General features: G+C 30.4%; 21 protein-coding genes and 2 pseudogenes across 38 annotated transcripts; 15 read left to right on the top strand and 8 right to left on the bottom strand.

The window, feature by feature from the left end:
* Positions 1 to 7,801: 7,801 nt before the first annotated feature.
* LOC113852994 (RNA-binding protein 38-like) lies at positions 7,802 to 12,041 on the top strand. Its single transcript, XM_027483424.1, has 6 exons — positions 7,802 to 8,438; positions 8,566 to 8,689; positions 8,790 to 8,910; positions 10,622 to 10,658; positions 10,781 to 11,039; positions 11,883 to 12,041. Exons 1-6 carry the CDS (start codon positions 8,190 to 8,192, stop codon positions 11,966 to 11,968), a joined length of 876 nt encoding a protein of 291 aa, XP_027339225.1. The 5' UTR covers positions 7,802 to 8,189; the 3' UTR covers positions 11,969 to 12,041.
* A 4,975-nt stretch (positions 12,042 to 17,016) lies between these two features.
* Positions 17,017 to 18,560, top strand: LOC113852760 (7-deoxyloganetin glucosyltransferase-like). Its single transcript, XM_027483128.1, has 2 exons — positions 17,017 to 17,530; positions 17,626 to 18,560. Exons 1-2 carry the CDS (start codon positions 17,017 to 17,019, stop codon positions 18,558 to 18,560), a joined length of 1,449 nt encoding a protein of 482 aa, XP_027338929.1.
* Positions 18,561 to 25,781: 7,221 nt separating this feature from the next.
* LOC113849727 (protein EXORDIUM-like) lies at positions 25,782 to 27,010 on the top strand. Its single transcript, XM_027479844.1, has 2 exons — positions 25,782 to 25,817; positions 25,855 to 27,010. Exon 2 carries the CDS (start codon positions 25,858 to 25,860, stop codon positions 26,806 to 26,808), a length of 951 nt encoding a protein of 316 aa, XP_027335645.1. The 5' UTR covers positions 25,782 to 25,817; positions 25,855 to 25,857; the 3' UTR covers positions 26,809 to 27,010.
* Positions 27,011 to 31,454: 4,444 nt separating this feature from the next.
* On the top strand, positions 31,455 to 32,884 carry LOC113852545 (protein EXORDIUM-like). The gene has a single exon (XM_027482851.1). It carries the CDS (start codon positions 31,741 to 31,743, stop codon positions 32,680 to 32,682), a length of 942 nt encoding a protein of 313 aa, XP_027338652.1. The 5' UTR covers positions 31,455 to 31,740; the 3' UTR covers positions 32,683 to 32,884.
* Positions 32,885 to 36,881: 3,997 nt separating this feature from the next.
* LOC113852861 (protein EXORDIUM-like 2) lies at positions 36,882 to 38,470 on the top strand. Its single transcript, XM_027483248.1, has one exon. The coding sequence runs from the start codon at positions 37,138 to 37,140 to the stop codon at positions 38,095 to 38,097; it is 960 nt and encodes a 319-aa protein (XP_027339049.1). The 5' UTR covers positions 36,882 to 37,137; the 3' UTR covers positions 38,098 to 38,470.
* Positions 38,471 to 41,342: 2,872 nt separating this feature from the next.
* On the top strand, positions 41,343 to 44,215 carry LOC113871372 (F-box protein FBW2). Of its 4 annotated transcripts, none has more exons than XM_027508482.1 (5): positions 41,343 to 41,422; positions 41,669 to 41,732; positions 41,822 to 41,845; positions 42,792 to 43,104; positions 43,422 to 44,213. In XM_027508482.1, exons 4-5 carry the CDS (start codon positions 42,797 to 42,799, stop codon positions 44,077 to 44,079), a joined length of 966 nt encoding a protein of 321 aa, XP_027364283.1. In that variant the 5' UTR covers positions 41,343 to 41,422; positions 41,669 to 41,732; positions 41,822 to 41,845; positions 42,792 to 42,796; the 3' UTR covers positions 44,080 to 44,213. The 4 variants fall into 4 exon arrangements, with proteins under 4 accessions (XP_027364283.1, XP_027364275.1, XP_027364267.1 ...); XM_027508466.1 differs by having other exon boundaries at positions 41,349 to 41,422; positions 41,822 to 41,849; positions 43,422 to 44,215; XM_027508474.1 differs by lacking the exon at positions 41,822 to 41,845.
* A 7,197-nt stretch (positions 44,216 to 51,412) lies between these two features.
* Positions 51,413 to 54,561, top strand: LOC113871348 (phospho-2-dehydro-3-deoxyheptonate aldolase 1, chloroplastic-like). The gene is made up of 5 exons (XM_027508418.1): positions 51,413 to 51,889; positions 51,990 to 52,267; positions 53,027 to 53,303; positions 53,400 to 53,645; positions 54,287 to 54,561. The coding sequence occupies exons 1-5, from the start codon at positions 51,413 to 51,415 to the stop codon at positions 54,551 to 54,553; spliced, it is 1,545 nt and encodes a 514-aa protein (XP_027364219.1). The 3' UTR covers positions 54,554 to 54,561.
* Positions 54,562 to 55,794: 1,233 nt separating this feature from the next.
* LOC113871326 (F-box protein At1g78280) lies at positions 55,795 to 65,040 on the top strand. Of its 4 annotated transcripts, none has more exons than XM_027508381.1 (16): positions 55,795 to 56,084; positions 56,355 to 56,465; positions 56,588 to 56,643; positions 56,762 to 56,904; positions 57,635 to 57,832; positions 57,956 to 58,155; positions 59,690 to 59,789; positions 59,935 to 60,510; positions 60,586 to 60,708; positions 60,872 to 60,952; positions 61,074 to 61,405; positions 61,525 to 61,782; positions 62,151 to 62,235; positions 62,339 to 62,549; positions 63,305 to 63,473; positions 64,554 to 65,040. In XM_027508381.1, the coding sequence occupies exons 1-16, from the start codon at positions 55,951 to 55,953 to the stop codon at positions 64,690 to 64,692; spliced, it is 2,916 nt and encodes a 971-aa protein (XP_027364182.1). In that variant the 5' UTR covers positions 55,795 to 55,950; the 3' UTR covers positions 64,693 to 65,040. The 4 variants fall into 4 exon arrangements, with proteins under 4 accessions (XP_027364182.1, XP_027364189.1, XP_027364197.1 ...); XM_027508388.1 differs by having other exon boundaries at positions 56,831 to 56,904; positions 64,554 to 65,032; XM_027508396.1 differs by having other exon boundaries at positions 55,805 to 56,084; positions 62,339 to 62,474; positions 64,554 to 64,824.
* Positions 65,041 to 68,288: 3,248 nt separating this feature from the next.
* LOC113871354 (14-3-3-like protein) lies at positions 68,289 to 70,688 on the top strand. Of its 4 annotated transcripts, XM_027508438.1 has the most exons (5): positions 68,331 to 69,121; positions 69,433 to 69,555; positions 70,062 to 70,178; positions 70,272 to 70,324; positions 70,388 to 70,560. In XM_027508438.1, the coding sequence occupies exons 1-5, from the start codon at positions 68,636 to 68,638 to the stop codon at positions 70,440 to 70,442; spliced, it is 834 nt and encodes a 277-aa protein (XP_027364239.1). In that variant the 5' UTR covers positions 68,331 to 68,635; the 3' UTR covers positions 70,443 to 70,560. The 4 variants fall into 4 exon arrangements, with proteins under 4 accessions (XP_027364248.1, XP_027364256.1, XP_027364232.1 ...); XM_027508447.1 differs by having other exon boundaries at positions 68,289 to 69,121; positions 70,272 to 70,643; XM_027508455.1 differs by lacking the exon at positions 69,433 to 69,555 and having other exon boundaries at positions 68,327 to 69,121; positions 70,272 to 70,688.
* A 5,003-nt stretch (positions 70,689 to 75,691) lies between these two features.
* On the bottom strand, positions 75,692 to 77,737 carry LOC113863946 (VQ motif-containing protein 9). Its single transcript, XM_027497752.1, has one exon. It carries the CDS (start codon positions 77,614 to 77,616, stop codon positions 76,735 to 76,737), a length of 882 nt encoding a protein of 293 aa, XP_027353553.1. The 5' UTR covers positions 77,617 to 77,737; the 3' UTR covers positions 75,692 to 76,734.
* An 8,675-nt stretch (positions 77,738 to 86,412) lies between these two features.
* LOC113863929 (alcohol dehydrogenase-like 2) lies at positions 86,413 to 90,226 on the top strand. Of its 4 annotated transcripts, none has more exons than XM_027497722.1 (10): positions 86,413 to 86,624; positions 86,709 to 86,848; positions 86,939 to 86,985; positions 87,063 to 87,388; positions 87,902 to 87,984; positions 88,611 to 88,686; positions 88,824 to 88,888; positions 89,070 to 89,165; positions 89,666 to 89,827; positions 89,978 to 90,226. In XM_027497722.1, exons 1-10 carry the CDS (start codon positions 86,570 to 86,572, stop codon positions 90,092 to 90,094), a joined length of 1,167 nt encoding a protein of 388 aa, XP_027353523.1. In that variant the 5' UTR covers positions 86,413 to 86,569; the 3' UTR covers positions 90,095 to 90,226. The 4 variants fall into 4 exon arrangements, 3 of the variants coding, with proteins under 3 accessions (XP_027353523.1, XP_027353531.1, XP_027353539.1); XR_003504576.1 differs by having other exon boundaries at positions 86,420 to 86,624; positions 89,070 to 89,188; positions 89,978 to 90,182; XM_027497730.1 differs by having other exon boundaries at positions 86,513 to 86,624; positions 86,709 to 86,824; positions 89,978 to 90,184.
* A 2,174-nt stretch (positions 90,227 to 92,400) lies between these two features.
* On the top strand, positions 92,401 to 94,664 carry LOC113863954 (cytochrome c oxidase subunit 6b-1-like). Its single transcript, XM_027497763.1, has 5 exons — positions 92,401 to 92,539; positions 92,804 to 93,109; positions 93,283 to 93,365; positions 93,459 to 93,540; positions 94,545 to 94,664. Exons 1-5 carry the CDS (start codon positions 92,501 to 92,503, stop codon positions 94,596 to 94,598), a joined length of 564 nt encoding a protein of 187 aa, XP_027353564.1. The 5' UTR covers positions 92,401 to 92,500; the 3' UTR covers positions 94,599 to 94,664.
* A 3,171-nt stretch (positions 94,665 to 97,835) lies between these two features.
* LOC113848533 (serine--tRNA ligase, chloroplastic/mitochondrial) lies at positions 97,836 to 101,991 on the top strand. Of its 3 annotated transcripts, none has more exons than XM_027478114.1 (10): positions 97,836 to 98,090; positions 98,179 to 98,327; positions 98,713 to 98,806; positions 98,899 to 99,047; positions 99,172 to 99,264; positions 99,682 to 99,861; positions 100,251 to 100,417; positions 100,670 to 100,804; positions 100,897 to 100,990; positions 101,572 to 101,991. In XM_027478114.1, the coding sequence occupies exons 1-10, from the start codon at positions 97,904 to 97,906 to the stop codon at positions 101,845 to 101,847; spliced, it is 1,524 nt and encodes a 507-aa protein (XP_027333915.1). In that variant the 5' UTR covers positions 97,836 to 97,903; the 3' UTR covers positions 101,848 to 101,991. The 3 variants fall into 3 exon arrangements, with proteins under 3 accessions (XP_027333915.1, XP_027333924.1, XP_027333933.1); XM_027478123.1 differs by having other exon boundaries at positions 100,897 to 101,021; positions 101,572 to 101,804; XM_027478132.1 differs by lacking the exon at positions 97,836 to 98,090 and having other exon boundaries at positions 98,187 to 98,327; positions 98,706 to 98,806.
* Positions 101,992 to 102,445: 454 nt separating this feature from the next.
* Positions 102,446 to 107,269, bottom strand: LOC113852562 (O-fucosyltransferase 7-like). The gene is made up of 13 exons (XM_027482876.1): positions 107,165 to 107,269; positions 106,887 to 107,053; positions 106,365 to 106,439; positions 105,810 to 105,909; positions 105,660 to 105,727; positions 105,258 to 105,346; positions 104,985 to 105,165; positions 104,756 to 104,884; positions 104,536 to 104,669; positions 104,233 to 104,446; positions 103,396 to 103,580; positions 103,199 to 103,294; positions 102,446 to 102,781 (listed from the first exon to the last, which is right to left on the bottom strand). The coding sequence occupies exons 1-13, from the start codon at positions 107,184 to 107,186 to the stop codon at positions 102,637 to 102,639; spliced, it is 1,605 nt and encodes a 534-aa protein (XP_027338677.1). The 5' UTR covers positions 107,187 to 107,269; the 3' UTR covers positions 102,446 to 102,636.
* A 10,220-nt stretch (positions 107,270 to 117,489) lies between these two features.
* Positions 117,490 to 118,286, bottom strand: LOC113853185 (protein AF-9-like). The gene has a single exon (XM_027483683.1). The coding sequence runs from the start codon at positions 118,267 to 118,269 to the stop codon at positions 117,739 to 117,741; it is 531 nt and encodes a 176-aa protein (XP_027339484.1). The 5' UTR covers positions 118,270 to 118,286; the 3' UTR covers positions 117,490 to 117,738.
* Positions 118,287 to 122,594: 4,308 nt separating this feature from the next.
* On the bottom strand, positions 122,595 to 137,621 carry LOC113852921 (queuine tRNA-ribosyltransferase catalytic subunit 1-like). Its single transcript, XM_027483321.1, has 16 exons — positions 137,485 to 137,621; positions 137,315 to 137,358; positions 136,900 to 136,993; positions 136,422 to 136,600; positions 131,753 to 131,803; positions 131,334 to 131,390; positions 130,172 to 130,292; positions 128,571 to 128,637; positions 128,408 to 128,449; positions 125,119 to 125,224; positions 124,929 to 125,039; positions 124,590 to 124,661; positions 124,402 to 124,503; positions 124,261 to 124,307; positions 124,114 to 124,141; positions 122,595 to 122,980 (listed from the first exon to the last, which is right to left on the bottom strand). Exons 1-16 carry the CDS (start codon positions 137,585 to 137,587, stop codon positions 122,837 to 122,839), a joined length of 1,368 nt encoding a protein of 455 aa, XP_027339122.1. The 5' UTR covers positions 137,588 to 137,621; the 3' UTR covers positions 122,595 to 122,836.
* A 10,781-nt stretch (positions 137,622 to 148,402) lies between these two features.
* On the top strand, positions 148,403 to 157,805 carry LOC113849398 (cellulose synthase A catalytic subunit 3 [UDP-forming]). Of its 4 annotated transcripts, XM_027479295.1 has the most exons (15): positions 148,403 to 148,849; positions 149,230 to 149,350; positions 149,474 to 149,669; positions 150,624 to 150,844; positions 150,959 to 151,073; positions 151,186 to 151,363; positions 151,661 to 151,927; positions 152,044 to 152,389; positions 152,506 to 152,643; positions 152,830 to 152,955; positions 153,054 to 153,266; positions 153,394 to 153,658; positions 154,031 to 154,233; positions 156,162 to 156,512; positions 156,878 to 157,805. In XM_027479295.1, the coding sequence occupies exons 2-15, from the start codon at positions 149,327 to 149,329 to the stop codon at positions 157,460 to 157,462; spliced, it is 3,228 nt and encodes a 1,075-aa protein (XP_027335096.1). In that variant the 5' UTR covers positions 148,403 to 148,849; positions 149,230 to 149,326; the 3' UTR covers positions 157,463 to 157,805. The 4 variants fall into 4 exon arrangements, with proteins under 4 accessions (XP_027335096.1, XP_027335104.1, XP_027335112.1 ...); XM_027479303.1 differs by lacking the exon at positions 148,403 to 148,849 and having other exon boundaries at positions 148,948 to 149,350; positions 156,878 to 157,773; XM_027479311.1 differs by lacking the exon at positions 148,403 to 148,849 and having other exon boundaries at positions 149,327 to 149,350; positions 150,959 to 151,031; positions 156,878 to 157,705.
* A 2,906-nt stretch (positions 157,806 to 160,711) lies between these two features.
* Positions 160,712 to 161,588, top strand: LOC113867020 (annotated as a pseudogene).
* Positions 161,589 to 163,618: 2,030 nt separating this feature from the next.
* Positions 163,619 to 166,834, bottom strand: LOC113867014 (annotated as a pseudogene).
* A 4,975-nt stretch (positions 166,835 to 171,809) lies between these two features.
* LOC113866987 (probable fucosyltransferase 8) lies at positions 171,810 to 173,568 on the bottom strand. Its single transcript, XM_027501867.1, has 2 exons — positions 173,325 to 173,568; positions 171,810 to 173,227 (listed from the first exon to the last, which is right to left on the bottom strand). Exons 1-2 carry the CDS (start codon positions 173,566 to 173,568, stop codon positions 171,810 to 171,812), a joined length of 1,662 nt encoding a protein of 553 aa, XP_027357668.1.
* A 17,728-nt stretch (positions 173,569 to 191,296) lies between these two features.
* Positions 191,297 to 192,588, top strand: LOC113866847. Its single transcript, XM_027501647.1, has 3 exons — positions 191,297 to 191,350; positions 192,115 to 192,333; positions 192,436 to 192,588. The coding sequence occupies exons 1-3, from the start codon at positions 191,297 to 191,299 to the stop codon at positions 192,586 to 192,588; spliced, it is 426 nt and encodes a 141-aa protein (XP_027357448.1).
* Positions 192,589 to 194,585: 1,997 nt separating this feature from the next.
* LOC113866824 (galactoside 2-alpha-L-fucosyltransferase-like) lies at positions 194,586 to 196,173 on the bottom strand. The gene is made up of 2 exons (XM_027501625.1): positions 196,098 to 196,173; positions 194,586 to 196,000 (listed from the first exon to the last, which is right to left on the bottom strand). The coding sequence occupies exons 1-2, from the start codon at positions 196,171 to 196,173 to the stop codon at positions 194,586 to 194,588; spliced, it is 1,491 nt and encodes a 496-aa protein (XP_027357426.1).
* Positions 196,174 to 200,881: 4,708 nt separating this feature from the next.
* On the bottom strand, positions 200,882 to 202,640 carry LOC113866813 (probable fucosyltransferase 8). Its single transcript, XM_027501616.1, has 2 exons — positions 202,397 to 202,640; positions 200,882 to 202,299 (listed from the first exon to the last, which is right to left on the bottom strand). The coding sequence occupies exons 1-2, from the start codon at positions 202,638 to 202,640 to the stop codon at positions 200,882 to 200,884; spliced, it is 1,662 nt and encodes a 553-aa protein (XP_027357417.1).
* Between the last annotated feature and the right edge of the window lie 3,437 nt (positions 202,641 to 206,077).

Raw genomic sequence — 206,077 nt, 5'->3', positions numbered from 1 at the left:
TCACATGTATTTTTTTTTATGTAATTTATAATTATCAACCACAACTTGTTAATTAAGAACAGTCAATGTCTCCTTATTGAGGCCGTATTATGTTTTGAATCTTTAAAAAATTCTGATGCTTCCATATTTATGTCGTATTCTAGCTGTATTATATTAAATTAAATATTTGTGTTTACACGGGCACACACGAATTAACTAATTAAGCTAACATACACAAATTATCATTGAATTAATTTGTTAAATGCAAAAAAGCATTTGATTAATTTGTTGGAAATTATTTTGGACACGCACTTGCGACATATCATATCGTTGTTATATATTTCTAGATTATTTGTAATTAGTGCGCCGTAGGGATTAATCATAATCATTTTCATATTAACAATGATTATGTTTAATTAACTTGTGCTGTTTGTTGGTCAAAGTGGGCTAGCGTGAGTTTTTCTTAATAGCATACTTTTAATTATTAATTAAAATTTATTACAAGGTATAAATAACATGAAAATCTTATTTTTAATAATCAGCACATTCAGCTCTCAAAATCAATCCGAAAAACCTGGAAACATATCTATCTGGTTGAGATTCAATGTGTGGTTTATTTTTTTGTCATCTACGTTAAAACACTTCAGAAGTCCATGAAAATGACAAAAATTTAAGTTATCAAAATCGGGCCCAAGCATATTTGTGATTAATACTAATTTAAAAGTTACACACATCCATGACCCAATAAAAAAAAACCTACACATAATGTTATATATACCGCATGGTCCCCTCTGTTGAAAGTAGTCACGTTTGCCTATTTTACCACTCCATTTAAAAATTAAATTCTTAGACTTAACTTCCATCAAGTAAAGAAATATAAAAAAATCAGTTAATACTTATTTAAATTTAATTATTTATAAATATCATCAATTTTAAATTAAAAAAAATATTAACTTCAATGTTCAAAGTTGACTTAAAAAAATAAATAAATATATATTTATTGTAATTTTATAGCTTTTATATAACAACTATATTATCTTTTAATAAAAACTCACTCGTTTTAAATACTTAAATTCAATCTTAAAAATTAAAATTAACAAAATCCTTAATAAATTAAGAATAAATGGAGTATCACTTTCTTAATTTAATTTTTTTTTTATTTTAAAATTTAAAGGAGTGAACTTTCAAATCTTTATAGTTAGATTTTATCTGAATGTTTAGAGGAGCAATAAAAGAAAGAGTTTGAAGAAGAGGAAAAGAGAAAAAAGAAGAGAACAAATATTTTTTTTTATTTAACTTATTTAAATGTATAATACTGAAAGAGAAGATGATAAAAATTTAATCATATAAATAATAATATTATTTTTATTCATATTTTTTTATCTTTTTTTATTTTTCATTAAATATTATTTTTTTTAAAAAGTAATATATATTTTTTATAATTTTTTAAAATTATTACATTAAAAACTAATATATTAAAAAAATAAAATCTTAAACATAATAAAACAACAAAGAGAAAAACTCTTAAAAGAATTTAAAAAACTAAGTTAAGAGGGTTTTGAATTTAAAAAACCCTCTAATTTTCTCTTCTTGATTAATTAACTTAAAAATAAAAACTAAACATCTTTTCTAACTCTTATTTTCTTTTTTTTCCTATACATAAAATTTAGGCGCAAATATGAAGCCACCTTGCCCTCAAAACTCAATCAACTTTGCCACTCCCACTAATATTGTCTTGGCAGCCATTTCTTCTTATGTCTCATTCATCAATGTAGTACTGTTTTGTAAATGTCACTGGCTATACTTAATCATTGCAGAAGCTAACAATCAGGGCATGCCAGGTTAATTACGGAACCAAAGAGCATTTAGGACCCCGCACTGCATGTGATAGGCTCACCATTTTCACTTGATTTGATGCTTTAGAGATCATTTTATAACCAAAATAAAAAAAGTATCAAGATTATGTGCAAACACATTCAGTCATTTTCATTATTCAATTTTATACCCTTCGTTTATTGTTGGAAAATTATTCTTCTGTATAATTTAAATTATTTTTGACATGTATATCAATTATATCTAATCTATTTAAAACTAATTCTATTTAATTTTTTGAAAAAATACAAAGAATGTAGTAACCCAATGTTAGTGTATAAATCAATGTTGATGTATGTGATTATCACATAACTAAATGCGAGTTAAATCATGTCCAGAAGCGGCTTACAAATGGGGACTTCTTTCACCCGTATCAAGATATGTCATGATGGAAGAAAGGATATCAATAAATGCAGGCACTCATGAACGAACATAGATAAGCACCGTTCAACTTCACTTGCAGTATTTTCGTGTCTGTATCTGCATCTGCTACACTATGCTCCCACCCAACCTCCATGCAGGACCAAAGCATAGAACAAAAGCCAAAATTCACTTACAGTGCTGTTAGTATTATATCCTTTATTGAAGAGTACGTCTACCACAAACATCACTGCCTTCTAAAATCTCATTGTCTGTCTCTCCTTTTTCCGCCCTTGTGGCACTTCCATTCTCATTGGTAGACACATAAACTGCATAAACTCACCCATTAAATGGTCCATTTCGTATAACCCAACATTTTATATTCTAATCCTTTGTACAATTTAAATATAAAAATTATATTTTTAGTTTAAATCAATTATAATTCTTACAAAAGTTAGAATTAAAATTTTAAATTATAATTTCTATTCTATGCACCAAACAAGTGCCCATAGGACTTCGTCATCTATTTGACAAACGATTTCAAAGTAAGAATGAATCTCTAAATACCAAAATTCATCCTTTTTGAATTGAAAATGTACTTATTAAAGTAATTCTGTTCGAAGCTGAATAAAGTAAACCACACATTTGGTCCTTTAATCCGTGGACATATTTCTATGGATCATCTACGGGGACACATTGTCCCAATGTTGATGGGGACTTGTTGAAGATATCTCAATCCATTCCCCCACATGAAACCGAAGACGTAATTTTAAGGGAGACAGATATAATTACTAGGGAGATATCTTAGCTCGAACTCTCACTACTCCGCGCACCATTAACATTTAGATCGGCGAATTGAGATGTAGGTTGTATACTTGCAGTTGTTTCTCGTAATTTATAAAGCTTATTCACTTGTTAGCTATTTGGAGCAAACCTCGTTGCATAATATTCTAGTAGTGAGACTCCAAACAGCGTGCAACTATCTTTCTCTTAACGTAGCTGCAGGCACAGAAAATACAATCCAAATTATGAGTTATATCTACTTAAATAATTTCTAATATGAGCTAGTGATCATATATACTATGTGGCTTCTTAAAAGTGTAATAAAAAAAGTGCTGAATTTTGGTATTTGTCACAACACTGAGATAGCTTCTTAATAAATCACCAACATGAAGCATTGGTTAAAACTCGGAACCAGTTTTTATAAAGTAAGGAAATATGTCACAAAAAGGAAAAGATAGTGGGGTGAGAGAGGCTCGAACTCTCGACCTCAGGATAACTCAGAAGCTATGAGACCTACGCGCTAGCCAACTGCGCCACCACCCCGCTTGATATCTTGGGCCGAAAATAATTTTAAATAGTATTAACAGAAGGTCGAAGTACTCATTTCGGGGTTACTCTTAGCATCTAAAATTTACCTTTTTTAGTGTCTTAAAATAATTATACGTATTTATTTATTTATTAACAACCACATGTTGATTTGATAGTGCTAGCTGCCCTTGGATCCAATTCATTAAACAGTTTTGTTTTGGGCCGATAACTCAATGGGCAACAAGGCTCATAAAAGATACAGCAATGCAATACAATTTGAATCGCTGATATTATAACGACAAATAAATAAATAAAATGTTTGATATTATGAGATAATTTTTTTATATATGGTATTTAAAAATAATATATACTGAAATACATTTTTTTTAAAATTATAAAAATATTGAGTTTAAAAACCATCGTCAAAGAATAAAAAGGTATTAAAAGTTCACAATGATGATTTTAAAAAAAATTAAACTCGTCAATGAAAATTTTACATATTTTTATAATTTTTCTAAAAATACCATGTTCTGGTAATTTCTTTTTTTTTTTCTCGTAAAATAAAGAGAGCGGATATTATGGCTCATTTCATTTTGTGATTGCTGTAGAAGTCTTATGTTTTTTGTATAGGCCTCTTTTTGTGTTGGGCCGCAAAGGTTATGCTTTCAAGTCGGGGAACTAAGTAGACCATTGCCTCAAGTTAAACAAAAAAATACTTTGACAAAAAAGACACAAAAAACGTATGACCAAAAAACCAAATATATTGACCAAAAAAGAAAAATAGTTGCCAATAAAAAAAATACTTAATTACATTTTTTAGTTTTTATATTTAAATTTATATACAATTTAAGTTTTTAAGTTTCAATTATTTATATTTAACTCTATATTTAACTTTTATAACTTTTTAATTGTTTCAATTAAAATTCTCACATCCAAAATTTACTCTCTCTCTCTCTCTCTCTCTCTCTTTTGGTGAGTTTAGAGCAATTTCGGCCGCTGATAAAACAAAAATAGCAATATGGGGCTCGAATGATTTTGTTAATAACAGTGATTAAGGATTTATTTTCAGTATTTAAAATTAATTAATTTTTATCAAAAGAATATTTACTATACTTTTATATTTTTAATACAAATTTTAATTACTTAAAATTAATTTTACTAATGTTAATACTTTTCTTTTTATGTATTACAAATTTATTATATAATTATTTATTTTTAAAAATTGCAATCGTGTCCTCGCAATTATTTTCTTTTTATATAGTTTGTGGTTTAGCCTTTGGTTGTTTTAGCTGTCAAATGCCATTTGTGCCTCCCTATTATTTAGTACCTTTAAATGCTTTTATTTATTTAATCTTTCTAAATATTATTAATTTTTTAATGTTAAGAATCACATAAATCATTTACAGACAAAGCAGATGAAAGACTTAGAAAAACTATATGAAAAGTATAAATTTTTAAAAAAATGAGAGCATGTTTGTTTTTCTTTTTAAAAATAGTTTTTTATTTTTTAAAAATAAAATACAATATAAATTTGTATTGTATTTTATTTTTGAAAACAAAAAATCATTTTAAAAGGGAAACAAACATACTCTAAATTAAAATCTCTTAGATAAAGAGAAAAAAAATAAGAAGACTTAAGTATAGTTCTATAATACTTTGGATACTACTTTCAATGAAAATTGTAACAACTTATTAATAATATCTAACCCGTGTAATAATTATTATACATATTGTTTATTTCATTGGTAAAGAAAATGAAAAGTACTTAAAATTTTACATCTATGTTTTATCTAATAAAATACTCAATATTCAGAGAGATCGAAAATGTATTTATCGAATGGGTTTTTAATTGCTTAATCTAAATTCCACAGCTTCATTTTAATATTTTTACCACCATAGAAAAGAGTATATCTATTCTCTCTCTTTTTTCCCTCGAAAAATAGAAAGATGGTTCTAATATGATTGAAAAAGATTTACGATGCTCCTATAAAATAAAAATTTGGTAGACCCAACGAAAATAATGATGTGTTCCTAAATGATAAAATTTATGTCTCTTTTCGTAACAACAACTCTGCTATTCTTCAAAAAAGAGGACTCAATCTTGGTCCTGCTAATCGATTGTTCATGGATAAAATATGAGGTCCAGGGTACACAATCAAATTGATTGGGTTCCTCTGCTATGTGTAATGTTAACATTTCAACCATATGGAATTTATAAAAGAACAATCTTACGACTATAATGTTTATTAGATTCTGTACCAAACCTATTTACAATAGTAAATCCTCTCTAATTTCTTCAATTGCCCTTACAATCTCAATTGTTCACTGAAAAAAGCGTTTGTTTTCAACCTTAATTGTTACTGATCCGAACAAAATTAGCAGTCTGTTATATCTATTGCTGAACCGTTGAAACTCTCATAGCAAATCTTACTAGAACGCAAACTACTAAATGTTCTTAATTAAAAATCTATTAAATCAAAATTTGACAAAAAAAAAAAAAAAAGAGTACCTAACTCACCTTTCAAATAGTAGTTCAGAAGAGAATTATCCCTTTCATATCATATTAAATTTTGATCCTAACTTCTAAAAACTTGATCAAAGGAGAATTTACCCAGATCTTATATGGAATACTCATGTGGGACATTTTAACAATCTATAAAGGTTGTATAATTATTCAACCATTAGTAAAGAAGATTCTATCTTCCCATTCTTCCACCAGCAGCTAATTAGATTGTGAAAGGTGGTTATCTTAGTTTGTGACAAAGAGCTAATGAATTTGTTTAAATCCCATTAGCCAAAGTAAAATATGGGACGAAAAATGAGGTAAATTAAAGTTGTTGGGAGTTAGAAGAGTCGATCATGTTCATGAAGGGGCCGGGGAAGAGACGAAGTCACAACCGAAAGGAAGAAACATGTTTTGAGAAGTTCATAAGGAAGGAAAAGATTATTACCAAGGGCTGGTTTTATATGGTGAAGATAGAGATAGTGGGTTAGGAACAAGTATTTTTGCAACTTTAAATGGGGTTTGATTGGTGGGTATTGGTTGATGAAAGCTAGCCAGGTTGGGAGGGGTCACATATAATGTGTGTGTGCTTCCTAAAATCCGTTGGTATAAAAGAAAGTAGATGGAAATCCAGCTCATAGTTCTTGAGCACTGATAGGACCCCATGTGGAGAGGACTGCCAGTTCACGGACTAACTTATTGTGTATTGCAGGTTTTTTTAACATAAAATTTGAGGGTCCTTATAGCTGTCTCCTCGTCCCTAACGCTGGCAACAAGTTAGATTATGACTCTTTCTGCCTCATCCTTTCTCTCTATGCATTTGTGTCAATGTGTGTGTGTGCTCATGGCTGGCTCACTACCAAAAAGTCTTGGAACACATAATCATTAAAGCCAAACTCTACAACAACATGAGAGTGCCGAACATGTATGATCCAACTATAACTGAGGGAGAATCCTCCTCGAAAAGTATTGTTAATTAAGTGCAAGGAGCATAGGGGGATTTGTGGTTCTCATTTCTCGTGGGCTTATGGACAAGATAATGGTCTACCATTATTAATAAAATATGTGGCATGTTAGCTTGATGGTTGATATTACAATTTGCTATTGTCACGAATCACGATTGACAAGGGAATGATACGATGGTGATGGATGGATACGTAACTCATAAAAGAATATAATTTTGTTTTCATCTCAGCCGCTCAATGGGTTTGCATGATCATTTCCCATCTGCCTTATCAATCAAGAACTGTTTTCCTTCCTTCTTATCGAACATAACTATAACCGTTCTTATTCGTTTCTGTTGATTTGCTAGTAGTTTATGACTAGCGGATTCAGGCTTAGGAACATGGGATCATGTGGGATATATTTTGGTCCCAACATAAAAGGAAAAAGGTGCGTAATACGGATCGGTGCAGTTGATAAATGCTGTACATGTTTATTACCATAATTAAATATAATTGACCAAACATCTGGTACAGATCAAGCAATTGAAGAGGTTAAATTCGAATTAAACAACATTTTTACATCTTTCTTTACTTTTGGGCTTTGGCCCATCAGATTATGATCAAAGGGCGTTTTCTTAAGGGTAAATTAAATTATACAAGGACTATACACAAAGGGACCCTTGTTAAAGTGAAAAAACAAAAGAAGTTTGGTATGATGTGGTTGTGTTACTAAAAAAGCGAAGCGAAAAATCTAACCTTGGAGAAGAACACAGGGAGAAGCACATTAAGACTAGTTAAGCATATTAATGTAGAGACAGAGAGGACACACTCGAGACTTGAAGTGAGATAGTAACGCAGCTGTCGCACGATACTACACAAATCCATTGTCTTTCTTCCTTCCCTTTTGGCCAGCAAATTAGCGTTTGCACCTGTCAGATCCCTCTCTCTCTCCCCTTTAATAAATAAATTTATTTTCCTTTCATATATATTTTTGTTGTAATCAACCATTCCAACTCCTCTGTTCCAAACAACTATCAAATAATAACCATAATACATCATCATAAACCATACCCACCTCTTCAAATTCAATGATTCCTCTGCTGCGAAAAAAGAGAGGCTGAATAGTGGGGGGTGTAGTAGGCACACTAACACACATATATAGTACAAAGCAGAAGATTTTGATGGGATTTTGGCAGAGGAAAAGAGAAGAGAGAGCTTAAATGAGTGAGACAGCAAGTCTTCATGCACAAACGAGGACACCCATTTCTTCTTTGGATGCCATGCCTCATCACCACCCACATTATCGATCACAGTTCGGAGACACCACATTCACCAAATTGTTTGTTGGAGGACTAGCCTGGGAAACTCCCACCGAAGAAATGCGCAAATATTTCCAACAGTTCGGAGACATTCTTGAAGCTGTCATAATCACTGACAAGAACACAGGAAAATCCAAAGGCTACGGATTCGTATGTTTCACTTTCATATTTATACCTTCAAATTCAATACCAACTTTTGTATTATACAACTAACTCCAAATTTTTTCATATTATTTCCTCCTTATTATATAAATGTTACATTTTCTTCAAACATCAGGTAACATTCTGCGATCAGGAATCAGCAAGAAAGGCATGTGCTGATCCAAACCCAGTAATAGATGGAAGAAGAGCAAATTGTAATATTGCTTCTCTAGGAAGGACTCGACCATCGCCACCCCGAGGTTAATTTACATACATTAATATACCTTCTATTGTCCAAATATTATCACACATGTTAAGTTGGTTAGAATAATTTGAGTGACAAGGGTTTTGTTGGTGCAGGAAGGAATATAGTTCAAGGTGGAGGAGGAACAGCACAGGCTGGGGGGTCGTACAGTGGTGTTCCGGGAGCAGGACCACCATCACTGCCACCACCACCTCCTGTTCTGTACCCACCATATGGGTGAGTTGAGTTAGCTTTGTTCATTTACTGGTGCCATTAATAATTCACATCACGCTTAGTCAAACGAACTGGTCCATGATATTAATGTGCAAGTGCATGTAGACGCACATCTTACTGTCTGCGTACATGATGCTTGACTGCTCCTCACCAGTTATAGTAGGTATCAGTGTCAGCTTAAATATCATATTGTAATAAAAGTACAAAAGGAAAAAGGTTTCTCTGCCATGCACACAATCTTCACCATTGCTCCTTCTAATTTCCTTAATCTCAACTCATTCCCATATTATGCTTAATCAAATGCATTTGATTTAAATTACCTAAATATTTACCTCACTTTTTTATTATTGTTTGATATATATTGATAAACTGAATAAATTGTATTTAATTTTTGTTTGATTCTTTCTGTAAATTTGTAAATACCATAAGATAAATAAAGCTTGGGATGATTTCATATATATAGTATTCTTGATGTATATGCAACTATGGTAACAGTAGAAATGCTGGTGATAACAGTTACAGATCAAGAGATATGTGATCCCTGGTAGTACATATACGCGTATTAATGTCTGAGTGGTCCTGAATCAATTAATTTGATTTATGATCTTGTACAAGAAAAAATCCCACAGCTCCCGGTACCTTTTGCATGTTCTGAACCACTGGGTCATTTTCACACCAGCATGTACTCCCAAGGGCTCTATATAGTATATATGTAAAATGTAAAATTTAGCTTCAGATACAAACGAGGCATGGATAATTAATATTCAAAAAAGTATAGAAATGCATTAATTAGCTGCATTCTTTACACTAATGCAAAAGATAATTATAATAAGACACTTTATGTTGAGTCTAATAAATATTTATTTATAATAAAAATTTACTATTTTTAAATGTAAGGATTGACTTTATCAAAACGAATAATAAAATAAGATGATTCTGAAGAGTTATTTGATTTGATGAGTTACACAGTAACTTTGATTAAATTTTGATTATTTACATATTTATTTGAAAGGCTTCATCTCCGAGTAGCTTATAGGTTTACTCTCAGTTTACATAGTCTTGATTATGTGTGCATGCATAGTATCCATATAATATATCACCATTTGCATTCTCCTTTGATTTGTTCCTACATGTGACAATGTCATGTTATGAAAAAAATAAAAAGTAAAATTAATAAAACTCACATAAATAAGGACAGGTCCTCCTATAAATATTTTTGTGTCTTCTTCTTTCCAAAGATATGTTATCGGGTTGTATTATATGCTAATCTTTTTTACTTTTTACTTCTTTTGTTTTTTTACATTCCTTCCCTTTCTGTTTATGGGACAACAAGGCTATTCATAGAATGTTCGACCTACAAAAAGAAAGCAATCACTCGAGTTATGATAAATTCAATCTTAGCCTTCTTAGGAGCTATACGTACCAGACCACAATGTAGTCACAAAAATATTAATCTCTCTCTCCCTCTCACTATACATTGATTAAAGAGGGAGCCCACGACATAGGACATTACTGGTATTAATGTACACTCCTCTTGCTGGAGTTACTGGAAAAAACATTACAAATATATTAAGTTCACTGGTCCATAATGTCAATAGCATGCCATTTTGAATCATTGCTTATTCTGAAAGGAAGAAATGCACTAATGCAATTTACATATTTCCTTTCATGTTTGCTCTCACTAATTAAATTCCTTTAAACATTACTCTTGCAGCTATACAACCTACACTCCTGATTATGGATACCCCCAAGTAAGCGTCTCTTTCTCTCTCACACACACTAATTAGCAACATGTTAATATTAATGATCTCAAATTAGGTAGTAATAATGGAGAACAGTTGGTTAACATTAGTTAATGATTGTATGAGCACAGGCCACGTTGTACAACCCACAGATTCAGCAACCACAATACTATCAACAACTCTATGGAACATCATCTTCCACCATGGGCTCACCATATTACTATGGTTATTCTGTACAAGCACCAAGAAACACATTTTCTTCACCACAAGCAAATCGACTATCACCTGGACCATCCTATGTATACTACCCTACACCCATGGAAATCTCTTTCTCTGGATTTCGTCCACCCCAACAATCACCAATAAGCCAACTCTTTCCTTCCCCAAATGGTATATACCTTTCGCTACTATTCTTGTATTTAATTTACTTTTCATCAATGTTTGTTATATGCAAAGTATATGCTAAAAATTAAAAATTATAACATTTAATATTATTGAGACATTAAACTCTATTTTATTATTTTTAATAAATGTACATGTATTAATTTTTATTATATACTTTAAAAAAATCGTATGTGTATTTCACCCACCCACCCGAGATAGTGCCCTAGTAAGGGAGAGAGATGCACACACAAAGGTTTATGAATTATATATGCAATTACTGACACACTATATATATTACGATTTGGCTGCAATATATGGCCATGGGGGTCCACATGGGTAACCCCAAGGCCATGTGAATGAGCTGTCTCGGTTGTGCCATGAATGGTGTGATGTATAATGGGTCAATGTGGAAAGTCATGACAGAGGGAAAGGGTCATCCCGTGTAAAATAACAGTGGATACATGTGGTTTCAGTAGGAAAACTAAAGGTGGTGGTTAATTCTTCAAAGCAGTCAAATGTTCTTGCATTGTGGCCCACATTGCATGCTAGACACATACTACCAGTGCTGTAATTTTTAATTTTATATAAATGCGGCCATCACAATTCACAGCAACATAGTTTTAATTCGTTCCCCTTTGTGAGTACATATTATGCTAGATCAACTTCTAATTTTTGTATTTGACAGAATTTTTGAAAATCATACAATTGAAACGAAAAAAATATGATGGGTTAGTTCATATTTCATTTGCAGTTGGTTTTACATATTTTGATCAACCTGATTATTGAAATGCTTCCTCTGTGTTTAGCACAACTTTAATTATTGCTTATTATATGGTTGGTCTTGATCAGATTCACAGAGTCAGCAGCGTACCTCTGAAACAGCAGCCGGGGTAGTTGTAACTTCAGAAAGTTCAAATACCCAAGGGAAGAATTAATAAATACATATACCTGCTAAGTTTCAACTGTTAATCGCAAGTTAAATTTCATCACATTAATTATTCATCTTTTTTCCACATTATATCTTAATTTTTTTTAGGCCCCCTAGCTTTAGCTTTAGGAAATAAGGGTGAAGTTCAACTGATTACCGGTGTTTTCCAGAGCTATGGCATTCAAAATATGGACTAATCGACTTCATTCATATTATCTTCATTCTCCTTTCCTTTTCTTTAGACATTTTCACTTCGAACTATGTTTACTAATTATATTTCAATTATCCAGCCAAATCATCATAACAAGTTGCATTACAATGTTTAGTCAATGTGTTTATCGATTAGTCAATATTTCTTCAACCAATATTTAAAAATAAAGATTGATCAATAATGAAACGAATTATTCAATCCATATGATTTGTTAAATACATTGCACGGTTGTGATTTAACAGTGTAGAAGTTAACATTTCTATCAAGGTTTTATTAGATATTAACAATCTAATTATTATATTATGTGATAAGCATCTTGAAGGTGACATGCATAAAATTTCTGCAATTTAAATATTTATAAATTTATCATTTAATAATTATTATTTATTTATATTTTAAATAACATATTATAGTTGGACTCCACAAGATGGTTCACCACCTAACAAAATGCTTCAAGCATGCTGGAATTATTCATAGGATGTCGCAGGCTTTACACTATAGGCCACCATGTAAATGGGGCATTATTATTTTTATTTGCACCCCCCGCCCCATCTTTTACTATTTGCATAACCTTTTTCCTTTAACTATGATTTATGAGATTTATTTTTTAAAAGTGAATTTAATATTTTTTCAATTAAATTTTAAAAATAAAATTTGAAATTTAGTTTCTAGGAGGCATATAATTATTTCAAATTTGAATTTTCAAAAATAATTTGCAACTAATTTTCAAAAGACAGTAGATCACTTTCAGAAGTTAATTTTTAGAAGTTATTTGAAAGATTTTAAAATTTAGATTCTAAAAATTATCAAACACATTTGAAAAATTACAATTAAAAGGTTTTTGTGCAAAATGTAACGTCCCTCTAACAGGTTTTTTTTTATTTTATTTTTTTAGTCAAAACGTCCCTCCGACTTTTCCGCGATACTATGGACTTGAGAGTTCAGCAGCCCATATCCATAGACACCAAACAAAACTCATTGGGCCAAAGCCTGTTGACAGAAAATAACTTTTTCTCACTGGGTACAGTGTAAAATGCTAAGACAGTGGACAACCTTCAGCTGTAGTTCGTTTTTATTTTTATTCATTCCATTAGAGTTGACCCAAGAAAAATATTCAATATGAATCTGGGTACTCAACTGAGACATCAGTATTTACAAATTGTAACAAATAAACAATTACATGCCTCAAATTTAGAGTTTTTTTATATTAAAAAATTATTAAAATATAATGTTTTAAGAGAAATTATGAAATTTTGAAAAATTTTGACTTATAACTACAATTTTTTATATTTTAACAAAATTTTATTATTTTTTAATAAATTATTATTAATGAGTTTTGATTTTTTACAATTTCTTAATATTTTTTTTAAAAAAATATCACTCACGATCTTTTAGATTGCATAACTTTTTATTATTTATTTTTAAATTTTTAATTATATCACTGACGATTTTTTAACTTAATAACATTTAATTTTTCTGAAAATATCATATATATATATATTATATTCAAAATAACGAAGCCCAATTCAACCTTCTCAGAAAATCTTCCTCGTCTGCTGCCATAATTATTGAGTTGTTGCGCAAACACGTTACACGTTTTCAAATGCCATCGTGCTTTTAAGTAATTTTAGAAATTGAGAATATTGCATTAACAATATAGTAAAATATTCAGGCACGACAGACATTTTCTCCCCCATTTTATGGACGTACCAAGTTAACTTAATATAACTATTGGTGAAGTTATGATTTTCTTGAAAAAATTATGAAAAAAAAGGTGTTTAAAAATTATAAGAAATTAATCAATTTAATTTTTTAAATAATAAGCACATGTCAATTTTGTTTTGAATTGTGAAAATAAATTTTAAATTCCTTAAACTATAAAAAATTATATTTTAATTTCTGAAATTATAAGCACTCATCAAATTAATCTCTATTTTATAAAACAAAATTTCTAATATCTAAAATTATAACAAAGAATTTGTGTTCTTGAAATTATCCAAATATTTTAATCACCTATTAATTTTCGTCAAATTTGTTCAAATAGCATATTATGGTAATTGAATATTTCTTTCAAAGCATTAAAAATTCAATTGTAACCATTCCCCCATTCTTGGATAGTTCACATAGCATATTATGGTAAGAAATTTAACAAATTAATGTTTTGTTATTATCTTGACCGCAAAGGAAACAGAGAACAAACAATCGATTTCCCAAACGAAACCAATTTGGGGCCAAAAGTTGAAGTTTTATAAATTAATCAAATCACCTATTCTACAAGTTACATAAGTTACATAGGTCATGAATTTCAGCCACAGAATTTTTTAAAATCAATTATTGCAATCACCTCCTTAAATTGATGATAATCTGGTTGTACCACCAAGGGCCTTGCTGTGCCAAGTTAAACATATCGGTGATAAACTCATGTATACAATGAGCACTTGCAGAATGAGTTATAGAATCTTAGTTAGTGAGATATGTAATGAAATTTTTCATTAATAACTTTTGTTGTTGATGTATGATTTGGCTATACGTTGAAATTTCCGGATTAAGTAGATACGGAGTAGTAGATTGATCTAGGTTCCAAAAATGTTTATTTAATAGGTATATAAACATAGAATTTGGTTTTTCTAGTGGGATTAGTTTGACTATATCTGATTGCTCCATAATGTGATGCTCATAACAAGTCATAATACGCAATTACACATGGTCCAAATATGATGGCAATGTGCTAATTTAAACAGCGTAAACAATGTAGCTTCGCAACATACAACGGTTTGCATTTTTCAAAGAACACAGGACTTTTCTTCTAACGCTGAGAAACACTTTTATTCTGCCATGTTTTGTTTCGATTAAAAAAATTTAATTAGAAAAGGAGAAAATTTAAGAATAAGTTGTATAGAAGAAACTTAGAAAACGAAATCGAAAACAATCTTTAAATGATATACTGAGTGAATAACCAATAAGCACGAGAACTTCTTACCGGATGTTCTTATGCACTTCTATACTTTACAACAAGGACTATAAATTTTGCCAAATGTGAGAAACATGTAGTAGAAGGTCATATTCACGAGGACAATTATGGCTCACTCTTGTCACAGGTGCATGCTAAAACGAAGAACTCCTTTCAATTAAAAAAAATCATGAAATTTGATTATAATAATTTTGTTAAATTTTTTGCCCTGCCGTTTTAAATTGAACTATTAATTTATTGTTATCTTTTCTTAATCGTTCACTTCATGATTTTATTTAAAAATAATAATACATAATTAATACAAATAACGTAAAATCGTTAACTTAAGAGTCCACTAACATATCCATAATCCAAAATGACTACTTGTTCACAAATGTGCCCCTAATCTTCGCTGTCAACCTCTAATGGTCTGTTTGCAGCAAATTTGAATCCTTCGATGCTATCGAGTTAGGAAAAAGAAGATTTTGGGCTTATTAAGAATTTTTTGACACGAAGAGACAACAGATTGCATATGAAATGAATCAATGAACAAGTTGTGGAAAAAAAAGGAGAGCAAATTATGGTACTGGATGGAGAACTTTGAAAAAGGTTGACATATTACTGATATGTATAAAAAACAAAAATAAAAATGTAGTTAAGTCTATGGCCGCCAACAATATTAAATGCGCCCCCCCCCCCTCCCCAGGGAAACGCATAGTGCTGCATATTTTTCATTCAACATTGTTATATTTTCTTATTTATCTTTTTGATAATTTTTTATTTTACAAAATAAGTATTAAATACAAAGATATATATATATATATATATAGTTAAAAATATAAAAAATTATTTAATATTTTCTTCATTCAATAATTGAGAGAATTTATAAAAATAAAAGATTATAAAATTTAGAATTATTCATCTTCATTTCATACCAACTTTTAATAAACATATCGCACGCTATTAATTTAATCTATTCAATTAAAACACATACATACAGTTCTTACTGGTTGAGAGCTTGAGATTGAGAGATGTAGTCAACAGCAGGCCCTATGTATCAAAAAGATAGTTGAAGTAGGCATGCAAATAATTTATTCATAAGGAGGTCAATCTTAAATGGTTTGTAAAATTATATAAAATGGTTAATAAAAACTAATCCGTCGATATGCCCCGTTTGGAAGAAGAGATAGATACATAGTAAAGAGAAATAAATGAAGTGATCGAAAACAAATAATATGAAAAAAAAAAATCAGAATTGTATGATTAATATATATCGTAATCATGGAAACTTGGTTTTCAAAATAGCAGCCAACTTGGACCGAAACATACAGCTCGTTTAATGACATCCCTTTCCATGTACGAGATGTAAGCAGGGCATCCGTTCGCATAAAAATACAAAGCCGTCCAAAAATTAACTGTCTTTGTCTGCATTCACACAAAACAAACGTAAGAACCAAATGTCACCTTATTCAAACTAGTTTTTTTTATCATGCAGCAAAGTAGTACTCAGCACTTGACGTGCAATGAATTGCACCTCTTACTTTGCTATAAATTATATTTGACATTTGACTTTAGATGATTTATTTGACTTTTCATCAGCAAGATAAATATAAATGGACACTACCCCACGACACTAGCCACTAGTAGAGTAGTTCCCTGCTCCTCCCTTTTTTACGATTTTTTTTTTAAAATTATATCATATTCTCTTGCCGATAAGCTATATATTTGATGTTTGTATAAGTTACATAAACTGTTTTTAACTCCATCAAGAAACTATTACACAAGAGAACAGAAAGTACACCCAGTTTAATTCTTCCTTCGCAGCAATTAAGCTACCACAATCACTTCCTCTTTGAATTACAAATTTGACCAAACACAAGCAGGTCAACAGAAAATGAATTCCTTGAGCATCGCAAAGAAGAAGCCTCATGCAGTTTGTATGCCATACCCAGCTCAAGGCCACATAACTCCAATGCTCAAACTAGCAAAACTTCTCAATTTCAGCGGGTTTCACATCACTTTCGTTAACACAGAATTTAACCATAAACGTCTTCTTAAATCCCGTGGTCCAGATTCCCTCAAAGGCTTCCCTTCCTTTCGCTTTGAAACCATCCCTGACGGTCTACCAGAGTCTGATGTTGATGCCACACAGGATACACCTACCTTGTGTGATTCCCTCAGAAAAACTTGCTTAACACCCTTTAAAAGCCTTCTTTCAGAACTCAACAATGCCACAGATGTTCCTCCTGTTACTTGCATAGTTTCTGATGGTGCCATGAGCTTCACCTTAGAGGCTGCCAAAGATCTAGGCATCGCAGAGGTCCTTTTTTGGACTGTAAGTGCTTGTGGCCTCATGTGTTACCTTCACTATAGTAAACTCGTCAAAATGGGCCTCACACCCTTCAAAGGTACTATATGTTAATTTCTATAGTTTTAGGAAAATGTAATTGAAAATGTTCAGATGACTTTAATTTATTACGTTACAATTGCCTTTTGCATGTAGACTCGAGTTATATAACAAATGGGTATTTGGAGACTGCCATAGATTGGGTACCTGGCATCAAAGAAATTTTGTTGAGAGATTTCCCCAGCTTCATGAGAACCACAGACCCAGATGACATTATGCTGCAGGTTTTGCAGGAAGAGTGCGGGAGAGCTAAGCATGCTTCTGCAATCATTTTGAATACATTTGAAGCATTAGAGCGTGATGTTCTGGACGCATTTTCGTCAATTTTGCCTCCTGTGTACCCCATTGGTCCCTTAAATTTACTCTTGAATCATGTCACGGACGAGGACTTGAACACAATTGGATCGAACCTTTGGAAGGAAGATCGAGGGTGTTTGGAATGGCTTAACACCAATAAACCCAACTCTGTGGTTTACGTGAACTTTGGGAGCATCACAGTAATGACAAGTGAGCAATTGGTTGAGTTTGCATGGGGACTCGCCAACAGTGGCAAAACCTTTTTATGGATCATTAGACCAGATCTTGTGGTTAGTGAAAACGCACTTCTTCCTCATGAGTTTGTGTCTGAGACAAAGAATAGAGGTCTTATGTCAGGTTGGTGTCCTCAGGAGGAAGTACTAGCTCACCCTGCAATTGGAGGGTTCTTGACACACAGTGGTTGGAACTCAACCATTGAAAGTTTGTGTAATGGAGTGCCAATGATATGCTGGCCTTTCTTTGCTGAGCAACCAACTAATTGTAGATTCTGTTGTAAGGAATGGGGGGTTGGGTTGCAGATAGATGGTGATGTAAAGAGGGATAGAGTTGAGAGCCTTGTGAGGGAATTGATGGAGGGGCAGAAAGGGAAAGAGTTGACCAAGAAAGCCTTGGAATGGAAGAAACTGGCAGCAGATGCTGCTATTAACAAAACTGGGTCTTCATTTCTGAATTATGATAACATGGTTCGTCAAGTTCTTTTGAGAAGAACTTGAAATCAAGTTGGACCAATAAGGAGCTTGGATTCCATTTGCAGTATCTCTCCTTTCAAATATGTCAGCGAGCTAATTAATATTTGTGACGTTACAAGTTTTTTTTTTTTTTTCCTTTTAAAAATTTTGCTTATTTTTTACTTCTTGGACGCAAAATAAATCCAAGTCCTTTGTTGAGGAGAAACATTTCCATAGTCAGGGAGTTCCTAACAATTATGTGATCATACATATATATATATAATTCTCGATTTATTTACTAATTTTTCCTTGTGAAGGCATTGACGATTTCATTAATTGAAGACGTGAAAGGTCTAGTCCCGCCAAGATTGTGTATCAAAGTCCTGATTAGAAATGTATATATGAAGATTTTTTGTAATATTTAATTTAACAAGTGAGATAGATTGTCACTACCTTGATTTAATATCTATTTGTCTAAGTATGTAGCTTGATCTATGACATAACAAGGAAAGTCGATGACAATATTTTATTCAAGAGTGGCAACAATAAGGTTTATGGATTGAAATTGACACGTAAAATTTAGAAGCACAAGATAGACTAACGAGAAAATGATAAAATTTGCATCAAGTTGTGATTTCAATTTTGTACTTGGACTTTATTTTGATATTTGTGTCTCGATTCTCTTTCATCTATTGATCTAGCAAAAATGACTTCACAGTAAATTTTGTAAATAATTAAAGATATATACTATACATGAAAGAAGTATCTTTTCTTTTACTTTTTTCACAAAAGGCATCGTCTTCTTATTTGCAATGGAGATAATTTTTTTTTTTAAGTTTAAACATATTTATGCTAAAGAAATGTTTCCTCCATCTCTTTATATTTCGATGATGTATATGCGATTTCCATCACGTAGTGTAATCTCGATCAAGGAATGTTTTTTTTTTAATACATAAATTTGGTCCCCAAAATTAATCTAACTATCCATGAACTTAGTTCTTAAAATTATAAAAAAAAAAATATTAAATTATTATTATTTTAATCTCTCTTATTAATCTTTGTTAAATTCTAACAATTTATTTACTGTGAAAATTATGTTAACATGGTGTATACATAACATAAACCTTAGCGATGGATAATCTTAACATTTTGGCATAAAATTTATTTTAAAAAATGAACGAAATAAACTTAAAAATGACAAATAGGTAAAAAAAGAAATACTCTTATGTAAAAAAATGAATGAAGTTGAAGTGAAAGAAAAAATAACAGTCACACCAACACACATCATTTTCTAATTTTTTTTTCCCCCATAAAATTACACTGTGTTATTCAATTACATGGTTGGAGACCGCGTTGACCCTTAATATGTCTTTTACAGGAATTGATTAAAAATTTGATGAAAAATTTTGATTAACAAATTAATTTTGATGAACATATTATGGTAAATTTCATCAAATTTTTAAGGAACCCGTGGAATGAATGTTTTGAAAGAAACCCCCCCCCCCCCCCCCCCGGGTAATTGATCATTTTTATATAAAGATTTTGTTAACAAGTCTTTTACAGGAATTGATTAAAAATTTGATGAAAAAAGTATTAAAATTACGTTAAAAATATATTAAAAAACATAAGAGAGTATTGTAGCATTACACTTTCTAATAAATTTTTAATCAGTATTTTAAGTATATTCATCAGCATTTTCCTTTTTTTTTTTTTGGGTCCCCAGCATTTTCCTTTATTTAAACATAAGTTAAATAAAGGAAATGAGTGGGCATTTGCATGTGTACATGAAGGGATGACCTCTATGCAATCAGTGTTCGAAGAGGACAATAAAACCTTCTAAATGCAAGGCAATGTAAATTTCTTCTATTTTGTTGAGAGAAATATAAAAAGGAAGGTTGAAAAATATACAAGAGGACGAATTCCGAAACCCTAACGGCGTGTCAATATTTCAGAAATATATAATTCTGGAATTGAAATTATAAAATTCTAAAAAGTTAATTTTATAGTTATTGAACTTAAATTATGGAAAAAATAAATAAATTTTCTAGATTGAAAGTTTACAAAATTTTAAAAGGATATTTTAAGAATAAAATTAAATAAATAATTAAAAGAGGCTAAAAATATTTCTGTTAATTCCGACATAAACAAAAGATTTCTTTCTGTGGCTAAAAATATTCTCTTTGTATTAGATTCGGATTCTCTCTCTTAACTGGACGTATTATCACGTTGATTCTATATTTTTGTTTAAGTAGAAAATTTTACTTAAGCAAAAATATAAAATTTTGCTTAACTTCCGTCCAGTTCGCGTCAAAACAGGAGAGAATCCCGGTCCCTTTGTATTATGTCTTCTTATCAGCGTTTCACAGACAGGCTCGGTGCTTGGTCCGTTTAAGCCGAAACTATATAGGACCCAGCACCTCTGAGTTTCTGATTTTGAAGATATAAACAATGTCCAAAGGCAAGTATAACCAGACAGCGAAAAAACTCCCTCTCAAATAAATAATTAAAAATTTAATATATCTTTTTTAAAAAATTAATACCAGTATGACTAATTTTATAAAAATAATCAATAAGTGCATCATAAATACTAAGAACATATTTGATTTCTTTTTTAAAAATCATTTTCTTTTTTTAAATATAATTTAATAAAAATTTATACTTTATTTTATTTTTAAAAATAAACAAATTATTTTTATAAAGAAAATCAAACATGTGCTAAATCTTTTTTCATTTGAATTATACATTAAAAAAGAAGAAGAAAAAAGGAAATAGAAAAGAAGAGAGAAACATAATTTACTTGAATATTTTGAAAGAAGAGAAAAAAAAAAGAGGGAGGAGAGGAGAGAACCTATGGGAGAAATTTTTTAGTATTTTTTAAAATATTAAAATAATCTAAGATTTTTAAAAAATAAAAACAAATTTTAGTTAAAAGTATAATAATAAAATATAGTTTTGTTATAAATATTTTAATATAATTTAATTATTTTGATTTTGTTCATGTTTAAACAAATAAAAAATTTATAACTTTTTATTTTAACTTATCGAAACATCAATTATTTCCCTATTTTTCCTTTTTTTTAATATATTTAACCTCTCATCGTTATTAGTTCCTAAGAAATTGCTTAGTATTGCATCTGATTGGACTAAAGGCAAAGGTAGAGATATATGTGTTGGCTTTATGGGGATCCAACTTGTAAACATGGGCACACACCGAACTTTATTGGTTAAGGTAACAGCATCCCCACTCATCTACCGCCCTCAAATAAAAACTCTAATCAATTCCACCAAACATTCAAAGGGAGAATACGAGCATTCAAGACCAATTGACTCCATTAATGATTAATATCTTTAGTTACAGCTACCATTTCTCTGCATCACGGACAGATAGAATCCAATATGTATATATATACACGGATAATTGGATATGCATGTAATTTAGTCAGAACCAGCAGTTCCTTAATAAATATTTAAGACGTATGGTGCAATGTTTGGCCAGTGAATTATTAATTTGAACTAATGTAGGGTTACATTCGTGGGACCTTATATTATATTCGTCAAGAGTCAAGTCTGTGTCTGCAAATTTAGATCAGGCCAAGCTATGTCTATTGTCCAGAGGTGAATGCACCATCACAAGCATCGGGGTTTTCTTTACGACTATCGGGAATTTAGGCCATTGTAAGGGGACACACAGCAAATATTTTTTTGTATTATACACAAAACTCTCTTAAAAGTAGCACACATAGCTTTGCCTCCTGAATCAAGCATTATGATTAAGGTTTATAATTATAGTATAGTTTTGTTCTCGTGATGTTGGACTATGAATAGCAAAGTTATATAATAATAATATGGACACAGTTTATCTACCCAGTGCAACTTGGGAGGTGAGATGTATCTGACCCACCTGTAAACTGAAAGGACAAGGCACTGTTGTTAAATATTATGATCATTTTAATCAGATGCACTTTAGCCGTTGGTATGGCCAAGAGGCAGCTGGTAACTATGGTGAATTATAAAATTTAATTTAATTTTTTATTTATTTTTTAACAAAAAATATGGTGAATTTCTTGAATCCAGGCAGTGTAGGATTTTGATTTCAGTATAGTTACCAGCTGCCTCTATAATACTTGTTCCTAACTCACTATCTCTATCTTCACCATATTTAATAAATTAAGTAAATTAAAATTTAATTCTTATGAATTAATTAACAAAATTATAACTCAATATTATTATGTTTCAAATATGTAACAAATTCATATTTTAGCTAACACGTAATATTTAAAAATATTTTAAAATAAAAATAAATATATCAATATTTTTGTATTTGAAAGTATACTTTCTAATTTTTATTAAATTTTATTTTTTAATTTATTAAAACAAATAATTATTTGTTATCATTCAGTTTTGTCAGTTAAACACTTAAATGGTAATCATAATTTTAATTTAACAGAGTCACATAAATAAATAATTTTAAACCTTTTTTGTGCTCATAAATTTGTAGTCATTAAATAAAAAAATATTTTTAATATATATTTAAGAATATATAATAAGAAGTTAAAAGAGGATAATTTTATTAAAAATATAATATTTAATATTATTAATATATATATATATATATTACTCTTTTTATTAAAAAAATATTATGTGAAAATTTGTATTATATATATTTAAGACGCAAATTAAGAAAATCATAAAAAAATACACGAAACCTCTTAAATTAACACCAAGAATTTATTGGTTACCCAATAGCTTTGACAATGGCTTGCAAAAAAACTAATACCGAGGCAAATGAGGTACCATGCTTTTTCAGCTAGTGGGTTAAAAAGGTTTGCTCTGTGGCCTGTGGGTTTTATTACGTGACTGGTGGTATAAATATTCATGATTTCACTTGTTTATAATAAATTTTGCGTTTCTTAGGAAATTAAAAACATTTGTTAAAAATATAATAAATTTATATTTTATAATTTTAAACGTAATATGATATAATTTTATTAAAAATTATTATATTTAATTTCTTAACTAATGTCTTAAAAATATCAGCAACACAACTCTTAAATTTTATTTGTATGATTCTCAAATTAAGTATTTTTATTTTCTCTTAAAATGATGATTTTTATTTTATGTAATTTAAATCAACATTCGTTTTCAAGATTATAGCTGTTTTTAATAAAAGAAAATTGAGTTTGAGATAAAAATATCAACAATTAAATCTCTAGATAATTTTTTTATGGTTATTTTTATAAATTAATAATTTTACTTTGTTTATTTTTTATTAGTACATGCAATTTAATGAATTTAAGTTTTTAAATAAAATAAAAATATAACTTCAAAATGTTATATTAAAAAATTACAATTATAATACTGATAATAAAAATAATAACAATAACATACATAATGTCATAATGATAATTTTTTGTCACCTGCGTAATAGTATTAGTATTACAACGTAGGTATTTATTTAAGCAGGTTAGTGTGTTAAATTAAAAAACAATAATTGTTTAAAATTTAGTTAGATAAAAAATTTCTAATTAAAATATAACATAAAAACTATGTTATAATATCTCATTATTCAGTTTTTAAAATAAAAGCTTCTTAAAAAAACCCAAAAATTAAAAGATAAAATTATAAACTAATATTTGATGGATTAAATTTATTTTTTATTTAAAGATCCAAAACTCAAAATACATTATAGAAAACAAATGAATTATGCGTATAGGGGCTCAATTATTAGTGAAAAAGGCAAGATTCTCCTATAATTTTTTCACATTCATGAACCTAAAAAGTAAAATATATTTTATTTTGTGCATCAAAATATTTTTTTATTTTCTACAGCTATTAATGTTGGAAATAATTGGTTAGGTCATAATCAATAAAAATGGGAAATTATAAGAGACGTTTTGTTCCTATACCATCTTGCAATAAATACAAAGTAGTATCCATTCATAATCAAGTACTAAAAAATAACATATACCAATTACCTATATAAATAATATTTAAAATTATTGTAATTTTACGTGCGTTTAAGTGTTTTAGTCAGTGTCACTTTACCGATAAAACAATGTTAGTTACCATTTTAAGTAGGGGTAAGTCCAGAGCCAGTTGTTTGTGAACACAATCCGCTTTGTCTTATTATTTGAAATTATTTTTTACGAATCAAAATTTTTAAAAAGCTTGATAAATTTTAAAAATAAAATAACTTATATGTTAAATATATTATAGTTATACCATTTATTTTAAAATAAAACCTGTAAAGTTTAATTTGATAATTTAACCATAAGTTAGAGAATGATATTATATTTACAAATTGAGTGAACGAAATTTCATTTAATGTATTATTAAATTTGAACGAAGTGACATTTTAATATAAATAAAAAAAAAATGTCTAAATTTAAAGTGGGATAAACAAATGGGATCCGGTGTGTACCTTGAATACCCCTGATGCTTATGGTGAGGTGGATAACAATGTGTAGTCCAGGTGGACTAAAGTATCCGTTGATGCGGTCACGTGCCTGGCGCGTATATCATATGAAATGAGGGGGCGGCGTGGCGTTACATCACGTGCTTCCTCGGATACCTCCAAAGGCATTCATAAGGTGCCATTGAGTGAGTGCCAGTTGGATCCATTCCCGCTTCCCCATAAAATCCAGCCTGTCATCTCATCTCTCATCTCAACGTCTCTCTCCATAATTTCACCACTCTTCTTCCCATTTTGCCCTCCCACTCTCCTCATGCCACCTGGTTGCCCTTATCCATTTCTCGGGTCAATTTTGACTTTCAAATAATATAACTGGCCTAAGCTGTAATGCTTTTGTCACGTAGCCACCCCCACAAAACAACGCCTTCACTTATTTCCACAAAGGATACACTTTCTTCTTCTGCCTTCCCTGTAACACACCTTTTTTTTAAATGCTATCACACCGCGTCCTAATGGCTTGCTTCTCACGCCCCAACAACACAGTAAACAGTAAACATTCTACTCCTGCGCGTGGAACGCACTCTTGTAGTTTCGGATGGGTTATAATGAAAGCGGTTCTTATTGGGGGGTCCCTCTTAGCTTACTTACTGGGCAAGCCGTGGCTCGTAAATGCCAGAGGGGCTAACCACTTCCCACGCACAAAAGTCACTCTTTAATCTCTGTCTCTTTCTGGGCAAGTTCCACCCCCCACAATCACAGTTAAAACACATTTTTAATTAATTAAAATATCTCCTACCTGGGACCTATATATAACTCTCTTCCCATTTCCCTCATCCACATCACCAAATCCACAGCTATCTCAGCTATTCCATCCATTTCTAAAACAAAAGGCCGTTACCATTCTCAGCTTCGGTCTGCTTCATTCAAAAAATGGCTCCTCTTGTTTCCTGTCAATGCATTCTCAAAATCTTCCTTCTTATTTCTGTCTTTCATCTTTCTTTCGCTGCTAGGAAGCTGAGTGAACTGGTAAAGGACCAGTCTCAGCTACTCCATTACCACAACGGTCCTTTGCTATTTGGCAAAATCTCCGTCAACCTCATCTGGTACGGTCAGTTCAAACCATCTCAAAAGGCCATAATCTCCGATTTCATTACCTCACTGTCATCCCCAACGGTTCACAGCAACCAACCCTCCGTTGCCACGTGGTGGAAAACCACCGAGAAATACTACCACCTGGGCTCCAAGAAGGCTGCTCCTCTTTACCTTTCATTGGGTAATCAAATTCTGGACGAGAACTACTCGCTGGGAAAGTCGCTAACCAGCAAGCAACTTGTCCAGTTGGCATCCAAAGGAGGGCAGAGAAACTCCATCAACGTTGTACTAACATCCGCTGACGTGGCGGTGGAAGGTTTCTGTATGAGCCGATGTGGGACTCACGGGTCTTCTTCGGTGGGTCACGTGAAGGGCAAGAACTACAAGTTCGCTTACATTTGGGTTGGTAATTCTGAGACCCAATGCCCAGGTCAATGCGCCTGGCCATTCCACCAGCCAATCTATGGGCCTCAGAACCCACCGTTGATCGCTCCCAACAATGATGTGGGGCTTGATGGAATGGTTATTAACTTGGCAAGCCTATTGGCCGGAACTGCCACCAACCCCTTTGGAAATGGCTACTTCCAGGGTCCCGCTGAGGCTCCACTAGAAGCTGCATCGGCATGCCCTGGAGTTTATGGTAAAGGTGCTTACCCTGGTTATGCTGGTAACTTGCTGGTGGACTCTACTACTGGTGCTAGCTACAATGTGAATGGTGCTAATGGCAGGAAGTACCTTGTTCCTGCCTTGTATGATCCTTCTACATTGTCTTGCTCAACTCCTGTTTGAGGCTTTTGATGCCGATCGTTATTGTGTTACTGCGTACCCACTGCTAGACTAAAAACCACGAACACGGGATTAGTAGGCTGTACAAATAAGCATCATGTAGGATAAATTCATTTATTTGTTTATTATATCTTCTCATTATGCTGATGAATCACATATTACATATATAGCAAATGTACTTGGGTTTGCTTTTAAATATAACTCTCGATCTAAAACAACTTTACATTTCCGATAGCATAGCTCATTGTGTTTATTATTGTTTATAATGAGAGTAGTATGATAAATTAATTTCAGCACAGCTTAATCTAGTATTCAAAGTACTATAATATTATTATTATTTCTGAAATTATCATATAACTAAGTTTTGTAAGTTTAAGACAAATCTGTTCTTTACGAAACCTCATCCTGGATTGCCCTTAACACAACTTGCTCGAACCGGCTTGAACCAACTAAAACCTGTGTTTTACTTGATTTAATGGAGTTTGACTCGATAAATGTTCGATCTTTTTTATATATATACTTAAATTAAACAAATGAGTGTAAGTTCATTTTAATTTACCGAGTTAATCATCACATTTCGTTTCACATTGAAAACGTGCAAGTTAATATATACATTTGTGCTGTTAATATTTTCCTTTTCTGTCGTATGGATTAAAGGACACTTTTAATTAATGTTTTTAGAATATTAATTGTCATTTATATAAACGTGATTAAAATTTTCTATCTTTAAATACATAAAATTAATTTAAAGACATGTTAATAACTTAATTTTTATCATGTAACATGTCTACTAAATGTATATTAATAAAAAATTATATATTAAATATATCAAATTTGTATTTTTAAATAAACTAATTTTAACTCAATTAATTAAATAAGCCAATTTTAATTTTTGTTCACAAGCGTGATCTTGTCTGATGTCTCCTCTTTTATGTTGTCTCAACAAAAGAAGCGATATTCCCATGGTACCAAGTGTTCTCAACAAGTTACTAATAATACTCTGTCCTTTGTGGGGACAAAAGAAAGAAAAAACAGAACTTTAACTGAATGCGGAACATACCACTTAAATGAATGACTCTTTTAACATAAAAGAAAATGTAAAATATAAAAGTAAAATTTTATCTATTATTAATTATTTGTTAAAATTTATTAAAAATTATAAAAATCTTAAAAAATATTAGTTTAATAATAATAACGAGAAAGACTGAATAATTTGACTGCTCTAGTAATATGCCTAGCTAACAAAAGAAGAGGCTGACTCGCGATTTTGAAAAGCAACAGAAATTGGTAGGCAGGTTGCAAATATGACATACGACATTTTTCAATTTCTTCTAAATACTTTCTTATAGGTAACAAACGCGCATTTCTATTGTAATTTTAGGGTATATTTGAGAGAAGAAAGAAGGGAACATCATATTTTTTTAATTTTAAATTAAAAGAATTATATATTATTTATAATAATAAATATATTATTAATATATTAAATTTATGTTAATATATAAATATTAAATATATTCAAAATATAAATTTTGCCTTTTCTACTTCTTCCTTCCCTAACAACCTTAATTTTTTAACCCATGTTTTTTTTTCTCATAAATGTACCATTCTTATTTTGGGTATTATAACAGTAATAAGGTTTGAATCCATAGCTTTATTCGAATTGTCCAAGCCTTTTATCACGGAATCCAATCGTAGTGTACTATTCTAGCAAAAACATATATGAGCACTTCATTTTAATTTATTTTTTTCGGAATATACATGCCAGCTGTTTAAGATGTAAACGTTACGTAGTGAGGTACTTTGTGGTTTGTCGCCTAATTCCTCACTGCAATCAATCATGTGGATTTTATGGATCTGGAATCGAGTTCACTAACAATAAAAGTGCTTTTATTTCTCAACTCTTTCGGGAACTTTTTTTTATTTACCGAAAACACGTTCAGAAAGCATAATGATGTATAAAATAGTTTCGTTTATAAAACAGTTTTTATTTTCGTTTACGAATTACGACACGAATATTTTTCAAGCAAATGCGAACTAGAAAGAGAACACGTTGCATGTTCTACAAACCTTTTGACATAAATCAAATGCGAAGGCAAAGCTCAATGCTATGAGTAGCTAGTAATCACCGAGTTCAAAGTAGTTAACATATCTCAATCTTTAGCTAAAGTTGATCCCCATGGAACTTTTTTTATATATATAAGAAGAAAAAAGCTTTCTTAATTCTTACATTTAGTTAAAAACCATGATCATGAATAATAATGGAACACTACCATGATAACTACTCTATTTGTCAATATTCCATAAATAATACATGTTGCAGACACGATATAGAAAAATGTCATTTGCAATTGTGAATAATTGCACACCATCCAGCAAAGCATTTAAAATCATCCGCTACTAAACCCTGCAAAAGAACAAAGATCTTTCACGGGGTTGTCCCACATCCAGCTTTCTGCAAAAATTATCAATTAACGAAAAAAGAATGTTCTCCCAAACATGCCTTCATTTCTCATGTTGGCCCTGCCTCTGTTAGGCGCATCACATGCATTTATCTTTTCTCAGCCATTACTACTATTTTCTTGTCGAGTACGTAGAGGTGTTCGTTTATTATCGTTCCACTTCAGTTTTTTAGTTCCATAGTTCCATTGGAGCTTGAAGATAACTCTTCTTCTTTTGGCCATTTTTTTATTGCTTTCCTTTCATGGCATATTTAGTTCGCACGATGACATGAGATCTGATTGAAAAAAACTTGGTAACTTAAGAACTACTGAATTTTTAAATTATACTTTGTTTTATTATATCGTATTAGATTAGAAATTATATAATATAATACTAATATTCTGTCATGAATTATATCACATTGGATAGAACGGAAATTTCTATTTTATAACATAATTTCAATTTAAAATGTAATATATTTATATAAATATATACATTGTACAATTAATTAAAAATATTTTTTTCATACTAAAATTAACAAATTTTTAATGAGAATCAAATAGTTAAGTACCGGATCTGAATCAGTGAGGTTTCTAATCCAATGTTAATCTCTACCATTCATTATTATATTTAATATTTTTAAATAAAAAATTAAATATTTCAATGGCTAAAATTCTCTCCAGTAATAATATCATTGCAGAATATCTTGATGTTTAAGTAATTAACACGTTTAGAAGGAACTCCTAGATCTTCATGATCGTATAAAATTATTTTTATATCTATTCATGTAGTATTTTTGAACAATCTTATACATTATATTTTGTTTCATTGTTGTATAATTTTGTATTATTTTTAAAATTTTATTTTTAATGTTATATAATTTATATGTACAGTCGCTAAATTTTAAATTCTTGTTAAATGTTTATACGTAAAATTCCACTTACTTATTGGGCCGATATTTTTTCATATATTTATACGACTAGAATGAAAAATGTTTACGGCAAATCATTCTTAACTAATTATGATTAAAAAAATATATAGTTTGCATTAAAAATTAAAAATATTTATTATTTAAATAAAATAATATTTTTAGGAATGTAACCAGAAAATCTATATGTTTATATTTAAGAAAACCTCAAAGCATGATTACATTATGCTTCTTCATCAGGTTACAGAGACCATGCGAAAATCATAAAAACATTATTCTAAAAATATTGTTGAGTAACTAATAAAAAGACTTCTAAACATTTTTTATTTTTACGGAAATTTTAAGTGTTGTTAACAGTTAATTTTAAATGCATTTTTCCTCACAAGAGATGTAGTTGAGAATCAAATGTGAACAGTTATTTTAGTAAAAATTTAAACCGCAAATCGTAATTTTTATCAGACACTGACGCTTTTCCTTAAACCTATCGATCTTCGTTAAGTTTAAATATCACAAAATTAATAAATATTTAGATTAAATAAGAAGATATGTAATTTTAATCACTTCTAAATTTGGCGTTAACTTATTAATTACGTGATAATTATATAATTGTATATATTTATGCATTCACTATATTTATAGTAATATTCTAGTGTAATGTTGTAATGAAATAATCAATGTAACAGTAAATTACTTATTAAAATAAAGATAAATTTGTTAACCATAAAAAAGATATTTGTGGTTTATAAAGGGAAAAAAAAGTTTTTGAGGTTTTGAAATTAGGAATCCTTAAATTACGCTTTCTATTTTACATCTAGAAGTGACACCTTTGACTATTTTAATTTTTTTTAAATATCGGAACTGCTTAAATTATCAAGCAGGGCACATGAAGCACAAATTCAGTGACCCCTTCGTAAGTCGTGATTAGTCAGTCTAGTTTGTCTTATTGTCTTTCTTCGCCTTAGCTGGCCGTGCCCTGTCCCAATGGAGTATATATATTATTTATAAGTATAAAAATAAAAGTTGTAAATATTAATCTTTAAAATAAATCTTATTAAATTAAATGTATTTTAATTAATGTTTGATTAAAATAAAAAATAAAAAATCACTAAAGATTATATTAAAAAATATACTTTTTGTTAACATTAATCTTGAAGAATAATTTTAAATATCTAAAATTAATTTAAATTTTACTGAAATATATTAAATATTTAAAGACTCTAATTAGTATTTACATACTGGTAACAAATAATGCGGCGGAAGCATGAAACAGCGCCGCACAAATCTAAAACCAATTATGGATTACATTAGAATCTAGAGCAGCAACGCGTGATCAAGCTGGCACCTCTCACTTCACTCATGAGTCATGACCCTCCCCCAAATTTGACTTCACCAATACGCTCTCGCCATTCAGACCTCTTTCCCTACACCTTCCTTTTCAAATTTCCATTTCCCTTCCCTCCCTATATATACCTCATTGTCTCGTTTCTCCTTCACATCCTACTTCATCTCTTCTAAATTCTAATTCCTTATTACATTTCAATTCTTCCCTCTTGGTAAAATTAACGCCAATGGCCTCTCCTCTATACTCGAGCGTTGTTTTGAACCTGATCCTCGTTATTTCTCTGCTCCATTTGAGCTCGGAAGCAAGAAGACTGACGCAAAACGACCAGCAACAGTTGCAGTTCCAATACCACAAAGGCCCTCTTCTCAGCGGTAAAGTCTCCATTAATCTCATCTGGTACGGTAAATTCAACCCTTCCCAGCGAGCCATTATCTCCGACTTCATCACCTCCCTTTCCGCACCCAAACCTTCTGTCACAGCCCAACCATCCGTTGCCACGTGGTGGAAAGCCACAGACAAATACTACAATCTCATTAAGTCACCAAAACCCGCCCCAACTCTCACCCTCACCCTCGGAGCCCAACTTCTGGACGAGAACTACTCTCTAGGAAAATCACTCACCACCGACCACATCGTTAAGTTAGCATCCAAGGCTCCCCAAAACAACGCCATCAATGTGGTTCTCACAGCCGCTGACGTGGCTGTTGATGGGTTCTGTTCTAGTAAGTGCGGGACACACGGTTCTACTTCTTCCGTGGGGCCCAAATTTGCTTACGTGTGGGTGGGTAATTCAGAGACACAGTGCCCGGGTCAATGCGCGTGGCCCTTCCATCAGCCCATTTATGGCCCACAAAACCCACCCTTGGTTGCGCCCAACAACGATGTGGGCCTCGACGGCATGGTCATCAACTTGGCCAGTCTGTTGGCTGGGACCGTTACCAACCCTTTTGGGAACGGCTACTTCCAAGGACCGAAAGAGGCACCACTGGAAGCTGGTTCGGCTTGCACTGGACTCTACGGAAAGGGCGCTTACCCGGGCTATGCTGGGGAACTCTCTGTGGACCCAACAAGTGGTGCTAGCTACAATGCCAATGGCGTCAATGGTAGGAAATATTTGTTGCCAGCACTCTTTGACCCAACCACTGCCACTTGTTCTACTCTAGTATAAAACTATGTAACACAACAACGCGCCTCCTCCTTAGATTATTACGTCATTGCTCTAATTAGGTGCTAGGCAATGACCAAAGAGATTCTTTTATTTGTTTATTAATTTATTCGTCAATAAAATTATGAAATTCAATGTACCAACGAAAAATATACTCCAATTCAAGTTGAGTTCATGCCTAAATGCTATTTCGTGTCTTCAACTACACACCGCTGCATAACTGCATTACATAAGTTCCCAGTGAGGTAAACTACTAAAGAGTAAATGTGAGAAACGTATGCGTCGATATTTACATACACTAACGAATCTCCATATGCTGACGTAAATTACTAATACGTGATTGAACAGGGTATTTTATTTTTTCAAAAACACGCAAGTTAAATAATCAAACACAATTAATTACTGTCTTCCAATATAACATTTTTTTATCTTAAAATAATTTTAGTATTTAGTGTATTTTGGTTTATATACATAACTTTATACTTTCATGTAAACATTTTATAAAAAGTGAGAGAGATTGATTTATAAAGGTGTAAAGTTGTAAATTCTTTTTTGAATTTCGTCCCTTATAGATTTTTGTACATGCTTAGTTTCTTGGATATTTTATTGTAGATTTATATTTCCTAAAGGTTTCCGTGCAAATTTCATTTTTACATCACAAAATTCAAGAAATCCACAAAATTGCAGTACAACATCACAAAAGAGAAGTTCATAAATTTTTTTAGAAATTTATATATTTTAGCATTATTCTTTTATGAGCAAAATTTTTTTAACATGATAAATACCTAAAAAAATTGTTAAGTGAGAAAAATAAAGAGTATGGGAATGAAAGCATCAATGCACTTAAGGAAGAATTTTTTTCCTCGAATGGAAGGAAGTTATTGTATGGGAATGAACTTGGGCTTTGAGCAACTAGAACGACACTATTGACAAAAAAAAAAGACACTTTAGTGGCCTAAGGGAGGCGAAGAGTGGGAAGCTTGGGTGCCCAAAGGACGTCTTAGATCATGAAGGTGGACATTACCTAGTGACTAAGAAAGAAAGGAAAATCTGCCCTTGGAGACCATTTGTTAAGTATAACAACTTGCGCTAAAATGAGTTTCCTTATTCTTTAAGCAAAACTTTTCTACCCACCATCAATACCTCTTTCAGCTTAAATCTTGAAGTGTTAACTCTATGGCAGACAATTAATACATAATATGTTCTAATATGAATGAAAAGGGTGTATGTACAAACATAAATTCTATTTTATAAGAAAAATTTTAAGAAATTTGTTTCAAATGCTTAACAATCAATCAATACAGAATGACCTTGGAGTAAAAGATAAAAGTTGAAGAGGGGGTGTTAAAAGGTTAGCTTGAGCAAATCATTTGTATTTTTACATTATGATTTCTGGTATGTCCCCATCTAATCCCTCATCTCAATCAACACAACCAACCACCGTACATTTAAAATAGTAATACACATGGCAGAACCATCTCTACTTCTTCCGCTATCCACTTTAATTTCATACTGTACAATTAATATCCAAAAACTGAGACCACATTGACTTTGGGCGACAATTCGCCAGCGCATGAATTACTACCTGACATGCTTGGTTCAGATCATATGCATGATTACATTCATCAACAAATTATCGTTCAGCAATAACCACTTGAATCAGGAAGCAGGAAGATTTCATCCGTAAATCTTATGTCCACAATGCAACCTTTATCTTCGGTTTTACGTTTTGTCCCACCTTTCCATTCCCATTAACACAACGCTACCATGTAGCAACGAGTAACCACCACCACGTTGTGTTGCTCTCATCGTGCAACTACTATTTTTCACTTCTGCCTTTGGTTATCTATCTGCTGTGTGATTAGCCATTAACTGGTTCTCATCCCTTACAAATTAATTAGCCATTTAATAGGGTGAGACTTTTATCAATTCATTATTCCACTCACCTTAATAACTTACTATAAGCGAGTTGAGATGGTAAACAATATCGATTTCTTAATCACTAGAAAGCAACTTCTGTTGCACAATTCAACTGCGACAGTCGAAGGACATTTCATAATTTAACTATTAAATTTTTTTACTCATATATACCCACAAAACGTAATTGGCATTTCATATATTAACATTTATCATAACCATGCATGCTTTTTAATGTATGAGTTGACTTTAAATAAATTATATAAGATCATGTGTTAATTATGAAAAATGTGATCTATTATATTCAAAATATTATAAATGTGGAATGAAACAGATCAAATTTTAATGTTTTGATGAAGGTCGACGGATTCAAGATTTTATCCTTAAAGTCTGTGATATTAGAATAGGTTTCGGATTTTGTTTCGTGGACTAAGGTAGCATTTTAGTAAATTGATATTCAACGATTAAAAATTTATTTTAAAGTATAAAGATAATTGAAATGAATTCTAATGAATATATTTAAAAGAAACAGTTGTTTTGAAAGGAAAGGAGCATGGACTCTATTGATAACTAGGTCAAGTATTATTTCTAAAGGTATGGAGGGAGCATGGGTACGTAGGGCTGAGAAAAACCCATTCCTACAGGGCTGCATGGATATACCCAATTGCCAAATCCAAAAACAGTAATTGGAAATTTGTATTCGCATGAGCAATTTGGCTGAAGGAAGGCCATTTTCGCAGGCATTTATATCTTCGGCTGTTGGTTTGGATTACATTAATTTGGCTTATTATTATGGGCGCACCAAAATACCAACCAGACGCGGTAAAACAAATGTATGTGTTATTTTATTGTTCTTATGTAAAATAATGAAATATAGATGCTTTGAATACGACTCGTAAATTGTGAAAATTTTATAAGGTGTTATTCCCGTAATATATAATCGAGCGAAGCAGATAAAAAAGACACGATGTTTAAGAAAATCACGTTATAAATAGCCATTCTATTCATCGCCAAAAAGTGGCCTTTTCATGAAGTTGAACTCCTAACAAATTGCGATTAAAGTTATTTAGTGCTGATTTATTATTCCGCGTTGCCAGTTTCAAGTGGGCCAATTTTTTTGTCACCAAATTTAATTTATTTTGCCTGTTTTCTGTTTAATTGATGTAAAAGTACTTTCTGAAGCCGATTAGTTGGGTAACTCACGCGGTCCAGATAATATTTTTACGAACACAATATTCCACACCTAACTTTTTTTCCTGAATTTCTTTTAGATAAACCAGTATATATTGACGATATTTTTATTTAAAAAAATTACCATTACATCAAATACATAAAAATATTATAAATGGTTTTTTTATACAAACCTTTCTTTTTTAATTAATTAAAATTGATTTTAAATATTAATGATAATTAAAATAAATATTGCAATTTATTTATTTTAATTGGTCTCGAATAGACTGAAGTTTAACGATTCAATTCAATCATTGATTGTTTTTCTCTTATATTATACGTGTGAATTATATTAGTCTCCTAATATATTTTTATAATAATAATAATAATTTTTTATCATTCCTTTTATTAAAATATGCATTTGATTACTGCTCTTTTTTCTGTTTATCTTTCTTAATAATTTATTTAAATAATAATAAATTGTATATAAAATTCACATTTCTCATACACTTTTTCATAAAACTACACATCTTACGGCACACAATTCCAATCATGCATACACACTAACTATTGACCAAAAAAAATTCAATGCCCATACGCGTGAAGGTAGACTTGAGTTGTCAGTGCTTATTGACACGACTTCGTCTGTGTAAATACTGCAACCAACGATTCTAGCTAGATTATTAACGAGCCAAATAATATAACACGGTATTGAGAGTTTATTCATGTTTTAAATTTGAATTATTTATAAATTTTTAATTTTATAAATTTTGCGTATGGGATGTCTATAGATACGAAGATATTTTACAATTTTTAGAAATATTTTTAAAATAATATTTTCTTAAACTAATTTTTTAGAGTAAAAAAAAAACTCAGTTTATTTTTAATATTTATCATAATTTATTTTCTTAATTAATTGATTGTAATTAATATAAATAGCGATGAGTGTCAGAAATTCTATAAACATTCAACATTATAATACATCTTAATAAATATCAAATGAATGGAATTCTATTTATTTTTTAAAACATGGAATTTTTTATACGATAAAGTTAGTAAATTTTGTATTGTTAGACAAAAATAAACATAAGTTTAATTTGAAGCCATTTAACTTTTTGATCATTTATTCGTCTGTCTCGAGCTTTTTAAGCAATGGATATCTCTCTCTCTATCTACAGTGGATAAGATTCCGTGGTGGTAGGTTCCCTCCTTTCAATCCTCAAACTTACGTGGCTCCTACAACTTAATATCAAACCATCTCCAAGCCATAACACACACTCACTCCATCTCCATGATATAATATATAACACAATAACGTTCTCAATTCTCACTCCAAACCCTAACTATAGCAAATAAACACTAACAAGTATAATGGGTCTTGGACAGCGTTTGGGTTTCAGTTTGGCACTTGTTGTGGCCTCTTTTGTACTCGTTCAATCTCAAATCCCAAACACCTGGGAAGCCACGACGTTCCAAAACATGCTGGCTTTGGTTCAGGAGGAACCGGTTATTCTCAAGTACCACAAGGGTCCACTCCTTAAGGGTAACGTAACAGTTCACATACTCTGGTACGGTAACTTCACCACCACCCAACGCTCCATCATTCTTCACTTCATCAAATCCCTCAGCTCCGTTCCCCACTCTCGCCGCACGCGCCGTCCATCTCCCTCCGTATTTTCGTGGTGGCGAACCACCGCCAGGTACAGAGGAGGTCCATGCACCCTCACCGTAGGGAATCAGATCCTCGACCGCACGTACTCCCTCGGCAAATCGCTCAAAACCACACACCTCCTCGCTCTCGCTGTGAGAAAACCAACAACCCGCGGTAACGAAATCCACGTGGTGCTCACGTCCGATGACGTGGCAGTGGACGGTTTTTGCATGAGTCGGTGTGGGACCCACGGATCGGGTCAGGTTCAAAAGAGGAGGGTCGCGTTCGCTTGGGTTGGGAACCCGGCGACGCAGTGTCCGGGAGAGTGCGCGTGGCCGTTCCACCAACCGGTGTACGGGCCTCAGTCCCCGCCGTTGGTTCCGCCGAACGGCGACGTGGGAGTGGACGGAATGGTGATAAGTTTAGCGACTGTTCTGGCTGGAGTGGCGACGAACCCGTTCGGAAATGGGTATTACCAAGGGTCGGCGCGTGCTCCTCTGGAGGCAGTTTCGGCGTGTTCTGGGATATTTGGAAAAGGAGCGTATCCTGGTTACACGGGAAACGTTTTGGTGAATAAAAGCACGGGAGGTAGCTATAACGCGGTGGGGGTGCGTCGACGGGAGTTTCTGTTGCCGGCTATGTGGGACCCAGTGACTTCTACCTGCAAGACGCTCGTTTGAATTGTGTCATTGTTGTTCTTAAACCGAAATTGGGTGCATGCATGCGTGAGTTAGACAAAGGGATGGTCTTTTTTAGAAGGACATGGATAATTTGCAATTCATTTTAGTAGGGTAAAGGATAGTCTTGTTAAAAACATATTTATACTAAAATAATCGTTTTTATCATTATTAGTTATAATATTTGTTAGTGTTGTCATTTTATTTTTTTCGTATCTTATTACTCAAGTAATAGGAGAGAATTTTGATTTTTTACACATTCCGTATGCTTAAAGGACTTCTTCTTTTCAATTTCCATGGCAAAATTAATGTTTTGTTTTATTCATGTAATGTAAGGTAGCTTTTCTATGTTATGAAAATGATAGAATATACTTTATTTTTTAATAAATATTATTTTATTTAATTTTACTCCCTTAGAAGTATTTTTATTGAATTTTTTCCTTACTGTAGTTCGTTTGTTTTTGGTGCGGTTCCATGCCCTTTTTTTTTTTTTTTAAATAGCTATTTACCATGTATCTAAAGCCTCTTTCAAAGCCTCAATCAAGCAAAAAATAAGTGTATTGATGAATTCTTCCATTTTGGGCCTCATATGACTGTTGTATATTGTTTGTCGAAGCAATAACCCCAAAAAGCCCAGTGAAAACCTTACACGGGCTCTAGTGGAAATGAAACATAAAGAAGGAGTGTGGAGTAAACAATTTTGTAAGGCCCATTGAATATGTCTCGAAGCTGGTGCTAGGAATAGAATACTAGAACTACAAGGAAGAGTCTACAAGCACTCAACGTGTATTCTAGCAGTATAATATATTCATTAACATCAAGTAAATTCAAATATATATATTCACATGTCGGTGTCAAATAATCGAGCCTATTGGAATACTTCAAATAAAGTGTGGCTAGTAAAAACCATGGCATTCAATTTTGACTTGTTTATTCAAACAAGCAAGATTTAAAGCTTAGATTTGGCCTCGTTAAAAAGCGCAGAGGTTCAGTTTAGTTGAAACTATTTGTTTTTTAAATTAATCATTTGATTTTTTTTATTCATATAGTATTTGTTAGATATTTTCAAACTAAAATAACTTGATAAAAATAAGAAGAGTAAAGAGAATAAAAATTATGCAAGAATAATTAAAAAAAAATTAAATGTATCTGCTTTATTTTCAAAACTATCATTTTTTACTTTTACGCAGACAACACAAGCTTTTTTTTTTTTTTAGTGTGTAAAATTTTGATTTAAGTCGTTTATGTTGCGGGTTTAATTAAATTAATTAAGAGTTTTCTTAACTTTAACTTTTAAAACTGAAGATAAATAGTTAATAATAATAAAATTTTAATAAAAATAAAGTATTTATTATATTTTTATAATTTTAATATAATAACTATATATTTTTTTCATAAATTTTTTTATTTGTAGATATTTAAATTCAGTCTTAAAGATTGAGATTAACAAAAATTATTAATTAATTATTTAGCTTATCAAATTTAAATAACTTATGAATAATTCGATTGATTTACATTTTTATTTGCAAGAATTTCACTAGCCAGAAAAAGAAATTGGTTGATGTGGGTGGAATTCTTATAGACACTGACGATTGTGTTGGAACTACAGTTTTTTTTTTTTTTTTTTCCGGTCAACTGTTGTGTAAAAAAATGTGGACCAAAAACTTGAGGAGTGTAATAATCATTACATTAATTCCCATTTTCTTTTTGGGGTCTTGAGAAATTTTCAGTCAACTTTTCATTCTAGACATTGAAGCCTTACTAAGTGGTGTACTTCAAATTTAAACATAAATTGCCATTTTTCACGGCTTAACGTGTTCTAGAACCCTATTTAAAATTATACTCCTCCGATTTCAAATTTATAAAAAAATTAAATTATACTTATTAGGAAAAATACTTAATCTATTTAATTTTATAAAAAAATATATTATTTAACGTGCTTTTGAAATAACTTTAGCATTTTTATCAGCATTAAATGTCATAGTTTAAGTTTCTATGTTAAATGTTAAAGTCAAACTTTGAAAATTGAGAAGTTATTTAACATCTTGATGGAAGAGAGCTAAAGTTTGGTCACTAGATTTAAGAAAATTTATCTTTTCATTTCAAAAGTTTTACGAAATTATTGACTCATATATTAAAAATAAAAGATATTAAAAAAATAAATAAGAACAATTTAGTTAAACAGTACAAAACTAGTTAATATTTGCTTTTATTTTAAATCACCATATTTTAGTTTAAATTTTCTTATATTTAAAACAAAATGTGGTACTTTATAATAAAAACTCTTTAAACATTTCAAACAGCTCAATTAAAAATTTATTTATTAGATAAATGTTTATATGATAAAATTTGTTAGAATTAACTATTTTTTATACAAATTTATCAAGAAACTTATTTTACCAATTTATGTTTATCCATGCCACCAAACTTATAAAATTAGTTAAAAAAGTTTAATAAGAGCCACATATTTGTTTTTAAAAGTCTAAAACAAATTATACAAAAACTCTTTCAAATACTACACATCCAAATTAATTTGTCATCACTCCTAAATTCAGTGTCAAACCAATTAAGTGGCCAAGGCATTTTATTTTTTGCCATTTTGATGATATATGGTAACGAGAAGTATAAAATATAGAAAAAAGGTGTCTTTGCATAACATTTATTATTCGGAAATTGGTCCTGGTAAAGTGATTTTGATCCATCTTCTTAGCATGTGCAGTTATTGATCTTTTGTTTATTATAAATATTCGAAGATATGAAACTATAACTTGTTTTGTAGTTTATTTTCTGATTAATTTGTTTTTTGGTAAAAAAAGAAGAAGGAAAGATTACGTTGTATTACTTTTTTAGAAATTTTATTGTCTAAATACATTTATGTTATAAAGAACTTTGCAAAACATTTAGAAGTATAGTTATAATACATTAATTAATTAATTAATTATATCATAGAACTCATTAAACAAAAGTAGCGTAAAAAATGTTTATAGCTAAAGTTTAGTGAAACACTTAAAATAGAGTCTCTGGATTGATTTTACTGCAATGAATATCGTACACCTGTAATCTAACTTACACGGAATAGTGAACCCACACAGAGTCACATCGAAATTTGTAGGTTTGAAATTCACAGAGTCCTATAGTCAACACCAATGAGTCCAGTCTTCACCACTAGCCCGTCCCATTTTCACATGCCCACAGGTGTAGCCTTTCTTAGCTACACACAACATTAGCTTATTGATAGAGTTTCACTCACACAACCCCACTTCCCCTCAAAGCTCAAATTACCGACTCGTGTCGGTGCTTTCCTTTCCCAAAATCCACCTCGTCACTCGTAAGTTGTGTTCCCCCACACCTTTATTGCACAAATTCTTCATGAATAATATTTTGGTTATTTATATTTTTATATGATGACGACGGCATAAATATCTGCCATCTTTTTCTTGCAAATTTGACCTTTTAATGACTAATTAATGTTTATATATTCTTAGTGTTATAAAAATGTTTTTGGCGGAGACAAAATTGACAGTTTTGAGTATTGCAGTAAAAGATTGATATTTTATCCTTGTTTCTTGTCCAGCTACACACACAAATACAAGTCTTTTTGGGGTTCAGAGAGCGTATCGGCTTTGCAAGTTGATCCAGTAAGTACTTGGGGCTTTTTCAGTCTCTAATCTAAACGTACCTTTGCTATGCTACTGTGTCTTTACTCTTGTTGTTGTTGTTGTTGCAGGTGGTGGTTGCATTGAAGCTGAGGGTAGGTGAGAAGATGTGTCTTCTTTTGTAGCTTTCTTTTTCTTCCTCTTATCTCTTTTTCCCGGCGCATGTGCCGGATTACTCGCTCAATGCTTCCATAATTCACCTCTTCAAACCAACACTCTCTCTTCACCAAAGATTTTCTCTGGTAACCTTAAATCTCATATCTTTTTGTTGCATGTGATCTCGGTATTTTTTTTCTTTCTCTCTCTCTCTCTCCCTCTTAATACCCTTTTGTTTAATAATTGAGGAAAACGAGTACCCTTCACCCACTTTCCTAACCAACATTAAAAAAAAAGGAATTTTCGATCTGTAATTCATTTTTTTTACTCAAGATTTGGCATCTTGAAACTAAAATTATTTTCTTTAGTTTTTTTATTTCCTCGAAAATTCTTGGAGTGATGTCTCTGACGCTCTGTCAATGGCTTGGGCTATATGTGAATGTTAGCATTTTCCCAAGCTCGCGATAACTCTGTGTTTGGAAAGGCAAAAATGTACGGGGATTTCTATGTTCTGCTGGGAAAAATGTTCTGGCATTTTTTAATTTTTATCAGGAAAAAATGTTCTGGCATTTCTATTCTCCCAACTTCTTCTTGGGGTCTTTGTGTGTGAGATGAACATGTAAAGTTAAGATTTTTCAATAATCTTCAATTGAATTTCGTGATATCAAAATTGAGAATTCCCTGTATCGTCCAGTTTTCAATTTTCTCTAATCCTTTCCAAAAGACTCTTCCTTTACTAGTTATTCGAGAAATGTTTGTAATTGAACTATTCTTTCATATGCTTGAGACAGATATTTTGGTGTGTGTGTGAGTTCTGTTTATATAATATGCTTTTTGGGTTTTTTATGTGAAGAGTTCCGTTTGTTTTGCTGATGCTTTTAATATGCATCTTTACTTGAACCTCAACAAGACACCATAAAAGTTCAAAATTTTATTCTTTTATAGATTGGATGGAAGAAGCATGTGATTTTCGAAGTTGGGATGAACTGATTCCTGATGCCCTAGGGGTAATCTTCACCAATCTCTCTCTCCAGGAGAAAGTGACTGTGATCCCCAGGGTATGTAAATCATGGGCTAATGCAGTAACTGGACCTTACTGCTGGCAAGAGATAGACATTAAGGATTGGAGCAACCGTTGCCAACCAGAGCAACTTGACCGGATGCTTGAGATGCTTATCACAAGAAGTTGTGGATCCCTCCGCAAGCTGTGTGTTTCTGGTGTCCAATCTGAGAGGATTTTCACATTCATTGCTGATAAGTAAGCAGAATTGCAGAGTTTTAGTTAATTAAATGGATTTTACTCAGTTTAGACTTTAGAGGAAATCTTGTGGATAGATACTTTTCTGATTATTATGGTAATTGCTAAAGAGTGACATATTTGACACATTTTTTATATTGTTGTAATGCTGGTAGTTCACATTGAAATTAGATAACTAATCTTCATTTAGTCAAGTTGATGTCCTCATTGTATGTCTCTTGGGCTACAAGAAAATTAAATGAATGAAAATGTTATTAGCTGTATCCTATTCCTATTAGCCATCTATCTTATACTGTATTCTTTTACTCTTTTGCAAGTGCCTCCTCTCTCCAGACTTTGCGGCTGCCTAGGAGCAGTATGAGTGATTCCATTGTGGAACAGATTACTGGGAGGCTTTCTATGATATCTTTCTTGGACGTAAGCTACTGTATTAAAATTGGTGCTTGTGCTCTCGAGATGATTGGCAAGAACTGCAAACTGCTAGAAGGACTGTGCCGGAACATGCACCCGTTAGATACCGCAGGCAAGCCGTTTCAAGATGATGAAGCATATGCAATTGCCTCCACTATGCCAAAGCTCAAGCATCTTGAAATGGCTTATCATCTTATAAGCACATCAGGCGTGCTTGAAATACTTGCAAACTGTCCTAAGCTTGAATTTTTTGATCAGAGGGGGTGTTGGGGTGTTGCGCTCGACAACATGTTTGTAAAGCAGAAATTTCCAAAATTGAAGGTTTTGGGGCCTTTTGTTCGTGACACTTATGAGAGTGATTGCTGGGATGATTACTCAGATGTATCAGATTCTTCTGAATATTTACCCTGGGACTTTGTGGCTGGTGGCATGGGTGAATACTATGTTGATGATAGTGACAGTTATGATGGAATGTGGGATGATGAAGGGAGGCTAGATGAGCTTCAGTTCGGGTTTTATGAAGGGATAGAAGATGCAGGAATGTATTGGCCTCCATCACCATAAGCTGTATTACTTGTGATCCGTGATCCATTGCATGCTTTTCTACTCTCTGTAACTAATGCTTCTACTCTTGTTTTATGTGCTCTATGAATGATGTGTTTTTCCCTGAAAATGAAGAAGTTTGGCTTGCTCTTCCCACCATAACTACATTATTCTGGACCTACCTTAGATTTCTTAAAGTAGGTGAAGGAAAGGTAAGAGCAAATATGGTTTGGTTCACTTTTTAGAGCTCTACTTTATAATTGGAAGGGATTAGGGGTGAAAATTGACATCTGGTTTATGACGATCTTGTACGTTCTTGAAAATATCTGGTTGATGCAATCATAGAATGTGATCGTCCAATTGTATCTCAAAACTTTTATCGTCGTGATAAATTAACTGCTGAAAGTGAAAGCAAACACTAAATGGTGAGTAGACGTGACATTTTAAGTGTTGTCGGGGGAACCCGTGGGTTAGCTTAATATGATCCACGAGAGATTCTTAGGCTCTCAGCAATATCTTAGACCCTAATATATAATACTTAATGAGGGCTATTAATTTCTTAATCTTATATGATGAAGTAAATATACATTTAGTACCAAAAGTAGAGATTATATTATTATTATTTAAGAGCACTTGAAAATTGCTGAGATCCAATACTAGTACGGGACTACGAACACCTTAATTACTCATTACCCAACATTCTTCAAAGAAGACCCGTGAATGATGTGGTCCGGGATTTTCCTGTTTGCACTTCATCAAACTAATAAAGCTGTGGGGAAAGGAGCACTCCATTCCGTAGACTTTCCTCGTCGCTTCTGTATGAGTCAACCTCTCTCTCTCTCTCTCTCTCTCTCTCTCATGTGTAAGAACTGAGAACTAACTGAACTACATTTTTATTTCGTTGCCAACTTTCTCTTTATGGGGTTAGCAAGATAATGAATAAACTTAAAATAGAATGCTAAGTTTGAAAGATTATTAAAGTATATTTTTGTTTGTGTGATTTTTAATGTATTACAACATAGTTTTTAGTAAAAAAAAATTTGCTTCTAACTTCTTAACATGTGTGTTAAGGATACTCATTAAGAGTCAAATAGAATTTAGATTTTTTTTTTCATGTTAAATAACACGATATGATTATGATCATTCTAAAAAGAGGAGGACATAAAAGTTTTATTAAATAAGAATCTAACATAATTGGTTGTAAGATTTACTAATTAAATTTAATAAAAATTATATTTTATCTAATATGATCATATTATGTTATTTAATAAAATGAGAGGATCTAAATCTCTTGACAATAAAACAAATAATTAAAAAGATAATATAAATTTCTTAAAATAGTAGTTTAACTTATCATATATTTTTTATTAATATTGTCAAATAAAGAAGTCTTCATGTAGAGAATTACTGGGTATTTCTTTGTATGAAAGACGGATTTACTGTTTGTTTTAAATGCTCTCCACAGCAAACAGGAGTTTAGTGGAAGGGGGAAAAATATCCTTCATTCAAACCCTCTCGGGTCATGAAAAAGTAAATAAACTAAAATCGTGACCACCAAAATCTAAGCGTAACATGCTGGAAGGTACTTCTTTTGCAGATCAAAGAGTTGCTGTCACTGTTTACTTGGTTGCGCTTTTTTTTCTCTAACTTTCAAAATTCAAATGATAGATGGTTGCATTTGCATTGCAGTGAAAAAAGATGAAACTTGCTGGGTCTGGTGAACTGAACAGTATGTGATGAGTTTCCGTACTTTATTCTCTGGGCCCATAGAATTCATTACACTATTGAATACACACATTCATATGCTTTTTAATTTCTTTTTTGAAAGAAGAAACGCCCTGGGAATAACAAGTTATCTCATAACAATACTTTAAACATACACACTCAGTAGAACGCTAGTGATAACAAAGAATCATCACAGTTTCTCAGAAATCTGCTAGACCAAAATCTAGAGACCTTGCTTAAACGTGTGTGTGTGTGTGTGATAATTGACTGAATTTATCTCAAATCGATGAGCAAAAGTGGTCACTGAGATTTTAGAACTCCAATGTTCTGGTGAACCGTTTCTTACTTAAGTTCTTAAATCTCACGGCAATCAAGTATATAGAAAACACTTCTGTTAACTTCAATTTTTAGGATTAAATTTAAGCAGTTAATAATGATAAATTTTTATCAAAAAATAAGTTTTTATTACAGTTTTATTATAAAAATTATTAAATTAGTCTGAAAACTGGAGTTAAACAATAACCGTGTATAGAAAGAGGAACTATGAATGTCTGTATGATTCATACAAATTGTACAGTATTCTTCCTAGGCTTAACTTAAATGTTACACCATAGCTAGTAGTCACATGATTACATGTGATAATGTTTTTGGATCTTGCGGACTATTATGACTTCAATCTGTCCTTTGAAACTTGTGTCCGACCATTATTTTGGAGACTTTAGATAATGCCATTGAAGTTAGTGTAGCACGTGATTAAGAAGTTCAAAATTTTGTAACTAGTGTTCAATCATCTTCATTTAACACCCACAAGATGTGCTTGGGTACAAAATTAGAGTTGAAAATGTTGGTGATTATAATTTGTCCTTGTTATTTTTTATGTCTAACATCTTTAGTAAATTGGATTTCTGAATTTCCCTGATTGTGAATCAGAAGGGGTGAGGTTTCTGTGTCCTCATTGTCCAAATGCAAAGCCAGGGTTCCAGGACCACCGAAGGCAGAGCCCTCACTTTCACATATCTGGCGCCTGCTTCTTGATCACAGATTAGATCCACAGGAATATACAACTTTGCCTTTGAGTGTGAGGTGCTTCATAATGCTTCATCATGAAATGAGCAGTGGTCCCACTTCCTTATAAGCTCAAATCACTCACATTTACACACCCATCCATATTGTTCTTTTGCCCACTGCCCCTTTATTGCCAATTTTCAATTATCATATATATTCTTCACTTAAAATTACATAATACTCATTTTTCCAAGTTTTAGAATTACAAATTGAATTTCATCTATTTCAAGATGCTTATGGTCAGTAAGTCACTACATGATGAACAAAATTCTCACCAAATAATGGATTCCCTCTCATAATTTTTTTTGTTACAATCTGGCCCTTTACTCTAATTCTCCCTAAAATAAGTGAGGGTGACATGCGAAAGCCAACGATCAAGTTTAGAAAATAGAGAATTCAAAGTTCAAACCATCAAATTACATTCAATTGAATTAAGAGAATAATAAACGTACAAACTTTGTTCCAAAACTCCATTGAAAAAGGTGCTACATATACATTATTCTTGTTAAATCAACCAGTTACCTGTTATTGCATTTGAAACCTGACAGTTATGTTTTCAAAAGTTATTCCATTTGAATATATGCAGAAAGATACATCATTTTGTAAACGTTTAATATAAGAACTTGTGTACAGACATCAAACTTCTTAAATTAATTAAGAGCCAGTTCTCCAGCAGCCTAGTGAGACATACAGTTTACGAATTGGAGATCATGATCGTAAATATTCATATTCAAACTTGGGGAAACTGTATGTAAATATGATTATATAGTACATCTTTTTTTAGTGCATTATGGATTATGATACATTAATGTGAATTTTGATAGATCATCGTTAGTGTGGTTGATATATTATAAATATTACCGAAGGAAAAAAATTATACTAATGAAATTTTCGACATTTAACAAATTATTTCACTAATATTAAAAGGGAACGTTACATAACAACGAAGACGGAGTGCAGATGCAGACACCACATGGACCTTTCATTTTTGGTAAGAAAAAAACCGATGTGTGTTTGCATATGCCTTTTCAGTTAATCTGGGCTTTAGCAATGACATAAAATGCTTCTTCGGGCTGCAGGAGATATACACTACTTCAATTACTCCCTCATTCTCTTTAACCAAAAACCAAGTCCCTCTCTCACTCTCCACCAAAAAAATACTATCTCGTTGAGAGAGGGAAAACAAGTCTCTCGAATACCCTTTTTTTTTGGACCAAAAAAAGCACTTACATTAAATCAATTTTATATGATCTAAATATTAATTACTATTATATCGCTCTATTATATGTTAACATATAAATTATTTTGAATATGAGTACATAATTATTATTAGAAAAAATGGCTGCATGTCATATGCCTAGGAGATAGAGAGAAGGGATTGAAAGATAGTGATAAGTGTGTGATTCAGAGATTGTATTGCTAGAGACTTAATTGATAAAGTGATACAATGATCTATTTAGATACAATGAGACGAAGAGTAACTAACAACGAAAAAAATCATATAACTAATACAATGAATTACTTATAATTAAAATTAATCAATTAGTGAATCTTAAATTTTCGAATCAATCACAACTCTGGATGCAACAAATGTGATACAAAATTAGATTCACCACAATTCATAAATAACTTTTAACATTATTTTAATAAAATAGTTTATAAAGTTACATTTACTTACTTGAAAACACATTTTTTTTAATTGTTAAATAATCAATTCAAGTATTATATACCTAGTTTTTAAATAAAAATTTAAATTTAAATTCTATATATAAAAGAAATCTCAATAAAGCACTTGTCGATTTGATGATATTTACCTTTTATAAACACATCTATAACAAATTTTTTTATTAGTGAAACCCCATTTAAATATTTTAAAATAAAACTATGATAATTGATATTATAATAAATGCTGAACTGTAATCAATTAAATGTGAATTAAAATACTTACTCCGTTTTTTTTATCAGTCACCACTTAAAAAAAATTTCTACTTTAAAGTTTAAAAAATATTTATTATTATTTTATTATACTATTTCCCTTTAAAATAAATTAAAAACAAAATAAAAAACATGACTTGACTTGATTAAATTGTGTACAATATTTAAAGTGGCAGATAAAAACAATAAAAAGTACACATTTATACTTTTAATAAAATTTAATAAAATATAAAAATAATTATTTAAACCATTAATTTAAAATTTATAAAAATATTATTAAATATTTTATAATATTATTTTATTTCAATAAATAATATATTTTTGAAATATAAATTTTAAATAATATACTTATAAATATTTAAATTGCATAAAATTTAATATATATAATAAAAAATAATATAAAATCATTCATCAATTACATTTATCAATTTTACACTCATGTTAAACGTGTGTGTGAGCGTCAGGAACTGTCACGTTGTTCCTCTGACAACTGGGGTCAGACAATAATTGACATGCCCATAATCAGTTCTAAAAGTAAAATAAATTAACTTTTATTTTTTAAATTACTTTAAATTAATATTATATATAATTGTTTTATTATTCTTTATATATATATATATATATATATATCCTTCCTGAATTATAATAAAGAGGACCGTAGCAACAGGATCTTTCACCTAGAAATTTTCTGATGCACAGGATCCATTGAAATGGCAAGTACAGAGCATACTTCTTTCTAATCAGGGACTAGTGAATATTCATTACAAATAAAGCTTTCAGAGAAAGAAATTTAGAAACAACTCATGATAGATATGAAACACACACGTTTTATTTTTGTTCGATCTGTTCAGCCTCTTATATTATAACCCAGAAAGAAACTATCAGTACTTTCTAATACTTTGAGCAAACCCATATGCATTTTTCTTATACTCATGCTGATCATCCTTCCTGAATTATAATAAAGAGGATATTATTATATTTTATATTTATATATTATTTCTTAATTTAAAAAAAATAAGAGTTAAATAATTTTTTAAAATAATATTTTTAAATTTTTTTTATAACTAACAATTAACATTTTTTTCAAAATAAATATTTATATTTTTAGACTATATTAAATATTTAATTTAATAAATAAAAACATAAATAATAAAATGTATTACATAAATTACTAAATTTTAAAATGAGAGAAAAAATTAAAATTAAAAATTAATTTGAAATTTAAAAATTTCTACAAATATTTTTTATGATTAATTGATTTTTAAATAAAAATTAACGATTACTAACATTTTTTTTTTCTCTTTCTGAACATCAAGTACTTTTGAAAAAAATTATCTTTGTACTAAAATTTTGTTTGGATGTCTCTAAAAATAAAAGAGAAAATGTACGAACATGGTTCTTAATGTATATAGGTATATTTTCCAGGGGTAAATGATAGATACCGATCGTTATATTCTCGAAAGTCGAAACATTCCACAAGCAAGACACGAGGCGGGGCAGTCAATTTATAAATTATAAAATTTGTGGGTATTATATGAGTTTTAAAAATTATATTGAAATTAATAAATAACTTATTATAAATAATAATTACATATCATATTAGAAAATAATATAGAAATACAACTTTAACTTTAAAAGTACTATTAAAAATATATAAATCAAACACGTCAGTTTTACTAATATTAAATATCTAAGAGTGTCTTTCTTTATCCTTAAATTTATCATGTGCCGATAAATCAACATCATTTATGCATGAATATATACTTTTTTAATTATAATTCTTATTTTAAATTTCAATAAATGTAGATAAATAGCTTTTTAAAAATCTTTTATAATTATACTCTAACAAAATGCTTAATACATAAATTATATTATATTATGTTATATTTTGTATTTAATTTAAATATTGAATATAAATACACTATATCAGTTTAAAATGTATTTTTGTTTTAATAAACTGTTTTTTAATATTATTGTAATATAATCAATCAAGAATCAAGGTAAATGTGTAAAATTTGGTGCAACACATCGATAAAGATAAGAATTAAAATGCACTAAAGCATAAATCTACTGTGTTTTGTAATAGATTCACAATTAATAAAAAAATTGTCACATCATAAAAATCCAAATCACATGATATTAAAGGTTAAATAATAAGTATATATTTTTTAATAATTTCAAATTAATATTATTTTATAAAATTTTTGCATCACTTGTATTTATACAAATAAATATTTTTATAACATATTTTTACTATTTTAAAATTATATATATATATATATATATTAATTAAAAATTGGTAAATATATCTTTACCTTTAATTTTTTATATATAAATTTAAGATTGTCCATGCTAAAAAAAAATCGACTAATAAAAAGGATAATATTTTTTTATCACCCGTGAGAAAACCTTTAATTGCTCTTTTGTATTTTTGGAATAAATTGTTATAATAAAAAATATATTAAATTTAAATTTATGAAATACTAATAAAATTGGTGTAAAATATTAATCCAAGGACTTATACTATGGGCAGCTACTCTTCCGAGATTCCTAACACCCTTTCCCAACAACCCCGCTTCTTATAAATGCATCTCAAATTCAAGGAAGAAGCGTAGACACAAACATCACTATGGCATTGGCCGTTCCCTCTTCCAACTCTCTCGTTCCCACCAAATCCATACTTCCATTCCATCGTTCCCTTCTTCATTCCCCCGACCAATGCTCCTTTCCCAGGCCCAAGCCCAAGCCCGTCCAAGCGGTTCACGCCGCCGACAACCCTGCTGTCTCGGACAAGCAGGCAAAGTGGGTCCTGGACAGCTGGAAGTCCAAAAAGGCCCTTCAACTCCCCCAATACCCCAACAAAGAGAACCTGGAATCGGTACTGAAGAGCCTCGAAGCCTTCCCTCCCATCGTGTTCGCGGGAGAGGCTAGGAACCTTGAGGAGCGTCTGGGCGAAGCCGCCATGGGAAACGCTTTCCTTCTTCAGGGTGGAGACTGCGCCGAGAGCTTCAAGGAGTTCCACACCAACAACATTCGTGACACCTTCAGAATCCTTCTCCAGATGAGCGTCGTTATGATGTTTGGAGGCCAAATGCCCGTCATTAAGGTCATCTTTATGTTTTATTTTTATGACGTGCGTGACGGTATACAATAATATTTAATTTAACAATAAATTGTTATTTATTATAATATTAAAAATTGAACAGGTTGGACGAATGGCGGGTCAATTCGCGAAACCGCGATCGGAAGCGTTGGAGGAGAAGAACGGGGTGAAGCTGCCGAGTTACAGAGGAGATAACGTGAACGGAGATGCGTTTGAGGAGAAGGCGAGAATTCCAGATCCTCAAAGAATGATTAGAGCGTACAGTCAATCGGCGGCGACACTGAATCTTCTGAGGGCCTTTGCGACGGGTGGGTATGCTGCTATGCAAAGAGTTACTCAATGGAATTTGGACTTCACGCAGCATAGCGAGCAGGGAGACAGGTATCTCCAACTCTGACGTTTTCTTTATCGACCCTTACATCCCATTCTTTTTCTTCTTTCAATCTATTTATTATATTTTTAATATGATAATAAAATTATATCACTCTATGTAATTAGCTCAAAAATTTATGATAGTCAAATTATTTTTAGTATATTTTGAAAATTAAAATAATTAAACTTTATTATTTAAATAAAATGAATTCTATTTTGGAATATTTTATAGATTTAAATATTTCTTTTGTAGAAAATGCATATAAATAAATTATTTCGACATTAGTTTTTTTACAAACCAATTCTAACAACATTTTTAAATAAATATCAGTCTTATTTTTTTAGCTAATAAATGTTAGAAATATACTCTTAAATGCTTTTTTTAATATATTTTATTTATGAACTAAAATTTATGAAAATATAAAAAATTTTACTCTTAAAAGATATAAAAAAATTAAGAATTAACATATTTAAAAATAAGTGTTTCTTATCATAATTAAAAAAACAGTAGTACTTATTTTTTTATAAAAATAGTTAAAAAATATTTTCAATAAAAATATTAACTTTACACAGCTGAATTTAAATAATCATTAATAATAAAAAGTTATTAATCTTTCAATATCTTTAACATGTTGTTTTTCAATAAAAAAAACAATTATTTTCGTGCTTAAATTCAGTTAATTCACCTATTTTAATTTGATGGTTTGCTGAGAAGTTTTCCTTATTCCAAGGGCACTATATGATCTAGCTGCTTGGTCGGCGTGGCAGGTACCTAGAGCTTGCTCACCGAGTTGATGAGGCCCTTGGATTCATGGCTGCTGCTGGCCTCACTGTGGACCATCCTATAATGAGAACAACTGAGTTCTGGACTTCGCATGAATGTCTTTTATTGCCATACGAACAATCACTGACTAGGTTGGATTCAACTTCTGGTCTTTACTATGACTGCTCCGCCCATATGCTTTGGGTTGGGGAACGGACCAGGCAGCTCGATGGCGCCCATGTTGAGTTTCTAAGAGGTGTTGCTAATCCCCTTGGAATTAAGGTCTCGACATTTCATCTATTACTTATTTTTAGTCTCAACTTGCTTGATTTGGTGTATTGAAGTTGGATAGCGTAATAAAATGTCATGATATTGCAGGTAAGTGATAAGATGGATCCAAATGAGCTTGTTAGACTGATCGAGATCTTGAATCCCCACAACAAACCAGGGAGAATAACTGTGATTACCAGGATGGGAGCTGAAAATACGAGAGTAAAGCTTCCACATCTGATCGGGGCAGTACGCAGAGCGGGACAAATTGTAACTTGGGTCAGTGATCCCATGCATGGAAACACCATAAAGGCTCCGTGCGGACTCAAAACTCGCCCCTTCGATGCCATCAGGGTACAATATTTATTACTAATAAACACTCGGGGTGCTTTTAGAAACATAGATATTGCCGTTTTCCTCAGCCTAAAATTATTCACTGCGAAATCATCGAGTGTTTTTAAAACAATAATTAGCACCTGTATCTTTGTAATTGATGAAGTAGACGTATTTTCTGTGGCATTAATGCATGGTTATGCCCTGCCAAATAGTTTTTGAAGGTTTAATGTTTAAGTTGGTCCTGAATGCTGGTCTATCAAACATGTTGTTTAGAAGCTGGATTGGTAATGGTAGCTAGGTCGCCGAAGGTCTGCTTGTAGAGGTGCTCAAGAGAAGAGTTTATTTGATCAACTGACGTAAGAAATGTGATTGTAGAGTTGGGTTGCATTTCTTTATCAGTCAGTAGGTGGGATATCACCTGTTTGATTGTGAATTTTCATTTTGTCTTTTCGGGATAACTCTCATTTTAGGTCAGGCATTGCAAGTTCCTCTTGCTATAGATATCAAACCAAAGGTTTTCATTTATCAATAATTAACCAATTGAACCAACCTTGTCTGGTTTTGTATTTTAAATTCTTAGCAACTTTAGAGAAAGAAAAATCATATGATTGCCAACCTTGATATACCTTTAACTTTTTTTTTTTAACTTAATTGGACAGGCGGAGTTAAGAGCATTTTTCGACGTGCACGAACAAGAAGGAAGCCACGCAGGTGGGGTTCATCTAGAGATGACGGGTCAGAATGTGACTGAGTGCATTGGTGGGTCAAGGACGGTCACGTTTGACGATCTGAGCTCCCGTTACCACACACACTGTGACCCTAGGCTTAATGCTTCACAATCTCTGGAACTTGCTTTCATCATATCTGAACGCCTCAGAAGGAGTAGGATCATCTCCGAGAAGCATCTTTCCTCCATAGCACTGTAAAATGCACGGTCTTGAATACCAACAATGTGGCTTTGCTCTTTTCCCTTTATGTATGGAAGCAACCAAACAGTGTTATTACACATGGACATGGACCATTTAGCTAGTAAGCTTTTTTGTATAATAATTTATTTGTAAGTGTGTATATTGCTAAGTAATGCGACTGTGCCTTGGAATTATGTGGGTGCACATACACCTGACTAGAATCCATGATGGACAGAAAACTCGCCTACTCTCGCTTACTGCTTACTTCTAGGGCATTAATCCTTTTGCCGTACTATTGTCATTTTGTACATGTCAAGCTTTTATTATTAGGAGTATACTTCGGGACAAGTCAATTTTTTAGGGAGATGAAAAGAGTTCCAAGTCTCATCATTGGTAACATTGTACGTGAGGCGACTCAAAAAATACGTATACGTGTGTGTGTGTCTATATATATATATATATATATGAGAAGTAATCCCGGGCAAGAAGCAGCAAACTTTGACGTTTTGTTTGAAAGAAATAATTTTATATGAAGAGCTTACAAAGTAAATATATTTAATAAGGTTATATTAATTTGTTATTGACAACCAAGGCCCAAACCCATCGTGAATTGACAAAATGCAATCGTAAGACTATATTGACAAAAAGTGTATGCTTTTGGAGTGATTAACAAACTGGTGAAAGTTAACTATTATTACGAGGAGAGTTAATCTCATTATATTATGAATATTTTTTATTTAAAAAGAATTATATCCTGTAAAAAGTATTTGTGAAAAAAAACACAACCCTTTATAAAATTGATTATGTATATACTATATGTCGATGACATTGAAAAAATATTTTCTGACAATTATTTGAGATATATATACCTCACATATTATAAATAATGATATAAAAGAAATTAACGTGCAGTCGTCCGATTATTGTTGGTCATGCTTTCCGGGAATTTTTTTTCGTCATTAAAAAATCCTCGAAAAGGCATTGTTAAGATTATGTAATGAATTATTTCAATTTCTTGTTTTATTTTTTTATAGTTTATAGTGGACGCCTATCAAGGATATTTATTGCGAATATCGGAATTGATCTCTCCACTGTTATCTAACACGAGACTTTATAGTTTTCACCTGTAGTTTTTTTTTTTAAAATGGTGTGAGTATAGTAAGATTTATATTTGATAAAAATATTTTGTGTGTAACATTCCATTATTATATAGTTAATATTTCAAAACATATTAATATTTTGGACGAAAGGAACAGAAGAAGGTGAGTCGAGGCGAGGGCAGTAGCGTACGAATAACGAAAACCTCGCCCACGGTAAGGAAGCGCTTTTAAAAAACGCGGTTTAGTGCAGGAATGAAAATTTTAATATGAAATGAAGAGAAATAGAAGTGGTTATTCCTGTTTGTGAAGTATTACATGGAATCTCAGAGTCAGAGAGATCGCAGAACAGAGGCTCTCGGAGATCTTCGAGCGCTTCCCGACGAAATCCTCTGCGCTATTTTGGAACGTCTCACTCCCCGCGATGCTGCTCGCCTCGCTTGCGTTAGCAGGTAATTGCTGTTCCCTTTTTCTATTTCTATCTGAATGTTTTTCTCATTCATTTTCCATAGTCTCTTTTTCGTAATAATGTTGATGGATTGTCAGGCATTGTTTCATTCAATTGCACTTTATGTTTTGCTTCTTGTGTTAGTTAAATTGATTTAGCAACATTTTTTTAGTTATTATAAATCACGAGTACTGTGAGTATAATGGTTCTCGTAGTATTATATATTCTTGTCACTTGTATCATGATTAACGGTTTTCTCTCTTAATTTTGGCAGTGTTATGTACATACTGTGCAATGAAGAACCACTGTGGATGAGTCTTTGCCTAAAAGGAGCTTCTGGTTTGCTTCAATACAAAGACTCTTGGAAGAAAACTGCCCTGCATAAGTATGTCTCTTCCCATGTTTAATTTCTGCTTCTGAAATCGAATTATTATCTTTATTGGTACTTTACTTTAGTAGCTATTTAATTAATGCTAACATATTTGGAATTGGGTATTTTGAATGCAGTGAGAATCTGCCAGACAAATACAAGGAGTACCATCGTGGACCTTTATATTTTGATGGTAAAAGTTGTAACACTATAGGGCTCTTATCTATCTTCTATTTTCTAGGCAAATTTAGGTCATATGCTCTTCGAAAATCATAAGAATTTTCTATAAACCAATATTCACCTTCTTGCAGGGTTCAACTCTTTATTTTTGTACAGGAGATTATACCGCTGTCACACCACATTGGATACATTTTATGCAGATAACGGAAATGTGGAAAGAATAAAAGACATCTCACTGCAGGACTTCTATAATGAGTATGATGCAAAGAAGCCGGTACAAAGATAAAAGAATTTTTAATTGTAAACTATAAATGTCTATCTTTGGGTTCTCTTAGTCTTACTGATAGAAAGATAATATCTTTGAACTCTGTCCTTCCATTGTTTTTAATTTTACAATTTTTAGAAAGAGTAGGAATAATTCCCCCCCCCCCCCAACATCGTATGTATAGTTGTAACTGTATCATGTTTGCTATTAATCTTTGAAGCATTTAGGATGTGGTATTGTTTTTCTTTGCCATTTTTTTTTTCATGTAGAGATGGAAAGCAAGAGATGAAAACAGATTATCTTTTAACTAAAGGTTCTTTGCGGATGACGGGATTCTGGTTGTAGTTCATGCTATGGGTTTTAGATATCTTGGAATCACAATTTTGAATTATCAATTATTAATACTCCTTCCCGTTCTTTTTTATAGGACCCCTTTAAGAACTTTTGATGGTTGTTAATATAAGACCATTTTCAACATTTTAGAAGCATATTTACTTTTTCCCATAGTTTCCTTTCATAAATTATTGAATCTTTCTAACTTCTCAATAATTAATATGATAATAGAGTTCGATTTGGGTAAACTTGGAATGTTGTAATTTTTCAAAAATAGTACATTAACTAATTTTTACAATTTTTTTTTTTTACTTTGTGTGATTTAGTTGAAAGGATCTTGTAATTAGGACTGGAGGAAGTAGTTTTCTTTTATTGAAATGCAATTTTGATGAATTACACATCCCAGGTTATGCTTACTGGATTGGCTGACACATGGCCTGCCAGGGATAAATGGACAATTGACCAATTGTTGCTAAACTATGGAGATGTAGCGTTTAAAATTTCTCAAAGGAGTTCCCGGAAGATCTCCATGAAGTTCAAGGATTATGTCTCATACATTAAAGTTCAGCATGATGAAGATCCCTTATATATTTTTGATGAAAAGGTGCATATGTTGTGATATTCATGTTTCTATAATGTTCTGCTCCTCCTTCCTGCACCATTCCCTTCCCTTATTTTGTGTTTCAAATTTGAGAATTGTTTTACTCAACACATGATGATCATACAGTTTGGTGAAGTTGCACCTAGCTTATTGAAGGATTATAGTGTGCCTCATCTTTTTCAAGAAGATTTCTTCGACATCTTAGATACAGATAAACGACCTTCCTATAGGTGGCTCATAATCGGACCAGAGAGATCTGGTGCTTCTTGGCATGTTGATCCAGCTCTTACCAGTGCATGGAATACTCTTCTTGTTGGCCGTAAAAGGTAAAGAGCTAACCATTTGACATATTAATGTTCTTCATTTTGGTCATGTAGCATAGAGTGTGACTGTTTACACGGTTTTTGAGAAAGCCATATGTGTACTCTGTTTTGAGTTCAATCCTTAAAGATAATAATTTGATTTCTCCAGCTTGGTACATTTCTTTCCTTCTGTTTTTTGGAGTTACAATGGGGGCCAGGAATGAGGAAAGATGGATTAAATGTGAATATTGTAAATTTATGACTCATTAGGGATAGCTGGCATAAGTTTTTTCCTAAGGAAACTAGTAGCCATTAGGCTGCAAGGCCATTGGCTCTGGCTTATGATCACTATTAATTTTAGCTTATATTACCTATCCATGTACAACAACCCATTGGCTGGTCTGTGCAAAGATGTTGCTCAGTTTACAAGTTTCACATTTGGTTTTGTTTTTAAAGCAACCTAAACTATGGTTCAATGCTTTCTGAAATAATGCTGCATGGCAGAATTTTCTCTCTAGGCTTTAAATGACAGTAGGACTGAGATAGTATATGGGAAGTAAGATTGGGAACTTTTAGATTTAGTGTGCTAGTCCTGATATATAAGCTAATGCTTTGCTAGCATTTTGTTAAAAATTTACATAGACCAGGTTGAACAAGAATCCTAAAATAATGACACCTATATCCTTGAGTCTTTATTTGAATGTATGGAGGGGGAGGAAGGGAAGAGTTTGAAGGGGGAAGGGAGGCTTAAACCCCCTTTGTTTAGATGTTTAATATTGAGAAGAGAGGGTGATGAGAATTGAATCATATAAATGACATTATTGCCTTTTATATCTTCTATTTATATTTTTTTATCTTTTTTTAAAAATAAATATTTTTCTCTTTCTAAAAATTAATATTTTTATTTTTTATAATTTTTTAAAAAAATCCTCACTTTAAAAATTAACATTTTTTAAAAAAAAAATAGAATATGGGAAGGAGTGCGATAGAGTGGGAAAGAGAAAAATCCAAGAACAAGGAAACTCAGAAAACTAACGTTTAGAGGATTTAGAAAAATCTCTTTAATCCTTTTCCTCTTAAACATAACCCTTCCTTTCTCCTCCCCTCCTAAACATAACATTCAAACATAGCCTTAAAAAAGTGTACCTTTTTTCAATATTTTGGATCTTGATGGTGGTAGATACTAGATGGATGTTGTGAATAAATCAAAATAACGCTTTTAGGTTTTCATTTTCCTTAACTCCCTCCTCCTATCTCTATCTTTGTGTGTGTGTGTGGGCATGTGTATGTTGGGGAAAGGGGGATGTTGGTAGTTATCCTTCTTAACATTGGAGTCAATTGATTATTAAGTCAACATCATGACAAAACATAAGATAAATATTGATGTTCTAGGCTCATTTGTTTAACTAAAATTGGAGTATTGTTCTTTATTGATTCCATAATAAATAACATGAATTTTATGTAATTTGGTACTTACCTTTTTTTTGTTAGTGCTTGATTATTCTTCGAATAACTTATGCTTAAAGTTAAAAGGTAATGTTTCACATGCAATTGATAGGTGGGCATTATATCCTCCAGGAAAAGTGCCTTTGGGTGTCACAGTGCATGTTAATGAAGAAGATGGTGATGTCAATGTTGACACTCCGTCATCACTGCAGGTACTACGATGCTGCAATTTGAGTAATTTATATATCCTCTTTTTGGTGGTATATAGTTATGAACAATAACCATACTAACTTTATGGTGCCTGTCTGTTGATGTCATTACTATGATTATTATTAATCACATATTGCTTGTTTACAGTGGTGGCTAGATTTTTATCCTCTTCTTGCTGATGAAGACAAGCCAATTGAATGCACACAACTACCTGGAGAAACAATTTATGTTCCAAGTGGATGGTGGCACTGTGTGCTAAATTTGGAAACAACTGTTGCTGTCACGCAGAATTTTGTAAATTCTAGCAACTTTGAATTTGTATGTTTGGATATGGCACCTGGTTATCGTCATAAAGGAGTTTGCCGTGCTGGGTTGCTTGCTCTTGATGAAGATAGTTATGAAAATGTCAAGCAGAACATGTCATGTGATGAAAAAGACTTCGGTTACTCGAATTTTTCCAGGAAAGAGAAAAGAGCCAAAACTCAGAAAGATGTAGATGATCTAAGTTACCAAAGAGCCATGAATGGTGCATCTAGAAGCTACAATTTATGGAAAGATGGATTTTCTTATGATGTAAATTTCTTGTCCTTGTTTTTGGATAAAGACAGAGACCACTACACTTCACTGTGGAGCTCAGGCAATAGCATTGGTCAGCGAGAACTAAGAGAATGGTTATCCAAACTCTGGATTCAAAAACCAAAAATGAGAGAGCTGATATGGAAGGTTATTTTCTTTCTACAATTATACTTTCTTTGAGCTCTACTTTATCAGATTTTATGATCTTTTTGTTTTGTCTAGGGAGCATGTATTGCACTAAATGCTGACAAGTGGTTACAATGCCTATCATATATTTGTGCTTTCCACAAGTTGCCCCCTCCCACTGATGATGAAAGGCTTCCAGTTGGTACGGGTAGCAATCCTGTGAGTTTTTATTTATTTAATTAATAATTCTGACTTATTTGAATTTTCCAGAAGGTTGCAATACATTAATTTTTCTCAGACTTCAGTGAAAATATTTGGTCTTGTAGTGTCATAATAATACATCTCTTTCTAACTCTGGGAATATTTTCCGTTCTCTATCTAGGTATATTTAGTCGGAAACTCTGTTCTTAAGATTTTTGTTGAAGGAGGATTGGAAGCTTCACTTTATGGTTTAGGCACAGAGGTAATTTTTTGGAATTCTGTTTCCATTGCTTCTGCTGTAGAAATTTAACTTTAGTACTGTCATCTTTATTTCATCTGTTACCACCAAAAAATAAAATAAAATTCTAATATACATTTTACAGCTAGAGTTTTACAGTATGTTGCACGAGGTCAATTCCCCTCTCAGGAAACATATTCCTAATGTTTTGGCCACTGGGATTATCTATATTGAAGATGGATCTTATACCATTTTAAGTTGGGATGGGAAAGGAGTCCCTGATGTCATTGTTAAGAGCAATCTGATCAGGAAGAACTGTGATGTTGACGGTTTCTCATTTGGGGTATGGGGCAAGAAAGAATTAGAGTATCGGAATGCTGGAATGTCGGTGGATGAATCTGCTGGCTTAGCTGGTCACTCATGCATATGGCCATATATGATAACAAAACGATGTGAGGGGAATATGTTTGCAGAGTTGTAAGTCATATCCTTGGGATTTATTGATAATTTCATCACCCCTTCACATTCAAATTTCTAATCTCTTAAAGTAACACAGTTCTGTGAATCTTATGGATTTTGTTTTCATTCTCTTGCAGAAGAGACAGATTAACATGGGAAGACATAACAAACTTGGCCTCCTTCTTGGGGGAGCAGCTGTGTCATCTTCATCTTTTGCCATATCCACCTTTAAATATTTCATATTTCTCTGATATTGAACATGAATTAAGCTTGGCTGAGGCTAATGGTTGTATTGCAACTGTTGGTTGTAAATCAAATGCTGCAGCAGAATGGGAAGTCTTCACTAGAACTTTAACAAAGAAGATGAAGGGTCTGTCAAGCCGTTTGACCAAGTGGTACACTTTGTTCTTTTGGTCTTTCTGATTTCCTGTTACAGTTTAGTTTGAATTTGTAGATATGTAAGAAAGGCATGCACAAAGTGAAAAACACCATCTTTTTTATGCATTCAAATGAAAATCTAATGACCTTCTGAGCATTTTGAAGTTCAAAAGTAGTCTATCTATTAAATTTTTCTGGCTTTTCCACAAAAAAACTCACAATTTCAGTAGGTGTGTTTATCAATTATTTATACTCTTTCAATTTCAGAATTTTCAGTGGGCGTGTTTAACATTAACATGCTAGTTGCTAACTTGCTATGATGAATCTGTGTCAGTCACTTTTATTTGTAAGGCTGCCTCTTATGTATGTTCCTAAAATTTTGTAGGGGGGATCCAATTCCTAAGAAACTGATAGATAAAATTGATGAATATATCCCACCTGATTTTGCTCAGCTGCTAAATATGGATGAGGTTTCTTCTGAACTCAAAATCACATTCTGACATCAACCTTTTTTTATGGATATGGTAAAGTAGATTTGTTTCTATAATCTCTGCAACTTTTATTTGATTTCAGAATTCGGGAACTGGTGCTTGTAAACCTTGCTCCTGGATACACAAGGATATTATGGATGACAACATTTACATGGAACCATCATCGGTTTGCTTGACCTCTAGTAGGAATACTGAAGATACTGCCCAGGTGGACAGTGGTTTGTTGCACAACTATGATGAAGTGAAATTGTGGCGTCCTAGTCATATTCTTGATTTCAGTGATGTTTCGATTGGTCAGTACTGCTCCTTTCCCACTCCCAAGAATTTTCGCTCAACTTCTGCAAAAAAACTCATTTTTGAGAGTTGACTTATATTGGAATGTTGTCAACATATGGCATCATAATTTATCATGTGCTTTGAGAGACTTGTTAACCCTAAGTATTATTTTTTCCCTGTGGTTATGGCTTCCTTTTTTGCTGCACTATTTTTATAGTTTTCAGGCTAATGAATGCTGATCAGCTAGAACTAATCATCATAATTTCTGTTCCGTCCTTAAGAATTCTTGTTCCAAGTGATTGTTGGCTTTGAGATGCATGTTCTTGGCATATTTAGGAATAACTAATCAATAGTTTGTTAAGTAACACAGTTATTCATTAACCAACCTTTGAACATTAACCAAATGATTGATTGATGGTTCTTAAACCAGAAATACTTTTACCAATAATTCATATTTTACAAATTTCCCAAAACATGTTATGGTGTTTTCATACGTTTGTTTCATTCTTTTGTAACCTTTGAGTTGATTGAACTTGTCAGCCTTTTTTAGCAATTCTGTCTCCCATACGCTATAGTTCTTATTTTACCTTCATCTGATTTGTCTGTCTAATCCTATTTATAATATTAATATGTATGATTGACTTATCTTTATCCAGAGCACCTCTTTAACAACGCAGAGATATGTTTGAAAATTAACATTGCTGCAAAAGTATTCTGATGTTATTGCTATTTAGTGGTTATTTCGTATGAAATTTTTCATTTATTTTTGCAGGTGATCGTCTTTTTGACTTGATACCAATTTATTTAGATGTGTTTAGAGGAGATTCGTATCTTCTTAAGCATTTTTTAGAAAGTTACAGACTTCCTTTTGCTAGTAACATATCAAAGTACGAGTCAACAGAGGGTGGTCAGAAGTTTGGCCGACTTTCATATGTTGCCATGTAAGTAACTGTTATAATTCTCTTGCATAACTAATTTCTTGTCAACTCAAAGTATTTCAATTTGCGTATGGATTTATCTAGAAATATGAAATCAGTCAGGCTCCCCTGAAAGGTTGCTAGGCCAAAGCTGAGAAGATATACCCAGTACCCAGTCAAGATGAGTTTACAATTAATAATAATTTTGAACCTTGCAGAATGACTTTCAAAATATTTCATAAAAATATTATATTTTTAATTGAAACTCAAACAGTTGTCTAGAGATGCAAATTAATGCATCCTAATACACGTTGATAAATTGGTAATTGTGAATTTTTTATTGCATGTTGATTTGGGTAACCAATGAAGACTTTGCTCTACATGCGTACGATATTATCTCGTTGCCTTGATGCAGAAATCAACCTTTTGGGAGGCCAATATTTACAGACATTTCTTTTGACCAATTATCAAAAGTATAAGATTACGGTCCAATTTTGAAAATAAATTATCATTAAGTATTTATATGTATAAAAAATTAAGTAATGAAATAAATTAAACTCGTTCCATGAGTTTACTGGTGCGATATGATAGTTTTACTGAAATTATTAATAATTGTCCTAAAAGCATTAAGAAACTTTTAATACACTTTATTAATGCTTGCAATTGCGATACTTAAAAAAATTAGTAAATTTTTCTGCCTTTTTAACCTCAAACTTTAGAGATGGTTTTAAGCGTATAAAAACAATATTTTTTTATTAAAAAGATTATATTTTTATATTCTTGATGTAATAAATATTTTTCTTTTTTATTAAATACTTTTTATTTTTGTTTCTTTAATTAATGTTTTAATGTCATTTGCTAGCATTTTCTTATTTTATTTATTTTTATTTAATTTTATCCCATTTTTTTACCCATTCCATTCTACATATCATTAAGTATCCAAACATTGTGCAAGTATTATGTTTACAGTGAGTTAAATATTGCAGTCAGTCGAGACAACCTTTGGTGAAGTAAAGATGTTTAGCTTTGTTCCTGGCTTTCGTATATTTAGCAATTGTTAGAAGTTCCTCATTTGGATTTCTTGGTTTTCTTTTGGAATTGTAGGTGCTATTGTATCTTGCATGATGAGAATGTCTTGGGGGCTATTTTTAGCATTTGGGAAGAACTGAGATCAGCAAAGTCATGGGAAGAAGTTGAGCAGACAGTGTGGGGAGAATTGAACAATTACAGAGGCTTTCCTTGACCATTGGCTGGCATTTAAATTTTTTTGGAGCCTCAATGCACCTCAGAGCTCCAGTGATCCTATGTTTTAACTTATCCAATAGGCAATAGCCGGGAAATATAGATAGAGATGGAGGGACAGTGAGAATGAGGGAGAGAGCAATTTAACACATAAATTGGATGGCCGTTAGATTTTTTAGATTACATTCTGTTAGATAATTTATAATAAAGTTTCCCTCGCTGTGTTGTTGACGTGGTTGTGCAGTTGCATTTTTTTTTCCATTGCTTAAATGAACACTGTTGAATGGCCATTTTTTCCCCTACAAATTCAAGACTACAATATATGAATATATTCTGATAGGTATTTCTTATTTCTCCTATAATCTGTAATTAAATTTACTAGAGATGTGAGCTATAAGAAAGTTAGATTCTGGACAGAGAAACGTGAATGAAACCAACTTCAGAACGGGACGGCAAATTGGACCAAAACAGCTTGGCTCTCAGGCAAGTTGGGACTACTGTTAGGCCATGAACAATGACGTGACAACTGTGAAAGAGGTATGGGAAGCCAGGTAGGTTAGGTGGGGGAACAGAATGGGAAGCAGCAATCCAGTCCTCAGGGAAGAACGAAAGTTAGACCACTCTATTTTTTTCATTGTAAAATTATTTTAAAAAGGTTAGCACGATTTTAAAAATAAAATATAAATGAACAAATTCGATCCAAACCAATGGTTATGATTTACGTACCGTTAGTGAGTAAATTCCAAAATAGTAGAAGGTTCTTAATATAATAGCTAGAATGTACGGATTAATTATAATAAAATGAAAGTTAAACGTGCTTGTTTATAGAAAAGCATAAAGTTTAAGACGATTGAATGCATTCTCCCCACATTAAACTAGCAATTTAAAGTGTATGCCAACAAATCTCGGCTTTTTAATGGAGAATTGCTCCCATTTAAGCTTTAAACAAATAGATATATTCCCTCACGTTTTGCTCATTCTTAAAAGAAAATAATATCACAATCAATAACCTAACTGAGCAAGCAAATTAAAATTTTATTTTGTAATAGTATAAAATTGGTGGAATAAGATTTTCAAAACATACCTTGTATGTTATATACGTGTAAGACAAATCAATATTTATAATATATATATTAATCAATATATCTCTGTACATTGTATTTTGTATTCATAGATGTTATCATTAAAATTATTTTGAGTTTCCAAAAGGTGGAAAAAGAATAAAATAAGCATAATAGTTGACTATTTAATCGGTGGTGTATATTATTTTGAGTGACTAAGAAAAAATCAAGCTGTTAACATTTGATTTAATTAAGTAACTTAAGTACTATCATGGAAGAAACGTAGTGGACATGTTAAGAAGGAATAAATAAATAGTTAAGAAAAACGTGGCTGGACTTTTATATAAGAATTGCAAGATTGATTCAGACTATGACATCGGTAATAAAATGTTGGGATGACAAGAAAAATATCAATCAAACAACTAAAATTGTCAACATTTTGATCGACACTTCAGTTTTCATTGTTAAAAAAACGTTCTTTGAGGTTTTGAAATCAACTTTACAATTTGTGTTTCAAAAATTATTGACCATTACACACTATATACAAAATACAATGTCAACTTTATTTTGCATTAAATTGTGTAGAAATCGTGTAGAAAATCGATTCCAAAATCATATATATTAAATTATTGACCATTAAACACTTTATATGAAATTTTATACTTTTTAAAAAATTTATGTTATCTCAATTTTTTTTCTCCAAAAATCTAAATCCTAGCTTATAAGATTTTTCTATGCCACGACTATCTTAATCTTGTAGGTTAATTATTTCACTTTCACTAATCCTTACGTTTAATTAGAAGGAAATAATATTTTACTGCCCAATTTCTTTGAAATAAGAGAATTTGAGAGGAAAAAGAAAAAATAATGGAACAAAAAAGTTTTCCTTATTCAAAACAAGAGGGAAAATAGTGGAGAAGAAAAGGTTTTGCATTGAGAACTACTAAAATCTTTTTATTTTCATGTAAACAAAAAAGAATAAAAACATTGTTAAAACTCTTTCCTCCTTCGCTTCTTCTTATTAATCAAATAAAAAAAATTAATAATATAATCAACTTTATTATTTTTTATCCAAATAATAGAAGAAAAATAATTAGATCTATTTATCATAAGATTTTTAATTTTCATCTGTTGCTTTTATTTTTGAATATGTCACGTTATTTTTATTTTTATGTATAAATACTTATCTAAGAAACAGTGAGAAGTTTTTTTTCCTTCATAAATATCTAACGGTAAAGAACAGATAAAAATATTTTTATATTTAATAATTAAGTTAAAAATAAAAAAATCAATACCAACAACTCTTAACTTTTTATTTTGTCTTATTTTCATTTCATTTTTTTCATTTTTTCTTTAATATCCAAATAAATTATCATCGTATTATTAATTTATTATTGATCAATAAAAATATTAACAATATTTTTTTAATATACTAAATTTTGATATACATTTCGTTATTAAAAATTATAAATAACATTTATATATTTTATGATTTAAAGAAATAATACAAAATATATTTAAAATAATATATTAAAATGTAGCATCCTAACACATTTCTTTGATCTATGAATTTGCTATGCGTAAAATATTGTTTAGCAATAAATGGACCGCCATGCATGACGATCATGACGTGCGAAAGGACTGTTTCCTTGTCTCATCAGTTGTGACCTTTTCAAACAACAAATTTTTTTAGTGAAATCTGACTGTGTCTCCTCAAATACTTGTTAGAATAATTTCTTCAAATGACAACATGTTTCTAGTTTCTGTCACTTTTATCCTTGAATTTTACTGAAATAACTGTTTTCCTTATGCGCGTGACGTTTTTTTAGGGTGAATTCTGAATTTAGAAAAACCATTTTGTTTGTGTAAGTTGTAAGCAATAATTTGGACGAGAAAACATCCCTTCGTGAGTGTGACATGAATGTAGGAAATGAGAGATAAAATGTATAAAATGAGTAAATAATGGAATGAGTGGTGCGATAAAAAAAATTAATATAACATAATACGATTTGGAAAATTGCTTGCCACCCTTATATGAAGGACGATCTGGCTCTTTTAGAATGTACGTATTAAGAAAAGGCATTGAATGTAATTTGATTAAATCATGCAGAGTGTGGTTTGTTCTTATAATAATTACAAGTAAAATTTAATAGCAGAAATTACAATGGCATAATGTTTGATATCGAAAATGTGTAGCCAACTTTATTAAGCAACGACTTTGGATACGAGACGTATGTAGGAGTGATAAGTGGCTAGTATGACCTACCAACCACTTAGTTGATTCTTAACTAACGAGGACCGACGAAATAAAAAGAAGAGAAGAAAAGTTACAGTGAAAAGCACTTTTAAGGGCCTGAGAAGTGGGTGGTCGAATCCATTCTTGAAAGGGCCCATTACGAGCAAACCCAGCCCATTCCTTTTGGTGATTATAGAATTTTTGAATGTGGGGAGCTTTTTGGTTCAAATTTGAAACCAACGAAAAGGAATAGTATTCCTGGTTATATAAAAAGAATTCAGAATCACAATCACAAATGACAGAGTAAGAGAGAGAGAGGGACGCACCAACCTTTCCGCCACACACAACACAGAGAGTATCAAAACCCCGTGTTTGACAGCTGTCTCTTTTTCTTTATTTTTAATTACAACAACAAGAAATTCCAATTTCCAGATATTAACAATTAAATACCAAATAAAAATCACCCATCCAACGGTCCATATTCAATCCCCAAAACGACCCCACCCACGCTTCCCAAAACGCAATTATCGGACGCATTAGCCTCAAAAGCCACCCTTTCCCTTTCGTCGTCTCCGTCTCTCTCCCTCCCTCCCTCTCTCTCTCTAAATCCCTAACCAGATCTCGCTTTCTCTCTCTAAGATTCCACAATGGCGACCGCTCCCTCGCCTCGCGAAGAGAACGTTTACATGGCGAAGCTTGCCGAGCAAGCCGAGCGCTACGAAGAAATGGTTGAGTTCATGGAGAAGGTCTCCGCCTCCGCCGACAATGAGGAACTGACCGTCGAGGAGAGGAATCTGCTCTCCGTTGCCTACAAGAACGTCATCGGAGCTCGCCGTGCCTCTTGGCGTATCATCTCCTCCATCGAGCAGAAGGAGGAGAGCCGTGGCAACGAGGACCACGTCGCCGTCATCCGCGACTACCGATCCAAGATCGAGTCCGAGCTCTCCAACATCTGCGACGGTATTCTCAAGCTCCTCGATTCTCGCCTCATCCCCTCCGCTTCATCCGGCGATTCCAAGGTCTTCTACCTAAAGATGAAGGGCGATTACCACAGGTACCTCGCCGAGTTCAAGACCGGCGCCGAGCGTAAGGAGGCTGCAGAGAGCACCCTCGCTGCATACAAATCCGCTCAGGTTAATCGTTTTCTCTTTTTTATTCGATCTATCGATGCAGATCTGTTCGTTTTCTTCTCCAGATATGCGTTTCTCACTTTCTATTTTGCAACGCATGTTGTTCTGTTTTTGAAATCTATACGATTAACTTTATTTGTTTTGGATCCTCCACTCTGCGGTTATGTATTCACGTTTCATTTTCTGGTTTGAAAATCTGCGTCTTTTTGTTTTTTATATAATTTGAATCGAAGGATTTTTGTTGTGGCTATTTATTTAGTATTGCAGTGTTTCTCGATTGTTTTGAAGGATGAACGTGTTTCTCTGTTTTGCAGGACATTGCAAATGCCGAACTGCCGCCAACTCACCCAATTAGGCTCGGCCTTGCGCTGAATTTCTCTGTGTTTTACTATGAAATTCTTAATTCTCCTGATCGTGCCTGCAACCTTGCAAAACAGGTTAGGTTTAGGGGACTGAATACTCTGTTCTGTTCTGTGCTGTGTGTATTTGTTTTGCAATCGGAGTTTTGGATGTTTGTGGAGAAAAGGAAGAAGTTGGGCCCTCTACAGGGAAATCTGCAGCTCTTGTTGCCTATTAATTGGAATGACTTTTGCATTTCGTTAATCTTGAAGCAACAATGATGTTACTTGTTGGATTCTAGCAACTAAATATGGAATATGGAATTTGCTTTTTACACTTATTGCCACTTTGCCTGTAGCTGAAGTGAGTTGTCAAACATTTGTTGGCTTTCACAATAAATGTTTGCTAGTCCAATAGTTATTAACAAGTTGAAACTAATCAATATTTGATTACTTAATCAAGGTTCTGGTACCGTTAGGTACCCGACTTGAGTAATCCCCATGGAATATATTCTTCTAGTTTTTGTTGCGAATATGTTCTGTTCTAATGGCATATTATATAATAGTACTAATGAAAAAACTGTTTTACTTTCGATATTCACTAGGCTTTCGACGAAGCGATTGCTGAATTGGATACGCTGGGAGAGGAGTCATACAAGGATAGCACTTTGATCATGCAACTTCTTCGTGATAACCTCACCCTTTGGACCTCTGACATGCAGGTATTGATTTTGGTTTGCCGTAGATCATTTTTTATTCTTCATTTTCATATAATCAATTTGCTGACTTTGTTTTGTCTTTTGTTGTGGTTTCAGGATGATGGAGCTGATGAAATTAAAGAAGCAGCACCGAAACAGGATGATCAGCAGTAAACATATTTTACTGCTAATTAGAATTGAACTTCTCCGCTATATCCTTTTGAAAGGAGAAGATGTTTGTTGCTAATATGTTGGTACTGGGATTTTAGGCATTCATGTCTGTTATGAATTATGGATGTACTGGGCCGTTTTAGTTTGTCCTTCCATTTTTAAGTGTTTTCCAAATTGCCTATTTTCTTAAGGATGCTTAAGTTTTTATTATATGGAATTGGAATTTTAAGATTCTCTTCTCACTAGTAAACTTGATTGATGTTAGCTATATATTTGAATTCATTCTGAAACCTCGGAATCTGAATTTAGCAGCCTGTTCGGAATTATGTTGTGCGCGTTTAACTACTGTGAGGATTGTACGTTTCATTTTATTTTGTCGGCCCTTTGAACTGGAAAATATATTCCCTCTTCCTGCCTTCTCTAGCTAACACTTTTCTTTTCGGACAAGCACCTGGACTGTTATATTTTTGGCCGGTGGATTTTTTATTTTATTATTATGGTCTTAAAAGTATGTTTTATAATTTTCTAGCTGTCTTGAAATGGTTCGATAATTACTACCTCAAAATTGAAGTAACACTTGCCCGGCTTCAACGCGACGGGCTGTCGTACAAGTAAACTATTTAATTCCACAATGGTGAATCAATTACACACAATGATGAAAAGGACACCTAAAAAAAAATTAAAAGCGTCTGTTGCCGATTATGTGAAGAAAACTTGCGTGAATCGTGAGGTTATTTTTTAACAAACCATTAATCATGGTGAATAGCCCAAAATTCCACTTGACCTTATATTGGATTAGTTAAGTAGACTTGAGTCTAGCTCTAACTGGGCTCAGCTATATTTTCCCAGACTAACTTCGATTTTGTGATAAATGGTTTTCATAAAATTGATTGGAATCGTGTATCATAAAAAGTAATAAATAAAAACTAGGGAAATGTTAACCTCTTTAAGTACTGGACTTAAAGTAATTAATAATAATATTTTGTTAAAAAATATTTATTGTAATTTAATATAATGAATATATTTTTAATAAAAAATTATAAATTTAGATGCTTAAACCCGAAATAAGTATAAATATTTTTTTTGGTCAACCAAAATAAGTATAGCAAAATCCTAAAAGTTATTGGAATGAAATAACAGTTGAACCGGCGCCGTTGTCCTATGTTGTTTGCACAGAACCCCAGCAAGTTGGCCAATCCTAGCTTTCCACCCCTCGGGTAGTTTCTACCCCAAAGGGAGCCTTTCCTTTTCAGGAGAGTTTTTTATCCTCGTTTGGATGCCTTTGTATTTCTTTTCTTTGTTTTCATCTGCACAATTCTATTACTACGCATTTCCTTTCTTGTTAATCCTAAATACCAAACAATGAAATTTTAAACGAAAACTCCAACAGCAAAGAAACCATAACAGTGTATTGTACCTGATTGAGACAAAAATGAAACAACATGGTTGAAACAGATAGGGCGCGATGGTGGCATTGCAATGATGCGGGGTCTTCCAAACATATGTTTTTCGTCATAGCTGGGGCGACGTTCAAAGTTTGAAAAAACTAGGATAAACGCATTTTGTAATTAATCTTGTCTTTATTAGATGATGCTTAGTCGTATTGCTTCTCTTTGGGATTGAAAATTCGCTTTGGATTCAAATGTCGTTAAGAGTATCATTTGAACTTTTCAATCCAAGTTACTACTAAGTGCTAACCAAACCATCACCATTAACAACTCTCAGAATAATCAACCTATCACGGGTGAACCTCAAACAACAACAACCACAACCCTATCCATTGCCTAAGTGATCCGTTAGTAGAGTAAGCTTAGTTGGTTACATAACAATGTGTTGTAGTGATTCAAATTCAGATTCAATTGCTATGGAGTTTTGAGACAGATAGAACTTATGCCAAGGGCTGTACTAATAATAGCTGGGGAAGAAAATAAAGACACAAATACGTACAAAATCAAAACAATTTTTTTTTTATTCTAAAAAATATAGACAATGGTTGGGGAATTACAGTTTATTTTTGACATGGTTTTATGTTAAGAAAAATACAGTAATAAATATTTTTTATTCAATTTAGTTTTTTAATTAAAATAATGTTTTTATATTATTTATTTATTACTTTATTTTTCTCATTCAAGTAACCAGAAAAAAAAAGTTTTTTTTTTATATATATTCAAGTAACATACTTTTTTATTTTATTTTTCTTCTACTTTCATTTATTTTTGTTTATTTCTTTCCTATTTATCTTTATTCCCTTTTAGTTTAATTCTTTCAATTTTTCATTCTTTTTCTCTATTTTACTACTCTTTTAAACATAAATTTTAATAGAAATATCTTAAAGTACTTGTTATTATGTCCATAAACCCAAAAACATATTTTATACCATTCTTAAATAGATAGTTATAATTAATTAAATATATTAAAAATTAAAAAAATATTTATATTTTTTAAAACTAATTTATTGTATATATTTATTATAATATCAATCGTTATAATTATTTTACGTAAAAATATCAACTGTTATTATATAAAAATATAATAACTAAGGCATCATAAAAATTAGCAAATCTTAAATTGTTTCTTCAATTTATGCAATCATTTTATACATTCTAGCATTGTTCGGCAATCGAGTTAAGATATATATAAAATACTTATAACATTTAAACTATTCTTATTTTAAAAATAAAATAGAAATAAGTTAAAATTTAAATTAAAAATAAAATACATTGTAATGAAATTAAATTCTAAAGGTAATTTAACAGGTTCATTTAATAAGACTTCTAAAATTATACCATTAACACTGAAATTTTATAAAATAAAATAAAAGTATATTATTATAATGTTTATAAAGATATCATAAATAAGTAATTTAAGTAACTCATAAGGTAATAATTTCACCGGGAAAGACTAACGTTACTCTTAACGAGCACCGCCACCTTCTCCTTCTAATATTTTAGTTTTAGCTAATTTAATAGAAAAAAAATATGATTATTATGTATGTGATAGTTGAAGCATGGGCCACATGTTATGCATGCAAAAGTTTTACAATCAAAGGAAAAGTGAAAAAGTATTACTACATAATAAATGAACTTGTTAACGTGAATAGAGACACAACAATAAATACATATACAATGAAGTTTTTAAACAATATAATGATATTAAATATTACGATTATTAATAAAATTCATTATTTATTAAACTTTTATTATGATCTTATATTTAAATATATCGTATAATAAGATTGTAAATGGAGGCGTAGGAAAAAAAGTGAAAATTTAGAGAGGGGCATGTGATAGTGATTCCTGAGTGATTGGATAATTGACCAAACTTTTCAGAAGCAATTGGGCGGCAGCGTATTAGGTTAGGGTTCCGTCCAAATCAAAGGAAACGCATAAATGCATAATCTTAACTTCGCATGACGCACTTCCAACCACATTAATGCCCAAAACAAATAAAACCAATGGAGTGACAAAGCTTCCCTGTCTTAATCTTCACTTTCTTGCACTACAGCCAAAAGGAGAAAAAAATAGAATGCTTTAGATAATGCAACTTAAGTCCAATAGCTAAGAACAAATCAAATATAAATTATAGAAGCTCCCAGAGATAAATATTGCCCAAATAAATTTACCTTGATTGTGCGACAAAGTATACACCAATAAATTTCTGCATTTCCTCAAACGCAGACTTGATCTGGCGTAAGAGCATAACGAATAAGGAGTTGGCTTTGGCATTGTTTATAGCTCAATTTATTATAATTTTAATGTGTTAAAAAATTTAGTTCGTAAGTTTAGCTCTACTTTGCTTGACTTTCCTGTAGTCTAATTTTGATATGATATTACCTTTAACTTAAAATAATATACAAGATGGATTAAAGTTGCTCTTATTTTTCATTCTTTCAAGTACTTTATGCTTAACATCAAGTTGGAAGTGGATTTCGAAGTGCAAAGACCATTCACAAGTGGATCATAGGACATCATAAGACATAAAAATAACATTGGCGGCTTAGAGGTAGTAGCCCTTTCCATAGCTCAGCAAGATTCGAGAAGCTCAATTAACTTCATACTTTGTGATTTTAAGAAAAGAATTTTAAACATACTGATTAAAAAATTTATATATATATATATATATATATATATATATATATATATCAAAAGTTATGTTAAAAATGTATTAGAAATTAAAATTAGAGTGCATTAATAATATTTTGAATAAAAAATTAGAAAACATTAACTCCCCTACAACCTAGCAACTTTATGCCCAGGCAGAAGTAGCACAAAGATCGGCAACATAAACGCATAAAAGAAAAAGATATCATGACGCTTTTTTGTTGTAAGATACTAAGATTTACAAGAATCCATTCCCAGAACACAAGACCCGACATGTATTTGATTCCGTAAAAGTACAAAAAACAACGTAACAAATGTGAGTAGAAGTATCCTTTGGCAAATTGCAAAGAACAACATCCAGGCACTTGCCGGATTGGAAAAATAAAATTAGAATTGGTTCATTAACTCCCAATTGATTGCATATCATTTTACTCTCTAGTTATCAAACTGGTGTTCGTTAGTTAATCCAACCACGAATGAGAGAAACACATTCTAACGCTAATGGAATCAGGAGTATTTGTGTCACCAGAATTGGCAGTTAAAACCAATGGTTCAACACAGACGAGAGGAACACAGAATCGGGAGTTACCATTAATCAGTTCAGAAAACTAATTATTCGGTGATGATCTTGCTGCAATCCTATATCCCTACTCAATAACAGAAAGCCATATACAGAAATGACTTGCCGGATTTTCGGGGGAGACAACAAAATTCTGGGATCAAGGTACTAAAGCCGGATGGAACAGTAAACATGGCAATTTCCTCTTTTTGTTTAATCTAAGATCCCTCTTTTTGCTTAAACACTAGCTATAGTCAGTTTTCCTATTCTTCATTTAATTCTTTTTACCTAAGGGATGCCAAAGATTTGAGAATATCAAAGAGGAAGGGGCACGAAACAAGATCCCTCTGCAAGAAAGATCCATGATACCTAGTCAGATCCTACTCTTTCTACTCGTCAAAGTGTTTCATATGGTTCTACAAAATTCAGCACCACTTATCTTGAGCTCCATCACCACACCAGAACAACATTCATGCTGATTGTTCCCCCATAAAATTTTAACCCAAAAGACTACGTTTAAAGAACCACAACCAATGCCAACTCAAAAAATCAAATAAAAGAATCACAGCCAATCTCCTCAGCGAATGAAGTTTCAAAATGCAAATCAAGAGCCAATAACAAGAATACCAAAGCAGAATACATTTTGAAAAAAGCCTACACACAATATAGTAACACAATAGAAAAAGAAAAACTAAATGCCTAAGCCACATTGTATGATATTAAATGTGTATTTGAAAACATATTAAGTCGTAGATGAAACGCATTATCTATAATTAATAAAAATAAAGTAAGAGACAAAAGTTAGTTAAAATACCATAAGTATTATTAATGTTGTTCTCGAATCAAAGTTGGAGTTCTGTATTATTTTCTTGATCATGTTGATAATTTCCACTCATTTCTTCGAAGTTTGTGATACATTACCGAGGTGAGAGACGTTACCGAGATGAAACTTCAAACAATACAAATAACATTGTAGGTGCTTTTCAATATAAAGTTGCAGCTCTTACCAGAAAAAAAAAAAAAAAAAGTTGAGGTACATTTTGAGGCAAAATTACTATGATGTTCTATAACAACGTCAGCTATCATGCAAACGTAGCAGAAAAATTACAACCTGGTATGAGGGGATGGATGTTGGCACCAGCTGAAAAATCAATAAAAGACAACCAGAGTCTCTTACGGAACAAAAATTCCTCGCCGGAACCTTTCCAAGGAATGCTAGTAGTCCACACCATCATTGAATAACACACGCGTTTTTAATTTAACCAGTCATGTGTTTCCCCTTTAAGCCTAAGTAGGCATCAAAGAGGTGGCAGCCACAGTCCCTCAAAAAAGAACGTGAGGGGACCATCATCTTCAATTAATTCAACTTTCAAAACTTAACCAACCAGCATGTCTCACAAATGCTAAAGAAATAAATGGAAAATATCAACATGACCAAGACAATAACACATGATTAGAGAAAGAAATGAAGAAGGCAATAAACCTTTTTTTTTTTAATATTAAAAACAGCATAATCCAACTATAACTGTATGACATCTAATTTCTTGTTTTGCAACCACCAAATATCCGAAAAGAGCAGCAACAAAAGCAAAATTGTTCCTTTTCTGATATCCCATTTACAAATTGAATAAATCCCCACTCCCCAACCACCGGCCACCACCTAAAACCATGTACACGTAACGCAAACAACCCAGACCTAAAATACCATCACTGCGACCACCCTTACCTCACCCTTCCGACAACATCAAAGTCAATTCCCTCTCCATCGAGGGCTAGGCACGGGCACGGTGGGAGAAAGGGGAAACGGAGGAAACCCTAATTGACCCGAAGTTGGGGAAAACAGAAGACCCGGCGACAGCAGAGGGTAAGACGAGAGCTGGGAATTCAAACACCCGAAAGGCACCGGCGAAGACGGCATCTGAAACATCGACTGCGACGGCACCACCGGCGGCGGCGGCGGCGGCGCCTGCGAAGGAACCATCCCTTGCTGGGGCTGAGAAACTAAAGGAGAAAACCCCGAAAACTGCTTGGAGTCGACGTTGGTGACAAGATTGTGCAGATCGCGCATGTACGCAGAGATAGGCGACTCAGCAGGCGCGTGAACGGAGGGAAACGGCGGAAGAGGAGATAACGGCGCAGCGGGTCTTGGAAAGGTGGAAAATGAAACGGCGTTAACGTTAGAGGGTTGAGGAATATTAGGGTTAAGAAGCGGTGGAGGACGGTTAGTGATTTGAGGCAACGGAGGAGGACGAATACGCTGAAGGCGAGAGCTTGGTGGTTTGGGTTGTTGAATGGGAGGAGGTGTTGAGATGCGGTCGTGTGCAGGTGAGCCAGTTAGCTTCTGAACGACGTCCCTGAACTCGTTCTTGTTTATGTTGTAAACCGGTGGCTGGTGTTGTAGGTTCTGCTGGGGTTGCGGCTGCACCTGATTGTTAAAGGAGGAGGTTGGAGGGTTCTGTTGTGGCTGGGCCTGAGAAGTGTTTTTAATTATTGGCTTTGAGATCTTTTGGGAAAGCTTGTTGAGGTGCCTGAGATAGTGATCTCTGCTGCTATTGCTATTGCTGGCAGAGGTTGTGGTTATTCCACTACTAGTAGTAGTAGAGTCTGCAGAGGATTGACAGCTTTTATCCATTACACAACAATTACCTCTCTCTCTCTCTCTCTGTGTGTGTGTGTGTGTGTGTGTCTTTGGGGGTTGAGCAGAGCTATGTATGCATGTATGTTGGTGGGTTTGTGTGGTGGTGGGCTTCCTCTTATCGCTGATGGCGAGTAGGGACAGAGAAGACTATATAAACAAAACATGCGGACGTGGAATGTGCTCATTGGTCACTCTCTCTTCACAACCTTGGCCCCCAAAAAAAAAAAAAAAAAAGTCAATTGATGTTGTCTTACTGCGGTAACGAGGCTGTGAATGAATAGAGCAATGAAGGAAAAAGAATATTTCTCTCTTTTCTCTTTCGCTGCTTTTAATATTGTTTTCTTAAGCTTAAAAGAAGAGAACAGACAACAATCGCAAAAGAAGGGAACCCATGCCACCTCTCTGTTTTTTCTCTTTCTGATGAATATATCAAATTATGATCTTATCTACTAATCCCTCAATTGCCACTCGTCACGTCATATCAAGCTTTATGTTAATTTCTAATTTAATGTACGTTATTTTAATTTTGAAGCTATTTTTTTTTATTTCAAAATTTTAAAGATTTGAAAAAATGAATTTAAAACAATTCACGTGGCTGAGTTTGAAATTGAGTCTTGCTGAGCATGGGTGGTCAAACCTGTTACGGTTGCCCTGGCTGTTACCAAATTGGCCATGGCACAGAATCTTAAATCATGTATGTCCAAGGGGAATGATGCCCCAGCCAAAAATAGAAAAACCATAAAGAGGGTGGGACTCAAAACAGAACAAAATAAGAGAAAATGAAAGGTTCCATTTTTTTGGTCCTAAATTTCAGTCTCCTGCTACTGTACCCAAATTCTGTGTTCGTAATTTCATCCTTCAGTACATAGTGGATGTAAATTAATGATTAAAAGAATAAGGCTTTGGACCAAAAAGAAAAAATTAGTTAGGGAAGTGGTAGCGTCACTTTTTAAGACATTTTCTAAAATTAAAAATATAAAAATGTATAATAGATGTCTTTAAAAATAAATTTATCGTTTTTAGATATTAAAATATAACGTAAATATCAATCTTAACATAGCAAAAGATTAATTAAGTTTCTTAAATTGATATTATTATTATTATTATTATTAAATAATATTAATTAATTTGGTCTTTTTTTATCATAATAAAATAAATCCAGTCTTAAACTTTAATGCAGTTTTGAATCAATAAATTTGGTCAAAAAATTAATTTAATGGTCTAATAATATTATTAAGTAAATTAATCAATATAATAATTGTAGACATTAAATTAATTGGCATTGTGAGTATTTTTATAATATAAAAAATGGGTTGCTTGTGCCAACTTTAGGAATTAAATTAATATAATACTTTATAGTTAATGAGCATTTTTTTTTCTTCTTTTTAATCTGCAAAATATTATTTACTTGTTTACAAGGTGATATTGCTGTTTCCTGATACAGAATATTTTTAATATTTAATAAGAATGAATTAAATAAGAGATTGAATATTTAAATAAAATAGAATTCAAAATTTTAATTAATAATGTGAGAATTATTGGCAGTGTAATAAGGATTTGGAAATATTATCTAGGAGGCCATAGGAACTAGGAAGCAAGGGATTAATTGTGGGTGTGGGAATTAAGGAACTTAAGCATGTAATTAACGGGTTTCACTATTTCCAAAACCTGCTTCAGTGTTTCCTGTTCTGGTCAAAAGTCCGTTACTCTGTACTGTGCTAGTCAGTGATTCTATTGCACCATTTTCCGAATTTCAAAAGCCCTTTTGACCACATTCCTCATCATAATTACCTCTTATTCTCTTTTGCCACTACGGTGAGCTGCAAAACGATTCAAAATTAAATAAATAAAAACTATATATATAAAGGCTAAATAACATTATTGTTAGAGTGGGCAATTTTTTTTATTTAGTATGAAATTTTATATTATATTCTCTTATTATTTTATTGAAAAAAATACTTCATCTTTAGTTAATATGTTACAATATTTAATGTTTTTATTTTATACATAAACCAGTAAAGTGACACGTAAAATACATAGATATATTATAATAAAATATTATAATTATTAATTATAAAATCAAAAATATTTTTATAATAATATTTAAATTATTTTAAACTTTAAAATTAATTATTACATATAAATTATTATTAATAAAAATTTAATTATTTATAACTGATTATTGTTATTCCTTAAATATTACAAGAATAAATATATTAATATCTTAATGTTAAAATTATATAAAAAAATATAAATATGTTAAATGCATTAAATTAAAATTTAAAATAAAATTAAAATTTAAAAATATTTTAATTTTTATAAAAATAAATATATTAATGTGTTATTTTTAAATTTAAAAAATAGATAAATATATTAATTACATTAAATTAATATTAATTTTTATTTATTTTATTGTTCTATAACTTTTAAAATTTATATTCATTTATTCTTATTTATTTGTTTTACTATTTTTTATTAATCAGATATTTATTATTAGTTTATAATAATAAAATTTAAAATAAAATATTATTATTAAAATTTAAAATTACCGTAAAATTTATAAAAATAAATGCATTAATATGTTAATATTAAAATTTAAAATAAATAAATAAATATATTAGTTACACTAAATTAATATTAATTATTATTGATTCTATTGAATATTAAATAAACTAAAAAAGCACGTTTAAAACAAAAAAACAGACTTTGTATAGTGTGAAATTAGCATACATTCACGAGATTAAAAAAAAACATAAAATCAAACACATGATATAATTATTCAAAGGTTTTTTTTAATTTTGTCAAGAGTTATATTTTATTAAATACAAACAGACATATAACTATTTTGATGTATTTTTTATACTTTTTCTTTTACGATAGATATACAATAAAAGGGATAGTTTATATTTTAACTCATGTAGTTTAGTTCCACATATTGTCTTTCATATTGTAAATTAAATTAAGATAAATGCTAGCTAATGTTTTTAAAAAAAAGGTCATAATTTTTGTTAAAAAATTAATAATATATTTTTTCATAATTTCTGTATAATAATATTTTAGCTTCAATTTCTCGTGTTCATATATTTAAATGGAAAACTTATTCAACATTTATTTTTTGAATAAATAAAAATATTTAATATTTATAATCATTATTTGAATACATTCATTAATAAGTTTTATTTATTATTTTGACTATCACTCCAAGACTACGAAAGGAATGGAAATATAAAACTATCCGTTAACGCCGCTAACGATAATTAAGTCTCAAAACTAAATTAAGTAAACAAAATTATATTAATCAATTCACGCATTTATTGGTTTATCAAAGTCAGTTGCACATAGAAAAAGGTTATGTAGAGCACTTTTTAATAGAAAAAAATATTATTGTAATTTAAGATTAAATCAAAGATATATATCTAATCTAAAATAATATTTTTATTAAAATATATTAATTTTAATTTATATTTTAAAAATTTGTAATACCTTTAACAAGTAAATATTTATTTTTTTAAAGCAAATATTAACTAATATTTTTACAACATTTAAATTTTAAAAATATATAAAAATAAATATTATATTAAAAATAAAACAGATTTAATATCTATTTTCAAATAACTAAAAAAATTAATAGAATGGATTTAATATTTCTTAACTAATATCTTTAGAACATAATTTTACAAAATATATCTCTTATGCTTTAATACAATAAATACTTTAAATTGAATATATGTTTTAACTTGTGCTAACTAAGGGCCCAGGTGGATACGACGAGTGATTACGTGGAATAAAATGTTATTATATTTTAACGAATCTGTGGAGTAAACATCCAAAATAATCATTGAAATTGCAGGAGTTAGACAGTTTAATATATAAGGTTTCAAAATTCCTGTGTTAGTTTTATAGATTATCTTTCAGTTTAGTCTTTAATGTCATTTGTTATTAGTTATTTTTAACAAAACTCTGAATTATTACATTAAGTAAGGCACCAGTAAATCAATGTTGTATTTTAATGAGAAAAAAAGGTCACAATTTGCAAGCCTAGTATAATTTTTTTCCCCAATTTTCTCACGTTCCTCGTTGTTGTATTATTGATATCTTATTGGCGATTGCTAGTTTTGTTTTTGTTAGTAATACATTGATCATGACAAGAAACAATACTAGAAGGTCTAACATAAATTTTGTGACCAAAAAATGGCAACTAAGGGGCCATCTATTGCAATACAAGGATATCAACAACAGACAACGTAAATACAAAAAATGGATTAGATCACACAAAGTAATGGGACAATAATTGTTACAAGGGCCATGCAAGAACTAATTGTAAATGAGGGAACATAATGTTGAACTCCAAAAGCATAGGAAGTGAAGCATAACATAACAAAAGATTAGGGTGTTGTACCCATTTCCTCTAAGTCACCCATGCCCAAGCATCTTGATAATTATCAGTCGTTTTGCTTCCCAGAAAAATTAAAGAATACCTGTTAATGATGTTGGTGAGGATATAACAAGTACATGAGGAAGAGGGATTTTGAAATTTTAATGACTAAATTGTATGACTCTTACAAAATTAAAAACTATTTAATGAGTTTACTCAATAGAATTAGTGTTAATGAAGTTTTGAGTGGTCCCGTGTGGTGTTTGTTTGGCACTAACAATGCAGGGCCCTTCTTGCTTTGGTTGTGTGTGACCCACAGCTTGGATAGATTACATTCACTAGGCAAATGATTAATAAACTGTGATCGGAAATATCACTTTGTTAACTTTTCCAGCCTTATGTCATGAGGGTGTTCCTTTCTTTAATTCACTCGCCTTCTCTTCTCGACCCTTTTGACTGAGAACAACGAAAGCAACTTACATATTTGTTTGTTTCTATGTGTTCAAAAGGACGAGAGCGTTGGAATCTCAGATATGCCACTGATTGCCCTCTCTTCTCTCTCTCTTCCTTTTTATATTCATTGATCTATCGACAATTTGTTTCAACATATTGATAATGACGTTAGGTTTAGCCGTCGCTTTCTACTAAGTTTGTGATTAAAAGAACGCGGATTTCTTGTTCTTCACGGGCCCTTTTGGGCCTTAATGGATAGCCATTCACCTAACAATAATATATTATAATTAACAATTTTATTGTTTTCTTTTCTGGAGCGTGTAACTGAATCAGAATTTATATATGTTGTTTAATTTCTTTTGAATATTTATATCCACAAAACTTTAATTTCTGAATGTGTTATTTAAGACAAAAAAATTGATAGATTGAAGACTTACAAAATATTAACATAAATATAGAGTTTATGTAATCTAAAAAGAAAACGAGAGAGAGAGAGAGGAGTGGAAAATAAAGTTATACTGTCGAGAGTGCCGATAGCTCAATTCCTAAACGGAAAGAAACTGAAAAGTAAAATCCAAAACATGGTTTAAAGCAGGTTTTCCGTATGCAAACATCGCACGTGTTGGGGGTTAATTAGTCTTCATAATGCAATAATCATGTCTCGACGGAATCTTTGACATTAAATTCTAAGGGTTCTTATCTTTATTGATATACACTAATTAGGCTTGTTTTGTCAATATAATTCTTCATAATCAAGACTATTTTATTAATTAATGAAGACATTATAAGTTTATGTTATTTTTTATATCAATACATAAATATATTATTATATATAGACAATTCTATTAGTATATAAAACTAATGTATGTTCAGATAATATTTTCACCTATTCGGATATAACATTTTTTACTTTTGTTTCCTTGACGAGTACATTAAAAATACTCATCATTATTATATAATTCAAAAGAGAATGATTTATTCTTTTCTTTTAAAAATAATTTTTACTTTAAATTTACATATAAAACTTGAAATGTTATATATTTTAATAGCGAAACTATTTTTTTAGTTACATTGTTCTCTTATTGCATTAAGGTTCTTTTGCTTCTATCAAAATACACTAATAAAATTAAAGAAATAAAATTTTTAAAGCAACAAATAATTTTAAAATATTAAAGCTGAAAATGTAAAAACATTCAAGTACAAAGTACTGGGAAATTCTTATATTTTGCTTTAAATATTTATAGAATGGAACTGGAGTCTAAACTATAAATGACATTGGCTCCTACGTTTGTCAGTGGATGCTAATAATAAAAACCAAGAAATGAATCTTCCCCATTCAGGGATTGGTAAAACAAAATCAGCTACCATACCATACATTCAAGTAGCAATTTAGTCACTAAACTTGGCTATCTGAATAGGTGGATTAGTAATTCTAGGTGTTACGTTTTTTAGTTGTGAGGTGAGAATACGATGGATAATCCGATTTCAGGTTCCTCTAACTCTTTAAGTTGTGATATCATCATCCTATCTCTAACCTTCAATTATCCAATCATTTCGAGCATAGTTTCACTCCTTTTACCATATAAACGAGTATGTTGGGCCTACTCCAACTTTTATGGAAAAAGAGAGCCCATAAATTTAGGGTAGTGTCTTTTGTTTCTGGGTTCAGTATAGGGGAGTGCAAAGGGCTGAAAAAAAAAATTATCTTTAAGCAGAGGCGGCTCATTGTACTGAAATAAAGCAATAGTAGTAAGAGGGGTCTTTTTTGTTGAACAAGGGTAATCAGAGCCCAAATGACAGATAAAAAGAACTACACTAATCATTGGGCCAATGATACCTTTTTCCCAATTTTAAATTAGGTGGAAAATGGATGATCCCTGATAAACTATGTGGGATGGGTATTACTCTCCTTGGTCTTGAACATTGACGAACAAGTAAGAGTAGAAGCGTGTAAAATGAAAATAAAAAAGAGAATGCTAAATTTATTTTTTGAACTAACTAAAATAACTTTAAAATTAATTATCATGTAATTATTATAATAAATTTAGCATTTTTAATAATTTTTTATATATTCTATTTATTTATCATAATAATTAATAAACAAAATAAAAAATACTTAAAAAACTGTAATTAAATTTTATTTACATGCACTGCAAACATGAACAACCATATCAATTTACTAACCCAAAAACAACAGGTTAGTGAAAACGGAATTCATATATATTTTTTCCTTTAATTCTGACAAAAATAACCAAATAACTTAGAGACGGTTACAGTTAAAGAAAAATTTGAAAAAAACAAAATAACTTCATTGATCTGATATGATAAGTTTCGAAAAAAATCACCCTTATCGTGTGTGACATTTTTAGATTATACAACAACACATTACAAATATAACACGTGTTGTTTATATTTATACGGTAGATTATATATTAAATCGTGACATTTGTCATTTCTTAGCGGGTTGAATAATTTTAATTTTATTATATAAAAAATAATATTGAATTAAATTATTTAAGTAATTAATTTTGAATTAATACTATTTTAATAAATAGCTTTTTAAAAAATATTTTTATGGTGAAAAGCCACAAAATTTACATATTTTTAAAAAAGATATAAAACCAGTAAAATGGATGAATTAAAGTAAATTCGTTATTTTGACTTCAAACCAAATTTGATTTTTTTTTTCTCGATCTATCAATTTTTTAAATTATTTTTGAGTCTATTTAATTTATTTAAATATAAACTATAGAATTTGTATTAAATTAAAATTTCTATTTGTAGTCTAAATAAACGTAATTTTTAATTTGACTCCATAGAGTATCAAACTTGAGTCGAACTAACTCAAATTAGGGTAAAAAGTCCAATTTACACGGTTATACTTACACGTCAAAATTTCTCAAAAATATTTAAGAATTTATTCGTAATAAGACTATTTTAAACACCAACATTTTAAACTGTTAATTTACATTTTTATTATATTATGAGAATTTTTACATATTTAATATATTTTTTAAATTTAACCTCAATTCCAATTTTATATTTTCAATTTGTCATTCTTGATAAAAAAATATAAATATTTTAAAATTTTCGTCTATTTAATTTAATAATGTTCATGTAATATAAAAAAGCTTAAATAATATTAATTAAATGTTTTGTTTCTTATGCAGTACCGTGTTAGTTACAATGTTATCGTCATCTTACAAACTTTATATTTGGCATATTATAACTAACTAGTACTACAATGGTTACACAGGGTTGGATGAGTTGTCTTACTAAGGAGTGGTTGCATAGGGTTGGACACATTTAATTTAAGGCATAAAGTCTAAAGAAAACAGATGAACCAAATGGTTCAGTATGATCATTAGCTCAACTTCTAATCATTCCACACATGGGTTTTTAAATAGGGTAATCATATCAATTAATTAATATAATTAGGAGGAGAGTTGAATTATAATGGAGTTGGGAATTAATGTTTGTTGTATTCACGAGTTCGTGACCATCATCCTAAAGAAAAGTACTTCACAATTTTTATTTAAACTCGCTTGCCGTCTTGAAATGCATATCAACAATAATGTATGCGTCCTGTAGTTGGTAGCAGATATTCTGGTTGATGATATTTAAATTAATTAAAAATTAGTACTTCCTAACTTATTTTCTTTTAAGACAAATATTTAACAAATAAACATAAAATGATGAAAAAATAAATAAAAAGAGAAAAACTGAGAGATGTATAATTTTAAATTATTGACATATCAGTCGTCAATATGTCATATATATATTTAGTTATTTGATTCTCTTATATCACATTGCATATATTTATTATTTATCATCACTTTCCAAGTGTTTATACTTAAGAGCCTAAGAGATATGCATAAAATATTTATAAAAGTGTATAGATGATGTAATAAAAAAAACAATGTAAAAAAATGAATATAAGAATATCCTTCTTTTAAAATGTCAATTTACATTAAAGAAAATAAAAAAGGTTGGTGTTGCGGTTCCTCTGCTCCATAGTTGGGTTCGCGTGTGTATAAAAGAAACGTAAAAATATTGGACTCTACTCTAATCTGCAGCATCTGTTTTTTTAGCCTCACATACTTCAAGTCCTCTGTGGCCATGGCGAGCAGAAGCTGTACCCATGAAAATGTTGGCAAGCCAATTAGATGCAAAGGTTTTTGTTCTCCATATAATACTACATACATAATACATATATATTTGACTACTTCTAATTAGTCCTCTTTGTGACTTGTAACAGCTGCAATATGCAGAAAAGCAGGTGAACCTCTTGTCATAGAAGAAGTTGAGTTAGATCCACCCAAAGCCTGGGAAGTCCGAATCAAGATTTTCTGCACTTCCCTGTGTCACTCTGATGTAACCTTTTGGAAAATGAATTCAGTACGAACAAAGTGTTATCATGATTTTTAAATTTTATGAGTTAACAGAACACTTTCAAACGTGTATCTCATATGATTTAATTATCCTCAGGGGCCGGCTGCTAAGTTTCCAAGAATTTTGGGACACGAAGCTGTGGGGTGATCATCGAGTTCAAGCTTGTATATAATTTTCCTTGTGTTTTTGTTTTATGAAGACTGAGTCTTTTTTACAACAGGGAAGTAGAGAGCGTGGGGGAACACGTGGAAGAGGTTAAAGAGGGGGACATAGTGGTGCCAGTGTTCTTACCTCACTGTGGAGAGTGCAGAGATTGCAAAAGCCCAAAAAGCAACGTTTGCTCCAAGTTCGGGTCACAACGGGATCATTGCATGCCCAGAGACGGAACGAGCAGGTTTAGGGACATGAACGGAGAAGCTTTGCAAAATCTTTTCAGTGTTAGCAGTTTCTCTGAATACACCGTCGTTGATGTGACCCAAGTCGTCAAAATTAGTCCTCAGCTTCCTGTTGAAAAGGCTTGCTTGCTTAGTTGCGGAGTTTCCACAGGTTAGCTAGTTAGCGTTCTACCACACATCCATTGCCTGGGTGTCAAATCATTTCACTGCAATAACAACTATTACATGTTCCACATCTTTTAAAATTAAATTCACAATGGTTCATAATCTTCTTTCTTTGAATTATTTTTTAAAGGTAAGCTAAATTCAACTTTCTATTAAAGACAACGAAAAAGTATATATATATATAATCAGAACGGGAACAGGTGGTAAAGTACATCATACTATTTTAATTATATTTAACAGATTAAAATTAATTATATCAAGACTAAAATTTATTAAACTCACCAGTTAAAGATATTGAGTTATATAAATTTAGTTGAACCAAAGATCCAAGAAAATAACGAGTTATTGGAGTCGTTTTCAAAGTCTTTTTCCACTTTTTTTATTTTAAAATTATTTTTTTCAGAATGTTAATATATTTTGCAAAATACATTTGGAACAGGAATACGTGAAAATTACATGAATCCAAAATTAAAGAAATAATTAGATGGTATCCTTGCAGGGGTGGGGGCAGCATGGAAGGTGGCTGACGTAGAAGAAGGTGCTACAGTGGCTATTTTTGGGCTTGGTACCGTAGGCCTAGCTGTAAGTTCTGAGGAACTCAATCCTATTGAGTAATGAATCCGAAAAATAATAAATCGGATTAGGATAATTAATTTTTACTCGACTTATTTTTGTTATTCTTATCAACTTTTTATTTTTTTAGAAAATTTCACAAGTAATTTATTAATGACTTTTAAAATTTAATTCTAGAAATATATTGAACACACTTTCAAAAATTACATATCAAAATTAATATAAAAAGAGAGATAAATAACGGAAAAAGATAATACAAAAAAAAATCTCTGGGGATTATCAACTCCATTTTAAAGAATTATTAAAACTGCAAGTTATTTATGCAACTTCTTTACACAAGGAATTATACCTTACACGCTAATTGGTGATGCTACTATATCTAAGCACTTGATCTACGATCTTGCGCTGTCAACATTAAATAAAAAGTTGTAATAATGAACCATCTACAATAACTGTTATGCCAGGGAAGCAAATCTTGATCCAAGTGAATCTAACATGTTAAGATCAGGATTAAATCTCAGAGTTATTATTTAAAATTAAGTTTCTTAATAATACTTGTATGTTAGTGTGAATTATTTTACTCATTTAATGCATAAAGGCTAGTGATTTAACCTGCAAGTTTTGCGTCAAAACAGGTTGCTTTAGGAGCAAAGCAACGAGGAGCGTCAAAGATCATAGGCGTCGATTTAAATAACGAAAAATTTGAAATTGGTATTTCGACCAGATACTTTGGCTATCTTTCTTTCTTTCTCTGTAGTGATTTTTGAAAGAGAATGCACAATTTTACATTTCTTCTTTCGGGTATTTTAAATTTTGAGAATCATCATTGTCTTGCTTATCATATACAGGTAAACGATTTGGAATCACCGATTTTGTGAATCCCTCCACTTGCAAGGAGAAGTCAGTGAGCGAGGTCGTTATTTTTAACTCATGAATTATTGATCTTTGTCTGATGAAGTGATAAATAATATTTTTTTAAAAATTACTTTTTGAATTAATAATTTAACATAATCATGCAACGCACTTTTCACCTAATATGGTGAGATTTTATTCTTCTTGTATTTTAATTAAAACACTACTTTTTCCCCTATTAGGTGATTAAAGAAATGACAAATGGAGGTGCTGATTATTGCTTCGAGTGCATAGGCTTGGCTTCGTTAATGGCGGACGCTTTTAATTGCAGCCGAGATGTTTGCTCTATCCCTTGTTTAATGTCTAACATGCACATTCAGCTCGCATTCACATATTTGGATACAATTTCGTAAACTAATTTAAAACTCAATCTAACATTTTTTAAAAGTTAATAATTCAAGTTGTGATAAAATGTATACATACATATTATAGTAAAACATTAAGATTATTTATTACTATTTGTCGTATCTTTTTTATCAATTAACTTCCCACCTTTTTTTTATAAAATAATTATTTACTTGGCGAGGAGAATTAATAATATAAATATTTTTAGCATACTTTGAATAAAAAGTGAAATTTAAAAATAAATTTAATGTTTTAAAAATGATATTTTTCTTTAGAAGTCACTATAAAGGAGCCACATTAATTGATTTTCAGTGCTCGAGTTATTTCTTCGAGTTATACATCTCCCATTTACTTCAATTTTTGTTTTTCTTTTGACTTGAGTTTACAATACACTCATTTAATTAACTCTCCATGGTTGGTTTGATGGGATCAGGGTTGGGGGAAAACGGTTGTATTAGGGGTGGAAATGCACGGCTCGCCACTGACTTTGAGTCCTTATCACCTAATAAGAGGCAGAACTATAATCGGATCACTATTTGGAGGCATCAAACCCAAATTTGATATTCCCTTCTTCGCAAAAAAGTACTTTGACAAAGTAAGTGTTGTACACATAATTAGTAAATATGCATCAATACTAATTTTAAACCGAAAATCAAATGAACTGGTAAAGATGCCCGTAGCAAAATGAGTGTATCAACGATTGGCTACATATAATAATATATATATTTTGCTATTTCTGTTACAGGAACTTAGCTTAGATGGCTTTGTATCGCATGAAGTGGGGTTTGAGGACATCAACAGAGCTTTTGATTATCTCTTGGAAGGAAAGGGCCTCCGCTGCATTATAAGGATGAATCATTAGCTGGCTTGCCAAAATTTCATCGCAATGTTCAAAACTCTCTCTTTATCTCCACCGCATGATAATAAAAAGTCCCTTCTATTATTTGGTTACTAATTTTAATTATTCTACTAATGGAAATGGTCACTCGGTTGTGAATGTGCGTCATTCCTCTTCCCTTAACTCGTGTTAAAACTCCAAATAAAAATTGGACGTCTTTGATAAAAATCTCCAAATTCTAAAGGTATTACATTGCATATTCTTTCAGTAATTTGGCTCTTTTGAAATCAGGGGCTGTATCTTAGAAAATTAGTATTGTTATAATTATTTAATTTTAACCACAACTAAGATGTATGACAATTGCTTATTCTAAAGCTATAATTACATTGCTTATGAAAGTGTAGAGTGGGTTGTAAAGTTTTTTTCAATTGTTAGTGTATTTTTAATATGACAATTCATGATTGGATAATAATGTATTATACTAACTATGAGAGTTACTTCATTAGAATTATCCTAACACCAATTATAGGCATGTGTCATATTCAGGCAATAACTATCATCATTATTTAAAAAATGTATTATTTTTAACGATTATTCTTTATTTTATTTTAATGCGTTTTACCAACTCACAAGCAAAAGTGCATATTTTTTTTAAAGAAAATTTTAACTAATAATTATTTGTAATGTAATTCAATAAAAAACATCGATTTCACCCCAACTCCGTTTCAAACACAGAGAGGCCATTAATCCAATCTATAAACACTAACCCTACTCCTAAATATTAGTCTCATTGTCCAACTATGCGAATCGTTCGTTCTCACATAGCAAGTTTGAACGTTTAATTAAGGAAGCCCTATCCCGTTCAAATTGCAAAAAAAAAAAAGACATGAGCCATTTCGAGGACTCACGCGATCTTTTTTTTTTTTTTTGTCATGATGGGGCAAATTGAAAAACAATTAAAATAGACTTAAATAAAAATATATTCTTTGTTTAGGGTTTTTATTGCATTACTTTGAGTATCATTTCTACGAGGATAATATTTATTTTTTAATAATAATAAAATAAATACACTGTAGAACATCTAGCGAAGGACAGAAAATGTGAAAGATAATCTACCAAAGGACTCGTGGAATATAATAAAAAAGGCTTGAAATGAAATCATTGTTTCGTTTGGATTTTTAATAATATGGACGAAAAAAGAGATTACAAGATAATATCTCATTTTATTCTTTATTAAAAATCCCCAAATAAAACTTTCAAAAAAATAATTCTAAAAGAATAATTACTTATAAGAAGATCCCCATCTCCTTCCTTTACAAACTCATCTATCCAAATCTACTGCAAGGATGATTTTCTATCACATGATTCAATATTTGAAGTTGTTAAAAAATTCATTATTAAATGACTTGGGTTTTACATAAAAAAATTTTCAATAAAGTTTTCGAAAAACAATTAAAAATTCTTATTACTTATTTTATTAAGATTAAGGTGATCAACCAAAAATCTAAAAAATTTCTTTCAAAAACTTCAATCACAACCCTGCAACGTAAGATGTACTTATTTTTAAATATTATCTTTAATATGAACGATTACAAAAATAAGTATTATAATTAAAATAAAATGTTAAAAATGACTTTAAACTATATATATATATATATATATATATATATATATATTTGTATTTAAATTCAATTTTAAAAAATTATTTTTCAATTTGCCCCTTTCACAGCGAAAAAGCCTCGCATGATTAGAGAGGCAATCTTGATCTAACACGAACCACTTATTATTTGTTACAATAATTAATTATAAGTGGAGTACTTAACATTAACATATTGAGTGAATAATATTGATTTTAAGTTAATTAATTTAAACACTATTTTTGAACTCTTATTACATTACTTTTTGTCTTATTATAAGTTAACTACATTTACAATTTCCATGTTAAGTATTAAATTGACATGAGATTCTACGTAATTAAGTTTGTGTTTAAAGCATACATTACAAAGATAAATATGTCAATATTCTAAGATATTTTATTATTATATTATCACTTTATTAGATTTTGAATATTATAAATGAGTTGGTTTAAATATTATATAATTTATTTTATTTAAATTATTATGTTTATGTATTTAAGTAAACTGAAATTATACATTTAATTATAATATAAAATACTTACATGCTGAAATTGTTGAACTTATTTATGAAAAATTAAATTTAATATTTTAACTCAATTTCCCCAGCGGGAGCACCGTATTCTACTGGCTTCTAGTAATATGCAATGCGAGCTGTGCACAGTAAATAAAACATCATAAATAAATAAATAAATAAAACAATCGAGATTCTGCATTTTATTAATTTACCATTACCGTTTTGAGGTGCTCATAGCTAAAATCCAATTTCCACTTTTCGTCTCTCTCTTCCTCATCAATGGCGGAAGCTGCTGATAAATCCCCGACTCTAGCTGAGGTACTCTTTTTTTTTTTTTTCTGAAATTAAATTTAATTTTCAAGGTAGCATGGATCTTGGTTTTCGTATAATGGAATCAGCGATAGTGTCTACCTAATAATTGATTCCCTTTGGAGAAGGGCAGAATAAGATTTGGGTGTTCACTTAATTAACCATCCATGTTTGGAGCATTGTCTTATCTTTTGAATTGAATCGCCTAATTGTCAAAGGATTGGATCCTTGGTGATTGTTATATGGCATGAGATAAATGTGTTTGGCTTGCAGCAATATTTTGTGAAAGAGAAAGAGGATAAAGCTGATAATGGTGTGAGTCCTGTTGAAGTCAAAGAAGTTGAAAACCCAAAGGATATTGCTTCTGAGGAAGCTGCAGTTGAGAAAACTGTGGAAGAAACACCCACAGTTGTTGCTGAGGAAAGCAGTGAAGTCACTCCTCCTGCTGAACAAAGCATCAATCCCACCTCTCATGCTTCTGAAGTGAGCAATGATGCAACAGCAGAGCAAAGTAGTGGGAATACTGAAGAAGAAAATGTTGGTGATCAACATGTGGCAGAAGAGACCCCGCAAATTAAGGTTGTTTTTACTTTTTATTTAACTTGATACAATCTATTCTTCTAGAACTGCTAAACCGGTCATGAGACTTCACTTTATTGCTTAGGAGAGTTGGTCCATGATGTTTATTTGATTGCATCATAAACATGCTCCTACTTTCTTTTTCTATTCATATTTGTGCTGTTGATTTTCAGCTTGAGACTGCTCCAGCAGATTTTCGTTTTCCAACTACAAATCAAACAAGGCATTGCTTTACTCGATACATTGAATATCACAGGTGAGACATCCCGGGCTTTTGGTTTTATCAAGCTTGTTGCTCTTACAATATGAAGATTTGATGTTTATTTTAACTTTCAAAACTATTGTGTAGATGTGTAGCTGCAAAGGGAGAAGGTGCCCCAGAATGTGACAAGTTTGCAAAATATTATCGTTCTCTTTGCCCTGGTGAATGGGTATGTTATCGTTCTCTTTGCCCTGGTGAATGTTATTGATTGTCTGCTAACCAGAAGCATTAGGATCCTTTTGTCCATCAAATTGGTTTATTGACATTTTTTCATGCTAAATGGTTCTGCCCATATATCTATTCCATTATGGCCTTAGTGGACATTGAAATTAAGTTGTATCTTCTACTCTTAATAATGATATAATTGTTTTAAGTCAATTGCTCCTTGTGTACTAAAACTGTCTCCAAGATGCTCTATTGGAAGGGAATTCTCTATGATACTTTGTGGTGCATGTTCCCGAACATGAATAGATGCATAGGGCATTGGACTCTTACGGTTTTGCACACTTAATTGACTTCTGCCTGCTCAGCTCTTTATCATCTATATCATGTTACACTGTTGCCAACCTGTCAACACGTGGCTCAACCACTTGCATACAGTTTATTCTGGGAAAAGTTGTGTTTCAGTTCCTGACCAAGCAATTGTTAATCCCCTATGATGATCTTCAACCTATAGAAATAATTAGCAGTAGCACCTTATTTAATCAAGCCATATCTGAACAATATGTGGTGCTTTTTATTCGGTTTCGCCGTTTTAAATATTAAGCAAGTAATGGAGAACATTAATGTCTGAAGCAATTCATGTTAGCTGTACTTGGTTGTCAGGACTAGTGTGTATAACTCTACTGCTTGTTGAATATCCTGCCTTGAGTTTAAGATCTTGACCTTGTTTAGAAATTGACCAAAAAGTGAATTACCTGGCTTTAGAGTTCAACATCCTTTAATTGTCCTATTTTGTTAAATGGATATCTGATGAATATTTTTTTTCCTTAACAGTTACAATCAGATGAAATACAATTTTGGTATTGTATTGTCATGTTTTCTCCTTTGTTCATTTTACAAAAAAATAATCATCTCTATCCTGCATTAACTCGTGCGTTTTCTTCTGCTACTATCTAAAACTTGCATTCATGAACTAACAATCTGTTTTTAATGCATTTGTCTATGCACCAGATTGACAGATGGAATGAGCAAAGAGAGAATGGAACATTCCCAGGACCGCTCTAGGCGGCGCTTGTCTGAAATCGTCAACCAATTCAATTGTTCCTGTCACATTTAAAATTGCTATTCTGCTTCACGCATAAAATTCTGCAGAGATAAACTCTCAACCCTTTGGGCGATGTTCTATGTTACACATTGGTTTAATAAGAAATTTTGGCTAACTATACGAACTGCTTGAGTTTGAATATGTATGCTTCCATTGCTAAATGTCGTTTCCTATCGTGTTGATTCTGCTTAAATCTATCACATTTGCATTCTCTACTTCAACTCGTGTCACTGGACTAAACGATCCCGAGAGTGGAACCTCTAGCATTTGCATTTAGGTATTTTGTTAATACTTCAACTAGTAACAGCTTGTTTGTGGAATGGCTAAATTGATTTAGTTAGAATTGAAAATTTATCGATGCCGTTTAAAGTATTTTGATTTTTGTAAATATAAAATTAATAGTCATTGTGGACGATATTTTCAACGCCAATTCAAACAGGCTCTAAATCATTTGGTTAAATCAAAATACGATCAAGCTTTTACTTGGCTAAAAGATATTTCAAGAACTAAATGATGTATTGATTAATATTATTCTTTTACTTATTTTAAGTTTACTTATATAAAATGTTTTTAGACTTTCAGGTGAGATCTGTCTCATGGTAAGTTCTTGACTGTTGAAAAGAGATATAGAAGAAGTAACAAGTGATAATCTCTGTCCTAAATGTAATCAGCTTATAATCAATCATGCTTGTCATTAAAGACTGTGATGTAGTTAGTTGTAGTTGAAATACTCTTTTTTTTAACTTTAAGATTTATTATTTTTTTTAACCTGAGTCTAGCCCAATGACTAGTTAGTAATTTTTAGTATTTCAAAGAGATAATAATAATTGATGTCTTATTTTTCTTATTTATTGTTGATTATTATGGAAAGATAGATGTAATTTAATTTTTAAGGGTACATCTAATGTTGAGACTTCTTTATCTATTAGTTTGCATAATCTCTTTAATTTTATTAGGAATTCTCTTTCTAAAACTCTTATGCAAGTTACGAGGAGATTTTCATTGGTTGGACTTTTCCTCTTGATCATGTTAGATGGTTCTCTGAAGCAGATTTTGGGTAGGCTGCTTGCAATGACATTATTAGAAATAACTTAGGATTTTTTTTTAGTTACTTTTTCAACAAATCTAAGAATACGCTCTTCAATCCTATCTAAGCTCTAGGGAGTTTGGTGTAGCATAGAGCTAGCCAAACCACTCGAAGGAAACTCCTCCATTATCAAAGTAGACTCAATTTTTCCTTTGTCTTTTCAATCCAATTTATAAAGGTCTCATCATTACTTATCCATAATTAAGGCCATCAAAGTTGAATTACTTTTGCTTAAAGGTGTCAAACTCCAATGTCCTTGTAGAGAAGGAAATTCTTGTGCTGACCATCTTAGTCAGTTGACCATGATGTTGATTCTGAATGAATTGTATACTCTTCTCCTCCTCCTTCTCTATACCTAAAATTTCATTCAAGCACTTAATGTAAATTTATTAGAACAAAATTTCAATTATGATGAACGGAGGTTAGGATTGATGCTCAAAAAGAAACTCTTAATCAATCAAACTATTTTTAACTTATTAATATCGGTGTTAAAAAAGATATTTGAACTAGTTAATCAGATTGGATAGCTTCAAAACTAGAAATAAATGAATAATATGAGTAAATTTATGGATAAAAATTTATAATTATTTGATAATAAAAAATATTTAGTATTAGTTTTAAGTTATTGTTTTTTATTAGGTAAGTTAGTTTTTGTCATTTTATTTACTTGTAAATCAATTATTATATTGCATATAAATTTTTTATGTTGAAATGTGTAGTCTATTTTTATATAATTCTTACAGTCCAACTCAATCATACATCTCTTCAAGTCGTTATAGTAATTGTCCTAGTGAAAGTCAGTCCTTTCGATTTTGGGTTGGTTCAGGTGTAAAATTAGTTAATTATAATTAACCGAATTACTTAAAAAATTACCCAATTGATAATTCGGATTCAGTTTATCGGGTAGCCTAATTAGTCGGTCGATTAATTCGGTTGGGTTTTATGCTGCTGGGCTTAAAAAAATTCAATAAAAGTTACTATTGTTAAAATATTATTATTTTTCCTTAATCTCTATACTGGGCTTTATTAAAAGTTTGAGAATAGAAAATGACTTGCACAGGGATGAAATCAGTACCCACGGGTAGTGTCAATATAGCAATAAATCTTCATCTACACATTTAAAATATAGAAAGTACACTCAATTTTACTATTCATCTACATTACTTATCCGATATTTATTAATATCCGTTGTTGATCGGGTGGATTATTCGGATTTATACAGATCAAATTTTAAGGAGGTTGGTAACTTTTGAAATAGCTGAATTGTGTTATTTATTTTAATGACTACGAAAAAAAGATTAAATTGGTGCTTAGATGAGATGCGAGATGATAATAACAATAGTAATTTTTGCCCACAGCAAGACACAAAATGCTATGACATATGATGCCGATATGCCTCCATATTTGTTGCAAAATGCTATGGGAAGAAAATGTGAAGAATGAGAAAGTGAAATGTAAGAGAAGTAGGAAATATGATAGAAGGGAAACGAAGTGAAGAAGATAATTAACATTTTTAATCGTCTTAATATTTAATTTTTTTCATTCAACTTTGAATAATAAAATATTTATAACTTATTATTAAAACAATATTTTATTTATTAAATTAATCTTTAAATTATTTAAATTCTTTAAATTTAAAAATTGAAATATCCTTATTTTAATGCAAACATAATTTTAAAAAATAAATTTATAATTTTTTCTTTATATATTTTTTATTTTTCATTTTTAAACGAGATAAAATTTTTGGCTTTATAATTATATATATAATATTTTAAAATAATATATACTAAAATATTAAAGTTTTTAAAAAATATAAAAATATTAAATTAAAAAATACAAGTATAAAAATTTAAAGATAAAATAAAGAAAAGTTAAAAAGTCTCAAAATGACAATTTTTTAAAAATATATTAAAAAATTTTAAAATTAAAATTCATGAATGATAATTTTTTTAAAAATAATTAAAATATTTAGTTTATTTTTTTTATATTTCTATAATTTTTTTTTCTAAAACATTATATTTTAATAAATTTTCTTCTTTTTCATTATTTTCTTTTGACGACCATAATAAAACGACGACTTGGTTTGAGTTTTAATACTTTGCACATAGTATTCATTTGTTTACACGAACTAAGGATAAACGGAGCTGAAGGCTCTGCCACTGACACTAGAAAGCATAGATGGGTTGTCTGAACGGGACAACATTCGAAAGTCTCAAACTTGTTCCAATTCCCACTTGTTCTTCCTCACGTTTCGTATTCAAAATTCCAACCCTTCATTTTCGGAAATCTCCATTGCCACGTTACCCCATCAAAGCTCTCTCTTCTTCTGCCACCATCCAAACAACTAAAGCCTCTGATGAGCAGGGTCAACCCCTTTTCTCATTTTTCTCTTTCACTTTCGTTTCCACTTCTCAGAAGAATAAAAAGTGATTTTGTTTGTGATGATGATGTAGGCGTAAAGCCTCAGTGGAAAGCCACTATAGACTTCAAGTGGATAAAGGAAAACAAGGAAGCTGTTGCCACCAACATAAGGAACCGTAACTCTGACGCTAATTTAGACCTCGTCCTCCAACTTTATGATGAAATGTTTAGTCTTCAAAAGGTTATGTTTCTCTTCAATTTTTTCTACCCTTTTCATATTCACTTCCGAATAAATTGAAATGTAGTATGTATTCCATATTTTTTGTTTTTGTTTTTTATTAATGAATGGATGCTATTTCTCTGTTACACACAAGAACAATAGTGGGAAAAAAAATTTGGGGAATTGTTATGGCAACCTGATGGGGTACTGCACGCAGGGTGAATTTGTGAAGCATTTGTGGAATGCTTATTTCATAGAGAATGTTTAAAATTATGTTAAATATAACCAACTAACCATCAATGAAATGCTTGATGGCTATCATACCCTTGAAAAGAAGATGGGTATTGGAGTAATGCCCCAACTTTGTTCTCAATGGCTTAGCTAATTTGTTCCTTACAGATAGCAGGAAGTTGAGAGGGTTCGTGGAGAAAGAAATGCGGTAGCGAGCAAGATGAAAGGAAAACTAGAACCATCTGAGCGTCAGAGACTAATCGAGGAAGGTGCTCTTGGCATAATTTTTCACCCAACTGGCTTTGCTCTCCTTTTTTCCCTTACAAGTACATTCATAAAATATGTAACATTTTGCTTGCAGGGAAGAATTTGAAGGAGGGACTTACTGCTTTGGAAGAAGACCTGGTGAAGCTTCATGATAAGCTTCAGCAGGAAGCGCAGTGTATACCAAACATGACTCATCCAGATGTTCCAATAGGAGGGGAGGATTGCTCCACCATAAGGAAGATGGTATTTCAATCATTTCAATTCCCTTGCTTTTTTCTTCTCGAGGAAAAAGTTTGGTTGTTGATCTTCTTCATGCATCAATTTCTTTACCTCAAATATTAATTTATTTGAATTTGTGACTTTTTAGGTTGGCAGCTCTCCCAAATTTAGCTTTCCTGTCAAGGATCATCTTCAACTTGGAAATGAACTTGATCTCTTTGATTTTGATGCAGCTGCTGAGGTATACTATAATTAATTTATGGCATTAAAGCATCTTGGCAATTTCTAGTGTTATTTTGAGGCATAGGTTAATAATATGTGGCAACAAGTTAAGGTGAAATGTTTTACTGTGAACATGACATGGTGTTGCCTTGGAAGCAGCATATTAACTCGTGTGAAAATAGCCATGGATGGTTTTGTATTTTATATTAGGTTGATGAAGTCTTGAACTTTTATGTTATTAAATGCTTCATCTTTATCACTGCTCTAGTATAAAATATTGGATGTCCTCACTCTGAGTGCTAACTTGATAGTAATTTATACCTTTTTTTCTTAAAACAATATGTGGAAGTTTAGATCTTCAAAATTAGAAATAGAAAATAATTGGCATTTGACTTCAGTTTTGTCTCAGATGTGCATCTAACAACCTGCTTCACAGGTCAGTGGGTCAAAATTTTACTACCTGAAAAATGAAGCAGTTTTGTTAGAGATGGCCCTTGTAAATTGGACACTCTCAGAAGTGATGAAGAGAGGCTTTACTCCATTAACAACTCCTGAGATTGTGCGGTCCTCAATTGTTGAAAAATGTGGATTCCAACCTCGTGCAAATAATACCCAGGTTTGTGAATGGGTATCTCTTAAACACTTCCTTCTATCTCACTATATGCCATTAAACTATTGTTGGCTTCATGATCATGGACATAAAATAACATAGCTGATGACAAACTTGTTTTGGCAATCAATTATTTTGACTGAAACAGCTTACCTGTTGGCAAAAGAACATGTGCCCTTTTTGCCTTTCCATCTTCATCTTGTTTTATATGTTGCCAGACCTGAGAACTACAAGTTGGTTGGTCTTTTAGTGATTATCATGATAGCACTCAACCTTGTTTGATGATGCAAAGCTTTGTAATATCATTGTTTTCCCCTAAAATCCTTCTATTTCATTTTTAATTTGATGATTGAAGTTCATGGCTTCTGTTGATGTTTCTTGCGAACGTTGAACAGATTTATTCCATCGATGACAGTGACCAATGCCTCATCGGCACAGCAGAGATTCCTGTTGGGGGCCTCCATATGGATTCTATACTTGCTGACACTTTGTTACCTTTAAAATATGTGGCATTTTCTCATTGTTTCCGTACCGAGGCAGGTTCTGCTGGCGCTGCAACTAGGTAATTAGTTAAAGCATTTTCATTCCTTCCATGTTCCTTGCTATTGATTTGACCACGGATTAAAATCTTTAATAATATTCAACCTTTAATATATGGGAGAATTTGAATACTTCTTTAGTTGCATATATTGGACTAAATTTATTTAACTAGTTACAGTTCCTATTTTCTTAATGTCTTATACTACACACTAATATTCATGTTTATAAATATCCGGTTCTTCTAACTCTTCTCATCATAATTAATACTGAGCAGGGGTCTTTACCGAGTTCACCAGTTCAGTAAGGTCGAAATGTTTATTTTCTGCCGCCCAGAAGAGAGTGAAAGTTACCATGAAGAGCTTATTCAAATTGAAGAAGACATTTTTTCATCCCTAGGATTACATTTCAAGTAATACTTACTACATAGTATTCAGTACATCCTTTCTTCATTATTTTAACTTGATTCCATTACGGTTCATTATAACTTGAGTTTTTCTGCAGAACTTTGGATATGGCCTCTGAAGATTTAGGTGCACCTGCTTATCGTAAATTTGATATAGAGGCATGGATGCCTGGATTAGAACGGTTTGGTGAGGTACTGCTACAACTCTTTCCCTTTCAATCTTGTGAGATACATCTCTCCACACTTTCTATGGGCCTTGGGCTGAGATTACTGGTTGCTTGCATGAATAATTCTTGTTTGAGTACAGTGCCTATAATTAAAAGGATGACTAATCAAAAGCTCAAGATAATGTTAAAATAATTTTGACATAGACCTCAATACAGACTTTATTCTTATTTTAAGGGTCTTCTTAACCAATAGTTAAGGAATTAATAAATAGTAAGTTTTATTTAAAATCACGTAAAAAATGCATTAAAAATCTGAAAATGAGTGCATTTTTACATTTTTTAATAAAATACTTTTACTTTTAATTCCTTGATCAATACTCTATGGGCATTTGTTAGCATTTGCTTTATTTTAAAATGTCTTCAGCTTTTAAATTTTGATTGATTGTGCCTAAAGGTATTGTGCTTATGCAAGAATTGCTGTTTCTTGTACTAAGAGCAACTTCAATTTGTAAAAAGCAACTTGCTGGTATTACCTTGTGCATGAAACATGTGGCTCTCTATAATTTGCTGAGCCTTCTTTCCTCCTAACATGTGATATTGTGACAGATCTCAAGCGCGTCAAATTGCACAGACTATCAGAGCCGTCGATTGGGAATACGGTATCGTCCATCAGAAGCAGCAGTAACAAGTGGAAAAAAATCTAAAAGCAATCTTGCTCCACCACAGTTTGTTCACACATTAAATGCAACAGCTTGTGCAGTACCACGGATGATTATATGTTTGCTTGAGAATTACCAACAAGAAGATGGATCTGTCCTTATCCCTCAGCCCTTGAGGCCCTTCATGGGTGGCATTAATGTTATCGCCACAAAATCATTATGATTGATTTATCCATCTGGTCGATGCTGTTGCGGCAATTAGATTACAGTGATAGATGAGTTGAAGTAATTTCATTAGAATGATAATTTTACAAATAATATTAATGATTTTTGTTTTTTTACTTATTATAAACTAGTGATTAGCAATGGAATTGGAAGGCAGAAATTATTTGTGTGCAATGGAAATCCGTTTTTGTAAAGTTAAAAAAGAATGGAAAAGCGTGCGCCTGGCCAAATATTTGTTAAGTGTATCGTTCAAAGTGAAGGAATACCAACCTTTGGTCAGTGTGGGCAGGACAACAAACATATGACAGGAATAAAATAAAATACGCTTAGGATTAAAAAAAAGGAACTATCGTTGGATTAATAAAAAAAAATTATAATACTCCATAATGAATTTCACAAAAAAAAAAAAGAAAAAGAATTGCATTAATGGGTGTGATTTCAGTCCCTGGCCATACCCAATCTAAAAGCTTTACATAAATAAGTAAAATGTTACTAAAAGAATGAATGAATCATGCCTTTCAAAAGCCCCATCATACTCAAGAACCTCAGGTTGTCATACTCACTTTGTATATGAAATCCCGCGTCTTTTTTTTTTTTTTTCCTCTACCCCTCCTTTTCCTTTCTACTGTACTTCATTTTTTTGTCATCGATATATACACTATGCCAACAGGCCTTTTTAACACCTTGCAGCTGAACTTGTGTTAAAACGTTGGTAAAAGGAGGATGCATGTGTCCTTTCACCAATATTGATCTATTCAAGGAAAAAGCCTTGCTTTATCTGGTCTATCTAACGTGAGAGGTGTTTATAGAGTGATTCTGTCAGACATAAACAATCAGGTAAAGGATTTGCATAGAATGTTTCTTCTGAGCGAAACCTGTCCAACCCCTTTGTTCCAGAAACGGGTCCTTTTCTCTTCCTAAAGAAGCCAAGCCTGCTCAACACATGATAAACACAGTCTAATAAATATATGTTTTTTTTATCAGTATATTATCAAAATTGAGAACACCCCAAAAAACGTTCATCCAATGTAATGAAAATTGAAAACTGATGACAATTCCCAGACAATAGAGATCATATTCTGTCAAGCTATAGCTAATAGTCACAACAACTATCACTGGTGCAAACGGCCTATAAAGCTTGAGATAGATCGAGTTAGCCTAGGTTGTGAAGCCAGTAAGGATCAAATTCATTCAATAAAAATGTAACAACAAAGATAATGGTATGTTAAAAAATGATTGGGCCATAATGTATGGGAGATGTAGGAAGTCAATTACAAAATCATATGAGGAACTTCAAGTTAACAGGAAAAAAAAAGTGTGTGTACATTAATGCTTCTCTGTTCACATACCGTCTTTTGTGGAGATCATTAATTTTACTGGACAGTGTTTTCCCTTCAGTCATTGATCCATTTGCCAGCTTATCAAACAGACGAACAAGGGCTTTCCTGATAAAAGAAGCAAGCATAACAGTTTGTAATGAGATGGAAAAGGAAACATTACAAAAAAATTTTTAAAGTAAAACTTGATTTGAGTAAGAGCGTTTTACCTATCTGGAGATATTGTTCTTCCACTCCCAAGAAAACGACGATGACCTTCAACAGCCTTTGCCATGTTCCCAGGGTAAGAATGTACAAATACATCACTTTCAACAGATACAATATAGTCAAGAGCAGCCATTTGAGATGCATGATTAGAAAAGGGTTCAAGCTCCTCAATGGATGCCAACTTTTCCTGAAATTAATCAGAGGGAGGTTAATCAACATGATATCATTGCATTCTCAGTTGACGGTTATTACTCATAATTTAGAAGTGCCTAAAACTCAGCAACAGCCCTAGATAGAACTTTCTTTTTAGATAAAAGAAACCTTTAATAGAAAACATGGCTTTACCTAAATGATTTAACTGAAAAAAGAGTTGGATCAACGCAAAATGTCACTAACCATATCTCTATGATTAGTTAATAGAGAATCTGGCTTATGATGTAAAGCTCCTCATGCATTTAAATAAATAAGGCATCTCTTCTCTTTATTTCTTTAGGGATAGGTTTTCCATCTCCAAACATTTAACCCCTTTGAATTTGCTTTGTTTCCAATTTAAAAAGTGTAGACGCGAGTATGATGTCATCGTGTAGTGGATGAGACGAAGTAAACCTTTCCCATCGAACCTTATTGTCACCCAATGTGTTAATATATTAAATACTTACTAAATCAAAAGTTATGGGTCCATCTTGAAGAGATATTGAAAATACTGACTTTATCAAACTTCAACATAATATATTAAATACTTACTAAATCTAAAGTTATGGGTCCATCTTGAAGAGATATTGAAAATACTGACTGTATCAAACTTCAACATACAGCAACTAAGTATTGTAATTGCTTACCTTGCCCAATAACAATGGATAGCGGGATCGCAGGTCATTCATATGGGACTCACCCCCATATATCTCCCCAGCAGCAATATATATTGGAGTCTTTGATGGGTATCCAAGAGCATTAAGAAAAATTCCAACTTCCTTCGGAGTTAAAGGGCAAAACCCTTTGGATCTCTCTTCTATGGGATTAATATACTTTCTTTTCCAATAAGTAGTATTCTCTCTACAAATTTGGCGCAGGAGCATAATTTTCATACATTCGATATCGGTAAAAGACAGGAGATTTAACCAATCATTTTCAAGCATCAATACCTGATGATCCGTAGCTCTTCAGACTCGGCTGTAGATAGTTCATGTGTGCACCCACTAAAAGCAAGCATATCCTTCTCATAACGTAAATGTAATGCAATATAAGGGCCAAATGACCTCATCCTCTCCACCAATATCTACAAGGATTCAAAAAACTTCTAAAGTAATGGATAGAGTATGAGAAAGCAACCTAAGAAGACAATAAGTGTTAACATTTACTTACTTTTCCCATTTTTTCAATGTGAGGAGAGAAACGGAGAGCTTCATAACAAGCACGGCAGCGAAGCTTCTGAATATCTGGAGGTAGATTGTTATTTGCTAACCGAGAATCAGATTTGGAAGCTCGAATTACCTTTAGAGGTTATCAATAATAAGATGGTGGTACGCTATGTTAGTAAATGGATAGTAACATTGTAATGTATGCAAGAAACAATTTCAACCAGGCTACATACTTTGAAATTATCCCACAAGGCAGCAATCTCATTCTCATAGTAATCCATACCAGACCAACTTTTGAATTGCATGACGATTCTGGTAGCATTAACATGTTTTTTGGGAAGCTTCTTAATGATTTTTATATCATTAGCTAGAGAACTAATAAACCACTCTTCATCAAAGATGTCAGAAAAATTGCTGCAAATCAAACAAAAGACTAGAATTTAATTATCTTAGGTCCAAAAGATAGAATTATAATAGAAAAAGAAAAAAACAGAATTCAAAGTTACCTAGTATCATGCCAAAATGAGTTTTTATCAAGTTCTGGAATTACAAGAGTGGCATTTATGATACGAGCTATAGCTACCATATCACATATCTGTAGTCGAGGAAACAAACTTTCAGCTTAAAGCAATACATCAATAAAGAACATCCAAAAGTGACAAATATATTGGTTGATGGTCTTCTCTAAATTCTAAATTTTGTCATCAATCAGGCATTTTACCAAACTAACATTTCACCTTGAAGTAACGTGTGGCTGTATATCAGCAACTAAACTCATGCAGAATTTTCAAACATCTCACAACAATACAATAGTAAGATAAAAAAATTCAGCATTTAATAAGCTGAATAGTTGACTCTAAAACTAAAGTATTTAATATGAGAGCAATTTAAAGAGACGGAACCCATACCCCAGCACGCATTTGGTTTAGCCCACCATTTGTATGAACCGAAAGGTAACCCCGTGACTTTGCAGGAGCTGGACAAACAGTTGATGCTTCAACGAAGAACTAGGAAAAAAATCACACTTACAACTTCCAATACAAGTTCAAGTTTCTTACTTGTGTAATTAGGAGTAGGATTTGTACAGGGTATAAACCCATGATTTGGTGGAGGCTTCCACAGTTTGTCGTAGTCCAAATCCCATCTTGAATCATTCAACTGCAAAACTAAAGGAATGAAAACAGAAACAAGGTACATAATTGCTTTGCATAATTTAAAACACATCTGCCAAGATACATGACACCCCAACATGGCTGACAAGCACTAAAACCAAATAAACAGAAAGTCCAACTCAGTAGTGAACAGAACCAAAGGACATGCAACTGGCAAAGAAGAAACGCCCCCCCGGAGTTGACAGGAACAGAAGGAAGGAAACTAAAGAATAGAAATACATTTTTGCGGTTAGTATAGTTTTCTATTCTAACAATTAGCAAGTGAAATGAGTAAGATATATCTCTGCTGCATAAAATATCACTCTTTCACATATATATACTGGGATTACTACCCAATACCCAGTGGATTTCATTTCATTTCATTTCTTGTCACATTCTCAGCATCCAAACAGACAAATCAACAAATCAGTTCTAAGGGAGTAATGATTAGAAGTACAAAACCTTGGAAACAGAGATTGGAGCCATGGATAGATGGGGCGGAGCGAGCTCTTGAGTCCAGCTTTGCGGGTCGTGAAACTATCAAATTTAGATATTCACAAAAAATGTTAAAACCAGGAAATGGAATTCTGATCAGTAATGAGCCATCAATTATCAACATCAAATTTTCCCAAAAAAAAAAATCCGATAAAAAAAAACTACAGAAAAGCAGAAACCGAAACTCCCACGCTTCCCATATTGAAATGCTCTAATGGGCAATCTAGTTGAAGTCAAAACCACACTGAAAATCGAAGTTTTTCAAATAGAACCGCAAAATAGACTCATTGTAAGCGCAATATCATTAAACCCAGAACAAAATTGGAAAAAAATAAAACATAAAATCCGGTACACGAGAAAAACAGTTGGAGAAGATCACGGAATTTTCCAGAACCACTAAAGTAACAATGAGAGCCCTAAAAAACTTGGTTTTTCGTTCTGCCCAAAAAAAAAATAAATACAGAACAAGAAAACAGAGAAGAAACAAACCGAAGGGATCTTGTCATTGAACTTGTGATCAGTGGGGGATGGAGAGACATGGACATGAACAAAGAAGAGAGAAGTGATAGCTATTGAGAATATAACAGCAGCGAGGAACCTCCTAAGCATGCTCAATGGAACCGTCCTACGCCTCTGCATTGATGATCCTTTTCTCTCTACACTCAGCATCCAAAACCCCAAACACATTACATATATATATAAAAAAAATGGAAGAATAAGATGAAGCAACAACACTTGTATTGTATTTGAATTTGTGATGTGTGAACCTCGGACTGTGGATGCGTTCATGTTTCAGTCTCTGCGGGAATAAAATAGCGGTGCTGTTTTCAGTTTTGGCTTTTTTTCTCAGTATCGTGCCCCTTTGCCACCTTTCATTCCTCCGTTTTTACATTTATTCTTTCTTTTTACTGTTATTCAATATATTAAAATGTATTCCCTATTTTAATAAAAAGAATAATAAATTTCAGTAAGTATTAATGGCTTAAATTCAAATTAATGTTAATATTTTCTATTAACCTTTAGTAATTTAATGTTATAACTAATTCTATCTCTAATTAGTATTAATGACTTGAATTCAAATTACTCGTGCTTGGTAGTTTCAGATCTCGCCTGGGACCCACTTTTCTGTTTTTAAAACATGCAGTCGGTTTTAAATATTGAATAAAATTTACCAATGAAAGATTGGCATTTTCAATGAATGTATCAAATTAAAAAATAAACATTAAAATATGCTTTTTAATAGTTTTAGAAAGAATTCAGATTTTTATTTGTCTATACACTTAGTATTATAATTATACATCTAGTATCTACTTTAAAATAGGTGGTTAGTTAAGATACAGTCAAATGCAGTGAATGTATGGATCCACATAACGAGGTTTAGACAAAAATAATAAATAGTTGCATTAATCAGTACAAACCCACATAGAGTTTTAATTGATTATTCATTAAATATCTTAAACACTTTTAGCACAGCATTGATCCCAATCCCATTGATTTGGAACTGACTTTGCAGGATTGTTTGGTACGCACGACAAAATAAGGTCCAACAGGAAATTACTTTGGAGTACGAAAGCGAATTCATACGGTGAATGCTACAAACTCTAGTTAATAATATAAGAGAGTTTACGTAAAATCTGTATCGATTTTTTCTGGACTTTCTCTCCATCCAAAATATTAGTTGTTAATTTTATATTTATTAATTAAAATAAAATGTTTAAATAAATAAATAAAATATATTATGTAATTATTTTTAAATTTAATAAATTTAGAAAATATATTATAATTATGATTAGTAAATATTTTATTATATTAAATAAAACCATACATTTTTTAATTATAAATAAGTTATCAAAATTTATAATTTAAATTCATATTAAATTACAATTTTATTTCTTAATATATATATAATTACTAAAATAAAATTAACTAATAGAAGTACTCTCATTTAAAAAAAAACACTTTATTAAAAAAATAGTGCTAACATATTACACACACATATATATATATATATATATATATATAATATTTTTTTTTTAAAAAAAAGAAGTATTTTGGTGGTGTAAAAAAAAACCATAGACATATACCCACGCAACAGTCATGAAAATAGCTTAAGGTGTTAGGGTGAAGGCATACAATAAAGAGTAAAGAGCTCTTACTACATATACGTCATATCATTGAGGTACTTGTGATCCACAAAGAAATTCTAGTATTTTGATGATATAAAAAGTAATAACATACACACACTCACACGCAATATAATAGACATGAAAAAAACTTAGGACCTTAGGGTTATTGCATACGATAAAGACTATATATATATATATATATATATATGTGTGTGTATGCCATGTCAACGTAAAGTATTTGTTACCCATGCAACAACAAAAGGAAGTGACTGATAGAAAGAACCATCCAAGCTGTGAATGGGGTAATTAGGAGTGTGATGTTTGTGAAGAAGACAAAATATCTAAGTACTGAACATTTTGGATTTACAAACCAAAACTTCTGATTCTCGAAGAAGCCATTAAGTTATTCCTTTTTCTCGTGATGCCTTCGTCCTTTCTGGTCTCTGTCCTTCAGCTTTTGTCTCCTCATCCCTCTTAGTCACACCACACCGCTCACAGGAAATGGCCCATATGAATGTCATCATAGTTTTTTAATTATTATAAGATTATTTTTAAATTGTAAATACCAAATAATTGATCCACAAATTTTATAATATTCATAAAAGAAAAAACAATAATAGATTTCACTTTGATAAAATAAAATCAACTATGACAGTTTTATTGGATTGTTTTTCTTCCTATCGAAAACCTTGGTTTATAGTTACAAAGAATAAATAAGTAAATACGGTATCTATATGAAAACAAAGAAAATATGAGTAATTAGTAAATATAAATAAATTTAAAAAATTGTAATCTAGTATATAACAATTCAAAGAGATAAAATATAATTTATCATTGAAAAATATAAATTGAACTCGATCTTTAAAATACAATACATGAAGAAGGAGGCTTCATCGATCAAATGAAAATAGATTTGAAAAGGGAAAAGTATATTTAACTTACACGTAACATTTATCATGTCTATGTGTAAAATCTCCATAAGAGTGAACTTTTTAGGTGGGGATTGAAATTAGAGTTACACCTGGTAGTTTGCATCATGATAGTGCTGAGAATAGACTTCTAATGCAAGTGTAATTGAATAGAGTAGTAGTTTCTATCATAATTCAGTTGACAAATTAATTTTTTACAAGTAAATTTCATCGTCGAGTGGGAGCTTCAAACCTATTGAAAGCATGATTGCTTGATAGAGTATATTGGTTTTGTTAACTATTATTGTGTCAATGGTAGTTGATACTTAAAAAATTCAAAATAAAAATATTTAAAAATTTGCTAAAAGAAGTATGACTAATATTAATTTTATATTTTAAAATTTTAATTAGTATCCTAAGTGGTCGACAAAACTGATAAAGATATTGTCGTTTTTATAAGTGGCCCTGTATATGTGTATGAAAACATTAAGTAATACTGGATACCTCGAATTACTTTAAATTTTTATTTTTACTTAAAATATAAAATATACTTCAAAAAATAATAATGAAATACAATTTTAAAATCAAAACAAAAAAAACTAAATATTATAATTTCACAAATATGTAATTATATAAATACAAACGATGTGCTAATTTTATAAATAAAATTATAATATATATATATATATACATACATACGTTTAGTTTGAATTAAATTATATCATTTCAAAAATAAAATGTAAAATTTGATCCAATTAATAAAAAATTAAATTTCAATTTTTTTAATTTTATTTTTATGATTTACTTTATATTAAATAGATTTATGAACTGTCGTAATCTATATACTTTAAAACGATCATCCAGTTGCAGTGGTTAGTAAATATTATATATTTCGTAATTTTAATTTTGTTAGAGAAATGTTATTGATACAAATTTTTAATATATTATTTTATTATGAACTAAAATTTATTAGAAATCATAAAAATATAAAACAATATTAATTTAAAAATTAAAAAAATGAAATCTGTATAATTTTTAATAAATCTTAATAAACAAAAAAGAGTGCAGAGAAAGTGCGTCAGTGTTATCAGCAATGGAGTGGGTCATCCATGTTTAACCCTCTCTAAATGTAGCTTACAGGACAAAATCATACCCCCCCAAGATGACGTCATAACAACTCATAGACTATAGACGCCATTGTTATCTTCCAACGTCCTATATTTTATAACACGAAATATTTTAAATGCCTTAAGTTCATTTATTTTAATTAAAATTATAGTTTTGTTTATGTGTTGATTTTTAATGATAGTATACTGATTTCTAATGTTAATTTTTGTTATATAAATTATTAAGATAAAATTTTATTTTTGATAAAAAGATATAAATAGCATCGATAATACTGGATTTAAATTTTTATAATATAATCAGATAAATATTAATAAATGTTTTAAGGGTATCAATATATTTTTAAAAATATATTATTCATATATTTTTAAATAAACTAGGATTAAATAGGAAGATATCATTAAATTAATATTTTTTTGGGGTGAAATTAACGACGAGTTGACCTATTTTTAACTAGATGGGTTATATGTCATGTTTAATAAAAAAAATATATAAAAATATCATAAACAAAAGTTATAATAATTATATTAATTGATAAATTAAATAATGATAAATTTTTTTGTAAAAAATTATCATAATTATATTTATAATTTTATAGAATAAAATAAGATTTTAAATTCATCATTTTATAGAGTGGTCATTCCTGATTTATTTTCTTGGGTGAACACAACACGAGGAGCATGCTCAAATCTCATATTCTGCACTTTCCATTCATTACAGGAGACTCATTCCTGCCCAAAAAAGAAAGAGAATCACTAACCTCTGTCTTGTCTCCCTATCTATGAAGATTTTGTTTGAAAGTTAATTTAAAAATAAAATATTTAAATTTTTTTAATTTAAAATTTTTATATTATTTTTTTCGTACCTTACAAATATTTTCTTTCCCTTTTACTCTGAATTCTCAAAGCCTTGAAGAAAATAATAATGAGTACTTTCGGATAACCACTTTAAAATTGGAATTGTTTGTATTTTTATATATATATTTTAAATTATACCTTGTATTAATTTTAATATACATAAATTAAATATTATAAAAAAATTTAACTTAGGGATTAATTTTAAAATAAAACTATTCACTAATTTTTATATTTTGTTTAATTAGCAAGATATAATAAGCTTATCTTATAATTTATTGTCTTATTTTTGTTCTAGTCTTTGGTGTAAGTTTTATTTCATAGGATAATATGAATTATAAATAGCCAAAATAAAATAGTATTATGTATTTTTTAGATGATACATATTTTTTATTAAAAATTAATTTTGTTTGAGCTAACACAGTTATTACAGATAATATTTTTTTGAAAAAATTTAGCAATATTATATTTTTAAGAAATTAAAAGAAATATAATTTATTAGTTTAATGTGCACTAAATATAAAATAAGATAAAAAAATTATCCTTTTCTTAGGCAAGATTTGGTGGTAGGTATGAGATGTAACAACAAGAAACGCTGTCGTTTTCTTCATATTTTGATGTGGAACCGGAATTATTGCATGTGCAATTTAAGTGGCTGGAAAACTAAGTTAGGGAGTAGCATTTTGGTTGATAATGGAGAGGAAATTGCTAATGGGCGATGAACACGAGTTGGAATTTGGAGAATAATGTGAACGTAATGCGCACGATGAGAGAGATGAGAGTAGCCACTAACTTTGCCACTTCAATATCATACTCATGTGGAATGCAACATTTGTGCCACACCAACGTACTTGTGCATTTTATAATCCCATGTTTGTCATCACGCGCCAATTTTCAAATTCTTGCTCCTAATAATACCATATCATGTCGTTTTATATAACTATAACATTTTTGACACTGATTGAATATAAAAAATATTTCTAAAATAATATTTTGGACCTTTGAATGACAGAGTATGTATTTGACGTTAGAGTTAAGAAGTTTCGAAAATCATGAGTGTTTAAAAATAATTTATAATTTTTATCATATCTATAAAAAAAATTTAAAAATAAATTTTGTTATCAAATTTATGTATTAAATAAATACTTAATTACACTATATCTAAGTACACTCAGAAGCACTTAATTGTTCCTTGCTTTCATGTGCTACTGACACAAGTTTTTTTTTTTTTTTTCAATAAAAAGGTTGTGTACTTGCTTATAGGGTTGATTCTTTGACACTTTCAATCTCAATTATTAATCAAACAGTCCTTTAATTTTAAGTATTATATTTTTCCAAAGTTGAAACCTTATTCTTCTGCTGAAAATTTATAGTTAGTTTATTAAATTAGAGATATTTAATAAAATTAATTTAAATATATTGAATGATTAAAGCAAACATATAGTATTTATTTACTTTTATATTTGTCATAAAAATTATTAAATAATTAAATATTATCTATTATCAAATAATTAATCAAATGATTATCATGAGAGTCTTTTCTCATCTTACATTTGTATCTATTTAAAAGAATAAGAGATGTGTGTGAAAAAGTTTGACATGTGATTGGAGGATTTGATGAGGGAGCTCAAGTGTGTGTGAAGTGTGAACTAAATATGCGTGCAAGCTACACCCACTCACCCAGCTAAAGGAGAAAAGAAGTACGTATTGACCATCATTAAGCTCCTTTGTTATATCATGTATGATATATATGGTATGGGACACTTGTCCCAAGAATTAGGGGCAGGGTGTTACTTCATCCTTCGTCATATACTTGCTTATTCCACTTCATTTTGGTCCCATTGCTTGTCAACCCACAAAAAATACAATCTACCTATCTATAACAACATGCAATTATACAGAATATAATATTTGCAAAATCATTTAAAATACAATATACGGGTTGGTGAGGCTTTTCCCTTTCAATTATTCTTTCTTTAATGTGTTAAGACCTCGTTATTATTATTATTTAAATAACTTGAACACGAAGTGGGACACATATAAAAGTATTTTTCTAGATAAATTATTATTTTTCTATATTTTAATGCTTTTTTTTATCATTTTTTTCTCAAGATACAAAACTTAAATGATATTCTTCTATTAACTTTTTGAAGATGTAAATGAGAAAGAGAATTTGTATATTTTTTTCTCTTCTCTTTAATTTTTTTTTGTATGATCGGAGATTATATGGTCCTGATCAATCAGAACCAGACACGTAAAAACAATTTTGTCACGTGTCACATTATTTATTTTTGTTATCGATATTTTCTTTTCAATTACTGTCATGGATTAAATGAAGTTGATAATTGTTTTTTTTTTTTTATATTATTTTCTTAATGATATAGGTGTTCATAAACTAATCAAATATACTGCATATTCAAAACTTTATTCAAAATCGAAAAATATATTTTATGATCGGATAAAATGATTTTTTTCTAATCAAACTGCACACCCTACAATGATCTTCCTAAACATTTACTGCAAAATTTTTAAGGTATGCATATCATTGGGAATCTCACGTGGTGCCTTTCTTTTTGTCAATTCCTTGCTGGGTGCAAATAATTAGTCCATTTCTTGTTGGGTCCAACTAAGAAACTGGATTTCAAAATGTTTAAGCCGTAAACATGGCCCAAAGAAAATGACTGTTCGAGTTTTCTTTTCAGCTCCTTCCTAGCCCATCTGTGACCCAACCCTTTTTTTGTTGGGTTTTGCTTAAGCAATTCCTTTACGCACGCCGCAGTTGAGTAAATATTTTCAATTTTTTTATAAGCACGAAGAATATTGCAGAATCGGTAGCTATAAACTAATTTCTCTTCAAGTGCAAAGAATAATGAAATCAAATCTGCTTCTTCCAAAAATGTCTTTTTATTTATTCAATCATGATTAACATATTTAAGATAAACAACTATCTACTACATTACATTATTATATTATTTTTAAAGATAATTACACTTGTTTTTTATTTGTTTATCGCTTTTTTGCCAAATTCCCGTCGTGGTTTTTTTCCTTAGACAAAACATAGATAATGTTATAAGTACTTTTTATGGTTTTCTTCAAGGAATTGGATATCCTACAATTGAAGTTTGAATTGTACGAGATGCAATTATAAATTAATTTGACGGTTGTTAAGTTTCAAAAGGAGTTTTCATGCCTCAGTGAAATATAAAGACAAACATTCTCAAAGGTTAAGATATGTGCAATTCAAATTTCAATTATAGAAATTTTTTAAGTTAAATATTAAATTGATGAAAATTTTAATATTTATAAAAGTTAACAAACGTAATAACTTTAAGAACATAAACCTTTTGAATAAGTAGATCCCTCTATGTGTATCCATAAGGTGTGTCCCTGCATGGAGTGGTTGAGCAAAAAATCTTTATTTTCTTCTCAGTGGATGTTAACTGATCCAAATTCCAAATCTCCTCTGGAGGAGAACTGAATATTCATATGAGATAAATGAATTGAATTATAGTCAAAAGACATTGGAGTGGGTGAACCTGGACCATCCTAAGGAAAAAAAATGTTGATTGTTCTATATATTTTATGGAAAATAGTATTTCACATGTGGAAGGGCGTGGGCGTGTATAATTAAGAAAAAATAACAAAAAGGAAAAAGAAAGAAAAGGAAATTGATATAATAAATAACGTGATGAGAAAAGGAAAGAGAATGATATTAAAAAATGGGTAAAAAAATTCAAGTGTTATTTTGCTCCTTGTTATGCTTCACATATTTTGGCATTAAATTTCTCTTACCGATGCATATATTGTTCTGTCTATTATGTGCACGCGTATGCTATTTTAACCTCCAACTTTTTAGTAAAGAGAACACAACATAAATTTTATCAAAACTAATCGATAATTGAAAAAAACATTAATAAAAACAATAATTTCATTGTTTACACATCAAATTAACAATTAATATTATTTGTTATATTTTATATCATTATCTTATATATATATATATATATAGAGAGAGAGAGAGAGAGAGAGAGACACATTTTAAAATACCCTCTAACTAATATCAAAGGAGACAACCTACAACTCTTTTTTTCTGTTCTACACAAAACGTGCAAAGAAACAAAAGAAGACGACGATTTACCACCCGACATATATTAAATGAATTGTTTTAGGTGATAAGACTTAGCAGAATTCAAAATTAATAATATAATTAAACTTCCCAACAAATGATATAGACTAAACTTTTGTTTTAATTCTTGAAATATGAAGGGTTAGGTAATTTAATTTTTGTAATATTAAAAATAATAAATTAGTCATTGACTTTTATTTTTATTAAATATTTTAATTCTTCGACTTAAATATTAAAAAATGCTGCTTTTGTGTTCTGCTTCTGACTTAGGATTGGGTACTAGAATTGGTGGTGTTTGAAATTGCCGCGAAGATTGGATCTAGACGTTCTTTATGTCTTTGCTTAATTATTTTCAATTTTTTAAATCCCGAGTGATGCAGATACGGGAGAAGACATGAATAATTTTCAGCTTTGTGGTGCCAATTCATCTGTTTCAACTTTACAACGCATGCAAAGAAACTGTACTTGAAGAGGAATATATACTGGACCCACGACCATTATATATACGAGCTGTCAAGTAGGGTTACGATTTTTCCTATTATGACCAATCTCTGCATACGTAAAGAACAAGAAAAATAAAAAATAAATCAAGAAAAGAAAAAGAAAATTCAAAGTCTCAGACCTGAAAACCTTGAACCCCCCATTGAATTTTGTTACCTCGAGAAACAATCACCGATGTTGCACATATACCTGATAAGAAGATGGAAAAATAACAACATAAACCCACTTAGAAATGATATTTACTTTCTTGGGCTAAAAAAGTCAAAATTATTAAGAGATTATTCAAATTGTAATTTTCTTTATATAAATATAAACTTTAATTTCACTTATAGTTAAAATAATATTTAAATTTGACAAAATTTAGGTATAATGATATAAATATCTTTAGTGTTGTTAGTTAATTAATGTTGATCTTTAATGTTAGTTTTTGTTATATATTTACATATATTATCAAAATAAAATTTTAACTTTGATAACAAAAAATAACATTAATAATACTTACTTTAATACTTCAGAATTTTATCTTTATTCTTAAAACTAAAAAATGACCGAATCTTTATGTCTATTTTTCTCTATATATATTCATAAATTTTCGCTAACAGTTTTTCCATTGACAACAAATGTTATACTTCTGTTCACCGAAAACAAACAATAACATTAAAGTAGTATTTACCTATTGATTTAGTTCTTCTAAATGATATGGCAAATGATAGCATCACAGTTTTTTTTAGCAGTACTATATTTCATATAATACTTTAATTCATTTTCTTAATAATTTATGAAAAATATTAAATAAAAGATATGCATTTAACATTTTAAAACTATAAAAATTAATATATTTTTATTTAGTAAATTGGAGGATTGACCCAAAAAAAAGTTCTAATACTAGAGGATTAATTCATCTTTTTAATACACCCCTTGACACATTTTGTACCATTGATTTTTTTTCTAAAAAATAATTTAGTTGTCCTGCAAATAAGTTACTTTATAAATTCATTTGTCATGAATGATCTTTCTCTCCAATTAAAATTAACTATATTTCTTAATTTTTTATGAGAGTGCTAAGCCTAATTAACTAGTGTTTATAGCTTGATAAGGATTTAAAAATAAAGATATCTAAAAGCTTTTATGCATTAATTGTTGTATTTTTAACTAAATATTTCATTTTTTAAATTTCTTAACATGTGTTTAGGACACTAGTTAAAAGATTTTTTTATATTGCCAAGTCATTGCCAGTAATACATGTTTCGTTCTCTGGGCCAAACTAGTGGTTAATCGGCTCGGCATGTTGAAGTTGAACTGGATAAATATTCTCTGACCTCTCCTCGTATAACAGTCTCTAACTTCTAGTCACAACAGCAACATTTTTAAGAATTAAGCAAATCTAAAAGGAATAATCCGTGTACAATTATATATATATATATACTGTAGGTGGCTCTAGTTATACATATTAATATGTTTTATATTATTCTTTCCAACGATCCAAAAAGTATTCATCAATCTATTTACAAAAATACACATGCATATGATTATGCAAAACAAGATCTCTATTTTCTTTCTGCTTTTGTAGAAAAGAAATTGGAGAGATGAACTAATATTCATCAGTAACACTATATTATCCACCCAAAATGTAAAGGGTGGGAAAAAAAATGAAAGAAAGAATTGCTAATTAATTAATTAGAGAAGAATAAAAGATTATCACTATGTCACGGTTTCTATTAGAGACCTAGTATGAATCAACTTAGATCCCTTCTCCTCCATTCTCTTGCTTTTAGGATGAAGCAATTTGAACAAAAACCCACTTTTCTTAACACTCTTGTTATTACAATCATCCTCATCACCAACGCCACCTTCACCTTCTTTTCTTCTGGGAACAACAGCCATTGACCTACTCTTGACGAGTCCACCACGTAATAGAAAGATGGAAGCGGAAGAGCCACTCTTTGCCTCGTTGGGAAAAGGGAAAGGATCATGCGTGGGAGAAGCACAGGAAGAAGCGGAAGAGGAGTAATAAGAGGACAAAGAAGAAGAAGAGGAAGAAGAAGTGGAGGTTGTTTTACGTGAGGAGGAGGAGGAAGAGGAAGAAGAAGATAGTTGAGAAAGCTTGTCGTTCAAACAAAGAGAACATACGCCAGGGGATTGACGGTGTTTAGGGTGCTTCTTGCAACGACCATCGGGCATGAACCTCCCAACAATGTCTTTGTCCTTCGAAGGTCGTTTTAGGGTGGCCATATTGAAGGGCTACATTGTCGTTTGGAAGATGAGAAAGTTTGGTTGATATATAGAGATGAGATATGATTCGTATGAAGGAAGGGGATGAGGGTGTGTTCCACTTTCCGTGATAGTTCATGGGAGTTTCCTCAAAATGGTCTTTTTGACGGTTTTGTACAAGTTGAAAAATAAGACTTGGAATACTTGTCTGTAGGGTTAAAATGGACGCCTATGATTGAGCCACGTAGCCTAACTCGGTGGTTACGATGGTCTCCTGTTTGTGGAAAAGGCCAAAACTTTTCTTTGGGGCGGCGTGGAAAATCTTTAATTTTACAAGGAATATAAAGTTTGGCGTCGACAAAATCAAAGCAACCATGGTTCTGGTAAACGATTAAACGTGGCCGTTTTGTATTGCTATTAGCCTATTACTATATTTTATTATATGGGAATTTTTGTGAGTACAACCAAATAGTACGTTGTCATGGCTATAGTCTTGACTTGAGACACTGGCTGCGTGTATTTCGTTCTTGATTTCTGACAGTTGTTCTTCTGCCAATCAATCCATTGATTCTGCCATTTTTATCTATTTTTTATAACACACAGTCTCACTGCGATCCCCTCTTATTATTTTTACATTTTCAATTTTCATTCTGTGAACACGATTTGGCTCTCTTATTCTCACAGCTTATGCTTCAAATATATTATTTTCGATTGTTTCATTTATTATTAATTAGATCATTTATCATGATCCATATAGTTTATTGGCAGCTAACTTTAATAAAAGAATAACATTTGTGGATGTTTATTTTAATTCCCCCCTTTTTTTGTTATTAATTTTTTCCATTTCTTTATTGAAACTAGTAAAAAAGCAAATTATCATATAAGATAAGAATGAAAAAAAATTAAAATAGACGTATGCACACTTTTTCTCTTGCCCGAGAAACATCAAAGTAGGAAGAAGAGAGGGAAAAAAAACTTATAAGTATAGATTTGGATAAGTTTTTTAAAATGTTTTTACAGTATGATAATCATGAAATATAACATCTTTAATTAGAGGTATACTAATTTCCTGAAAAGTGAATTAAATGAAAAAATTACATCTAACATATTATACACAAATACTACACATTAATTACTTATGGATGATATTATTGGCTTTACAAATTAACCTGGATTAAAAATAAAGTTGAAATGGTCTAGCTTTTATTTCAATAATAAGTTAATGATGAACAATTTTTAAATTTTAATACATTATTAGTTATTTTTTAATTCAATATTTTTATAATAATAAAATAAACTTTATTTAAAACGTTTAAATATCCTGCTGAAAAAACAAATGTAAGGGTCTCTACAACATGAGGCATAAGACAGCGACGTGAACCAGTAACAGGGCGAGGAAAGTGCCTAAGAGCATTCAAAATCTCCACTTTTCTTTGTCGACATCGCCGAACTCTGCTCCTACCGCTTTGTCACAACCGCAAAGGTAGCATTCACCATTTCTTTTTTCTGCTTTTGCTTTACCAATTACGTTATTTATTTCTTTTTCTTCAGCCCGCGGCAACGTTTTCATGATGTTCAAAAGAACTCTGCTTAAAGCGCAACATACGTGATGATATCTTTTTAATTTTCAAATCGTTTCGAAAGTTTCGAATGGAGTTCTACTCCTTTCTTCATATTAACCACTGTATATCTCATCGAAGTGGAATGTGGGATTAAATCAATCCACCTTAAACTAAAGTTATATAAAATAATAAGGAAAAAGCTTTTAGCAGTTGTTCAATTTTTCACGGCTAAGTTATTCATAAATTGAATCTCTCAAGATCTAATACTCCTAATGTTAAAAATTAAAGATAAATATGCATTCACTCGCTCATTTATTCGAGTCACTGACTACACTAGTAAAAAATTGTGGCAGGTAGTCAATGATATAGATTGCTATAAATCTGTCATTGAGAACGTATGCATCAAATGATTTGAAAAGGAACGCTCGTAAATATGCAGAAAACGAGAGAAAACCAAAAACAAGACAAAGCTCTTGCTGGAATAGTCAGGAAATGGCATTCCAATGGTTAACGATAGAATGAAAAGTGAATATTAAAAAAAAATAAATTAATTTTTTAATTTGTGCTAAAAAATATTAAATATACTTTATTAAATGTTTTAAGTTACTATCAAAAGTATGTATTAAATGTTTTTTATGATATTGAAATATTAAATATTCTAATTTTTAATAAAAATTTTCTATTTTAAACTTCTTAAAACGTGTCTTGAGATAGGCATTAGAAAAATTGAAAAAGAAAAGGTAGTAAGGACAAAAAAAAATCACGGAAATACAAAATTTCGAATTTGAGTAATTAAAAGTGGTTTGGATCTCCCTCGTGACTCTATCACTTCATTAATGGAAACCTACCAAGCAATGGTTCAAGGTCAATTTATTGTTTACCATTCAACTTCATTACTAATCACCACTCCACCCAACCAAACATAACCTAAATAATTGGAGAAACAAAAAAAAATTATCGATAATTTTGATACGCCAAATCATTCATCGCATTACACATGAACGATATTAATAGGTTAATATCCAATCAGAATCAGAAAATCAAATATTTGTGCCTGTCAATAGTTACTCAAGATGTTATAGCTAAAAAGAAGCGAGAACCAACGACAAAACGAAGGGCCTGCCAAGTGCCAACTCTTCATCGGAGAATATCTGCAGTTATCAAGAAAGTATCTTGTACTACTCAATTCGGTTTTCGGCTGTTCAAGAAGCCTCAGCGGTCTTGACTTCTCTAGGACATTGAGATACATATGGTTTTACTTGCATAAAAAAGTTGTATGAATAAGCAGCCACTAATGGTGAATGAAAAAAACTATATTCATCATGTTATATTTACAAAAATTCTTTACCCCTAATCATTTATAAAAGGAAAAAGTATAGTTTATAACTTATGGTCATTTCAATACTGTAAGTAAGAAATGTAAACATTTGGAAGAAAAACTGGTAACTAAAAGAGTTCTGATAGTGTTATGCATTAATTGAGATTAAATGAGTGAAATATGCAAACCTAGAAATCAGTCAAATCAGGAACTATATAATTTGGCAATTTTTCTTGCACCACTACATAACCACCTGCAACAATATGCAGATTTACATTCAATTTAAGTGCTCATAAATATTAAGTTAAAAAACAGTGAGCATCTTTCATACCAACCAATCCAATCGAATCACAGTATAGTTAAATAGACTAATATTTAAAAAGTCACAAGATTTTGCCTAAAAACACAAGTTTAGTGATATAATATTATTTGGATAAATTTTATTGATTTTTAGCAAAGCCCGATGTGAGCTGGTAGCCTGGTAACCTATTCAACTTAGCAGAGGTATGATTTGATTTAAGTCATTCTTTCTAGATTTAACCAATAATAATGAACATTATTGGTTTCATGTCAGCGACAAATTTAAGATCTCTAAGGGCGGTCATAAGTACACCAAAATATTACCTTCAGGAGACTCACTTATTGGTTCGGCTTGGTTCGCAATTGGCTGCTATGGGACAGGTAGGGATTATTGGACTCCAGAGACATGGGTTGATATTAAATGCTTGAAATTTCCCATCAAAACACACAGTTCAGCGCTTCAATGATAATATGGTCTCCACAACCATTACCAATTCGACAAACAAAACAACTTGCAGGTTTATACTCTGTTCTTTCAAGAATCAAGACACATACAAGCAATTATACATGAACTAAGAGGTTAAGATTTAAGAATCAACACACACAACCAGAAACGCGTATAGTCATGCGAAGCCAAATATATACATATATTATTCTGTGTGTTCAACTGAATTTCATTACAGTTTTAATAATGTTATCATATTTTATTCATTTTTGTTTTTAATATTTTTAAAGGAAAGATAGAAACATTTTAAATTGAAACAAACATGTTTTAAACTTCATTTAAGGTTAAATAGAAAATTAGCAAAGACCAACACAGCCAAGATCAACTAGTTTATGGATTAAAAATAATTAGTGAACAATTTTTTTAATATAGTTAAAGATATACAAAAAAAATTAATAAATATTTCATTAATACTATATTAGATCCTTTCTTGTTAACTAAAAACTTATTATTTTCTTTTAGTACAATAAAATAATAAGCAACAAAAATTCTCAAAAATAAAATAAATGATATAAAATTTTGGCATAATTAACACTTGCACATGTACTCCATTAGTTTAAACATCATAAATAATATGGGATCGCACGTAATGACAAAGAAAAAAGATGGGATCGGACACGTACCGTTGTGCAAACTTGAGGGGTGTTTATATTTAAGCTTCACTATCGGTAAAAACATCTCATCAATTGTGGTTCAAAAACAATACCTGAATCTACCTTCAAGACTAACCTGTCTATTGTTTTACATTCTTCTAGAAAATAAGACAAAGAAACTACTAACCCTTCCAAACTTTTACTGAAGCGGCATAAGCAGGATACAAAATTTATGCCGCAAAGCAATCATAGTGTAAATTACTGTGTATCTCTTCAATGCAACTTTCATGCCTGTCTATCCTTATCATTTTTACCTCATTAAATTAAATTCTTCTGACATATTTTTGGAATCATGTTCTTGGCTTGATGAAAATGGAGCACAGCAGGAAGAGATGTCGATTCCAGCTACCTCCATGGCATTGCTGACCCATTCAGGAACATCACCTTTTGGGAACTGCAGTATGAAGATGTAAGTAGGTCTAACAGCCACTTGAATTAGAAAAAAAGATAATTTCAATAGAAATATAACAGGTTTCAATTTCGAAACAACCAAGAATAGAAAATAATAATTGCAAGTAAATCTATCATATTATTTTAGTAATATGATATTCTATTGTTTATTTCAAAAGAATTGCCCCAGTATTAAACTGAAAGGCATGACTAGAAATAGGACTGAAAGGCCAAGTCTGGAGGACAGAACTTCTAAGGCTGACTAAAATGTGTGCCCTTTTGAAACAATTCCTTCTGGCCTTTGGTGGGTCGCCTGAGCTTGCCATTACAAAAGTTTCCCATAGGGAGGTTCAACTTTTGCTCATCCTTTGAAAATTCAACCAGCATTATACCATCAGCTATCAGTATAAAAAGCAAGGTGTTGAATGAGAAATGTTGTAGGAGGTGTAAAAATGACAAGAATCACAGGGGAAGGTGAAATAATCAATTATTCTCACGTGTATGTTTAAAATTACATAAGAAAAATCAGAAAACAAATCAAAGAAGATGGGAATGAGAGACGGAGAGAGTAGTAATCAACCAGCTATTTGTGATACAGGAAAAATAAGACAAACAAATAAAAAATAAGTCTTCTCATGGAGGAATTGATCTCTGTGCTGTATATGCAACAGATATAAAAGAAAATTACAATTACATGATACATAAACCTCCTTAAGATTTGAGATCATTACAATGATCTCAAAAACACTTCAGTAAAAGTGTAAAACTTAATTTTATTATCACACCTTGGTCAAAACAAAGTAGAGTCAAATTATATCTTAACTCTTAATTTCTTTGGTAAACTAGCTATATCCAACCGCCAAGTTATGATGATTTGCAAATAAAACAGAAAACTATAGGTTGATGGCCTCTAATGCCAGGTTCATTTAAAGAGAGATCAACGCACCTTCTCTAACCAATATTTAAGAGCAGAATTAGCAGATTTATCAACTGAAGTATAAAATGAATTTTATTAAACTGTTTCCAAAAAAATGTTGGGTGGGGATGGGGGATATGAAGTTTTTGATAAAAAGAGCAAAAGTCAAAGCAATGTGCTCAAAAATTCAAAAAGGGTTGATTTAGTTTTCTGCAGCATACCATTTTGTGTAGAAAGTCGCATACAAACCTACAAAAAGCAAAAATAATATACAGTTATTGCATTTTGTTGGACCGAAAGTAGTAATTTAGATCAGAAGTGAGATAAAATGAAACAAAAGAAATAATTAAATATCAAAGTGAACATACTCTGGGAACCTTCCTTCAACTATGGAAGAGTGTAGATTCCTACTGAGCTGCAAATTTTGGAAAGACAATGACTTTAACCATAAATATTAATACAACTGATTAATGGTTTTTTTATCAGATGATATTGTTTGTAGTTTGTACCTGCATCATGTAGTATAAATTATGATATGACAAAAGCTGAGACCCCATGGCATCTTTTGTTACAAGGCAATGGATGTATGCCCTGGTGTAGTTCTTGCAAACCTGTGACAGAAGACATAAACTAAAACACCTGCTGATTTCTGCAAACAGTTTATCAAATAAAAAAGTGACGTATCTTACAAACATACCATACAAGAGCAAGTAGGATCAATTGGACGGGTGTCCTCAGCCATTACTCTGTGTTTTAGTTTCAATACTCCCTGCAAAATTTCTGAAAAAAATAAGTTCAAAAAGAAATTGATGCATGAATGAGCAGAATTTTGCTATATTTTTAAAATTAGCATTATCCCAACATGCAGAAAACATCATCAGCCATTACACTTAGGTTTTTTAAATGTCATCAGATACACAATGAATATTTTGCTCAGGTAGGATAAACACAAACTTGAACATATGCATATGACTGTTTCAAATATGTGGAGAAAGAATGTTACAAATTATCAATAAAACGATAATGAAATAATCACCTCAGGAACAAGAGCAGTGCCAAAGCGTGCTGTACGGGTAGGATAAACACAGTCATACATGTCAGCACCCAAAGCACTACAAACAACAATATCAAGTGGATAACCAACTCCCTGAAAGGAATACATGCAAATGTCACGATACATATAAATATTTCAAAAAAGTAGCTGCTACGATGAACTTCATTCTGACCATGACATATCGGGGTTTATCCTCTGGCAAAGAAGCAGTGCACTGAGCAACAACTCGCCAAAATGAATTTTTATCTTCACCGCCTGAAAGACCACCAATAGCATAGCTGTGACAAAAGAAAATAATTTTCAACTCCACATCACTACTGAAAAAACCATTCATTTCAAGACTCCTCTGTTGGTGTGTATTCGTATAGGTTGATACAAAAGAAAAGCAACTAATGACCATATCAAAATTGCATTCTTTGCTGCAAATAAAAACATCTTATGCAAGTAAAAATATCCAAACATGACCATGTAAATAATTCTTGTTTTCTGGTGCAGATTGTGGGTGATAGTCTATAACGTTCAAAATTCATTCTAATATGTATAAATTTATTAAAGAAAACCTTTATGGATATACAGTTCCTCACCCCCAAGAAGATAAATTTCAGCATAAAACAAGGAGAAAAACAATGTTCAAAGAACAAATTAAATAACAATGTAAAACCATTCATAAGTTTATGATTTATCATCTATATATAGGAAACAGAGACATTGCATAGATGATTTATGAATAATTTGACTGAGTTCAGTTTAGGAGCTGACTTCAGTACTGTACCCAAAGCCCAGCCAACCAAATTGGCCAGTAGTGAAATGGAAAGCTTGAAAGACTGAATTATTAAGGAACCAGAAAGATACACGGTCAAGTACATGATTGCTTATCTGAGGGATGTCCGTCAGATTTAAGTGTTTGCAAGAAAGTGAACAGTTGGGCTGCCTGATATAAAAAGAGAAGGTTGCGAAAACCTAAAGGGGGACAGTTGGAAAGAGGGAAAAAGTGACAGCTACAATTGGGAATAAGAACAAGAAGACCTTTCTCTTGTTCTCTAATCTTAGATTGTAGCTTCCTTATGTTTTATTTTTAATTTACTTTATAAGTACCTAGATGTAATGAATCCTTCGTAATCCTTTCCTGGATTTCTCCTTCAAATTATTTCAAATTTTGTTTTCTTGAGCTTAATTGAGTAGTTTCGCTTGTTGATTGATGATTCAGTTTATCTCATATCTTATTTTCATATTCTGGTTTTGAATTAAAATCTTGCATGAATTGATCATTGTTTATTTGAAAAGACTTGCATGCAATTTTAGAGACAGAATAACATAAGTCTTCGGTATTAGAAATAATCCTAATTGATAATAATTGAATGTGTAAATCCTTTTTTGATAATAAGCAAATGCATGAATCATTTTTTGATAATAAGCGAATGCGTGAATCCTTTTTTGAAAATAAACAAACGCATGAATCATTTTTTGACAATAAGCGAATGCATGAATCATTTTTTGATAATAAGCAAATGCATGAATCATTTTTTGATAATAAGCGAATACATAAATCATTTTTTGATTAATAAGTGAATGCATAAATCAATTTTTGATAAAGTGAATGCATTAATCTCCTATTGACAATAAGTGAATACATGAATTATTTTTCTGATAATAGGCGAATGCATAAATCATTTTTTTATAATAAGCGAATGTATGAATCTTTTTTTTATAATAAGCGAAAGCATGAATTAATTTTTGATAATAAGAAAATGCATGAATCATTTTTTGATAATAAACGAATGCATGAATTTTTTTATAATAAGCGAATGCATGAATTTTTTTTATGATAATGAATTAGATAGAGAAAGTATATAAAAAAATATGCTTAATTATATTTTTGATCTCTATAAATATAAAATATTTTGTGATAAGTCTTTATAAAATCTTTTATTAGAATTTAGTCTTTGCCGTCAACTCTCTTCCGTTGGATCCTGTGCTGACAAAGAGTTAATTCAGCACTTTCACATGGCATACTACGTTATTTAATATTATAATATTTGATTATTTAAAATTAATATTTACAAATAAATTCTTGAATATATTTTTAATATTTACAAACACCAAAACAAAGACATATATGCTAATGAGATGCAATTCAGAAACTTTACCTATATCACTTATTTTAACTAAATTATTCTCCTTAATGCGGGGTGAGGGTGTGGGAAAAGGGTGGTACAAGTGGAGGTGTAGAGAAAGGGAAAAGATGGAGAGGAGAGGGAGAGGTGTCGGTGAGGGTGTGGGGAAGGTGATGTAAGTGGAGTAATGGAAAAGGAGAGGGGAATAGAGAGTGGTGTCAATGGGAGTAAAAGGAGGGGAAAGAGGTGGTATGAGTGAAAGTGTGGGGATGGGGTCGGGTGCGAATGTGGGTAGACGTGGGGAAGGGAACAGAATGGAGGAGGAGGAGGAGGAGGAGGAGGGGGAGGGGGAGGGGGGGTGGGGAAAGGGAAGAGGAGTGAGAGGGGGAGGGGTTTGGGGTGGGGCAACAAAAAGGAAAGGAAAAGGGAAGGAGCAAAAAAATGACCTTTCTATACTTATTAAAAATGTGTTCATAAATTTATTTATAAATATTAATTTTAAATAATATAATATTATAAAATTAAATAACATGTCATGCTACGTAGAAGTGCTGAGTTAACTTTCTGTTAACTAGCGCAACATTTCACATTTAGAAAGAAGAATCAAAAGGATTGAGAGTGCAAAATGAAATCAATACAACAAAACAAGATCAATGGTACAATAAAAAGTGTAAAAAGATAAAGAGAACCTTACTTGATGCACTTTTGTTGCAATTTCTAGTTCACTCTTTAAACTTAGCTCCATTTTTCTCTCTTTTGTTAACATTTTAACATTTGAATTGCATTGTCTTTTCTTTCTCACATCTTTTAATGGTGTTCTTTGAAAACATGTACTTCGAGAATGGTGAATTTTTCTTAGAGTTTCTTACAGCTCTAAAGACTCTTCCCTTTCTTTTTTTTTGTTTCTCGTGCTTTTAAAATTCTCATCCTCTTTCATTTTGTTTCTTGTGCTCTTTCCATTCTTTTCCTCTCTTTCTCTTTGTCTCTCAGGCTTTCCAAATTCTTTTTTCTCTCTCTTTGAGGATACACCTCTTTATGGTTCACACCCCTAAACCTTATATCATATTTAATATATACTATTTTTATATAAAAGACTCTAACTTTCTAAAAGTTCTTATTTTCTGATAACCACTAATTAGTTTTCTCTCCACTATCTCATCCACTTTTCTAAAAATTTACAAATTACTTTGACTATTTTCAAATTTGATTTTAAATTTAAAAATTTGAATTTTAAATTAGTTTTTATCTATTATCTATTTTTAAAATTTGAAATTTTGTTTTAATATTTTGGAAAGGGACGCATATAAAATTGGTTATTCACATATGCCAACAAGAATTTGCACCTACCCAGGCAAATTGCGCTCCACCATACCTTTGACACAAATATCCCTGATTACAAAATAACATAATCTATAAGCAATATACAACTTTCACATTGGTAAGACAGTAACCAAGAAACTAAATATAATGCACAAGTAGCAAGAAGGTTGTGCTTTTTGCAGGAATTCACCTCAATACAGGATCTAAACCACCTTGCACAATACCAAACAAGTTCTGATCATGAGGTCTCTTGTGAGCTGTGTTAACAAAAGGCAATGCGCACCAAAACTCAGCATGCAAAAACAGTATTATAGTAGGCAATGCTAAAAAGCTATCTGAGTAGGATAAAAAATATAGCATTTCATGTCTATTTCACATCTATTCTAAAATAAATATCAAACTTTTTACAAACAGAACATGTTTGGCATCATTGACCATAATTTTATCCTCAGCACATGCTAAGAGAAAAACATAATAAACTAACCACATAAGGGACTTTAACATAAAGGGGTACATGTGTCAAGTGAATTTCCAATCACTTCACAATCTCGTTTCAAGGCCATTATAGAGAAAAAGTAACTATTTTCCAGTGCTTAAGTTATTTACTTTCAACCTTTATTTTCTCTAACAAAGTATCAAATTTGCTAGTGGTTTGATAGAAGAAAATCAATAATGGCAAACTATAAACTTTCCATTCCATTGTCTTTTGCAGTTCTCACAGCTTCTTCAAGAAATATAATATACAACAGAAATGTTTTACTGGTTAAAATTGGGGAAGAAAATATATTACTGCAATAAGGCCAGGTTTTTCATTATGAGGAAATAACTGTACGTTTAAGTAACAAGTAATATACAACTCAAATAGCACTATAAAAGAAATGAAAAATAAAACATTTAGATGTTTGTTCTGTTCTAAACACTTGCATATATAGTTCTCAACATTATAATTTAGTCAATATGACTTTGTAAAGTTTCTTTCAGATTTCAGTGATTTTCCGACCAAGGAAAAAGGGATTGACTGGTATGGTTTAACGATTTGATTGCTCTCAGGTTAGCTTGAATAATGTGTGAGTCGCACTCACGTTTCTAAATAGGGCAATGGAAAATTGAAAGTCAACGGACTATTCTATTCTCTTGAAAAATGGATCTAAGTCTTGATTGCTTCACAAGTTGGTGTGTACTAAAAGAAAATTGTGGAAATATGTCGATGAACAAAATAAGTAGCTTTTTCCTGCATCTCTCTGCATAAATTTATTAAATAAATAGATAAAGAGAGAGTTCAAGATCTATTGCTGAAATCTATCAACATTCTTCGGTGCCAAAAGAAAATTTAGATTCCATTATCATAGAATTGTTCTGGCAAGTATCCATACTCAAATATGACCAAAGTCCCGTGCATAGAATTCCTAATTCCCAACTTTATTATTAAGTTATGTCAAATCTTTGCTTTTTATAAACGAAGAAATTCATTTAAAAAAAATAGAGGATGAATGCAAAGAGATAAGAAGATAGGAGAACAAAAAAATTGCATCAATGAAAAATAGCTACCCACTCCCTTATCATATATGTAAGGGAAACCCCTAAAATAAGACCATGAGTTTTACACTTTGGTGCAAATGCCAACTCTTCTTGGCAAGTGGCAACAAAAATACGCTACTTTTTGTGTAGCATCTATTGGTAACAGATGATAATTTACAGGCTTTGTGAGAGGGCTACCCCAGTTAAAGTGATTTATATGCATTGACCATCACCATAGACAAGAAAGATACTCTTCTTCATTAACATATTTACCTTCTATGCATCTGTCTATCCATCTAAGTGTTCTATACATAGCTTCCTCAACTCGTGGACCAGTAATGGTGGTCTTTACAACATCGTCAAGAGCCATAATAATATCTGCTCCAATTCTATTCTGCATAAAATATAAACACATGAATCTGGAGAGCATCAGATCTTTAAAAATGCTTTTGGGAAAAACTGTGACAACAATCAATGAATATATTAGCTGTTGAGTTTAGATGCAATGCAAAAGAAAAATGGAGAGGGAGATAGCAGGAATTATTTAAGTGAAATTGATTGATTGTACAGTATTTAAGTTATATAGAAACTCTTTCTACATATATAGATGCTTAGTAGACTAAGTGCGGAGTATTTTTTAAGTAAAGAATAAATGAGTGCTACTTCCTAAATACTAATTCCCATGAAGATTAAATTCACTTAACATGTGATGCATAAAGCACACACAAGCTCTCCCAAGACTTTAATGTCAAGCATATAAAACTCAAGCTTGACTCATTTATATAATTGAGCCTAAATTCAAGCTTGAACTTGTTTGTTTATCAAAATAAACAAACTTGATCAAGCATTTCAGGAGTCAAATTCAAATAATTAACGAATAACTTAATTCATTTAATCTCTAGATATAGCTATGCAATAAAATATTTCTCAACAATTAACTTCATAACACCTTACAAACATCAGCTAGTTAATATTTTGTGTGTACAGAGAGTGAGACAAAACTGAGAGTGACTAAGAATAAGTAATCATATTCCATTGCTAGTACGGACTGCAAAGTACTGCAGGCTGTCTTGCATTGTCATTCGCAATTATTATTCATAAACTAATTGGGAGAAAGTTGAAACAAGAGTAGACAACATAAAAAACTGCAATAAAGGGGGAAATGGGAAGCAAAGATGAAGGATAAGACCTACTTTTTACAAGGGATAAATTCTAAACATTGATGAAAGTTCTAATGAAAGATCAGCCCTCCCTCAATTTGGAAATACTGTAGAAATAACTAATTTAAAACCAGAAATATTTTATTTCAAAACAAATTACATTTTGCCGATTCCATAATTTCCTTTATATTTTAAATGCAACATATATCAATATGAGGGGAAAAAACACTCAGGTAAAACTAAAAGTAAAAATGAGAAAAGATTAATCTACTTACTTGGATTTGAATTGATTCCTCAGGTGTTAGAAGCATTGGTTTTCCATCTACTGGTGACTGAAGTAAGAGAATAATTTTTTGTTACAAATAACAAAAATGGCATTATACTTCATGACATAATTCCATAAATCTTTACTGAATATAAATTGTTGTTTCCAGAAAGCAAATAATAAATACAAACACAGTTTATTGTCAAAATGACAGCCATGTATAACATCTAACACAAAAAGCAAGGTGAAAAAACTGGTATGGGTGTTAAAACACAGGTGATTTTAAGGTTTAACCAAACTGGTATGCACTCAAGTTGAGAGTTTGGATTTGGAAGGCATGGTCAAACCAGTTTTTAAACACTGATCAAGAGTGAAGCAGAACACACCTTTCAAATCTTGCATATATCTTGAAAGGGGAAAAAAATATACCTGAAATGTCACTCCTTTTTCTGTGATATCAGCAAGATGCAACAACGAAACCTAAAACAACAGTGAAATAAAAATGGTTTTATTTAACAAGGATCCTGAGCGTTATTATCAATCAACAAATGTACAATATTGGTTCACTTTACATAACATATGTTCTTGCCAAGCCTATTCTCACTGTTCATTTCTGGGAAATTTAATTACTTTCAATGCTTCTCTTAAAGAGTTAAATATGATTCTTCCTTTTGCATGGTTAAACAACACAAGACATAAAGCATCATAATAATTTATTTAATAACAAAAACTGGAAAGGAAGGGGAGAGAAACTTATGTTCCATCAGTCACAAATTTATCAATTTTCTGCTTTCCTCATTATTATGCAATTCTTGTGTAGTGCATTAACAATAAAAATAATGAAATTTTTTTTTTCTTCTTTTTTCATTTTTGGTGGTTATGTGGCATGAGCAATTGTCATTAGGTAAAATTAATATGTGTCAGTATTCAATGGATGGAAGATAATAGCATAATTGCTATTTGCTAAAATGCTAGAAATCACAATAGCATATGCAATGTTAATGAAAATGAAAATCATGGATACACAAGGTCATAAACTGTTGGGAGCAAATAGAAGAAAGAGAATAAAGAGAGAAAGAGAGAGAACAACACAAGAATTTAATGTGGTTTAACAGATAGTGTATGATGCACAGCTGCATTAGAAAAATATTTTATTCATCAAATGTTTTAAAACCATTCTAAAGTGTTACTTATATAGTAACAATAAAGTAAAAGTCCCTTAAGAATAAGTGACGTGAGAATCAAATTACACAATCTTAACAATTCTCTTACTTCAAGTTTGATTCACAACAATTCCTTGTAAAGAATGAGTTCTCCTGCTCTTCACCTAGTATAGCGCCTTCATCACCTTATCCTCGAAGGCTAGTTTAAGCAATGCAAAGCCTTAACTTATCAGTTGTAACAATCTTAGTCAACATATTAGCTGGGTTCTCTAATCCTAAAATCTTCAACAAAGACAAGTATCCATCACTTATCATGATAAACAGTGTTGTTAAATGGTGGTCGTGGCAGTGCCATGGCGGAATTTTGGTGGTAGTTTTTAACCCCACTATTACAACATTACCGTTTTCTGGCGTTTTTCAATGGCGGCTGTTACGCGCATGGTAGTAACGGCGGCCATGGCAGAAAATGTAGAAAAATGACGTTTTTGCGGGAAAAATTGAGTTGGGCCACTGACTTAACCTGCTCCAAAAAGAAAATCCGTGAGCCCAAACCCTAAATCATATATTTTCTTGCTTTCTTCATCACTATTGTGCCACTGTGGAGCGGCAGTGGGCTATTGTGCCGCTGTGGAGTGGCGGTTAGCCACGTGATGCTTGCTAGTATTTCTTTATTTGCAGAGGTTAAGCCCTAATTGTAGTGTCTTGGTGTAGGCGTGCACTTTTGAAGGGTAATGGAGAAAGAGAGCAAAATTCCAATCTTGCCTTGCTTTATGAATTTTAGGGTTTTTTAAGGGCAAAATAGATTTTTTCCACTTATAGTTTTTAACTTCTCGTCTCAAGCAAAAAATTTTCTGAAGGGTAAAATTTTTAGGATTCTCTTTGCTCTGTTTTTCTTCCTTCTTCTCTAAAGCCAACTTCTCCTTCATCTCCTTCACTATTTTCACCAGAGAAGACATCCTTTCAAGCTGTTTTTTGGCATCTGTGAGTGGAAGACCCTGTTTTCCAACGTCCATTTTCCATTTTGCTTCTCTGGGCTGTCCCTCTTTCTTAGCTTTTCCCTCTCCTATTCTTTTTTTTTTTCAATTATGTTTTTCCCTCTCCCATTCTGTTTTACTCACCCATTTTTTTCGTTTTTCCTTATTTTGTTTTCTTGATTCTATTTTTCTGTTTTCACTTTCAAGTTTCCTTCTCTATATTTATTTTTAATTCTCTACTTTTCTGTTATAACTTTAGCTTTTTTTTTACTATTGTACAACCATTTTGTAATATATATATATATATATATATAATAAAATCTTCTTATACCGGTATAAGTCTAAAAACTCTTACACTCAATTTGAATATTTTATTTAACTTAAATCCAACGATCAGTAAAATAATAAATTATAATACATTAAATCTAACTGGTTATAATTTATTACTTCACTGACCATTTGATTTAAGTTAAATAAAAGGCTCAGATTGAGTTTAAGAATTTTTAAACTTACACTGATGTAAGATGATTCTTTTCCTATATATATATATTATGACTACCATAACACGCCATAGCATCTGTATAAATTTATGACAGTTTTTTTGCTTTCTGCTATGACCCGTCATTCGCCATTGATAACATTGTTATCTACATTAAAAAATCCTTGTAAAGTGAAAACTTTGTTGGTCAAACTACAAACACATTCCTAAAGTGCACTTTAGATATCTCAGTATCCACTTAACATCGGTGTAAGTTTAAAAACTCTTACACTCAATTTGAGTATTTTATTTAATTTAAATCTAACGGTCAGTATAGTAATAAATTATAATCCATTAAATTTAATGGGTTATAATTTATTATTTCACTGACCATTAGATTTAAGTTAAATAAAATGCTTAAATTGGGTGTAAGAATTTTTAAACTTACACTGATGTAAAATGATTCTTCCCTTATATATATTATGACCACCATAACACGCCATAGCATCTGCATAAATTTATGACAATTTTTTTGTTTTCTGCCATGACCCGTCATCCGCCATTGATAACATTGCTATCTACATCAGAAAATCCTTGTAAAGTGAAAACTTTTTTGGTCAAAGCACAAACACATTCTTAAAGTGCACTTTAGATATCTCAGTATCCACTTAACATCTGTATGCAACAATTTTAACTTTGGATGTCTTTCCTAACTTTGAAAAACTAACATTTTTCTATTTTCCAATGATACAGTTTTCATAGACTCCAACATCAACATACTTCAAACTTGATAATTTACCCTTTGAAGTCATGAGTTTCATTCCTTTATCATTCATGTGCCCAAGTCTTTGATGTCATAAAAAGGAACTGCCAACAGCCTCAATAACTATTACTATATCCTTATCTACAACTATGTAAAGAGACTGTCACTTTTTTCCACGAGCTATAATCAAATTGTCTTTCGTTACATACCAAATTCCATCTTCAAAAGTGGTGTAATGCCCCTAGTCATCTAGCTGTCCTATAGATATTAATTTTTGCTTGAAGGCAAGAATATATCTGACATTGTACAACGTTCACCGGGTCTCATTAGAGGTTTTGATGTCAATATTACTTTTCCCCACAATAACAAGAGACCTATCATTTGTAGGGTAAATCTTCCCAAACTTTCAAGAAATATAGTTAGATTATAGTTCTATAAAAGGAGTAGTGTGAAATGACACACCTGAATCCATAACCCATGAGTCAACTAGACTATCCAAGCTATAAAGTAATGCATATGCTCAGTTGCTACATTTGCAAATTCATCATCATTATCATCATAATCATACTTCTTATTTTTATTGCTATTCTTCTTCGAAGTTTTGCATTGATTGGTAAAGTGATTTCTTTTGTTTGCCATTTTCCTCTAGACTTTGATATGCCTCAACCTTAATTCTGATCCTTCTGACTACTCCTTTCTTTGCTTTCAATATTCAATGCTGAATTGGAAGCAAGATTGAAAGGTTCTCCTAAAGATCTCCTGCAAATGTCTTCACTTAAGATCAAGTCATGGATTCCATCGCGTTTTAACTTGTTATACCTTGCAAAACTATTAATTGCAGTAACAGTTGCAGCCCAACTATTTGAAAGGGATGATAATAAAATTAATGCCTTCATCCCGTCATCAAACACAATTTACATTGATATCAATTGGGCAAAAATTGTATTAAATTCATTAATGTGATCAATCACAAAATTACCTTCTCCCATTTTAATGTTGAATAATCGACACATCAAATATTCTTTATTGGCTGCGGATGTCTTTTCATACATATTTGATAATGTCTTCATCATATATGCAATGGTCTTCTCATTCACAATGTTGAACGCAACATTCTTAGCTAGTGTTAATCTAACCACAGCAAGAGCTTGCTGATCCAACAACTCTCAATCTAACTGCTCCATGTCATCTAGCTTCTTCCTTATTCAAGGGTTGATACAACTTATTTAATACAAATAATTTTCTATCTGCATCTTCCAAAATGCAAAGTCTCTATCATCAAACTTCTCAATTCTCACATATTCATCTTCCAAAGCCATTGCTGTCGTTGCTTCCTCTAAACTCAAAAAGTTTTCACTACTTCCTTTGAATTGAGACCCCGTGGAAGAACCAAATATTTTCTGATGTGGATGATCAGACAAAGCTACAACTATAAAGCATACTAAGATATAAACTCTTGATACCAGTTGTTAGGAGCAAATAGAAGAAAGAGAAAGAGAGAACGACATAAGAATTTAACGTGATTCGGCACATAGTTTATGTACCTATGTTCACGACTATACTAAAGAAATATAAATTCACTGGATGTTTTAAAATCATTACAAGGTATTACTTATATAGAAATAATAAAGTAAAAGTCTCTTAAGAATAAGAGATGTGGGACTAAACAAAAATAAGTGATATGAGACTTAATCAAACTATATAATTTTAACATAAGTACCATTTGAAAGCCACCAGAGTCCGTAAGCAGAGCCCGTGGCCAATTCATAAAATCATGAAGACCACCAACTTCATCAAGAAGCTCAGAAGTAGGTCGAAGGGCTAAGTGATATGTATTTCCAAGTATTATCTGGCAACCAATATCCTCAAGCTGGCTAGTTGTCAGCCCCTTGATTGTTCCTGGTCATGTAAAAATCCCATCCATTAAACAAAATTGCAGCATCTCAAGTGCGACACAACTATTAAGAATTCACCAAAAGCCTAACAAAACCACACCAAACGGTGCAAATACCAACACTGAACATTTCTTTTCTTTAGTCAGTTGCTCCACTAAAAGCACAAACAATTATGCAACTCATTTAGAAGGTGGACTTGATTCTCTTATTGCATACAAAATTTTAACCAGGAGAACAAAATATTTAGGAAAACAACATTGGTTGCGGCAACCAGATCAGGAAGAATCAAGTTTGAACTCTGACCTTGTGTGCCCACAGGCATAAACAAAGGTGTTTGGCACACAAAATGAGGGAGTGTCAATCGAGCGGCACGTGCACGGTTGAACCTGCCAAGAACCTGAGAAAGTAAAGAGAGTAGAGTTCTAAGAATAGCTTAAACACGGTTACAAAAACCGTCAAAAGACATTGCACTAACAAGACAAAAAAGATGAACAGTGCTTTTCAGTCATCACCCACACCTAGCTATAATATTCCGTTGTATCTACTTACTCTTCATTCACGCATATAAAAGAACCAAAAACAGAAACGAAACAAACTCAAAACTCTATTAACGGTTTTCAATCTCATGTAACTAAAACAGAATAATGACCGACCACCTAATAAAATACGATTTAATACAATGCGGCAGTAGAAGTATAGATAAAATACGAAGCTGAACCTCAAAACTAAGCGCCATCGCGTTTGAAATAGTACTATAATATCCTGGGAAGGCAATGAAGGACGATAAGCACGGGGAAGCAAAAAAGGAAAACGGTTACAATAAGAGGGAACGGAGTCGATGAGAGAAACTTAGAGAGAGAGATGCGTCGAATGAAGGGTTGTGCGTACCTTGGCGGCTGCGAGTGTGTGCCGGCCGCACTTTATTTCTATTGTTTGGTTTTAAACGCAAAAACCAATTCATGGGTGCCTCAACGCTCATCCCCCGAAACATGGCTGCGACCGGCTTGACCAACAACTTTTTTCTTTTCCATCCAACCCTACCCCACGCGTTCCTATAATTAAATCGGTTTCGGTTTATTCTACCCTTGTTTTCTCTATAACGCTTTTTTGCCTCTCTTGTATTAGTTCCATTTTCTATTTTATATGTTTCTTTGAAGAACGTTGACATTAATTTTCCTATATTTTGAGTATATTAAGATTTAATTATACTTTATTGTTGGGGTTGTATTGAATTTTGTCCACAAAAAAGAGAAAATTTGACATGATTAATAGGAAATCACAAATGTTATTCTCAAAAATAGCAGTTGACAAAGAATAATTATATTTTTAAGAAAACTGACAAAGTAAGAATCAAGAGCAAGCACTAGCAATTTGGGAAGAATATGGCAAATTAAGCGGGAGAGAGCATGGATAATTTTGGAATAACATGTTCTAAAACATACAGTTGCAAGAGCTCAAAATAAACAAGTTTTTCATATTAGGTCAATTGTTCACACTAATGATTTGTTTTGAGGTAAAGGAAAGAAATAGGAATAAAATAAATAAAAGGATGAGAAATAGAGTAAACAATATTTGATATTTAGAAGGATTAAAATTAAAAAAATTGATAAAAATGAGATGATAAAAATCATAGAAAATAGACTAACTAGAATATTCTTCATCAATTTTCAAATATCTGAGAAGTTAATGAATAATATATTTTAGCAATAATAATTAAAACTTTTTAAGAATTAATTAATAAATATATTTTTTAAATCCTTTAAATATAAAATTAAATTTAATAGATTTAGAGAGGATATTGTACCCTCTTAATAAGGAAATGGTAACGTAAAATTCTCCTATTATAAATAGAGGTAACTTTTTGGAAAATAAAACGTTAGTATTGTTAACTGATTAAAATTAATTAAAAATAATTTATTAATTATATATTTTTTAAAATAATTTTTTATTTATATTTTTATCGATTCTATTTTAAAATTTAAATATTAGAATTGTTATTAACTTTCTTTTATTATTTTAGATACTTTTTTGTATTTTTGGTAAATATTGATTTTTATATTAATAAAAAATATTTTTATTTTTTAAAATTTAAAATTTACTTTTAAAAGTCTTGTTTCTGAAATTCATTATTGTTAATATTTATTCATTATGGACATTCAATTGTAAAAAATAAATACTACATGATAAATATATTATTTTACATTTTTAAAATTTTTTATTATTTTGATACATACGATTTATAATTATAAAATTAAGCTAAAATATTTTTTAAAAATTATTGTTTAAAATAATTTTATTATATATAAAATATTTGTTTATTTATAAAAATATAAAGTTTCATTATTTAATTGTTAAATTTATTTTAAAATAAAATACTTGTCTATTGCATGAGACACTAAACTAGTTACATTTTTATCTATAAAATTATATTTCACAGAGAAAATATTTATATTAAATTATATTTTTTTCATCTAATATTTTTTTTAATCATCCTCTACAGTTGAGTTTTATCTGTGATTATTATGGAGTTCCACGATATATAATATATGTTAAGATTCACTTACGTACATATGTAAAAATCGAGTAATAAAAACTTAAATATAAAATATTATCAAGAAAAAATTTATTTATAAAAATTGTTTGAAGGACGTAAGTCAGAATGTATTTCATTTTAATAAAGAACTATAAGAAAATTTTCTTAAAATAAATATATTTTACATGATATTTTCTATGAATATTGAAGTTAAAATTTTAAAAAAATTAAAAGAAAAAATTATAAGGCTAAATTTATTATATAAATAGTTGAAGGACTAAATATGTTGGTGTCAAAATCTAATTGTAAATTTACTTGTGTATATCAACATTTTAAAATAATTTAACAATGTCAAATTATAAATACTAGATATTTAAAATAAATAAATCAATACATATAAGTATTAAATTAATTTATAAGATGTTACAGCAAAAAAATTAATTTATAAGTTGTAACTCGAAAAATGTAGATATTTTGTTTAACTTGAAATGCATTCAGAAGGAAGCAAATTCTTGAAAATTATATTTTTATTTTTTTAGAAGAACAAAAATAATTAACACACATATTAGTTATTGTGTTTTTTTAATGTAAAACTATTGATGAAAATTCTAAATTTAATATAACTTATTGTACGACAAAGGGATGTTTTATTATAACCCATTCAATATTACATCTCTATTTATGAAATTATATTTTATAAATAAAATCTTTATAAAGGATCATACTGAATTTATCATTTTTTTCTTTTATCTAATAATTCTTTTTTTTTTTTTATCATCTTTCATGATTTTATTTATAATATTTCATGAACTTATAAATGTACTTATGACCTAAGAAATTTATCTTTCTAAGTAAATAAAATGCAAGTTTTTAAGTAAGTTGTAATAAGGAATTGAGGCTTATTCTTTCTTTGCCTATAACATATCCATTGGTTACTTGTAATATATATTAATTAGGAGTAATGATCTGGCCAAACAAGATCAGGATTAGCCAACGATGAAGAGTGCTTCCTTTACTTCTCCAAAAAATCATAAATTCAATAGTGATTATTTCGACAAAATTCGACAATGTGAGATTAAGGTGTTCAGTACTAAGGCTTTAGGTATTGCCTAAACATAGAGTATCTCACGGTCCTTATTCCAATGTCGTGAGCTAGAAGGTGATTTGGTGGTGAAGGTGAGATATTCTTGGTAGAAACACTTCAACACTCAAGTTATTAGAGTATAAATAAGATTTACGATTAAGGCTTAGAATATGAACATACTTAGGGATCTTGGTTCCCTTTTCTTTATATAGGTGTTAGATACCTTGAGTTATACTTATCCATCATTACACTAATATTACTCATTGAGTTAATATTGTATGGTAGGGATTATACGATGGAATTGCACGTTTACACGAGGTTTTATATGGCTAAACCCTTTGATAATCTGAGGTTAGGCGCACAAATTATTTTAACTAATAAGATAGGTCCTTTGAGTACTTACTTATTGTATCATTAAGTATTATTGGTCTGATTCTACCTGAGATGAAAAGGATTATCTTTGGTATGTAATCTCTGTTAGATTTTTTAACATTAATATTAATATTAATTTATGGATTAGCATTATTAAATTATTATGGTTATATTGTTATTAATTATGACGTAAAATAAATGTGTATAATAATTATTATTATTATTATATAGATTTTGTAATTGGGCTTTTAGTGTGAATAGTACGTGATGGGTTGGACTATTCTATGTGCCCAGTGAAAGGTTCCTACTCTCATCTGATTAGGCTTATATAACTGTTGCCCCATTAGACAGTTACGTATAATAGCAATCAGATAAGAGAGTAGTACACGCTCACTCAAAACAAGGATTGCTTATGACTCATGGTTCTCATCGGGATTGCTTATGACTCGTGGGTTCTCATAAGGTACGCGTTTAACGCAATTATTTAATTATATATAGTTGGAATTGTATTGAGTTGTTATGATGTGTATTATATATAATTGTGTTATCTTTAATTTTATATTTAAAATTCCTGCGAATGGTATCAGAGCCAACTTAATACACATCATAATTTTCTAACTTTGAGCAACCAAAATACTATAATTTTATGTATGGATTTGGAAAATAATTTAGGTTTTTTTTTTCTTCTTATATTCATAAATATCATATCCAAAAAATTGTTAATTTTCATCAGGTATGTTAAGAGAATTTCCCAGTTTATTACTTTTTTGAAACTATGAACCCTAAAATCGTTTTCTTTCAAATTCTCTCATTAGGGCAAAGGTTTATTTAAAAATTGATTAAAGGCTTTTGTTAATAAATTGAACACGAACATAATCTAATAATTAATTCATTATTTCGTTCAATTTTAGATTGAGAATTTATTCTTTCTTTCATTTTGCGTTCGTCATTGCCCTATTTTTGTTGTACACATCACAAAGAACGTAGTGAACCCTACTCGTTGAAAGAAACTGTTTGGGTTGCTTGAATTCTTAATTACTTTGAATCCTCCATGGCTGCGCGAGTTTTAGCCTTTGAAACTCTCTTTTGTTGTTCAAAATACACCCTTTGTAACAATATGAATTGGTACTTTAGAATGCAAGATTGAACTAGGTCGAGTTTCTGAATTTGTTGGACCCGTTTTGAAGCTTATGGGTTTTTTTTTAAGTGTATGAAGCCCCCTCGTGTGGCTGAGAGAGCGTCGAGTGGAGGATTATTTTGATATTAAATTTTTTGGCAATTTTCATAATTTTTTGGGCAGTGTAAATATTTTTTAATTAATTAACTCGTGCTTAAATTAATTAAATAATTATTATATTGATGAAATATGATCCAATTTTTTTTATACATGATTATACTAATATTTGATATTTATGACATTTTTTTATACTATTCACTCTCTTTTTGAATGTCATATATGTTAAAAAAAATTAGTTTTATATATATTATTTGATGTAATTTTAGTATAATTATGATTTCATGCATAATATACATATTTAAATTAATTCTGAATGCATGATTATTCTGTATAAATGTCATTTCACCTATCGTGAGACCATTTATACATGACTTGTGTAAATTATATAATTATATATATTGCATTAATAATAATTATATCCTATCGATGTATTGTTATTAATGTGATTTGAAAATACTATACAATTGTGTTTTACTTATGTCAATTTTGTACTGATACCCTATCGGTGTTAGGATTCTTGTGACATGAAGTTTTGTGCATTGTATTCGTCTTTCTTATTTATTGTGATCTGGGACCCTTAGGCGGGATCATAGTAAGTAAGAAATTTTGTGATTGGCATATTATTGTTGCACTTGAGCTAATTGCGTATATTAAACTTTGTTGTTTCTCATATCAGTGTCTATGCCCACATCAGTGTCTATGCCCACTTCGGTGAAAACTTTGAACAGGACCAATTATGAGGATTGAGTTGACTCTGTTAAATGGTTTCTTGCCATTTTCTAATGTGAATATTGCCCTTATTGAGAATAAGTCTAAAGTTTCTACACCTGAATCTTCCGCTGCAGTTATAGTAAAACATGTTAAATGGGCTCATTCTAATAAAATATGTCTAGTAATTATGAAGTTTATTATAGACAATGTTCTTGAGATGAGTAGTATTAAGTAAGTTTAGTCACAAAATTCTTTGCAGATAAATTAGTGACAAATTCTTTGGCAAATATTTGTCGCAAAATGGTGAAATCTTAATTGTGCCTCTAGGCAAGAAACTTAAGGAATTTGATAAGACGGAGAAAGCTTACTATCTTTTATTATTCATAAAATCAATTAGTAGTTTCTTTGTAGGATATTGTGTAGATTCTAGGGGTTCTAGATTTTATTGTCCAACTTATACTACTACAGTTGTTGAGTCACATGATATAAGTATCTTATAATGTATGATATCACTACTCCTTTGAGTATGGTTTTTTGCATTGTTAAGATGTTTATAGTTCGTGTTAGTTTATTTTGTCATCTTGTTATGGCCATATATTGTTGATTAATTTAGAATAATAAAATATTTTGATTTATGTTGTCCAAGTGGGAGATAAATTGTTGAATATTTTGTGTGGACTAACATAAATCAAATTTTGTTATAACTTGAATTTAATTCTAGAATAATAAAATCCATTTATGGTTTGAAGTAAGTTTCTAGACAGTGGTACTTGAAGTTTGACTAAGTGGTCACTTTTATTGACTTCAAGGAAAATGTTTGAGATCTGTGCATTTACTTAAAGATGAGTAGGAGCAATTTTATTATCTTTGTCATACATGTTGATGGTATCTTTGAATGAGACAAAGAATATGTTGAGTAGCCATTTTGATATGAAAGACCTTGACGATACTTCTGTTATTCTAGGTATCCAGATATGTTGTGATAGGTCTCGTGTTACTCTTAGATTGTCTCAGGGTACATTGATAGGATCCTCAAGAGGTTTAATATGTATTTTTGCTCTCCATGTGTTGAACCTGTTCAAAGGGGTAAGAAACTCTCTAATTTTTAGTGTCTTCATGGTGATAGAGAGTTGTTTAAAATGGAGAAAGTTTCATATGCTTTTGCTATTGGGAGTTTGATGTGTGCTTAAGTATGCACTTATCCCGATATTGCTTATGTTGTTAATGTTTTGGGCAAATACTTGAGCAACCCATGTTTGAGTCATTGGAAAGTCGTGAATAAGGTCTTGAGATATTTGCAGGGAACCAAAGATTACATGTTGACTTATGCGAAGTTTGATCAACTTCAGGTCATTGGATACTCCAATTTTGTAGGTTGCCCTGACGACCGTAAGTCTACTTCAGGCTTTATTTTTATGATGGCGGGAGGAGCTGTATCTTGGAAAAGTGTCAAATAGATAGTTATAGCTACTTCTACTATGAAAACAAAGTATGTCGCTTGTTATGAGGCTACACGCTAGGCTATGTGACTAAAGAATTTGATTTCTGGCTTCCGCATTATTAACAGTATATTTAGGCTACTTGTAATTTATTGCGATAATACTGCTGCTATACTTCTCTCTTAGAATAATAAGAGTTCTACTCGTTTGAAACACTTTGATCTAAAGTATTTGTTTGTTAGAGAGAAAGTACTTGAGTTTTAAACTCAAATTGTGTACATTGTTACAAAGAACATGTTCGCATATCCACTAACCAAAGGCTTAATCATTAGAGCTTTTTAGAATCATGTAGCTCATATGAGTCTGGTCAAGTCTTTTGATATTTTGGATTAATGGAAGTTAAATTTTGTATTTGTTTGTTGACATTATTATCTAATTTCTTTATGAGATATATGTTTTGTTGACGTCACTTTTATGACAATCTTTTTATACTTGGACCTTTGTGGAAATGATATTTATGTTTCCTTTATCTATATTGTGATTGGAATATAAGTTGCTTGTAGTATGTAATGTATATCCCTATCGGATATAATTGTATACTATCGAGAGCTTATTATTTCTTTGGTGATAATTAATAACTTGTTACGACAACATAGTTTGTGGACTTAGTAATTTAATAATGCTATCCAAGTGGGAGAATGTTAGATTTTTTAACATTAATATTAATATTTATATTAATTTATGGATTAGCATTATTAAATTATTATGGTTATATTGTTATTAATTATGACGTAAAATAAATGTGTATAATAATAATAATAATTATTATATAGATTTTGTAATTGGGCTCTTAGTGTGAATAGTACGTGATGGGTTGGACTATTCTATGTGCCCAATAAGAGGTTCCTGCTCTCATCTGATTAGGCTTATATAACTGTTGCCCCATTAGACAGTTACGTATAATAGCAATCAGATAAGAGAGTAGTACACGCTCACTCAAAACAAGGATTGCTTATGACTCATGGTTCTCATCGGGATCGCAATTATTCAATTATATATAGTTGAAATTGTATTGAGTTGTTATGATGTGTATTATATATAATTGTGTTATCTTTAATTTTATATTTAAAATTCCTGCAATCTCATGTAAGCTTCTAACTATCTAGCTCCAGTCATTTATGCAATGTCAAATCAATAATCTTAGGTGTGTTTTTGAGGCCTTTAACTGCAATCGTTCACATGACACAGAATCAATCGCCCTCCAGCCTGATGTGGTTGCTTAGTAATAGTACTAATACGAGATTTGAAGGTCTTCTAGGTATTTGACTGCAAAAATCTGCTTGATATCAAATCAATGGCCCCCAATTTGGTGTGATCGCTAGATGAATTTTGAAGATCATTTAGATATTTGACTACAGTTAGTTGTTTGTCACCATATTATAACGAATCATATTAAATTACCATTTTTTAATTTGATCTAATAATTTCTTTTTACCATTCTCTAAAGTTGAGAGTCCTACCCTATAAAATATATTTTTAGATAGCATACTTGCTTGCATAAATGTAAAGTATTAAAAATTTAAATATATAATAGACAAAATTAGTATTTTTGGTTTGTTGTCTTTAATTTTAAAGTAGATTTTGATTTTGTCTTTTTTTTATTATTTACTTTAGCACTTTAACTTTTGTAAAAATTTAAAATAGGTCTTTTTTCGTTAAAATTTTATTTCTATTAAAAAAATTGTTCTTTTATATCATGTGTATTATGCAGTATTATTAATTATCTTTTTTCTCATATTTTCTTGCCATCGACTACTAAATACTCATCTAAAATCTCAAATTATAAAAAAAATTAACTTTTTTAAATATTCATTTTCTATTTTTAACAGATCTGTGTTTATTTTCATATTATGCTTTGAGCTTTTAGAACACAATATTCTTATCAGTGAAGGCTTCAAAGGTCATGATAGCATAAAAAATTAATAAAATGAAAACATGAATATTTGTATGTTCAGATATGTCGGAGATGACAAATGGGTATTATAAAGTTAGGTTATTTATAATTTGAGATTCAGAGGTGATTACTTGGTATTGGTAGTAAAAAGATGAGGTCTTGAGTATAAAAAAATAAAGATAAAAGGGAAGAAAAAGAAGAAGAAGTGCTAGAGATAATGTCAGAGATATGAAAAAAAAAGACAATAAACAGTACTGCACAATACATGTGATACAAAATGACAATTTTTTTTTAAAAGAAATTAGAATTTTTAACCAAAAAAAAAACCTATTTGAAACTTTTTTAAATTTTAGAAGATTAAAATGAATAAAGTTTAAATCTACCTCAAAGTTAAAGGATGAAAATATTAATTTTACCTATAAAATACTATCAAGAATAAAGCTATCAACAAAAAAATGTTTAAAAAATGTAGAATAAAATATATTTCATTTTCATTTTAATAAAAAGGTAATAAAGTAACTTCTTACAATCATAAAAGTTGTAAAATTATTAACTTTAACTCTATATACCATTTTCACAAATATAACAAAAATTTCATAACTTTGAATAATAAGAATTTGATAGAATACTTTCTCAGTTTCATCTAAACGTCATTCATTCTCTTAAGCATACTAAGTAATAAATCTAGTTTGTAGCATATGTATCTTTTACTTTTCATGCATCTTTTGATTTTTAACAAAGATAAATTTCTTCCTTCGAGTATTACGCATAACTATAGATTGCTAATGAAGTTTAAACCATTAATTTAGCATAATATCTATTTTTTAGTCCTGTATGATAATTTTTTCAGCTAAAAATTGTGTTTTGGCCAATTTATTTATTTATTTTTAGCTAATATTCATTCATGTGACTAATTAAATGTATCTAATGATTGTCAAATACATATAGAGGCTACTAAAGACAAGCTTGCTGGATATGCTATATTTCTCTACACTTTAATATGCTTCTTGCTTCGGTTATTCCTCACATGGCCTCATGGATACAAGATAAAATTCATGGTTGAGTGTTATATGTGATCTTCAAAACATCAAATTTAGGAGGTAACAATTCCAAAATCTTCTAAATCAAATGACTATCATCAATTTCAAGTTTTATTGTCTTCAACTTTGTGCAATAGTGCACCATTTTTAACATCTGCATGAATCCTACTCACACATGTTAAAAAGTGAAAAATAATGACTTTTATGAGCTTTGTAAAAAGTCAAGAACTTATTTTTAAGAGACTTCAGAAAAATCTTAACATCTTTACTCTTTAGAATATTCTAACAAATGAACTTCTAATAGTTAATTTAAATGCCATTAAATACTAATTTGAGTATTCTCACTTATTCCAGGATAAGGATGATATTTAATGACAAAAGCAACAGAGGAATGATATTTTTCAAAAAGAAGATGAAGGATGTTGAGAGAAAGCAAGAGATGTTTAAAGAAAGAGAAATACTAATAATATTATTCTTAACCTATTCTTAATTATTAGCTAAAATTTATCAAATACAATAAAAATTATTTAAGATTCATTTTTTTATTTTTAATTTAATGTTTCTCATAGTATTTTTTTTAATAAATTTTAATTAATAATTAAAAGTGTGTTAAAAGAGTGTGTCATCTTTAACACATATACTAGCAAGAATATGTAACACACTTTTTTTAATATATTTTTAATTATTAACTAAAATTTATTTAAAAATATAAAATTTATGTGAGTCTATTTTTTAATTTTTATTTAATATTTTTTCATATTTTTATAAATTTTTAATAAATAAAAAGAGATAACAATAATTTCGGAAAGAAAAAAAAGGTGTAAAAGCAATGTTGATCACTTTTTATTTTGAGTTCTCTTTACGTTCTTCTGAGCCAAGGAAACTCGGGGGAAAAAAAAAACGACAAACTTAAACAAAAAGCAAAGTGAGCCGAAAACAGAAGTACACTTTCATCTCGGAAACTCCGACACTTGACATATCGCACTGAAAGATAACGTTAACATTATCTCAACTCAAACCTTATCAGTTTCCCCATCTGGACTCTGATGCACAAGGCTTTTTAAAAACACACACACACACACACAAATTCTTTATATTCTTAAGTATTAATTAATTACTCAAGACAAAAGAAAAAAAATATGCTCACAAAAAATTATTTACATGAAATAATCTTATTCAACTTCCGTAAAATTATCATGAATAATAAAGTTGTTTTCAAATACTACTGTATATTCAAAACCTTTAATCATATATTTATATTAATAATAATATTTTTAAATAAAAAATTATCATTATTTTATTATTATCAGCAGATACAAATAAAAGAATCAATTATTTTATTAGTAGTCACTGCTGCTTATTATTATACTTCATATAACTGCTATCTTATATTTTATTTCATGAAGCATTTATTTATTAATATTAAGATTTTTGAGAATGGATGTTGGGATAAATGTTTGTGTGTTTGTGCTTTGAGGTCACAGGTGTCGGTGGTGGTGTACTAATGTCAGTGGCGTTGTCTTTTTCGCCTTCTTAAAGCCTTTCCCTTTCTCTCTTATTCATTTCCAGCTAGCTAAACACATACCCACATAGCCATAATCACTCTCACAAACAAAAAGTTTCAAACTTTCTTTCTGGGTATAGAGAGAGAGAGAGAGAGAGAGAGTTCTCCGTTGCTTATGTCTTTCTCTTCCACTGATTTTCATTTCTTGTTGGGAATTTGCTGAACTGTGGGGTGGCTTTGTTTTTTCAATTTGGGAGCTATCAAGTTTGGAAATTTGTTTTGTTTGGCTTCATTGCTTGAGAATTCATGCGGGTTTGTTCAGATTTTGAGTGATCTGTCTGTTTTCAGTGACAACTGGTGGAAAAATTGTTTTTTTTTGGTAAGTTTTGAGTGCATGTGCAATTTTATTGTGCTTGGTTGGGAAAATTGAGAAATTCTACTTTCGACAAAACCAAAGTTGGGATTTGAGCAATGGCCGTTGTTTCTGAAGTAGATAACAGTTCACTGTTGATCAGGAGAGAATCTCTAAGAAAAATAATTTTTTTTTTGCGCTAGGAAAGTGCTTTATTTTCTCAGCCATACATAAAGAAGATTTCACTTTTAAAATATGACCCTCGTTCATTTTCATCCAACTTTTTTCTCAGCAGCCAAACAAACTAAACAAAAGATGGGATCAGAATTTTTTTTCCACTTTCTTAGCTGTTAACAATGCTTGTTAACATGTCTTAGACTGATCATAGATTCAATTGTTCTTCTCAGCTATCGAAAAGTGTAGAAAGCTTCCGAGTAATGAGTGTGGCTTGAACTAACATTTAATCCCTTGTTGACTTCCGAGAAGAGTTAAGTAGAGGGCCCTATGGAGTCAGAAGGGGAAGTTGGGGTGAGTAAAAAAACATTCTTTTTTATTTGTTCAAATGTTCTGTGATGTTATTGGGGTGCAGTTGTTGGTTGGTTGATGCTTGATGATGACATTTTTTAATACACTTAACTTTCCATTATTCAGGCAAAGCCAGTGACAGCATTGGGTGGCCAAGTGTGCCAGATCTGTGGTGATAGTGTTGGGAAGACTTTGGATGGTGAACCATTCATTGCATGCGATGTTTGTGCTTTCCCTGTGTGCAGGCCTTGCTATGAGTATGAAAGGAAGGATGGGAATCAGTCTTGCCCACAGTGCAAAACCCGGTACAAGAGACACAAAGGTAAATGAAGCTAAACTAGTATGTGTTTTCTGTCATTTGTTATTTTTCACCATCCTCGATTCACACAATGCAACTTGGGGAGGTGCAAAAGACTTTTCATAAATGGAATATCAACAAGTCGGGTGACATGTGGATTGAAATCGGTGCTTTGGCCTTCTATTTGGCCTAAAGCACATGGTCTGTAAAGGGCTTAACCCAACAAGTTGCAATGTTGTGATATACTTTCTTGGAAGCAAATTGACCAACTTTCAGTGAACCAGATGAGAGAACATATCCTTTTTTGCTTTAAGAGCATTTACTCAATGGACTACTGGATTGGAGCTATTGTGACTTTAGCTACAGGGAAATTCCTGAGATTAGATTAAACAAAGCGTGTAACGACAGTACACTCTAGTAGTGAACAAGCGAGGCAGTGTTGGTTATGTGTAGACTACATTCATGCTGTTACTATTTACTAGAGTGTTTCCATTTTCTTCGAGCCAAATCCGCTAAGTGGATGGATGGATAGTTTATAGAGGATTACATTTATATGTTGTCAACTTTTCCAGTTGTTGTACCTATAAATAATTGATTTTAATTATCTTTGTGACTTCAATTTCCTGATCAAGTGGACTGGCATTGCTGTTTTCCTTTCAAAAAATGGATCAGTGGATTTTGGGAGGAGGAACTGGATTCTTTGTGATTGACTTATTATATGCTCATTTTTTCCCCATATTGTGTACAATAGGTAATCATAAAATGCTTAGATTAAGACTTTTGTTTCCCTCGTTTGCATCTCATATTACAAAATACTTCTGGTTTTGTCATTAGGATTTTATAGCTGCAAGTATGTTAATTATGCACACTACATATTTTGCATGATGTCATGTGATCTGCAATCTCTGGTCAATATTTATATAACTTTTACTTTATGACTTCAATTAGTGATCAAACTGCTAATTTAAATGATTCCAGGAAGTCCTGCAATTCTTGGAGATGGTGAAGAGGATGGTGCTGCTGCTGATGGTGCCAGTGACTTCAATTATGATTCAGAAAATCACAACCAAAAGCAGAAGATTTCAGAGCGCATGTTGAGCTGGCAATTGACATATGCACGAGCAGAGGAGGTCGGCGCACCAAATTATGACAAGGAAGTTTCTCACAACCACATTCCTCTGCTGACCAGTGGACATGAGGTCATTCAGTTAGCTTCCTATATGATAGTCTTCATCTCCCCCACCCTTCACAAAGTCCATTTTCTAATAAAATTTCTGGTCTCTGAATGAAAATTGGTATTTCTTCAATTTCAGGTCTCTGGAGAGTTGTCTGCAGCCTCACCTGAGAGGCTCTCTATGGCATCTCCTGCAGTTGGTGGTGGAAAGCGTGTCCATAATCTCCCATATTCATCTGATGTTAATCAATCTCGTATTTCTCTAACCCTGCTTACTATGCACATTCTCAGCTATCATGCTTTATGGTTGCTAATTTATCAAGCATCTTATTGTGATTTGATGTCCTTGGTTATATTCTTGTGCAGCAAACATTAGGGCTGGGGATCCAGGATTGGGCAATGTAGCATGGAAAGAACGAGTTGATGGCTGGAAAATGAAGCAAGAAAAGAATGTTGTTCCAATGAGCACTGGCCAAGCTGCTTCAGAAAGAGGAGCTGGAGATATTGATGCTAGTACTGATGTGCTTGTGGATGATTCCTTGTTGTGAGTATTTTCTTTATTTATTTGTAAGAACCAGTGATGCTCTATTTGTATTGCCAGCTTCTTTACTCATTTCTCTGTTGGTATTGAGTGCCTCTTTTCAAAGTCATGTATGATTCATACCATATTTATTCTTATTCTATTTTTTTCTTTAGTTTGGAATCTAATATGGTAATATATATGATGGTTGTCATCAGGGGAGCATTTGGTAAATAAAACTCCTTGTAAGAAGTTATTTGTAGTTTTATTGTTGAATAAGCAAAATCAATAGATTACGTCCTCAATTTTTTTTTAATACAGGAATGATGAAGCTCGACAACCTCTTTCCAGGAAGGTTTCTATACCATCATCCAGGATAAATCCATATCGTATGGTCATTATTTTGCGGCTGGTTATCCTCTGCGTTTTCTTGCATTATCGAATAACAAATCCTGTGCCCAATGCATATGCATTGTGGTTGGTATCAGTTATATGTGAGATTTGGTTTGCTATATCTTGGATATTGGATCAATTCCCTAAGTGGCTTCCTGTAAACCGCGAAACATATCTTGACAGGCTTGCACTGAGGTAGAGCCTCTCCAAACTTAACCATTCTTCTGTACAAGAAAATCATGATATTTGGCAAATAGTTATTCTATTTCAATATGATGTTTTGATACAAACAAAATTCCTGTGAATTACAGATATGACAGGGAAGGAGAACCATCACAGCTAGCAGCTGTTGACATTTTTGTCAGTACTGTTGACCCATTGAAGGAGCCCCCACTTGTGACTGCCAATACTGTACTATCTATTCTTGCAGTTGACTACCCAGTGGATAAGGTCTCCTGCTATGTGTCTGATGATGGTGCTGCTATGTTGACATTTGAAGCACTTGCTGAGACTTCTGAATTTGCAAGGAAATGGGTTCCTTTTTGCAAGAAATATACTATTGAACCCCGTGCACCAGAGTGGTACTTTGCACAGAAGATTGACTACTTGAAAGATAAGGTTCATCCATCATTTGTCAAGGATCGTAGAGCAATGAAGGTAAGAGATTGGCTTATAAATGGATTACTCTGCTGGCTGGGCATGCATTTGTGCTACTTGTATGTGTGTTGGATTTCATTAGGGTATCTTTTAATATTACTTTTCTTTTGTCTCAGAGAGAATATGAAGAATTTAAAGTTCGTGTTAATGGACTTGTTGCAAAGGCTCAGAAAGTTCCTGAAGAAGGATGGGTGATGCAAGATGGTACTCCATGGCCTGGAAATAACACCAGAGACCATCCAGGAATGATTCAGGTTGGTGGATATCTTGTGATGAATACAACTTACTACCTGATGTGCTTCATTTATTAGCTTTAGAGTCATTTCTTAATTTTTTTTTCTTAGATAAGAGTACATGTTAAAATGTTAAAAGTGGTGAAGTCATGAGGGCAAGCTTTATGCCATGGTACTGTTCACTAAGATTGCATTTTATACCTGTAGGTTTTCTTGGGCCAAAGTGGAGGACTTGACTCTGAGGGTAATGAACTTCCACGTTTAGTCTATGTTTCTCGTGAAAAGCGTCCAGGTTTCCAACATCACAAAAAAGCTGGTGCGATGAATGCACTTGTGAGTGTCATTTACAATATTAAATGTGGAAGTTACTTATCTCCGCACATGTACCCAGACATAGTCATCCCACTGCTGGTGATTTATGTAACTTGCAGGTTCGAGTATCTGCAGTCCTAACCAATGGACCTTTCTTATTGAATCTCGATTGTGATCACTACATAAACAACAGCAAGGCCTTGAGGGAAGCTATGTGTTTTATGATGGATCCCAACCTTGGTAAACATGTCTGCTATGTCCAGTTTCCGCAGAGGTTTGATGGTATTGATAGGAATGATAGATATGCCAACCGTAATACTGTTTTCTTTGATGTGAGTACTACCATATTCATCTAATTTTTGTTATCTAATTTCTATTGCTGTTTTATTTTTGTGTGGCCTATATTAAGTTTAATAATCTCTGTGTGATATGTTTTTGGTTTTGACACTTGCTGAACAGATAAACTTGAGAGGTTTGGATGGCATTCAAGGTCCTGTTTATGTGGGTACTGGATGTGTCTTCAATAGGACAGCTTTGTATGGTTATGAACCTCCTGTTAAACCCAAACATAAAAAGCCTGGGTTGTTATCATCTCTCTGTGGTGGAAATCGGAAGAAGGGTGCAAAATCTAGTAAGAAAGGATCAGACAAGAAAAAGTCTAGCAAGCATGTTGACCCAACTGTGCCTATCTTCAGTCTAGAGGATATAGAAGAAGGAGTAGAAGGTAGGACTTATCAATTTAATGTTTGGATGAGCCTTTTTTCAGGGAAATAATTTTTTTTTTTTTTTTACTTAAGCTTCCTCAGGAAGATGCAAAAATAAGCAATTATTTCTTCAAAATAAACTGAACAAAACATGCACTTAAGAAGATTGTGATTTTCTATTTCTGGAAAGACCTGTTACTTGCTTTCCTACTTCTATGAGAGATTCAAATCTGCTTCCTATCTTAAATTGACTGCCTCTTCTTGTAATTGTGTTTACTTCAAATGTTTATATTCATACTTTTCTACTCTAAAAGCTCTTCAGGGTATCGATTTAGCTATTGATTTTTAGTTGCTCTCAATTAATTAGACCTTTCATTCTCTTACACCTTTAGGTACTGGATTTGATGATGAGAAATCACTACTCATGTCACAAATGAGCCTTGAGAAAAGGTTTGGTCAGTCTGCTGTTTTTGTTGCCTCTACACTAATGGAAAATGGTGGTGTTCCTCAGTCTGCTACTCCAGAAACTCTTCTTAAGGAGGCTATTCATGTTATCAGCTGTGGTTATGAGGATAAAACAGAATGGGGAACTGAGGTGTGTTGTTATCTTATGTTTAATGTTCTTGGATGTTTTTTGATAAACAAATCGGTAAGTGTACCAAATCGTTTGCAGAAACAAAATAGATTTTATCGTTCACTGGAATTAATGTTAATTACCAAACCATAATAATCTCGCTAGTTGGATTGAAAAATAGAGTATGAACTTAAACGGGAAATTTAGATATTGTGCAGAAAGTGAAGGTAAGCTATAAGTGCTGGAAAATTAAATTAACATTAAGTGTAAAAGTTAGGTGTAAGAAATTAATTGTAAATGGAGATTGGAGCTAAGTGCCAGAATGTAACTAAATAAGAAAATGAAAATTGAGTTGTAAATTGATTAAGAAGCGGGTTGAGTTCAGAATCCCTTAATCCTTTCCTATTGCATAAAAATATGTAACCCATAATACAGTCTGATCTAATGGTCAGATTTTCTACAATACACAATACCAATTCCTTGTTTGATTGGTTCTAAACCAATTCTAGATTCATAATTACTTAAGTAACCAAGAAGATGATTAATATTAAAATTAGAAATCAACAAGACCACACCATTATAGATTCTTATTCCTAGACAATCCATAATGAGCAATTTAATCTAAATCCAAGAAAGATTACAACTTTCTAGTTATAAGTTTCTTTTCATCAATTCTGAGTTCTAAGAAACAGGGAAGCAATAAGATCAGAATTAAATGTTAGATTACAAACTACATTTGAGTTATATTCAATGTTCAGTTCATTGCAATGGACAAAAGATTAAGTTTATCTTTTCTCAACTCCAATAAATTTAGCAAGACATAACAGAAATAAAGAAAAAAAAAACTAAAATATATTGCAGATTTAAACTTTATGTTCAACTTAACAGGAAATTACAGAAAGATATAGATGTAGGAATCATTGTTTCATTACAAAGCAAAAGGAATGGAGGGGTGAAACCTTACTTCCTATCAAAATTCCATAGAAAAGCAAAGGAGTAATGGAATGAAAGACATTCGTACACAGAGATGTACAGAAATCTTAAAATTCTTAGTCTCAAAAGTGTAATAAAAGGCGCCGCATTTAGCAGAAATTTCTATTTTTATATGCTTTGTCAGGCTCGTGTCCTCACATTCAATTATGCATGTGCCTACAAATATTTTCTGTATCAATTCAACTTCTTCTCTTTAAATCCAATTGCTAACTATCAATAATTGAACAATTAATTGCACTAACTTAAATCATTTATGCAATGAAATGTGTCATAAGTATTCAATTTACAACATGAGTCAATGACTCATCATTTTTGTTCCCAGTCACTTTCTAATTCCATCAAATCAGCAGAATATTGCCAACAAATTAGTGCATTCCAATAAATTTGAGTATAAACTAGGCACAAACTTCCCTAAATGTTATTTTACATGGAAGGCATCCAAGTGGACCTTTTATGATTTGTCAAATCAAGAATTGCTTGTGATGCTATCATCGCTTTGATTTTTGTTGAGGATTTTCCTAATTATTTTTCTTGTTAAAGTGCTTTTAAAAGGCCAAGGGGTTTGAACATCTGAAAAATGTTAGGTCTTGCGTGAGGCATAAATTTTTTCCCATCTTTTTCTTATTGGATTTATTGAGATGAAAAAGGATGAGGATCATAGAATTTTACCTGGATCCCACTTTTCAGAAAGCATGTAAATGTGTGGGAATACTATGAACCATTCAGTCTAACATACCATTCCTAGAAAAGCGACCTTTGCCTTTGCAAGCAACTGGTTTGTTAAAACATGATTTAACATGCATATGGCAGACTCATTTTTTTGGTGTCCCCACATTTGGATTAAGCATTTTTACACAGAATATTGGTGCCCACAATGACCACTATTATTAGAAAAAAGGGATGCGTTTATATAATTATCTTAAAAGATAATTCACAATTTGTTTTTTGTTCCACAGATAGGATGGATTTATGGTTCCGTCACAGAAGATATTCTTACAGGATTTAAGATGCATGCCCGTGGTTGGCGGTCAATATACTGCATGCCTAAGCGCCCAGCATTTAAAGGTTCTGCTCCTATCAATCTTTCGGATCGTCTAAACCAAGTACTTCGATGGGCTTTAGGTTCTGTGGAAATTCTTCTAAGTCGACACTGTCCCATCTGGTATGGTTATGGTGGAAGGCTAAAGTGGCTTGAAAGGTTTGCATATGTGAACACCACAATCTATCCGGTCACTGCCATTCCCCTTCTCATGTACTGTACCTTACCTGCTGTCTGTCTTCTGACCAACAAGTTCATTATTCCGCAGGTTTGTTGTTTCTTCATAAATGTAGTAAATCATGCAGTAGTGCCACTGGATGAATAAATCATGAGAATATTGTGCATCAAGTTGATGCTTGAATATTTCTAAAGGGATGATGCTTCATGGGAGAATTGCAGATTAGGATATGCTAGTGAATTACATCCGATTTAGTATTATTAATTGTGCCAATGATTGAGGACATTCACTCATGGCTAATATTATATTACTCTTGATTAATCATTCATGAATCACAACCAACATGATCTTGTGAAAATTGATACTTCTGATGGGAAATGCACAAGTTGAACTCAATTTGGTCAGGTCTTATTATGTAAGACGATGTTCTAACTTATCTTTTATTAATGTTGCAGATCAGTAACATTGCAAGCATATGGTTTATCTCTCTCTTTCTTTCCATCTTTGCGACTGGAATCCTGGAGATGAGGTGGAGTGGTGTTGGCATTGATGAATGGTGGAGGAATGAACAGTTTTGGGTTATTGGCGGTGTCTCATCACATCTCTTTGCTGTGTTCCAAGGCTTACTCAAAGTGCTTGCTGGAATTGACACCAACTTCACTGTGACTTCCAAGGCATCAGATGAAGATGGAGACTTTGCAGAACTCTACATGTTCAAATGGACAACCCTTCTCATTCCCCCCACAACCCTTCTCATAATAAACTTGGTTGGGGTTGTCGCTGGCATTTCCTATGCCATTAACAGTGGTTACCAATCATGGGGTCCCCTCTTTGGTAAGCTTTTCTTTGCATTTTGGGTTATCATCCATTTATACCCTTTCCTCAAAGGTCTCATGGGACGCCAGAATAGAACACCAACCATTGTGGTGGTTTGGTCCATTCTCCTTGCATCCATTTTCTCTCTCTTATGGGTCAGAATTGATCCCTTCACCACAAGAGTGACTGGTCCTGATGTTGAGGAGTGTGGCATTAACTGCTAGACCAAAAACAAGTATATTGTGTTTTGGCTTGTAATTATAGTTATTGTAGCTTTTGTATTTGTTTGTTATGTGTCAATTGTGTGCAGTTTATAGCAATACATGAGAAAACAAAGTAGAACTAAACTGTGACATTGTTTTATTTGTAATACTAACGTGTCTTCCAGTTTTCTGGAGTAGCTATGTATTATAAGCTATTTGGAGGATCACATTTTGTATATATCAGTGTTTTTTGTGATTTAGTTGGTAACTTTTTGCGTCTACATACACTTTGGTATATGTTTGAGTTTTGACACAATTTTGATCATGTTAGTACTAATTCTGGAAATTTTTTTTTTTCCTAAATAGCATTATCAAGTTTCCTCAGATTGACAAAAGTTGTGTAAAATGAACTGATTCGAAAGATTTTTATTTTTATTTTTGGCTCATTGTACTGTCTTTTCCTTTCTTTTATTTTTTGTTTTGGCTCAATGGCTCATTGTATCAATAAATTTCATGGATCAGCTTATTGAATAGTATTTAATTTTATTCAAATGTAGTTTAATGATCAATTGTTAAGGATACAAGTTTGTCACTAGGGGTGTTTAATACTGATTTAAACTGTTCTATACGGTTAAACTCTTCAAAAATATCAAAATGGAATACATCGTTAATCCAAAAAAGTGCAATTATTTTTTGTGGGTTGATTAAGTTTTTAGTTCCTATTCTCAAAATTGAACTAAATTAAACTGCAAATATATTAATCTTAGGAGAGTGTTAGGGTGCCTAGATATTTGAAGGGGCATGAGTGCCCTTCTTATTTTGTTTAATAGTTTTCATCCACGTTTATCTATATTTAATTGTTTATTTGAAAGAACTATTAGTAAAAACAGAGGTTGCAGAAACCGAGTAACCACAATGTAGTTACTATCCGAATCATATTGAGACGTCAAACAACATGCTTCACTTTGAATATTTCATGGCAGTGAGTGACGAGAGATTAGAATGGAACAATACATTTGACTATGTACACCTTCAAATTGCATAAATGTTAGCAAATTGTTGGATTCAAGTTCTCAAAACAAAGATATTTTGTGAGAGGGATTCTTGCAACTTTAATTTAAAGTTGTGAATTAATATTAATTTAAAATGTCTAATTACTATTTAACTAATAAAAATTTAGCCTTCAAAATTTGTGAATTATATTTCTTAATAATTAATATTTAAATAAAAGTAATAATTTAAATTACCTAATAATCAACATTTAACTACTAATAAATTATGAGAAATATTTTAGCTTTCAAAAGTTATATATATATATATATATAGTGTGTGTGTGTGTGTGTGGAGAGAGAGAGAGAGAGGTAGCAAAAATAACATTAAACAAGGAATATGTTTATCAGTGAGTGTATATTGAGAAATAATTTTATAATTGGAACCATATTAGTAAAAAATGCCACCAAGATGAGTTACAGTTGATCAATGGAAAAGAAAATAAGAAAATGATATTTTTTTGTTATTATATTTTTCATGATTTTTCTTTTATTATATAGCCATATATTAGTTACATGAATTATTGTTTTATAAATCCCCGATTTATGCTGAAGCTACACAATATGCCAAACAAGGCCTAATATATAGTACAAATTTATCATCTTAATAATGCAGATTCCGGGACCACGTGAAACACGCGAGAGTCCTAAAATAAAATAAAATCATCCACTCAGATGAGACATACGATTCCATTTTCAAAATTGAATAATGATTGAAAAAGGTCCCAATCACTGTTGCCGATAATACAATAAATATTAAAATATGCATGCTGTGGCACCAATTTTGAAGCTAAATGATTTTGAGGTCTTCCAAGTGATTGTAACTGGATTTTGATATGAAGATGAATTTTTAAAATGAAAGAAAATTAGAAGCACAAAAAACGAGCATTATAATTGTTGAAAGAATATAGTGACATAAATCCGCGAAAACAATAGCATTTGAATGGATGTTGGTTTGTTCTTAAATTTAATCCCATGTCTGGTATCCAAATACTCGTACGCTGGGCTTGCAAATATCTACCAGAATCAGAAGAGAGGTTATTAATTAGGCCAGTTATACAATTTAAATTAAAAAATCAGTAGCAGCAAAATTCCAGTTTAGAAGTTACTGCATGCAATGCAATGACTGATTGAAGAAAGTCTGCAATATTGGCCATGCCCAGTATTGAAGATCCATTAGCGCTGTATTCATTGGGAAGTTTAATATGCCACTATATATATACACTATGTGATACTCCATGTCGCTACACTTGAACTAATGGATATAATGACACTATCAATTCCAAGAGGGAGCTAGAGATAAAATAGTCAAATTTTAAAAGTAAATTTTGTGGTACACTTAAAAATTTTTAGAGTATTGTAATTAAAAAGTTATAATCAATAATACTTGTTTAAATAATAAATTTATTTAATAAAAACTATTATATTTAAATAAGTTAAAAAGCAGTTAAATCTTTAAATAAAACTAGGACACAATTAAAATTAAATGAACAAAAATTTAAAAATAAAATAATAATATTATATTAATATATTTTTTATATTTTTAATTTTATTATTATTAATATTTAATTATTATATTAATATATTATGTTATAATTTTTTTATAATAAATAAAAATTATATTTTATTTAAAATTAAAAAATTTATATATGTATTTAAATAATAAATTTATTTAATAATAAATTATTATATTTATTTATAATAAATTATGTTCATTTCGCTTGAGCCATCACTTGTGTATACGAATTGTCAATATTTAATTGGATAAGAATTAACTTGTCTTTTCTGAACAAGAAGCAAAATAAGCAGCATTATATAGATAGATATCTTCTTCAATCTTCCAGAAACGTGGATCTTTAGCGAATCACGTGAGGTGACACGTGCCGTGTAGCAATTTCATGCATGCATGCATGCACCTCTGTTACGTGTCCACGAAAAGAAGCCAATGATAAATCATCAAGCTCGTCATAACCTCACCACTCACACGTCAGCATTACACGTGGCAAATATGCAAATAGGAACCAGCAGTCCACAGTAACAATTGGACGCGTGGCACCCAGGAATATTCTCACATGTCCATTCTTCCTCCTGTATAAATCACCCCCCGTGAAAATTAAAGCCATAGCTTGAACCTTCGACGTTGAAGTATTCATTTCCAAGGAAAAAAATTATTAAAAGGAAGAGCAAAACACCTGTTTGTTTCCCGGGAAGGTGACAGAAAATGGCTACTACAGAGGAACCAATTCTCTCTAGATAGACCGTTTGGATAACATGGTAAGTGTCCCACTTTTAGTGGCTTTTATTTTTCTTAGATTTATTTTCATGTAATTAATATGTACTGACATGAAGAATCTTCTTTTCTGTTGTGAGTTAAAAAGAGTGAGTTTTAAATTTGTCCAACGCTTAAAGTCACTTCTTAACTCACAAGCGAGCTAAAGGATAGCAAAGGGCGATTCAGAAAAAATGTTGAAACAGTTTTTCTTGATTGTATGAACTGTGGATCGATAATTACGGAGTTCTTTTAATGGACTATAAAAATAACAACTTTTTTATGTTTAATATGAAATTGAAAATTGTGGTTGCTTTTCATATTATTATATTAAAAAAAATGCTTCAGTTGAGGCACCTGGAGGAAATTAGAGGGTACAATCAATCTCCAAAGAGCTCGTCTGCATCCACTCCAACAAGCGGAAGTGATGGACACGTGTCATCTGTTGATTTCTCCCCGAAGAGCTTGGAGAAGCACTGCCGTCCGATCGAGAACGTGATGATGGAAACTGAAGTCAAAGGTACGATGATAGAGAGACTCAACCAAGTGGAAGATCGCATGCTAAAGGTATGACACGTGGACAATTTTGACCGTTTGATCTTGGCATGAATTGAGGTTCATGATAATTTGGTAGGGTGTGATCTATCTGTATACTGTATGAAAGCTTTGTTTGCAGCTTGAAGAAGAGTGGGCAGCAGAGACGAAGAGAGAAGAAAAGAAGAAAATGAACAGTCCAAAGAAGGGTTTGAAACAGTTTGTGAAGCAATGTGTGAAAGCCAGGGGAAAACAACATGATAATAAAAAACCATCAATGAATAATAACCATTAATTGTAGCTGCTTCAATTGTGCTAATGCTTTAATATTAGTCTTTATAAATATCAAATTTTTTTAGTCTTTAAAATTGAATTTAAAGTTATCAAACGTAGGAATAGGAATTAAAATTGAATATATTTTTTTTATAGAGATCAATATTAAAAATAGTGACATTTTAGACATTAATTATTTACTTAAGTCTTAATTTAAATGTATATATTTTTTGGTCAAAACATTTATATTCATGCTCAAATGAGGGCACTTTTCAAGTTTTGGTTTCCGTTGGATTTTGATCCATTCTTTACAATAAGATGACTTCATTTTTAGTAATAGGATGATATTATGTTATTTTCAAACAGAAGCTTACATGTATAATATGTAGATAAATAACAAATTTAGTTTCGATGTAAGGTTGATAAAATATTATCAAAAGATATTATTATTCTTTTTAAAATGATAATATTTAACTCGCGAACAAGAGAATGGATGGCAAAAAAAAAGTGAATAAAAAAAAATGAAATAAGATAAAAAGGGTCAATAAAAAAAAATCTTAAGTCAAGTTTGCTTATTAAGATAAAATATAACCTAATGAGTATTAATATAATATGTGCATCTCAAGTTGCATGACTTTCTTGATCCGACACTGGATCAATATTTGAAACATTGATAATTTTTTATTTATTTAAAAGACATGAATCAAACTTGACTCAAGATACTTAGACTAAATTGAATTAAGAAATAAGGTAGAATTCTAAATATCTTCAACAACAATTGATTTAATTTTAATTAAATTACAGTTAAGTTAAAGATATTAAATATGTATTTTTAATATCATACTTTACGTGAAGTAATAAATTAACATATAATCATATAATATTAAGTTACATAAAACTGGCAATAACAAGTTCAGAGGAAGAGTTTGATTAAAGGAATCAGTCAAATAGCAAGGTTACATACAAACAAATTGTTCATAACTACCAACTTTACTTTAATTTTGGTAATTAGGTAAATCTTTATTGAAAAATAAAGTAACATAGTTTTAGATATATTCTTTTAAATATATTTTTTAATTATTTAAATTTATTAAAAGTTATAAAAATGATATGTATCTTATTATTAATTTATTTTAATAACTCATATTAATACTTTTATAATTTTAATAAATTTAAACGAATAATAGATTGTTTAAAAAGAATATTAAAGAGTGTATTCTAAAACTCTTCGATTCTTATCATCTCATTTCCTCTTCAGACACACGTCTTTACTGAAAAATGATTGATGTCTAGCTTTCTTTAAAATTGTAATTTTTCTTAAATTGTGAAATATATAGGTTTGACCATTTCATTTGATGTTATAAATAATAACTCTTTGATCTTCAAGACTTGCTATTTTTTAAGAATTTCTTTTAGAACGAGTAAAAGAAAGGTATTCGAATTTTAATTGTCATTTTAATAAGTTAAGATGATAGAGGTGTCACAAAATATGTGTCAATTTTACTCCTAAGTTAAATTTATGAAATAGAACATAATAAAAATGTTATAATAATAAATAACGTTTTAATCCTCTATTTTTCTATTTAGCTTGATAATTATTTTTTATTTTGTTCTTCTATTAATAATTTATTATTTATTTATTTTTATTTAGTTTATATAATTTGATTCAGATATAACATGAACAAAATGTGTCTAACAATATTATATATATTTTTTTAATGAAATTTAAAGTTATAAAGTTAAGACTTTTGAAATTAAGATTAAAAAATATATATGAAAAAAGATATAAATATCTTATAATTATTCACATTAATTATGTGATATATTATACGAATTAAATTAAGTGTTATATAAGTAAATACAGGAGAAAAGTAACAAAACATTAAAGTGACAGAGCAAAAAGTAAAAACAATTTTTGAGAAGCTTATTTAAGGAAAAAAAAAATCAAATGCAAAAAATCGTAAAGATTTAAAGAATTAAAATCTTATTTTAAAAATAAAGTTGTATCTTGTTCGAAAATAGTTACTAATAATCGTTGACCAACTCAACACCTCATTCATAATCTAGACATATGCTTATATATGGAAAAGCTTTACCAATATCATTTATGGGCTTTCCCATGCAATCAAGTTTAGGAGGAAAATGAAAACAAGGGTCCATAGAGAAGTCTCTCACACATTGAGGATTCTGGATTTTTTGGTTTTGTGAGTTGTGCAGAACCCATGGTTTCAGACCTCCCAAACTCTGAGCCACGTACCCTAAAGTTGAAAAAGAGCTAATCACCAAAACATCACATAGACTTAATAGATATATTTCTGTCCACGCCTTCATGTTATGCTTGTTATCATTAAACTTTTGATGTTTTTCATGACTTGAAACTGTTATCAGCTATCAGTTATTTTTTATTATTTTAGTTTATTATATTAGTATCATAGTCAAATATTTTAAGAAGAATTTAATTTATTATCAAATCTTTTTAGTTACGCAGTTAGTTTAAGTTTCTTTGACTTATTATAAATGCATAATCTATTAAATAAAAGTTAAATTCTTTCTCCATTCATTCTATTCACATTTTCTTTTTTTCACTTTATTTTACTTTTTTTATCATAAAATCAATAAAGTGGTATCAAGAGCTATTTTCTTACAAACTTGTGAAAATGACTGCTGAATTAAATTTTTCACAAGTCGCTCCTCCTGTATTTGATGGAGAAAATTATGATCTTTGGGCTATCAAAATGGAGACTTACCTAGAGGCTTTAGATGCCGCATGATCCTATCATAGCCCAAATAAGAAGTCACAAGGAGAGAAAAATACGAAAGGCAAAGACAAAAACATGTCTTTTTGTTGGTGTTTCAATAACTATCTTTACCAGAATCATAACTTTAAAAACAACAAAAGCGATTTGGAATTATCTTAAGAAAGAATATGTCGAGAATGAAAGAATTCAAGGCATGCAAGTGTTAAATTTGATGAGAGAATTTGAACTTCAAAGAATGAAAGAGTTTGAGACAATCAAAGTATACTCAGACAGACTGCTTGACATAGCTAACAAAGTAAGATTACTAAGTACTTATTTTCCTAATTCTAGAACTTTTGAAAAAATTCTTGTAAAGTGCCTGAAAGATTCGAGACTACGATCATTACCTTAGAAAATACCAAATACTTGTCCAAAATCACACTGGTGGAACTCTTAAATGCCTTACAAGCATAAGAGCAAAGGTGTGCAATGAGTCAAAAAGGTGTTATTGAGGGAGTCTTACATATCATGTATCATGAAAGTGCAAGATACAACAAGAAAAAAATCTTATCTTTCATGTCATCATTGTGGAAAAAATGGTTATCCTTCTTTCAAATGTTGGAGAAGGCTAGATGCACAATGCAGTAAATGCAACCAAATGGGACATGAAGAAGTTATATGCAAAAATCAAAACCAACACCAAGATGAAGAGATTAAGATCGCTCAGAATGAAGAAGAAGATCATTTATTTATTGCTACTTGCCTCTCTGACTTTAAATCAAATGAAGGTTGGCTAATTGATAGTGGTTGCACTAACCACATGATTAATAACAAAAAACTCTTTAGAGATTTGATGCCGACTAACATCACTAAAATCAAAATAGGTAATGGTGATTTCATCCCAGTCAAAGGAAAGAAAACAATTGCAATAACAAACAATTTAGGCATGAAGTTAATTCATGATGTTCTTTGGGTTCCTAAAATTGACCCAAATTTGTTAAGTGTTGGTCAACTAATTGAAGGAGGATTTAAAGTTATTTTTGAAGATAAACATTGTTTGATTAAAAATGAAGCTGGTCAAGATATTTGCAAAGTAAAAATAAAACAAAATTTTTTTATTTTGAATCTATAGAAGGAGGAGCAAAGGAAATACCATAACATTTCATACTAATACCTTGAGTGTTGAAAGTAAGTTTTCTAGTTTCATCCATAATACAAATGAAAGACATCTCAAAGTTGCAAAGAGAGTGGTTAAATATTTCAAAGACACCCGTAACTCAAGCATCAACTTCAATAGGAGTGAAAAATTCAAGTTGACTGATTTCTCTAACCGTTATTTAAGTGATTCAATTAATTACTTCACTTTTCTATGACAAAAGAAGATTTTATTTGATTCTAATTTGAAGCAGAAAGAAAACACAAAATTCTTGTTGACAACAAATCCATTTTCTGTTAGCAAATTTAAATAGAATTTGCAGTTCAAAAAGCAAAGAGGAGTGTTAACAATATGCTTTTGAAACTATACTATTAGTTGTTTTTTATTATTTCAGTTTGTTAGATTAATATTATAGTTAATAAGTCATTTCGATATTTTAGGAATAATTTAGTTTATTATAAAAAATTTTCAGTTACGCAATTAGTTTAGGTTTCTTTAATTTATTATAAATGCATTGTTACTATTAAATAAAAGTCGAGTTCTTTCTCTATTCATTCTATTCACATTTTCTTTTCTTCACTTTATTTTACTTTTTTATTATAAAACCAACAAAGATGTTGGGTATCATCACATGGAGAAACCTTTTATGCTCTTCATGGGTATGTCTTACCTTCAAATTTAGAGCTGATGGTAAAATCTCCTTTGAATTGTTTTCCTTGTGTAGTCTGACATGCTTTCATATGTTCCAACATGTCCTTTGTTGTTACTAGAAGGAAAGTTCTTGGGTAATATCCATGATGAATTGGGAAATGGTTCACAAAATAGATCAACCATATCATCCTTAAATTCCACAAGTAGGACTCGATCTGTTAGGATTGCATAGAAGAATGCTGAAATCATGCTCACCATTCTGTTCCCTAAGCCATCTGAAGCTGTCCACACAACGTAGTTACATTCATAGGTAACATTGGTCCAATGTTTTCGGAGCATCGCCATGGTCCTGTTGTAAGGTCAAGTGTTTGGTCCACAACTCTTGTGGAGATTTTCGTAGTTGCGTAGTTTGGCTATGAGATATGGAGAGGGTTTATGAGGGGATGCATTGTGATATAAGTAAGATTCAAATCTGCTTAAGCATGATCCTTCATCAAATCTTGAAAGGACTATTAGTCCATCAACTGTTTCAGAAGAATTTTTTTTTTAACCTGAAAATTCAGATATTTTAGATTTTTTTAAAAGGATGAAAAGGAAAAGTCAACACATATTACTTGTTTAAAACAAGAGGTAGAAATTGATATTACCTTCAGTCGATTCTGTAAAATTCTTAGTCCCTTTTGCATTATCTGTGACTTTTTGAGATTTTTCTCCCAAAGCCATGTCCTTTATTGTAACATTGTGATATTTTCCATTCAGTACCTTACTTTTTGAAAACCCCTCAAAATAACCAAAATTTGAGGTAAACATTAGTATGATTAGAGAGAAAACTAAGGCAAAGATGGTCAAGGAAACTCTGATCCTTTTGAAACTAAACTCCAACCAATCCATGTTGACTTGATTGTTGTGAGTTGTACATGTGCCTCACCTTTGATGGTAGTAATCTGCAATCACTTTCTCCTTCTAAGATTAAGATGAATTGATATAGTCATTCTCTCAAAATATTTAGATTACAAATAATAGCATCAACAAGAAAATTCAAGTATACGTTACAGACACAACAATTATATGTTCTTTGACTTTATTCTAATTGCAAAGCAGCACGGCAACATTAATGTAGAGCCAAAAGCCAACTCAAAAAATCAGAAGACAAAAAATACGATTAAGAGATGAAAGAGGGTCCTTTTATCATATTATTCGTTATTTGACTTGATTTTTTTCGTTAATCGACAGAAAAGGATTAACATATCCTACATGGAAACCAGAATAAAGTTTGCCCGTCAAAACAAATTAAAGTTCTCAACTTTGACTGCAGTACACATACATCTAAGAGTAAAAAAATCGCCATAATGCTTATTTGGTTGAATTGTAAGAATATATTCCATAAAACATGTAGACCACAACTAAAATACTTCATGAAATTTATATAACTTTAGGTAAAAAGAAAAAATAATAAATCAGTGTCTATGCGTAGATCAAATAGAAGTCAATAATAATATATTTTATCATTCTATTTTGAAAAGAATGAGAATATGAAACAAATTAAAGCCTAAATAGAATGAGATCAAAGCTGGGCAAGACCACGTACCTGTAGAAGATTAAGTGTTGCAAATGACTTTTTCAAAAAAAAAAATTATTTAGCACTTGTCTGTGTATATAATATATAATTTGTTTTTGTTTAAAGTAAATTAAAAATACTTACTATGCTGATTCATTGGAATAGTATCAAAACATTCTTTTAGAATTTCACTAAATCTGATTTGTTCTTTCCTTTTTTTTTTCTCTTGTATTTATAATTTAAAATTATTTATAATATACGTTTATTATTCTCCATTTTAAATTGATTGTTACTAAGAATGAATATATATATTAAGTGCCGTTTTAAGATGCCAATAAAACTTTAAGCTTTGTTTTCGAATTCAATTCATGATTTTTAAGAAAGTTTGTAGTATCTTTAAACAATTTTTTCTAAACATTCTCCTACTACTTAGTAAATCATATATTAAATTAAAAAGTATATACATTTCTTATCATAAAAATTATAAAAGTTGTTTAATACTTTCTCAATATAATAAGAGTTTAATTTTAATTCCCTGTTTGTGTAATGATTTTTACGTTATCATTTAATTAAAATATATTTTAGATATTATTTTTATATTAATAATTATAAAAATTAATTATTGCTAATATGAAAATTTATGATTAAGTCACAGTGTAAAAAAAATTACACTGTCATTGTATTTATATCAATTTTATATAATAATTAAGATGGTTTATAAGCATAAATGGTACCAGAGTTTATAATTATTCATTTAAAATTAATGTTCCATATTGTACAATGAAGCACACTATTCTATGACCAAATTAATTATTTCAAGAAGAAAAAATAGTTCAATAAAAAATATTATATTCATTAAGTTATTTTTTCTTTTTTTTCAATTCTTCTGAAAAATTATTAAATAATAATAAATTTATCAGAGAGGACTTTTTCAACGTATCATTTATTATAAGATAAAGATTCTACATTGACTATAATAATTGGGAATGGTTTGAAGACAAATTTCAATAACATACTTTTAAAAATATTCTTTCATATACTTGGTCAATTTTTTAATTTATTTTTGTAAATTAATTATATTTTAAAAGTTAACCCATTACAGCTGGTCTCTCCAATTTTGATGATAAGAAATAAATAAGTAATTTATCAAAATCAATAAAAAGTAGTTATATGTTATAAATTTATAATGCATCTAAAAATTATTTATAGTAATTAATGGTCAGTACTTCTTTTTTCACCTAGTATTAATGCATACATATTAAAAAAATAATTATTTTGATTAATTTTTATGGTAAGAAAAAAATAATTCACTAGAATGCTGAAGTTATTATAATAGTTGGATGATGGCTAAGTTATTTTAACGGTTAGTTCTTATTGTTTCTTATACTAGAACAAAAAAAGAAGAAGCTAAAAGTATGTATAATGCACGACTATTTTATTTTGTTATGAATAATTAAAAATAATTTTTTTAAAGAAATATCATATCAGTAATTAATGTTAATGTAGTTCTTATTACAATTTTTAAGAAATCATAATCAATAATTTATCTATAATGCATGTCGTTAGGAATTTATACTATTGAAATTGAAAATAAAATTATATTATATGCCATTTTAAATTTAATAAATTTTAAAAGAGTCAATATTTTTATTATAATAATTAGCATTTATTATATTGAATACAACTAAGTTAAATAGATATAATTTTTAAAAGTAAAAAAATTTAACATTCAAATCAAAATTGAATATAAGAATTAAATATTAAATGTGAGAGAAATTAGGTGACTATATGAAAATATAATAATACTTAATTAAAAATATTTTCACTTATTATAATTTTATATTTTTATATATCAACTTCTATATATAAAATTTGAGTTAAATAATAAATTAAATATTATATTAAAGATATAAATTTTAAATTAAAAAAAATATGTTTGATGTCTACAATGAAACACACTATTTAATGACACGATTGACTATTTCAAGAAGTAAAATGGTAGTTTATTAAATTAGTTATTATTATTCTTAATTCCGGTAAAAAAAAAATTACATAACAAATAATTCAAAATAGAGGACTTTTCAACCTATAAGATCCTACATTGACTATATTAATATAGAAAATTTTGAATAGAAACGTTAATAATATACTATTTTGAATATATTTTTAAAATAATTAATTATTGTGAAAAAATATTGTATAATAATATTTTTTTATTTATAGTACAAATATCTTCACTGAAAATAATATTATACAATCTAGATAAGACCATGTAATAATAAATTTGAAATAAAAATCTTTTGAACATAAATATTAATAATATCCTCTTTAATATGCTTATTGTCATGGTCAAAATTTTAAACTATTAAAATACATCTTCTAAAAGTGATACTGAATGGATATTTTATTTAAAAATATTTATTTTATTATAATTAATTATAAATAACATTTTTAAAAAAAATACATATAAATATTTGATGTGAATGTTTTTTTTTTCCATTACAATTTTAAAGAATTCATTATGTCTATAATATGTATTTAGAAATTTATACTAGTGAATTTCTTTTGCACTATACATATATTATTAAACTATAATATAGTTTTTTGAATAAAAATAAAATTATATATCTCCAATTTTAAAATTTTATAAATTTTAAAAGGGTTAATACTTTTTATTATAATAATTAATTATTTACTATATTGAATACGATTAAGTTAAAGAGATAAATTTAAAATTTTGAAATTTAAATAAAAATAAAAAAACTATATATTTAATGTGAGATAAATCACGTAGCATAATGTAAAAAATAATAACACTTACCTGAAAACACTTCCTTTAATATATCTTTATATATCAATTTCAGTATATAATTTGTGAGTACAATTTCTTAAACAGTAAATATTATATTAATAAAAAAATAAATTTTAAAATTAAAAATTATTAAAAGTTCAAAATTTAATTTCATGTTAAATTAAAATAAATTCTTAATCTACAAAACTATTACTTGAAATGATAAAAAGTCAAAACCAACTCTTTAAAATGTTCTTATTTGAAAAATTATTAAATAATACTGCTTTTGCTAAAAAAATTAGTGCTCAAATTATATATAAAATCTGATAAATGTGTTAAAGAATATGTTTAAAGGGCTACGTGCTCTATTGAAATTATTAAGTTAAAAATATTAAATTTTAAAACTAAATTTAAATAATTAAAAGTAGTATTTTTTATAAAAAAAAAACATATTTTTTATAGTTTATAGCTTTAATATAATAGATACCCTTTTAATAAAAATATTTATTTTTGATACTTAAAAAGTTAAGAAATTAGGTTAACATTTTTTTTTTCAATTTTTAAAAAGGGTTAGTGTTAAACTCATTAATAAAATTTAAAAGATAATTTTTACCATAGTTTATAAATTAAGAGAATATTTTATATTTTCTCACACGTGAAATAATTATCAATGTTAATTTATATTAAATATGCATACATATAATAAAAATTATTAATTTATTTGAAATATTTTTTAATTTTTAAGATATTAAAGAAATTTCAATCATCAAATTAAAGAAAATATAAAATATCTTTTAAAGATTTATAAATATTATTGTAAATTTTTATTTAAAATTGTAAAACATCTATTTAAAATTATAAAATATATTATAAAATAAAATATAATACAAAATAAGTTATGACTAATATAAATAATATTTTAATCTATTATATATATATATATAGCTCGATAATTGTTATTTATTTATTTTTATTTAGCTCATAATTTAATTTAGATATCTCATGAACAAAATTTGTCTTTAATGGTACTGTCTCTTTTATATTTTTTTAATGAAATTTAAAATTATAAAGTTAAGACTTTTAAAATTAAGATTTAAAAATATATAAAAAATAAAGATATAAATATAATATCATTATTCACATTAATTATATGTTATAGTTTACAGATAAAATTAAGTATTACATAAATAAACATCAAAGAGAAATAACAAAATACTAATAGAGTGACTGTATGAAAAATAAAAACGATTTTTGGAAAACTTATTTACAAAAATAAGGAATAAAAAATTAAATTTTTAAAAAACTAACATCTTACTCTAAATGTAAAGTTAGATCTTGAACAAAAATAGTTACTCATAATCGTTTACCAACTTAACACCAATTTCATAATCTTGACATCTCCTTATATATGGAAAAGCTTTACCAATATCATCTATGGGCTTTCCCATGCAATCAAGTTTAGGAGGAAAATGATAACAAGGTTCCATAGAGAAGTCTCTCACACATTGAGGATTCTGGATTTTCTGGTTTTGCAAGTTATGCAGAACCCATGGTTTCAGGCCTCTCAAACTTTGAGCCACATACCCAAAAGTTGAAGCAGAGCTAGTCACCAAAACATCACATAAACTTAATAGATACATTTCTGACCACGCCTTCAAGTTATGCTTCTTATCATTAAACTTTTGATGCCCTTCATGACTTGGCTGATGAACACTTACCACGTCCCCAGAAACAGTTGGTCTTGTCAAATACGTAGTCCTCAAGTTCTCACCATACATTGGATAAAGAGATGCTACAAGAACAGACTTCAAAGTCCGATTCTTCACGGCAAAATGTTTTGAATCTTCAGTGCTAATGTTGGGTAGTATATTATTCTTTAGGGTGCAATTTAAAACCTGATTCATCACGGTTTGATATGGGCTTTCATGAGGGTTAAATACTCTTATTTGGATGCCAATCCTCTCATCAGCTTTGGCTAAATATGCTTCATAGAATCTGCTAATCGGTCCCCATGCCTCATTTGAAGGGTGAAAGAGGTAGCGTCCCAAATGGTGAAAGACAGTGTCTTTCTTAGGGAACATTTTACTTAGCTCTTGACTGAAGGATGGAACCATGAAAAGAGAAGGTACAAAATATTGATTTGAGCACAAAAACAAGAAAGGAACTTCTTGTAGAAGATGTTGGCTATCATCGCATCGGAGAAACCTTTCATGATCTTCAGGGGTATGTCTTAACATCAAATTCAGAACTGATGGTAAAATCTCCTTTGAATTGTTTTCCTTGTGTTTCTTTAAGATGCTATCATATGTTCTAACATGTCCTTTGTTTTTTCTAAAAGGGAAGTCCTTGGGTAATATCCATGATGAATTCGGAAATGGTTCACAAAATAGACCAACCATATCATCCTTAAATTCCACAAGTAGGACTCGATCTGTTAGGATTGCATAGAGAAATGCTGAAACCATGCTCACTATTCTGTTCCCTAAGCCATCTGAAGTGGTCCACACAACGTAGTTACATTCATAGGTAGCATTGGTCCTATGTTTTTGGAGCATTGTCATGGTCCTGTTGTAAGGTGCAGTATTTGGTCCACAACTCTGGTGAAGATCTTCATAGTTGCGTAGTTTGGATATGAGATATGGAGAGGGTTTATGAGGGGATGCTCTGTGATATAAGTAGGATTTAAATCTGCTTAAACATGACCCTTCATCAAATCTTGAAAGGACTATTAGTCCATCGAATCTCTCAGAAGCATTAGTTTTTGAACCTGCAGATTCAGATATTTTAAAAAATTTTTTAAAGGATAAAAAAGAAAAATCACCACATATTACTTGTTTAAAACCAGACATAGAAATTGATATTACCTTCATTTGACCCTGTAAAATTCTTGTCTTCTTTTGCTTTATCATTGACTTTTTGGGTTATTTCTTCCGGAGCAATGTCCTTTGTTGTAACATTGTGATCTTTTCCATTTATTACCTTACTTTTTAAAAACTCCTCAAAATAACCATAATTTGGGGTGAGTGTTAGTATGATTAGAGAGAAAGCTATGGCAAAGATGGCCAAAGAAGCTCCTATCCTTTTGGAACTAAACTCCAACCAATCCATGGTAACTTGATTGCTGTGACTTATAAATGTGCCTCACCTCTACTAATATGCAAGCACTATCTCCTTCTAAGACCAAGATGAATTCACATAATCATTCTCTCAAAATATTAGATTACATATAATAGCATCAATAAGAAAATTCAAGTATACGTTAGAGACACAACAATTAAATGTTCTTGACTTTATTCTAATTGTAAAGCAGCACAGCAACATTAATGTAGAGCCAAAAGCCAACTCAAAAAATCAGAAGACAAGAAATACGATGAAGAGATGAAAGGGGACCTTTTTATCACATTGTTTGTTATTTGACTTTTTTTTGTTAATCGACTGAAAAGGATTAACATGTCCTACATGGAAAGCCAGAATAAAGTTTGCCCAACAAATTGAAGTTCTCAACTTTGACTACAGTAAGCATACATCTAAGAATGAAGAAATCGCCATACAATTAAATAATGCTTATTTGGTTGAATTAGAAGAATATATTCCATAAAACATGTAGAACACAACTAAAATACTTCATAAAACTTATATAATTTTAGGTGAAAATAAAAAACGAATAAATCAGTGTCTACGCATGAATCAAACAAAAGCCAATAATAATATATTATTGTATTTTCAAAAGAATGAAAAAATGAAACAAATCAAAGCCTAGATAGAGTGAGATCAAAGTTGGGCAAAACCACATACCTTTAGAAGATTAAGTATTGCTAATGACTGTTTCAAAACAAAATTTGTGAAGCACTTGTCCGTGTGAATATTATATAACCTTTTTTGTTTAAAGGAAATCCAGTGTACTTACTATGCTGATTCGTTGGGAGTAGTATCAAAAAACATTCTTTTTAGAATTCTAGTAAATCTGATTTGTTTCATTCCTTTTTTTTCTCTTGTATTTATAATTTAGATATATTAATAATATACATTTATTATTTTCCATTTTAAATTGATTGTTTCTATATATATATATATATACACACACACTAACTGTCGTTTTAGGATGTCAATAAAACTTTAAACTTTGTTTTCCAATTCAATCAATGATTTTCAAAACTTTGTTGTATTTTTAAACAATTTTTTCTAAACATTCTCCTACTACTTAATACTGAATATATTAAATAAAATATATATACATTTAATGCCCTTTTAATGTAAAGATTTTTACGTGTCAACTAATTAAAATATATTTAAAATATAATTTTTATATTAATAATTATAAAAAATAATTATTGTTAATATGATAATTTATGATCAAGTCACAATGTAAAAAAATTACAATGTCAATGTATTTATCTCAATTTTATTTAATAATTAAGATGGTTTATAAGCATAAATAGTACAAGAGTTTATAATTATTCATTTAAAATTAATATTCCAAATTGTACAATGAAGCACGCTATTCTATGACCAAATTGATTATTTCAAGAAGAAATAAAATGTTCAATAAAAATTGTTATATTCATTAATTTATTTTTTCTTTTTAATTCTTCTAAATTTTTTAAATAATATTAAATTTAAACTATAAGACTTTTTCAACATTATCATTTATTATGTGATAAAGATTCTACATTGACTATAATAATTGAGAATGAATTGAAGATAAATTTTAATAATATATTATTATAAAAATATTATTTCATAAGATTTGTCAATTTTTTTAAACTTTTTGTAAATTTATTATATTTTAAAATAAATCAATTACAGCTAGTCTCTCCAATTTTTATGATAAAAAATAAATAAATAATTCATTAAAATCAATAAAAAATATAGTTATATGTCATAAATTTATAATACATTTAAAAAGTATTTGTAGTGATAAATGGTCAAATTAGGACTTCTTCTATTTCATATTTGTTTTCACTTAGTATTACTGCATATATATTATAAAAATAATTAGTTTGATTAATTTTTTTGGTAAGAAAAATTAATTCACTAAATGTCCTTGTTAAAAGTGCTGAAGTGTCATATATGAGTAATTAATAATGTAGTTCTTATTACAATTTTCGACAACTCAAAATCAATAATTCATCTATAATGTATGTGGTTAGGAATTTATATTATTGAATTTCTTGTGAACTATTAATATAAATATATTATTAAATTAAAATAATTTTTAAATAGAAAATAAATTATATTATATGCCTTTTTAAATTTAATAATTTTAAAAGATTCAAAATTTTTATCATAATAATTAATATTTTATTATAGTAAATAAAATAAATTAAATAAATATGTTTTTTAAAATAAAAAAGTTTAACATTCAAATCGAAATTGAAGAAAAGAACTAAATGTCAAATGTGAGAGAAATTAGGTGACTATATAAAAATATAAGAATACTTAATTAAAAATATTTTCACTTAACATGATTTTATATATCAATTTGTTTTTATAATTTGAGTGTAAATTCTTAAATAATAAATTAAATATTGTATTAAAGATAAATCTGAAATTAAAAAATATGTTTGATATATCCAATGAAACACACTATTTAATGAAACAATTGATTAATTCAAAAAGTAAATTGATAGGTGAAGAAATGAGTTATTATTATTCTTAAATCCAACCAAAAAATGTTTCATAATAAATAATTTAAAATAGAGAACTTTTCACAAATCATCTATTACAAGATATTAATATAAAAAATTAAAAAATATTAATAATATATTATTTTAAATATATTTTTAAAATTATCAATTATTGTGAAAAAATATTATTTAATAATTAATTTTTTATACTATAAGCACTTTTAATATAAATAATTGTATTTAAATTAGAAAGGATTATGTAATAATTAATTTAAAATAGAAGACTTTTCAATGTATTATTTATTATAAGATAAAATATTAATTTAAAATATTTGTTATTTTTTTTAAGAACAAGTGCATTTGCGTTACTCACTCGTTCAACATTAGAAACATTACTTTTCATTTGATTTGTATGTGTAAAGCATGTTGCCAATGTTCATCCTGAGCTAGGATCGAACTCTCCATGAGTCTCTATGATTTATAATTCTCTTTCATTCTAAAACATAACTTTATATTTATGCGCTTCATTTTCGCATGGAGTTCACTCCCAAAAATTTAGCCCCCTTATGTCAATCCCACATGTCTCTTATCCATTTCCAATTATTATTTGATTATGACATCAAAATAGAAAAACTTTCATCGAATTGACATAAGAGTCCAACTATTTGCATTGCCAGAACTCATGTTGTATATTTGAAAAAAGGTTAATCTCAATAGAAAAAAAAGTAGAGATACAGTAAGATTATATTGTACGAGCCTTTTTTTTTTTTATGTTTTTCTTGGGGGTTTAGAAAAAATTGCAATTAATAAGATTTTTCAAATCCTTTCTTACTAAATAAAAGAAAGTGAAATTATTTTTCCTTTCTAGAGGGACTAGAAAATTGGATCTAATCATAATAAGAATAAAATATTTGACTGATAAATAACTTACTTCCTAGTCTTTGACCCCCTTAGTCACTACAAACGTCGATTAGTGCAATAAGATATGTCTATTTATCTATCAGTTGACTTGAAATGGGTGTAGGTTTAAAAAAAAGATATTGGAGTGTCTAGGGTTAGGTCAAGAAGGTCTATTAATGTCTTCTTTTTTTCTCTCATCAAATCATTTTACAAAGACTTATCATGGTAAGGAAGAAAGAGGAACAAACACAATTGGATTGTACAATACAACAGTTACCTTGGCATCCCTATTTCTTTACAAACCCAGGCAATATGGGAGTTGTTCTAAAATACTTTATTTCAACAAACTCCAATAATGTACTCTTTATTGAAATAAACACATCTTTTACTTCCATTGTCTACATCAACAATCATAGTTCAAAAAATTATTAGACTCCACCATAAAGAATATACCACATACATTACAATCAATGATAGACAATGTCTATGTGTTATCACTACACATATTGTATCAATGCAATGTGTTATTACCACAAATTTTACATCTATATCAACTAATGTTTATGTATTATCACTACATATCTTGTATCAATGTTAACCAATGCTTACATGTCTTCAGACTAAACTTGAACCTATTTATCCAAGAGATAAAGATATAGCATGAGCAATCAAATATCTTTTATTACATCTTTGTCAACTGCTAACTATCAATAATTGAACAATTTATTATATTTCAAGTAATAGCATCTTTCTAATTAATATTTCAATTAATTAAATTAACTTCAATTATTTATGTAATGAAATGTGTCATAAGTATTCAATTTACGTCAATGACTCATCATTTTTGTTCCCAGTCACTTTCTAATTCCATCAATTGAGCCAACAAGTTATTGCATTCCAATAAATTGAAGTATAAACTAGGCATATACTTCCCTAAATGTTATTTTACATGAAGGCATCCAAGTGGACCTTTTATGATTTGTCAAATCAAGAATCGCTTGTGATGCTATCATCATGTTGATTTTTCTTGAGGATTTTCCTAATTATTTTTCTTGTTAAAGTGCTTTTAAAAGGCAAAGGGGTTTGAACGTCTGAAAAATGTTAGGTCTTGCGTGAGGCATCAATTTTTTCCCATCTTTTTCTTATTGGATTTATTGAGATGAAAAAGGATGAGGATTATAGATTTTTACCTGGATCCCACTTTTAAGAAAGCATGTAAATGTGTGGGAGTACTATGAACCATTCAGTCTAACATACCATTCTTAGAAAGGCGAGCTTTGCCTTTGCAAGTAACTGGTTTGTTAAAACATGATTTAACATGCATATAGCAGACTTATATTTTTGGTGTCCCAACATTTGGATTAAGCATTTTTACACAGAATATTGGTGCCCAAAATGACCACTTGTTATTAGAAAAAAGGGATGCGTTTATATAATTATCTTAAAAGATAATTCATAATTTATTTTTTGTTCCACATATAGGATGGATTTATGGTTCCGTCACAGAAGATATTCTTACAGGATTTAAGATGCATGCTCGTGGTTGGCGGTCAATATACTGCATGCCTAAGCACCCAACATTTAAAGGTTATGCTCCTATCAATCTTTTGTTAGCAATTTTGATCATACATATGTATATATATATATATATATATATATATATATATATATATTACATAATTTAAATGTGTTAGGGCCATTACTTTATTAGCTAAAATATTAAAGTGGTCTATTAATATAAGTTTATGGCTAAGGGCATATATGTCATGAAAGGTTAATTGTATAGATATTATTGGTGATATTATAATTTGATGAGGGACCAAATTATAATTATCAGTTTTAGGATAACTGATGGCAGTTACCAGTACAAGGGTTATGGTCCCCATTTGTAGAGCAAGTAACACACGTACAATAACAATTCTTTTCTCTCTTCATCCCCATCAGAAGAGAAACCCAAAAAGGAAACCTAAGGTGCTCTACATTTGAAAGATCAAATATCCGCTGTCAATCTCATAACCTTCATCATTCCTAATAGCAAATTCAGGTACGCTTCCGAATCTATTTTCATCATGAATTTATGTATGAGTTCATAAGAAAATCTATTATTGTGTTGTAATTTTTATTCTATATGGATAATAACATGTGGTTAGACATAATTATTATTTGATAAAATCCCAACAATTAGTATCAAAGCCACCCATACTTAATTTATGTATGATTTTAGAAATTTTAAAATTAAGGTTCCAAATTGGGTTTAGGGTTTATGTTTAATGTGATGATGTGCATTTAGATTTCATTCAAACACTGTCGTCGCACTTCAATTTGAATATGATGTATGGCTTCGATTTCAGTGCATTGATTAGATTTCATCTAAATTGATTGGATAATATGACGTATGATTTATTGATTTCAATTTGAATATGACACATTGATTCAATTTCATCTAAATTGATTGGATAATATGACGTATGATTTATTGAGTTTAATTTGAATTGTACGCTGATTACGTATTGAATATTGGTTTTAATTTTTGTATTGAATTGAAATTGCGTATTGAACATGGTTTCAAATTGAACATATACGATGTATTAAATATGTTCTGTGCATTGAAATCATACAAAGATGCATTGAAATCGTGCGAAAGTTTATTTATTTAATTTTTTAATGCTTATTATAATCCTCGAATTAGGATACATTGAAATTATATAGAATTTTTTTTTTTAGTTTGGTATATCAATATTCAAATTTTGGTTATTGTTTGTATATTTTATAGAAAAGTTTAACATTTTAAATGAGTTAATTGAATCAAGAAATCACCAAAGTGACATCTCTTGTGTAGATTATTCATAAAAAATGTTAAATGTTAGTATGTATGTTTATCCATGCGAGTATTAATTGACTTAAAGGAATATTAATATTTGGTCGGATTGCATGCACACTTGTGATGGTAAACATGTGATAATTATGAAATTTTGCTTGTGAATGATAAATTAATCCAAAGAGAGGTTTATTGTTTGACATATTTTATTATAAATTTTGATCATTGCAACAAGGGTACCACTAGCAATTAATATTACTGTCCAAAGACTTGATATTGATGATGCACTAGGTATCTTGACATGGGTTATGCCATTATTTGAACATATTGATGATTGGATTTTATTGTAATGTGAGCATAATTGTATTGTTTGCTTTGTTCTTTTCAGCTGTTGCTTCTATATCTGCTAATCTAAATTCGGTTTCAGTTCTTAATGGTACAAATTTTAAGGACTAAAAAAAGAACATAGAAATTGTTCTTGGCTGCATGGATCTAGACCTTACATTAAGGATTGTGAAGCTCTCTTCTTTTACGGATTCTAGTACCTCAGAACAGAGGAAACTTCATGAGAAGTGGGATCATTCAAATCGTATGAGTCTTATGATCATTAAGCGCGGCATTCTTGAGGTCTTTAGGGGTACTGTTTTAGATTATATAACAAGTGCCAAAGAATTCCTTGTTGAAATTGAAAAGTGCTTTGCAAAAAGCGGTAAGGCAGAAACAAGTACTCTTCTTCAAAACTTGATTTCCATAAAGTATCAAGGCAAAGGAAATATAAGGGAATACATTATGGGAATGTCAAATATTGCTTCAAAATTAAGGGCACTAAAGCTTGATTTGTTAGAAGACTTGCTTATTCATTTAATGTTGATTTCTCTACCTTCACAGTTTAGTCAGTTTAAGATCCTATAACTGTCAGAAGGAGAAATGGTCTCTTAATGAGCTCATTTTATACTGTGTACAAGAAGAGGAAAGAATGAAGCAAAAAAGGACTGAAAGTGCCCATTTTGCGAGTACCTCTAATGACAAGGACAAAACAAAGATGACTCAAGACTTTAAGAATGAAGCTGTTAAGGGTCCAGCACAAAAGAAACAAAATCAGGGTGACAATTGTTTCTTTTGCAGTAAGTCTGGACATGTAAAGAAGAAATGTACCAAATATCATGTCTGACGTGCAAGGAAAGGTATGTTTCTTACTTTGGTCTGTTCTAAGGTCAATTTAGTTTCAGTGCTTAGAAACACTTGGTGGTTAGATTCAGGTGCTACTACTAACATCAGTGTTTCAATGCAGGGTTGCCTAAGCTACCAGAAGCCAATTGATTCTGAAAGATGGATATATGTTGGAGATGGAAAATCGATGGAAGTGGAAGCTATAGGACATTTTAGATTATTATTGTGTATTGGTTTTTATTTGGATTTGAAAGACACTTTTGTTATACCGTCATTTAGACAGAATTTGGTTTCAGTTTCTTATTTGGACAAATCAAGTTATTTCTGTTCATTTGGAAACCATATGGTTAGGTTGTTTTTTAATTTATATATTGTTGAAACTGATTCACTTTTAGCTTATGATAATTTATATTTACTTGACATCGTAGCTTCCTATGGTGAATCCTTTAATACAGAATTACGTGGTACTAAGCGTAAAATTGACAACATTAACTTAGGAGCATTATGGCACAAGCGCCTAGGTCACATCTCTAAAAATAGAGTTGAACGACTTGTGTCAAATGGGATCTTAGATTCCATTGACTTCACAGACTTTGATGTTTGTGTTGAATGCGTTAAAGGTAAACAAACCAAATCAAAGAAATTAGGTGCGTATAGAGCTACGAACGTCTTAGAGTTGATACATACAGACATTTGTGGGCCATTTCCTACACCTTCTTGAAATGATCAGCAATATTTTATATCATTCATAGATGTGGCTGAAAGACGAAACAGGACTCTTAAGGATATGGTAAGGAGCATGATCTATCATTCTACCTTGCCAGAGTCACTATAGGGAAAGGCACTAAAGACTGCAGCTTACATTCTAAATAGAGTGCCAACAAAGGCAGCTGTTAAAACGCCTTATGAGCTTTGGACGGGGCGAAAGCCTAGTCTGAAACATTTTCATGTGTGGGGATGTCCAGCTGAGGCAAGGCCTTATAGGCCGAATGAGAAGAAATTGGACTCTCGAACGGTGAGTAGCTACTTTATTGGTTATTCTGAAAGATCCAAGGGCTATAAATTTTATGATCCCACACTAAAGACAATTTTTGAGATGGGAACTGCCACGTTCTTTGAGGATATTGAGTTTGGAAGAAAGAATAAGGTTAGAGACTTTGTCTAAGAGGAAGAATCAGTAATAATTCCAGAACTGATTCAAACAGTTGCTTTTGATAAAGCAAGTTTAGAACCTCCACAAGACATTGTTATTGAACCCCTTACTCAAAATGATTTGGTTATTCATGAAGAACAAACTCAAGATCCTCAAGAACCTGTGCATCATGAGCCAATGCCTTTGTGGAGATCCACTAGAGATAGAAGAAGTGCTATTCCTGATGATTACATAGTATTTCTTCAGGAACATGAGGAAAATAATAGTATGATGGAAGATAATCCAGTTAACTTTCGTCAAGCCATGCAGGATTCCAATTCAGAAAAAGTGGATTGAAGCAATGAATGAGGAGTATAAGTCCATGCAAGATAATAACATTTGGAAACTTGTCCCATTACCAAAAGGTGTGAAATCCATTGGTTGCAAATGGATATTTAAAACCAAACGGGATTCCAAAGGTAATGTGGAAAGGTATAAGGCTTGTTTTGTGGTGAAGGGCTATACCCAAAAGGAAGGGATTAATTTTAAAGAGACTTTTTCTCCAATTTCATCGAAAGATTATGGCTCTTGTCGCACATTATGATTTGGAGCTCCATCAAATGGATGTCAAGACAGCGTTTCTCAATGACAACATTGATGAGACAATCTATATGGTGCAACCAGAAAACTGTGTCAGGAGACCCAAAGAATATAGTTTGCAAACTGACAAAATCCATTTATGGACTAAAACAGACATCTCGTCAATGGTACCACAAATTTTATCAAGTTATTCTTTCATTTGGTTTCAAGATGAACCTTGTTGATGATTGTGTGTATCAAAAGTTCAGTGGGAGCAAGTATATTTTCTTGGTCTTATATGTTGATGACATACTGCTTGCCACTAATGATATAGGCATGTTGCACGAAACCAAGAGATTTTTGTCCAGAAACTTTGAAATGAAAGATCTTGGTGACGCCTCCTTTGTATTAGGAATTCAGATACACCGAGATCGATCTCGAGGTACTCTTAGATTATCACAAAAGGAACTATATCGAAAAAGTACTTCAGAGATTTGGCATGCAGGAATGTAAAGTAGGGGATACCCCTGTTGCTAAGGGAAACAAGTTTAGTCTCAAACAGTGCCCAAAAGGAAATTTGAAAATTCAGGAAATGTAGAAGATTCCCTCTACATCAGTTGTAGGGAGTTTGATGTATGCCCAAGTATGTACGCATCCAAATATAGCGTAATAGTTGGGGTATTAGGCAGATATTTAAGCAATCCAGGAATGGATCATTGGAAAGCAGACAAAAGGGTTATGAGGTATTTGAAGAGAACAATGAATTATATACTCACATACAAGAGGTCAGACTAGTTGGAGATCACTGGGTATTTTGACTCAGATTTTGCAGGATGCCAAGATAGTTTGAGATCCACTTCAGATTATATTTTCATGTTAGCTGGTGGTGCGGTTTCTTGGCGCAGTGTCAAGCAAACCCTTACTGCTTCATCCACTATGACAGTAGAATTTGTAGCATGCTATAAGGCATCGAATCATGGAATGTAGCTGAGAAATTTTGTCACAGGACTACAAATTGTGGAAGGAATTGAAAGACCACTTAAGTTGTATTGTATTCTAACAACAATAGGAGCTCGATAAAGTCAAAGCACATTGACATCAAGTTCCTAGTTTTTAAGGAAAGGGTACAGAGTGGACAGATTTTCATAGAACACTTAGGGACAAACTCCATGATAGCAGATCCTCTTACTAAGGGACTTCCACCCAAGGTCTTTCATGAGCATGTTGCTCATATGGGTGTTTTACAGTTTGAGAAATCTTTGGTTTAGTGGGAGCTGTGACACCCTTACTACTTATTACGCCATCAATATAAATATAATATTAATATAATCCAAGCAGTAAGAAAGCCACATGTATGAGTTTACATCTGTTCACATTAATAGAAACTAAATATATCATCTGCACCAGTTATCCAAATACATATATACATATCATCTGTCAAAATATACCGTCGTCCAGTCATATAAACATATGCACATAGCTGATTTACATACAAAATAAAGTGGGGTCACGATATCAGAGACAACAACAACAAAAATGACCTCACTTTCTCCCTAGACCCATGATAATCAAAAATACCATTTCCTCCAAAAGTTAACAGTACTCTAGGAATAAATGGAAAAGTGAGTCTCATGGGTACCCGATGGGGATGGGGTATGCCCGTGGGCCTGGTCCATTTTTATCTAACAAAAAGGTAATAGTGCCAGTATGGGTGAACTGTTGTCGTTCCCAATCGTGCGCCCATCTTCCTTTATATTTATTTTATCTTCAAATTATGATGGTAAAACATGTTTGCAGTTTCTCAATCTATGAGTATTTTAAATATTAAATATGCTATTATCGAGTTAAGGGGTGACAACTATAAGGTCTACAGGAGAGAGTTCTTCTTTATTTGGGCTGGATGTACATTGATTATGCTATTAGGAAGGACGAACCACCAGCTATTATCGCAACCAACACTTCAGATGCAGTTGATCTTTATGAAAAGTGGGAGAGGTCTAATTGTCTTTCCGTGACTTTCATAAAGATTAACATTTCTACTGGTATTTGGGATTCTATCGATCAGCATGATAAAGTTAAGAATTTATTGAAGGCCATTGATGAGCAATTTACTACTTCTGATAAATATCTTGCCAGCACCCTTATAATGTAATTTTCATCCATGAAGCTCACTTGAATTAGAAGAGTGTGTTATCACATCATGCGCATAAGGGATATAGTGGCTCAGCTGAAAGCCTTGAAGGTTATCATGTCTGATTCCTTCTTGGTACACTATATTTTATGTACCTTATCTCATCAATATGCTCCCTTTAAGATATCTTATAACACACATAAGGATAAATGGTCTATTAATGAATTGTTGACCATGTGTGCTCAAGAAGAGGAAAGGTTACTGATGGAAGAATGGGAGAGAGTTAACTTAACTACTTCTGCGATGAGTAAAAAGAATCAAGTTAATCACAAAGGAAAGATTCCTGTTCAGCCGGACATATAGAAGAAGTCAAAGTGTTTCTTTTATAAAAAGAAAAGACACATGAAGAAAGACTGAAATTTAAGACATGGCTAGACAAGAAAGGTAATCCATTTGCTTTTGTTTATTATGAATCTAATATGGTTGATATTAATCATAATACATGGTGGATTGATTCTGATTCTACAATCCATATTTGTAATACCTTGCAGGTTATGCAAAACCTAAGGAGGCCAGTGGAAAGTGAGCAATGCATCTACTTAAGGAGTAGGATGAGTTCACATGTGGAGGCCGTTGGAACGTGTAGTTTAACTTTAAGTAGTGATTTTGTTTTAAATTTAGAAAAGACATTTTATGTTCTTGATTTTTTTAAGAATTTGATTTCAATTTCAAGACTTCCGCCTTTAGGTTTTTCTTTTAATTTTTTAGACATTAGTTTTACTTTATTAAATAAATCTAAAATTGTTCGTTTTGGTGAACTATGAGATGGACTTTATTGTATTACTTTGTGAAATAATGCTACTTATAATTCTATGCACGTTAATGCTGGGGTAAAACGATATGTTGTGAATGAGGAATCCTCTATGTTGTGGCATCAGAGATTGAGACACATCTCCATTAAGAGAATTAAGCGATTAGTAAATGAAATAATACTTAGTACTTTGGACTTTACTGATTTTGAGACTTGTGTGGATTACATTAAAGGTAAGCAAACTAACAAGTCTAAAGTTGGTGCCAAGAGGAGTTCAAACCTATTAGAGATCATTCATACAAATATTTGTTGTCCAAACATGAACGCAAGTACTCCGAGATCTTTTATCACCTTCATAGATGATTACTCACGATATATGTATATCTACTTGCTTCATTCTAAGGATGAAACTTTGGATGCCTTTAAAGCTTTTAAGGCTGAAGTAGAGCTGCAATGTGGAAAGAAAATTAAGATTGTAAGATCAGATAGAGATGGAAAATAATATGGTAGATACACAAAGAATGGACAAGCACCTGGTTCATTTGTGAAATTTCTTCAAGAACATGGAATTGTTGCCTAGTATACTATGCCTGGTTCTCCAGATCAGAATGGTGTGGTAGAAAGAAGGAATCAAATTTTGATGGACATGATGAGAAGCATGAGGAGTAATGCAAGGCTTCCTCAATTCTTGTGGATTGAAGCACTTAAGACAACTGTGTATATATTAAACAGAGTTCCAACTAAGGCTGCCTCAAAGACACCTTTTGAATTGTTCAAAGGTTGGAAACCTAGTTTGCAACATGTACACGTTTAGGGATGCCTGTCTGAAGTGATAATTTATAACCCAAAAGAGAAGAAACTTGACCCTAGGACTTTTAGTAGATATTTCATTGGATATGCTGAAAAGTCTAAAGGGTATAAGTTCTATTATCCATTTCGTAGCAGTAGAATTGTGGAATCAAGAAATACAAAATTTCTTGAAAATGATTTGATTAGTGGGAATGACCTAATTCAAGACACTGCTCTTGAAACAGATCATTATAAAGCTAAACCCTCTGAATCAAATGATAGATTAATAGTCATTCATGCTCCTCCAATTCAAGAGCGTATTAGACAACCAGTTATCCAAGTTCCACAAGCAGTTGAATATGATTTGGTAGATCAAACTATTGATGAGAAGCCACAAGTAAATGTTAATCAACCTGTTAAAGAAGTGGTTGAACAACAAGTTCCTCATCAAGATAATGAGACAACATTAAGAAGATTTACTAGAGTCAAAAAGTCGGCATTTCTAGTAACTATGTGATGTATTTACAAGAATTTGACTATAACGTAGAAGCCAAAAATGATCCTGAAACATTTTCACAAGCCATGAATTCTAAGGATTCAACTTTATGGTACAATGCCATGAAAGATGAGATGTATTCTATGGCATCTAATAAAGCCTGGAATCTCGTTGAGTTACTTGAAGATGTAAAAGTCATTGGATGTAGGTGGGTCTTTAAAACCAAGAAAGACGCACAAGGCAACATTGAGAAACATAAGGCAAGACTTGTTGCCAAAGTGTTCACTCAAAGGGAAGGAATCAATTACAAGGAGACCTTTTTTCCTGTGTCTAAAAAGGATTCTCTTTGAGTGATTATGGCATTGGTAGCTCATTTTGACCTTGAGTTATATCAAATAGATGTGAAGACAACGTTCCTCAATGGTGATATAGAAGAAGAGGTTTACATGAAATAACCTAAAGGATTCTTCTCTAGTAACAGTGAGCATTTAGTATGCAAGCTTAATAAATCTATATACGGATTAAAACAAGCCTCCCGTCAATGGTATCTAAAATTTCATGAAGTCATATCTTCATTTGATTTTGAAGAAAACATCATGGATCAATGTATATACTTGAAGGTTAGTGGAAGTAAGATTTGTTTCCTTATTTTATACATGGATGATATTTTGCTTGCGGCTAATGATAGGTGTATACTATATGAAGTGAAACAATTTCTCTCAAAGAATTTTCATATGAAAGATATAGGTGAGACATCTTATGTCATAGGTATTAAGATCCATAGAAAAATGATCTCGAGGCATTTTGGGTTTGTCTCAAGAGACCTATATTAACAAGGTTTTAGAGAGGTTTAACATGAAAGATTGTTCACCAAGTGTAACTCCTATTGTGAAGGGTGATAGGCTTGAATTGAGTCAATGTCTGAAGAATGACCTTGAGCAGGAACACATGAAAAATATTCTATATGCTTCAACTGTTGGAAGTCTTATGTATGCTTAGGTTTGCACTAGACCTGACATTGCATTTGCGGTTAGAGTTTTAGGAAGATATCAGAGTAATTTAGGTGTTGACCATTGGAAAGCTACAAAGAAAGTAATGAGATATCTTCAAGGAACAAAGGATTACATGCTTATGTACAAACGGACTGATGCTTTGGAAGTGATAGGCTACTCTGACTTAGACTTTGCTGGCTACATTATTACCAAGAAATCTACATTTGGTTATATTTTTATGCTAGTTTATGGAGCTATATCTTGGAGCAATGTGAAGCAAACCTTGATTGCTACTCCTACTATGGAGGCTGAGTTTGTTTCTTGTTTTGAGTCTATCTCACATGGTGTATGATTGAAGAGTTTTATATCTAGGCTTAGAGTTGTGGACTCTATATCTAGGTCATTGAAGGTGTATTGTGACAACTTTGCTACAATATTTATGACTAATAATAACAAGAGTCGAAGTCGAAGTAAACACATCGACATCAAATATTTAGCCATAAGAAAATGTGTTAAGGAACATAAAGTGGTCATTGAACATGTTAGCACTGAGATGACCGATCCTTTGACTAAAGGCATGCTACCAAAGAATTTTAAGAATCATGTAGCACAAATGAGAGTTGGTTCCATGATGTGACAATCATTATAGGTACTTTTATTATTTTTTATAAGACTTTGATTTAGACTTATTGCTTTCTCTTTCATTTTGTGCACACTTTTGTTTGTTTGAGAAATATCATTTAGTTTTGACCTTGAATGAACATGTAGTTTATTTATTAAGTTGATAGTTAGTGTTAAGAGACTTGATATACTGTGATACATGGAAGATAATACTCATTATTAGAAGAACTTTTACCATGATTCATATATTTAGTTTCTTATTATGGTTAATAATGAAATTAATGGATCAAGTGGGAGAATGTTAACAATCAATTTCTGTTTCTAATTTTGATTTTTCAGAAACATTACGTGATTCATATAACCCCATTATCTACGTCTATTTTTATTCTATGTGAAGGTTACTTTCACTAATTTTTTAGAATGAGCTCTATGATAGATAAAATTTTATAAATATTTTACTCTCCCATAATTTTAGGTTATCAAATCCGCTCCTCTCCTTAGAACAAAATACATCATTGTGCTTGAATGAGTCAGAGTTTAGAAAACTAGAACTGCAACCACAAATTAACCTTGTAGGTTAGTGTTCTAAATCTGTTGTTTCGCTTCTGTTAGCTTTATTACGGTTTTCATTTTTGCATTTCGTAATTTACACTCGATACTATTGGAAAGCTAAAATCATACTTTGAGCACTGGAATAAAGCTAGATACAGGGGATTCAGTTCCAAAGCTAGATCTTCGTTGTCCCATTTAACAAATTATGCAGCAAATGGATATAAAATACAAGAATCTGGATATAACCTAAAAACACACACACATATAACTGATATTAATTAAATATGGTTATTTCTAATTAATGGACCTTAATATGGTGCAGAAAAGGTTCGTGAGGCTGATTGAAGATGGTTTGATTTCTTGGGACGATTTCTCGTCAAGGGTTAAAAGCATACATGGAAAAAGAATTGGAGCTCCTCATCCTAGAAAAGTCCATCAACACCCCAAATGGGAAGAAAGCTTATGCAAATCCTTATCCAGGTTGCATTGGTGATGATCATGTGAGAATGATGAAAGAAATAAGTCAAAATTCATGACAGTCACTGGTATTGAGCCATTAGATGCGAGGTAGCTCTTTCGGATGTATGCAAATGTGCATACCAATTTGGAAGTTTGACTACAAAAGCATAGATTGGAATTGGGTTGTGTCTTCTCAGTAATGTTGCCATTGTTTTTGTTCTCCGTTTCCACCGTCCACGTCAAAGTTACCACCGCCACCCACTGCCTTCGTCTTCCTGCAGCTCTAGTCAGGTTCCCTTCAAGTGAATTTGAAGCTAAATGATTTTGAGGTCTTCCAAGTAAGTGTAACTGGATTTTGATATGAAGATGAATTTTTAAAATGAAAGAAAATTAGAAGCACAAAAACACGAGCATTATAATTGTTGGAAGAATATAGTGACATAAATCCGCGAAAACAATAAGCCAGAGCATTTGATTGGGTGTTGGTTTGTTCTTAAATTTAATCCCATGTCTGGTATCCAAATACTCGTACGCTGGGCTTGCAAATATCTACCAGAATCAGAAGAGAGGTTATTAATTAGGCCAGTTATACAATTTAAATTAAAAAATCAGTAGCAGCAAAATTCCAGTTTAGAAGTTACTGCATGCAATGCAATGACTGATTGAAGAAAGTCTGCAATATTGGCCATGCCCAGTATTGAAGATCCATTAGCGCTGTATTCATTGGGAAGTTTAATATGCCACTATATATATACACTATGTGATACTCCATGTCGCTACACTTGAACTAATGGATATAATGACACTATCAATTCCAAGAGGGAGCTAGAGATAAAATAGTCAAATTTTAAAAGTAAATTTTGTGGTACACTTAACAATTTTTAGATTATTATAATTAAAAAATTTTAATCAATAACACTGGTTTAAATAATAAATTTATTTAATAATAAATTATTATATTTATTATATTTAAATAAGTTAAAAAAACCGTCTTTAAATAAAATTAGGACACAATTAAAATTAAATAAATAAAAATTTAAAAATAAAGTAATAATATTATATTAATATATTTTTTATATTTTTAATTCTATTATTATTAATATTTAATTATTATATTAATATATTATGTTATAATTTTTTTATTTATAATAAATAAAAATTATATTCTATTTAAAATTAAAAATATTTATATACATATTTAAATAATAAATTTATTTAATAATAAATTATTATATTTATTTATAATAAATTATGTTCATTTCGCTTGAGTCATAACTTGTGTACACGAATTGTCAATATTTAATTGGATAAGAATTAACTTGTCTTTTCTGAACAAGAAGCAAATTAAGCAGCATATATATAGATAGATATCTTCTTCAATCTTCCAGAAACGTGAATCTTTAGCGAATCACGTGAGGTGACACGTGCCGTGTAGCAATTTCATGCATGCATGCACCTCTGTTACGTGTCCACGAAAAGAAGCCAATAATAAATTATCAAGCTCGTCAAAACCTTACCACTCACACGTCAGCATTACACGTGGCAAATATGCAAATAGGAACCAGCAGTCCACAGTAACAATTGGACGCGTGGCACCATGGAATATTCTCACGTCCATTCTTCCTCCTTTATAAATCACCCACCGTGAAAATTAAAGCCATAGCTTGAACCTTAGACAATGAAGTATTCATTTCCAAGGAAAAAAATTATTAAAAGGAAGAGCAAAACACCTGTTTGTTTCCCGGGAAAGAGACAGAAAATGGCTACTACCGAGGAACCAATTCTCTCTAGGATAGACCGTTTGGATAACATGGTAAGTGTCCCACTTTTAGTGGCTTTATTTTTCTTAGATTTATTTTCATGTAATTAATATATACTGCCATGAAGAATCTTCTTTTATGTTGTAAGTAAAAAAGAGTGAGTTTTAGATTTGTCCAACGCTTAAAGTCACTTCTTAACTCACAAGCAAGCTAAAGTATAGCAAAGGGCGATTCAGAAAATGTTAAAACAATTTTTCTTGAGAGTATGAACGGTGGAGAGTTAGAAGAAGCATATTTCAAACTTCTTATGATTCAAACTGAAATAATTTGTAAATTTAATTGAGTTGTACTGAAAATCTGTTTATTGCTTGGTTTTAAACTTTTTCTCTTGGTTTTTAAAAACTATATAGTAGAAAAAATTTTAAGACTGATTTGGAGAAGAAGACGAGGTAGTATAAAAAAGAACATGAATAATAAAAAAAATAGAAAACTCTTTTTTAAAAATACAAACAGATGTCTTTTACTTTTAATCTTAAAAAATTTAAAAATTAGTGATTTTGAAGGTAGTTTTTGTTTTATTTTGTACTTTTTAAAAAGAAAATAGTAAAAAAAAAACAACACGCCCCTAAAATTTTTCTCTGGTCAAAGATTTGTGAAGAATTTACATTAGTTCTCTAACAACTATCGCAAGTTAAATAGAAATTGATAATTACGGAGTTCTTTTAATGGACTATAAAAATAACAACTTTTTTATGTTTAATATGAAATTGAAAATTGTGGTTGCTTTTCATATTATTATATTAAAAAAATGCTTCAGTTGAGGCACCTGGAGGAAATTAGAGGGTACAATCGATCTCCAAAGAGCTCGTGTGCATCCACTCCAACAAGTGGAAGTGATGGACACGTGTCATCTGTTGATTTCTCCCCGAAGAACTTGGAGAAGCACTGCCGTCCGATCGAGAACGTGATGATGGAAACGGAAGTCAAAGGAACGATGATAGAGAGACTCAACCAAGTGGAAGATCGCATGCTGAAGGTATGACACGTGGACAGTTTTGACCATTTGATCTTGGCATGAATTGAGGTTCATGATTATTTGGTAAGGTCTGATGTATCTGTATGAAAGCTTTGTTTGCAGCTTGAGGAAGAGTGGGCAGCAGAGACGAAGAGAGAAGAAAAGAAGAAGGTGAACAGTCCAAAGAAGGGTTTGAAACAGTTTGTGAAGCAATGTGTGAAAGCCAGGGGAAAACAACATGATAATAAAAAAGCATCAATGAATAATAACCATTAATTGTAGCTGCTTCAATTGTGCTAATGCTTTAATATTAGTCTTTATAAATATCAAATTTTTTTAGTCTTTAAAATATTGAATTTAAAATTATCAAACGTAGGAATAGGAATTAAAATTGAATATATATTTTTTTTATAGAGATCAATATTAAAAATAGTGACATTTTAGAGATTAATTATTTACTTAAGTCTTAATTTAAATGTATATATTTTTTGGTCAAAACATTTATATTCATCCTCAAATGAGGGCACTTTTCAAGTTTTGGTTTCCATTGGATTTTGATCCATTCTCTACAATAAGATGACTTCATTTTTAGTAATAGGATGATATTATGTTATTTTCAAACGGAAGCTTACATGTATAAAATGTAGATAAATAACAAATTTAGTTTCGATGTAAGGTTGATAAAATATTATCAAAAGATATTATTCTTTTTAAAATGATAATATTTAACTCGCGAACAAGAGAATGGATGGCAAAAAAAAAGTGAATAAAAAAAATGAAATAAGATAAAAAGGGTCAATAAAAAAAATCTTAAGTCAAGTTTGCTTATTAAGATAAAATATAACCTAATGAGTATTAATATATTATGTGCATCTCAAGTTGCATGACTTTCTTGATCCGATTCTGGATCAATATTTGAAACATTGATAATTTTATTTTTATTTAAAAGACAGGAATCAAACTTGACTCAAGATACTCAGACTAAATTGAATTAAGAAATAAGGTAGAATTCTAAATATCTTCAACAACAATTGATTTAATTATAATTAAATTACAGTCAAGTTAAAGATATTAAATATGTATTTTTAATATCATACTTTACGTGAAGCCATAAATTAACATATAATCATATAATATTGAGTTACGTAAAACTGGCAATAACAAGTTTAGAGGAAGAGTTTGATTGAAGGAATCAGTCAAATACGAAGGTTACATACAAACAAATTGTTCAAACTACCAACTTTACTTTAATTTTGGTAATTAGGTAAATCTTTATTGAAAAATAAAAGTAACATACTTTTAGATATATTCTTTTAAATATATTTTTTTAATTATTTAAATTTATTAAAAGTTATAAAAATGATATGTGTCTTATTATTAATTTATTTTAATAACTCATATTAATACTTATAATTTTAATAAATTTAAACGAATAATAGATTGTTTAAAAAGAATATTAAAGAGTGTATTCTAAAACTCTTCGATTCTTATCATCTCATTTCCTCTTCATACACACGTCTTTACTGAAAAATGATTGATGTCTAGCTTTCGTTAAAATTGTAATTTTTCTTATATTTTGAAATATATAGGTTTGACCATTTCATTTGATTTTATAAATAATAACTGTTTGATCTTCAAGACTTGCTATTTTTTAAGAATTTATTTTAGAACGAGTAAAAGAAAGGTATTCGAATTTTAATTGTCATTTTAATAAGTTAAGATGATAGAAGTGTTACAAAATATGTGTCAATTTTACTCCTAAGTTAAATTTATGAAATAGAACATAATAAAAATGTTATAATAATAAATAATGTTTTAATCCTCTAAAAATATGTATTTTTCTATTTAGTTTGATAATTATTTTTTATTTTGTTCTTCTTTTAATAATTTATTATTTATTTATTTTTATTTAGTTTATATAATTTAATTCAGATATAACATGAACAAAATGTGTCTAACAATATTATATATTTTTTTATTTTTAATAAAATTTAAAGTTATAAAGTTAAGACTTTTGAAATTAAGATTAAAAAATACATATGAAAAAAGATATAAATATCTTATAATTATTCACATTAATTATGTGATATATTATATAAGTAAATACAGGAGAAAAGTAACAAAATATTAAAGTGACAGAGCAAAAAGTAAAAACAATTTTTTAGAAGCTTATTTAAGAATAAAAAATGAAATCAAATGCAAAAAATCGTAAACATTTAAAGAACTAAAATCTTATTTTAAAAATAAAGTTGTATCTTGTACCAAAATAGTTACTAATAATCGTTGACCAACTTAACACCCCATTCATAATCTAGACATCTCCTTATATATGGAAAAGCTTTACCAATATCATCTATGGGCTTTCCCATGCAATCAAGTTTAGGAGGAAAATGAAAACAAGGGTCCACAGAGAAGTCTCTCACACATTGAGGATTCTGGATTTTTTGGTTTTGTGAGTTGTGCAGAACCCAAGGTTTCAGGCCTCCCAAACTTTGAGCCACATACCCAAAAGTTGAAAAAGAGCTGGTCACCAAAACATCACATAAACTTAATAGATATATTTCTGTCCACGCCTTCATGTTATGCTTGTTATCATTGAACTTTTGATGCTCTTCATGACTTGGCTGATAAACACTTATCACATCCCCAGAAACAGTTGGTCTTGTCAAATACATAGTCCTAAGGTTCTCACCATACTTTGGATAAAGAGATGCTACAAGAACAGACTTCAAAGTCTGATTTTGCACTGCAAAATATTTTGAATCTTCGGTGCTAATGTTGGGTAGTATATTATTCTTCAGGGTGCAATTTAAAATCTGATTCATAATTGTTTGATATGGGGTTTTATGGGGACTGAATACTCTTATTTGGATGCCAATTCTCTCATCTGCTCTGGCTAAATATGCTTGATAGAATCTGCGAATAGGTCCCCATGCCTCATTTGAAGGGAGAAAGAGGTAGCGTCCCAAATGGTGAAAGACAGTGTCTTTCTTAGGGAACATTTTGCTTAGCTCTTGGCTGAAGGATGGAACCATGAAAAGAGAAGGTACAAAATATTGATTTGCACACAAAAACAAGAGAGGAACTTCTTGAAGAAGATGTTGGGTATCATCACATCGGAGAAACCTTTCATGATCTTCATGGGTATGTCTTATCTTCAAATTCAGAGCTGATGGTAAAATCTCCTTTGAATTGTTTTCCTTGTGTTTTTCTGACATGCTTTCATATGTTCCAACATGTCCTTTGTCGTTACTAAAGGGAAAGTTCTTGGGTAATAACCATGATGAATTGGGAAATGGTTCACAAAATAGATCAACCATATCATCCTTAAATTCCACAAGTAGGACTCGATCTGTTAGGATTGCATAGAGGAATGCTGAAATCATGCTCACCATTCTGTTCCCTAAGCCATCTGAAGCTGTCCACACAACGTAGTTACATTCATAGGTAAAATTGGTCCAATGTTCTCGGAGCATCACCATGGTCCTGTTGTAAGGTCTAGTGTTTGGTCCACAACTCTTGTGAAGATTTTCGTAGTTGCGTAGTTTGGCTATGAGATATGGAGAGGGTTTATGAGGGGATGCTTTGTGATATAAGTAAGATTCAAATCTGCTTAAGCATGATCCTTGATCAAATCGTGAAAGGACTGTTAGTCCATCAAGTGTTTCAGAAGAATTTTTTTTTGAACCTGCAAATTCAGATATTTTAGATTTTTTTTAAAAGGATGAAAAGGAAAAGTCAACACATATTACTTGTTTAAAACAAGAGATAGAAATTGATATTACCTTCAGTTGATTCTGTAAGATTCTTATTCCCTTTTGCATTATCTGTGACTTTTTGAGATTTTTCTCCCAAAGCCATGTCCTTTATTGTAACATTGTGATATTTTCCATTCAGTACCTTACTTTTTAAAAAATCCTCAAAATAACCAAAATTTGAGGTAAACATTAGTATGATTAGAGAGAAAACTAAGGCAAAGATGGTCAAGGAAACTCTGATCCTTTTGGAACTAAACTCCAACCAATTCATGTTGACTTGATTGTTGTGACTTGTACATGTGCCTCACCTTTGATGGTAGTAATCTGCAATCACTATCTCCTTCTAAGATTATGATGAATTCATATAATCATTCTCTCAAAATATTTAGATTACAAAAAATAGCATCAATAAGAAAATTCAAGTATACGTTACAGACACAACAATTATATGTTCTTGACTTTATTCTAATTGCAAAGCAGCACAGCAACATTAATGTAGAGCCAAAAGCCAACTCAAAAAATCAGAAGACAAAAAATACGATTAAGAGATGAAAGAGGGTCCTTTTATCATATTATTTGTTATTTGACTTTATTTTTTTGGTTAATCGACAGAAAAGGCTTAACATGTCCTACATGGAAAGCCTGAATAAAGTTTGCCCGTCAAAACAAATTAAAGTTCTCAACTTTGACTGCAATACACATACATCTAAAAATTAAAAAATCGCCATAATGCTTATTTGGTTGAATTGTAAGAATATATTCCATAAAACATGTAGACCACAACTAAAAATACTTCATGAAATTTATATAACTTTAGGTAAAAATAAAAACTAATAAATCAGTGTCTATGCGTAGATCAAACAGAAGTAAAAAATAATATATTTTATCATTCTATTTTCAAAAGAATGAGAATATGAAACAAATTAAAGCCTAAATAGAATGAGATCAAAGCTGGGCAAGACCACGTACCTGTAGAAGATTAAGTCTTGCAAATGACTTTTTCAAAAAAAATTATGTAGCACTTGTCTGTGTATATAATATATAATTTGTTTTTGTTTAAAGGATATTAAATATACTTACTATGCTGATCATTGGGAATAGTATCAAAACATTATTTTAGAATTTCACTAAATCTGATTTGTTCTTTCCTTTCTTTTTTTTTTCTCTTGTTTTTATAATTTAAAAGTATTAATAATATACATTTATTATTCTCCATTTTATATTGATTGTTACTAAGAAAAAATATATACATTTTTATATTAAGTGCCGTTTTAAGATCCCAATAAAACTTTAAACTTTGTTTTCGAATTCAATCCATGATTTTTAAGAAAGTTTGTAGTATCTTTAAACAATTTTTTCTAAACATTCTCCTACTACTTAGTAAATCAAATATTAAATTAAAAACTATATACATTTCTTATCATAAAAATTTTAAAATTTGTTTAATACTTTCTCAATATAATAAGAGTTTAATTTTAATTCCCTGTTAGTGTAATGATTTTTACGTTATCATCTAATTAAAATATATTTTAGATATTATTTTTATATTAATAATTATAAAAATTAATTATTGCTAATATGAAAATTTATGATTAAGTCACAGTGTAAAAAAAATTAACTGTCATTGTATTTATATCAATTTTATATAATAATTAAGATGGTTTATAAGCATAAATGGTACCAGAGTTTATAATTATTCATTTAAAATTAATATTCCATATTGTACAATGAAGCAAACTATTCTATGACCAAATTAATTATTTCAAGAAGAAAAAATAGTTCAATAAAAAATATTATATTCATTGTTTTTTTTTTTTTCAATTCTTCTGAAAAATTATTATCAGAGAAGACCTTTTCAACGTATCATTTATTATGAGATAAAGATTCTACATTGACTATAATAACTGAGAATGGTTTGACGACAAATTTTAATAATATACTTTTAAAAATATTCTTTCATATACTTGGTCAATTTTTTAATTTATTTTTGTAAATTAATTATATTTTAAAAGTTAATCAATTACAGCTGGCTCTCCAATTTTGATGATAAGAAATAAACAAGTAATTTATCAAAATCAATAAAAAAATAGTTCTATGTCATAAATTTATAATGCATCTAAAAATTATTTATAGTAATTAATGGTCAGTACTTCTTTTTTCAGCTAGTATTAATGCATACATATTAAAAAATTCATTAGTTTGATTAATTTTTATGGTAAGAAAAAAATAATTCACTAGAATGCTGTAGTTATTATAATAGTTGGATGATGGCTAAGTTATTTTAATGGTTAGTTCTTATTGTTTCTTATAACTAGAACAAAAAAAACAAGCTAAAAATATGTATAATAACGAGTATTTTATTTTGTTATGAATAATTAAAAATAAATTTTTACAAGAAATATCATATCAGTAATTAATATTAATGTAGTTCTTATTACAATTTTTAAGAAATCATAATCAATAATTTATCTATAATGCATGTCGTTAGGAATTTATACTATTGAATTTTTGTGAAATATATTATATATATATATATATATATATAAATAGAAAATAAATTAAATTATATGCGATTTTAAATTTAATAAAGTTTAAAAGAGGTAATATTTTTATGATAATAATTAGCATTTATTATATTGAATACAACTAAGTTAAATAGATATAATTTTTAAAAGCAAAAAAATTTAACATTCAAATCAAAAAATTGAATATAAGAATTAAATATTAAATGTGAGAGAGATTAGGTGACTATATGAAAATATAATAATACTTAATTAAAAATATTTTCACTTATTATAATTTTATATTTTTATATATCAACTTCTATATATAAAATTTGAGTTAAATAATAAATTAAATATTATATTAAAGATATAAATTTTAAATTAAAAAAATACGTTTGATATCTACAATGAAACACACTATTTAATGACACGATTGACTATTTCAAGAAGTAAAATGGTAGTTTATTAAATTAGTTATTATTATTCTTAATTCCGGTAAAAAAAATATTACATAACAAATAATTCAAAATAGAGGACTTTTCAACCTATAAGATCCTACATTGACTATATTAATATAGAAAATTTTGAATAGAAACATTAATAATATACTATTTTGAATATATTTTAAAATAATTAATTATTTGAAAAAAATATTGTATAATAATATTTTATTTATTTATAGTACAAATATCTTCACTGAAAATAATATTATTCAATCTAGATAAGACCATTTAATAATAAATTTGAAATAAAAAAATTTTGAACATAAATATTAATAATATCCTCTTTAATATGCTTATTGTCATTGGTCAAAATGTTAAACTATTAAACATTTATAATATTTAATTATTTACTATATTAAATACGATTAAGTTAAAGAGATAAATTTAAAATTTTGAGATTTAAATAAAAATAAAAAAAACTATATATTTAATGTGAGATAAATCACGTAGCATAATGTAAAAAATAATAACACTTACCTGAAAACACTTCCTTTAATATAACTTTATATATCAATTTCCATATATAATTTGTGAGTACAATTTCTTAAACAGTAAACATTATATTAATAAAAAAATAAATTTTAAAATTAAAAATTATTAAAAATTCAATTTTATTTAATTTCATATTAAATTAAAATAAATTCTTAATCTACAAAACTATTACTTGAAATGATAAAAGTCAAAATCAATTGCTTAAAATGTTCTGATTTGAAAAATTATTAAATAATACTGCTTTTGCTAAAAAAATTTAGTGCTCAAATTATATATAGAAAGTTGATAAATGTGTTACAGAATATGTTTAAAGGGCTACGTGCTCTATTGAAGTTATTAAGTTAAAAATCTTAATTTTTAAAACTAAATTTAAATAATTGAAAGTAATATTTTTTATAAAAACATATTTTTTTATATTTTATATCTTTAATATAATAGATACCCTTTTAATAAAAATATTGCTTTTTAGATACTTAAGAAGTTAAGAAATTAGGGTAACAAGATTTTTTTTTCCAATTTTTAAAAAGGGTTAGTGTTAAACTCATTAATAAAATTTAAAAGATAATTTTTACCATACTTTATAAATCAAGAGGATATTCTTATATCTTCTCACATGTGAAATAATTATTTCCGTTAATTTATATTAAATATATATATATATATATAAATAGTAAAAATTATTAATTTATTTTAAAAATATATAAATATTTTAAAATTTTTAAAATATTTAAGAAATCACAACCATCAAATTAAAGAAAATATAAAATATCTTTTAAAGATTTATAAATACCGTAGTAAACTTCTATTTAAAATTGTAAAACAACCATTTAAAATTATAAAATATATAATAAAATATAATATAATACAAAATAAGTTATGACTAATGATAAATAATGTTTTAATCTTTTAAATATATATTTTTTTCTTTAGCCCGATAATTGTTATTTATTTATTTTTATTTAGTTCATAAACAAAATTTGTCATTAACGATACTGCCTCTTTTATATTTTTTAATGAAATTTAAAATTATAAAGTTAAGACTTTTAAAATTAAGATTTAAAAATATATAAAAAATAAAGATATAAATATAATATCATTATTCACATTAATTATATGTTATAGTTTACAGATAAAATTAAGTATTACATAAATAAACATCAAAGAGAAATAACAAAATACTAATAGAGTGACTGTATGAAAAATAAAAACGATTTTTGGAAAACTTATTTACAAAAATAAGGAATAAAAAATTAAATTTTTAAAAAACTAACATCTTACTCTAAATGTAAAGTTAGATCTTGAACAAAAATAGTTACTCATAATCGTTTACCAACTTAACACCAATTTCATAATCTTGACATCTCCTTATATATGGAAAAGCTTTACCAATATCATCTATGGGCTTTCCCATGCAATCAAGTTTAGGAGGAAAATGATAACAAGGTTCCATAGAGAAGTCTCTCACACATTGAGGATTCTGGATTTTCTGGTTTTGCAAGTTATGCAGAACCCATGGTTTCAGGCCTCTCAAACTTTGAGCCACATACCCAAAAGTTGAAGCAGAGCTAGTCACCAAAACATCACATAAACTTAATAGATACATTTCTGACCACGCCTTCAAGTTATGCTTCTTATCATTAAACTTTTGATGCCCTTCATGACTTGGCTGATGAACACTTACCACGTCCCCAGAAACAGTTGGTCTTGTCAAATACGTAGTCCTCAAGTTCTCACCATACATTGGATAAAGAGATGCTACAAGAACAGACTTCAAAGTCCGATTCTTCACGGCAAAATGTTTTGAATCTTCAGTGCTAATGTTGGGTAGTATATTATTCTTTAGGGTGCAATTTAAAACCTGATTCATCACGGTTTGATATGGGCTTTCATGAGGGTTAAATACTCTTATTTGGATGCCAATCCTCTCATCAGCTTTGGCTAAATATGCTTCATAGAATCTGCTAATCGGTCCCCATGCCTCATTTGAAGGGTGAAAGAGGTAGCGTCCCAAATGGTGAAAGACAGTGTCTTTCTTAGGGAACATTTTACTTAGCTCTTGACTGAAGGATGGAACCATGAAAAGAGAAGGTACAAAATATTGATTTGAGCACAAAAACAAGAAAGGAACTTCTTGTAGAAGATGTTGGCTATCATCGCATCGGAGAAACCTTTCATGATCTTCAGGGGTATGTCTTAACATCAAATTCAGAACTGATGGTAAAATCTCCTTTGAATTGTTTTCCTTGTGTTTCTTTAAGATGCTATCATATGTTCTAACATGTCCTTTGTTTTTTCTAAAAGGGAAGTCCTTGGGTAATATCCATGATGAATTCGGAAATGGTTCACAAAATAGACCAACCATATCATCCTTAAATTCCACAAGTAGGACTCGATCTGTTAGGATTGCATAGAGAAATGCTGAAACCATGCTCACTATTCTGTTCCCTAAGCCATCTGAAGTGGTCCACACAACGTAGTTACATTCATAGGTAGCATTGGTCCTATGTTTTTGGAGCATTGTCATGGTCCTGTTGTAAGGTGCAGTATTTGGTCCACAACTCTGGTGAAGATCTTCATAGTTGCGTAGTTTGGATATGAGATATGGAGAGGGTTTATGAGGGGATGCTCTGTGATATAAGTAGGATTTAAATCTGCTTAAACATGACCCTTCATCAAATCTTGAAAGGACTATTAGTCCATCGAATCTCTCAGAAGCATTAGTTTTTGAACCTGCAGATTCAGATATTTTAAAAAATTTTTTAAAGGATAAAAAAGAAAAATCACCACATATTACTTGTTTAAAACCAGACATAGAAATTGATATTACCTTCATTTGACCCTGTAAAATTCTTGTCTTCTTTTGCTTTATCATTGACTTTTTGGGTTATTTCTTCCGGAGCAATGTCCTTTGTTGTAACATTGTGATCTTTTCCATTTATTACCTTACTTTTTAAAAACTCCTCAAAATAACCATAATTTGGGGTGAGTGTTAGTATGATTAGAGAGAAAGCTATGGCAAAGATGGCCAAAGAAGCTCCTATCCTTTTGGAACTAAACTCCAACCAATCCATGGTAACTTGATTGCTGTGACTTATAAATGTGCCTCACCTCTACTAATATGCAAGCACTATCTCCTTCTAAGACCAAGATGAATTCACATAATCATTCTCTCAAAATATTAGATTACATATAATAGCATCAATAAGAAAATTCAAGTATACGTTAGAGACACAACAATTAAATGTTCTTGACTTTATTCTAATTGTAAAGCAGCACAGCAACATTAATGTAGAGCCAAAAGCCAACTCAAAAAATCAGAAGACAAGAAATACGATGAAGAGATGAAAGGGGACCTTTTTATCACATTGTTTGTTATTTGACTTTTTTTTGTTAATCGACTGAAAAGGATTAACATGTCCTACATGGAAAGCCAGAATAAAGTTTGCCCAACAAATTGAAGTTCTCAACTTTGACTACAGTAAGCATACATCTAAGAATGAAGAAATCGCCATACAATTAAATAATGCTTATTTGGTTGAATTAGAAGAATATATTCCATAAAACATGTAGAACACAACTAAAATACTTCATAAAACTTATATAATTTTAGGTGAAAATAAAAAACGAATAAATCAGTGTCTACGCATGAATCAAACAAAAGCCAATAATAATATATTATTGTATTTTCAAAAGAATGAAAAAATGAAACAAATCAAAGCCTAGATAGAGTGAGATCAAAGTTGGGCAAAACCACATACCTTTAGAAGATTAAGTATTGCTAATGACTGTTTCAAAACAAAATTTGTGAAGCACTTGTCCGTGTGAATATTATATAACCTTTTTTGTTTAAAGGAAATCCAGTGTACTTACTATGCTGATTCGTTGGGAGTAGTATCAAAAAACATTCTTTTTAGAATTCTAGTAAATCTGATTTGTTTCATTCCTTTTTTTTCTCTTGTATTTATAATTTAGATATATTAATAATATACATTTATTATTTTCCATTTTAAATTGATTGTTTCTATATATATATATATATACACACACACTAACTGTCGTTTTAGGATGTCAATAAAACTTTAAACTTTGTTTTCCAATACAATCAATGATTTTCAAAACGTTTGTTGTATCTTTAAACAATTTTTTTCTAAACATTCTCCTACTACTTAATAATGAATATATTAAATAAAAAATATATACATTTAATGCCTTGTTAATGTAAAGATTTTTACGTATCAACTAATTAAAATATAATTTATATTAATAATTATAAAAATTAATTGTTGTTAATATGATAATTTATGATCAAGTCACAGTGTAAAAAAATTACACTGTTAATGTATTTATATCGATTTTATTTAATAATTAAGGTGGTTTATAAGCATAAATGGTACAAGAGTTTATAATTATTCATTTAAAATTAATATTCCAAATATTACAATGAAGCACGCTATTCTATTACCAAATTGATTATTTCAAGAAGAAATAAAATAGTTCAATAAAAATTGTTATATTCATTAATTTATTTTTCTTTTTAATTCTTCTAATTTTTTTAAATAATATTAAATTTAAACTATAAGACTTTTTCAACTTTATCATTTATTATAAGATAAAGATTCTACATTGACTATAATAATTGAGAATGAATTGAAGATAAATTTTAATAATATATTATTTTAAAAATATTATTTCATAAGATTTGTCAAATTTTTTTATATTTTTTGTAAATTTATTATATTTTAAAATAAATCAATTACAGCTAGTGTCACCAATTTTTATGATAAAAAAATAATTCATTAAAATCAATTAAAAAAATATAGTTATATGTCATAAATTTATAATACATTAAAAAAGTATTTGTAGTGATAAATGGTCAAATTAGGACTTCTTTTATTTCATATTTGTTTTCACTTAGTATTAATGCATACATATTACAAAAATAATTAGTTTGATTAATTTTTATGGTAAGAAAAATTAATTCACTAAATATCCTTGTTAAAAGTGCTGAAGTGTCATATATGAGTAATTAATAATAATGTAGTTCTTATTACAATTTTTGACAGCTCAAAATCAATAATTCATCTATAATGTATGTGGTTAGGAATTTATATTATTGAATTTCTTGTGAACTATTAATATAAATATATTATTAAATTAAAATAATTTTTAAATAGAAAATAAATTATATTATATGCCTTTTTAAATTTAATAATTTTAAAAGAGTCAATATTTTTATTATAATAATTAATATTTTATTATATTAAATAAAATAAATTAAATAAATATTATTTTTAAAATAAAAAGTTTAACATTCAAATCGAAACTGAATAAAAAAACTAAATGTAAATGTGAGAGAAATTACGTGACTATATAAAAATATAAGAATACTTAATTAAAAATATTTTAACTTAACATAATTTTATATGTCAATTTATTTATATAATTTGAGTGTAAACTTTTAAATAATAAATTAAATATCATATTAAAGATATAAATCTGAAATTAAAAAATATGTTTGATATGTCCAATGAAACACACTATTTAATGAAACCATTGATTATTTCAAAAAGTAAATTGATAGTTGAATAAAGTAGTTGTTATTATTCTTAAATCCAACCAAAAATGTTTCATAATAAATAATTTAAAATAGAGAAATTTTCACAAATCATCTTTTACAAGATAAGATTGACTGTATTAATATAAAAAAAATTAAAGAAAAATATTAATAATATATTATTTTAAATATTTTTAAAATTATCAATTATTGTGAAAAAATATTATTTAATAATTGATTTTTTATACTATAAGTATTTTTACTATAAATAATTTTATTTAAATTAAAAATAATTATGCAATAATTAATTTAAAATTGAAGACTTTTTAATGTATTATTTACTATAAGATAAAATATTAATTTAAAATATTTTTTATTTTCTTTTAAGGACAAGTTCATATGCGTTACTCACTCGTTCATCATTAAAAACACTACATCTTATTTAACTTGTATATGTAAGGCATTTTGCCAGTGTTCATTCTGAGTTAGGATCAAACTCTCTATGAATCTTTATGATTCACAGTTCTCTTTCATTTTAAAGCATAACTTTAAAACTATGCACTTCATTTTTGTATGGAATTCACTCCAAAAAATTTAGTCCCCCTTGTGTTAATCTTACAAGTCTCTTATCCATTCTCAATTATTATTTGATTACGACATGAAAATAGAAAAACTTTCGTTGAGTTTAAAGATAATTAGACTTAAGCTTATGACTTTCACTACATCAAGGTAACAATTTACATTGTGTTATACCTCTTGTCTCCATCAAAAAATAAAATTGATTAATCCTATGGCAAAGGGTCAATAAACTAAACGTCACTATTATTAAATAATTTAGAGTCAAACCTTCTTTTCTTTTACTTTATTAAGAAAAAAAAATTATGAGAAAAATTAGATTTAATTGTCAATAATTGCTCTTATAGAAAGTAAAATTGACTATGGATTCAAGCAATA

The sequence above is a fragment of the Abrus precatorius genome, unplaced genomic scaffold (genome assembly GCF_003935025.1).
Source record: "Abrus precatorius isolate BTA unplaced genomic scaffold, Abrus_2018 Scaffold10, whole genome shotgun sequence".
NCBI classification, from domain to species: Eukaryota; Viridiplantae; Streptophyta; class Magnoliopsida; order Fabales; family Fabaceae; genus Abrus; species Abrus precatorius.
The sequence above is the reverse complement of the archived record's forward strand: the minus strand, read 5'-3'. Positions and strand labels throughout refer to the sequence as shown.

What these genes read in the sequence shown, in the direction of transcription:
- LOC113852994 (XM_027483424.1), top strand. Translation starts at nt 8,190, where the DNA reads ATGAGTGAGACAGCAAGTCTTCATGCACAAACGAGGACACCCATTTCT. An exon ending in GTTCTGTACCCACCATATGG is followed by an intron (nt 8,911 to 10,621) that starts GTGAGTTGAGTT and finishes TTACTCTTGCAG; the next exon opens with CTATACAACCTACACTCCTG. An exon ending in CTGATTATGGATACCCCCAA is followed by an intron (nt 10,659 to 10,780) that starts GTAAGCGTCTCT and finishes GTATGAGCACAG; the next exon opens with GCCACGTTGTACAACCCACA.
- LOC113852760 (XM_027483128.1), top strand. Translation starts at nt 17,017, where the DNA reads ATGAATTCCTTGAGCATCGCAAAGAAGAAGCCTCATGCAGTTTGTATG. An exon ending in GGGCCTCACACCCTTCAAAG is followed by an intron (nt 17,531 to 17,625) that starts GTACTATATGTT and finishes TTTTGCATGTAG; the next exon opens with ACTCGAGTTATATAACAAAT.
- LOC113849727 (XM_027479844.1), top strand. Translation starts at nt 25,858, where the DNA reads ATGGCTCCTCTTGTTTCCTGTCAATGCATTCTCAAAATCTTCCTTCTT.
- LOC113852545 (XM_027482851.1), top strand. Translation starts at nt 31,741, where the DNA reads ATGGCCTCTCCTCTATACTCGAGCGTTGTTTTGAACCTGATCCTCGTT.
- LOC113852861 (XM_027483248.1), top strand. Translation starts at nt 37,138, where the DNA reads ATGGGTCTTGGACAGCGTTTGGGTTTCAGTTTGGCACTTGTTGTGGCC.
- LOC113871372 (XM_027508466.1), top strand. Translation starts at nt 42,797, where the DNA reads ATGGAAGAAGCATGTGATTTTCGAAGTTGGGATGAACTGATTCCTGAT. An exon ending in TTCACATTCATTGCTGATAA is followed by an intron (nt 43,105 to 43,421) that starts GTAAGCAGAATT and finishes CTCTTTTGCAAG; the next exon opens with TGCCTCCTCTCTCCAGACTT.
- LOC113871348 (XM_027508418.1), top strand. Translation starts at nt 51,413, where the DNA reads ATGGCATTGGCCGTTCCCTCTTCCAACTCTCTCGTTCCCACCAAATCC. An exon ending in GCCAAATGCCCGTCATTAAG is followed by an intron (nt 51,890 to 51,989) that starts GTCATCTTTATG and finishes AAAATTGAACAG; the next exon opens with GTTGGACGAATGGCGGGTCA. An exon ending in GCCCCTTCGATGCCATCAGG is followed by an intron (nt 53,646 to 54,286) that starts GTACAATATTTA and finishes TTAATTGGACAG; the next exon opens with GCGGAGTTAAGAGCATTTTT.
- LOC113871326 (XM_027508381.1), top strand. Translation starts at nt 55,951, where the DNA reads ATGGAATCTCAGAGTCAGAGAGATCGCAGAACAGAGGCTCTCGGAGAT. An exon ending in TATATATTTTTGATGAAAAG is followed by an intron (nt 57,833 to 57,955) that starts GTGCATATGTTG and finishes ATGATCATACAG; the next exon opens with TTTGGTGAAGTTGCACCTAG. An exon ending in GGGAATATGTTTGCAGAGTT is followed by an intron (nt 61,406 to 61,524) that starts GTAAGTCATATC and finishes ATTCTCTTGCAG; the next exon opens with AAGAGACAGATTAACATGGG.
- LOC113871354 (XM_027508431.1), top strand. Translation starts at nt 68,636, where the DNA reads ATGGCGACCGCTCCCTCGCCTCGCGAAGAGAACGTTTACATGGCGAAG. An exon ending in CTGCATACAAATCCGCTCAG is followed by an intron (nt 69,122 to 69,432) that starts GTTAATCGTTTT and finishes TCTGTTTTGCAG; the next exon opens with GACATTGCAAATGCCGAACT. An exon ending in CCTGCAACCTTGCAAAACAG is followed by an intron (nt 69,556 to 70,061) that starts GTTAGGTTTAGG and finishes GATATTCACTAG; the next exon opens with GCTTTCGACGAAGCGATTGC.
- LOC113863946 (XM_027497752.1), bottom strand. Translation starts at nt 77,616, where the DNA reads ATGGATAAAAGCTGTCAATCCTCTGCAGACTCTACTACTACTAGTAGT.
- LOC113863929 (XM_027497722.1), top strand. Translation starts at nt 86,570, where the DNA reads ATGGCGAGCAGAAGCTGTACCCATGAAAATGTTGGCAAGCCAATTAGA. An exon ending in TAACGAAAAATTTGAAATTG is followed by an intron (nt 88,687 to 88,823) that starts GTATTTCGACCA and finishes TATCATATACAG; the next exon opens with GTAAACGATTTGGAATCACC. An exon ending in CTTTTAATTGCAGCCGAGAT is followed by an intron (nt 89,166 to 89,665) that starts GTTTGCTCTATC and finishes TGATGGGATCAG; the next exon opens with GGTTGGGGGAAAACGGTTGT.
- LOC113863954 (XM_027497763.1), top strand. Translation starts at nt 92,501, where the DNA reads ATGGCGGAAGCTGCTGATAAATCCCCGACTCTAGCTGAG. An exon ending in AATCCCCGACTCTAGCTGAG is followed by an intron (nt 92,540 to 92,803) that starts GTACTCTTTTTT and finishes TTTGGCTTGCAG; the next exon opens with CAATATTTTGTGAAAGAGAA. An exon ending in CGATACATTGAATATCACAG is followed by an intron (nt 93,366 to 93,458) that starts GTGAGACATCCC and finishes ACTATTGTGTAG; the next exon opens with ATGTGTAGCTGCAAAGGGAG.
- LOC113848533 (XM_027478114.1), top strand. Translation starts at nt 97,904, where the DNA reads ATGGGTTGTCTGAACGGGACAACATTCGAAAGTCTCAAACTTGTTCCA. An exon ending in TCAGAGACTAATCGAGGAAG is followed by an intron (nt 98,807 to 98,898) that starts GTGCTCTTGGCA and finishes TTTTGCTTGCAG; the next exon opens with GGAAGAATTTGAAGGAGGGA. An exon ending in GCTCCACCATAAGGAAGATG is followed by an intron (nt 99,048 to 99,171) that starts GTATTTCAATCA and finishes GTGACTTTTTAG; the next exon opens with GTTGGCAGCTCTCCCAAATT.
- LOC113852562 (XM_027482876.1), bottom strand. Translation starts at nt 107,186, where the DNA reads ATGAACGCATCCACAGTCCGAG. An exon ending in CCTTGTGGGATAATTTCAAA is followed by an intron (nt 104,885 to 104,984) that starts GTATGTAGCCTG and finishes TAACCTCTAAAG; the next exon opens with GTAATTCGAGCTTCCAAATC. An exon ending in AATGATCTCCACAAAAGACG is followed by an intron (nt 102,782 to 103,198) that starts GTATGTGAACAG and finishes TGTGTTGAGCAG; the next exon opens with GCTTGGCTTCTTTAGGAAGA.
- LOC113853185 (XM_027483683.1), bottom strand. Translation starts at nt 118,269, where the DNA reads ATGGCCACCCTAAAACGACCTTCGAAGGACAAAGACATTGTTGGGAGG.
- LOC113852921 (XM_027483321.1), bottom strand. Translation starts at nt 137,587, where the DNA reads ATGTTTCGGGGGATGAGCGTTGAGGCACCCATGAATTGGTTTTTGCGT. An exon ending in CGATGGCGCTTAGTTTTGAG is followed by an intron (nt 136,994 to 137,314) that starts GTTCAGCTTCGT and finishes TTACTTTCTCAG; the next exon opens with GTTCTTGGCAGGTTCAACCG. An exon ending in GCGACTTTCTACACAAAATG is followed by an intron (nt 122,981 to 124,113) that starts GTATGCTGCAGA and finishes TTCATACTGCAG; the next exon opens with TTCCCAAAAGGTGATGTTCC.
- LOC113849398 (XM_027479295.1), top strand. Translation starts at nt 149,327, where the DNA reads ATGGAGTCAGAAGGGGAAGTTGGG. An exon ending in GTAATACTGTTTTCTTTGAT is followed by an intron (nt 153,267 to 153,393) that starts GTGAGTACTACC and finishes CTTGCTGAACAG; the next exon opens with ATAAACTTGAGAGGTTTGGA. An exon ending in ACAAGTTCATTATTCCGCAG is followed by an intron (nt 156,513 to 156,877) that starts GTTTGTTGTTTC and finishes TTAATGTTGCAG; the next exon opens with ATCAGTAACATTGCAAGCAT.
- LOC113866987 (XM_027501867.1), bottom strand. Translation starts at nt 173,568, where the DNA reads ATGGATTGGTTGGAGTTTAGTTCCAAAAGGATAGGAGCTTCTTTGGCC. An exon ending in TTTTACAGGGTCAAATGAAG is followed by an intron (nt 173,228 to 173,324) that starts GTAATATCAATT and finishes CTGAATCTGCAG; the next exon opens with GTTCAAAAACTAATGCTTCT.
- LOC113866847 (XM_027501647.1), top strand. Translation starts at nt 191,297, where the DNA reads ATGGCTACTACCGAGGAACCAATTCTCTCTAGGATAGACCGTTTGGAT. An exon ending in TAGACCGTTTGGATAACATG is followed by an intron (nt 191,351 to 192,114) that starts GTAAGTGTCCCA and finishes AAAATGCTTCAG; the next exon opens with TTGAGGCACCTGGAGGAAAT. An exon ending in TGGAAGATCGCATGCTGAAG is followed by an intron (nt 192,334 to 192,435) that starts GTATGACACGTG and finishes CTTTGTTTGCAG; the next exon opens with CTTGAGGAAGAGTGGGCAGC.
- LOC113866824 (XM_027501625.1), bottom strand. Translation starts at nt 196,173, where the DNA reads ATGGCTTTGGGAGAAAAATCTCAAAAAGTCACAGATAATGCAAAAGGG. An exon ending in TCTTACAGAATCAACTGAAG is followed by an intron (nt 196,001 to 196,097) that starts GTAATATCAATT and finishes CTGAATTTGCAG; the next exon opens with GTTCAAAAAAAAATTCTTCT.
- LOC113866813 (XM_027501616.1), bottom strand. Translation starts at nt 202,640, where the DNA reads ATGGATTGGTTGGAGTTTAGTTCCAAAAGGATAGGAGCTTCTTTGGCC. An exon ending in TTTTACAGGGTCAAATGAAG is followed by an intron (nt 202,300 to 202,396) that starts GTAATATCAATT and finishes CTGAATCTGCAG; the next exon opens with GTTCAAAAACTAATGCTTCT.